Here is a 288,358-nt window from a genome sequence, read left to right as displayed (position 1 = left end):
CATGCACACAAAAATTGTAAGTAATATTATTAGACACTGCAACAATAAAGTGATTACTTTGAAGTAAGCTTTTATTTGAGATACAGTGGGTTTAAATGACTTATTTTTTTTAATGTTACAATTGCCCCCAAACACTGTACCCCCACCAAGGGGGCAATTGTAACACTCTGACTTCTTGCATTTAATTCAATATCATAGTCTTGTTCTTATTAGTGAACATATATTAATTGTATTATTAATTAATTCACCTATATTTTTTCTTGTATCATAGGATGACTGGTGTATTTCAAGTAGTCTGTGTGAAATGAATGAAAATGATTTATTATTTTTTTTTTTTTTTTTTTTTTTACAAAAAAAAAAAAAAAAAAAGCAGTCTCCCATGTTTTTGTCTAGATAGATATTTTAAGGGTAATAGTTAACACAGTAATCCTACTTAAATTTTATTCCACTTCTGACATTTATTATTTAAAATATAAATTGTAAAAAAAAAAAAAAAGCAAAATCATTTTTGCACAACAGATATTTCTAAAAACTTAGAACCTGCATTTAACAGCTAATTAGCACATTTTCAGCATAATATAAATTGTAAAAGAAAATGCACAAAAAAATATTTTGGCCAACAGAAGTTGTAAAAACTTAGAACACATAAACACATCACTAATTGCCTCAATAAAAATGTGAGCTACAGTATACCTGGCTTGACATTTATGATTTTTTTTATTTTTTTATTTTATTATTTTTTGATAACTAACTATAACAAGGTGTCGTTGATAAAGTGTAATTATACATTTAAGTACTAAGTAATACTAATCATCAGAATGTACTTACTATAGGGTGTTAGGGTATGTGTTGGGAAAAGGGTTTGGTATAAGGTTAGTTCCATGCAGTTAACCAAATTTTTGCTAGTAGTTGCAACCTCATATTACTATAGTAAGTACATGTTACATGTAACAAGGAAACTGTAAAATAAACTATTACCAAAACATATTGCCATTAGTTCATGTTGCTTAATGCATTAACTAATGTTAACAAATTAACTCTTATTATAAAGTGTTACCAAAACTTCTGTCCTTAGAACAGTTCAATATTTTATATATCTGACTCTTGCCTGAATATATGTTAGTGTGGTTTCATTGAGTTCATTTGCTTCCCAACAGCAACTGCAAAATATGTTGATTATTTTTAGTAGTTGGGACAAAATTTAGATCACTGAAATTATGTTTGACTATATTTACTTGGCTCTACAGTTACTGCAATATAGTACTTGTGACAACTAGCCCCAGTTTCTTCTATTTGTTGTTTTTTAGGAGTGAGGAATGTCCATTTCTTCTGTGTGTGTGAGTTTGTGTACTGCATGTAGCCTGTCATGAATTTGTCGTACCCTTGCTTGTTTTTATATGCAGCTATATTTGCTATGAAACTCTACATGTATGTATGAGCTTGTCAATTGTGAGTTGTTGGAGAGTGTGATGGTCTGTTGCACTCCTGGTATGCGCTGTGCATATGTGAATGTGTGTAAGTGCATCTGGCCGTGAATGAATACTTCGATTCTCTACCTCTTACATTTTCAGGCACTATTTTAGCCAGCTTCCATTCAGCGGATACTCTGTTAGCATGACCAAACCCTGTTACCATGGTGCCCCGCTGGGACGATAACCCACCCCAACCCCTCACAGCCCGCGTCAGCCCAGTTTCCGTAAAAGTTCTGGATTTTTTTCGCTGTCAACTTCCTTAGAAAGAGCAGGCACATTCCTATTACAGTGCAGCATATGTAAGAGGCTTAGAGGGAATAGCTGTAACCTTGGAGACGCTCCGCAGCTCAGAGCTTCACTTTCAACCAGCCAGATGTCGTGTAATAAATAGCGAGGGAGTTAATGCACTCTGAAGTACAGCTGGGCTCAGGGTAAGAACCAGAGGACCCACTGTGTCCCAGCTGCAGCTCAGTGCAGCTACAGTTAATTCACAGTAAGGCCTATTGTTCCTAGCTGGGCTATGCAGGCCAATGGAAGAATCACGTCTAGCCCTTCTGTGGCAGGGGGTTATAATGCATTTTAGCATATGCATAACACTCCACTTCAATGAGTGCAAAGAATCTACAACCTTGTCTCAAATTCTGTTCATGTTTGTTACTCAGTGATCAATGTGTTGCTTTGTAGAAAATTTTAATTTTTTTTTTATTTTATTTGAACTTTTTCTTAGACATTTCTTCTAAAAGTTTCAGAATGAATGAATAACATTTAGAGAAATATTTTTTCATATTAAAACGGTTTTATTTGAATGCAATTTTGTTTGTTTTAGTTTGTGTTTTTTGTCCATACAATGGAATATTTTGAGAAATGTTTTTTAGGGTTTCAAGTGCATAGCACTGAAACGCTATTGTAATTGTTAGAATGGTCATGGATGAACGATTTACACTTAAAACTGATCGTGCCGACCAAACCGTAAGTCGTGGAGACTTGAAACTTGGAGGGATGGTAGTACTCACACAGCCTACAATGTGACTGAGGCTCACCCCAATAGGCAAGACGGGGCCATCGAAAGAGCAAAATCGCTCATTACTCTGAAACCGTCAGCCACAGACTCAAGTGTGTGAACCTACTTTTGCGAACTAGTCCTAGGTTTCTCGCCTGATCGGAACCAAACCAGTGCAGAAAGATTCTCTATAAAGTGAATATCACATAATTATCAAAAAAAAGTTAAACTGTTGACTCACCGTGGCAAAAGGACGGCAAAATGTTCGAAAGGGGAAGGGCCACTTATAGTAAAATGCCTATATCTACTAAACGGAATGAGATATTTTTGCCAAACTTGGCACACTTGTGTAAGAGCTCAAACTGAGGTCACAGAAAAAAAAAATTGTAGATTAGCCACTTGGTGGTGCTATAAGAAGAAAAAAAAAAAACATAAAAATGGCTATAACTAGGCAACCATTTGTCCTATCATCATGAAAATCACTGTGCCACGGTCTGGACCACGGTCTTGGTCCAGAGTGCCACAAGTGTCTATGGGTGCATTTGAGTATATAAAAAAAACTGATTGGAACGAAACTTGGTGGGCCTGTTTGACTCACATCCCCAAAGGTCTGTGAGAAATTTGAAAGAAATCGGCCACTGGGGGGTGGTAGCACAATTTTTAAGGGCATAAACGATTGTACATTGCGTGGTTTTCCGAACATACACGTGATGTTCATATTGTATGATAGACCTCCTTGTTCTGAACAACTTTGCCTCTAGAACCACTGCTGTCAATCAAACCATTTTTAAATGACTGAGAAGATGTGAAAAACCTACTTTTGAGAACTTGTCCTAGGTTTTTCGCTCAGGCTGGAAAAAAAAAAAAAATCACAGCAGTGCAATTCTCTGGACTCTCTAAGTCAATAATTATCAAAAACATTTTGAAATTTACTGTTTTGGGAAGCTATAACAGGGTCCTTTAGAAAAGGGGCCTGTTCAAATGAACCCAAAAGCCTATAAAGCCTAAACGAAAACTCAAAAACTCAAAGAGATTGTGCTACCAGTCATAAATGTTATAAAAAACATCATATTTCAATGGTAAATGACCTGGATTTGACAAAAATGCTTTTTTAATAATTGATTTAGGTGGTTACAGGCTTGCTAAATAATATGTAATGCTAATAATAGTTCTTTATGCGCTTGAACCCTGGTAATTGCTGCTTGCAGCTATATTTATTTATTATTATTATTTAAACTCATATTTACTTTTTTTTTTTTTTCCCCTTTTTTGGGTTGTTTGTTTGTTTGTTTTCCCAGTAGATATCAATGGCAACCAAAGACTGTTCTTTAAAATATCTTCTTTTGTGTTCCACAGAAAAAAAGGAAAGTACAGTTTTGGAATGACTTGGGGGTAAGTTATGAAAAGAATCTCTGTTTATTCCCTATCCTAAACCTAACCTATAGTGTTAACAAAAGCAAACATGAGATAAAAATGTATTAATTTAAGCAACCACACCACATGCTTGATTCTACAAGTAATTGGGCTTTTTAATTATGACTCAGTCCATGTGACTCATAACTCAGCATTTCGCATTGCAAGTTCAGTGCTGTACCAGGTGAGCTACCAAGCAAGTTTACTTAGTCAGAAAAGCCAAACATGTGGAACTGGTTTTGTGATGCAATATGAAAATATATTCGTAGATAACCTGTATTGTTTTGTGTTGTTTTGTTTCATTTTGCTTTTGTTTTTTGGGTCTAATAGATGTCAATGGAAACCATTTCCAGCATTCTTCAAAATAGCTCCATTTGTGTTCCACAGAAAAAAAAGATTAGTTTTGAATGAAATTAGGGTAAATAAATGATGATAAAATTCTCTGTTTATACTCATTGCTGTCTATGAGAAACAATTAAGATCTCTCTTGCGATTTTTCTGTCAGGCTTCCCCAAAAAGGAAATAGTCCTTGAAAATTTTCTTGCTGCAGCACAAGACTATAGGTTCCAGTATCACTGGCCTTCCTGTGACCAATGCCCTTGTGTCTCTCAGCATGCCACTTACTGCTGCGCCGCTCCAGGGGAAGCCCAGTGTGCCTCCACTATCACCCTGCAATCTGTCATACCATGACAACCTTTTAAAAGAGCTTTGGCTCCACAGATGCGCAAGTAAACACATACAGGCTGTTGAACAATGTCACAACGGGGAACAGTTCAACAGTCACATTAATAAGGGTTCACCTCTCTTATCCACATAAAAATATCATTTAAATTTGCTTAAATGGGACAACTGGGAGACTATGCTATTTTAGAGTTCAAGTTGTAAGAATATAGCAGAATTATTAGTCATTAGGCATTTCAGATTAAAATCATGTCACACCTGAATCACATTTTGAATTTAATATTTTTTTACAGAACATATATATAACATGTACCACTCTACATATTTTCCATTTCATATCATAACAGCAGCCACATCTCTGACACTTTGTTACTTAATGATCAGTGAATTTGTTGAAATTTTCCAGAGGAAAATTGTAATGCTTACATGTTGTTCTTTCTCCCTGTCATACTCTCTTTCTGTATATAATATAGAGCTGATTAATAATAAAAATAAATAATAAATCTGTGTATATATTGTATTAAGAAAACAATGCACATGTATAAATAAACACAAGGCCATGATTCAAAGAGCAAAGGTTTCACCATAGCAACTGAATCATGTTATAATATTCTGCAACATATTAAGTAATTAAGTACATTTTACACATTAATTAAATAATCAGCATAACATTTGGTTGGCAACATTTGTTGTCCACTGATCATCTTTGCTGGAGGTTGTAAACAGCGGCATACACAAATCTTGGCAACCCAAGCTCATTGTAAAAACGTGCCTGTGGCGACATTTATGCAAAACTATATTACGTTGCTGCTTTCACGTTTCACAGCACTTTGTGAAATGTCCAGTGAGTGGCACTAAAAGCCGGTTCAGTTTTCTCCAAAACTGATGAGTGCAAATGTGCCAACATTTCATTACGTTGGTTGCTGTACATATGTAGCAGCAGTTATATGAAAATGTCTAGTGAGTATAGCGGTAAAATGATAATGACTACCATACTATGCACTCTAAACCATATCCTAAACCTATAGTGTTAGCAAAAGCAAAACATGAGATAAAAATGCATGCGTTAAAGCAACCATGCCACATTCTTGATTCTACAAGTAACTGAGCTTTTTAATTGTGACTCAGTCAACAGGACTCGTACCAGAGCACTTTGTATTGCAAGTGCATTGCTGTACCGGGTGAGCTACAGAGCAAGTTTACTATGCCATAGATATGGAGCTGGTTTTGCGATGCAATGTGAAAATGCATAATTTTACAAATCATGCAAACATGTAAATGATAATCTGCCCCTGCAATAATAATTTGTGTGAAAAGTTGTTGGTGTTTTACTGCTACTAGTGTTTATTTTGGCTTTTTTTGAAGTTTTATAAAAATGTAGGTAAAGGCGTGTTTTTTCAGTGAACGTGGAAAACTACAACTTTGTTTTCTCTAAATTCTACAACTTCGTTCTCTTTAAAATATTCTTTCTTTAACTCGTTCCCTGCCAGTGCTTTTTTTTTTAGCCACTGCCAGCATTTTTGATCTTTTTCACAAAAAAATGGCCCCCAGATTGTTTTGTTTTATGAATATCTTAACATGCAATGTCAAAAAAAAAAAAAAAAAAAAAAAAAAAAAAGAACAGAACAGAACAGAACCTATGCTTTTAAACAAGCAAAAAAAAAAAAATTTATTCTAGCTTTATACATTTCTTTATCAACACTTAAATGGGGGTAATTTTTATTATAAAAAAGCAACATTTTAAACAAAAGGAAGAAAAATCACATTTTTGTCAAAGATGTATGCTATCACTTGTTTCTGCTTCTTCTTCACCTGTGGTTTGATCCAGAGATTCTGTACTCTTTCAGAAGATGTGTAATAGTGCCCCCTACCATAAAACAGTGAAAACACATAAAGCAATTTTGTCAATGGTGGAAATCGTTGTTTCATAAATAATGGAAAATTCCATCAATGGTGCAGAAACTTAATTTAAAATGTTACAAATTGTGCAAAAAATTGTAAAGTTTTACAAAAAATAGAGGTAGAGACACATTTTTCTAGTGAATCTGTGTTGAATCTTGGTATCAACTTCTACAACTTTAAAATACTCTTTCTTCAACCCATTCTCTGCCAGTGTTTAAAAAAAGTCGTCAGTTACTGCCAACATTTTTGATCTTAACCAAAAAAAAATTGACCCCCAGAACATTTTGCTGTATGAATATCTGAACATGCAATATGTCAAAAGGAAGAACAGAACCTCTGCTTTTAAACAAGCAAAAAAAAAAAAAAGAAAAAAACATTTTATTCAAGCGTCATATATTTTTTATCAACACTTAAATGTGGATTATTTTTATTATACAAAAAGCAACAATTTAAACAAAAAAAAATCATGTTTTTGTCAAAGACTACGTCCATACATATGCATCTGTTTACACATGCTATCACTTGTTTCTGCTTCTTCTTCACTTGTGTTTTGATCCAGAGATTCTGTACTCTGTCAGAAAATGTGTAATAGTGCCCCCTACCACAAAACAGTAAAAACATGTAAAGCCGTAAATTTCTGTCAATGGCAGGGAAGCGTTGTCTCATAAATGATAGAAAATTATGTCAATGGTGGGGAAAGAGTTAATTTCCCAGTACTGTTTCACAAAATGTTTTCTACTTAATTTCTGTCATTCAGTCTTCCTACCTCCTGCAGTTTTCCTACATCAAGTCTACCATAAGTTAGAGCCGAAGCTTTGCATTTTAAACTACTTAGTCAACATTTGGCTGTGACATAAATGAGAGGGAAGTGATTCTAGGATGTTCTGAATCTTTCCCTCACATCACAGGAAAGCTGTTGGATTGGTAGAGGCTCCTACAGTGCCTTTACCCCGCCGCTCTGTCATGTCAATCAGCAGGTGTCAGCGTGAATTCCATGTAAATACATGTTGGCTTTCTCTGTGTGGGATTAAAAGATTTGTGGTAACACACAACATGTGTGTGCTTTGATACTGCATACAATCATTGTAGATATAAATTTATCCATAATATAATTGGCTCATAAAGCCGTAAGGGGGCACCTTGCTCCACAGGGGCCGGTGGATGCAAAAGAAATATGGTGGCTGTGTAAATTGACAGAGACTAAATGAAATATTGTTTTGACTGACAGGAACAGAACGAACTAGTCCTTTCTCAGAAGTTGTTCCCTTTCATGCAGGCAGTTACCTGCTCCCAGAGCACACACAAAAAAAGTCTTCATTACAGCCCTTGCATACAGATATAAACCCAGAGGGTTTCAACATAGCTTGTCCTGTGTGAGAAATAATTGTACACAGGCATGTGCGACATATATTTAAGCTCTCCAGTGCCTGCAAATCCTTTTCCTGAGGATTCTGAAAGGTATATTGTTTACTTTCTCTTAATCTGCTCTACAATCATACACGCATGCTTGCATGTGCACACAACCACATTTAAGAGTCTACAGAGCTTTAAGGTTAACAAAGATGTTGGCTCTGTCAGGTTATTATAGGTATCTGTTGCCAGCAGTTACCATGTGGCCAGTGCCATAGCAACGTTGTTTCCATGGATTTTGGCAAAGTTTTTTTTGTCACCACTGGTAAAAAGGTATATTATCCATGTTAGGGTTGAATTAGGTAATGAGTAATACATATAAGTGGATTTTATTTAGTAGAAACTAACATTCATACAATAAACTAAGAATATAAGAGCTCCCATATCGAATGCACGACTGAAAAATGTTTACGGCCTTGCATAAAGCATCAAGAGCCGTGCACAGTAATACAGCCACATGCACAAAAAGCATTTGAATTTTAATGTGTTTGTCTACGTACAGTATATTGCATGCGTATGCATATGTTTCAGCAGCATAAGCACACCGGCATGTTGCTTAATGTATAATGGGCAACAAAACAGGCCCTTTTTGAGTATAATTAATGAAGCTGCATAAACACAATCATGTCCACGGGGCATAATTAGCCTCTAATTTAATGATTTCATACACACACATCTTTATGATCACTCAAACATGCAATATCAGACTTGCACGCACATGCTTCACTATCTCACGTGCATTTATATGCGCACTTGCACACGAGGCGAACTTTCATTTGCATATAATCTTTAAAATGTTTTGTCCTCTCACTTCAAAGGGCACATTCACACATTCTGCTTTACAGTAAAGTGGTTTTGTACCATTTCCTCCCACATTGTACAGGATTAAACAGCATTAGATAGGCTTTTGGAAATAGGACTAAAAAGATGCATTTTAAAATTGGATACTTTATATTTTAATTATATTTTGAGACTACAGTATTTAATATCATACACTGGTCAGTAAGATCAGAGTGTGAAGTTGAGAATTAGCAGAGCAGTAGCTCAGCTGTACATTAAATATTGCAATCTACTGAAAATGGGAGTTCAAAAGAGGACAAATTATTGGTATGCGTCTCGTTGGTACATCTGTGACCAGGACAGCAAGTCTTTGTGGCATGTCGAGAGCCACGGTATCCAGGGTAATGCTGGCATACCACTCTGAAGGACAAACCACTTCCAACAGGAGCAACTGTAGAAGCTGTCTAAAAGGGATGTCATGGTACTAACACAGATTGTATCTGAAAAACATGGAAACACAGCTGCCCAACTAAATGCGGAATTAAATTTGCACTTTGACGCTCGTTTCCATCAAAACTGTTCATTGGGAGCTCCACAGGGTCAGTGTTCATTGGCCGGGCTTCTATAGCCAAACCTTTGGTCACTCGTGCCAGTGCCAAACGTTGGTTTCAGTAGTGCCAGCAGTGCAGATCTTGGATTGTCGACAGTGTGTGAATCATGTATTATTCTCCGATGGGTCCATCTTTATTGTGTTTTTTGCATCTGGGAGAGTTACAATGTGGAGAAGCCCCAAAGAGGCTTACCACCCGGAACATTGCATGCCCAGATTGAAGCATGGGGGTGGATCACTGATGGTTTGGGATGCAGGCCCACTACTTGTGCTCAATGGGCACGCCACTGCCAAGCACTACTGAACCATTCTGGAGGACCATGTGCACCCAGTGGTTCAAACAATGTACCCTGAAAGTGGTGCTGTGACTGGTCACTGAGTGGTTTGATGAACATGAAAGTGAAATTGAACATCAAACATGGCCTGCAGAGTCACCAGATCTCAATATTATCGAGCCACTTTGGGGTATTTTGGAGAAACATTTCCCTCCACCAGCATCACATAGTGACATGGCCACTGTTCTACAATGGCTCAAAATCCCTCTAGCCCCATGTATCTGTCATTCCAAAGACGAACTGATGCTGTGCCACAGGAGTGCAATATGAGGTTCTACACCATACTAATAAATTATTGTGATCTACAATCAGGTGTTTCAGTTTTATTGTACAATCCCTGTATATATACACCCGCTACTGGTCCAAGTTTGGAATAATGATGTCATGTTGCTGGAACAGGTGAAAACAAGCAGAGCCTAGGATCTAGTTGCAGGGAGTTTAATGAAGTAACAAAAGAAATAGAAACAGGCACAAACACAAAGAGAACAACCATAACACAGAACAACTGACAAAGCACAAGTGAAACACAAGCACTATATAGACAGGCGGCTTATTAAGCTTAACAAGATAACAAGACAAACCTGGGGAGACTAATCAAGAGGAACCAATGAACAAACGGACTACAAACTGAAACCAAACCAATAGCAAACCTGCAACCTTTAGCCAAAAAAAGCATAACCGCTAAAGCTAACGCTTCCGGTTTGGGAAAGGAGACCAGGGCCCGTATTTATCAAGCTTCTCAAAGTGCCATTTTAGTCTTAAGTGCTGAAAATTCAGGAAATTTACTCCTACTTTCAAACTTAAGTATAAAAGCAAGTTATTAAATTTCTTAAAGTTAAGAATCACTCTTACTCTCCCAGTTATTTAAGACAACTCTAGAGGTCTCTCAAGTGGTTAGGAGTTGCCAGTAGGGGCTTGCGATTGCGCTGTGGAGACAGAGACATGCATGAACCTTTCAGGAGAGGAGGAATGTTTTCTAAATGTTTTCCGATGAGCAGTTAATCTAACGGTTACATTTCCACAGTAATTCAAAACGAACAAAGAACGTTATAACGGACTTCAGTCTAGTGCGAGTATTATGCTCTTTAAAAAACATGCCCATTATAATCAGTGAAACTATCTGCACTGTATGATGAATAAATGTCTTACCCCTTATTTACACTGCACACATCTGCGGCGCGTCTTATACTGTAGCTCCGACACACCAGCCACACCGGTGCCACAGCAAAGTTTCTGAAGCAACTGCGCTGGATCAGTAAAGATAGGCACCTAGGCTATATTTTTGACCGATAATAATAATAATAATGATAATGGTCTGGCTGTCGTCAAAGGCATCTGCAACAGGCAATATCTCTGACTATCATACACAATACTACTGTCTATCGGCACACCCCTAAATTGAAGGTTGTGATGACGCTTTGTTTCGTTGCCATAAGGTATTCTCTTGAAAATTCTTTATTGTCAAACGTGTAAATTTAACCATTCAATGTGAATTCATCTGAGAATATTCTTAAATAAGGAAATCTATTCAGTGATAGGTCCATGTGTATTTCGTCATCCAAAATCCCATTAGCAAAGTGTCGTGAATCATCTCTAAGACTGACACTTAAGATTTCGTCCTACATTTCGCTTAAATTACAACTGAGATGCTTGATAACTAACTTTTAAGCGCAGCTTTGAGCCAATAATTTTTTTACACTTAAGTCAATTCATTCCTATGGTATACGTAAACTGCGATTGACTTCAATGCTGTAATGTGATTAGTTATCAAGGCCTTTACGCATTTACGCATTCTCCAGTAGTAAGTAATACACACGCTCTCATCTCCTATAATAAGAAAATCTCTGCTGAAACTATGATAAACAGGAAGTGACAAAAGTCCTAGACAAGACACATGTAACAGATGAATTCGTAAAATGATTATTTTTTATGTCTTTCAAAGAAGTCTATTTTGCTCATCAGCACTGCTTTTATTTAATTAAAAATACAACAAAAAATACAATTATACTGTTTCACAATATTGTAAATTCATCAAAAAAAATTTTTTTTGTGAAAATTAAGTTTTAACATATTCTTATTCTATGACTTATTTATATTATGATTTATATATGTATATAAATCCCAATTCGTCGGTCACTGACATGGCGTCTCCGTTCCCTCCTTCAGGGAACAAGGGTTACATACATAACCGAGACATTCTATCTACATACTATAACGTGTTTCTGTAAGGTACTATTTGTGAGCCAATCAGCACTTCGAATGCACACAAGAGGACCAACCAGGGTTAGCTTTTTTTTTGTCTTGTCGCCGGACTGCTCCGTGACAACAGGAAGGATTAAATGTGAAATATTTTTAGTTATATATAGTTAGTGAAACATTTTTCAGTGTTTATTAAACTTTGTGAAACAACTTTGCAGAAACATTTTCGGTTCTTTTTTTTAGGTTTTAAAGCTTAAATGTTTTAAATTTGAACAATATTAAGCCTTACTGATCTCTAGAGAGAAAGCTATTTTACCTGTCCAACTTTCTTTGGAATAAAGTCATGGTGTATTACAGTAGCTACTTTCTGTCTAAACAATAATGTGTTTAAATACCACCATATTCCTACCAATTTCTTCCACTGCTTAGAAGTTCTATCTGCATTTAACCTGTTCCAAAAATCTTCATTTACAAATTTGAAAGACTTTGATATTTTACATTTAGAATACATTTAGAAACCCTGTTATTTTCATGTACGAAAAAAACTTGTTCACCATATCTTTTTTGCTGTATGAAATGCAACAACTTCGAATTTTAATATATTAAAACCAGATAGAATGCAGATACCTTGCAATTCCAAGGTGGTAAAAATATTATTTTAATTTAATAATAAAAAAAATCTGTTTTAATATATTGTCATTTTAATAAATTGTCATTTATTATTGATTGCAAAGCTGATTTTTTATCTGCCATTACTTCAGTCTACAGTGCGATCCTTTTAGAAATCATTCTAATATGCTTATTTGGTGTTTAGTTATCAATTACTATAACTTTTTTGTTGTTGTTGTTGTTTAAATCCACTGCCCCATGGCTTCCACAGATATATTAACCCATAGAGCACCCATGGAAGCCAAATGCTAACCTACGTGCTTGCATATCAGGGACTATACCCTCTCAAAAATATAGGTTCAATGAATTATCTTAATAAAATAGTGTTTTTTAAAAAATCTGTACTTTTTTATTTTGTAGTGACAATTTTATAAAGACAATAAGGCATTTGAGGTCATGCTGTATTGCGAAAAATAGTCACAGCTGAAGGGGTTGCATGCACTGGTGCTTAAAACCCCCCTTTAACCATCATTATATTCGTAATATAGCACTGCCTCAAGTGCCTAATTGCTTAATTAATGCAGCAGGTTTTTAATATCACCTACAGTTACACTTCTGAACTGTTTCCACAGTGGAAGCACAAACTCACACTCGTAGGCTCTCCAAGGCCCAGTAAATGGCCACTGACTAGGTTATGATGTCATTAAAGAAGATGTCACTAAGCTGGCCTGACTCCAGCACAGTTCTCCCTCATGTGCTCTGTGTCTACAGTACCTCTCTCTTTGTCTCTCTCGCTCGCACATGCTGTGAGACGGTACACACCTCTCCATCACTGCAGAATGACTCATCTCCCTCTAGCTTACTTTTACTCCCTGTCCCCTTCATTTTCACACTTCCCTTTGTCCTTTTTTGTAGTTATTTGCATCTAATTAGGGTGACCACATGCCCCGGTTTACCCAGGACAGTCCCGGTTTCACACGGTATGCCCCAGTGTTCTTCCAAGTCACTTAAAAAATGTAAATATGTCCTGGTTTCAGCTGTTCAACAAGCTCACTCGTTTAAAATGATGTATCTCCTTCATGTCCCTCTTTACATCATGCCATTGCAAAGAAAGAAAAGCTTGATCTTTTTCATTGTACTGCAAGTTGATTTGCCAATACATGCATTCTAGAACATCTTGCAGTGTGGTTAACAAAAGCATACAATAACAATATCACAAGCTCGCTCAGTACAATCAGTTTCTAAAGATATCTAGCCTGTCAAACTGAAGAAATTTCCAAATGAAACTGCTGAAATAAGCTGATCTCTTTCTTTGCACAACACACAGAGAAGTAAGGTTTTTTCTGTTAATGTAAATGTTCATTTTCCATCTCCCACTGAGATAAATCAGAAATGGTATCTGATATCAAACAGCTAAGAAATAGCACTTTTTTATATGCTTTAGTACAAACACATGTTCTATGTGGAAGTACATTTTATGGTTTGAGGTTCCAATAATGTAGTTGAAAATGATTTGATTAAAATCAATAACTCTTTACTTATTATTATAAAAATCACAACAAACAATATACATCACTAATTATATATACCAGGGGTGGTGAACGTCGGTCCTGGTTCCTGCTGCCCTGCATAGTTTTGCTTAAACCAGGGGTCATCAGACCCGGTCCTAGAAGGCCGGTGTTCCTGCAGAGTTTAGCTCCAACCCTAATCAAACACACCTGAACCAGCTAATGAAGGTCTTACTAGGTATACTTGAAACTTCCAGGCAGGTGTGTTGAGGAAAGTTGGAGGTAAACTCTGCAGGACACCGGCCCTTCAGGAACAAGTTTGGTGACCCCTGGCTTAAACCCTAATCAAACGCACCTGAACAAGCTAATCAAGGTCTGAAGGGTTACTAGAAAGCAACAGGCAGGTGAGTTTTAATTAGGGTTGGAGCTGAACTCTGCAGGGTTGCGGCTCTCCAGGACTGGAGTTCACCACCCCTGATATATACAGTTGAGGTCAAAAATTTACATACACCTTGCAGATTCTGCAAAATGTTTGGGATCATCCAAAATACATGTTATGTTCTATTTATCTTTTATCACATAAAATATGTTTACATATTATTTAAACTAAATTTATTTGAAATTAATTTTTTTTTTAGTTGCTCATGAGTCCCTTGTTTGTCCTGAACAGTTAAATTGCCCACTGTTTTTCAGAAAAATCCTTCAGGTCCCACAAATTCTTCGGTTTTTCAGCATTTTTGTGTATTTGAACCCTTTTAGGAATGACTGTATGATTTTGAGATTCATCTTTTCACACTGAAGACAACTGAGGGACTCATATGTAACTATTACAGAAGGTTCAAATGCTTACTGATGCTTCAGAAGGAAAAGTGATGCATTAGGAGCCAGGGGTGTAAACTTTTGAACAGAATGAGGATGTGTATATTTTCCTTATTTTGCTTAAATATCTTTTTTTTTTTCATATAGTACGCTACTGCCCTTCAGAAGCTACAGAATATATTTATATGTCTCCCAGAAGACAAAATAAGGTAAATTTACCCTGATCTTCAAATTCAAAAAGTTTTCACCCCCCGGCTATTAATGCATCATTTTTCCTTCTGAAGCATCAGTGTGCATTTGAACCTTCTGTAATAGCTGCATATGAATCCCTTCCATCCCATGTGACACTGAAGACTGGAGTAATGGCAGCTAAAAATTTAGCTTTGCCTTTGCAGGGATAAATTACATTCAGAAATATGTTAAAAAATTCACAGTTTCACAATATTACTGCTTGTACTGTGTTTCTGATCAAATAAATGCAGACTTTGTGAGCATAAAGTTTTTTCAAAAATCTTATAAAATCTAACTTATTAGTGAACCCACTGGAAAATTTGAAAAATAAATATAATATATATATATATATATATATATATATATATATATATTATAGTATTTGCAACATTTCTCTAGGAAAAACCATTTTGGATATCCTTTTTCACTCTGCTCATTGCAGTGCATTATTAGTTTGCCTCATCTGTGACGGATACATGTGGTGCTGGCTTAGAATTTGGCCAAAATGAGGTATCTTAGGCAGCAGCATAATTAAGTTGTTTACGTTTTGGAAGCGCTCACTAGGTTTTGGAACAGAACGAATATGTTTTGTTATTTGCATTCGATTCTCTTCGAAATTTGGGCCAATTGAATTAAACAGGAGGGAGATACCCTGGAAGATGCTTGAAACGCACTGGGATTAACCTAAAGAAATTATGCTAACAGGACATGCACCAAATACACTGTAAGGCATTTAAATACACTAACGTTATTCCCATCATTATTTTAAAAAGCAAAGGGCGAGCACCTCCAGAACCTGCCAAATTTCTAGGACTTGGGGGAAAAAAATTCTCATATCTAATTTGTTCTAAACTCTCTCCGACTCTCCTCTCCTCCCCCTTATCTTCTTCATATTTTTCTCCTTCATTAGAGGGAGAGCGTGGCGTCCATATGAAGTTGAGAATAAATGTGATAGTGTGTTAAAGCTGGATTGGAGGGAGGGGGAAAGAGAGAGTGGTTGGCAGGCTAGTGCAGTGGGGAGTGGGGCTAAACGAAAACAGATCTGAGATGGAAAGGGTGAGAATGAGCTGGCACAGCAAACGGCATAGACTGGCAGGAGTCTACGTGTTTGTGTGTGTGTGTATGAGAGACAGAGAGAGGGAGAGAGAGATGTGTCTCTGTTTCTGAAAGATACTGTGTACGTGTGTATGTGTGTGTGTTTGTGTGCTTGTGTGTGTGGCCATGTGTGTTTGTGGACATTAACTCTGTTTCACCCTCAGTAATGCATTGTGATTGGCTGGATAGAAGCTGGCTTTGGCACAGTCTCATTTCCGCAGAAGGCCGTACAACAGGAGGGCCTCGACCACATGCCGCATCTGCCTCCTATTTTGCTGCCAACGCACACATGGGTGCGTGCACACACACACAGGTGCTCACATACAGGTGCTTATAGACCTTTATACACCCATACATACATCCACTAACATCATTTTGAGACCATCAATGTCACCTGCCAGTAGTATTTCACACAATCAAATAAGTGTTTTTTACATTCACTTACATATCTCTATCTATCAGGGGTGTTTCCTTTAAGGAGTCAAGGGAGGCAGTGTCTCATCTGGATGAGGAAGCAATTAATAGTACAAAAATAAAATAAAGCAATTAGTGGTGTCAAAATTAGCACGTTAAGGAAGGCGATTTTTTTTTTTATTATTTGAACACATTAAAAATATTTAATCATATCCTATATATTGTATTATACTATATCTTATTGGCAACTCATCAGCTAAATATTTACTATCTTAAATTCTGCATAACTGGATGTTTTTAAATAAACACACAGCTGGAAATATGCTTTATTTACTTCCTCAGCGTCAAAATTACACGTCTAAGTGTTAAAAAACACGATTGCTGGCTGCATCAATATCCATTAACCACTGGATATTTGTTGTTAGGAACATTATATCAAGTTCAGCAACCTTTAGTTTAAACTGATTATCGTTTGTTTTACTCACGTTTTCGCATGTTCCCTTTTAAATCCATTCACGATGAAGGCTTTTTTGCCACTCAGTCCGGCTGAGGGGGCGTGTCCCGGCGGGAAAGTGACGTCAATGCATACGGTCTATTGGGTTTATTTAGACGCAGAACGTAATAACGAATTGGAGACTTTTCAGACACGCGCTCCAATGTCACCTCAGCAACAGGCGCGAGTCAGACGAGTGCGGAAACGGTACCGGTGACCTTCGGAGCTTCAGCAGAACATCAATGAACTGCGGTCAGGTGAGATGTTGTCAGGTAATATGTCAGTAAAAATGAATATTCCTGTCCTGTCAGCCGTTATACTGTGCACGTAGCGCGTGCTCTTCAAGTGCACGCACAAATATGCCGGTGCGCGCTGTAGTAGGCTATAGACCATTTCACTATTTGTAAACAACACTGGTCCAGAAGCGCTTCCTGTTTTTTTTTTTGTTAAAAATTCACATATACAAATACATCTTAAAGGTGCTAATGTAAAATTTTCATCCAGTCAAATGTTATGTTGGTTGTATTTTTTATTTTTTTTTGGTGATGTTTGTGTAAAGTAAAAAAAAAAGAAACAGGAAGTGTATCAAGACCAGTATGTTTACATCTAGCGAAATGGTCTATAGATTATTAAAGCGCTGTATCATATTCAAACCCAAATTAAACTACAAGTATGTATGTAGTTATGTCGTCAGTTAAGCCATAAAGTTACAAAAAGGTGACTAAAGCTCCCTTTTAACTGTGCACGTAATTGTTTATTATTTAGTCACGTTTAAAGCAGTGTCAGATCCGCTTCATGTTCAGCAGCGGCAGCTTTTAAAGTAAAAGCAGCCGAAATATTCAATTATTGATGTCTGTTAATCAAAGAACAAAATTTAAAAAGGGGAAATCAATAACTTCTGTAGTTTCAGCTTTATCTTTTATTTAATTTAGATTTTAGTGTTTGATAACTTTATTAAATTTGGATATATTTTCTTGCTGAAGGGCACATGTAGCTATATGACAGTTATTATAATGGGTTTATGTGAAGATTGTTTTAAGTTCACTTAAATTACAAGTCTAATAAATTTTAAATTAAAAGCTCTCAATTATTATGTTGAATGGCTATAGTCAATGGTTCAATATTATACTTATACAAATATTATATAAATTATACTTCCTTTATGTTGTTTCTACATTAATTTAAAGATTGAATATGATGCAATATAAAAGTATAATTACAAATTGTAATGTTCGGTGAGATTAATCGCGATTAATTTCAGAAAAAAATGTGCGATTAATTAGTTTTTTTTTTTTAATCGACTTACACCACTAAAAGCAATATGACATAAAAAGTGTATAAATCTTTTTTTTTTTTTTTTTTTCTAAAGTAAAACTGTCCAACAGTGACACCAGCAGGTAAAGTTGTGAGAGTCTGCATCTCTCTCACCTCCCCTGAGCCCATTGAGTTTTAACAGACCCCCTAAAGCGAGCAGTGAGTTTGCTGGGGGGGTAACTGAGAATAAATAGGAGAAAGTCAGGAAACACCTCCTGACACCTGACAGGCAACACCTTCATTAAGACATGATTGGATATGACTGGTTATGTTCAGATGTGATTGGTTCGTGCAACAAAATCCCACTTCTTATGATTGTGCGTGTTCCGTGTTTGCAGATTTGTCCGAATGAACAATATAATGGCATTAATGGGAGTAAAGTAAGAAAACAGCTCACACACTTATATATCACCACTTTGTCAAGTCAAAATCAAACTTCAAATGGCCTGAAAACATGATTTGTGGGTTTTTCTGTATGTACACTACATGGTTTTTAATGTTTTTGAAAGAAGTCTCTGTAACACTTTACAATAGGGAACACATATTTACTATTAACTAAGAGTTTTCCCTCAATAAACTCCCAAAATAAGGCATTAATATGTAATATAAGTACTAATAAACAGCCAATTTGCTAGTAATATGCATGCTAATAAGCAGCTAGTTAATAATGAGAATTGGTCCTTAAAATAAAATGTTACCGAAGTCTCTTATGCTCACCATGGCTGTACTTATTTAATGAAACAGCAAAACAGTAATACTGTGAAAACAATTAAACTCTATTTAATATATTTTAAATGTAATTTATTCCTGTGATAGCAAATCTGAATTTTCAGCAGCCATTCAGTCTTGAGTATATCTTGAGTCACACAATCTTTCTGAAAGCATTCTACTATGCTGATTTAATATATAAACATGTTAAATTAAAATTATACCTGTTTTATAAAGTTTCTTATCCGTGACCCTTTTTTGGTCAACATTATTAGATAGTAATATAGACATTTTTGGATCTGGCAATATCAAAGGCAGCCCTCTTCCTGAAGGTCGTATTCATTCCACATTTTAGCTTGTATGAATTCAACAAGGCCAAACAGGCTTTGGTAAATTTTATTTATTTATTTATTACGTAATATTAAGAAATTGTGCTCATACATTTCTTTTTTAATTGAAAATTCCAACTGGTAATAACATGTTTGGGCTTTTTAGATATTTTCTCTTTTTTAGTAGCTAGCAGCAGTAATTAATTAATATTTATAATACTTTTGGACATGACAGTCAAATTAAGTTTTTTTTTATCTGACATTGTTGACAGTAGATGAAACACATTTCTTTCATTACTCCAAAAACAAAACATCTATTCATATATACAGTTGAAGTCAAAAGTTTACATATACCTTGCAGAATCTGCAAAATGTTAATTGTTTTACCAAAATAAGAGGGATCATACAAAATGCATGTTATTTTTTTTTATGTAGTACACATCAGAATAAGATATTTCACATAAAAGATGTTTTCATATAGTCCAAAAGAGAAAATAATAGTTGAATTTATAAAAATGACCCTGTTCAAAAGTTTACAGACACTTGATTCTTTCTACTGTGTTTTGTTGTTACCTGAATGATGTACAGCTTTTTTTTTTTTTTTTTGTGATGTTGTTCATGAGGTCCTTGTTTGTCCTGAATAGTTAAACTGCCTGCTTTTCTTCAGAAAAATTCTTCAGGTACCACAAATTCTTGGGTTTCTTAGCATTTTTGTATATTTGATATATTTGATACCATGACTGTATGATTTGAGATCCATCTTTTCACACTAAGGACAGCTGAGAGACTCATATGCAGCTATTACAGAAGATTCAAATGCTCACTAATGCTCCAGAAGGAAAAGTCTATTAGGAGCCAGGGGTGTAAACTTTTGAACAGAATGAAAATGTGTACATTTTTCTTATTTTGAAAACCAATACTGCAGAAGCTTCATAAAAATGTGGACTTGTGCATACAATAGTATTGTGTAGAAAACAGACTGAAATTCACATTACTCACTGAAAATCTGCCATCAGCTTTGGCAATTTCATGAGAGAAAATGATTCATGAGTAAATCATTCTTATAAATCAGATCTTCTATGAATCAGTCGATGCAGCTCACACAACTGGTCTGAATGGTTTGTTCTTTGATCCAGTTCTTGAATTCAACGCACTGACTCAAAGCTGTCAGAGCTATTAACACTTAAAAGCTTTGGTCCCCATTCATTAGCATTGCATAGAAAAATAATTCAGTAAACAGTCTTTAAATGAAAGTGAGTAAAAGATGAAAGAGTTTTCATTTTTCAGTGGACTCACCTTTTGAAGTTATTAGATTTCATGGTGTATAAAAGCTGCATGTATTAACAATTAAAATGATTAAAATACACAAATTAAATTTAAAGAAAGAACTATTCGCCAAAATGGTTTTATGTATTTTAAAGACTCTGAATTAGTGTTTGCAGAATATCTAGGATGACCTGTTAACATTTACACAGATATATGATACTTTTAAATCAGATATTTTAGATGAATCAGTTGATGCAGTTCACAAAACTGGTCTAATTGATTTGTTCATTGATCCAGTTTTTGAATTCAATTCTCTGACTACATGTGGTCAGAAAAACACACACACAAACACACACGCAAGTTGGATAGATTAGTTTAATGCAGCTTTAGTGCTGTTTTGATACTTAAATGCTTTGTTTCCCATTCATTATAACTGCATATAAAAGAATTCAGTGAACAGTCTTTAAATGAAGGTGAGTAAATGATGAGAGAATTTTCATTTTTGAGTGAAGTATCCTTTTAAAGTAATTAGATTTTATGGAGCATAAAAGCTGCACGCAATGATAATTAAAGTGATTAAAATGCACAAATTAGGTTCAAAGAAAGAGCTTCATCAGCCAAAATGTTTTTTGCATGTATTTTACGGACTCTGAATTGATGTTTGTAGGATAACTAACCTGTTAACACTAATGCAGATACCTTCAGAGAACATATATTTTCTGCTCCACGTTATAGATACATGCTATTAGCTATTTTATGCCGAGTCGAGCACTGGGCTGTTCTGAAAATAGAGCAATTAGTTTGAACAAGTGTGAGGAAGGACTGGGATAAAAGGTGTGAGCTTGAGCTTCAAGTGTTCATTAAGAGTGTGCTTTTGCCCCACAGCTACAGGACAGGATCATGCACCGCCTCAGCATCCATCAGTGTGCTCAGGGCGAGTGTATGTGTGTGTAGAGGGGTGTTGGGGGTCCGAAAAAGAGCATTGATAATTGTGTTTGTGCATATGCTTATGCGTGGGTGTATCTCTGAGTAAGTGTATGAGTGTGAGAAAGTAGTTCTGAGCTTCTCAGAAGAAGTTTCTTTGTGTCTCTACGTGTGAAAGAATAAAACAAGGATGAAATACACGGATGAAGCGTGATGTCCCTGGGTTTAACGTGATCTAATATCACACAAGAGCTCACAGTCCTGCTGAAAACACCAGATTAGGCCAGCATGAGTGCTGGTCCGGGCTGGTTTATGGTTGATGCGAATCCATGAACATCATGATTTTAAATTCAAAGTCTGTACAAATGCAGAATGTCTATCTTCTCTTCCTATAACTGAGTGCTGTTTTTGAACTTTTTTTCCATTACTTTAATCACCTTCAGTTATTTTAAAATAGTCCTGCCTGCTGAATCTTTAGTAGTACAAATATCCCATGCAGTTTAATATGTGCTTATGCAAAATGTTTATAAAAAATGAGAAAAATTCTGTTTAAAATACTTTTAGATTACCATGTCAGACTGAAGGACACGTCCTCCTCCCAAGTATTTAATGTTAGCTAAAGGTATGCTGATTTGATGCTTGTCCAGCAAAACTTGTCTTTCTGGTGATGTTGCTTAAAGAAGAACTCCACTTCCAGAACAACAGTTTACAAATAATTTACTTACCCCCTTGTCATCCAAGATGTTCATGTCTTTCTGTCTTCAGTCGTAAAGAAATTATGTTTTTTGAGGAAAGCATTTCAGGATTTTTCTCCATATAATGGACTGCATTGGTGCCCCGAATTTGAACTTCCAAAATGCAGTTTAAATGCAGCTTCAAAGGGCTTTAAATGATCCCAGCCGAGGAAGAAGGGTCTTATCTAGCAAAACGATCGGTCATTTTCTCAAAAAATAAAAATTTGAATACATTTTAAGCACAAAAGCTTGTGTAGCACAGGCTCTGGGATGCGTGTCCATGATGCTACGAATTAGTGATGGGTCGTTCTTGAACGATTCTTTCATTTTGAACGAATCTTTAATGTGACTCAGGAAGAACGAGTCATCTTGGGGAGTGATTCGTTCAGTCACGCATGTGCAACATCCTATTAGGTTCTGTACTGGAATTAGTTCACCTGTTTCGAGTTTTCGGGTTTTTCGAGTCATTCGTTCATCTTATGGGGCTGTCACGTGATGAACGAACGACTCAAAGCTAATCATAGACTAAAGACCCAGTAAACAATGAATTAATCCTTTCTGTTTCTTATAGCATTATAGTTTTGTCTTGTTTGTAGTGTTATCAACGTTTGTTTAAGCAGTAGATGTGTTGGGGAAGTAACACGTAACATTTGAATTATATTTTGCTAAAATGAACGAAATGACTCGAAAAAAGATTTGTTTATTTTGCCGAACGAGACTCAAAGGTCCAAGTCGGTAAAGGGTTCCTAACTTCCCATCACTACTACGAATCACGTGTAAGTTCATTGTCTGTGTACTGAGTATGGCGAAAAACTCCATCTTATTTTCTTCTACAACTTGAGAGGAGGACATCGTTGTACCTTTTTGTTTGTAAACAGCTTCTTTGCGCGTTAGCTTTGTAAACACTGGGTCTGTAGTTCCGCCTATGTTCCGTGTGAACTTTCTACATGATTCAATAGTACGTAGCATTGTGAACGCGCATCCCAGAGTCTGTGCTACACAAGCTTTTGTGCTTAAAAAGTATAAAACAATTTATTTTCCGAAAAAAAATGACAGATCGTTTCGCTAGATAACACCCTTCTTCCTTGGCTGGGATCGTTTAGAGCCCTTTGAAACTCCATTTTGGAAGTTCAAATTCGGGGCACCATTATATAGAGACAAATCATGAAATGCTTTCATCAAAAACCATAATTTCTTCACGACTGAAGATGGAAAGACATGAACATCTTGGATGACAAGGGGTGAGTAAATTATTTGTGAATTGTTGTTCTGGAAGTGGACTTCTCCTTTCAGCTTAAAACACAAGTTTGAGTTTAAATTAATTGTTTTTTTTAATTTAAAGGAGAAGTTCTCCAGAACAAAAAATTACAGATAATGTTGTCAGTCAAGATGTTCATGCCTTTCTTTCTTCAAGTGTAAAAGTGTAAAGAAAGTATGATTTTTGAGGAAAACATTTCAGGAGTTATCTCCATATAGTGGACTTTAATGGTGCGTGCGAGTTTGAACGTGCAAAATGCAGTTTAAATGCAGCTTCAAAGGGCTCTACACAATCCCAGCTGAGGAATAAGGGTCTTATCTAGCAAAACGATCTGTCATTTTCTAAAAAAAATAAAATGTATATATTTTTTAACCTTAAATGCTCATCTTGTCTAACTATGCCGTGCACATACGTACTCTCTGTAATCCGGGTCAATGCAGTTAGGGTATGTCGAAAAACTCCTATTTAATTTTCTCTTTTAACTTAAAAATCTCCCTACATCACTGCAGAAGTACTGACCCAGTGTTTACAGAAGCTAAAACAGCAATGTAGGACGATTTTGAAGTCGGAAAAGAAAATGGAATGGGAGTTTTTCGACCTACCCTAACTGACCTGAATTACACAGAATATGTATGCGCATCGCCGAGCTAGACAAGATGAGCATTTGAGGTTAAAAAATATATACTTTTTTTTTTTTTTTTTTAGAAAATGACAGATCGTTTTGCTAGATAAGACCCTTTTTCCTCGGCTGGGATCAATTGCAGCCCCTTGAAGCTGCATTTAAACTGCATTTTGGATGTTGGCACCATTGAAGTCCAGTATATGAAGATAATTCCTGAAATGTTTTCCTCAAAAAACATGAAAAGAAGAAAGGCATGAATATCCTGGATAACAACGGGGTGAGTACATTATCTGTAAATTTGTGTTCTGGAAGAGAACTACTCCTTTAATTATTAATAAATTTATCTGTAACACTTTAGTTTAGGGACCAGTTCTCACTATTAATTATTATTATGCACATATTAATTTTGCATTACCAGAGTTTAGATCCCTTAAATCTACTCCATACCTAACTTAACAACTGCCTTACTACCTGTTAGTAAGAAGCAGATTAGGAGTTTATTAAGGCAAAAGTCTTATTTAATAGTTATTTAATAGTGAGAACTGAACCTTAAAATAAAGTGTGACCAAATTATGATTAGAATTAATTTCCATGGAACAATATAAGTTTTTAAAAAGCTCATTCACATATGGGCATTTTTTCACAAATGTACAGTTTTATGCGAAAGTTTGGGAACCCCTTGCAGAATCTGTAAAAATGTGAATAATTTTAACAAAATAAGAGAGATCTTACAAAATGCATATTATTTTTGATTTAATAGCACTGAGCACTGTTCTTCAAAAAAAAAAAAAAAATCCTCCAGGTCCTGCAGATTCTTCAATTTTCCAGTATCTTTTGCATATTTGCATAAACACAACTATTAAAAAAGGTTCAAACGCTCACTTACGCTCCAGAAAGAAACACGATGCATTAAGAGCCGAGGGGTGAAAACTTTTGAACAGGATGAAAATGTCCAATTTTTTCTTATTTTGTTGAAATATATATGTATATATTTTTTCCATTTAATACTGCCCTTTGGAAACAACAGAAGACACTTGCATGTTTCCCAGAAGACAAATTAAGTACAATTTACCTTGATCTTCAAATGAAAAAAGTTTTCACCCCCGGGCTCTTAATGCATTATGTTTCCTTCTGAAGCCATCAGCGAAGGATTGAACTTTTTTTAATAGCTGTGTCTGAGTCCCTCAATTGTCCTCAGTGTGAAAAATATGGATCTCAGAATCATACAGTCACTGCTGGAAAGGATTCTTTATGTAAAATATCTTAATCAGGACAGTACTAAATAAAAAAGAATGTCCATTTGTATGATCTCTCTTATTTTGTTCAAATTATTCACATTTTCACAGATTCTGCAAGGGGTTCCCAAACTTTCGCATAAAACTGTACATAAAAACAGCATATGGGGCTGTGATTTATTTTTGACGCATATTGTATGCATTTATAATTTATGAGGGTAAAGTCACATGTGCGTTTATAGTCAAATGCCTAAAAGGGACATCAGCATCTAAACAAAACAGATTTGCATCTCATTTTAGCAGTTTAAGCACTACAGAAATCCTATTTTTAATCCATTATCTTTGTTTTATTTTTTCTTGTAAAAAATCCATGAGCAAGATAAATGTGCCTGTGAAGCAAAATTGCATATTAATTTTTTTTTTTTCACAGAATGTGTCTTGACTAGTGTTTCTCGTCTTATGCCGCTGGCAGATTTTTTTCCACCTATGTTAAATTTAGTGAGGTTTATTACACAAATCTTCCAGGAGAAGAAGACAAAATAGACTTATTTTCAAGATGCATTCTCTGCAAATAAATCTTAAGACCGTATGTGCTTTTGCTTTACTGGTAAATCTTACTTTAAGACTGTTTAGACATTCTAGAAGCCAAGACAAAGATACTGATTAGGAAACAGAAAAAAATATATATGAGTTCCACTTCTACAAACATACTAATACATTTTAAAATAGCTTTCTCTATTTCCTGCTCCCCAAAGCTAATCAGAATGTTTCCACTCACATAGCACATATAATGCATCTTGGAGCCAATGAAGTGGATATAGCCACAACATTCAGCCAACACGCTGACCTTTTAAAAGAGCTGAAGCTGGTGTCCACCACTTTTATTTTGCTTCATTTACATGGTTTATATGACAGATTGAAAGCACACACAAATCACCTTCACAATCTGCAGTGATAAAAAGAAAAGAAGAAAGAAAGAAAGAAACAGTTAAATTTACAAGCAAAAAAAACAGCTATGGTTGCTAACACTGAATATTACCATAAAAATATGGTAGCAGCATTATAGGCTTTATGGATTTAAACAGTATTGAAAAAAAACAACAAAAAAAACTAAACACTAAAAAAAAAAAATAACTCAGAAATTGCTTAACTTCACAACTACGAATAAACATGTAACAACAATAAAACAATAACAATGAAAATGTGAAGTGTCATAAAAGCAATTCTGGGAATGTCAATTTATGGATTTTCCAATGTAAATTATAATATGACTTATTCTTTTCCACTTCCAAAACTGTAAATTCATGAAATGTCCCATTGGTTTAATTAGTTTACACTAATTTATTAATCACAGTACAGTTCAGCAGTGTAAAGCACAGTAAAATAATAAAAAACAAAAAAACAAACAAAAAAATAAATAAATATGTCTGTTGCTGTTAAACTTGCTATAATTTTTAACAGTGACGGACAAAAAAAAAGGAAGAAAGAGAAAACAAAAGTGGGGTGTGGGGGTCTAAAGATCCTGGGAGACATAGCTGCAGGGAAAGAGAGAGAGCGCAGACTAAAGGAAATGGAGAGGGAGTGAGGGAGACTTTGATGCAGCTGTGAAGGCATAATTTGATCTCCTATGCCACCAAAACTGAGACATGGGGCATGAAATATTTATTTGACCCAACAATCAGCAAAACCGGAGATGAACAAGAAATACAGACAGACACTCGGTCTCTGAGAGGACGCTGCTGACTGTCAAAGAAATCTTTGCGCTTTCTTTACCCCCATTTGTTTTTATTATTAAAACGGTAAGGGCCCAGTCGTGACCAATTTGCATAAGCTATGTAGTTTCTGAAATTATAAGTATTTTGTATGTATTATTATGGAGGGCTTGTTTAGCACAGTTAGAATGATTAGAATTTGCCTTAATTGGACGCAGTGATATTGAATAATTGAAGAGATATTTTACCTTGTGTGCATGTTTTGGTGTGTGTATGTGTGTCATGGTTCTTGGGGATTTGTGTGTGTGCGTGTGTGTGTATGCGTACTTAATCATTAATGATAGAATGTGTGTTTACACCCACTAAAGCCTTCCCTTGCCCTTAAAGATCTGAAGGTAATAACACCATCCATCACCTTGTGTAAGTGTGTGTGTGTGTGTGTGTGTGTGAGAGAGAGAGAGAGAGAGAGAGATACAAAAAGGGAGAGTACATTGGCGAGTCAGCATACACCCTCTCCAGGCGTTCTCTATCTGTTAAAAAAAAAAAAAAAAAAAAAAAAACACACACTATGTTGGGTATGATAAAATATTCAACTCTGTTGAGACCCCTAAAAATAAAGAATTTTATGTATGGCACTTTAATAAAGCAATAAAATTTGCAGGCATAGATTACCAAAAAGTTGGGCAAACACAATAAAGAGGAGGAATAGCCCCTGTGTGTGAGTTAGCTGAATGGGACTTTTAATAATATATGCTGAGATATATGCTAAAAACCAACAAACACATAGAAAACCGATGGAAGCCTGTTGCCACCACAGAATACCAAATAATAATAATAATAAAAGTTAATTGCGACTTTATATCTCCCTTTATTCTTTCATTATATCGCCTTTTTTAAGATATAAACATGATGGAAACAAAGAAACAAGAGGTGTAAACACAGAATTCAGAATAAACTCAAAATTGGAAGATGTAAACTCGGAATTGCAAGAAAAAACAATTCTGAGTTGATATCTCCCAGTTCTGACTTTTTCCCCTTATAACTGCAAGTTTAGATTTTGCTATTTTTATGTTTTGTGAGAAACAAAGCCTGAATTGTGAGGTATAAACTAAGATGTTAACTTGCCATTATGAGAACTTGTAGGATATTTGAGAGAACTGTACGATATAAACTCACAATTACATGATGGAAACAAAGAAACCAAATTGCGAGTTGTAAACTCAAAATTCAGAATAAACTCATAATTGGAAGATGTAAACTCTGAATTGCAAGAAAAAAAGTCAGCATTCTGAGTTGATATCTCCCAGTTCTGATTTTTTCCCCCATCAGAACAGCAAATTTAGATTTTGCAATTATGAAGTTTTGTAAGAAACAAGCCTGAATTGTGAGATATAAACTCAGAATTGTGAGATGTTAACTCGCAATTGCAAGAACCTTTGAGAAGAAAAGTCAAAATTGTAGGATATAAACTCACAATTACATGATGGAAACAAAGAAACCAAATTGCAAGATGTAAACTCAAAATTCAGAATAAACTCAGAATAGGAAGATGTAAACTCGGACTTGCAAGAAAAAAAGTCAGAATTCTACATTTATATCTCGCAGTTCTGCTTTTTTTTTCTTTTTTTTTTTTTACCTCAGAACAGGTTTAGATTTTGCAGTTCTTAAGTTTTGTGAGAAAGAAAGCCTGAATTGTAAGATATAAACTCAAAATTGTGAGATGCTAACTTGCAACTGCGAGAACTTCTGAGAAGAAAAGTCAGAATTGTAGGATATAAACTCGGAATTGCAAGAAAAAAATTTAAGTTTATATCTCCCAATTCTGACTTTTTTTTTTTTTCTCCCTCAGAACTGCAAGTTTAGATTTTGCAATTCTGAAGTTTTGTGAGAAACAAAGCCTGAACTGTGAAATATAAACTCAGAATTATGAGAAGAAAGTCAGAACTGTACGATAGACTGTTGCCTTTTTTATTATTATTATTATTATTTTTATTCTGTAGCTGAAACAGGTTGATACAGGCTATAAAAACATGATACATCCACTTATAATGGAGAGAAGAAACAGACACTTTGCTCTTACAGTTTATGAAACATCAGTTCTTTTTCAAGAAGTGCAACAGAAGACAGTGGGACACGTTTTATAACGTTAATTTACAAATTTTTCTTCTGCTTTGAGAATATCACTGAAAGTGACAGATGTGTCAAATCGAATGTGCATAACACGTGAGCGTGTCTACATCATAGAATTGTTCATGAGAAGGTGTGGCCTAATTCTTTAACTGCTGCTTTGGTCCTGAATGTGTGTTTCACAGCCCAAAAGAAGATGCAAGTCTTCCAGAACTACTTGCTCTCCATCAATGAAAGATCACTCTGAATATTTGTGTTCAACACGCATTTCTTTTTTCAAAAGAGCTTTGAGAATTATGGATAGATGGACTGGGATTCATTTGATACAAGACTGCTGTTACTAGTATTCTCAGCATCGCAAATGCCCTCCATCCTTACTGTGCATGTTCACAAGTCCACCCACTTACATTTGGGAATCAAGAATAACAGTCTGAAAATTTATGCCAAATGCAAAAAGTGCATTCACACACACACTCACACACACCCACAGGCGCGCACATACAAAAGCACACGTTGGGTTTCCATGTTTTATGGGGACATTCCATAGACGTAATGACTTTTATACTGTACAGACTGTATTTTCTATCCCCTTACCCTAACCCTACCCCTAAACCTACCCTCAGACAAAACTTTCTGCATTTTTAGAAGATCATTCTTTATAATTTATGAGCTCGTTTCGTTTCCGTGACCAAAAAAAATGTCACCACAAGGTCAAAATTTACTGATATTACACATATTTATCTTTTTTATGTATTGTATTGTATTTTGGCCCAAATTGTTTGGTTTATTGTTAGAGAAATGAATGAATGAATGAATAAGACATAATTTACCTCTTCAATAATGATGTTTTAATTTTCTTAAATGAAAGGCATTTGCATTTTCAGAATTTCTTTTTTTTTTTTTTTTTGGTCTTGAAGTTCAAAAATATCAAGGTGATGTAACAGTTTAGAGGAAAGGCAGAAAAAAATTCTGAAATCCTTTACTGTCATTTCTTCAGAAAGGATGAAGCATTTTTTTTCTTTCTTTCTTTCTGGTTTTTTTTTTTTTTTTTTTTGTGTGTGTGTCCAAATCAACTCAGTATGCAGAAAGTCCTTTTACTGTCATCATAATAACAACTGTTAATAAAATAAAAAAAAGAACAGACAGTGGACATCAAAAGACCCTCACAACTGATTTTCAATGTCTTTTTTTTCATACATATGACATATTTTGTTTTGTTTTTTTAATTAAAGGACACTTTTTGATCAGGTTTTGGCTTGATATGATAACTCGAAACTTGATATTTATTGACAGTTACAAAGAAATGGCTACTAAAACATTACATTAATGATTGGATTTTGAAGTAGAAAAACCAAAGCAGTATTTTTGTAAAATGTACTTCAATAATCTTTGTTTTATTTACTTAAAAAAACTTGATTTTTTAATATATGTGTGTGTGTGTGTTGTTTTTTTTCTTTTTCTTTTTAGTGTGTAAGGAAAGTATTTTAGTATTTCATGATTAGACTTCTTGACAGTGTGCAGAAAATAGTATGAATATTTTTCAAAAAATGCATCATGAATTTAAAATGACCCTTCTAAGAACACAAAAAACAACATTTCAAATGTGACTTTTTCCATTTTATCATCGTAGACATCCTTATTTATCAAGCATATACAAATTATTAAATTGTATTTTGTGAAATACAATTATGAAATACAGTATGCATTTGTGAGAGAATTTCATATTGTTTTGATTCACTAATAAATTAAAAGTAAATTAAATAATAATTAATAAAATGAATGATTTTTGAGTGGACTAGAACTTGTGCTATGAATATCCCATAGTGTACAACATTTAATGGAACAGTTAAATTATACTGTGCATCTTGGTAGATCAAAGTACCGCTGTACTGATTTTAAGTCACGGCACGACTGGCAAGCTCTTTTAACTTCTGTAGAAACGGATTTCCTGAACTGCATCTACAGCTTGTCTTTGCAGATTTACATGTTCCATCTGTACCAAGCATTACAAGCATTCCCACTTATGCTGTCCTTTTAAACAAATGATCTGGTCAGTTCTTGTTTTCTGCATTAGCAGATAGAACTAATATGTTGTCACTGTCGCAGACAACTGCTCCTGTGTTGATGCCTTGTTTTAGCACCTCGGGTGATGAAATGTTGTTGACAGTTTTCTTCAAACTATGAATACAGCAGAGAGCCCTAATGCTGAACGCATTGTATAAATTTACAGCAGTCCTTCACTGTATTAATATACTTTCATGAATGTGTTAGTTGTGTTGCGTTTTCATAACAGATCTTGACATTAAAATTGCATTTTAAAAATAGCACTGTACAAAATGTTTTTTTTGTAATAGAAAGAATTTTAAATGGATATAGTCTGATGTGAAGGAGATCAGAGTAATAGAGTTTTATGCTGCTTATAGTTTGAAGTTCTCTTGGGAAAATTGGAAATCACAATTATGATATAATTCACATTCAAGTGGTTTTTGTTAGAGGAAAAGGAACATGTTTGGCATTTTCATATCTCTTTTTCTTTTTCACTTCCAGACAAATAGCATTTTTTAATGCTGATGCAACCAAATGAAGAGCAAAAGATTTGTATTAGTTGCGTAAGTGTTGTTTATTAATGTATTTTATCATTCTTTGTGCCGCAGCTAAGAACAATAGGAAATGTGTTCATGGTGTCAGTGTTTTCAAGGAATTTTCTGGGTTTTATTCATCCTAAAGGGACTGTTCATCCAGCAGTGACAATTCTATTATCATTTACTCACCTTCACGTTGTTCCAAACCCGTATGAGTTTCTTTCTTCTGTACAATGCAGGAGATGTTAAGCAGAATGACAGCCTCCATTTACTTTCATTGTATGGAAAACAGACACAATCAAAGTGAATGGTGACTGAGGCTGTCAGTCCCCAATATTATGAAAGACATCTCCTTTTGTGTTCCATGGTAAAAAGAAAGTATGTCATGCAGGTTTGGAACAACATGAGAGGGAGTACAGTAAACAATGACAGAATTTTCATTTTTGGGTGAACTATCCCTTTAATCTCTTACTTTTCGAGACTGTTGCCTTATTATGGAAGCCCGTGTCCACCACTAAATAAAAAAAATATATATAAAAAGGTTATTGCGACTTTTTATCACACAATTCTGACAATTCTTTTTTTCTCAGAATTGCAAGAGATAAAAACTCACAATTGCGAGTTGTAAGGTCAGAATTGCGAGATCAAAACACAATTGCGGGTTGTAAGGTCAGAATTGCGAGATATAAACTGACAATTGCGAGTTTTAAGGTCAGAATTGCAAGATAAAAACTCACAATTGCGAGTTATAAAAAAGAAAAAAGTCACAATTGTAGATTTATATAGCAATTTTAGGTAACACTTTATTTTATGGTTTCCTAACTAGTTGCTTATTAGCATGCATATTACTAGAATATTATCCATTTATTAGTACTAATTAAGCACATATTAATGCCTTATTCTACATGATCTTATTCTACATCCTTAATCCTATCCAATACCTGAACTTAACAACTACCTTATTAACTATTAATAAGCAGCAAATTAGGAATTTATTGAGGGAAATATCATAGTTACTAGTGAATAAATGTTACCTATTCTAAAGTGTTACCCAATTTTATATCTTGCAATTCTGCCTCATAATTGCAAATTTATGTCAGACAATTGTATCTTCATTCCTTAGAAATGTGCTTATATCTCACAATTCTGACTTTATAACTCACAGCTGCGGGTTTATATCTCTCAGTTCTGTGAAAAAAAAAAAAAAAAATTAAGAAAAAGTCTCATTTATCAGCTAAATTAGTCGTATGTTCTTGCACACTTCATCGCTATTCTTCATCAACAAAGTGTAGTAAATCAGTTTTCAATTACACCTTAATTCTGACCTTTACCAATTAGCTTTTGCCTTGAACCTTTGATTGATAAAATAACTGAGTTGATAATTGAAGGGCCAATAAATAAATAAATAAAGTAATCATGTAGAGGATGTGAAAGGCCCATAAAAGTATCACACAAGTAGTTAATAAAGCTTGTGTGTTATATTCTGAAAATCTTCTGAAGCCATACAGCTTTCTGCAACACAGTGACTGAAAATTATGATCTGCAACACACAAAATGAAACACATTTACAGTAATACACTTGCAGTGGAGGCCTAGCAGACAAGTGGCCCAGATGGTTCAGAAATATGAAGCTTGTATTCTTGTTAAATAAGTGTGCAGGTGAATTATTCAGTACAAAAAAAAAGTACTTTTCTAGTTGAAGGCACTATACTGATGTAATTTCTATGGATGGAAAACTATGGTGCTTGCACAGTTACTAAGCTAAAGTAAACCGGTTTATTTTATGAGCTGGTCATGATATGAGCTGAAGGTTTTTTTTTTTTTTTGTTTCAGTGTGATCTTTGCACAGGCAGGGTTTATAAGCGATTCTACCACACCAGTTTCGTGCTAATGCTTATAAATTGTTATGATCAAAAAGGTGTTATATTTACATACTTTGCATACTTTAAATGTTTCTTTGTAGTGAGGCATGCTTGTCTGCTAGGCTTTATTGTAACTGTAAATCTCTCTCTCATTTGTTTATACACACTGAAGGTCAGTTAAGAATTATTGTCTATGGTAAATTACAGCATGCCACAAAAATGCACTGAAAATCATCTTTTAAAGCAAGTTCTGTGGCTATAAGTGAACAATAAAAAAACCCCTGATTTTCCAAAAAGAAAATCAGTAAGATTAGTAAATAGTGTTTTAATGTTAAGAGTGCATATGAAGGTGCAGTTAGGGAACCTTCACAGCACTGTATATTAAAATGTTGCTGACTCTAAGCCTTTTTTTATTTAAGCCTGCAGTTTTTATTTACAGCAAGTAGCCATTTCATACCATAGTTTTGTATAGCTGTTTTTGGTTGAATGAAAACTTTGGTCAAAGTAGTTTTTCCCTGCTAACTTTAATTGAATTTAATTTTTTCTCATACACTGACATATCCAAATTCCCCATTTTTGTCATAGAAACACCACTGTTTTAAAGAGAAATAATTACTGAAATGGACTAGTCTTAAAGGGATAGTTCACCAAAAAAATGAAAATTCTGTCATTAATTACTCACCCTCATGTCGTTCCAAACCCGTAAGACCTTCATTCATCTTCAGAACACAAATTAAGATATTTTTGACGAAATCTGAGAACTTTCTGACCCTGCATGGGCAACTCAACTACCACGTTCAAGGCCCAGAAAGGTAGTAAAGACATCGTTAAAATAGTCCATGTGACATCGGTTGTTCAACCCTAATGTTATGCAGCTACGAGAGTCTTCGACACATGTTCATGAAAGTGCAACGACGCATACATGTGGTGCTGATGATGCAGGAGCCTACGTTCTGACGTAGAACGACTTTTGAAACTCGTCACTACATTCCGGGGACCCATTATACAGGCACATGGCTTCTCCTGCCATTGCTATGCTGATGACACACAGCTCTATCTTTCATTTAAACCAGATGATCCAATGGAGGCTGCACGGATCTCAGGCTGCCTGGCGGACATCTCGGCGTGGATGAAAGAAAATCACCTATAGCTCAACCTGTCAAAGACTGAGCTCCTTGTCTTATCTGCCACTCCGACTCTACAGCATGACTTCACCATCCAGTTAGGTTCATCAACAATTACCCCATCAAGTTAAGCCAGAAATTTTGGTGTAATCTTTCATGACCAGCTGACTTTCAAAGACCATATAGCTAAAACTGCTCGATCATGCAGGTTTGCATTGCACAACATCAGAAAGATCAGGCCCTTTCTAACAGAGCAGGCCACACAACTTCTAGGCATTTCTGGGCTAGACTACTGCAATGCTCTTTGAGCCGGTCTTCCTTCGTGCACAATCAAACCTCTACAAATGATTCAGAACGCAGCAGCATGACTAGTCTTCAACGAGCCCAAAAGGGCCCATGTCACACCTCTCTTTATCACCCTGCACTGGCTCCCGGTTGCTGCTTGCATCAAATTCAAGACACTGATGCTTGCATATAGAACAGCCACAGGCTCAGCGCCCGCCTACCTCCACTCACAGCTACCAATCTACACTCCCTCCAGAAATCTGAGATCCACTAGTGAGCGACGCCTCGTTGTACCATCACAAAGAGGCACGAAATCACTTTCTAGAACATTCTCTTTCACCGTTCCTTGCTGGCGGAATGATCTTCCCACCGCTATCCAGAATGTCGACTCCCTAACTGCTGAAAACTCATCTCTTTCGATACTATTTGACTTAAAAAAAATAAATAAAAAACCTTTTTGTTCTACTCATTTTCCCTTTCTAGCTTGTACATGTCTAAACAATGCCTGTTATATGGTATTATGAGCACTTCCTAAGTCGTTTTGCCTCTTTAGGACAAATCGCTTGATGTATTCCCCACTTGTAAGTCGCTTTCGATAAAAACTTTTTTGTTATTTTCTGTATTTTCAAAAGGTTGTTGCGTTCTTCTGTGCTCTAAAAACCCCTGGTCAATTTTTCTCATTTTTCTTTATGTTAAAGGTGGTTGTAGAGCATTTTAGGCCTCAATATTTTTTACTTTTATTTCCCAGTATTAGGCTTTCACACAAGAGTTGCATCAGAGATCATTCCAGTAATGTCTATCATTATTATTGCTTAATATGATCTGTGTTTCTTGTTCAAAAGGGTTTCTCAATTCACTCTGCATTTACATTGCACATAAGTGAGAAAACTGTCTCTTCTGTTGCTTTAATTTTGAAATGTAACTATGGAAACTATGTAACTCTGAATGTGAGAGTTAAAATTGCACTTCTCCCCAGTTGTTTACACAATGGCTAAAAAATTCAAAGTAGAATCCCTATAGGTTTTTCATAAACGTGTGTCTTAATTGACACAGATGGTGTCTTTTCGGGTCTAGGTGACATTCCCATTAGGGGCATTGCATCCTTGGTTACCTTACATTACCTTGGTTAAAACAAGTCGTATAAATATGCTTACTGACAGATTGCACGTGTGTTTTCTTAAATTAACTATAGCACTGAGAGTCTAGAGCGAGTGGTGAAAATGCCTCATAACAAGACATGTCCTCGATTAATTGGCTTTAAGAAAACTCCTGAGAAGGTTAAAAAACGCAACACTGAAAAATATAATGAAATTCCATGCAAACGTGCTTTTTACAATGCTGAAAACAAACATATCATCATAAAAACAAAGTACAAAAGCACAGTGAACTAATTGGTGCTCCCAATACATAGGCAATTCCCCCAGCTCATTTTCCATGTTTAAAATTCATGTCCTCGCTCCACGCATCAGTTAGAAGATGCAAGATTGCACAGCGGTGGGAGTTTGAGTCACGCACCTGAGAGAACGCCTTTTTGATGGCCACAGCATTAGCGGAGTAATAATGCAAATTACATATGCTAGTAGCGCTTTTTAACTCTGAAACAAATAGCTAACTAAGCCCCCCCCAAGACTGCATATGTGGGACAACAATTGGACATCTGTCTGTCTGTCTACTCTATCGACACACTTGTCTATCTATATTCCATCTACCCATTTATCTGTCTATGTCAGTCTGTCTGTCTACACACTTGTCTATGTCTTCTGTCTGTACCCTTTTGCATATCTATCTATTTAGTCCTTCAGTCTGTCTGTCTGTTTTTCTACACACTTGTCTATCTATATCCTCTATCTATACCCTTTTGCATATCTATCTATCTATCTATCTATCTATCTGTCTATCATCTATCTATCATCTATCTATCATCTGTCTATCTATACAATTTTCTATCTATATCTTCTGTCTATAGCCTTTTGCCAATCTATCTATCTATCTATCTATCTATCTATCTATCTATCTATCTATTTAGTCCTTCAGTCTGTCTGTCTGTTTGTCTACACACTTGTCTATCTGTCCTCTATCTATACCCTTTTGCATATCTATCTATCTATCTATCTACACACTTTTCTATCTATATCTTCTATCTATACCCTTTTGCCTATCTATCTATCTATCTATCTATCTATCTATCTATCTATCTATCATCTATCTATGTCTGTCTGTCTAGACACTTTTCTGTCTATATCTTCTATCTATACCCTTTTGCCTGTCTATCTGTCTATCTATTTATTTAGTCCTTCAGTCTGTCTGTCTGATTGTTTACACACTTGTCTATCTATATCCTCTATCTATACCCTTTTGCATATCTATCTATCTGTCATCTATCTATATGTCTATCTATCTATCTGTCTGTCTACACACTTTTCTGTCTATATCTTATGTCTATACCCTTTTGCCTATCTATCTATCTATCTATTCAGTCAGTCAGTCAGTCTGTCTGTTTGTCTACACTCTTGTCTGTCTATACCCTTTATCTATACCCTTTTGCATATCTATCTATCTATCTATCTACACACTTGGATGGGGAAGACAGAGAATGTAGCACATTTTATTTATACTCCCAGCTTTTCAAGCAGATGGTAAGGTACAGAAAAATCTATATTATCACTGTATATTTTGGAGACTTATTTTTATGCTGTCTCTTCTCACACGCTTTAACTAGAGGAGATATATGCACATAATCTCGTAGCCACGGGTGTTTGCTGTTCGAGTCTGTTCTGCAGATGATAAAGTTTCACCGGTGGATTGTATGCTAACTAGACTTACGCATTAACGTGGTGGGATAAAGATGGAGGGTGCTCACGGGACACGAACGCTGAATCCACTCTCCCACCCACTTCTACAGGGCGATTGATTGCAGAAGTGAAATCAAAACGCGCGCGGTGGAACAACAGAGGGCGCGAGACGCAGAGCATACAGCACGCACGTGTGGTGACGCCGGTGGAATGTTAACCAGCCCCGGTGCAGCAGCAGCAGGACAGCCGCGCCGAGATCTGATGCTGCTCCTCCGCTCGCAATCTCCTCTGCTATCACCAAACGCACTGAGATTGACCAGGGGAACCCTCCTACGTTAGTTTCAAATCATTCCATCCCACGAATTTTACGCATGTATGAGACAGATAACACGGAATGGAGAGCGCAGACGAAGAAGGGCTGCTCCTTTTGTTGTGTGACTCTAGTATTACGTTCAGTCAGTGCTGCATTGCGCTCGCACATCCGCGTGGCTACGGGGCAGCCCGTGCTGGGACCGGAGAGAGAGTGTGAGCGATACATGCTCATTGTTCACAGGATGAGTGAAAAGCACTGCCGCATTCAGACAATGAGAGTACTTTTTCGTGATTCAGAGACACAATAACAAAAGCAGTAAAATAACAAGAATGCTGTGAAAAAAAACCCGAATGAATCATATAATAGCCTCATTGGCATAATCAAAATAAAGAAAAAAAACATTAGCTATCTAACCTAAGTGATTCCTTGTGACAAAGAAAAAAAAAAACATTTAGATGTCTAGAGTCTGTCTATCTATCTGTCTATCTGTTTATCTATGTTTGTTTCACGGTTGACTCTTCTATTTCTGACCAAAGACCTTGACCTCGACCGTTAACCTTGCGACCTTTTTCAGTATCATTGTGTTCAACTTGATCATAGTAGTTAATGAACAAAGTAACTTGAACATACCTGAGCATATTCAAGACATTTCTTCGCATTTTTTGCGAAGGCCATAATGAGATGTCTTAGGAATGCCAGGTCCATTGTGAAAGACCCTAGTGACCCCAGATATTCTGTCTGTTTCTTGCGAAACAGCTTCTAACCACAGGCGACTGTTAAACACAACCGCTGCCTCACTGCAACACCACTCACTTGTATACAAAACAAATTGAAATGGCTGTTATGGTTGCTTAGTTTCTTTTTTTGTGTAGCCTACGCGCACACCGCAATTTTGTATTTGAGCTGAGGTCTATAGCTCAACCTTTTTTTTACACTTATCTCTTTTTTACTACAACAATGAAAAATGCATTTTATTGTCAACAAGTACTGCTTTTGCTGCATTGATGCACATTTGTCAAACGAAACTGACTCAAACGACATTTAAATGTGTTAATTTTAAATGTGGCTTCATATTTAGAACAGTGTGAAAAAAATGTATATATATTTTTGTAATTAGTTGATCTGTTTTTACACAAGTGCTTCATTGGACTTGTAGTTGTATCAGTGTATTTTCGCTTCTGAGGTATTTTGTTTTGTGGTCGTATGCAAACACACCCCCTGTATTTGCGCTTTTAGACTGGTTAAAAGGAAAGCGCGAGCTCCTTCGAGACACTCACGGTCTCCCGTTTCATCTGAACGGTCGAGTTACGTAGCGAGGGAAGTGTTGCAGTGAACGGAGGGGGAAGAGAGAGGGAGAGGTTGAGAGAGAGGGAGAGACTGCAGCATCATTTGAGGGACGTTCACATGCAGTGCAGTAGAACGTGCAGGTGAGGGGAGGAGGAGAATGCGGGACTTTTTCCTCAAACACTTCACACACATCCACTACGGACTCCGGAGGAATTACTAAAGGCTTTTGTTGCTACTTCTTTCCGGCTCACCATCTTTCCATAAGTGGCTAATTTACGTGTTCTGGGAAGTCGAACTGAAAAGCTTTTCTCTTTGTCAAGTTCACCGTAAAGGAATCTATAAGAGCTTGGCACGCGCGCGTAAGACTGCGGGGAAAGCTTTCCAATTTTCCTCTCGCTGTGGTTTAAGGTAAGAGAACCTATATTATCGGGGAAAGACTTTAAAAAGCACTTTGGCTTATTCCCAGGCAGTAGCGCAAGCTCTGGGATGCGAATGTGAGAGCTGAATTCACAGACAGATCTCTTTTGTGTTCTACTGCATTGCAGTTTAAAACAGTGAAAGCGCGAGAGAAGCCCGCGCTCCGCAGCATCTCAATGAGCCGGACAAAGTCATTTAAACTGCTCAAATTTGACTCCCGTTTACTCCTAAAAGGCACAAAGGAGCATCCTTGTCCGTAAAAGAGCTGTAAAGACTTATCGCCGATGCCGAGCGCCTCGCAAAGTGGATGTTTTATTTTATCGTGTTGAAAACGTGACCGGGGAACTAAAAGACTGTTGGAGAAAATAAGATTTTTGCCGAAGGAAGCCTTTATAGAGATTAATCGGTGGCGAGTCTGTCTTGGACCAGAGGAAGCTGCAGATAGAGAGAGAGAGAGAAAGAGAGAGAGTCATGGGGAGCAGGAGCGTTGGCGCAGTGCACTCCGCGCGCTGCTACCTCGTGCTTATCCTGCAGCTGCTGACTCAGCTCCCGAGCGCCAATTCAGTGCTGCGCTACCGCGTGGCGGAAGAGGGGCCGGCCGATGTGCACATCGGGAACGTGGCTTCAGACCTGGGGCTGTCCACCTCTGGGATTGGGACTGGTGATGTCACTTTCGCTTTGGAATCCGGCTCTGAATACTTCAAAATTGACAACGTCACCGGAGAGCTTACTACAGGCAGCAAGAGGATTGACAGAGAGAAGCTGCCGCAGTGTCAGATGATATTTGATGAGAACGAGTGCTTTTTGAACTTTGAGGTGTCAGTCATAGGCCCCCTGCAGAGTTGGGTGGATCTGTTTGATGGCCGTATTGTAGTCACAGACATCAATGACAACACCCCCTCTTTCCCTTCACCAGTACTTACACTCTCCGTTGAGGAGAATCGCCCGATTGGCACTCTCTATCTCCTTCCCACAGCCACAGACCGTGATTTCGGTCGCAATGGCATTGACCGCTATGAGCTTATCCAGGACAGTAGAGATGGGGGGTCATCTTTGCGGCGGCCTGCAAACGGACCGACAAATGGGAACGGCGGTGACCGAAGAAGAACATCAGAAACGGGGGCAGGACCTGCCAGCAGGAGCAGCGTGTTTGAACTGCAAGTTGCCGACACACCTGAAGGACAGAAACAGCCTCAGCTGATCGTGAAAGGCCCTCTCGATCGCGAAGCACGAGATTCTTATGAACTCGTGCTACGTGTTCGTGATGGCGGCAACCCTCCCCGCTCCTCACAGGCCCTCTTACGTGTGTCCATCACGGACGTCAACGACAACAGTCCACGCTTTGAAAGAGCCGTGTATGAAGCAGAAATGGCTGAAAACGCCCCACCTGGCACACCTGTCCTGCAGGTGCGTGCCACAGACCGTGACGTTGGCGTGAACGGGCAGGTTGAGTATGTGTTTGGAGCAGCGACGGAATCAGTGAGGCGCCTCCTGAGGCTAGATGAAGCGTCAGGTTGGCTGAGCGTTCTGCATCGTATAGACCGTGAGGAAGTTTCACAGCTACGCTTTACCATCACAGCTCGTGACCGCGGCCAACCGCCTCGCACTGACCGCACTACAGTCGTTCTCAACGTAAGGGATGAAAATGACAATGTACCCATAGTGGAAATTCGAAAAATTGGACGAATCCTTGTTCGGGATGGCGCCGCAATGGTTCCAGAGAACGTCTTGGTGGACACTCCGGTGGCGTTAGTGCAGGTGTCAGACCGTGACCAGGGAGAGAATGGTGCAGTCACCTGCACTGTGGTTGGGGATGTACCATTCACGTTAAAACCGGCCGGTGAGACAGCCCTGGCACCTCCACCAGCCACGGATGATGCCTTTGAGCGAAACAAAAAGAAATATTTTCTCCACACCTCAGCACTTTTGGATTATGAAGCTACTCGTGAGTATAGCGTCACTATCGTGGCGGTGGACTCCGGTAGCCCGAGCCTCTCTAGTAATAGTTCCCTTCTGGTGCGTGTTGTGGACATAAATGACCACGCCCCCACTTTTGCCCAAAGCTTAGTGGAAGTGCATTTTGCAGAAAATAATGCCCCAGGAGAACGAGTGGTCACTGTAGTGGCTTCTGATGCAGACAGTGGCAAGAATGCAGAGATCGCATACTCACTGGACCCATCTGTTAATGGAGCTTTTTACATTGATGCAGATAACGGTGATATTCGCGCCACTGGGGCACTAGATAGAGAGCTGAGGGAACGCTATGAATTCCGCGTGATAGCCCGAGATAAGGGCACCCCATCTCTGCAGGGCTCTGCTACTGTCATAGTCCAGGTCACAGACAGAAATGACAATGCTCCCAAATTTGTCCAGGAAGTCTTCACATTCTATGTCAAAGAAAACCTTCTCACCAATAGCCCCGTCGGCATGGTGACTGTCACCGATGCAGATGAAGGCGAGAATGCAGAGTTGAGTCTTTTTGTTGAGCACGACGAAGAGGAGGGTGGAGAGGAGGGCAAAGAGGGGAAGCAAGAAGTTTTCTCCATTGAAAATAACACTGGAACCATCTTCTCCTCTGCATCATTTGACAGAGAACGACGTAGCACATACTCATTCCGCGTGCGTGCTGTTGATGGCGGGGAACCGCCACGGTCTGCCACCGCCACCGTCTCCCTGTTTGTCACTGATGAAAATGACAACGCGCCATCCATCATATCACCCGCTAATGAATCATACACCCTCCTGCCACCCGCAAGTGGGGCTCGGACTGTAGTCCGCACAGTCTCAGCCTCCGATGGTGACACTGGGTCTAATGCCGATCTCCGCTACGCTCTGGTAGGCGGAAACCCTTTTCGTCTGTTTGAGATTGGCTCTAGTAGTGGGGTCATAACCTTGGCAGAGCCCCTGGAGAGAAGACACAGGGGTCTGCACCGTTTGGTGGTCCGGGTCAATGACAGTGGCGTGCCTTCCCTTTGTGCCACGGCACTGGTGCATGTCTTCATCAACGAGAGCTTGGCCAATGCTACGCTGGTGGATGCACAGGTGAGACACATCAGTGCAGCATGCTGTTAATAAACAAACACAAGCAAAGGGTAATTCAATATAGAGAAAGAATAACAGTTTGTGGTGTTGAACAATGAGCCAGTGTAGAACATATCCAAATAGGAACAAATAAAGTGACAAGGCTTGAATTTAAAGTTATTTTATTTAACACGAGAGTATGGAGCTGAACAGTGAACTGCAGTCAGAAACTTTGCACAGCTAGGAAATCCTTGCACGAAATAGCAAAATATTGCTGTTTATAAATATTCATGCATCAAATTGCTGTTGACCCACATTGAATATTGGATAGAAGGACGCACATACAGATACAAAGATGAAAGATACACAAACACGCTCACATACTCATATACAGTCACACTTGCCTGCGCAGAAAAACTATGATTGAATATCCAAGCCTTGACATGATAATTGAGAAGTCTGGGCCTTGCAGTGGGGATGAATGTGTATGCGCGTGTGTGTGGTTCAGCAGACAGAGCTGTAAAATGAGGATGCAGTTATCAAAGGGCAGACACACCATTTATGACTTTCCATTTTCACTCTCTCTCTCTCTGTATGTCTCGCTCCCTCTCACTCAGGTGGCCCGCAGCCTTGCAGTCCCCCTCTATATGGATATTGCAGGTGACCCAGACAGCGAGAGAGCTTTGGGTAAACAGCGCCTGAGCGTTGCCATCGGTGTGCTGGCTGGTGCTGCTGCCGTTATTCTGGTGATCCTTTTGGTTGTGACAGCACGGCAGTGTGGGGCGCAGGGTAAGAATGGCTATGAGGCTGGGAAGAAGGAGCCAGAAGAGGACTTTTTCAGCCCACAGCCTCCCCCTCTACAAGCCCAGGGCTCCCAAAATGAACGTGGGCGCAAACCACGCAGAGACAAGCGTAATAACGGTACTGCCAAATCTGAGCGTTCTTTGTACAGTGGAATTATGACGGTGAATGGCTGCAGACGTGGGGGAGGCGATGAAGAAGAGGAGGATGAAGAGGCCAGCAGTGCCAGCGAGAGGATTGCAGCACGTTACTGTGCAGCAGCTAACGGAGACCCCAGCAGTCCAAGACTAGGCTCAAGGCGTCACCAATCGAGTCCAGATCTGGCCCGCCACTACAAGTCCAGCTCACCTTTGCCTGCAGTGCATCTTCAGCCCAACTCGCCACCCGTGGAAGGCAAGAAGCACCAGGCTGTGCAGGAACTGCCCCCTACTAACACCTTCACTGGCAACGGCACCGGTAATGCAGACGCCATGTCGCTCAGCTCAGACCAGTGCTCCGATTACGGCTGCCAAACTGTCAAGTACAGCAAACAGGTAAGAACATATGACTCAGTTTCATCACTGCACCTTCAACAAGTACAAGCAGGCCATCATGTGCATCAAGTGTCTTAGAATTGTACTAGTTCTGGATAAGCAAGGAGTAAGATTTACCCAAAAAGTTACAAGGCTTCTCAAGACAAACGCCTTAAGCTTGAACTAGATTCGGATTCCAAAACTAACCTAAATTCATTCAGTCCTGTGGGATATTTCTGTTTTAATATAGAAAACGCTGATAGTCCATTAGATTACCCCACACATTTTCCTTGTTTCTTTGAGTACACTGTAATTAGATTTTCTAAGAAATAAGCTGGAATATATGAAAGCTGGTTTCCACCTCAGAGGGAAAAAAAAAGTGTAAGATAATGTTTAAAATAAATAAAGCTGTGGTATATAGTCACACCGTGAAACAAAAATCACAACCGTGGCATATAAAGTAACAACTGTGAAATACAGTCACATTGTATAGGGGCATTCTGTCAAGCCACACTGTGAAATATAGTCACATTTCTAACACATAAAGTTGCAATTGTGAGAATAAAAATTCACAACTATGAGATATAAATTCAAGTTTGAAATAACAAGAAGTCATAATTGTGTGGTGTAAAGTCACAATTACATTTTATAGGTGGAAATGGGCTTCTTTGGATATATAACACTTCATTTGATGCACTTAGGTGCAATGTTTTGCTCATATCTTGTCAAAGCCCTTTGGGCTATGTTGTAGTTCTGAGGTGAATTCAAACTGGTCTGCTCTTAGTAAAATCCCATCCCATTCCAGAACTTAAGAAACAGCGAAACTACTTGTAGACAAGCACAAATGTGACAACTACTGCAGTCAGCTGTACTGTTGTTGTGTTACTGCGTGTGGAGTGGTTAAGGTTATATGGTGCTAACTGCCTGCTCTCCTTTCCAGGAGTAGCTACTGAAAATAGACTGTCGAAGAGAGGAGAAATGTAACCCATTTTCTCACACACCACCGTAGATCTCTTTCCACTTGCTCAGTCTCTCTCTTGCTTTCTATCACTCTCTCCATCATACTCCCCTTATTTGACATTCTTTCCACTCCTTTCCTCATTCTTTCATTTTCCGAGACATGTTTGGAAGTGTTAAATATAGAGCGGAATATATGTCTACCTGCTTTGAGCGGAACTGGCCGGTGTGTTTGACAGCATATGCATGAAACGCTTGAGAGAGAAACCACGCAGGCTTGCAGAGTTGTCTGTTTTTGACTTAATCTGTCATCTTTACGCTTTCATCCAGGTCGTATATTTAATGCAGCATATCCAAACTGCTAGCTTAGCACTTAACGGAAGCATTAAAAAAAGATTACCTGTGCACCCTTTGACAGGCGCTTTGGACTAAGCCCAAACCAAAGGGTGGCCTCGTACTATAGAGAGGCATGGTTAAATTGAACACTGGGATCGCATTACATTTTCTGACAGGTGTTGGGAGCTTAAACCAAATCCGCCGAGGTCTACACGCGAGATATTGAGTCCTAAATGACATGTCATTTTTGGTCTTTTTAGCATGACTGACAGTCGGATTGTAAGTCTCTTTACGCAGAGCCCAAAAAACAGCTGATGCAGTCGTTAGGGAGATGTGCGCTTCGCAAGACCTAATCAATCCATCCACGCTGGTGTGATCCTGACCGCAGTGGGTGGGTTAATCCAATACCGAGTCAATCCTCTTAATCTGCTGACATTTTTTTTCCACCAAAAATGCTTAATAGAGAATTCAGTTGTGTATTTGTGTGCTTCTGCTTGCGCGGCCGAGAGTTTGGGGTGAGAGTGCGTTAATGCTTACTGGTGAGTTTGTTGGACTCTTTCTGACGGTTTAATCAATTATTGATCACACTGTAATTAACTCCTCTACCGCGAAGCTTTCTGACCTAGCCTAACTCGAGCCTGGTGTAGACGGTGCGTGTATGTGTGCGTTTGGCTTCCATGATGGACGGTATAGCATGATGGCAAGCCAATACCCTACCGCTGTCTGAATTTGCAAACAGGCCCGTCCTCGGACGAATGCATGAACGGCACTCTCAGAATTGAATGCCGATGAAAATGGAAATCCTGTTGACCTATATCTGTCTCTCTCTCTCTCTAGCGCACATCTCTTCTATCTTCTATAAATGCACAACTCAGCATGTTCCTAAGTGAAACTCCCAACTCCCTCTTTGCTGCAGCGCATTTTTTCTAGCCCCTCCCCCATCCGCCCACTCACGCCAACACCTATCGACCGGCTGCATTCTGTCCCCACGGCGGCCCACGTTCCTATCATTCGAACAGACAGAGCGGCAATCGATATACTAGGCTTGTTAATGTTGCGAGCGCCGACGCACACCTGCAGACGCGCCGCTCGGGTGTGCGGGGTTAACGGTCAGACAGGTGGGCAGTAGGTGAGTCTGTGTAACTCAACACACACACTCGGGATCAGGCAACAGGTCAGATGGATAGTCGATATACTTGACACTCACACATGCATGCTCACGGGGGCCATGTGTATGCTAGTGAGGCCCGACTCCAGAGATAGATATTATAAATTAATGGAGGAGACTAGTGATGGAGGGGCTGGGAGACAGTGGGAGACACATGGAGGGATATAGAAAGTGAGAGAGAGAGAAATGAGGGGAGATTGCTAATGCTCACCTCACTTTTGCAGGGCTGTATTGATTTTCATTGGGAAAGCATTATGAAAGCTTTTACATGGACGTGCACTGCAATGGTTATAAAGGATTGAGAATGATGGTGGAAGCATGTGTGTGTGTGTGTTTGACCTAGCAATGTTATTGAGGGGAAATTGTTGAAAAACGTCTGGAAGTTTTTGCTAAATCTGAAGAAATCTCATTTTGCAGACATTCTTTAAAAGGCAAAATGGATCGTTAAGAGACTAAATGATGTTTTTATTCAACTCTAAAAATGTCGAACTTTATTTTAGGGACAAAGTTAAGTTTAGCATGGAGTGACTGTTATTAATAATCTCATTTAAGGCAATTAGAAGTCCCCACTTAGATACGCACGTAAACATTTCAGCATCGTTATGTTTTCTGATTGTCTTTCTGATCACATTTTATGTCAGCTGCTCAATTAAAAGCCATTTACTGAAAATGCAAGTACACTTGCAGTAAATAACCTCAGTTGTGTGTACTTCCCATAAAACTGTGCTGGACATCTGTGAAACGCAAGGCAATAAAAATGACAGAGGATGCTTTTCAGTGGCCAAGTGTAACGTACTGAAAAATGAGAGCTTAATAATTTATAGATGACACATTAGGTTAGTAACACTGATGGCCATGACCAGATGGGAGGTGTTCTCATGTGACCACCACATATCTTTCACAACAACAGCCATTAGTGCAAGGTTAAGTCGTTGTTTATCCATATATTCCATATATGAGAATGGACCAGAGGTGTAAATAGTGTAAAGCAGCTATGTAAACACAATCTTTTCAAAAGTTTTTTGTTATATTTCCAAGGTTCCAAATATGGAGATGCTTTATTGAAAAGTTGTTTACGCATAGACCTAAAAGACAGCGTGGATTGCCGGTTGCAACACATTTTGAATTGAAAAAAGATATTCAGCAAGAAACAGTGCAGAGGGAAATCAACAGGGTCTTGAAAAGTGGACGTTTTATACTAGAACTGTCAGACTTGAACGCAAATTTGCTAAGATAATGCATAAAATTTGACATTATTCAATAGCACTGCTACTGATGTTAGCATAAAATGAAAAGCAGTTTCAGTCATTTTTTTCCTTTGAACAACATGCAGCAATGAAAGTAAAATTGGGATTTTCTGTTGATTTTTAGCCATTTTTAATAGCAAATAAAGCTTTATGGACTGTATAAATAAAGCTTTACAATCAGCTTACCTCTCGCATTCATGCTGCATTTCTGTTCAGACCTGATTGTAATTCTGAAGAGTAAGGACAAGTTCATTTCATTCAAGTAGGTCACATGGAAGGAAATGCTGGCAAAACACAGTTTTATTAAAATATCTTTCTTCAGTGTCCATTAAGGCTTTGTTTGCCACATTGTATAAATCTGAAACGAGTCAGAGAGTCAAGGCTGTCAGAGTTTTGTAACTCACAGACCTGCTTGCCTGACTGTTTCAACCTCAAAATGAGACACGACAGGAATTCAGGGTATTCCTTACCCATATCCTCCCAGACAAGCAGCAACAGAACCAAGAAAACACACACACACACATTAAGCTGAGATGCAAAGGTGCACAAGGAGATGAAAAGTTCCCATCCTCTTACATTAGTTTCTAGCACAAGATCTAGGCCATGACTTTTAACTCTTTCTTTTACCGTGTCCAGACTGAGAACAGTGTTCAGTTTGTGTTTTAGTTTTGTCTTTAACAAAAATGTCCTCAACATGGAATTAAATGTAATCAGTATTTCTTAATATTAATATATTTCCAGCAGTTTCACTAAATTTGTTTATTATACTGAAATGGCATATAATTTTAGTCAGCAAAATAAAATTTTCATTAATCTTGTGAATTCCTCATGCTTTAGTAGAGTTAAGGCCCATTCACGCCAATAATGATAACTGTAACTATGCACTACCAGTCAAAAGTTTTTGAACAGTAAGATTTTTAATGTTTTTTCCTTAAGAATCCTCTCTATTTTTACTATTTAAAATAACTGCTTTCTATTTCAATATACTTTAAAATGTAATTTATTCCTGTGATCAAAGCTACATTTTTAGCATCATCACTCCAGTCTTCAGTGTCACATGATCCTTCAGAAATCATTCTAATATGCTGATGTGCTATTCAAGAAACATTTTTTTTAAATTATTATTATTATCAATATTTAAAACAATTTTTTCAGAATTCTTTGATGAATAGAAAGGTCCGAAGATCAGCATTTATCTGAAATAAAAAGCTTTTGTAACATTATTTTGTAACAACTATACCGTTCAAAAGCTTGGAGCCAGTGTTTTTTATTTATTTATTTATTTATTTATTTATTTATTCATTTTAATCAAGTATTATTATTATTATTAATTAATTAATTAATTAATTAATTAGTGTGGAAACAAATTAATACTTATTTAGCAATATTTAGCAAGGATGCTTTAAATTAATAAAATTAATATTATCATGATCAAAACTGATAATAAAGACATGTATAACGTTACAAAAGATTTCTATTTCAGTTATATGCTGTTCTTATTCATCAAAGAATCCTGAAAAAAATCTACTCTGCTTTCAACATAATAATAATAATAATAGTAAATGTTTTTTGAGTAGCAAATCAGAATATTAGAATGCTTTCTGAAGGGTCATGTGACTGGAGTAATGATGCTAAAAATTCAGCTTTGAAATCACAGGAATAAATTACATTTTAAATATTTTCAAATAGAAAATAGTTATTTTAAACAGTAAAACAGTTTCCAAATTTTACTGTTTTTGCTGAACTTTGGATCAAATAAATACAGTGTTGGTGAGTATAAAAAAAAAAAAAGTCTTACTGTTCAAAAACTTTTGACTGGTAGTGTATTAGCATTCACAAGTCATGATAAGGTTCTGTTTATTATGAGGTTGTGCTGCAGTTTTGTCGTCTGCCCTTTTAAATGCTCTAAATGCTGATTGGCTGTCAATGTTTTTTAGTGTTAATCAGCTGGAAAAAAATGTTCTGGAAGTGATTCCAATGATATTGTTCCTCTATGCTGTTATAGTTGTGGTGTGAACTCTGCTATTTTTTTTAAGTTTAGAATGATTTTTAAAACCAGTGGCCTTCATTTTTGTGTTTTAGAGACGTGTTTAGGATGTTGTGTACTGCACTGAAGTTTATGCAGTCACTTCATTGTCTGTAAAAGTTGTAATATTACATTGATGTTGTGAATGTTGCAGACTAATCTCATATACTTATATACAGGATGCATTTGAGTGAACATATTAATCCATCTGTAAAGTGGTTCGGTTTACCGGTATTCAGTCCTTCCAGCTCATGCAGCTCAATCCCCAGTGTACTATGATTGGATTATTTAAATCAATTCTTTTCCTATATTTTCCTTCTTTTAAAATCATTGCTAGTGCCTTGTTAATATCTTGCAGTCTAGCTGTTTTATTGTCATATTTTGGCAACAGTTTGAAATAATCAAGTTGTTTTCAGCCCTTGTTGATGCAATGAAGAAAAAAAATAAGAACCCTTTGTCAACAAACATTTTTGTTTGTAATTTTGTTGACTAGATGAATACTAACTGGGAATCCTTTGTAAAGAGATGCTAATGGAAAGGCTGGGCTGAGTATTATTCTTCGTAATCTTTCAATGATGCACCATATTCTACCTCTGAAGCCAAATTATCATCTGGCCAAATGTTTGATGGCTATTATTAGAGATATTCCTGTGCTGGCTGCTCTCTAAAGGCATCAGTTCCATACAAACTAACACACACAAATGTGCATTTTTATAATTAAACACACACACACGCATACACAAAAGCTAAACGCACACTCAGAGTAGGCAATTAAACAAACAAACCCACACAATAACACACCTCTTTGTTAGCTCTACGTATTGTGTCTTCAGTACACTGCTGGCATTGAGTGGAAAAGCTCGAGCGTTTAGAGTCCCAGTGTCATTTCCTATTCAGCTCTTACTGAATTGCATTCATATTTGAGCCGGCATTAACTCGGCTCTCCGATTCCCTGGTTCCCCGTACCGAAGGTTCTCGTGGGGTGATCCTTTTGTTGTGGTCTGACTGCAGCTCTGTGGTTCTACAGTTACAGTTCAGGGTTACCCCAGTGTCATGAACCAGCCTGAGCATTCATCTTTTATTCAAACACCCCAGGCTGCTTCTGTCACTGCCTGTCAGAGAGAGAGATGCATAGTTAAACCCCTGAGTAATGAAAGAAAAAAAGACAATAAATATATAATAGGTAATAAATAAATACTAGAAAGAGAGAGAGAGCAGCTATTTTTGGCAAATTGAGATATTACTGTAATATGTAGTTACTAAACACATATATTACAGTAGAAATGAAAAAATTTGATTCTTCTTTTCGTGATTAACTAGTTAACAGAAAAAAATGTCATTTACTAGAATTAGTATGCCAGACCTATTTAAAACCACATACACACACACATAGACAAAGATGACTGAAACGCTGCAGATATGTCAAATATTTTTGAAAGGTTTTACATACAAATATTTGTAACTGTGAACTAATTCATATTTGAACGAACTGGTTAAATTATTGAGTCAGTAAGTCACTCACAAGGACACTCATTTATCTTGTCGATGAATGAATGAGTGTTTTTGAACAAGTCATTCATTCAACAGTGCTGAATTGACAAGAATTGTTTGTTGACAATGTCTTTATGAGGTATTGAATTTCAATAATTCAATAATAATCGATCAAATGAGTGATTCAACGACTCACTCATGAAGACATTTACTTTTTATTCTCGCATGAATCGTGCTTTTGAATTAAAATCAATAATAATAAATTGGACAATAATCAAAATCAATAATAATAATTAAATAAATAATTAGTTTACAAAAAAAAGAGACCTACTGGAATAACAATGTAATTTAGCAATAATGGAGAAATTCTTAATGTGATGAAATTTTTAATGGCAATAGGTTTTTTAATAAAACTTAAGTCTGTGGTTTTGTTGGGGCTTAATGAGTATTTATTGATTTGTATGTGTGCTCTCACAAAGGTTTTAAGTGTTCTTAATTTCAAACTATTTAAATTATTTAATGCATTAGATGACTTCATTAAATACATTTATCTTTGTTAAAACTTACACATTAGTTCCATTTATTACATATCCATATATCTATGATTTTCATAAAGATTTGTATATCTTTAAAATTGTCCCTATTAAAGCTGACCCAACTTTGTCTAAATTATTTGCTGGAACAGCATATTAAATGCAAACACTACACTCTAAAAATGCTGGTTTTAAAACATCCATTTCTAGATTATTTGGCAACCCAGCACTAGTTAAATATTGGACAAAACACATGCTGGGTTATTTTGACCTAGCTGGTTGGGTTAGATATTTGACGCAACATGGCGGGTTATTTTATTTAACTCAATTATTGTTTAAAAACTACTATATTGCTGGCATAAAATGGGTTGGAAATAATTACACATAGAATTTCTTGAGGCAACAGTAATAATCAAAAAGATGAAACAAATAAAAATCTATTTGGATGAATACAGCATAGTTTACACTATTACATACATTTAAACTCATTTAATAAGCATTTTAGAAATAAAAAATGTATCATTTAAAAGTGACAATTTAATTCAAGTTAGATTAGGGAATGTATTTTAACCTCCAAATAAATTAAATTTAGTTTTATAGTGAATCAGTTTATGTATGCAAGGCAAAAGGCATTTCCATCATGTGAAACAAAACATGGCCGTCAAACGAGTAATCGCAATTAATCGCATATATATAAATACAAACACATTAATGTATATATTTAAGAGAAATATGTTATGTACGAAATATTTTTATTTATATATAATATGAATTATATAAAAATTATAATAAATACATATACTTGTAAATATTTCTTAATATATACATGAATGTATTTGTATTTATATATACATAATAATTACACACAGTACACACACATATATTAGGCAAACTCAAACTTTTATTTTGTATGCGATTAATCGTTTGACAGCCCTAGAAACAACCATTGCTGACACGTTTAGCTGACTGACATCTCATCACTAAATGCTTAATTTCACTGAAGAAATGCACCAATTAGGTGGCGCTGAGAAAGAGCCTGCACTGGGTTGTTTCGTCGAAGGAAGGGGAGGGGTGTATAGTTTCAACCAGTGCCTAAAATAAGCACTCGCCAAGCACCAACTGCGAGTAAAAATCGGCGTTGAGTGAGAACAACAGCCAGTTTTTAAAGAGATTCGCTGTTTCTGACGTAAGCGAATAAAATAATCCTTTCCGAAAATGAAATCATCGTGACTGGTTAGCTGCTTTGTCATAAGCGACAAGAGCGAATCAAATAATCGGATACAAACGGGCTGATAAGGTCAGGGCAGTGTGATGGCTAGCTTGTCCCTAGACAAGGTTCTAATAACTTTTACTGGAGAAGATATTGCTGCTTTATTTCTAAAGATTAACTTTATTCTTCATAACCTGAGAATGTGGTGACACATACGTGGGGTTACGCCGGAGCTGAATGGAAACATGATGAGCAAACATCAGAAAGTCATGACGGTTTTCGGTGTTCTAGTGAGCTCTAGACGATGGATGAAAGAGAGACAGGCTTGTATTTGATACTGTACACCAGTTTCACACATAGTCTGTTTGCAGTACGTATGCAGTGTGTATTTTTTTGCGCTCATGTTAACGGATTTGACTGTTCACACTGCACGTGGTTGCGGTCCGGCAGTGCATTCCAGGAGCGGTGCGTCTGCAGCAGTACAGCAAACGTTTCCGCACGAGTCTATTTTTGCTGTACTGGATGCGCTGAATTAAAGTGACAGCTCATTGTTTGCGCTAAATATGAACATGGATTGACGCAAAATTGTAGTAATTACACCATAAATGCATATAATTAAAGTAACTGCCTATTTTTGCAAAAAGAGTTTAATGGCTAGTAAAAATCAACCGGTTTCTCACGTCACCAGCCGGCAGGTGTGGCAAAAGGTTAGTTTTAGGCCCTGGTTTCAACTGTCAGTGACCCAGCCACTAACCCAATGGCTGGATAACACAAAAACCACCCAGCACTTTAAAAAACATCCCAAACTTAATAACCCAATAGACCCAACCCAGCGGTTGGGTTGAAAAAAAAAAATAACCCAGCATTTTTTAACTGTAATGAGATCACGTTGACACTCCACATGCACTATATATCAGTATGCATAACAAAGAATAAAGGGCACAGTCTCTAATTAGCGTTTTAGTCTGTTTGGACTTGCACACTTAATTATAAGACTGTAATTAGGGATTATACCTTGGCTCAACTTTTTCCTGCTGAAGGAAACTCAGGACAGGAAAAAGATAAAAACGGAGAGATGAGATTTTCTCTCCTCCTTTCATCACATTGTTAGGACTGCGAACCAGATGATTACATTGGCTCACTAATTCCTAACTACCCATTTACAGCAGAGCATGTCCAGCGGAGGGATTTGTTCATGTATGTACAGTTGGAAAGTGTCAATCAAATAAAATAAGCTTGTTTTATTGATTACTCACATTTACGGCATTGTATGTGTGAACAGCATGAGGATGGGGTGGAAGAATAATGGCTGAATGGAGCGCTACCGGGAGTCATGGGGGTTGTGAACTACAGTCTTAAAAGCGGTCAGATATGCTACTGTGACATTATTATGCTCAAAACCACAGAATGTTTTTTTTACTTGCTGTATTTTTTGTATTCGTTTAGTTATTTTAAAATTTTACCATTTAAGACACGCTATAGAAGCCCTATAAATCTAATCTTTTGCTCTTCTGTGCTTTTGCTGCAAAAGCGCTTTTCATGTAAAAGAAAAACTACTTGTCGTTCTCCTTGGATACACCACTATACAGTCGTCCGCCCCCCCTCCATCTCATCCCACTGGTGGAAAATGAGTGTGTGTGGGCAAGCCAGGGCCTGTGGGCCTGTTCCTCTGAGTGTATGTGTGTGTGTTAGTGTTTGTGTGTGTGATCCCTTACACCTGCCTGTACACGTCGACAGGAAGCCCACAGAGATAAGGCATGATGCTTTCCTCACACTGCCCAAGTGTAACAGTGTTCAGAACAACACCAACCACGCTTCAAAGAATGCTAAAAATGTTTGAAAGTAAAGCAGCCGAGGCAACACACTTTCTAACCCTGAATCTAAATCCGACACCCTCTCCAATCTGGACCACGCACACACTTTTCGGTTTGCTTTTTGCGCACACATACAGCAACACCCATAAACACCCAAGAACACAACCCGCACACACACTCACACGTGGCACCGGCCCCAGGGGAAACAACAGCCGCCTGGGCGAAAATAAAACTCTTCACTCGGTTAGAATTAAATCAAAGCGATGCAAATCAAATGGCCAATTAAAGCCACAAACACGTTTCCTGGGAGATGAAATGCTGACGCCTAATTGGTTGGATAAAAGGGGCAATACATCTAAGAAGACAGACCTGAGAAGGACGTTTTGGAAACGCAGCAATGAGAAGTGTGTGTGTGTGTGTTGGGAGATTCGCTGAACATAAGTTAGACTGTCAACTATGTGGGCCGTAAGTGCTTCGTTTTCTTTGTAATTTAGAGGGAGCACTTTGCTAAGCGAAAAGCAGAACGTGAGATGGAGAGGCTTTTTTTTGAAGTTCAACTTTCACATAGCAGTTCTTCAGGGTACTCAAACGTTTTTAAAAACGTTTGTGCTGGAAAAGCAGCTAGGAAGAAAGAAAATGTCTGATATCTATGCACACACACAAACACGTTCAAGCTGTGGCTCGGGCTTCAGTCGCGCGACACGGTCAGACAACTCCCGCTGAGATGTCGCGGTTGCTGTATGTGTTTGTGCGGTTGCTGACGAATGAACGCAGCTTATGAGGAGAGACAAATTCGCAGTATTTCACACCGCGCGCAGTGGAAATGCCTGATTAACTGATATGATCAAATAAGCAAACAAGAGGAAATGTCAAAGTAAATTTTCACATTTGCATTTGTTTCGGTTCAGAATTTCAGCTGATGGTTGTCAACTTCAAACCTGCACTGTGTGGCTGTTTTATCTGATGATTCTTGTGAAAAAGAAGTGTGCTTAATTGTATTGAATTTGCGCTTATAGTGTACTTCAAATCTTAAATATATGACCCTGGACTACAAAATCAGTCTTAAGCAGCACAGGTATGTTTGTAGCAATAGCCAAAAATACATTGTATAGGTCAAAATGATAAATTTTTCTTTTATGCCAAAAATTATTAGGATATTAAGTAAAGATCATGTTCCATGAAGATATTTTGTAAGTTTCCCACCGTAAATATATCAAAACTTAATTTTTGATTAGTAATATGCATTGCTAAGAACTTCATTTAGACAACTTTAAAGGCAATTTTATCAATATTTAGACTTTTTTGCACTCCCGGATTCCACATTTTCAAATAGTTGTATCTCGGCCAAATATTGTCCTAACAAACCGTACATCAATGGAAAGCTTATTTATTCAGCTTTCATACGATGTATAAATCTCAGTTTCATAAAATTGACCCTTATGACTGGTTTTGTGGTCGTGGGTCACAGTATGGATGCACTTCAACTTTCTGTCCACTGTCTTTCTGGCACGTAGTGCACTATATAGGGGATAGGGAACGATTCAGTGTAAATATGCTTTCCGTTGGGGCGAATGAAGTCTGGTTTCGTGTTGTGTCACATGAAGCGCCGCAGTGCGCGCACAGTCTGCTCCAGTCCAGAAACATGCACGGAGTTGACCATATGTGCAAATTGGCACAGACCACGAAACTTATCGGACCCATTTGAATTCTACACAGAATGTTATATTTTATAGTGATATGAATGAGATTGTGGCTGTAATACGATGTTGATACGGCTTACTGAGCTCAATAGCTTTGGCCCAAGCTGTGATATAAACAAAGCGCTTGGCCATTTAAAAAAGGGGCAGAACTGCTTAATATGTCCCGCCCCGTCTTCCTGTTTCAGTTGAAATTACATCAGCACATAGAATAACGTTACGTTTCAAAGCACTTCAGTGAACCTTTTCAAAGGGTTAGTTCACCGAAAATTAAAATTCTGTCATTATTACTCACCCTCATGTTGTTCCAAATATGTAAGACCTTTGTTCATCTTCAGAACACAAATTAAGATATTTTTCATAAAATCCAAGAGCTTTCTGACCCTGCATAGACGGCAATGCAACTGACATGTTCAAGGCCCAGAAAGGTAGTAAGGACATTGTTAATATAGTCCATGTGACATCGTGGCCCAACCTTAATTTTATGAAGCTTTGAGAATAATTATTGTGTGCAAAGAAAATAAAGACTTTATTCTACAATTTCTTCTTTTGTGTATCAGTCTTCGACGCGTGTTCATACGCATGCGTCGTGCAATTCTCCTAAACTAGAATGAAACTGAAGATTAGTGTTCCGAAGATGAACGAAGATCTTACAGGTTCGGAACGACATGAGGATGAATATTTAATGATGGAATTTTCATTGCTGGGTGAAATATAAGTCCTACTTAAGTAGGTTAAAAAATGGCACTTTGAATTTTGTTTAATTGCAATTAACAGGCAATTAAGTGTCCAAAAATTGTATGCAGTCTCAAAACTGTTATTTCTATAATAAGTACTAATTTTCACAAGGGTTTGTTATGTCAATGTCCCTCTCTCTCTTTCTCACACACGCATCATTAGTGCTGAGTTGTGGGCTGCAATTGTTTATTGTTGCTAAATGGATTGATTTTTTTTTTTTCTTCTCCTATGTTGTGTGTTTCCAGAGGCAGGACTATAAACTGTTTTTCCCCCACTCTGCTCTGTTCTCAGCTTTTAAGGTTAGTGATGCAGGCTTAAAACAGCATGAGGTTCAGAAAATAATGACTGAACTTCCGTCTTTTTGGGTGAACTAATCTTTTTAGCTTTTTGTAGTATCAAATTTTGTCTCTGTCAGGCCACAGTGGCTGACCTGATCTCAGGTTATATCAGCATTGCTTAAAATACAGTGGTTGTGACAGTTTCAGTATTTTATAAGAAAACATGAACAACAATCTCCCTCAGGAGCCCTGTAAGCCATCAGTTATATTCGGGTCTGATGAATCGTACAGTATGATATTCCACATTACATTTGACATTTGTTTGTGCCGTGGGCTAGTGGTTAGACATATTGATCTGTGGTGAGAAATGAGGGTTCGAATCTGGGGTTGTGTCCCGATTCCTTTCCCCTCATCATTTTAGGTCATCTGTCTACTTTCTCGCTCAGTAATATGGTGAAAAGTAATTATGACATCTGTATATATACAGTATACAGCACATACACGAGACATCACAACTGAGTTCCAAGCGGATGTTCAGGAGGAGCATGTTCATCCAATTCTGCTAATCATGCCACAAAGGATATATACACAGCTGCTTAGCTCACTCCTTTGATAGTTCTTCTGGCATCGCTCCACCACCCTGACTCCACCTTAATTTCTATAATTAAATACGTCCGGGAGGTGGGGGTGGGCTCAAGCCCTTGGATTGTGGACAGCAAACCGAACCAGATTACATTCATCACACTCAGGGATAAAATGAACATTTGAACTCGTGAAATTGATGTTTACTACAACCTGGTATTTAAAGAGCGGGGCCTAATATTGTCAGGTGTCTTTATGATGGTTTATGCTGGTCGTTACTCCCCTGGATTGGTATTTATTAAAGTACAGAGTGATTTAATGTTTGCATTTAATGGTCTTAATATTTTATGACTGAAAACGACAGCAGGGGGAGAAAAGTAGCAGAGGGAATGGTGGAGAACTGGACAGTATTTTGAAATTGTTGTTCTAGCTACTTCTTTTTCCATTTATTTTATTTTATTTTATTTTATTTTATTAGTTCAATGATGGGCAGCACTTCCACTATTTACACTAAATTTATTTACACTATTTACGCAAAAATTCCATAAAATAACTAGAAAACAACAGACTTTATATTAAAAATGCAGCTGACAAAAGTGACGTTTAACAAAATATTATTTTATTTTGAAAAAGTTATTGTTATAAATATTATATTTTAATTTTATACATGGCTGGGAAATGAAAAATTGCACATAGACATCTGCGCATGAACACCAATGAATCCATTCCATTTTATTCCATAAATAAAACTATGAAACAGCATAATTTATATAAAAACCTAATGACTAAAAGTTAACAAGACATGAATGAATGAATGTATGAATGAATGAATGAATGAAGGAATGAAAAATTGCCGCACCATCTGTTCTGACACAATGACTAAATTCTGTTAAATTCTATGCATGAAACCAGAAAACAGCTTAATTTATATAAAAATAGAAGTGACCAAAAGTGATACTTAACAAAACATTATATATATATATATATATATATATATATATATATATATATATATATATAGTGCTAAAAATAATCTAATTATTTATTTATTTATTATACATGACCCTGGACCACAAAACCAGTCATAAGTGTACATTTCTCAAAATTGAGATTTATACATCATCTGAAAGCTAAATAAATAAACTTTCTGTTGATGTATGGTTTGTTAGGAAAGGACAATATTAGGCCGAGATACAACTTTTTACAAATCTGGAATCTGATGGTGCAAAAAACTCAAAATACTGAGAAAATTGCCTTTTAAAGTTGTCCAAATTAAGTTCTTAGCAATGCATATTACTAATCAAAAATTAAGTTTTGATATATAATTACGGTGGGAAATTTACCAAATATATTCAAGGAACACTATATTTTCTTAATATCCTAATGTTTTTTGGCATAAAGGAAAAATCGATAAATTTGAACCATCCGATGTATTTTTGGCTATTGCTACAAACACAAGACTGGTTTTGTGGTCCAGGGTCACATATGGCTAAAGAACAAAAAAGCTGCATGGACACAAATGAATCTGTGAATCAGTTTATTGAACTAGTGTGATAAAATGAACCATTCAGGTAAACTGATTTACTAAAATGAACCAGTTTTTCAAATGCTTTATATGCGACAGAAAAAGAACAAATTTCCCCCACAATGTTTGATTAGTACCTTAAACTGTTTGCCGTTTAGACTCAACTTTAAAACAGTTTTCAAAAAAAACTGCAGAAATAGTGTCATTCTGAAGCACGGATGTTAACCTCACAGTGTCACTACTTTTAGTAAGCTGCTCCCCGACGCTGGATGTTAATTATGCCTTTGTCACAGAAAGGGCCTATTCTCACAGTGGACGTCATGAGATGAACCTAGATGATGTAGGCTTCACAGAGATGAGCGATTGCGTCTGAGAGGAACTGATAATGGGGGGTGGACTGAAAGAGTTTAGTGTGCTCTGCCTAATAACGCCCCTCTGTCTTACACGCATACACACACAGAGGTTATTGTCACAGCAACCGCAGCATGCCGTGAGACATTCGGTTCAAATTTATGTGTGTCACAGGGGTGTGTTCGCCGTCTAGGCCGCTGAGTGTAGGTGTGTGTACGAATTTATTGTTTTGCGTTCAGAGACTGTGAAAATGGCATGATTACGTATTTTTCATCTCGCCGCGTGTCACCTCAGTGACAAGTTTCTGACAGGAAACAGATCCAGGATTGCGTGTGCATATGTTCGTTGGCAAAACTGCATGTAGCATAACTGATTAAAAACGGCGTCTTATATGGCATGAGCTCATCTGCGTGTGAAAATAACTCACCCGGCACGGGACATACTTATACAGCTCATTATACACACATTGCAAGACATCCTTATTCACTTCATTGTGTGAATTTTTTTTTTTATTTTCTGTAACAGAACTGCTTTGTTCAGTTGCTGGTCAGTGTAAAATGGACAATAGGGGACGGTGTGTGTGTGTGCATGTGTGTGTGTGGGTGTAGCTTTTCGTTACAAGTGGGTATTCATTAAATTTCTCTGTCTCGCCATAGATATATACCCAGACACACACATGTGAAATTCCTATGCACAACACACACACATATGAAAGCAAGGCTGTAGCTGAAGCATCCTGTTTACTTCGTAAAGCACAATGGAGACTTTTATGTGAAAGTCTGAGAGGATGATGAGGGAAAAGCCATAAATATCACCTCCACATATACAGAGCTTGCTAACATCAGGACACCCTCATTAGGTAAGCATTGTTCTCAGCGAAACGAACCAGGAAGACGTCTGTCAAACATGCACCTAATCATTATCTTTTATTCAGTCAAAGCCCAATCACGTATGGATTAGTTTGCCCTCCACTCAAGAGCTTAATCCGTCCCAAACGCCGTGTGGTTGGTTAAACAGCTTTGCCTCAGAAGATGCACTTTGGTTCCTCTAGGAATTAAGTGCTTATACTTGTTTGACTTTGACTCAGCTGTGGCGCTTTGACTGCAGTCAGATGTCTGGCTTCATTAAACTAATTATATTGGTGTAAAAGGTCGCTGTAAGGTCACGGAATGTGTATAAAAGTCTTAAACAAAAACTAAAATTTAGAATGTTCCAAATTGGTGCAAACTGCTGTCCCACAACCAAAAAAAAAAAAAAAAAACACATTTAAAAAGCATTTAAAAGGGGTCCTATTATGCTTTTTCACTTTTTGAATTTTAGTCAGTGTGTGGTGTGTATGTTTGAGCATAAAAAAAGATCTACACATTTACAAATCTCAAAGTCCTCTCCAAAGTGAGATATTTGGTTTTTAAAAAATCCCTTTTCAAGAACTACAACAAACAGCTCCTTTGGACTACAGCGTTTTCCGGATGTTATGAAGTGACCACATGGCCCATTAGAATATCATTAAAATAAATCCCACCTACGGATATTCAAATGGTTGGGTAGGGACGAGGTGGGGTATTACCCTAACTTTAGCGATGCAGCACAGAGAGCAGCTTCTGAGACGTTTCAACGAGCCACAGTGCGGCGGGTATAAAAACAAGCAATGACTAGAGTGGCCGCGTCAGAGCCACAACGCGCCACAGAGACTTTTTTTTAACATGCATAAACCTGCACTAGACTATTCTTGGTTAATCAATGATAATGTTCTTTAATAATGTTAATGTTAGGCTGCTTTTAGCCTTATGTAGGAGCTGGTTTCAGGCAATGAAACTAAGTATCAGCACGATAATATCATGTATCCGCGATCTCGCAGGCTGACGATAGGACCCAACACTACTGTAGCATATTATGTACTCACCCTCCATGCATCCTAGGTGTATATGACTTCCTTCTTTCAGACAAATGCAATCAGAGTTGTATTATCCTGGCACTCCCAAGCTTTAGAATGGCATAGACGGGTGTTTCTCCTCATCAGTCCAAAACAAGTCCAATAAAGTGCATCCATAATAAAGAGTGCCTTACATGGCTCCAGGGGGTCAATAAAGGCTTCCTGTAGTGAATCGATGCATTTTTGTAAGAAAAATATCCATATTTAAAACAAAGAATCATTTTAATCTAGCTTGCTCTAACAGTTATACACGGCAATTGCTGCTTTGACAAGGGGCGTTGCAGTACTGAAACACTGTCTAAAAGCTACCAGGCTGGGAGAAAGGTATTGTAATAATGTAAATTATGTGAAAAATAATGCGTTTTTTTGAATCACCAAGCATAAAAGCATGTTCTAGTATATCCCCAAAACAAAATCAATACTTCGTAAAAGAGCATTATAGGACCCCTTTAAGAATTCAAATCTTAGATGTTGACTATGATCCTTCTATTATCTATTGAAACCCACAACAATGTTTAAAATATCAGTAAGCTTAATATATATAAAATCAGCATTTATTGGGTACTTTCAGTTGGGAGGTGGCTGTCCTGAACCCTACCTTCTACATTTCAACTTAAGAAAACAATATTAAAAAAAAAAAAAAGTATTTTATTTCATTGTTGTTTTTAAAAATTTGAATTGAAATGAATATATTTACTTTACTTTATATTTTCTTTGTAAATCATGAACCTTAACGTAAAATAAGTGTCACACATTTTTATGTCACTACCGAAACAGTGTATGTTTTAGTCCATTGGCTTTAGATTTTAACTACACCCCTACATTTATGATCAGGAAATATTTATGTGTCCCTCTCTCCCATAGCTATAAGGTGTGAGGTCCCATAATTTTGAGGTAAATGTGTTCAGAAGTCTGAAAATCTGTGTGTAACTTTAGAGAACGTCACTACCAAACACTTTTTTCTGCAATTAAGCACACTTTTTTTTAAGAGTTATTCCATTACATTTAGTTTTTATATGTGTACAATGGTTCAAAACTGTGCTAGCTAATCATGCGCTGATTAGCATCTATAAGTTAGGCTCAAAAGAATCAAAATTCGTCATTACCGAAACAGTCACAACAGAAACAGTCACAACAGAAACATTAGATGAAGTTTCAGCAATGAGATCATTGTTTTTTGGGGTGTTATTCCTTAAAATTGTCACTACCATAATAGTCACAACCAAAACATGTCATCATTGTTTCAGTAGTGACAAAAAGGAAAAACATAATCCTTTATTTGGGATAAACAAACAAAATTTGAATACATTTCTGCATTTTTTGTTTTTATTAGTATTTTAGTATGTTTTAGTAGTGTTTTAGTATGTGAGTTAAAATTCTGTAAAGCGATGTGCTACCAAAACCGAAAATGTGCAGTCATGACCGTAACATGGGATGTTTTGTCAAAAATGAACTATATTGAATTATCAGCTGTTATGATGTTATGATAGTGTTTGGTTCAGTGCATTTTCAAACTAATGAATCCTCAACTTTGAAATCACCATAGTGGAAAATAAATGTACTAAAATGTGTTTACATTTGTTTCATTCTAAGTATACTACAAATACATTTACATATCATGCACTTAATAAAAATACACTGCAGTTATACTTTAAGTATACTAAACTAGTATACTTAAAGTTTGCTAAATTGGAACAACTAATTTTGTACTTAAGAAGTAGTGCTGAAGTCCAACTAAAAATATATACTTAAGCATATTCGATTGTGCTAAAGTGGAACAGTATTATCAACTTTATGCATTTTATAAAAAAGGTTGGATTCAAAATAGAACAAATCTCATAAATCAGTCAAATTTGGGGAGAGGAAAACATTTCCAAAACTTTATGAAAATAAATATGATAATGAACTGCACAATTACTAGAAATATGTACCTTGGATGTTATAAAATTTGCATAAATACAAAACTTGTGGAAAAATACACACACACACACACACACACACACACACACACACACACACAGGGACTTTCCATAGACTTCTATAGTTTTTATACTGACCAAACTATATTTTCTATCCCCTAACCCAACCCTAACCCTAAACCTACCCCTTACAGAAAACATGTTTGCATTGTTACATTTTCAGATGAATATCATTTACTATTTTTAATCATTTTTTTTTTTACATTTCAGGCTTTACTGTCCTTGTGAGGACATTTGGTCCCCACAATGTAGCAAAAACAAGTACACATGCACACACACACACACACATTATATATATATATATATATATATATATATATATTTCCCTCTAATGTCAAAGTTGAATATTCAGCATTACTCCATTACTCCAGTCTTTAGTGTCACATAATTTAAATCAATAGTGTTAGACAGAACAGACTAAAAAGCAAGTCAGTATGCAAATATTATGCTGACATCATGGCAAATTTTGAATCTTAAAAACTCTTTTATTTTAAATTTCTTAAGAATATAATATTCATAGTCGGATCCTAGAGTGCACATGATCCAATATTTCAAATTCTGCTCATGTAATTTCTCAATCCCTCAATCCCTCAATCCCTATCCCGTTTCCGCTCCTTATCATATCACGTCCCCTCTAGACTGTCAATAAAAATGTCAAAAATACGTTTTTAAAAATGATAAATCTCACAAAAATTAAAATATACTGCAGACCCGAGGCACAATATCATTGCTAAAGAATGTGTAGGAAGGCACTGATGTCATTCCATTCACAGCATGTTTGAGAAATTGACAGTGCTTGATTTCGTCCACTGAGGGGCACTGGTGCTCGTCTTCCTCCGTGACTTTGTGTTGCAGTCAGTCGATGACCCCACTGCAACAGTTAATGTGCGCTAATCCACGCTTGTATGTCTGTGTGTGTTTGTGTGTGTGTGTGTGTTCTAGCGCAACCACTTCTTACCTCTGTTTGCTCTCTGCTCTTCTCACGACACACTCTCCACCTCTCTCTTTCTCACTCTCCCTCCGTGTCTCTCTCTCTCTCTCTGCAGTGCCTCTTTCACTGCATGGTGATTATTATTCCTCACACAGACTCAGTGCTGATACTCAGATACTGCTGAGCAGCCCTGTAAATCACCTGGAGCTGAGAGAGGGGAAGAAAGAGAAAGAGAGAGAGGATGAGAGATATACAGAGAAAGATGAGAGAATTTGAGGTGGGCTGAATGAACGAACGGGGTTGAAAAAGCAAGGGAAGGAAAAGAGACGAGAGTTACGGATAAAGAGGAGAAACAAGGGAGAAGGAAGAGAGCCGACAGAAAGAGTGAGAGGGGGAGCGTTAGTGTAAAATGCTGCAGTCAGAGCGAGCCGTGGTGCAGGATGATCATCGCGAGTATCTGTCACGCTATTGCAGAACACATACGCATCTCTGTGACCTTTATCCCGTCGCAGAAACGCCAGTCCGGCACACACGTTCACTTATCCTTCTCATGTCATTGAGCAGGAGACGTACAGGAAATTGTAAATGATGTGTGTATCTGTCCGTCTATCTCCATCCTACACAAACTTACGCTTGTCAGTTTGCCACCTGCTTGTATTAATAACTGTCAGTGTTTGCTGTGCTTACACACAGGCGAGTGAAATTGTTTTCCGCAGGACAGGCATATGAGTGAATACTAAACTAAGGTAAACCAGCAATGGCAAATTGTCTCTCTGTGTGTGCACAATTTTACATCCTCCTTTAATGCCTTTAAGCCCCACATTTGTAAACACTTGTGTAGAGTATTGCTGCCTTTTGGGCAAGCGCTGCTATTCCAGAAGGAAACTTTATTGCTTAAAGGGGGCTCTTTCATAGCTCGGGACAAAAGGAAGTTCTGTTAAAAAAATCCTTTTTTCACACTTATGTTGTTCTGAACCCCTATGACTTTTTTTCTTCCACTGAACAGAAAGAGAGTTGTTATAAGGAATTTTCAAAAGATTCATTCAGATTTCTTTATTGATTTGTTTTGTTGTCCTTCCAGCATGATACGTTATTACAGGTAAATACCATAGGTGCAAAACATCAGCAATAGGTGGCGACAAGTGTATGTATTTTTGTGTGTTATGAGTGAGTGAGTCATTGAATCCTGGTTTTGTTAAAAGCTTTGGGACACATAAAACACATAGCTTGTAAACTAATTGCATCACATAACCAGCTCCATATATATGGCTCATCTAACATAGTAAACTTGCTTGGTAGCTCACCTGGTACAGCATTGCACTTGCTTGAGTCACAATAAACAAGTTCAAAGACTTGTAGAAGCAAGTTAAAATAGCATTGGCATCGGTGAATCATTGCTTTTGTTAATGCTGTCAGAGATTAGTGTAGGTGTTCTGTAGATTAGTATTAGTGTTCCTTTCTTTTTTCTTTCCTTTTTTTAACACCCACAGGACATTTCGGTTTTAAAGTGCCACGAAGCATACAAAAGTGCAATGTGATATAATTTTGCAGAAAAAATTTTTCCCACGGGCCCATTTTTTAAGACACTGGATTGTACAGTTAGTACTGCTTTGAGCCTTGTTCTTATCCAACCTATGATATTCTCCTTTACAACCCACACTTGTCATTTGCTTATTCAGTAGTCATTATTTGAGGGGAGATAAAGCAGGCATGTGATTCATAAGGGAGAGTCTTCTTTGTACAAAGTGAGTCAGTGCATGAACGAGAATGATTCATTCACTGAAAAAAGTGGTCTCTATCTTGGATGACACATATTTGATGACAAATATTTGAGTTTCCAGTGAAATCTCTGGAGACTATGATCTGGGCAAATATGAGCGCAGTTTGAGATTTTGTTGAGAACTTTTGCTCCCTAGAAAAAAAAGTTAAGTTTGTACCAGGGGACGTCCGATGTTTTATGATTATCGGTATTGGTCTTTTTTTGTGGCCAATTTGCAGATAAAATAATTTAAAATAAATTAAAGAAAGGTTTTGTCAGAGCCATTGTTATTCTTAATTTTGACATTAATTTTCATTTTACACCAGACAAATTAAAAAAAAAAAAAAGGTCTCAGTCTGGAAGAATTTGATGAGTAATGTTTGAGTTTGCTTTAAATGATACTATGATCTGGGCAAATCTGAGTTTATTTTGTTGAGAAATTTTGCTCCCTAAAACGTTAGGTTTGTACTAGGGGTTGACCGATTATCGGTGCCGATATTAAGCATTTTTATGGTTATCGGTATCAGTCATTTTCAAAACTGATTTGCCGATAAAATTATTAAAAGCATTTAAAGAGGTTTTGTCTGAGCCGTTTTTATTCTTAATTTTGACATTCAATTTAATTTTTACACCAAACAAAATAAAAAAAAAAAGGTGTCAATCTGGAAAAATTTGATGAGATCTTTGAGCTTGCATTGAAGTCTCTAGAGACTATGATCTGGGCAAATCTGAGCACAGTCTAAAATTTAGTTGAGAACTTTTGCTCCCTATGAAAAAAGTTAACTTTGTACTAGGGGTCGACCGATTATCGGCGCCAATATTAAGCATTTTTATGGTTATCGGTATCAGTCAATTTCAAACGGATTTGCCAATAAAATAATTTAAAAGCATTTAAAGAAAGTTTTTGTTAGAGCCCTTTTTATTCTTAATTTTTTACAACAGACAAATGAAAAAAAAGTTTACTTAAACTTAAAAAGTTAAATTTGTACTAGGAGTGGACCGATTATCGGCACCAATATTAAGCATTTTTATAATTATCGGTATCAGTCATTTTCAAAACCGTTTTCATCAGAGCGCTTGGTATTCTTAATTTTGAAATTCATTTTCATTTTTACACCAGACAAATGAAAAACAAAAAGGTCTCAATCTGGAAGAATTTGATGAAAAATGTTTGAGCTTGCATTGAAATCTCTAGAGACTATGATCTGGACAAATATGAGCACAGTTTGAGATTTTGTTGAGAACTTTTGCTCCATAGGAATTAAAGAAAAGTTGAGTTTGTACTATGGTCTACCGTTGTACTATTATCAGACCCCTTGCTATTCCTAATTTTGACATTATTTTTCAGTTCTACACCAGACATATATATCGGTTCAAAATATCGGTTATCGGTCTACTTGATCTGTAATAATTGGTATCGGAATCTGCCCTGAAAAACACATATCGGTCAACCCCTAGTTTGTACAGAGATTCTTCTATAAAATGAGAACAGAATAGACTAGAGTAGAATATTAATAGAAGAGAACAAATTATAATTCTGTCAAAAATGCAGCATATCCTTCTAGATAATTTTATGGAACAAGCGGGAGAGTTAACAGGACAGTTTGTGCACACTAATCGTGTATAAAACTGATTCTACAGTTAATGGCAGAGGCCTGAGGGTCTCTTCTGTGCTGTTTGAGTGATGTCACTAATTGAATGTACTTAGTTGGAACACAGTATAGATCCATATCCAAATCAGCTCGCTTGAATTATTCATTGTATGCGGCATGCCCTTTCAATATGCAGAGTCATGGAACGCAGAGGAGAGGCTAAGCACTAATTAATCAGGCCTCGTTAATTTCCTTTGAGCCGTCAGGTAAGAGTGTTTCTCTCTAATTATGTTGATGACTGCGGAAAGCAGACACACACATACACACTCGGGCCTGAAACCTCACAAACAAGATTGTTAGATGTGCCTGCACACCGCTGTAGATGTGGACACACATACACAAAGGCAGGCAGGCGGTGATGCACACCTGGTTTAACAGACAGTCACATCAGTAAACATACACAGACACAGTTGGATGTCATGCTGGAAAGGGAAAGGAAATGGCCTGTGTCAGATTAAAGGGTTGGTTTTTAATGTTTGCCGTCAAAGTCCATTAATATTCTATCAGCTCTGTTTCTGCTGCTGGTGCACTGACTGGACCCCAGCCAAGACCCAAGAACACACACACACAAACATCCAAAAGCCCAACCTTTGTGACTTTAGTCAGAGTCTGCTTTTCACACACATTCACACAGCCAAACCTCTGTGTCTTTAGCCAAACTCTTCTCTCACAAACACAAACAACCACAAAGCCAAAAGCTTAACCTCCGTGACTGACGCGCTCGCGCTTTCTGTCTCCCACACAAACATTATGCTGCGACAATATGCAATAGCTTGTGTGCTACAAATGTTGAAACTCAAATTAGTATACTGTAGAACATCCTATTTTTCATTGATAGCAGTCTGACAGGTGCAGCTTCCAAATATGCATTATATATGCATATTAAAGAGCCCAGAGGAACATTTTGTTTCTCAGATGTTTCATTTATGGCACAGAAGAGAGTGGAGTTCCACATTCTTCCTCACTGGAGTCTGGAAGATTTGTTTCAGATTTACACTAACATTCCAAGATTTGGCGTTGGAATGATTTTTTTAAACGTTGAAATATTACAATTTCAGATATTTTCTATTTAAATATATTTTAAAATGTAACGGCAAAAGCAGAATTTTCAGCATTACTTTAGTCTTTATTGTCACAGGATTCTTCAGAAATCATTCTAACATGCTGATTTAATGCTCAAAAACATTTCTAATTATTTATACATTATTGTTTTTTATTTATTTATTTATTTATTTTTTGTTTAAACAGAAATTTCAGAAGAATATCATTCATGTGAAATAGAAATCTTTTGTGATCTTATTGGTGTCGCTTTTGAACAACATGATGTATCCTTGCTAAATAATAGTATTTATTTATTCTTTTAAAACTTCAATTTTCATTTGTACTCATGAAGAGATAAAATTAGACACAATTGTTGACATACACTGACATGCAATAGCACTTACTTGGCCTTGAAAGAATTTAGTAAGAACACACTTGAGATTACAGTGGCCTTTTTTCTCAAAAAAAAAAATCAGAGAAGCAAGAGACTTAAGTAACAGCTCCATTTATTCACCATTTAAACTCACTTAAGAGAAGCAAAGATATTACAGAGATCTAATTTGTGTTTTTTTTTTTTTTTCTTTCCTATAAGAGACCTTCACCCATAGGTTAGCAAGGCTTTAATTGAAAGCGTTTCTCAATAGATAATACACAATGACAGTGAGAATCACTCTTAACGATAACTACTTAGAACAATGGCTCGCTGTTTGTCTGGGAAACTGCTACAAACCTTGAGACAAACCTTTAGTTGCTTCTCAGCCACAGAAGCTAAATATTGAACTAAAATTTATTTCATGCAGCTTCTTTGGAACAACCTATTGTATAGCTACATTACTCATAAAACCTCAAATATGAGTAGGTGAAACTTTATTCACTGGGTAATTTGTAGAAACCCTTCTGACGGTTGTGTGGATAAAATGATGCTCTACAATGTTCTGAAACTTTCTTCATGAGCTATGTTTTTTAGCGACTGATTTAAATGCTGATGTCATTATTAAATATGAAGTTAATTAATGTTCATCAAACAAATCAAATGAAGCCGTTAGTGTAAATGCGGGCTTGGGTAATCGGTATACAGTGGCAAACATAAGCCAGCAGTGCTTGGCAATTCAATATGAAATCCGCCGTAATCTGATTGGTTCCACTGTGTCGATAAGACAATGCAGCAAACAGGCTTATATTCCCACCCATGTTATTGAGCCTCTAGTCCCACCCTCATACAGTCAAATGAGTCAACTGTGTACAGTTCTCATTGAAAGCAATGCGTTTCAATGAATTACTATGACTTTGGGCCAAAATACTGTATTTTAGTAGTAGAGTGTGATTGGTTGTACAGATTTTTGAATATATGAACCTGGACCACAAAACCAGTCATAAAGGTCAATTTTTTAAATTGAAATTTATACATAATCTGAAAAGAAAGAAAGAAATAAGCTTTCAAGTAGTGTATGGTTTGTTAGGATAGAACAATATTTGGCCGAGATACTTCAACCTTTTGAAAATCTGGAATCTGAGGGTGCAAAAAAATCAAAACGTTGAGAAAATCACCTTTAAAGTTGTTCAAATGAAGTTCTTAGCAATGCATATTACTAATCAAAAATTAAGTTTTGATACATTTACGGTAGAAAATTTGCAAAATATCTTCATGGAGCATGATCTTTATTTAATATCCTAATGATTTTTTAAAAGAAAAAATCAATAATTTTGACTCATACAATGTATTGTTGCCTATTGCTACAAATATACCTGTGCTACTTATGGACTGGTTTTGTGGTCCAGGGTCACATATGATTAAACAGTTAGTTGCATTTTATAATTTCCATTCAGCATTGTTTCCCCCTGCTGTTAATATAATCAGAACAGACCTGCAACCCATTTCTGGGTCTCTACGCACCAGTTGAGAAACCACTTATATAATGCATCTGTAGCTGCACGATGTTTGTCTCTCTAGCGTCCAGGAAAGCCGGGCTCAGTGTATGAGTTAGACCCGAGGAGATCCCCAGTCTTAATTGAAAGGCAGAAATTCCGAGAAAAGTGAGGAGTGGAGTTAGTAAACGATGGTGGGGAATTATGGGTCAATAAAACAGCGCTCTTCTGAGACTTCCAGCAAGGGTCAAGGGCACTGCATTGATTGGCTCAACATAAAGCTGAGCAGTGTGTGTGCGTCTCTTTAGGTGCCTCCAGAGATACACACAGAGAAAATTGTGCAACGGTGGAAGGCACAAAGACAATATTAAAGATTTAAGGATCTTCTAGGAATGACTGTAAGCATTAGCATCAAATTATCACGGATTATTCTCCAGATGAAACATAGAATCATTTGAAAATGATACTATATACAGAATAATTAAGGAGTAAAAAGCAGACTGTATGTACAGTATATGGGGCCTTTTTAAGAGGTTGTGAAATGCAGCTTCATATTTATAGTATGTTTCTCAAGGTTAATCACAAGGTTACATTTGCTGCACCAAAGAAGGTCCAAAATTGTAAAAATTATTTTTCCTCCTTATTTTCACTCTGTGAAACACACACAATTTTAGGGGGCATTAAATCTTGCAGAAATAGAAGTAAATGGCCATTGCTGTGATTGGCTAACTTCATCACACCATATCTACAATTGAAGTCAAATGTTTACATACACCTTGCAGAATCTGCAAGATGGGAATTATTTTACCAAAATAAGAGGGATCATACAAAATGCATGATATTTTTAATTTAGTATTAACCTGATAAGATACTTAACATAAAATACATTTACATATAGTCCACAAGAGAAAATAATAGTTGAAAATGACCCTGTTCACAGTTTACATACACTTGATTCTTAATACTGTGTTGTTACCTGAATGATCCACAGCTGTTTTTTTGTTTGTTTGTTTAGTTGTTCATGAGTCCCTTGTTTGTCCTGAACAGTTTAACTTTCTGCAGTTCTTCATACAAATCCTTCAGGTCCCACAGATTCTTTGGTTTTTCAGCGTTTTTGTGTAATTGAACCCTTTTCAACAATGACTGTAAGATCTTGAGATCCATCTTTTCACACTGAGGACAACTGAGGGACTCATATGAAACTATTACAGAAGGTTCAAATGCTCACTGATGCTCTGAAAGGAAACACGATGGATTAAGAGCCAAGGGTGTAAACTTTTGAACCGAATGAAGATGTGTATATTTTTCTGATTTTGCCTAAATATTATATATATATATATATATATATATATATATATATATAGTACTGCCGTTCAGAATCTACAAAAGATACTTGCATGTTTCCCAGAAGACAAAATAAGTTAAATCCACCTTGATCTTCAAATTCAAAAAGTTTTCACTCCCCGGCTCTTAATGCATCATGTTTTCTTCTGAAGCATCAGTGAGCATTTGAACCTTATGTAATAGTTGCATATGAGTCCCTCAGTTGTCCTCAGTGTGAAAAGATGGATCTCAAAATCATACAGTCATTGTTGGAAAAAGTTCCAATACACAAAAAAGCTGAAAAGCCAAAGAATTTGTAGGACCTTGAAGGATATTTCTGAAGAAGGGTGGGCAGTTTAACTGTTCAGGACAAACAAGGGACTTTAAAAGGGTAGAACTTTTGTAAAAAATTTTAAAAATTCAACTATTATTTTCTCTCGTGGACCATGTGTAAACATCTTTTATGTGAAATATCTTATTCAGGGCAGTACTAAATAAAAACTAACATGCATTTTGTATGATCCTTATTTTGGTAAAATATTTAACATTTTGCAGATTATGCAAGGCGTATGTAAACTTTTGACTTTAACTGTATGCCCTTCTTTACAGTATGAATTGTGTTTTGATTCTTGAGATGGAAGGTGCTGTGATAGAGCTGTATGTCTGAACTCGAGGCAGAAGAAATTGAAACAACATAACCATTCGCAACACAAAAAGGCATAAATGAAACCAAATACGTATATACAGATTACTGTTAACAATTTTCTTAAAAGAAGGCAGCAGTAAAACACTAACTACACACTGTGGAAAAAAAAAAAAACAAACTTAAAATAAACTATAAAATATTCAGCTCAAGCAAATATTTCTGGTCCAGGTATGTACTGGTATTATTAGCAACACTCAAACAATGATGTGCTTGGTGTCTTAAACACTGACGTTTATTACAAACACAATGTAAGATTAAAAATAAATGTACTTACCTGCATTGCCTTCAAGGACAAAATGCTTGGCACTGCTGTAACTTTCAATAAAAGATATTGTGCAAATCTGGAAGCATGTTTAGAATAATTCACAAAAACAGTCTGTAGTGAATGTGAAGAACAAACAAAAATCTTTCAGTGGCTTAGACACGTCATTAAAAATGCATTAGACATGCATGGCATTTCTATGCCAGAAATGCCATGGATTTCTACTGCTCAGATTTTTTAAACAGTCTAGGCAAAGTTTTTGAAGGTGTGGTTTCTGTACATTCACCGACAGAAGAGTATAAAGGATTAGTACATTTCCAGAATAAAAAATTTCCTGATAGTTTACTCAACCCCATGTCATCTGAAATGTTCATGTCTTTCTTTCTTCAGTCAAAAAGAAAGTTTTTGAGGAAAACATTCCAGGATTTTTCGATATAGTGAACTTCAGTAGCATCCAATGGATTGAAGGTGCGAATTTCAGTTTCAGTGCGACTTCAATAAGGGACTAAGGGAGGAATAAGGGACTTATCTAGCAATTTCAAAATCGTCTGACATCTTTGTTTTACCTTTTTTTTGCAAAGGGCATTTGACTTTCTTTGCATGTTTGCTTTGTAAACACTGGGTTGGTACTTCCACCTACGTCAAGTGTGACCTTTCCAACGTGACTACGTAATGCGAGAGCAAGATGAACATTTGTGGTTAAAAAGTATATAAACTTATATATTTTTTAGAAAAATACCCATCGTTTTGCTGGATAAAAACCCTTATTCCTCAGCTGGGATTATGTAGAACCTTTTGAAGCTGCATTGAAACTCCAATTTGGACCTTCAACCCATTAACCACCCTATTTCAGATCCGGTGTTTCATGAGGGTAGAAAAAAATTATTCATATTTTAAACTGGAAAGTTAGATTTGAGTTGTGTGGAGCAACCTCTTGTGTAAATATCAAGAACATTTTAATTCTCCATTTCATTTATAAAACCATTTATAAAACCAAAACATTTTCCAGATTATGCTTGCTGTCCCACAAAACCTCTCAAATGTCGGAACCATGTCAGACATCGGCTCGCAGACAAAACAGATGATTTGTTCTATTAATGTTCATTTGTCGCTTGCTACATTTGACACCTGACACCCATAAAGTCTGATTCATCACCCTCTCTCCTCTCTGTTACGATTCCACTTCCCCCCAGTGAAAAATGAAACCATCAGTTAATTACTCTGTTCATTTAACGCGCTCTCTCGCTCCCGTTCTCTCTCTGTTCACATTGTCCTGATTAAGGCGGACACCGGAGCATATAAATGTGCTTCTCATAAGGCGGTTTTTATAACAGCTGTCAGTCATTGCTCCAGTAGACACAGAAGAGAGAGTGTGGGACTCGTTTGGGTGGCTAGACTTTCTGTTCAGTTCTACTTTCAGGCAGCCTCATCGGGACTTTATGGTTTTGTTGGAGACTTTGAATGTGCTGATTTGCTAGTGTGAGATTAGGTTGGGGAGATGGAGTCACACCCATAGATGAAGCCATAAAACACATGCCATAAAGTATTCTACAGAGTGTAATAAAAGGTGTTGTTTCTTATTATATTTGTAACTATATTTTTACATGTTCTGAAGAAAATGTGTGGTGCTTTTCAGTGCGAACTTAACGCTATGGTTGCAGGATTAAGCTATCTATCTATCTATCTATCTATCTATCTATCTATCTATCTATCTATCTATCTATCTATCCACAGAGTACCAATGAAAGATCATTGTGAAATCAGATCATTCAAAGGTCATATACGGATAATCTTCACTGATGTAATACCTGCTATCCCCTATCATGTTTTAATCCCATGTCTCTCCGCAGCCCCTCAGAAGAGTGACATTTTCTGTGGTGAGTCAGGCTCCTGATCAAGGTTGCTATGATAGTGGAGTGGAGGACTCTGAGACCCCTAGCAGCAAGAGCTCCTCTGGACCCAGACTGGGATCTTTACCGCTGCCTGAGGATGGATATGAAAGGACGACACCAGAAGGGAGTGTAGGCGAAGAGGAGCATGTGGAAAATGGTAAAAAGCCATCTGTGGGAAAGGTCTGAGACCACTAGTGAAAAATGACGCACATATGTTTTTTTTTTTTTTTTTTTTCTGCTTTCGCTTTAAAGGGATAGCTCACCCAAAAATAAAAATTTTGAAAAATGTTTAACTTCCACTATATGAACAAAACACACAAAGACATTCTAAAAATAGCTTATTTTATGTTCTGCATAACAAAGACATAAAGTCTTAAAGGTTTGGAATATTATGAGGGTGAGAAAATGATGACAACAATTACATTTTTGCCTGAACTATCCCTTTAAAGAAGAATTCACTTCTAGAATATAAAATTCGTGATCATTTACTTACCCCCATGTCATCCAAGTTGTTCATTGGTCTTTCTTTCTTGAGTCGCAAAGAATTTTTTTGAGGAAAATATTTCAGGATTATTCTCCTTATAGTGGACTTTTATGGTGGCCAATGGGTTGAAAATCCAATTTGCAGTTTCAATGCAGTTTTAGCTTCAAATGGCTCTACACGATCCCAGCCAAGGAATAAGGGTCTTATCTAGTGAAACAGGCAGACATTTTCTTTAAAAAAATAAATAAATTAAATAATAATATACTTTTTAACCACAAATGCTCATCTCGCACTAGCTTTGCAATCTGCATGCATGCACACTTTGCAAACACTGGGTCAGTACTTCCGTTTACATCACGTGTGACCTCTTAAACATCATTATGTAATGCTTGAGGTCGGTCTGATGCAAGATGAGCCTTTGTGGTTAAAAAGTAATATTATTATTGTTTTAAGAAAATAACAGATCATTTCGCTAGACAATACCCTTATTCCTTGTCTGGGATTGTGCAGATCCCTTTGAAGCTGCATTTAAACTGCAATATTGACCTTCAAGCCGTTGGCCACCATTGAAGTCCACTATATGGAGAAAAAACCTGGAATGTTTTCTTCAAAAACCTTAATTTCTTTGCAACTGAAGAAAGAAAGACATAAACATCTTGGATGACATGGGTTTGAGTACATATCAGTAAATTTTTATTCTGGAAGTGAATTTCTCCTTTAATGACAGGCAAAACTAGAGTTGCATGAAAATACACAAATACAAAATTCCTAAATTAAAACACTAAACTCATGCAGTAAACATAAATCAAACACCACATAACATAAAACCCAAATGTACAAAATTTGATAACAAAAACTAAAAGGAAACATCGTTTAAATAAAATATAATTAAAGGAGTAGTTCACTTCTAGAACAAAAATTTACAGATAATGTTCTCACCCCCTTCTCAACCGAAATGTTCATGTCTTTCTTTCTTCAGTCATAAAGAAATTTTTTTGAGGAAAACATTTCAGGATTCCTTTCCATATAGTGGACTTATGGTGCCCCTGAGTTTGAACTTCCACAATGCAGTTTGAATGCAGCTTCAAAGGGCTTTAAAGAAACACTCCCCCTTTTTTTTGAAAACAGGCTCATTTTCCAACTCTCCTAGAGTTAAACAGTTGAGTTTTACCATTATCGAATCCATTCAGCTGATCTCAGGGTCTGGCGGTAGCACTTTTAGCAAAGTTTAGCATATATCATTGAATCCGATTAGACCGTTAGCATCTCGCTCAAAAATGACCAATGACCAGAGTTTCTATATTATTCCTTTTTAAAACTGGACTCTTCTGTAGTTATGTCGTGTACGAAGACGGACGAAAAATAAAAAGTTGCGATTTTCTAGGTCGATATGGCTAGGAATACTCTCATTTTGGCGTAATAATCAAGGAACTTTGCTGCCGTACCATGGGTGCAGCAGGCGCAATGATAATACACAGCCATCAACTCTGCCAGCTGGACCTCTGCATCTACACAAACTTAGTGCCAGTCACTTTCAGGCACTGCATAATATCATTGCGCCTGCTGCAATGATGCTGCAATGATGATTTTGAAGTTGAGGGAGAAAATGAGATGGGAGTTTTTCGACATAGCCTAATAACCGATCATTTCACTAGATAAGACCCTTCTTCCTCGGCTGGAATCGTTTAGAGCCCTTTGAAGCTGCATTTAAACTGCATTTTGGAAGTTCAAACTCAGGGGCACCATAGAAGTCCACTATATGGAGAGGAATCCTAAATTGTTAACAACAAAAAACACAATTTCTTTACGACTGAAGAAAGAAAGACATGAACATCTCAGATGACAAGGGGGTGAGTACATTATCTGTACATTTTTGTTCTGGAACTGAACTACTCCTTTAAATGTCTAAGAGAATTGTATTAAATGACTGTTTTTGCTTTTAAGATTTACATTTAACAGTGTTCACTGTTAAATTACTTAAAACATCCTGCTAGATTCTCATGGTACATATTAAGAGAACTTGTAATTAAACAGTTTTTTATTGTAGCATTTTGCAGTATTTTTATAGTGTAGAGTGATGTTCAAAATACCACTAGTGACAACTGTTAGATTTGTTTTCCAATTTTATACCATATTCTTGTCATTACGAATTATATTTCCAGCAATTGAAAGATTAGCATTCTATTTTCGTAGAATTTGGCTTGTTCTCGTTTTGGTTTGTCCTTCTCCTTTGTAGTATATTTTACAGCAGTATTCAAACTGACACGAGCCCACTCCCAGACCTTTGGACGCCACTATAGACAGACAGAGTCATTTATTCTCCAGGGACATCATGAGTGTCTAAAACTTGACAGCTTGAGCAAAAAATGTTGACCTTTGACCTACACATATTTCAGTAAAGACAGATCCCTGTCAGAATATCCTAAAACTGCCTCTTTTTCTGTTCCTCAGATCCCCGGCAGCTCCCTGACGTGGCTCTGACAGGAAAGTGCACGCGAGAGTGTGATGAGTTTGGTCACTCTGACACCTGCTGGATGCCCGTGCAACCATCACCACGCAGACGCATGGAACCACCCCAGCTCTCCACCTTCGCCTCGCCCGGCGACAACAACAACAACACAGAAGACGACAGCGACCGAGATGAAGACGGAGATGGAGGTACGGATAAAAGCAGCGGGGGAAGCGAGGAGGTCAGGGATTCGCTCGCAAACGGAGATCCGCTCGGAACGCTCAGCCGTCGGGACCGGAACAGGAACATGGGCGACCACAACCGCAATCTCCTGAACCGGAAAATGACCTCTGCATCCTACGACACGTTCAGCAGCGCTGGCTTCGGCCGTCGTCCAGACGAAGAAGACTCACACCCCCCAGAGGTCATTCCGCTTACGAGGACGGGGGGCGACTATAAGACCACTTCGTGCCTCACTCTGTCTCGCAGGGAAGTGTACCTGTGAGCTGCAGGCACAGGAAGGCCCGAAAGCGACTTCACTGCATCGAGCAGGAGGATCATTGAGAGACTAGCGCATACCTGTTGCAAACAGGCGTCTTCTCCTTGCCAAAAATTCTTCATCTGTTTATTTCTCTGGATGCAAAATATCAAAGTTGAGGAGAAAAAGTGAATCATCTTTTATTCTTTCATAAACACTTGCATGTTAGGCCTCCCATAGACAGGGGGTGACGTGGGGACTGATGGACAAAATCCAGTCACAGACCACAAAACGGATGCTCACTTCATCCAAGTGTGGCACTTCATAAAAATAAAACCATGTAGCATCAGGAATAATCCGAACCAATCTTAGGGCAAAAGCGACACCTAAATATTTTAATCTAACTAGTTTCCTGTTGCTGAGCCGTTGTGGTTATTTAATTACAATGACATGGTAAACACTAGACATGATGTAAATGCTTTCATCACAGACTTTTAGAAAAAAAAAGGGAAAAAATCCGGTCATCCATTTTTATCATTTGTAAAGCTACTTGTTTTTCTTTTTTTACAATCATGGGAATATACTACAGCTCTCAGTAGTGCTTCAAAACTTTCAGATGGAATTCTTCTATTCTATTTCATCGCTTCTCTAATGGAGCAATTATCACAATGACTGTTAAATTATCATCCCATCAGCCAGAGTTTAAATCAGCCAACTAAATCGTGCAACACATACTCTGTACACAGCACAAACATACATACACACACACTGATACATGTCTATATCCATTTAGTGCAGATGTGTGTGTAAAAGTGTATGTACTGTATAAACAGACATTTTGGCATACCTGAGGCTTTTTTAAGAAACAGTTTTTTGAAAGTAGATGTAGCATTTTTGCCTGCTTGATCTTCAACTAGTATATAAGACACTGAAGTGTATTTGAGTAACTAATCATCTGTGTAAAGTGCATACACAGGGGCATTAAACAATGTTTAGATACATCTATACTATACTATAAACGACAAATATACTGTATCTCATCCCTTTTAAGTAGAGCTCATATTTAAACCAAATTTCTTTAAAGGCAACACTGCATGAGGATAAAGCTAATGCTTATTTTGTTAAATAAGAACCCGATTTTGTTGTTTTTCTGAGGATGTAACCTCTTTAGGAGGGGAGCGTGTGAGTGTGTGAGCGTGTGTGAATGCAAAGCGAGGTCGGTGTGAAAAGGTTGACGGAGGAGAGCTAGATCTTTAATTTAGCCAGAAATGACACACACAGTGTACCTGTATTACAGTTCAAACAAATCAAATCAATTTTAATGAGTCTTTGTTAATCTTACGGCAGCCTCGTCCAGGTCTTGGCATCTCATCAAGCCTCTGGAATTTTCAAATTGAGTTTAGGAATGGCTTTTTTTAGCTCTTGATATGCATTGTAAGTACAATCTGATTGATAAGAACAAACTGACATGTATTTCACCAACTCTCAGGAAACTTGAGATTCAGTGTGTGTCCTCGGCCCATTATCAACGCTGAGCTTTCCGAATTTGTCCTCACAAGGCCATACTGTCGGGGAGCCTGTTTTCTCGCCCTTTCCCTTTTTCAGACTCACCGTACCTGTCGACGGTGTCCGAAGTGTGTGTGCGCGTGTTTCCTGGCTTCCCACGGTGAGAATCGCAGACTCATCCCTTTCACTTCACGGAACAGCCTTGGGTCTGGAGCGGGACTAGTGGACTCCAGTCCATCTATGCCAAAATCTGTCCAGCTTTTCTGGTTTTACTGGAAGCACTGGTGCACAAACTTAGCTGAAAAAGACTAGCCCAGAACCTGCGGTTCAGTGCCTGGATAAGAGGAAATTGCTGAACTGGCCTATACAGGGTTTGTGAAATCGGAGGACTCACAAAGAGGGAATCTGTCTCTAAAGATGGCGTGTTTCCTTTGCCAGGTTTATAGGCTAAATATGCTGTTATACAGCAGTCTGTAAGTAGTGTACAGTACGGGGTGCATAACGGACTACGTATGAGAAACCATGTGTTTTCTTTCTTTCCTTTTTTTTACTGCACGTTTACCTAACAGTTCAACTCACTTACTGCAAACCGGGGAGGGACGGGGAGGGCAAAATAACATTGTGTCTAAAGCGTAACATTCACTTGAACTTTTTTATGAGATAAACACTGAACTCATGTACTCGCCCAACATCCGCCATTTTACTGCTACCCTGTAGAGAAATGACCACTGAACTTTAACCTGAAAGGCATGTTGACGGTCTTTAATCCTGCACCTGTGAGGAAAATGTTTTTTATTTCTCTGTTTTTATGCTATGTGAAAGAGGAGTTTTTGAAGCTCCCTCTCATGGAGTTAATGCGTTCACTGCATTTGTTATGACAAATAACAAATCATAAGGGGTTGAAAATGGTTTGAAAGTTTGGTATGTGACATGTAAAAGTTTGATTTTGACATTAAAACACCTTTAAACCGCGTTCTGCTTCTTTTTCCGCTGTTGCACTTAGTGTTTCATTCATTTTGCGCATGTATTGATTGCCTATTACTGAACATAAAGACATGAGGATGTTTCCTTTGCACTCCTGCACCCTGCTGGTAAGAGAGAAAATTACATTACTAATACTCCACACTTCACATATGCTGAGTGTCCTCTCATATTGTGCAATTGGAAAATCTAATTTTTTACATTTTTTTTTTCTTTTGATTTAACATAATTCATGACACCGGTTTGTAATGAATTCAATTTAATTTTAGAACTCAGTTTTTTTGTTATCCCTAGGTTAAAGATTTTTAAAGATTTTTCAGCCAATAAGACAGAATCTTGTTTAGCCAATCAGAAGGCTTTTCTGCCAGCAGGCAGACCATATATGGGAATCTGGAAGCTATGAGCCTGAACTAGTTTTCATTAGTTTGGAGGGTGTGAACTGTTTATTGTTAGCAACAGCTTACACAGCCAAATGTCCTTGAAGAACAAGATGATAGGGTGAAATAAAGTGGCCAAAAAAGAAGCAAGAGGTAAAGTTTTATTGCTGGATGGAACCAAGAAATGCCTCTGGTCATCATGGATTTGGTCTACAGAAATATGTCATTACTGCATTACTCTCTCTCTCTCTCTCTCTCTCTCTCTCTCTCTCCTTCGGCTTGCTCCCCTTTATCAGGGGTCCATTGCATAATACTATTAATATTACTATTGCAAAAAAATACTATTAATACTATCAGATGTCAAATGTTTGGTTACCAACATTCTTGTTCAATAGAAGAAAGCATACAGGTTTGGAACAACGAGGGTAAATGAAGACAGAATTTTCATTTTTGGGTGAATTATTCCTTTGGTCCAGAAACATTTACCATGATTTCAGAGATGTTTCAATGGCAAAATCCAGTCATTTCACTAGCAATCCAGCCGATCAGAAATTCTACACGAGGGCAAAAGATTTGGCGAGGTTTCACATTCTCCACGTCGTGTGAAAACGCCGTCTGTCAATTTTGCTTCATACTTCTTGAAGCTGACTTTTTTGGCCGTAAAGTTGCACTAATGTAACCACACCTTTAGAACGGACGTTTTAACTACGCTTTTTTTTTTTTTTTTTTTTTTTTTATCACAAAGGTTAAAGATTTTTAAGAGAGAATATTGTTTAGCCAATCAGAAGGCTTTTGTGCCAGCAGGTAGACCATATATGGGAATCTGGAAGTTATGAGCGCAAACTAGTTTTCATTAGTTTGGAGGGTGCCAACTGTTTATTGTTAGCGAACAGCTTACACAGCCAAATGTCCTTGAAGAACAAGATGATAGGGTGAAATAAAGTGTCCAAAAAAGAAGCAAGAGGTGAAGTTTTATTGCTGGATGGAACCTAGAAATGTGCTTGAAAACGGATGTACAGCTTACTTTGCTTCTGGTCATCATGGTTTTGGTCAACAAAGATATGTCATTACTCTCTCTCTCTCTCTCTCTCTCTCTCTCTCTCTCTCTCTCTCCTTCGGCTTGCTCCATTACTGCATTATTCTATTCACCTTAAATATACAGTTCAACCAAAAATGAAAATTCTGTCATCATTTGTTCACCCTTATGTTGTTCCAAACTTGTATGAGTTTCTTTCTGAGCAGTGTTGGTAACCTAACAGTTTATGGTAGTCACTGACTTCCATGTAAGTTATATAGAAAAAAAATACTATTAATACTATCAAATGTCAAATGTTTGGTTACCAACATTCTTGTTCAACAGAAGAAAGCATACAGGTTTGGAACAACGAGGGTAAGTGAAGACAGCATTTTCATTTTTGGGTGAATTATTCCTTTGGTCCAGTCACATTTACCATGATTTCGGAGACGTTTCAATGGCAAAGTCATTTCAATAGCAATCCGGCCGATCAGAAATTCTACACGAGGGCAAAAGATTTGGCCTCAGAAAAGAAAAGATTTTTTTTTTTTTTTGCATATTTATGAGGTAAGTAAAATTAATTGGAGAAGGACAGTGCGTAACTTAAGTGTTCCTCTGTGGTTATGTTCATGTTACCAGATTAATAGACTAGTTGCAATTTGTTAAAGGACAAGTTCACTTCCCGAACAAAAATGTACAGATAATTTACTCACCCCTTTATCATCCAAGATGTTCGTGTCTTTCTTTCTTCAGTCGATAGGAAATAATGTTTCTTGAGGGAAAAAAAACAAAAAAAACAAAACAGGAATTAGGTTATGCATGTGACGTCACCGTCAGCTGGAGTGAGTGCGGCTCCGCCCACTGAGTGGCAAAAAGACTGAGTGGCAGCATTGGTTTAAGCGCGAATGCTGCGACAGAACACACAAAACCTCTAAAACCAGAACGAGCTTTGCGATTGACTGTACAAAGTGATTTGACAAGAAACCTAAGGTATATTTTTACAGACTGCTGAAAGCTACTGAAAAGAGAAGCAAATTAATTGCTGCAATTCAAAGAAACAAATGGTCTCCAGGTAGCGAAACACGGATTTGCAGTTATTTCATGTTAATATGTTATATTGTTTTATAATATATTGTATTGACAAGTCATAAACTAAATATTTACCATATTAAATCCTGCATAACTGGATGTTTTTAAATAAACACTGACAAAAACGATGTACTTTTTTCAGCTGGACGATATGATTTTGTATTCACAAAATTATTTTACAGGCAAATTTGCTTTATTTATTTTCCCCAGAGTCAAAATCAGACACATAAGTGTTAGAAAACACGATTTCTGGCTGCATCAATATCTATTGACCACTGGATATTTGTTAGGAACATTAAATCAAGTTCAGCAATTTTTAGTTTAAACTGATTACCGTTTGTTTTACTAGTGTTTTCCTATCTTCCCTATTAAATCCATTCACGCTGAAGGCTCTTTTGCCAGTCAGTCCGGCTGAGGGGGCGTGTCCTGGTGGGAAAGTGACGTCAATGCATACCCTCTATAGTGGACTTTATCCCCAGGTTTGAACTTCCAAAATACAGCTTCAAATGACTCTTAACAATCCTAGCCGAGGAAGAAGGATCTTATCCAGCAAAACTTTTTAACCTCAGATGCTCGTCTTGTCTAAGTCTGCGTGAACTCTTTACCGGTGCAGTTAGGGTATGTTGAAAAACTCCTGTCACGATTGCTTACCCAACTTCAAAATCTTCCTTCATCGCTGCAGAAGTACCAACCCAGTGTTTACAAAATGAACATGCAAAGAAGATTAAACGCCCTTTACAAAAAAAAAAAAAAAACAAAAACTGTAAAACAACAATGTGTAATGATAAAAGAGGAGCATTTGAGGCTAAAAATTATATAAAATGTTTGTATTAATTTGTTTTGAAAATGACCAATCGTTTCGCTAGATAAGACCCTTCTTCCTTGGCTGGGATCGTTTAGAGCCATTTGAAGCTGCATTTAAACTGCATTTTGGAACTTAAGACTTGGGAGCACCATTGGAGTCCATTATATGGAGATAATTCCTGAAATGTTTTCCTCAAGAAACATGATTTCTTATCGACTGAAGAAAGAAAGACATGAACATATTGGATGACAAATGGGTGAGTAAATTATCTGTACATTTTTGTTCTGGAAGTGAACTTCTCCTTTTATCATTTTAACTGCATTTTAACTTAAGATGCTAAACACAGCATCTGATAGTTTCATCATGAAGTCCATGAATGTTTAATGAGCCAATCAATATTTATTTCAATGTAGTTTATGATTATATGATGATGTGATGCCAGCCTAGTTGTTATGTCCAGCCACTACATTGTTTCCCATTGCAATCTTGGCTTTGTATTTCATGGTTTGCACTAGAAAGTTTTTCTTCTTGAAACTACATACAAATTAGTTTTTTATTTCTTACTGTTAATATACATTTTGTAGAGTCTTTATTTTCAAATTTCCACAGAGCCCCTAGCACCCCCCCAGTACCCCAGTTAGAAATCCCATGGTCTTTACTAAAGTTATACCAAGGTACTGGCTGATGTAATAGAATATCTAACATTTTGAGGAACTCGCCTGAATTAAAATCGAGGAACTTGCCCCCGAAGGCAGTTTCAATGAGCTGGAGTTCTTTGAAGAACAGAGCTGCTCAGGGAGGATGATGTTTTTCAAGGATTCCTCCGTCCCAGTGGAATATAGAAATGCTGCTCTAGTTATGGAAACAGCTCACTTACTTTTGAAATTTTTATACTTCTCCACTATTTTCAGTGTCCCCTTCATTTCCAATAGCTTTAGAGCACCAGGGATGTCCAAACATTTCTCAGACCAGCATGTTAACATTTTGTTCGCTTCGTGAAGTCGTGTAGTCTAAGCCATTTGGAAACATGCCTTAAGTAGAATGAATATTAAACCAAGCATGCATGTTTGCTAAATTCAAATGAATACATATATTTGGTAGTTTTTTTTTTTTTTTTCAGCTTAGAAAATAGTACACTTGTGCGCTGCTTGCTCTTGCATTGGTAATTTTCCACACAGTTAAATTCGATTTACATTGGGGCCCATCATGGGCTTATGATGTGTTCACACTTTTAAGTGTTAAATTCGCATGTTGTGATTTGCAGTTGCAATTGCTGTTGTTGATTTTGGTGCACACTGCACCACTTTACATAACTTATCACACATTACAAAATCAAGTCAACTGTATTTATCTGTCTAGATTTTTTTGCATTCCATTCCTGTTGCTTTTTAATGCAGTGGTTTTCAAATCATAGGTAGACCCCAAAGTAGACCTAAAGAAATTAAATAATTATAATTCACAAAAAGTGATGTCATGTTATATAAATGTCTGAAATCATTTACATATTGACCTACATTTTTACTCCTCTGCCAGTTTACATGAAAACCAACTTCTAGTTGATCATGGTATGAGTTAATTAATCGTAGACCACATTATTTTCTCTTTTTTTTTTTTTTTTTGGCTTAAGGACTAAATACATGGCACTACACCATCATATGAAGTCAAAACAGTACAGGCAAAAACATTAGGTAACATTTTAAATTAGGAAACACTATTACACAGCTAGCTGCTTTGTAGCATGCATACAACTAGCACACTGGATCTTTTTAGTACTTTTAAAGCACATATTAAAGGCTTATTAATGGCATATTAATGGCTCATAATGTGTCTTCAGTGGGATGATTAACAGTATTAGAAGATTATTAATTTGTTTAATCAATTGTTTAAATTGTAGAAATTTAAAACAAGTGATTATCAAGTTTAATTGAAATTTAACTTGACAATGTTATTTCTTATAGATAATGCTCCTACAGCTATTACGATGAAGGAGCAACCAGACACTGTTACAAAGAGCTTCTTAATAAACATGGAAAGAAAAAAGGTACGTATATGCTCTTTTTCAGCACAGTCCACTTCATTTTTCCTGTAAGAGTGAGCATGGGCATGTGTACATTCTATCACGTTATTTTCTCCGTTTTTTTTCTTTTCGGCTTAAGGACTAAATACATGGCACTAAACCATCATATGAAGGCAAAAACATTTACACAATGTTTTAGAACACTTTTACACAACTAGTTGCTTTTTAGCATGCATATAACTAGCACACTGGATCTTTTTAGTACTTTTAAAGCACATATTAATGGCTTATTCTGCATGACCATATTCTACATCTGTTAACTCTAACGATACCTAAACATAAACAAACAACTACCTTGCATACTATCAATAAGCAAATTGGGACTTTGTGGACTTGTTAAAGGACCAATATAGCTTTGACTTGGGAAAAAATCTTAGTTAATAGTGAATGTGTGTAAGAAGTATTACAAAACATATTTTTCATGCATTGGTCAATTTTGAGATTTTTGAGCTTTTTTCACTTTTGAAAATGTGTTGTTTCAGAAATCCTCCAAAATACACTTTAAGGGTTTATTTTCTTGCATCTACTTTTACTTAATGTATTATACATCCATAGATTTATTTTGTAATACATATCTTTGAAGGCTGTTTTCTTAAAATGTTTTTTTTTTTGCTTGTGGAATGTGACAGAAATCTCCTCTTTCTATTAGTATTCTAAATGTTTTGAAAAGGGGTTTGCTTATAAATCATTTGCCTGAGTTCATACAACATGGTGAATTTTCTTTTTCTGGCTGTTGACAGTATTTTCTGATTTATGGAATGATAAAAAGAGAAATCCATAAAAAAAATGTTGTTGAAAAAATGCACCGAGTATTTATAACTTGGGTTTATTCAGTGCTCAGATTTCTGTTCTGGAAAGTCGTGCCAAGTGAGAATTTAATTAGATGAAGCCTCAATTGCACTGTCAAACTTTCAAAATCCTTCATCAGTGAATTAATATTATAATAAGTAAGGGATAATATACATCTTTATTTTGCCATAACAACGGGCTGGATGTACATTATCCAACTTATTACACAGCTGCTTGCCTCAAAAGTAAATAATTAGACACAAAACACTGATCTGAATTGGAAATATTTGAACGCAGAGCTTCCATGAAGAAAGGATACGGTGCAATACCACTTTTATTACACAACATTTCACTACATAAATGATTAAGTAAATAATTAAATTGGTTAGTTATCTTATAATCCATTATAGTGTGCAAAACAAAATAGCAGCAGCCGCATTTGTATGAAACAAGAGAATGAGTTTATGATACCAGGATTACAGAATTAAGAAACTGTACACGTAATATTAAATTAAGCATTAATATTTTATTAGGTAACCAAACGCAAAACTTCCATCAAGAAAAACTAGCAAGCGTATAGCGCTGACTTAAGTTGCCCAGATGAGTCTGTGTTATTAGCTTTTACCAGTTGTTACTGGAAAATAACATACCTTTGAATGTCATGACTGACAAATCAAGCATTCCACAGAGCTGTGTATTAATTTAATTTAAAGCACAGCCACTTGTCATTTAATTACACACTTTTCTCAGTAACTGTAACTAATTACAATTACATTTATTTTGTAATTAAATTATGTAATTCCGTTATATGTAACTAGTTACTCCCCAACACTGTTGGTTAATTGTTGCAGTTTGTGAAAATAGACCACAAACGCTGAAGATAAATCAGCTTACCTTATAAAGTTTTTCCTCTAATGTAAACCCAAACTTCATCAGACATTCATCAGATCTCCACCTAAGTAAGAAATCCAACATACTGGGCTCTCTGAAATTGATTTTGTTGACACAGTTTTAAGCTATTATTATTACTGCTACTACTTTAAAATGATAGAGGATTAAACCTACTGTTGTTTATGAAGCATACTGTATAGCAGATGTTCAGAGACAAATAATAAGGTGGGCTGTAAGCTGGAAATCATTTTTTTATGATCTTATATTTACTTTATATTTTGCAGGAATTTATTTACCATTATAACATGCAGTCAGCTGGTTTTCTCTTGTTGTGCATTTCATTCACCATTCTGCTCTTTGAATCGAGTAAGTAAGCCAAATATTTCTGAAACATTATTTTTTCATAGCAAAAAGTAGTTGGAATAGAAAGGATAATTCTTAATCTTTATTTTTATGGTGACTTGGTAAAATTATGGGAAACTGATTTACTGATCTAAAGATGATTAAAAACTTGCTTGTTAAAATGTGTCTTCAAAGGGATGATTAACAATATTAGAATATTATTAACTTTTGTAATCGCTTAATTTTTAAAAAATGATTATCGAGTTTAATTTAAATTTAACTCAATAATGTTATATCTTATAGGTAATGCCCCTACAGATAGGCTTACATAACAGTCGACAGGGGTGTGACATTACTCCTCCCTCCTGGAAGGTGCGACCTCGCGCGTAGAACAAAACAAAAACAAAGGAGTGTAGGAGGAGGCTTTGGCGGAGGACAGACTCCCAGGAGGAGGACAACAAACAAAGTCCAGGGTGGTGACGACGGAGGGAGGAGCCAAGGAGGAGACAGAAGGATCCAGAGCGGATCTGACGGAGGGAGGAGCCAGGGAAGAGACAGAAGGATCCAGGGTGGATCCGACGGAGGGAGGAGCCATGGAGGAGACAGAGGGGGCCCCGGAGCAGGAGGAGCCAGACGAGACCCAGGCCGCAGCCATGATGGTGGCCCACGGCGGAGCAGCGGGGCTGTCAGGAGACAGCAGTGGTGGGACTGAGGCAACTGGGATGATAGGAGGAGATAACAGAGGGAGGGTGGGTGGGAAATCCAGGCAGGCAGGTAGTTCAGGGCAGGCAGGAAGTTCCACATATATATGCTCAGAGAAATCAATCAAATCTTGTTCCATATTTAAATGTCCCAGATCCAGACATTGCTCACCCTCAGCGGCGGTGCAGTGAGCGTTGCTGTCCTCAGCACCCTCACGCCCCACTGGAACATCCACCGTCACGGGCATTGTGGCCGGCGGTCTTGACTCAGGAATGGCTGGTGGGCTGGTTCTGGATTGGGGCCGGACGCTCTCCAGACACCGGAGTATGGTTTCCGGAGAAGAAGGACGTTTGGTTTGCTGGTAAAGTCATGACAGGGCGTCGACTCAAGAATTCTTAGTTCCTGGTTGGTATGTCACAGAGAAATTGAAACTGGTGCAGAATAGAGCCCACTGTGCTTGATGGGGGTTTAGGCATTTAGCCTCTTAGAGGTACTCCAAGTTACGGTGATCAGGGAGGACTTCAAATGGGTGAATGGCTCCCTCCAGCCAGTGTCTCCACTGATGGCAAGCAGCTCGCGTTTTCCGATATGCAGTTGGAGTTTAATGGTCGTGAGTCCGGGCCAGTCCTGGATTGCTTGGACTTTGCTATTGTCCATTTGGATGCCCTGGAGACTGATGACATATCAGAGGAACTTAAATGTGGTGTGGTGGAACTTGCACTTCTCCCGCTTGAGGTAAAGATGGTATTCTCAGCTTCTGAAGGACCTGCACCACGTGACTGCAATGTTTGGCCAGGTTCCGGGAGAATAAGAGGATGTCAATGTACACAATCACAAAGCAATGTAGGAACTCCCAGAACACCTTGTTCATAAACCAGAAAATACTGAAGCAGTCTGTAAACTGGACTTAACTCAGGCAAGTTTTTTGTATCTATCCCCAGGATGGGCAGCAGAGGATGGATGAGGATGGACGAGGAAGACTGGCACATTCAGGTAAGTCAGCGGGTAAGTGGGTCGGGTAAGGAGTAGCGTGGTGAACTCAAGACCAGATAGCGTGCAAGTGGTGGAGGTGGTGTATATATGAGCAGGACTTGATGAGGCGGTGACAAGTGCAGCGGATCAGAACTGTGATTGTGATCGTGTGATGAGTGACTGGGTCTGACGAGGCTGGAGTATCCGTGATTGTACTTACATAAGTATGTTTCTAACCTCATTATTAAAACTTAATTAGAATGAATTTGAAATAGAGAATAAAGAATGTTTATATGAACTGTGTTTTAGACTCTAGAATGATTGTGTGATTCTCTTACAGGGGATTTTGACCCTGGATATATATAACGTTCAGAGTTTTCAACAATTACCAAGAAACCTTTGCAATGTGTTTTGGGGTAGGCCTAAAAGAATGTTATTCACAATACGTGAGTATCCCAAATCAAGACAGAAATGCTGACCTTAATCTTTTGTAGACCTTCAGAAAATTGACGCTGGATTTTCATGTGACTTTTGTCTCATTTGTGCCATATGTCTATTCCTTAGTATTGGTACTATTGTTTTTTATGTCTGTACATTTATATGTTTTGCACTTACTGCATTGGTGGTTGTGGCTACTTTCCAAGCACTTTTTGTAGCGATTTCGCCTATCTTGCTCATACAAACAGCTGTGCTGATTTTCTACCGTTAAAATTTGAGGCATTGTCATATACCAACTGTTTCTTATTGCACTATTGCATCCCAGTGTTACTGCTGCACTTTGTCATTGCGTTGCTAATGTATTACTTAATTGCAAAAAAAAAAAAAAAACTAAAAAATAAAAAAAAGAGTCTGAATGATATCATGTTGTCAACTGTCAGAAAATAAAGAATTATATATTTACACACACACACACACACACACACACACACACACTACTAGTCGAAAGTTTTTGAACAGTAAGATTTTTAATATTTTTAAAGACGTCTCTTCTGCTCACTAAGCCTGCATTTGTTAGATCCAAAGTACAGCAAAAACAGTACATTTTTAAAATAATTTTACTATTTAAAATAACTGTTTTTTATTTGAATATATTTTAAAATGTATTTTATTCCTGTGATTTCAAAGCTTAATTTTTAGCATCATTAGTCCAGTCACACAATCTTTCAGAAATCATTCTAATATTTTAATTTGCTGCTCAAAAAAACATTTATTATTATTATTTTGTTGAAGACAGCTGAGTAGATCTTTTTCAGGTTTCTTTGATAAATAGAAAGTTCAGAAGAACATCATTTATCTGAAATGGAAATCTGTAACATTATACATTTCATTATCACTTTTGAGCAATTTAAAGCATCCTTGCTAAATGAAAGTATTAATTTCTATAATTCCTCTTTTTTTGTTTTATTTCATTAAATAAAAGAAAAAAATTTTTTTCGTTTTTATTTTTTATTTTATTTCACAATATTACGTATTTTGCTGTATTTTGGACAAATAATACAAATAAAAAACATGAAAAATCTTCCTCTTAAAAAATGTTTAACAGTGTATATATTATATTATATTATATTATATTATATTATATTATATTCTTGCCCATTGCCGAAACCATATTCTGTCCGTCCTGCCATAACGTCTTCCACTTTCTTTTTGTGTATGTATTACATAATAATAATAATAATAATAATAATAATAATAACGTAAGGAATTGGCCGCGTTTCGAAACCTAGTGAGTTGCCTACCTAGACAGCATGTGTGGGCGTCATGGAATGCGTCTAAACTTTCAGACCTCTTAATGAGCATTTTTAGCGCGTTCAAACATTTGTTTACAAGTTCGTTTAGACTTTTATTGGTCATCGAAAAGAGTATACGATGCCCCTAAAATAATGCTAGTAGTCAGCGATCGGTAGCTTTCGAACACATCCTACGATTACACTTTGTACTTTGACCCTCCTCTCTTCCACTACTTGCGCTACTAGGAAGGAGGGATCGGAAGTATGTTGTGATGAAAAAAAGGGAAATCTTTACATCGAAAAAGGACCGAAAGGAGGAGGCAGTGAGATCTGATGTTATGGCATCTGAAAGGGAATACAAATGGACTGTTTGTGCAGTGATTGTGCTTTTGATAGCACTGTGTACAGCTCATATGACAGATCGACCTGCCTGTGAGTGTCATTTACTGTAACACCAATGTTATATCTGTCTGATCGATATTAAGTATAAAACTCATTTCTTAATGCCGTTGTTACGTTTTGTTTCGTTATACTGTTATCTCACCCAGCTAGCCGGCTAGTTATACTATTAGCTGTTTTTAGCATATGCTAACTGTTCTTTATACGATTTTTTATTTTTATAACATTGGAGCATCTTTTTTATTCTGATTCACCTGAATATATATTTATGTTTCATTTTTTGTCTGTAAGACTTCTTTATACTATCCGTTTTTATTCTTGCTTTAACATATCCGTATAGTATGACGCTCTTATGCATAAAGCCACAACAACAAAACATTTAGGGGTTTAATGGATTCGAATTTCCCTCCTTTGGCAAATCTGGGCAGTTTTATGATGCTTCTTGTGAGGCGGATTAGTGCAAGCATGTGACTGCAGGAGGTACAGAGTCACTCTTGTAAAACTGCAGTAGTAGAGTGCACCAAAGCAGCTGACCATTTAGTTTCATTAGGAGACCTACAGTTAGTTTGAATTGAATTAGAGACAGCAACTGAAGTCTACACAGTGGTGAGTATATTTGGGAAATGCTTCTATATGTTTTTCAAAGAAAATCTCTGTGGACTGTCACAAAACCTGGTGAACCACATTTCTAGACAGCATTTTTTAGACATCAGAGATTTAAAATCTTATTTAGATTGACAGCATTTTGAGTGATTTTTACTTCAGTCTCAAGTTTGTGGAAGTCTTACCGTGAGGTTGAATGTATTTATGTTGCAAATTCTTTGTAATTGGTGACACTCAAGTGGCTTTGCTTTCAGCCTCACACCCTCACCACAAAACTTCTCTGCTGAAGATGGATGAAGCTTCCCTTTCGGTTATCAATGAGATCGACAGTGACTTGATGTTTTATGTGGTTTCTGATCACTGTTATAAGGTATCAAACATTCATGTTCTAGTTATACATAAAAAATAGCTTTGATACTGAATACTGTTGTAATTATATGGTAATGACATTATTGTATGTGCCTGCGTAATGCTGCTTGAAGGAATATTTCACCCAGGAAATGAAAATGTGCTTAAAATGTACTCATTCTCAGGCCAAACACGATGTAGATGAGTTTGTTTCTTCAGCAAACAGATTTGGAGAAATGTAGCATTACATCATCCTCTGCAGTGAATGGGTGCCGTCAGAATGAGAGTTCAAACAGCTGATTAAAAACACATTACATCGAATCAGTGAACGTTTTGTAAAATGAAAAGCTGTATGTTTGTAAGAAGCAAATCTATCATTAAGGCATTTGAACTTTAAACAGTTGCTTCTGGCAAAATAGGAGTTCATAATCTATAATATAGCTTTACAGTGAAAAAAAGTCCACCCCCTATACCAACATATATACCAACATATTTGTTTAGAGCTGTTTTTGCTTATAAACAATGCTTGATTTGTGCATACTTCTCTCCTAATTATATACCAACATATTTGTTTAGAGCTGTTTTTGCTTATAAACAATGCTTGATTTGTGCATACTTCTCTCCTAATTTAGAAAATATGCATAGATGCATCATATTTTAGCTGGAAGCAATGGTTTGAATTTTTTTAAAAAAAGTTGTAATGGTGAATTTGTTTATTACAAACATGCAGATTTTCATTTGACAAGACATTAATTGATGAACTGGAGCTGTGTGGATCACTTGTGGATTATTGTAATGTTTTAACAGTTGTTTGATCTCTCATTTTGACGGCACCCATTCATTGCAAAAGAGCTAGAGGTTAGCAAGTGATGTAGTGTTACAATTCTCAAAATCTTCACCTATTAAAAAACAAAAACAAATCTACATTTTGAATGACCTGAGGGTGAATACATTTTCGGAAAAAATTTCATTATTGCACAAACTGTTCCTTTAATGCTGCAGTATTGTTCTAACTGGACTTCTGTATCTGTGTGTTGTCTGTTCATGCGTGTGCATTAGTGTTTGCCCCAGCTGTTGGGAATAATACCTGCAAGGCCAGCTTCTGGGACCCCCACTGCGGTGGGTTTTGTTGTAGGCACACAGTATGCACTGACACTGCAGCTTAACAGCACCTCTGCAGACTTGGAGCAATGCAAGTGAGTTACGCATTAAAACAATTAATATAGAACAATGAGCGTTTCAGACCGAAACATATTCACCATGTTTTTTTCCTTTGGCTATTATTATCAAGACAAGGCATTGTTATCGGACAGCTGATTTGTTCTTTTAGTGTTCACTTCCACTTTGGGGAGCAGGGGAACTATTCTCTGTGGGTGAAGAACCTGAATGAGCCGTCACGCGCCAGCTGCTCTATGATCACTGATTCTGAGCCCATTAACAGCTACCTGCGTGAGTCAACCTTACATTCTGCACAGTGCAATTCAGTATTTTTTTTGTTTGGATTCCTTTTGGTTTTTAATCTTTAAATTAATTCTTACTAGTGGTCAACTAGTGTAAATTCTTAAATGGCCAATACCTGACTTATTTAATATCAGTATATAGTATAATGAGACATACATGTCTTATTTTATACATTATTAACTGAAGACAGAAAAAAAATGAAAGACAAAATGTATACTGCCGATTAAAAGTTTGCGATCAGTTAAATTTTTAATGTTTTTGAAAGTCATCTTTACTGCTCACCAAGGCTGTTTTTATTTAGTTAAAATACAAGAAAAACAGTAATTGTGTGAAATATTGCAAATTTAAAATAGTAGTTTTCTAATTTAATATACTTTAAAATAGAATTTATTCCTGTGATACAAAGCTGAATTTTCAGCATCATTACTCCAGTCTTCAGTGTCACATGATCCTTCAGAAATCATTTAAATATGCTGATTTATTACCAGTGTTGGAAACAGTTGTGCTGTTTGGGGTCAGTACACTTTTTCTTTCCCAGGGTTCTACAGTTTGACCATTTCAGTCGCATTTGCTACTGCATGCGGCGATGAAAACATGTTTAGGAGCACCACTGCGACTGACCCGGTCAGCATATTTGTGTTTGCACTGAGGGGAGCTTTCTACGTGTTTTTGCAACTTGAGAACAGACATATCTCACCAATCCTTTCATACACAAAGTGTAGAAAAGGGTAAGAGATCCATTGTGCAGTGTAGGGAGTTTTGTTGATTATAATGGAACTTTGTGAGATCGCGATGAACTGAGTGACAGATTTTAATGATTATTAAGGGAGTTTGTAAATATGATATCGATTTAATACAACAGTTTAATAAACAAAAAGTTAATATTAAAGGAGAAGTCCGCTTCCAGAACAAAGATTCACATATCATGTACTCACCCCCTTGTAATCGAAGATGTTCAAGTCTTTCTTTCTTCAGTTGTAAAGAAATGTTTTCTGAAAAAAAAAAAAAACATTTCAGGATTTTTCTCCATATATTGGACTTCTATGGTGCCCTGAGTTGGAAAACTCCCAAAATGCAGTTTAAATGCGGCTTCAAATGATCCTAAATGTGGTTGTAAATGATCCTAGCCAAGGAATAAGGGTCTTATCTAATGAAACGATTGGTTATTTTCATAAAAATAATACAATTTATATACTTTTTAATGTCAAATGCTTGTCTTGTTTTACTCTGCCTGAACTGTTTTTTTCCGGTTCATGACAGTTAGGGTATGTCGAAAAACTCCCATCTCTTGTTCTCCCTCAACTTCAAAATTGCCTTATATTGCTGTTTTACATTTTTTTTTATAAGGGTGTTTGATCTTCTCTGCATGTTCACTTTGCAAAGACTTGGTTGGACAAGTTTTACAAGTGCTCCTAAAAATAAAAGTAAGCGTAGAGCCCTGATTTGAAAGAAATTAATATTTTCTTCAGCAAGGATGTGTTAAATTGATGAAAAGACATAGTAAAGGCTTATATTATTAGAAAAAGATTTCTATTTTGAATAAATACTGTTCATTTAAACTTTTTTCCATCAATGAATCCTGAACACAGATTCCAAAACAATTGATAAGCATAAATAGACTTCATTAAAAAGCATTAAATATCTTACTGATCCCAAACTTTTGAACGACAGTTTATATGTGGTATCTAATATTTCTGTCTAGTGGGCAGTTTGAAAATAAAAATGTCCAAATATTAAAGGATTAATTAGCCTGGGCCAATACTTGGCCTTGAAAAGATGTTTATGAAGAACTCTGTAATTCTGTAAAAGAAAAAAAAAAAATATAATAGTGGCTAATAACAATGGCTTTTGAAGGAATTTGGAATTTGCCCTCACTGTTTAATCTTGGAGAAAAATAAGAGGGAAAAAAAGAAGCAGGCAAATAATGTGTTAAACTCAACTGAACTTGGTGAATGAGTGTTTTATTTTCTTTTTTTTCCTCAGCCATTTTGTTTGCATTTCTGGTATTTGCTTTTCTGGGTGCATTATCTGCTATCTGGAGCACAGTTAAAAGGTACAGACGTCTTAAAATATAATTGTGACATTTAAACAAGCCGGAACAGCTTCTATTTAGCACGCTATCTAGCAGTTCTATTTTGAACGCTTGTAAAAATGAGTTTTTCCATTTTTAAGGCTGGATGTGGTGACAAATCTTCTACTTCGCTTGGGGAGCACAGTGGACACAGAAAGGCTGATAAACTCGGTAAGACTGCTATTCACTTATTTTACATCTTTCTGCACTTTTAAAATGTTTATGCATGATATTCACATCTTTAAAAAAAACACAAAGCACCAAATATAACATTTTTGTCAAAGTACAACCATGCCATCATGCTTGACTTGCTGGTTCCAGTATTGGAAAAAAATTGCAGAAATGAAAAGGAATTTTAATGATCATCCTTTTCTTTTTTTCTCATTAATTTACACTCTCTCGCTCTCTTTGTCTGTTCATCTGCAGGAGCTTGGCACTCCAAACAGATTGGTAGATGCCTCAACGGAATCAATAATTCCTTCCTCTACAGGACGGAGGCTTCGTTGTTTGGATACTTTCCGTGGGTATGGTGCTCTTTCACTAATTGTTTTGGGTCCAATGCGTTGAGATGGGAATTGAAAAATTCAGGTGAAAATGATCTTGCACTGAAGCTGCTATTTTGCATACTGTGAAGCTGGTTGTCAAATGTAATTTGCATTTTATTTCTTATTTTCCTGAAATAGGCTGATTAAATTTGAACTTGTTAAAACAAGGTTACGTTGGCTGGTAACCTTACCTAAGGATTGGAGCTTAATTACAGCTATTTTCATTTTTAGTGTTGTATTGCTGTCTTCTCATTATTAATTGTGGTTTGGTTTAATTCCAGATCTCTGTTTTAGACTGAAATGATCCTCGCTCTGTTTTCTTCACAGCCTTGCCCTGGTCATTATGGTGTTTGTCAACTACGGAGGTGGACGTTACTGGTTCTTTAGGCATGAAAGTTGGAATGGTAAATTAATTTCTTTCTTTATAATAGCTGCTAGCATGTTTTTAAGTATCAGAGATAGGAGTGTCTATTATTGGTAACAATGGTCAGGAATAATTTTACATTGATGGCCAAAAGCTTGCATGTTTATGCTCACCAAGGCTGTATTTACTTACTCAAAAATACACTATAATCAATGTTGAAAACTTTTGTTTTATGTTTTTTGTGCTTACTATTGTTGTAAAAGCTGTGAATAAAAAGTTTAATTCAAGTTTTGACAAATAGAAAGTTTAGGGAACAGCATTTTTTTTTTCATAAAATGTAATGTACGGTTGAGGTCAAAAGTCTACACACACCTTGCAGAATCTGCAAAATGTGAATTATTTTACTAAAACAAGAAGGATTATACCAAATGGATGTTTTTTTTTTTTTTTTTTTATTTAATATTGACCTAAATAAGATATTTTACATAAAAGACATTTACATATAGTCTACAAAAGAAAATAATAGTTCAAAAGTTTACATACACTTGATTCTTAATACTGTGTTGTTACCTGAATGATCCACAATTGTGAATTTTTTTTTTTTTTTTTAGTGATAGTTGTTCATGAGTCCCTTGTTTGTCCTGAACAGTTAAACTGCCTGCTGTTCTTCAGAAAAATCCTTCAGGTCCCACAAATGCTTTGGTTTTTCAGCATTTTTGTGTATTTGAACCCTTTCCAACAATGACTGTATGATTTTGAGATCCATCTTTTCACACTGAGGACAACTGAGAGACTCATATGCAACTATTACAGAAGGTTCAAATGCTCACTGATGCTCCAGAAGGAAAACGATGCATTAAGAGCCAAGGGTGTAAACTTTTGAACAGAATGAAGATGTGTACATTTTTCTTATTTTGCCTAAATATCATATTTTTTTTAAGTACTGCCCTTCAGAAGCTACATAAAATACTAAAATGTTTCCCAGAAGACAAAATAAGTTACATTTCTACAAGGTGTATGTAAACTTTTGACCTCATAATAAATGTCTTTAGTATAACAAAATGATTTTAACATTGGTAATAAGAAATGTTTTCTCAGCAATTTCTGATGGATCATGTGACACTGAAGACTTGAGTAATGATACTAAAAATTCAGCTTTGCCATTACAGGAATAAATTACATTTTAAAATATATCAAAACACTTATTTTAAATAGTAAAGAAGCCTTGGGAAGCATTGGAGACTTTAAAACATTAAAATGTCTGAATTATTCCAAACTTTTGGCCAACGGTGTATATATTTAGAATATGTCTGAAAAGCACTTGTTATAAATGTAATAGGCCATGGTTTGACAGCAGGAAGTGATATCTGATGTGTTCTTCCTCTTGCAGGGCTCACAGTGGCCGATCTCGTGTTTCCTTGGTAAGTCAATGTGACCTCACAAATGACTCATTCCTTAAACTACATGCATATAGAGCAGCCTTTTTATATTCTGCTTGAGCTGTTTCTTTATAGGAGTATTGTAATACAGCTTTATATTTCTGTACTGTGCTTTGATTGATCTGCAAGCCACATCAGCGCTGGCATAAGCTATAGTATACCTGAGCCAAGCATGGGCGCTTATCACTGTGGCACGAAGTGCCAGTGGCATATCAGAGTCAGAGTCAGCATAAACTGGTTTCACAGCTGAACTAAACCCAATAACCTTGTTTTCTGAAGAAGTGTCTGCAGCAGTGCTAGTTTAAAGGTGCTGTATTTAATTTTTTTTGACTGTACCAAAGTATAAAAACATCTTTATACATTCACAGATATTTATGAAACAAGTTCACATACTTGTTTCTCCAAAAAACAACACTACAGCCAGTTAATCTACTTTGAAACTGTGCATTCTATGGCCCATATTGACCTTCTATTTAGACCACCAACTTTGGCCCATGGGTACTGGTTTGTGCATCTCCAATATAGACAGAAAGGAAACCAGTGGGAAATGGGATCATAACATGAGGAAGACTGCAGACAAATGTGTGCTGCTCATGTTGAAGAGGAATTAGTTTTCACACAATTATTTTTGTAGTTGATGCCTTATCTCTGTGTTGGAAATCATGTCAAAAAGTAGCACTTTCTGAAACGGGTGTCTATTTTTTTTCTTCACAGGTTTGTGTTCATTATGGGTACGTCTATTACTTTGTCCCTGAGCGGTTCATTGCGCAGAGGTCTCAAACGCACTCATCTGCTGTGGAAGATTTTCTGGAGGAGCTTACAGCTCTTTCTTATTGGAGTCATCATCATCAATCCTAACTACTGCCAAGGACCCTGTGAGTTGTAACACATATTCCTTCTGTTTCTTCTTAAACCCTACAAAGCAAATCTCTAGTTCAGTCCCTGTAGTCCTGTATAAATTCTACATTGATTTATATATGAAATGCAGCATTATGAACTACATCAATATGAAACCTGATACAAATTAAGTTTCTCATTGTTAGACTACATGCAGCAGTCCCCGTGAAATCAAAATTGGAGGATTTGTGGTTTTTTAGTCTATTTCTGTAACTTAAAAAAATATATATATATTTTCTTACAAAAGAATTGATCAACAGTGCTGATCATTAATTAAATACTGAATATTGACTTGACTTGCATATCAAATATATATGACTTGGAAGTGCATATCAAATATACAACGACTTTTCCAATAAAATGCGCTTTTAATGAGAATACCTCATATTCCATATACTCAATATTTCCATATATAATGTCAATAATTTTTAATGTTAAAAATAAAAGTGATGATGTTTCATGCATGTTTTTATGTATCTGTATAGTGTCTTGGGATTCTCTACGTATTCCTGGCGTATTACAGCGTCTGGGATTTACGTATCTCGTTGTCGCTATCTTGGATCTTGCCTTTGCCCGGGACCGACTTACTAACCTGTCAAGTGTGAGTCACACTGTCTTTCTCCACATGTGACATGTTAATCATAAAAATATTTTACAGACTAACATACTCAGCTGTGTTTTACAGTTTTGTCGCTTTAATGAGTAAGATAATATTTGATTCATCCATTTGTAAACATAAACAATGGAAAAACTGTAATATTGTAAAATATTCCGTCAATTTAACTAAATTTTCAGCAGGGATTATTTCAGGCTTCAGTGTCACAAAATCCTTCAGAAATCATTTATGCTGATTTTCTGCCCAGGAAATTTCATTTCTTAGTGTTATTATCATCAATGTTGAAATCAGTGTTCACTGCTTAATATTTTTGGGAGAACTGTACATACACTACCAAGTTAAAAAAAAATGTAAATGAATCAAAAATCACATTTACACTACCAGTTAAAAGTTTTTGAACAGTAATGTTTTTAATGTTTTTTTTTTGTTTTTTTTGCATGCATGCATGCATGCATTTACTTTTATTTAGCAAGGATGCTTTAAATTGATCAAAAGTGATAATAAAAACATTTATATTACTACAAAGGACTCTTTCAAATAAATGCTGTTCTTCTGTTCTTCTATTCATCTAAAAAAAAAAAAAAAAACCTGAAAAATTCTTCTTGGCTGTTTTCAACATAAAAAAAAATGTTTTTTGAGCAGCAAAACAGAATGCTAGAATGATTTCTGAAGGATAATGTGACTGGAGTAAGGATGCAAAAAAATTCAGTTTTGAAATCACAGGAATAAATAACATTTTAAAATATATTCAAATAGAAAACAGTTATTTTAAATAGTTAAAATATTTCAAAATTTACTGTTTTTGCTGTACTTTGGATCAAATAAATGCTTGGTGAGCTGATGAAAATTATTTAAAAAACATTAAAAATCTGTTTTAAAGTAAATGCTGTTCTTTAAACTGTCCATTCATTAAAGAAGCCCTGTGTAATGTTTTATTTATTTATTTTTACAAATGTCTTAAAACTGTTTTAATATTAATAATCATAGGAACTATTATTAATAACTGAGCACTAAATCAGCTTATTAGAGTTATTTCTGAAGGATCATGTGACATTGAAGACTGGAGTAATGATGCTAAAATTTCAACTTTGCATCAAATAAATAAAATGCATTTTAAAATATATTCAAATACCTCTTTTAAAATGTAATGATATTTCACAATATTACTGTATTATTACTGCAGCCTTCATGAGCATATGAGACATACTGAAATTAATTATTTCAAACTTGAATTTCAAAAGGTGTGTTTTTTTTTTTTTTTTTTTTTTTTTTTTGTAATTTGTACTGTATGTCCGGCTTTTGCTTTAAGGACAGCATGCACTCAAACTGGCATTATCTCTCACAGTAATTATTTTTAATTGTAATGATAATTGAATTTGTCCATCATCTTGTTGTTTCCAGGAAACATGCTGGTTTTCGGTGCATGACGTCTGCCTCTACTGGCCCGCATGGCTGTTTGCGATTGGCTTAGAGATAATATGGTTGTGTTTGACCTTCCTTCTCCCAGTCCCAGATTGCCCAACGTTAGTACAGTCTTACTCATGATATGAGTGTATCATTTACTAAAAGCTGCCTAAAAGTCTGTCCCCATATCCCCTGTCTTATTTGCAATCATTAAGGGAACCCTCTGCAGAATATACCCTTTTTCTGCCTTGTTAAAATTACAGGCAATTTGCATAAATATCAGTTAGATACCATAAAGAAATGCAAAACAGATTGTTAGCATTTTTAAAAAATTGTTTTTTTCCTGTTAAATTATAAAGAAATGTATTTAATTCATTCAGACTCACATTGTTCACCTAATATTATTAGTCGGTTGTAATTAGTTAAATTGGATAGATATGGGATACGAAAATTAAAATGAATATGCAAATAAGAGTGTTTTGAATAGCATGACTCATGTCTATCTATTTGCTATTCATTATGCACATTCTGCGTGGAAATTACTATATTTTACTTCTTCTTGTCTCTGCTGCAGTGGTTATTTGGGTCCAGGGGGCATTGGTGACTTTGGTCAGTACCAAAATTGCACTGGTGGAGCTGCAGGTTACATCGATCGTTGGCTGCTGGGAGAAAACCATATTTACCAGACGCCTTCATCACGGGTAATCAGAGACCAAAACTATAAGATCTGGTTGTCATTCTGCCAGACATATGTGACTGTTTACCTACTTAAGTGCTCACTGAATCACCCGTTGTGTTTTTGTGTGCCTGTATCCAGGTTGTATACCAGTCTGTGATTCCCTTTGACCCTGAGGGTGTTTTGGGAAGCATCAACTCCATCTTAATGGCATTTTTGGGTCTTCAGGTGAGTTCATTAAATAGACTTCTGTTTTCTTATACAGTAGATCTGTTGCTACTTTTTTCTTATTTCTCTTTACTTCTCAGAGCAGCATCAGTGATTCCCCCCCCACCTCTTACTGTATCAGTATCAGCAGTGCAGTCACATGCTTCACTATTTTTGTTCTGCAGTGCTTACAGGAATCACATCTAATAATTGCCCTGCCCTATTGCATCAGTTTTTTGTTTATTTTGTGTGTTTCAGGCAGGGAAAATTCTGCTGCATTACAGAGACCAACACAGGCACATAATAACACGATTTCTCATCTGGGGATTCATACTTGTAGGTTTACTTACTGTTTGATTCTTGTTTGTTTTTGCTAACACTTTATATAATAACTTTCATTAAAATTACAATTATACACCAATGTTCAAAAGTTTTGGGTAAAAATACATAAGCAATACTTTTTATTCAGCAAGACATATTTGAATGAAATCCTGTTCTTTTAAACTTCTGATCTATTTATCAAAGAATCCTGTAAAACTGCATCCCAGTTTTCTCAAAAACATTAAGCAGCATAACTGTTTTCAGCATTATTCATAATAAGGAACATTTCTTGACCAACAAATCTGCATATTAGAATGATTTCTGAAGGTTCATGTGACACTGAAGATGGAGGAATGGCTGCTAAATATTCAGTTTTGTTATAGGAATAAAATACATTTTGAAATATATTAAAATACAAAACAAATTGTATTTCAAATTGTAGTAATATTTCACAATATTACAGTTTTTACTATATTTAATATTTATAATATATGCCTGTAGTGAATTAATTAAAGAATAATATATTTAGCCAGTCGTTAGTATAAAAGAGAATACAACACAGTGATCAGGACTCCAAAGTGAAAGGGTATATTTTGTGATAATGAGTTCATTATTCCACTTTTTACATGGCTTCTTACAATACTTTAATAAATCAGCATGAAATAAACTGAACTGACTTTATTATGTGAGAAGAAAGAGAGCCCAGAGAGACCTAAAACTGACACTGTACAATTGCCACAACGGTCAATTATACAGTTTAACAGCCAAAATACAAAAAATATTTCACCACAAAATCCTGTGAATGACCAAACACAATTAAGTACTTCAGAGTGGTGTAATAGTGTTTGTTAAAGTTATTAGGGATGCATTTAATGTTGTTTTTTTGTGTCTCTATCTGTTTTACAAAAACTGGCTGAACTGGCATAGTATTCGTATATAATTTAAAAGTCACACAATGAATCAATATTTGTATAAAGCTTTGTTTGAGGTTTAAAATTGTGGAAATCTCTTGCTGTCTGTCTGTGCATTAAGGGAATAATCTCAGCTGTATTGACCAAGTGCTCCAGAAATGACGGCTTCATCCCTATCAACAAAAACCTGTGGTAAACTCAGGCTCCCTTGCATATTTCTCCAGTTTTATTCTTTTTACACACTCACACATTTTCAGGTCTTTCTTCATACGTGAAAACATGCACATCACTTTCAGAAGCAGGAAGTATAATACCAGATTTGCTTACTGATTAGAAGAGGAATGTATTGTATGCTGTATGATTCATGGCTTCTGTCTTGTGTGACTTTCAGGTCTTTATCCTATGTTACGACTCTTAGCTGTTTTGCCTTTGTGACTCTGGGGGTTTTTTACTACATGGTGGATGTAAAGAAGTGGTGGTCTGGAGCTCCCTTCTTCTATCCTGGTAAGCTCTTTAAAATGAATGGCTTATGATCTAATATAACAAATGATGTCTCTTACTGAAGTATGTAGTAGAAAACCCATGAAAGATTTACGTCATTTAAAAAAAAACCTTATTTTATACATATTTTGAACTATGGTTGGCGCCATTATTTCGCTGAGGTGAAATGGTTGCACTCGTTGAGCTACTGGCACTACCTGTTGCTATTTTTACCAACAACACAGCTAGGAATACACAAATCTGAAAATAAAACACTGATACCATGCCACATTGCAGCTTTTGCTGTAATTTTCAATTAAAGGGCAATGAGAAGCAATGCAAGTCTTCACTACTTTCCTAGCGATAAGAAGAGAAGAAAACAATGGGAAGATGCCTGTGGGCGAATAAAACTTCCTAAAGACCTGCGTCTTTGTTCTCTCCACTTTAGCCCTGATGTCTTTGAGGCTTTTAGTAAACCACCACTAAAAGAGCTTACAAACGGCAGAAACAAGAAACGCTAGATACCATCCTGATGAGGATTCCCTCTGACTTTTACTCAAAATCGGGGGCATTTAGACTCATTGTAGGGAAAAATCCTTGGTAGGGCATTTGGTTTAAGCCTAAGCTAATATTCATCGCCAGCTGTAAGCTTTTTCAGTAGCTGTGGAAATCGTGTCAGTGTTTTATTTTCTGAGTTGTTGCGGTAAAAATAGCAACAGGTGGTGCCAGTAGCTCACAGAATGCAACCATTTCATGTTGTCAAAATAATGGCGCCCCCCATGGTCAAAAATATGTATAAAACTATGTGGATTTTGTAAATAGTCTAAATCTTTCATGGGTTTTCTACATCATATTTCAGAAAGAGACATCATTTATGTTATATTAAGCCATACAAGTTTTAAAGGAGAACTCCACTTCCAGAACAAGAATTTACAAATAATTTACTCACCCCCTTGTCATCCAAGATGTTCATGTCTTTCTGTTTTCAGTCGTAAAGAAATTATGTTTTTTGAGGAAAACATTTCAGGATTTCTCCATATAATGGGCCTCATTGGTGCCCTGATTTTAAACTTCCAAAACGTAGTTTAAATGCTGCTTCAAAAGGCTCTAAACGATCCCAGCCGAGGAAGAAAAGTCTTATCTAGCGAAACTGTCTTTTTTTTTTTTTTTTTTGAAAAATAAACATTTTTATACTTTTTAAGCACAGGCTCTGGGATGCGCGTCCACGACGCTACGAATTACGTCTAAGTCCATCCATCTTATTTTCTCCTTGAACTTCAGAATCGTCCAACATCGTTGTACCTCTTTGTTTGTAAACAGCGTTTGACTTACTTGCAATTTCTGCTTTGTAAACACTGGGTCTGTAGTTCCACCTACATTCCGCTTTACCTTTCGACGTGATTCAACAGTACGTAGCGTTGTGGATGCGCATCCTAGAGCTAGTGTTACACAAGCTTTTGTGCTCAAGTATGCAAATTTTTATTTTCCAAAAAAAATCGTTTCGCTAGATAAGACCCTTCTTCTTCGGCTGGGATCGTTTAAAGCCCCTTTGAAGCTGCATTTAAACTACATCGGGGCACCAATGAAGTCCATTATATGGAGAAAAATCCTGAAATGCTTTCCTCAAAAACCATAATTTCTTCATGACTGAAGACAAAAAAACATTAACATCTTGGCTGACAAGGGGGTAAGTAAATTATTTGTAAATTGTTGTTCCGGAAGTGGAGTTCTCCTTTAATACCTGGGTCCCACAGTCAGAATGAATGTACCTAAACTCATGACTGCACCCAAAATTTGTTTCTCTTATACCTTGGATAAAAGTAGTTATTATTGTGACAGTAACAAACCTCAGTACTCAAGGGGGCAATAGAATTACCTTAAAATGCCTGTGCCGTTATATATGTATATATGACCCTGGACCACAAAACCAGTCTTAAGTAGCACTGGTGTATTTGTAGCAATAGCCAACAATACATTGTATGGGTCAAAATGATTGATTTCTCTTTTATGTAAAAAATCATTAGGATATTAAGTAAAGATCCATGAATGTTCCATGAAAATATATCAGTATTTTATGATTAGTAATATGCATTGCTAAGAATTTCATTTGGACAACTTTAAAGGCGTCTCAGTATTTTTATTTTTTTATTTTTTATTTTTTTGCACCCCTCAGATTCCAGATATTCAAATAGTTGTATCTCAACCAAATATTGTCCTATCCTAACAAACCATACATCAATGGACAGCTTATTTATTTTAGATGATGTACAAATCTCAATTTCAAAAAAATAATCACTGGTTTTATGGTCCAGGGTCACATATATTAATATATTGTCATGCAGCCTTAGTTTATGCTAATTATCGCTATTCCCCATACTTGTTTGTCTTATGAATTGTTTTTAAGGTTACCTTTTATTTGGCAGGTGTGAATTCCATTTTGGTGTACGTGGGTCATGAAGTGTTTGAGGAATACTTCCCTTTTCGTTGGAAAATGACCAATAGTCAATCACACGCAGAGCACCTGGCACAGAACCTTGTGGCCACCTCTATTTGGGTGATCATAGCCTATCTGCTCTACAGGAAGAAGATCCTGGTTAAGATTTGAAAGTATATCTCTTTCCTACAAATTTTAGGAGGTGCTCTTCATTGTGAAAGAGATTATTTGGATATTTTTAGTTGTTGAAAATCAGCAGATCTCTGAACATCTGTGCAGAGACTAAAACTCACACATGATACAGGAATAGAACTTGGCTATTATTTGAGAAGAGCAGAAAGAAGAAAAGAAGAGCATGTGACTGCGCCAAGATACCTCTGTGGACTCAGCAAAGCCCTCAGAATGAATGCCAAAATGCTAAGGCCAGATTCTGTTAAATTTTAGTTCAGTCAACTGGTTTGGGTTAATGAATGACATTTTGAAGCACAATGATGGATTGTGATTGATTATAGAATTTCCTAAATTATGCTATGGAAGAGTTCTGAAAGTCTCGGGACTAATTTTGGTTTAATTAAGGTATTGATGTCTGCAGTTATGAAACTGAAATCAAATGAGAAGGGGAGAGAACTTCAGACTTCCAACAGATAAAAATAAAAGGTCTTCCATCAAGGTCTACAAAACATGCTGAAACATCCAGTCTTGAGGCAAAAAATTACGGTTTTACGTTTTAATATCATGAATGCTCTGGTACTGTTTTACTTTTTTTTTTTTTTTTTTTTTACTTTCTGTGGACTCTGTCTTTATCTCTTTTTTGATACTGTGTTTTATCCTTTATATCTTTAGCTGAAAGTATTACGGTTAAAAGGATGTATGTTTGTGAGACAAAAAGAGCGTGTGTCCTACCTTCTCAAAAACTCAGGAGATTTGCACAACATGGAGTGCCAAATGTAGTGTACTTTATGGTTTCTCTGATTAAACAGTGTCCTTGTTCATTACAGTTTACCAATGACTTGTTACCTCTACCACATAAATCAAATTATAGAAATTAAAAAGACAAACAAACACTAATCACTGACATATTTCCCATACACACTGCTGCTTGAAATAATTATTGTTCCAAGAGAAGGGAAAATATTGATTTATCATTTGTTGCCAACTCACAAAAACAATTCCATCTTTGTAACGGATAATGGATATTTTACACATGTATAAACTATGTTTGCTCATGTATATCTGTATTTTATACTTATCAACATGGGATGTGGTAAAAATAAACCTTTTTTTTTACCATTACATTTCTCTCTCTCTATATATCTTTTTTTTATTGAACATGTTGATGAGATGATTGTACCAGGAGTGCTGTCTTGGTATGTCATTAATATGGTGCATCAAATATGAATTTTAAAGCATCTCTTTGTGGGGCTAAACACATGTACACAAGTTGCTAAATAAGGACTATTTACCATGTAGAGTTTACATACTTGCCAAAACAGAACTGCAGATACAATAATTGCAAACTTGTTTTAAGATATGCATGCGGTTTGGTAGAACAACTTTATATATTATATGTTTTTAAGCAGTAAATCAGAATATTACAGTGATGAAGGATCATGTATCATGTGACACTGAAGACTGGAGTAATGATGCTGAAAATTTAGCTGTGGTCACAGGAATTTTAGTTCTTTATATAGCATCATTACTCCATATATATATATATATATATATATATATATATATATATATATTTTAAAATAACTGCTTTCTATAAATAAATATAAATATATATATAAATATATATATATATATATATATATATATATATATATATATATATATTCTAATAGAAAGCAGTTATTTTAAATAGTAAAAATATTTCACCATATTACTGCTTTTGCGGTATTTTGGATCAAATAAATGCAGGCTTGGCGAGCAGAAGAGAAATCTTAAAAAAAAAAAAAAAAAAAAAGAAATCTTACTGTTCAAAAACTTTTGACTGGTAGTGTATTTACCTTGACAAAATATATTATTAAAATAGTTCAGTTCACCCCACCTCAATCAATCATTCATTAGTCACCTACAACTTGTTCCTAGTCGTTTATTTATTTTATGTTTATTGTCATTGGTAACCAAAACTCTTTAAATTGCATTATTTTGTGTTCCTCAGAAGAAAGGAAGTCATGTCAGTTTGGGACAACATGATGGTTAGTAAATGATGACATAATCTTCATTTTTGTGTTATCAATCCCTTTTAAAAGGGGGTTGGAATGTTTTGTGACTTATCTTAGAAAAAAAAAAAAAGTCCGTTACTGTGCCTTTAAGAAACCTGTTCGACGGTGAGATTAAGCAGTGCGCATGCTTGAGAATAGAGGAAGTCGGTAATGGTGACGGATGATGTGGACGTGAAACGGTTGAGAGCATCAGCTCGTCTTCAAGAAAGAAAAATAAAGAGACGGACTCACAAATATGAAGCGCGGATTTTGAGAGGTGACTGAGTTTTGCTGGACAGAGACAGAATACACCCACAGTCGGCGATGATGGCAGAATGCGATCCCACCGACGGCGAGCCGGAGAAAGGCGGCGGAGATTTAACACCGGAGACGAACTTTCTCACGTCGGAGGTGCCCGCGGTGTTATTTGAAAAGACCAGACCGGCGGCGCCGTCACTAGGACTCTCGCTGAACCCCGGGGCAGCGGTTCGGATCTCGAACTCGACGGAAAGCGTGCTGACGGAGCTGGAAGCGGACGGTTCGGGGGAAGAGGAGCTTCTCTTACCGGGACCTGCCGGAAATCTCTCACCTCGGGGTGGAAGAGAGAAAAGGACGCGGAGGAATAGACACAGCTCATCATCTGATAATCTGGCATCTCCAGGTGAGACATGAGCTGGATATAATCTGATTAACACGTATTCAGAATAAACTGGCTCAAGGTAGAGGTGTCACACTTCAGAAGCTTTTGTTTTGCTTCACTACGTATTTTCACCCGTATTTGTTTCATTATGACGTTTCAGGTTTGCCAATAACATTGTTTCTATTACTACTTTTTAACACTATCAGCAGAATCCACAGTTATTAATTACACGTAATTAAAACAGCCAACCACGCCTTTATTGATATGTAGCCACTCCCCCTCTTAAACGACAGCGACTTTTCGTCATTTTGTTGTATAATCTGAATTCAACCGGGGAAAGAACGCACAAGGGACCCATCTGCATTAGTTTCCATAGCAACCGTGCGTTCTGTTTCTGTTGCGCGCAGTGTTCCAAAAAACAGCTAATGTACCTTGGGGAACTTTGAAAGGAATTAAATTTAAAGACATTTTTCAGAAAGAGGATAGTTTTTTTTTTTTACCTCTTGTCTTGCACATGCAAAACAAGTTTGCATGCAAAATATAAATAAATTCTTTAAATATTCTAAATTCACTCCCACACTCTTGCTCTTTGTGCTGTTACTCCATCTGCTTTATCTCAGAACATGGTCCGTTATGCAACCATTTCCACAGTTCAGCTTACATGCTCTTTGAACCCCGGGGCACACGTGTACAGGTGACACCACAGCAGCTGCTGGGATATCTACACAACCCCTGATATTCATGCTTGCCTGTTTCTGTGTGTTGCGTGTGGTTTAGTCTTTCCAGGTGCATCTGTACTAACAAGATTACTTGTGCAGCTGTGGGCTGTATTGATGCAATAAAGTTTCCTTGCATATTAATAACAGGTTCATTTGAATGCAGATGAGCCAGAGAGCAGAAAGACACTGGCTTCTGTTTTATCTCTAAGATCCAGAAGCCTTCAGTGAAGGAAAATGAAACGCTAGAGTCTCTCGCAGGAGTTGCATTGCCTAGTTTAAATTAAGATATTATTAGCGTTGCATCACTGTGATGTGCTATGTTTGCTTTGTTTTACTGGCATAATTATCTCCCCAAAGCATGCAAATATTACATGGAATTATTAAATGTAAATTCGGCCTCCTTGGTGAAATTAGACATTTTTTCATTACATAAAGAAGCAATATGATTGGTGCGATCCAAAAAAGGTCATGTTACACTTGAAAATGGCCTGAAATCAAGATGAGATGAAAGTAGTGAGTCACTAATCTTTTACTCCGTATTTGTATGTACATTCAAGTGTACCGTTTTATTGAAAACTTCATGTCACCCAAGATGTTCATGTCTTTCTTTCCTCATTCGAAAAGAAGGAAAACATTCCAGGATTTTTCTCCATGTAGTGGCCTTCAGCGGGGATCAGTGAGTTGAAGGTCCAAATTGCAATTTCAGTGCAGCTTCAAAGGGCTCTACATGATCCCAGCTAAGGAATAAGGGTCTTATCTAGCGAAATGACGCTCGTCTTGCACTAGCTATGCATCTATGACTTCACATAATCACATTTGAAAGGTCACACGTGATGTAGGTGAAGGTACCGTCCCAGTGTTTACAAAGCAAACGTGCAAAGAAAGTCAAACGTCCCTTACCAAAAAAAGGAAATCAATGATGTTGACGATTTTGAAGTTGGAGGAGAAAGTTGGAGGTTAGTTATTTTGCCCTACCCTACCTTTTTGAACCAAAGTACACACACAAAGAACTAACCATGCATAGGGCTGGGTACTGAGTTTGATACTTTTTGGTCATCGACAGAATTGCTTGATGCCATTGAGTATTGAAAGTGTCTTGTCGTTCAGTACCAAACTTAAATACCTAAGGGGTTAATCTTGTCAGTGTTAGTGAGCCAATAAGTATGCAGCACTAGAAGTGGCGCTGCACAGACCGATCAGTGTTTGACATCAAGAATACACACACAATTCAAAAGCGTATGGAGCGCTCTAGTTCTTGCGGTGCTTTGATGTCGTACACTGATTAGTCTGCAACATGTCAAGTCAAACACACCTACTAGTTTCTGCAGAAGGCTCACGTGCAAAGCTGTAGTGTAAAAGTGTAAGATTACGTTTACACTGGTGCGTTTTTGTTTTAGAACAGCATTTTAAAATTAAAGCTGTCCTCATCCATACTTGCTTTTAACACTTCTTTCAGAAAAGACACTACCCGATCGAAATTGGCGTTACATGTAGAGCTGCAAAACGATTAGGCGCAATTTAATCGATTCAAAATAAGTTTGTTTGCATGTTATGTGCGTGTGCTGTATCTTTATTATGTATATATAAATACACACACATACATGTGTAGGAAAATGTGTTAAGGAAAAAGATTAGATTTATATGTAAAATATTTATATGTATAATATAAGTTTTATATTATAGTGTTTACATACAAATACGTACGTGTGTGTGTATTTATATATACATTACTTTATATATATATATACCGTACACACATGGTAAGCAAACAAACTTTTTATTTTAAATCGATTAATCGTGACTAATTGTTTTGCAGGTGTACACGTAACATGCATTTTCAATTGGGTAGTGTCTTTCCTGAAAGAATTATAAAGGCCAGTATGGACGAGGATAGTTTATAAATCGATTAATCGCGACTAATCGTTTTGCAGCTCTAGTTATGCGACCATTAATGCACACTGTAGCATCACGCCACATGAGACAATAAGTAAGATTTATATTTTGCTTTTGCTCACTTTAAATTACCATCAAGTGTTTGTAATAACTTCCGATTGTGGTCTGATGTGTGTTTTGGCCATATAATGTTGCTGAAATTTATAGCCTTTTATATCAAGCTAATTGCTACATCTGCTTAGCATTTCTCATGTAAACACCCTGTGTATTAATATGAAAATAGGCAGAATCTCATGAAAATCACATAGAAAGTATATACTGTCGTAATCAAGTGTTAACTTAGTTTCAGCCGTAAAATGCGTTCCTGGGTTTCTTATGTATAGAACTGAGAACACAGAATCAGTAAATCAGTGGAAAATGAAATGATGATTCTGTCTGAGCTGTGAATTTTAAAATGAACACCCATTAGTGTAAACATAGCCTAAAACTTGTGGAAACTGTTTGACTGTTTGATTTATAGTTTTGGTTACATTTTGTTCCTTTGTGCAGTGGCTCAGGAGATGAGCCAATGTGTTGGCTCCCATTGAAGTCCACTATTTGGAGAAAAATTTGGAGAAAAATCCTGGAATGTGTTTCTTAAAAACCTTAATTTCATTTCAGCTGAAGAAAGACATGAACATCTTGGATGTCATGGGTGAGGGTGATTTACATTTTCAGGAATTTTTCATTCTGGAAGTGAACTAATCCTTTAAAACGAATTGTGCTGTCAGCTGTTCATCGTCATCATTGAAGGTGTTTATTTTGCAAATTCTGGTGTAATATAGAAATGGATTGGATGTATAAGTATAAATACCCCTGTTAAAAGAGAAGTACACTTCTAAAACGAAGATTCATCACCCACTTGTCATCCAAGATGTTCATGTCTTTTTTTCTTTAGTCGTAAAGAAATTGTTTTTTGAGGAAAACAATTCTGCGTTTTTTTCCATATAATGGACTGATATGGTGCCCCGATTTCAAACTTCCAAAAGGCAGTTTAAATGCGGCTTCAAACGATCCCAAATGCAGTAGTAAACAGTCCCAGCCGAGGAAGAAGGGTCTTATCTATCGTAACGATCGGTTATTTTCATTAAAGAAAAACAATTTAAATACATTTTAATCTCAAATGCTCATCTTGCCTTTCTCTCCCTGAACCCTGTGTATTCTGACTCGAGACAGACAGGGTATGTTGGAAAACTCCAATCGTATTTTCTCCCTCAACTTCAAAAATCTTTTCAAACTCATCCTACATCGCTGCAGACGTATCAACCCAGTCTTTGCAAAGTGAACATGCAAAGAAGATCAAACACCCTCAACAAAAAAGGTAAAACGGCGATATAGGACGATTTCAGAACATGAGATGGGAGTTTTTCGACATACCCTAATTGTCATGAACCGGAGCAAAAACAGTCCAAAACAAGACAAGCATTTGCCATTAAAAAGTATATAAATTGTATTATTTTTATTAAAATAACCGATCGTTACACTACATAAGACCCTTCTTCCTCAACTGGGATCGTTTACAACCGCATTTGGGATCGTTTGAAGCCGCATTTAAACTGCAATTTGGAAGTTCAAAATCGGGGGACCAAATCAGTCCTTTATATGGAGAAAAATGCTAAAATGTTTTCCTCAAAAAACATAATTTTTTACAATTGAAGAAAGAAAGACATGAACATCTTGGATGACAAGGGGGTGAAAGTGAAAAGTGAAAGTGACAACGTATTGTCAACTATGGTGACCCATAGTCGAAATTAGTCCTCTGCATTTAACCCATCACAAGTGCACACACAGAGCAGTGAGAAGCGCACACACACACACTGTGAACACACACCCGGAGCAGTGGGCAGCCATTGCTCCAGCGCCCGGGGAGCAATTGGGGGTTCAGTACCTTGCTCAAGGGCACTTCAGTCATGGTATCTTTGTTTTGGAAGTGGACTTCTCCTTTAAAAAAATAGAATAGTATGTTAAATTGTCAAATGTCTCCAGTGAGCCTAAAATATCCAGAAGATCTGAAAGAGAGTTAGTAGGGCAATTAGTCTTTTTGAACTCGTGATTTTTGGCTGCATGACAGTGGCATCTGCGTCTGCGGTTATTATTAATTTCAACGGATGAGACTCAAGACTGGCTCTATTTTATTTTGTGTATGAGATCGATGTTTCACGGTGTTTCCAAGACCGGTTTGATCAACTGTAGGAACACTGAATGAATTTGGGAGTAGTGTGATTTTGTCATAATTACAGTCTTTAAAAATCAAGCCATTTATGATAATTGACATTTATTATATGCAGATATGTGTTTGTATGGGTGTGTCTGTGTGTACGAGAGAGGGAAAGTGTACTTGTCATCTTCTAAATGTTTAATGACCATCAGAGAGGTTCCGTCTGTCTGTGTCTAATGGACTCTCTTATTCAACTAGGGAAAGCTGCACAGAGACCATCAGCTGTTCATGTGTTTTACCTTTTAGATTCTGTGTAGACTACTTGGAGTTAGATTTGCTGCAGTGTGTGCATTCACTGTAGTGGATTTTCAAATAGATGATTGACAGATTTAGTGAAATGAATAAAAACCTTGCCTCTTATCATGTGACATGTATACGTGTAAGGCTTTGTTAACACTGGTTTTCAAACTTGATCTTTAGGTCAAGTACTTCAATCTGATAATCTGTTTGTACAGTGTTGCTGCATCGGTTGCTATAGTAATACTGTACACATCAGCAAGATGCCGCAAGACTCTCTTTCTACAGCTGAGAGTGTCAGACCACTTTTGGATCAGGTTTGTAAACATTGGATTTCATGTGGTTTGTTCAGAACACAAAAAGCGAAATCGATTTGAATCATATAGGCCAATGTTTGCTGTTTTTCTAAACAAAGCCTTAGTGGGCAATTGTGGATGTAGATTTCAATGTTAATAAGAAACACACAAGCCCTCTCTACTGTAGTTTGGAATGGATTGTGACTGAATCATCTGATCTGATCATCAGCTCCCTTTACGCAGATCACATGAGTGACTGTAACTAGCATGTGAAACACTGATGCAAGTGTAAGCTTTAGAAATCAGACATAAAGGCTGAAAAAATAAAAGATTTTCTGTATTTTAAAAATTAAAGTTTTGAGTATCATAAATAGACTAGACAGCTCACTGGTAAATGGCTATTTTGGACTGTGGATGAATTAACTAGGCTAGGCTTGACGCAGTAGTCTGTGTTATCGTTGGTACATAGTGTTTAGCTGCACACTGATTGCATTACTTGCCTACTGCCTGTGCAGTCATTTTTCTTTTTATAAAAATAAAAGCTGTTTAGTTCAGTTGGACAACGGATGCTAAAATTATAAACTGAAAGCCTCTGCTCCATAAAGCAGTGGCAGCAGGAGTCAGATTTCACTTATGTGAATAAATAAAGGAGAGATGACTGACAAGATGATGGCTGAGGATATGGTTTCAAAGTGTAAAAGCAGCTATTTGACAGTGTTTCTATGTTTAATATAAGTGAGTTTGTCTTTGTTTTATCGTTGCGTTTTCAATAAGAAATAATAATGAACCACAAACATTCTTTGTAAAGTAAATCCAAAGATCTTTCAGTTATTTGCGTATATACAGAGCCCTCACATGACATGTTGGGAAAAAATATTGGTTCCACAAAATAAGAATTAATTCATTTGGATTTCATTGTGGCTTTGAATTAAGAATTTGCTTGTGGCCATGTTGTAGTAATTTTAATTGAATCAAAACAAGGGAGTGAATTTGCACAATATGGCCATGATTTAATGAAATGTGGGAACAAATTAGGTCGTAGAAACATTCCTAATTTCTACCCACACTATATATATATATATATATATGTATATGTATATATATACTTTTTTTTTTTTTTAAAGATTAAAAAAAAATGTTTAATATAAGTGAGTTTGTCATTGTACTATTTTATTGTTATGTTTTTCCATCAAGAATAATAATGAATCCACCATTTTTCAAAAATGTTTGTTCAAAGCAAGGGAAAAAAGTAAAGCTCTAATGTTGAAGATCAAACTAATTACTACAGATCATTAGTATCACTGAAAAAATATCCTCTCTTTTAAAATGCGCAGTGTAGATGTTGTCACACTTATTATTCAGTGGAAAAAAAAATTACGTCACTGTGGCATCTCAATCAGTAAGCTTGAAATAATGAAGCATGTATGTATATATGTGTCTGTATATATGTATATGTATGTGACCCTGGACCACAAAACCAGTCATAAGGGTCAATATTTGGCTGAGATACAACTACTACTCAAAATACTAAGAAAATCGCTTTAAGTTGTCTTAGCAATGCATATTACTAATTAAAAATTATGTTGTAATATATTTATGGTTGGAAATTTACAAATATCTTCATGGATCATGATCTGCACTTAATATCCTAATGATTTTTGTCATAAAAGAAAAATTGATGATTGCGATCCATACAATGTATTTTTTGCCTATTGCTACAAGTATACCCGTGCTACTTTAGACCAAGGTCACACACTTAAGTCCAGGGTCACACGCTCTCACACACATAATATTTATTTATTTAATGAAACGATGAGCATTTTAAGATGACATTGAGGACACAAAATAAAGTGATAAAAAGAATATGCACTCCTGTATGATTATTGGAGCATGAATCACAAGAAAATACTATTTAAGCCTTTCTGCCTCAAAAAATTTAATTCAGTGTGTTACTTGCCATTTCTTTGTACTTATTTATGAAATCTACTAGCAATTTCTGAGTGAAAATTGTTTCAAAGTAAATCCTACTTATTTTTTTCCCCCAGTGTAAATAAGGTTAAGGTACGTGATGTATGATGCTTTAAACGTTTTTTTCTGTATTGTGACAAATCAAAGTGAAAATGATTTATTAAAAAAAAAAAAAAAAAAAAAAAGAGAGAGGTTGGAAACTCTATCGATCCATTTTTGATTGGATGGAGACAGATCTGAATGCAAGCTTGCAGTTGATTTAAGGAAGGGGTGCTACAAAGAAGTCAGTGTTTTCACAAGAAGATTGAGCTGTGACATTCTGATTAGGAAGTATGCGGTCAAATAAGTTAAACATTTATGGATGAATTGTTCATAATAAGAATTATAAAGCATGTAGGAAAAATGAATTAAAAATAGAAACACTGGGTTTTCCATTTTATGTCTAAGGAATATTTAAAAATCCTCTTTGTGGTGTATTCACATCTACACTGAGTTATACTAGTCTTCTTAGCTTGTACAGGAATTATAGTAGCTGGATGCTGTTTAGTCCACTTTTTTTTTTTTTCTCTCTTTTGCCACATTTGACAAAATAGTTATATGAACCCACATTTGAGCTGTCAGTACCTAGTACAGAAAATGAAAACATTGCATTTGCAGGTCTTTAGATGAATCACTTTGATATTGAACCTTTCATCTACCGCCATGATTTTTTTTCGGCTTCTTTGCGCTCCAGAAATGCCCAGTGCTCTTTTAATTTTTATCTTTCTGAAGGCTGGTTTGCACACAGAGCAAAAGTGTTTGACTAAATTGCATGCTCACTAGTGATTCAGCTTTGAAGCTGGGATTTCGAGGAGTAGGTTCAATTTTGTTCCAGATAAAAATGGCCTTGAGCATGAATTTGGAAATGGAAATTATTAAAAGAAAATCATTCCCCAAACGTTCTTCTATACGGCCTTTAGAGATGAGGGGACATATTTACATATAAATGCAGACATACAAGAGAATATATTCGCTGCACTGTACATTTAAATCACTTTGTATGTGTGCATATAGGTAATAGCAGTGGAGAATTCAACCATTTCCCAGAAGACCCAGAGTTTGCCGAGATCATCCAAAGGGCTGAGCAGGCGATAGAAAATGGCGTCTTTCCAGAACGCATCTCGCAAGGATCCAGTGGAAGCTATTTTGTCAAGGATCCCAAAGGGGTATGTGTGTCAACCCTGAATTAATCAGTTTTAAAAGTCAGAACAGAAAGACAAGAACTTTGACCAAAAAAAAGTATGACAATTTAGTTGGTTTAGTGAGTATTCATGCACCTCACGTTATTTTTTTTTACTGTAGTGGATGATATATGCATCATGACCTCTCCCCTTGTGCTAAACGAATACATTCATGCATTAATGTTAATGTGGAATTTGTTGGATTCATTCTCTCAGAAAACATTTATTTTACCATACAATTCAAAGTAGTTATTTTTAAATCTAGCTGTGTTAAATGTGATTTTTCTCAGTGCCTGTATCTTTTCTCCTTTAGAAAATCATTGGTGTGTTTAAACCAAAATCAGAGGAGCCTTATGGTCACTTAAACCCTAAATGGACCAAATATTTCCATAAAGTCTGCTGCCCGTGTTGTTTTGGCCGTGGTTGCCTCATTCCTAATCAAGGCTACCTCTCGGAGGCAGCTGCCTCACTTGTTGACCAAAAACTGGGTTTGGGGATTGTTCCCAAAACTAAGGTGAGGATGGGCACTATAGAAGCGTTTAAATCCACTTTAAGAATTGAGAGCCAAAACTTTCGCCCTTTCTTTTCAGGTTGTGAATTTGGCCAGCGAGACTTTTCACTATAGTGCAATTGACCGTGCCAAATCCCGTGGTAAGAAATATGCACTGGAGAAAGTCCCCAAAGTTGGACGACGGTTTCACAGAGTTGGTCTTCCTCCAAAGGTAACGACACACCTCTAAAACAATCACAGTTTTCAGTACCAACCCATTTACTGTCTTTGCTCAAACGGATAGCTGAAAAAATTAACATTCTGTAATTTACTCACCTTCATTTTGTTTCAAACATCTATCACAAATTAGCCCCCAGTGTTGGACAAAAGAGATTTCTATTATTTTGGGACTATAACCGCTGTAGAATAGGTCATACCAGGATGACACACAAGTTTTTAATACTAGGAGAAGATCCTCCAACATGTTCTCTATGATAAAACCCTTTATCCCTGAAGCATGTTTTATTAGTTTGGGCTGGTTTTAACCCTGTGTTCATTTTGAAGAGATCTTGAACAGAGTTAAAGGAGAAGTTCACTTTCAGAACAAAAATTTACAGATTATTTACTCGCTTCCTTGTCATCCAAGATATTTGTGTTTTCAAAAAATATTTAAGGAATTTACTCCATATAGTGAACTTTTATGCTGGCCACGAGTTTGAACTTCCAAAATGCAGATACCTTCAGATGTTAATGTTTATTTCATGCTATAATAACTAGTAAAGAGGAAGAGATGACGCATTGAGGAAGTCCATTTCCAGAACAAAAATTGACAGATAATGTACTCACCCCTTGTCATCCAAGATGTTCATGTCTATCTTTATTTAGCCATAACAAAATTGTTTTTTGAGGCGAAACATTTCAGGATTTTTCTCCATGTAATGGACCGCTATGATGCCCCGATTTTGAACCTCCAAAATGCAGTTTAAATGTGGCTTCAAACAATCCCAAATTCGTTGTAAACGATTCCAGCCGAAGAAGGGTGTTGTCTAGCGAAACGATCGGTTATTTTCATAAAAATAATACAATTTATATACTTAATGTCAAATGCTCGTCTTGTCTTAATCTTCTTTGCATGTTAACTTTGCAAAGACTGGGTCGGTACTTCTGCAGTGATCTAGGATGGTTTTTCGACATACCCTAACTGTCTTGAGGAAGAATACACAGAGTTCATGGAGAGAAAGACAAGACGAGCGTTTGAGATTAAAAAGTATTTAAATAGTATTTTTTTTAAATGAAAAAACGATCCTTTCGCTAGATAAGACCCTTCTTTCTCAGCTAGGATCGTTTACAACCGCATTTGGGATCGTTTGAAGCCGTATTTAAACTGCATTTTGGAAGTTCAAAATCGGGTTGCCATACCAGTCCATTATAGGAGAAAAATCCTGAAATGTTTTCTTCAAAAAACAATTTCTTTACGACTGAAGAAAGACATAAACATCTTGGATGACAAGGGGGTGAGTACATTATCTGTAAACTGTTTTGGAAGTGGACTTCTCCTTTAAGGAGCCAAAAAACTGTTCATTTTTGAATTTCTTAAATGACAGTTTGAAAGCTGAGACTTTGTTTCATATCTGAGGTAACCTGCTCTGTCTTATCTGATGCCGCAATGTCAGTTTCCTCTTTGCTCTGCAACGCAGGCTATTTTTCACTGTGTGAGAACATGATGTGTGGCACGAGAGTGTCATGGCTTGTTGGACATAGCAATAGTAATGAATGATTTGTTGTTGTTTTTTGTGTAGGTGGGCTCATTTCAGTTGTTTGTGGAGGGCTATCATGAAGCAGACTACTGGCTGAGGAAGTTTGAGGCAGAGCCTCTTCCAGAGAACATGAGGAAGCAGCTTCAGTCTCAATTTGAGAGGCTGGTGGTGCTGGATTATGTCATCAGAAACACAGGTACCTAATGCTGATATTCAAGTTCCTTCTTTGTTCATATCATTGTTCTTGAAATTATTCCCTTACAAAGATTTACCATGGTAACCACTGTGTTCATCTAATCCCATAGTTACTGAGGTTATTTTTACTAAAATAGCTGCGCTATAAAGTAACTTTGGTATTGGTTACTACTGAACTGAAAAAAATTAATTAATTAAAGCTTTTGAACAGTTATTAATTATTTTCTTTTTTTTTTTTTTTCAAGAAACCACAGTGTTTCCTGTTCTCACTCTTGCTCAACTGTATCTCATCTCTTTTTCAGGCAGTCTTTATTATCTTTCTTCATTTCCTCTTTTTCTACATCTTGCACCATACAAACGTACCATGTCTTTCAGGACAACATGTTTAGACCATATGCAAGAATTGCTAATTGTTTACTGTGACTTTGAAAAGGAAATCTGATATACCTTTTGTCTTCAGACAGAGGGAACGATAACTGGTTGATCAAGTATGAGAAGCCAGGCGATGGAGAGCTGACAGAAAAGGTGAGCTGAGGGATATTTATAGAGCTCCTGTGTTTGCAGTGCTGGGCAGCTCAAAGAAAATGCCATGACTGAGAACCATGTGAAAATGCAGGGGTGTCATATTCATATTTTTTGGATGCAACATGACTTGCTCAAATTCTAAAAAATAAAATGAAATTAAATAGATTAAATAAATAGATTATAAAATAGATTGAATAAATTATATGTGTGTGTGTATGAATGGGCATGACATCTCTTGGTAAACAGTTCCTCCCATATGCACAGTAAAGCTCTTTAAACATCACACCACGTCGAGCATAAGACCAGTTTAGTTTTGCAAATACATTTCTATTAGATCAAGTCGCTGCAGGGGTTATATTATGGATGTGATGATGATTATGAAGACAAATGCTGAATCCCTTCCATGTGTCTTTTCTCAGGAATCTGAATGGACTGACCCAAAAGACTCAGCCATACAGATTGCAGCTATAGATAATGGTTTGGCCTTCCCTTTTAAACACCCTGATGAGTGGAGAGCATGTAAGCATTCATTTGTTAGTTTTTTGTTTTTTTTTTTTTGTTTTTTTTTTTATATGTAACTGTCAAACAATGATAAATATATGACTGTCTTCTATTTTAGTGGAAATGTACTAATTTCCTGTGATGGTAAACTGGAATTTCCAACAGTCATTAGACCAGTTTTCAGTGTCACATGATCCTTTAGAGAGAAGTCTAATGTGTTGATTTAGTGCTCCAGTTATTTTTATCACTATATAAGACAGTTATGCTGCTTAATATTATTTTTATAATATTTTTTTTTTTTGCATAGGCAAAACAACATTTGAAATAGAAATTGTTTGTAACAGTCTAAATGTTTTCACTGTCACATTAATCAATATAATGTGCCATTGTGCTTCCAAAAAATGCTTTTTTTAACAATATTAAAGGATACCCCATATATCTACATCTTGTATGTGTCTACCAAGTGCATTTTGAACGTTTAAGTAAAAACATTTAATTCAAAAGTTTGCTTAAGATCATGAGAAACATTTTACTAGTAGTTTATAAATGATCATACTTAACAGATGAAATGATTGTTCTTTATCTTTGTGCATGTAGATCCGTTCCACTGGGCATGGCTGCCTCAGGCCAAAGTGGCCTTTTCCCAGGAGACAAGAGACCTTGTGCTTTCACGCATTTCTGACATGAACTTTGTGCAGGACCTCTGTGAGGACCTTTATGAGATGTTCAAGGTAGGAAATCTCCCTGTCAGTAGATTCAGTTTTGCACTCTAAAAAAGGCTGGATTTAAAAACAACCAAACTCGGGATATTTGGCAACCCAGCCCTGGGTAAATATTGGACAGAACACGTGCTGGGTTATTTTGAGTGTTAAATGTTTTCACCCAACATGCTGGTTTGTTTTATTTAAGTCAACTATGGTTTAAAAATTATTATATTACTAGACTGAAATGGGCTGGAAATTAAAAATCTCAAACAGAATTACAGAAGCAATCTTAGTAATGAAAAGATGTACATTTATTGTTAGGCAAGAACAGCCATGGACAAAAATGTCAAATTTAATTTATTTGGGCGAATACAGTATAGTTTACAATAGTGCATACCATTAAACTCATTAAATGTAACATTAAATGTAACATTTAAAAGTAGCATTTTAATTTAAACCACAAACTTCAGACCGCCGCCTTGCTTTTCACTGAAAGATAATGTGACTGACTCCATAACCTACCAATGAACAAACAGTAATGACATTAGAGAACATATTTTAACATCAAATTTAATTAAATTCTGTATTATAATGAATAAAATCGGTTTATGCAAGGCAAAAAATATTTCATCGTGCAAAATGACCGCTGCTGACGCAGATGACTGACATCTCATCCTTGTATGTTGCGTTGTGTAAAATAATTTATTCCATGGTCTATCTGAATACTGGATTCTGATTGACTGGCAGGTATGCAGTAAAACCGTTTAATGCACAGGTAGTTCCAAGTCAGTTTAATCACCGTTCTATATTAACGTGCTTTAATTGATACACACACACATCACTCGCACACAAAGCGCACACACACATAGAGAGAGTTCAAAGATCGCATTGTGCTGCGCTCATGCATAAACGCTTCCCTGCAATTCTCATTAATAAAATAGCCTAGATACTAGATCACTACATTATATTCCACAGCAACAAGGTGGTAAAAACGCACAGCAGGTATCACACAACTGTCATCTCTCTCTCGATCGGACGAACGTAACGAAAATAACTGCCATTATTACCCATTCGGTCAAATATTTTGCTGCATAGAGCAATACTAGTATTAACTTGTCTATAAATTTGCAAATGACCATGGAATAAGCAGGATAATCAATGGCTTGTAGTGCATTAAAGGATTTTAAATGCACTTCGTGGAGGTATTAGCCTCCACATCATGCATTTAAAATCTTTTAATGCAAGGCAAAGCGTTGATTATCCCTTACATAATTTACAGCACAGTAAAGACTTTATAAATGAAATGTATACAAACTTTTATTTCGCTGAAGACTTACGTGGTGGCGCTGAGAACCACTCTCTCCTGTAGTGGATGCAAAAAGCCTGTGCTCTGACTTTAGCTCAGCAGCTGGGTTGTTTCGTTGGAGACTGGCTCAACCCAACGATTCGGTGGAGAAAAAAAAAAAAAAAAGCATTAAAACAGGATTAAAAATTACCCAGCAGCTTAGTTACAGAAAAACCACCCAGCAACTGGGTAAAAAAAATATATTAAAAATGACCCAATATAATGACCCAACAAGCTGAACCCACAATTTGGGTTAAATAAATAAATAAATAAAAATAAATAACCCTGCTTTTTTGTTTCTCTCTCTTTTTTTTTTTTCAGTGTACAAGTGCTATACTTGTATTCTTACCATTCAGTGCAATTAATTGCTTGTTATAAAAGTGTTGATTTAGCTGTAGTTTATGTTGAGACTTAACTTCTCGGACAGGGCTTTAGCGTGCTGTCAGTTTCTGTTAGCAAGCCGAAGCTTAGCGTGCTGTCAGCGGACTAAAACCCTGAAAGAAGCTGAGTCTCTAAATTCATCCCATTTCAAGTGGCTCTGCAAAAAATAGTCAAGCTAAAAACCCAAGAAAAAGTCTAGATAAATTACTAATTGACCTCTCTGAGTGACCTGACCCTGTTAAATCGCTTTTCTATCATGTCTGTGTAATCGTACTTGCCGGTTTGCAGTGAAGTTGGTTAATCATTTATGCGTTCATTTGCAAGATTCTCAGTACGGATGAATATTTTTGTTAATATTATGACTTTTCACATTTCAGACGGATAAAGGGTTTGACAAAACCATGTTTGAGAAACAGATGTCCGTAATGAGAGGACAGGTATGTTTTATGCTTCGAGATGATTTTACATTATGCATTCTATGCTGTTCCAGAAATAGTGTGATGTTCTCACATGCTTCATTCTCACTAAATGCTGGAGCTCTTCATAATGAAAAATTCACAGCTAACGTATATTAATACACCCAGCCAGGATGCTATTTTCAGCCTATCACAGCTGAGATGTAGACCTGAATTTAGACCACAGATTTGCAATGCCAAGGAAAAAGATTGTGCCTTTAACACAAAAAAAAAAAAAAAATCTCTCCAACATGCTTTTATACACTACTGTTCAAAAGTTTGGTTTTTTTTTTTTTGTTTTTTTTTTAAAACCCTTTATTAGGGTCATTCCAGTTGGAATTATCAAATGGTCCCCACCTGCCCCCCTCAGATTTGTCTGAAACAAAAAATCTATGTGATGGGTAATATGCCCAATAGATCATATACAAAATTTCAGATCTTTACTGTGCATACTTTTTTACAAAAAATCTGTAAAAAAAATTTTGGCATCACTGTCTGAGTGACCATGTTCAGACTAAAATATCTCCAGAACTATTTGTGCAAGGTCCATGAAATTTTCTGGGCTAAGAGTCTTAGTCCAGAACTGCATGAATTACAACTCACAGCATTGTTACTGAATTTACACCTGAATGCTGGCCCTCTACTTTTCTTTGAAACTATTACTTTAAGGGTTTTCAGATGTCCATAGAAACCTCAATTTTCAATGTGTAAGCATCAACTTGGTAAATGGTCTGATATGTACCATGTCTTTCACATCCTTTGACATCAGACAATAGAGTCTTATGGATGTTGAGATATTAAAAATTGAAAAAAAACTCATTTACACCAATGTTCAGAGCAATATTTCCCATGAATGACACCAGGTGTGAACATGAAACTTTTTTTTTGAAAGAGCATGTTCTTATTGATAAAATATTTAAAAAAAAATTGGTATGGGGTTTTGCCTCATTTTTCTGTAATAATTTAAAAAAAAATCATTGTTCTGTGACATTCGCAACTACTGTAGTACCAGCTATTTTGAACTCATATGCCTAAATTAATGCTATAATGCAGCATTCCATTGTGCTCGGGACTCGGGGAAATCCGACCTCCACCTTGGGAAAGTGCAATGGAACGGCCACTTAAGTTGGGGTACCGAAACACACACTCGGGCCAGTTCAGTGCAGACCGAGTCGGTTGGAATTAGCCATAGGCATCCATATTTTTGCCAACTGTTACAATGGAACGCATTTACGACGGACATTGGGAGAACTAACTCGGATTCACCGACTACCGACATTCAATGGAATGCAACATAAGTACCTAATCTTGATGTTCCACCCAATCCAGTGAATAATACATCCATTTTCATTTGTATTTGTATTTTGTATTTTTTGTATAAGTGGAACATTAATAAATTCTGTTGAAATGCCCATACCAAGTTGAATAGCAAAAGTGAACAATAGGATCAGTTTTAAAAAAATCATTACAGAAAAATGAGGCAAAACCCCATCCTAATTTTTTTATATTTTATCAATAACAATATGCTCTTTCAAAAAAACAAGTTTTATGTTCACACCTAATGTCATTCATGGGAAATATTGCTCTGAACATTGGTGTAAATGAGTTTTTTTTTTCATTTTTGGACCTTAATATCTCAACATCCATCAGACTCTATTGTCTGATGTCAAAGGATGTGAAAGACATGGTACATATTAGACCATTTACCAAGTTTGATGCTTATACATTGAAAATTGAGGTTTCTATGGACATCTGAAAACCCTTAAAGTAATAGTTTCAAAAAAAGTAGAGGGCCAGCATTCAGGTGTAAATTCAGTAACAATGCTGTGAGTTGTAATTCATGCAGTTCTGGACTAGGACTCTTAGCCCAGAAAATTTCATGGACCTTGCACAACTAGTTCTGGAGATATTTCAGTCTGAACATGGTCACTCCGACTGTGATGCCAAAACGGGGTAAAAAACAAACTTTTTTTACAGATTTTTTTTTGTAAAAAAGTACGCACAGTAGAGATCTGAAAATTTGTATATGGTCTATTGGGCATATTACCCATCACATGGATTTTTTTCAGACAAATCTAAGGAGGTCAGGTGGGGAACTTTTCCAGAATTTGATGATTCCAGCTGGAATGACCCATTAATTAAAAATACATTTTATTGTATTATTACAATTTTAAAATATTTATACATTTTATTGTATTACAATTTAAAATGAGGGCTGGAATAATTGTTGCTGCAATTTCAGCTTTAGTGTCACATGATCCTTCAGAAATCATTCTAATATGCTGATTTGGTGCTCAAAAACACATATTATCAATATTGAGAACTGTTTTTACTGTCACTTTTATAAATATAATGCATCTTTGTTGAATGGCTTTTTTAAATTTACTAAGCCCAAATGTTTGAACAGTGGTGCATATAGTATTAGAAGCAAACTGACCAATTAGAAACAGACTTCATCAGGAAGTAGTCTTGTGTCGTAAGTGCTGCATGTAAAATCATTCTTGCTTGTTCGTGTCAAATAGATCTTAAACCTGACCCAGGCTTTGAAAGATGGGAAGAGCCCCATCCAGTTAGTGCAGATGCCTCGTGTGGTGGTGGAGAGGAGTCGCGGGGGAGGCCAGGGTCGTGTGGTCCAGCTGGGCAATGCTTTTACCCAGACCTTCCACTGCAAGAGACCCTTTTTCACATCCTGGTAGAAGGGCCACACAGAGAGGACAAAGACTGTAGTGAAAATAAACGAGGGTCATATATGAGAGACACTGGATAAAGAACTTTCTGAAAAAGACTTCCTGGGTGAATGTAGCAAAGGGAGAGACTTCAAAGAACGCATGAAGGTCTGTTGCAGAGGATTTGAGGCCTTTTGTTTTCCTGAGCCTTTTCCCAGAAATCTCCTCTTGAGCTTGCTATGGCTGTCAAGTTGGAATGTCAAAAGGGAATCGTTCGTTGAAGATGTTTTTTTTGGCGACAGCCTTTCTCAACTGCCAATTATTTTATAAGTATAACTATAGATATTGTAAATGAAGAATGATGCATAAAAATTAATTTAAACTTGAAATATGCTTGAATGTAACTTGCAAGTTTACATTTTACACTTCTCCTGAGGACATTTCAACACCAAGAAATACTGGTGACCGTGGTATTTAATATGAATGTATTTGCTGATTATGTAACAGGATGCTGGTAACAGTATATACATTGTTGAAGTCAGGTGCTTTGTAGCCCCTGAAGTAAGTATAATTACAAAACGTTTCTCTCTCTCTTCCACATACAATCCTGTGTATGCATCTTGGACTTTGTATTTCAGCTGAGCGGTTGTTAACGTAGAGCTGTATATTTAAAATGAAGTAAATAAAAAAATAAAGCTTTGGGATTGGTAAAAAAATTATCTTATTTCATTTTATATATGAAGAATTTATTTGCAACTCCCATTTTATTTATTTATTTATTTATTTTATTCTGCCAATCAGTATCAATCAAAGTTGGGTTGTTGTGATTAAAAAAATAACTCAAAAATTACAGTTAACACAATAAAACAGAAAAACATACAATAAAAAAACAATTTATGAACATTAATAAAAACGTTATCTGTTTTTGTAAATGAACTCTTTACACACACACACATGCGTGCATATATGAAAAAAACAGTAATATTGAAAAATCATTTCATTGTAAAATAACTTTCCGTGGGAATATATTTTAAAATGTAATTTATTCCTGTGATGCAAAGCTGATTTTTCAGCACCATTATGGCATTCTTCAGTGTCACGTGATCCTTCATAACTCATTCTAATATGCTGATTTATCAATGTTGAAAATATTGCTGCTTAATATTTTGTTGGAAATGCTGGCATTCTTTAATAAAAAGTTTAAATTATTTTAAAAAAGTTTAATAATAGTATTAAATAAATGTTGTTCTTCTTAACTTATAATACTATAGAATTATTTAATATATGTATAATTTATTTTTAATTTATGGAATTTATATATATATATATATATATTGAATAAATATATATATATAATTTATTCACCAAAGATGTTAATAATTAATAAAATCACTTTTTATTCATTAATAAAAAGTGATAGCAAAGACTTGTATTGTTAGAAAACATTTCTATTTTGAATAAATGCTGTTCTTTAAATATTTTTTTTTCATCAAAGAATCCTGAAAAAAGAATCACAGGTTTTAAAAAAAAATGATAATACAAGTAATAAATCAGCGTATTAGAACGATTTCTGAAAGATCGTGTGATTCTGATAATTTCATTTTAAAATATATTAAAATAGAAAAACATTATTATTAACTGTAATAATATTTAATAACATTGCAGTTTTTTTCTGTATTTCTGATCAAGTAAACGCAGCCTTGATGACTTACTGATCCCAAACCTGAATGGCAGTGAATAGATTATATATAATAAGTCCAATGTACAGTGTATAGTTCCTGGGGGTTTGAGGCTAATCTCTAGTTTTAATTGCCTAGAACTGCCATTTCGTTTCAGACGAGATGGAGTTCTTGTGTGTGTGTTGGGGAATAAGAAAACAAAACAAAAAAAAAATTCTTTACAACAAACACATTACAAACAAATTACAAAACGTGTCAAGATCCCCCCCTCCTTAATTAACCTTTCACTCAAGAGCGCGCGCAAATAAATAAATAAATATCGTCAGAACACAAGTGTGTTTTTGAACTGCCATCTAAAGAAATGGAATCTAAAAGCCTTGAGGTACTTTGTTTGGTTCTGTTATTGTGCTGCCACCACATGGCCATTTTAGTAATAACACTGAGCATGTACGTCAAAAAGCGTAAATGCAATCAGTCCTTTTGTTCTAAACGCGGATGTATCTGACTGTTTAAAGCTAGAGCCTGAGTAATATTACTGTAACAGAAGTCGTCCTAGAAAAAGCATAAAGTAACTGATGTGAACTACGCAGATTATTTGCTTGTACTCTGTGTGTATGTGTGTGTGTTTAGAAGCTGCATGCTTTCAGAGTGACCGATAGGTGGCAGCATTCACTCACAAACGAGCACCACTTCCTCACGGCCTGAGACAGAATCCCAATGAGCACATCCTGGCTGAAGTCTTTCCACTGGTTTATCTCCAGTGTCAAAACAAGCCTGAGAAGCTGATTCATCACCCATTGCCGCTGGACTGAGAGAAACAAGTACGTAATTTGCTATTCAGCCATGCTCTCTTAAACACCGAAATACCGTTTTGATGTCTTTCAAATACTTTATGGCATATTAGGCAATTTGCATGTGTAACGATATTAAGGTTGCTAATAAAATTGCTTCGTATGATTTAGTCACACATGTGCAGTGATAAAATGTAGGCAGGCCTAATTCTGACTACCAGGGTTTTCACAATTTTCCACCAGGTAGGCCTATGAAACCCTGAGTTGCCAAGTCCGCGCTTTTCCCGTAGAATTGAGCTACTTTTAAGGTGAGACACTGCAGGCAAAAGCAGTGTTTTTTCATGCATCTGTCAAATTTGAGATTTTGGGCTTTTTGCCTTTTCTTAAAGTGTTTTTTTCAGACTAGTGGAAAGAAAACATTCAAAAGCACTTTATCAATAGATAAATATATCAATAGATTTCAATTACAATACATATTTTTAAAGGCCGTTTTCCCAAAATTAGCTTTTTCTTCTACGCTGAGCCATAAATCTCCACTTCCGTAACACTTAACACACACCAAACTTTACATTTTTATCCCTGTCTATATCCTGAAGGTTTGTACAGAGGGATTCATTCATATATAATTTGCTTGATTATATACAACGTTATTCCCCCCCCCAAAATTGAAAAATATATTGTTTTCTGTCTGTTCTAAGTATTTTATGAATTATGGAGTGACAAAATGTGCTACCCAAAATCCCCTCTGTAAAAACATTTGACTCTAATATGTCAAAAAAAAAATGAAACTGATTTCATCCAGTGTTTAGACTGTTGTACTAGAAATGCATGCAAATTAGCACATATTTCATTAAATAATGCCTCATTTGCATATTTAAACCTAACATTTTAGAAAACTTGTAATACAAAAAATGTTTGCAATTATCAATGTATTAAATTAGCTTGGTAAGTAGGGCGATAACTATTAGTTATTTTTTTACCCTATTCACCTGCAGCGTCTCGCCTTTTTAAACTGTTGCCACGAGTTGATTTTGGTTTGACGTACTGCACAAATTATATTTGACTGAAATGCTTGTATTGACATATTTTATATTCTACCAATGAAAAACTCTGGTAGACGTTGAGGTTTTTAAAGGGGTCATCGGATGCCCATTTTCCACAAGTTGATATGATTCTTTAGGGTCTTAATGAAAAGTCTATAATATACTTTGATTAAAAATTCTTAATGGTAGTGTAAAACATCACCCTTTTTACCTTCTCAAAATGAGCTCTGCAAAAATCATCTCATTCTGGTCGAGGTTGCTTTAAATGCAAATGAGCTCTGCTCGCCCCGCCCCTCTCTTCTCTCTGTGGAGTGACGAGCCTGTTTACTTTAGCCGCGTTTAGCCACTAAACTTGCTAACTACCACATTATTAGGAAAGGCGATCGCAAAGCTTCATAAAAAAACCCTTATACTCACTTCTGCTGTAAGTGAAGCTGGATCACGAATGATTCGCGCGAACGTAGACAGATATGTAGATCGGGAGATCCCTTCACAAACAAACGTGATCCACTGCATCTTCAGCGGCTCAGATGTCAGGAGTAAATGACGACCACTACGTTCATTATTACATCCAGCAACACAACACCTCAATCGCTCAGAGATATTTTTGTCTAACTTACATCCCTGCTCCAGCATCGAAACAAAGAGGGCAGATTGTGATCTGAGGTAAAACGCTTATGTCAATCAACTATCGTGGGAGCGGCCTCTGTCGGTGTGGCACATTAATGTTCAAACAACATGTAAAAGTGAACTTAGCATCCAATGACCCCTTTAAAGGAGGTCCACTGCTAGGGAGCCTTTGAGCTCTGTTTATGATCACTATGATGTAGTGGTTTTTCCATTTGCAAAACAGTGACTGTAAAATATGTATTTTAGGTATAGGAATTGCTAATAGTTTTGATGTTTGGGATATGGTCACTGGGCTATTTTTGGTATATTTTTGAATGACCATTGGGCTAGTTACACAGACCTGGCAACCCTGCCCTGCAAGAAAGAAATGTCAATCTAAATTAAAGAAAGGAAAGATTAAATCAACCAAAACAACAATAATGTGCAAAACATTATAAAGATATAGTCAATACATTAAATTATTGTGTAGATATATTAATAATTGCTGATGTTTAAGAAATAACATGTCTCCTGGCCTACCTTCTGTCCTCATTAAGCATATAAAATATACTGATAAGAATAAATGACACATTCAATAATGTATTGATATTCCATTTGTCATATTAGGGACATTTCATGAATGTCATAAAATCCATAGCACTCTTTGGGGTTTTCTCCTATTTTGTCCTTCATGGTTTTCTTGTCAGAGACAGCTGACAATTGATGTGGTCATAAACTGCAAATACACACAATCTGGAGGAATTTGTTGCCCTGTTACACATTAAAGCGCTATCATTTATCAATGTGGGAACTCTCCTTTAGCTCATTCTCAGAAGTGAGAGAGAAAACTCTGGAATGTTCTTCTCCCGCTTTCTTTCTCTCTCTCTCTCTCGTACTTCCACCCAAACTTTCTTTCACACACGTATCTTATCTCTGGCTTGTTTTTCAGTTCCCAGAAAAGCTCTAGAACTGTATTTTTTTTTTTTTTTTTTCTGTTGGATAGGTTCATAAATGTGACTCTATATGGGGGGGGATTTATTTTTCTTGGAAAGCAGATTGTTGGAAGTGTTGAAAGTGTAAGTAAGGGAGGGACAGGTACTTGGGATGGATTTGTCTGGTATGGGCATGAGTCTGGCTTCAAGCTTGCAGGCTTTGCAATGACAATTCCCTCTTTGTTTGGGCGGTATAGATGCATTATGTAAGCAGTCGCTGAGATCACCAGCTACACAGCTGTTTCACTCCCTTGAGATGAAGAAACAGCCATTTTCTTCTCAAACATCATTTAAATCATTTTGTCTATGAAACATTACAAACTTACAAGCCTCTAAAGCATATTAGGCATATTGTGTATTTTTAACAAAGTTAAGGGTAGCACTTTACAATATATAGTATTAACTATATTAACTAACATGAACGAACAAAGAACAATAGATTTATCACACAATTAATTAATCTTTGTTAATGTTAGTTAATAAAAATAGAGTCATTCATTGTTAGTTCATGTTGTGCATTAACTAATGTTAACAAACACAACTTGTGATCTAAATAATGCGTTAGTAAATGCTGAAATTAACATAAGATTAATACATTACCAGTCAAACATGTTTGGACAGTAAGATTTTGTAATGATTTTTTTTTTTTTTTTCAGAAGTCTCTTCTGCTTACCAAGCCTGCATTTATTTGATCCAAAGTACGGCAGTAATATTGTGAAATATTTTTTACTGTGTAAAATAACTGCTTCTATTTGAATGTGTTTTAAAATGCAATTTATTCATGTGATCAAAGCTACATTTTAAGGATCATTACTCCAGTCTTCAGTGTCGCATGATCCTTCAGAAATCATTCTAATAAGCTGATTTGCTGTTCAGGAAACATTTATTATTATTTTTATTATTGTTATTATTATCAATATAAAACAGTTGAGTACATTTTTTTCAGGATTCTCTGATGAATAGACAGATCCAAAGATCAACATTTATCTGAAATAAAAAGCTTAGACATTTATAATGTTACAAAAGATTTCTATTTCAGAAAAAGCTGTTCTTAACTTTCTATTCATCAGAGAAACCTGAAAAAATTCTACTCAGCTGTTTTCAACATAATAATAATAATAATAATAATAATACGTTTTTGAGCAGCAAATCAGAATATTAAAATGATTTTTGAAGGATATTGTGACTAGAGTAATGATGCTAAAAATGTCAGCTTTGAAACCACAGAAATAAATTACATTTTAAAACATATTAAAATAGAAAACAATTATTTTAAACAGTAAAACTATTTCAAACTTTTACTGTTTTTGCTGAACTTTGGATCAAATAAATGCAGTGTTGGTGAGCAGAAGAGCCTTATTTAAAAAACAAACAACAAAAAAATTACTGTCCAAAAACTTTTGACTGGTAGTGTACAATCTGTAGAAGTATTGTTTATTCTTAGTTCATGTTAACTAATGAAAATTATTGTAAAGTTTTACCATGTTAAGTTATAGTCATAGTTGTTTAGGCATGTCAGTTGTCATTTTTTTTATATAATCAGTTTCAAATAAGTTAAATGAACAATCAAATGAGAAATTAATCATAAAATACAAAAACATCTGCATGATATCAACAACGCTGTGACCATTAAAATGAAAGAAAGGAAAGAAAGCAGTTTTAAAAAATTAAATACATTTTTTAAATTAATTAGTTAATTTTCATTTCTCTATATTTAAATAATTTATAAGTAATATTTTCTAAATTCATATTTTTTAAAATTATTATGGTCAGTAAGATTAATCAATCAATTGTTAATTAACCATTTTTTTTTTACAAATACTGTAAATTGTAAATGTAGGACTTTTTTTTTATATAAAACAAATATATTATTTTAATAATGGTATATTGCATTTAAATTTATTTTGTAATTAAATTATGTAATTTCATTACATGTAACTAGTTACTCCCCAAAACTGGCTATAAATAATGTAAGTGCTGAACAAATCTATACAGAAATGTGTTAAAAAGTAAATTATGTGTGAAAATCTGATCAGGTAAAACCCCTAGTTAAGGTAATCACAGAAACATCATAGATGGAAGCCATTCGTGCTGTTTTAATACATTTAATAGTGCATTTTGACCACGATTAATCTGTACAGAAATAACATTAATAATAAAAAAGATAAACAATTTTCTCATTTCTGTAACTTAGAGTGTAACATTTACAATAAAATAAGATACATACAAAAACACGATATGAGTGATATAAATACAGAGAGGTTTAAATTAACTGTCATTGTCATGCGTTATTCTCGGTTTTGGCAGCATACATTTAATTTACACACATTTATGATACACCGTCGTGGACAGGCACGTAAGTAGCAATAAATCGAGACATCAAACCTAGGCCCGACAATCATAAAGCACCTCAGTAGGAGTGCTGGACTCACGTCAGAAAGAAATCTTCGGGTGATCACAGCGCTCCCACTCTGATGATGTGACCGCAGGCCTGGCTATAGTTAAGTGTAAATGCAAGCTTTGTTACTATTTTAGACGTTTACTTCATTTCTGGTTAACACTGACAAACAAACGGATATCATTTCCCCTCATACATTCTCTACCATCCCTCTAACTAAAACTGCTGCCTTGGTAGCCACTGTAATCAAACCTGAACCTCCAACCCAAAATAAAAAGCTTTTCCTATCCTTTTCAGTATTTCATAACACTCTTTTCCCAGGGCTCAAGATGTTAAATGGCCGAGACCATTGAGCTCAAATGAATTTTATTGGATTTCCGCTCTGATCTCGACCAATCGCAGGCCTCGGGGTGAGTAAGCTGTATTATGTTGTTCTTTGGAGTCCTGTGTTGAATCCTGGGATTACTTTGCTATGTATAATTGGTCCACATTGTATTGGTCTCAGCTTTGGTTTTGGTGCTGCTGGAACCCTCTGTGCTGTTGAAGTGTCTACATGCACTAGTCTTTTCCCTCTCTCCCACGTTTCCCATCTTCCTTTCAAAGGTGTGCCAGCCACCACCTTCTGTCTTGTCTATAGATCATCCATCCATTCATCCATCAGTCTGTTCTCTTAAATATAACGAAAGCACTGTACACAGCTTTGCGTAACTATGTAACAGTAACACACAGAAATAGGTATAAACACTATATTGCAGCGGGTGCCAGTGCATGGAATATGTCTCATTTGTCAATAATACACACACGCATACACACTATACATAGGCTCACTTCCACAGACATTCAGAAATACTCATACATACTTGCTTCTCAGAAGCAAAAGCACCTCCCGTTTCATGTAGTCACCCTATGACATGATCAGTAACAAGGTCAAATGTTGTGATGTCAGTGATGATGATGTCATAGCAGCAGGAACACCCATTTCCAGTCTTTCAGGCTCGTCATTTGATGGCCATCAAAATGGCAAGAGCTTTGACCTGTGTAGCTTCGGCACACTGGTCCGTCCGTATCATGTAAGGGCTCAGATCGTATGTTAAGGGAGTTTAAAATCACCACCATCTTCCTCTCTAACGTAAGAGTTTGTTGAGAGGTGAAATTAAACGTCAAAGCACACGCCAAGCGTGTGTGTGTATAAGTGTGTGTTTATTTATCCAGGCAGGTAAAGGAGTCTCGTATCCGCACCACCTCTGCAGCACACAGGTGGCCATACAGCTTATTGTACCATTCAGGGCAACGACCCCTAAAATAAAATAAAAAAAAAAGTATGTGAGCAATGAAGTCATCTGTATGTCACTGTATTTAATTGAAATTTCTGAATTAAATATTTACTTTAAATAACTAATAATTATTAATTATTAAATTATATAATTATATAAGTTCTTTTTTTTATGTATTTGAAATTATAATTACAGATTTAAAAATTACATATTACTTATTAGAAATTATAAAAATAAGTATAAATAAATATTTAAGTAAATATAATTAAATATTGAATCTATAATATATAACTGAATATCTAAAAAAAAATATTAGTAAAAAATAATTAATTATTGATTCTACTTGTAAATGTAAACATTAAATAAACATTTAAATATAGAATGTATTTGTTCTGAAGAGAAAAATGTGTATTACATATTATTTATCAGAAATTATAAGAATAATTACAAAATAGTTAAATATAAAGAATATAAAAAATAATAATTAAATATATATATATATATATATATATATATTAAAATATGAAAAATTAATAAATAGAAAAAGAATTATAATTTTATATAAAATTTATAAAATTAATAAATTTATAATTTTATATTTATATTATATTATTCATATATATATATATATATATATATAAAATAGTTAATTATTAAAATTATAATTATTAAAATTATATATATATATATATATATATATATATATATATATATATATAATTTTAATAATTAACTATTTTAATTTTTAAAGTAAATAAAGTAAAAAGTAAAACAAATCTAAATACAAATATTTTATTACTAATTATAATAGGTAATTATAGTAAAAATAATTATTTAATTATTCTACTTTGTCCTAAAAAATTAATTATAATAATATAAAATTATAAAAATATCAAACATTACGTAAATATTGAATATATAGAATGTATTTGTTCTGAGATTCCTGTGCAGCTCTTACCTGCAGTCTATTCTTGAAATGTGCGTAAGCCGGCTCTTGTTGGGTCCGCAGGGTTCAATGTAGTAGCGAGAGGTCAGAACATTAGCACGAACTCCCAGGACGGCAGCACTCTCGTGATCTACCGACACACACACCAAAGCACACACTCCCTTGGGCAAATCTGTCACCCACGACCTGAAACGCAACACAAAAAATACTCTTAGGATTTTTACAAACATAAAATAAGTCTTCTGTTTTGAATTTAAAGTACACCTGTAGAATTAAAAGTAAAAAAAAAAAAAACTTTACATAAGAGTGTTTGTAATCACCTGAGCACCACATGGTCTCTTGGCGGATGGGGCGCCATTGAGTTCCTGATGTACTGATAGACTTCCATGTTATGTTCCAGTGTCTCCACGATTCTGCACTCTAGCAGGTCCTCATCCCAGCGTTCCTGCTCCCGCAGAATCCGCTGCAATACATCCTCAGCCGACGCAGGCACATCAACGCACACTTTCCACTGCCGCAGAGATGACCCATCCTGAACCTATAATTAAATAACATAACATATAAGCTATGATCATTTTGCTCATGATATTAGCTCCAACCTGCCTCAACACACTTGCATGGAAGTTTCTAAGTAATCCTAAAGACCTTGATGAACTCTTTCAAATGTGTTAAATTAGGATTTCAGCTAAATTCAGTTGAATTGGACAGGATTGGACAGCCCTACTTTATGTATCCATGAAAGAGAACTGGGCTGAGTGAACAACCGACAAACTGATGTCATTGTGGGCTCTACGCCAAAACAGAGCTGGGAAAAGACAGTTTCACACGAAAAAAGAAGTGATGTAAGGAAAAAAGACACAGCTTTTCCATTAGCCACAATCAAGAAAATGAGCAAAGGAAGGAAGAGAGCATGAACATGAAATGGAAATATGAGAGAAAGTGTCCAGGAGACTCAAATAGGGCGTTGCTGAAAAGAATAGCTAGTTTCCCTACCTTCTTATAAGCGAGCTCAGCATTTTCAGGAGTCGAGCAGCTGTCGTAACCCTTGAATTTGTCCTTGGCTTCTTTAAGCAGGGCGTCAGTGCTGTCTTTGAGGAGACTTTGGTAGCTACAAGAACCGCAGTCCTCCACCAACACCTCCATCCGCATAGGACTCAAGCCCTGCTCCACGTAAGAGTTCCTACAGCGTGACATCTCTTCTGGGATCTGAAACAAAGACGATACAAATGGAAATAAGTGATACAGGCTTTTTCAGGCTGGGCTGGTGCTGGTCAGGATGGTAGGCCACTATAATGTTCACCAGCAATTTCTAAGATCAGCAAGTCAACAGCCCATTTTAGGGTCTAGCTTACAAAAGACAAGCTAGTCTTTTCAGCAGGGACACATTAGAGAACAAAATTAATTAAAAGCCAAGCTCATGACTAGTTCATAACATGCAAATTAACATCAGCATTAGCGTCCCCTATGGGAGCGACCAACAAAATGAACATTGTAAGCTTAGTATTACATTACCCACATGACAAGTCAAGTAGTATACTAGTTGTGTCAGTCTCAAAATCTTTAAACCATGGACACACATTATACTAAATCAGAACATCACATGTTAAAACTGCTTTGGGTGTAAGTGAAATGAATGTGAAGGGAAGCGAAGTGACAAGAGTGATTCATTTCTCACTGGAAGCGGCTCATCCTGTTTGTGTGTGTCTTGTCCAGCGTTCAGCCCTTATCCACTGTGAGTGATTTTGTGCGTGTCCTGTCCTGCTCTCTGTCCTTTTCCTGCCTGACTGATGATGTTTGTCATGTCATAGTGCTTGTCCCTTTCCAGTGTTTGTTGAGATAAACTTGTTATCTTCATTCTGCAAAAAGCATTAGTCTGATGGATAGAGCGGGACCAGACCTTCCGCATCCGATTTAGGGGCGGAAGACCTTTAATACAAGACGCTATCTTTCCGCTGCTCATTTTGAATTATTCGCTTTCTATAAATAGCCCTTTAAGAAGAAAATAACTTTTGCTAATAGCCATAGATTGAGTTATATTCTTATGTTAATGGCTCCACATAATCAGCTCAATCTAATCATGGAGTTTATCATGATCCGCTCAGGGAAAGCAGTGGCATATGGCTTAACAATAAGCGCAAGTGTGTAGGTAAACATCACAACACAATGCTGCTTTGTGGATGATGGAAAATTGAATTTATGATGTTGTTCAACTTCTGCTGACTTTCATTATTTTACACTTATCCAGTTAAGAGCTTCCTTCCTGACCTCAGAATAGGTATTAAAAGTAAAAGCGTGCATCTGTGAATGTATATATGTTGCAAAAATTATGTATTTTTCTTCAGTTTAAAAGAAATTAAGGTTTTTGAGGAAAACATTCCAGGATTTTTCTCCATATAATGAACTTCAATGGGGATCAACAGGTTAAAGGACCAAGTTGTGGTTTCAGTGCAGCTTCAAAGGGATCTACACAATCCCAGTCAGGGTTGCCAGGTTTTCACACGGAAAACGCGGACTTGGCAACACTGATCCTAGCTGGGGAATAAGGTCTTATCTAACAAAACAATCGTCATTTTCTAAAAAAAAAAAAAAGAAAAAAAGAAAAAAAAGGTAATTAATTACTAGCTATTAATTACATAATTACATCTTCAACTGTGTAATCAGATTTCTGTACAAATTACTATTTCCAAAAAGTAATTACTGAGTACTAATTACTTTCTAAATCCTATATATTGATTCTGATTGGTTGAGCCGCATTCGAACACCTGTTTTTTTTTTACTTTTGTGTGTTGCTTGGCAACCACTTTGTTTCCACCACAACTGTTTCTAAGAAACTACATAGTTTGGTGGAAGAATACGGTTTTTATTTATATCATTACACACTATTTGCTCTGTTTTATTTTGTGAAACCCTGCAACGTATATGGAATAACCGTTTTATAAAAGCAATAAGCCCCGTGAAGCCGTGGTTTACAGTGAATTTATAACAGCTAAGGGGCGTTGTTAGACATGATGCAAAGCAGAGTTTCTTGGGGCTTATTGCTTTAACAAAAACTAATATTCCAGTAATATTCATGCTAATAACCAACTAGTTAATAGTGAGAATTAGACACTAAAGCGGTACCAGTTTTCTTATTAAATCACCAAAGTATTTAAAGTAAAATAAAAAGCATGCATTTTAAGGTTAGACTTTAAATTTTGATATATAAATGATCTACAGTCTATACACAGTATTAAGTTCAGTTACACTGTAACTGTAATTAAATTACAGAAAAAAAAAAACAAGAGTAATCCCTTACTTTACTTTTTCAAGGGAAAAGTAATTAAATTACAGTAGCTAAGTACTTCATAACTAGTTACACCCAACACTTCCTTCAGGCCACTGATCCTCATTGAAGTCCATTATATGGAGAAAAATCCTGGAATGTTCTCCTCAAAATCCTTAATTTCTTTTTGACTGAAGAAAGACATGAACATCTTGAATGACATGGGGTGAGTAAATTACAATGAAATTTTAATTCTGGAGTGAACTAATCCTTTAATATTTGATAAATTTGTGGTAAGATGTTTTTAACATGTTGTTAACTTTAACATTGTAGAAAAACCGAAAAACGTAAAAAACCTTGCTAAATCCATAGAAAACAACACTGCTATCCGTATGCATGGCTGCTAATTTTGTTTCTGTATTTGTATGTTCATGCGTTTTTTTATTGGTAATTAGGAAGGATTGGTCATTGCTTAACAACCACATAAATCTTTAAATAAATTCTTCCCTAAAGGTTCTCAGTATCTGTTTTTGTAACAGATGTGGTGTAGCGTGACTGTCTGCACATGGTAAATGAGTGTGCATTTGTTTTTGTACCTGAGCTGAATATGACAAAGACACACATCTGGTGCAGAGTGATAAGACCACTAGTTTCTGACAGAGTTTTGATAGCGTTGACGTGCGTGAGAGATGAATGAGAGATTTTGTTTGCTCTTTTCCTAAAACAGAACTGTTTGTGTTTATGTCAGACAAAAGTCATGCTCACCAGGAAGAGTTTTCTGCACTCCTGTATCATATGCGCCAGGCCATGTGTGGCGGCCAGGTTTTCATTCAAGTCTCTTTGGTCTGGTTTTCCCAGAGTGTTCTTTCTGTTCATGACCCTGTGATAAGAAAAACACATGCAAAGGGATAAACGAATAAAGTAAAATCTAATCTCAAAATGGTCAAACTCAAATTTAACGCTACATTTTAAAGTGCAGCAGGCATTCAGAGCCTTACGTAAGTCAACTTTTTAACCTATTCCTCCCTTGTTTCCTGTTTTTATGGGGTGGTTATTCAAGCGTGATAGAATATAATTACATGGTTTAAGGGTTTTAAGTAGCCGCATGCCAAATATGATGACACCTCAAGCACTTTGCAATTAAAAAGATGAACTGATGTACGTGAAGTGTGTTAACAGACTGCACAGGGGCACACACCTGGGTGAGGAGCTCTCTCTTCGCAGTGTGTTGAGGTGGAAGAGAGAGGGGGCCAAACAGACAGCCAGGTTAGTGCAGGTCATCTGGTTCTCACCCACGCTGGCCGTTACATCACTCAGGAAGCACAGCAAAGTCTGCAGGGCTTCACGGTTCTCATCCGGTAATAGCAATACGGCGGCCCGCACCGCCTGCAGACGCTGCTCTTTGGGAACATCTGAAACAGACAGAGATGTTTTATTATTTTACTCCGAACGTATTGTATGCAGTGGTACAGACGTATGCAGTGCTGGTACTTTTTAATTCTTATTCTGCACTTAAAACGTACAAAATCTGAGGGTAAACATGAGTAAACATACCCTAGTAAAAACTTAATAGATTTAAAACGCATTTATTTTAATACTAAATATAGTTCTATAAGTCTATTGACATATGTACTGACATATCGGTTGAGACTTACTGATATAAAAATTGTAATTAAACTTTATTTGGAGTACTACTTGTGCACAATCCACATTTTTTAATATTAAGCTATATTTAATATTATGATCTTTAAATAATGTCAGTCTTTAAATGCAAAATATTTAAAGTGCACCTGGACTTCAGCGCTACTTCCGCACACTGAAAGTGCATTAAGTACAAAATTAGTTTATAAATTTAGCAAACTTTAAATATACCAGTTTAGTATATTAAAAGTACAATTGCATAATATTTTTATTCAGTACATAATATGTATATGTATTTGTAGTATACTTAGCATTAAATAAATGTATTTTAAATACATTTTAGTACATTTATTTTTCACTAAGGTAGTATTATTATTTCACTGCATAATATTTTTAATTTAATTAAAATATGTATTATATTTTCTTATTTTATATGTATTTTTATATACTTTCTATATATTTTCTTATTTGAATATTTACATTTCGTGTATCTTTTTTTATTATATTTCAATCTAAAAATATAAGTTTATACAATCACTACACCCACGACACTATCCGTTTCATTATGGCATACAGAGAAGGAAGGAAGGGAGTTAGTCCAGTTCAGGGAGGGGTGTTTAAACTTCAGAAATCAACAATGTAAACCAAGTGGACTGACGGAAGAATTTAGCAAACTGCACAATTGGTATTTTCAGCATATCTGCAACGTGTTGTAATGTGCCACTGAAGAAAAGCGTCTTTTGAACAGAAAAACGTTGAACTGAAATGTCACGTATGGAATTGTGTGTGAGTGTTCATCAGATGATTTCTGTTATTTTCGCCCTTGGGAAAGAAAGACCCTGTGTGAGCACAAAACAGCCACACACAAGCCCTTGCTTTTCTGTGTGGGATGCTGAGACCTCCCTTGTGGTTGGGGTCAACTATAGTCTTTGCGAGAACATATTTGCTCTGGCTGTTGTCTCTGTAATTTTGGTTGTGGTAACAGACCACTTTAATCAAATCATTTTTCTGAAAGACTGGAGTTATTGTGGAGTTAATGTGAGGTACAAGACATCTTGTCTCTAAAAATCTATTCTGGTGTGTTCAAGCTAGAACGACGTACTTTAACATTACAGTATCAATATAATATCATGTTCTGTTCACTACAAATGGAAGAATTGTTGACAGACCTTTAATATTACAACATTTTGTGTTATACTTCTCCAAAACAGTGGCTGAATGTAACTGGTAAATTTAAAATGAAATAAATCAATAGAAAAATGCTGCTTCAAACTGAATTTCATTAGCTTGTACCTTGGCATCTTCTACACACTAATTTGCAATCAGTTTACCAGAGTGATGTACATGTTTGGAGTTGTTCAAGATTCTGACATTTGAAGTGAGCACACACACATTAGAAAGTGTTTGTGCTTGTGGTAAATTCACACTAGGTCGCTTTTGAGTTACAACTTGGTATTGGCACTGATTCACATTCTGATTTATAAGTGCTAAAACGTCATTTGACAGTTATTTCCTGAACTTGTTTAGATTTATTCACCCATCCAAGAGCAAGCATCTACAGTATAGTACAGTCTTTGTGTAGTTGTGAGTTGCCCTCTGGATATGAAATGCCTTGTGTGTGTGTGTTCTTGTTTCAAAAGCCGAGATAGTACTGTTTCTGAGTACATTTTGTACAGGCATATGTCAGTGCAAGTGTGTGGCCTTCTACAAAACAGCTGAAAGGTAAATTCTATGCGTGTTCTTACATTGATAGATCTGCAGAAAGGTATCAGACAGTTTGCTGGTAAGCAGAGGCTCGGGAAGGTCTCGGAAATACTGCTTTAGCATGTCGGCCACGTCATAAGCTGATTGGCCCTCGTAGTTGACTCCGCCCCCACCAGCGCCGCATGACTCGTTCATGTGGCGAAGGGCTTGGATACGTGACTTCACCCCTGATTTCCTAAACAGCCCAACCTGTAGAGAAAGACATTTAGTTAGACATTTAGTATAAACAGTAAACGCACATATTGCAATGATGCCCGGATATGTCTTAAAGTCGCAGCTCAGTTGTAAAATGTCTTTAAATGCAGCCTTTTAAAATGATTTATTGTATTTTGACATTTTATTTGCATTTTCTATCTTTCCTTTCCAAACTGACTGCTAAATAGATGGATTACCGGCGTGACCGTGAGTTTTCCAAACACAGGAAAGGCATCTCTAGGAAAACACCCTACCGCTTCTTACATAACCCAGTTACGACTGGAAAAATCTAAAAGTGTAACTATTATGTAAATTGCCAAGTAATCTTCTCATCTGACACCAGAGAGAGAGAGAGAGAAATACGTCTACAGTCCATAGATCATTTGCTTTCTCCTAAACACCCTTGGAATGGAATGTCAGCCATGTGGCTTTTGGTAATATGTAACTAGTAGATATATGGAACCAGGACTTTCAAGCCTTTTGAGGTTATTGTGCTACGTGCAGACTTAGACTGACAGTGTTGAACTCAAGTATGCGGTGATAAAACAACAGATGTCTTGTGCTTAAATATGGCTTTGTTGCATGTAGCAACACAGCAACACAACAGGGGCCGTGCAACTAAACAGCTGTTCAAATAGAGATCATTTAACTAGGTTATGACCTTGACCAAACACTTTTTTTCTCTTAAAATGTGTTGTTTTTCTATAAGAGATTGAATATACCAGTGAACAAACCAAAGTTAGGTATGCTATGACGTGTTTGTGCAATTTTCTTTAACCTTTAAGTACACGTTTGGACGTGCATACTTGCATATGCGCACGTCTGTCATCTCTCACCTGGTCGAGGCATTGGCTCCGTAGGTAACGCATGGCTTGCTGAATACTCTGAGGCAGGGGTTGTCCGCTTCTTTGAACTATCACCTGCAGTGGAACGCCAAATACACTCCTGTCCTTATAGTCACGAACCTTGATCCGCTTCATAAACTTAGGAACAGCCCTGTAAAGCACACAAAATGTATCAATAAATACAAAGTCACTTTACAGCTTCTAAAATTAGAAGTCTTGCTTTTATTTCTTTACTTTGCAACATTGCACATTACTAATTTAATGTCAAGCCATACAGAGCAAGTAGTCAATTCATACAGTTGAGGTCAAAAGTTTACAGAATCTGCAAAATGTTATTTTTTTTTTAAATCAAAATAAGAGGGATCATACAAAATGTATGTCATTTTTTATTTAGTACTGACCTAAGATATTTTACATAAAAGAAAAAATAATAGTTGACTTTATAAAAATGACCCTGTTCAAAAGTTTACATACACTTGATTCTTAATACGGTGTTATTACCTGAATGATCCACAGCTGTGTTTTTTTGTTTAGTGATAGTTGTTCATGAGTCCCTTGTTTGTCCTGAACAGGTAAACTGCCCGCTGTTCTTCAAAAAAAATCCTTCAGGTCCCACAAATACTGTGGTTTTTCAGCATTTTCATGTATTTTAACCCTTTCCAACAATGATTGTATGATTTTGAGATCCATCTTTTTACACTGAGAACAAATGAGGGACTCATATGCAACTATTACAGAAGGTTCAAATGCTCACCGATGCTCCAGAAGGAAGCCCAATGCATTAAGAACTGGGGGGGTGAAAACTTTTTGAATTTGATGATCAGGGTATACTGAACGTATGTCTTCTGGGAAACATGTAAGTATCTTCTGTAGCTTCTGAAAGAATTTGTGGGGCCTAAAGGATTTTTCTGAACAACACAGTAAGAATCAAGTTATTTTCTCTTGTAGACTATTATGTAAATGTCTTTTATGTGAAATATCTTATTCAGGTCAGTACTAAATAAGAAATAACATGCATTTTGTATGATCTCTCTTATTTTGGTAAAAAAAAAAAAATAAATAACATTATGCAGATTCTGCAAGGTGTATGTAAACTTATGACCTCAACTGTAACTAGACAGTTCTTATATTTTGCAGAACTTGGTTTTATATTTAGATGCACACATTGCTACATATGAGCAGCATGTGTTAACAGGATGCTGGTTTGGATAAGTGTGGATAATTGTGTATTTAATAGGAAAACCTCTACAAGCTGAGGGGCCACCAAAAGCCGTTTCCACCTTTACAGGCAAAAGGATATAAACACTGAGACAGCAGACAATGGCTTTGAGCAGGAGGAATAAAAGGGAACGAACACACGTGTGTACATCTGGGCAGCATGGTGTTTGTCTTTCCGACTGATGGTGTGTGTGTCTGTGTGGATGTCTCTGAGGTGCCAAATACTGGACTTGTCACTATCATGATGTATGGTGGTTTCAAAATCTCTCATATATATGTGCCGATGTGCAGGTGTGTGAATGAAGACTAATAACAGGAACAGGAAATTTATTGGACTGAAAAACCACAGCACTGTTGTAAGGGGGTCTAACAACCAACCCCCAACGGAGAGGAAGTAAGATAGGAAAAGGAAAGAAAGAAAGAAAAAGTCCTTACCAGCTGAAGCCATGCTTGTTGGTGGGTGTGTATCTCTCCAGGAGAGCGGTAAGTTTGAGCAGGCTGTATTTCTGAAGGAGGTTCATCTGCAAAACTGACTGACATCCAACTTGTAGCACTGTTGACGACAGACTTGGTCGGTGTGAGCTCTGGAAACTTGGCCAGCGCAGTTTCTGAGGTCTGCAACATAAACATTCATATGAGCGTTACACCTAACCTACCTCAAACAATCACAAAATGTTCAAAACATAGACATTACAGACTAATATAAATTAGTGTTTACAAACTACAAGACATGAACCACAGAATTTATTATGGTAACACTACACATACACTCTCACATACACGGTACAGACTTGCAAGAGTAAGTACCTTGACTTGCACATATTGTGTATACACACATAAACACAAGCAAAAGGATCAGCTGCAGATAACAGGGATTAATCAAGGCCTCTATCACCAGGTGGGGGCCGTTAGAATTCCTGTGGTACATTCCATTGGGATTCCATGTCCTTCAAGTATCCCTTGTTATGTAAGGAGAGCCGTTCTGACATGCTCTCTCACTCCTTCTCTCCCTCCCTGTCCCATAATTCATAGTGCTTTTTTGGCATGATAGTTTTCCATTAAGTTTTGCCAAAGCCATAAATTACTACAGGAACGGCTTTGGTAAAACATCCAATAAAGAAGTTAGACATCTTTGTCTCAGAGACTACTTAGTGTGTCTGTGTGTGTGTGTGTGTGTGTGTCTGTGTGAGAGAGAGAGTTTCACCTGTTGGCTCGTGTAAGTGATGCTCCCACACCAGAGTCGCATCTTTCACGTGAGCTGAGTGTCTCGTCTCTTTCTGCTAGCGGGTTTCCAGTGCTGTCCTGGTCACTGCCGTTCTCTGTCTCTTCTAAGCGGTTCTGCAGTGGGGATGATGGACAAGGAGATGCAGAATCAAGGGCTGAATCTGAATCTCCTTCCTCTTCTTCTTCATCCTCTTCTTCTTCCCCAGTTCCTGTTTCTGACCAGGCATTGACAAGTCTCTGCAGGCCACTGACTCGCTCCAACACATCCTCAAGTTTTGACTCCTCCTCTCCTTCTGCTTCGTCCTCATCATCTCCAACTTCTGAGAAAGGAACGTTATCGTAGACACTCAACCGACTGTCTAGTGAGGCGGCGGAGCCCCTCCGGGGTGGGCGCCGGCTTGTGTTGTCCCCACCACGATAGGATCCCCCGTCCGCAAGTGCTTTAGGAAAAGTGCCAGGCTTGTGGCCCTCAGGCAAGTAGAAGAAGATCACACCTCCTTCCTCTTCTCGACTCTCTTCTTCCTCCATACGTCTGTTATCTGAACTTTGACGGTTGCGCCGATTGTTCTCTACTGTTGAGCTTGGCTCTGTCCTCTTACTTTGGGCCTGGTGATTCTGCTTCCCTTCTTGGTCTTCCGAAGGTTGCAGCACAACAAAATTAAATGGGTCAAAGCCTTCCAGGTACATCCCACCTCTCTTGGTGGACCCCGCTGCTGTGCTGTGACTACGTGCTCTTGAGACTGGACTGGGCGTACTTACAGCACTCCCACTGCTGGCCTCTGATTGGCTACTCCCTGCACTCCCACTGCTTGTCTGCGTGGAATAGGTGATGTTTCGGGTTCGGTTCGCATTCCGATCCAGAGTTGCAATGTCCACACAATTGAGGCGTCGCAGTTTGTCTTCATCAAGACCCTCTTTCAGTACAGGCCCGCTGATCTCCAGCCTACCTTGCCCAGCTACACCCTTCTTTTTGCGCTTGGAGGATGCATTGCTGGTGGTGCGTAACCGCAAGCTTTCCATGCGCTTCAAAAAACTTTTTGCTCTTGAACGTGTGCTTTTTTCAGCACCGCTGCTTATCAAGCTTGGTTTTACATCGAATGCAAAGGTGCCGCGTTCAAGCGGTGATGGAACCCCATCAGACAGGGAGTCTTCATTGGCACCTGACGTTCCAGAGGAGCAAACACTAGCAACTGAGCTTGCCCTGGTTGTGGTGGCTGTGTTAGCATTGGAGATGGTTGTAGCAGGGCTGGACGGTACAGTGGTACTCAGGGATCCTCCTCGACCTCCACTACCAGCACTGTGCAGAGAGCCCACCTCTGGCTGCTCACTAAGATCAGTTAAGACGCTCTCTGAACTAGCATTAACTCCCTCCTTTAGAAGGGGTCCTCTGGCAAATCGATCATCTTGGGAAAGAAAGGGCGTGAAGGAGCCAGTGTCTCCAGCTGGAGGGGAGAACACATCCAGGTCCAGCTGGTCCAGGCGAGACCAACGCTTGCTGTCCCGTTGGAAAGTCCAACGGCCACTTATAGCACATGGCTCGTCCTCATCAGAGTCCTCACTCTGAAATAATATGGAAGAGAGTTATATCAATACTTTAATATCAATGCAACTAAGTATACTAATGACTCAATTCTTATTGTCACATTTGAAAAAGTAAAGACAAGTAATGTGAACCTTTAGGACCAAATTGATCTGATTCATTCCCTCACTTCATGAATCTAGCATTGTGAGGAGAATCAGCTTGCTCAATCTGTGTGCATGATAAGGTATCATATGCATGAAACCAGGCTCCACTAAAAGGAAAAGCTGTTGTGGTTGGCTTAACCATGTCACAGCCTAGTCACATGTTCACCATTCCCTCTCTCCGCTTTACTCGGGTTAATCTATCTCCTCCCTGAGGGTGGTAGGGATGGAAGGAAGGGGGTGGTGGACACAAAATTCCAGGCCAGCTCTCAGGGTTCACACCCCAGCCTGAGAGGGCAGGCCTGGTCCCATCCCCCATCAATGCAATCACCTCAAGCAAGCCTGGAGAACCACGTCTCCTGTGATGGGACTCCTGGACAAAGGGGTTGGACGGGAGGTGAAAATATTTGAGAGCTACATGTTTGTGCCGCAATGCCAGATCTCTATCACCAATTATAGATGTAGAGTTCGCAGCCTGTTAAAATGGTTTGAAATAATTATGCAATTTCCTAAAGAGATTAGGGAGATAAGTAATTCTAGAGTATAAACCTGGTTGACAAGTTAACTTAGTTGATATCAGTTTAGGTCCTGGAGCCTTGACAAATCAGTAAAAACAAAACTAGTTGGCTGACTAACAGGGGGTCGCGGGATCCCAAGGTGTCTCCTTCACGGTTCATAATAACGGAGGCAACGAAAGTTCGTAAAACTTGGGTTGTTATTTTATGGCCCCTGAGGGTAAGCCTTTGATCAGAAGGAACGAAGACCTGGTGTGCAACGTTCCTTCACTGCCCACCAGAAAATCCGCTATTAATTTAAAAAGACTGTTTTCACTTTAAAATAAGCCTTATGGACAGGAAGACAAGAAACAGAGGAGGACCCTACAGAGGCCACCTGAACAGATCAATGCATTCCAGGAATGGTTTCTGCTTGTATGTTTGAAAAGGGCAGATCACTTCCTCAAGTCATCTCCTGACCTCTACCTTTGACTCCATCAACACAAGATGACACTAAAGGGTCATCAGCTTTCTTAACAGGACGCACACTTGACAAGGCTGCCATTGTTCAGACTTACAAGTTTTAAGAGCAGAAAAAGAAGCTGCAGTCAGACATGACGCTTATCTTCCTAAGCTCCCTGTTGTGGTTACATAGTTGGATTGTTTGTTGTTGCATTCTTGACTTGCATGTAGTTTAAGTCATGGCTGTGGGGCAGTCTTACACTATACATGCTCAATCTTAGACCGCACTGACAGAGTGACCAACAACCGACCGGCAGAGTGTGCATTCTCTTCCTTTTATGGTATGGAGGGGGGTTTAGGATGCGTATGGTGAGAAAAACACGACAAACAGGAGTAAAGAAAATCAGAAGAACGATGGGAGCTAACGAAGCCCTTTATTTGGACATAAAAGCCATTTGGCGCTGCCCTTGGGGCTTGAAAATGATAAGAAAACAAGACCTTCCTTATAATTAACCGCCACACGCTTAAGAATGAAATAATTTAGCAAAATATAGAGAAATGGACACTTACTCTTTTTCTTTGAGGGGTGATCTCTAATCTCATAAGAGCGCACTTGTTTAGGGTGTTCAGTCTCCTGCAATACACACACACACACACACACACACAGATAAATGAGTAAAACAGTGACAGTCGTTTTTCAAGCAGATACTTTGAAAAGAACCATGGGGTCGCAAACAAATGCTAAATCCAGTCATTAGCCTACAAACAGACTTTGCCACAGTCAAAACTCTGGAGAGAGACAGAGAGAGCAGCGGGGCAGAGAAGGGATAAGCAATAGATACAGAATGAGATAGATGGAGACAGAAAAGGATGAGAAGAGGATGAGAGAGGTGGCAGCCAAGCCCGATAATGAGCTGCCGAGGGATAAACTTCAGATTAAGGAGGAAGACAGACGGACAGGGAATAAAAAAGGAAGAAAAGAATAAAGGAGGTAGAAATCTGGAGTGGTGACAACAATACAACAAAAGAGACGGAAAGCTTATCCCAGAAGCCACCTGGTTGGTGTCATGTGACCCTGAGTTGGGGGGGGCTGTTTGTCTGCATCAGGGGGCTGGCACCAGAAAATGGCCTCCAGATGTCTGTGAGCTCCAGCTGGTCTCTGATGGACCCTTGTCTGTGTCCCTTTCTCTTTTTTTTTTTTCTTTAATTATTCTAAGATAATCGGTTTATATATAAATATAACAGAACTCAAATCAAAATCAGCTCATTATGAAAGTCTGACAATGCAAGAAATTCATGTTTAAATGTGTTTTTTTTTTTCTTTCTTGAATTTGTAATCTGGTTTTAGGGGTTTTGCAACCATACTTTGAGGATAAAATATATAACTGTGTCTATAAATGAGCAAAATCTGACAAAAACTTCATTTGGGTAAATGCGAATGTCTCACCTGCACAGGGCCTCAATGGCATCTTGATCCAAGAAGTCATGATCTCTGGTAACTGAAGAAATCTCAATCGGGAACTGACCGTCTGAGAAAAGAGAGGACAGAAGGGAATTGAAAAGGAATTGAATATAAACATAGACCCAATAAACATGTTAAAGTGTATTTATATGTGGAAGGGGGGCTGTTGGCAGCAAGTGGAATGTGTGCCTGCCCTCTATCATACACACACACTCACATACGCACAAACCTCCCCTCCTCCGGTGTTGAAAAGGTAGAGGAAGTACGTCTTAGCCAGCCAAACAAACACAGCTGCAATACTGCAGTGCTCAACAGTGGGAGGTGTGTGTGTGTAGGAAGGGGGTGCTGGAATCACAATAGGCACTCAGCAACCCTCAGAGCACCCAGCACTTTATTAAGTGTTTAATAACTAAAATGCTCATTAATTTTTTTTGGCGGGAAACTAACAACCCTATTTACTTTTCAAGGCCAAACAGCTTTCCAATCTGTGTGTACGTGAGTCTGTACCAGTGAGCAAGGGATAACATGATTATTTTATTGCCTTGAAGACCTTTGCCTTACTGTACTGGCTTTCTCTTATCTATAGTGGGGCAATCATGGCAGGCTAGTCACACTCAGATTTCTGAAACTGATAACACCCCTTTCACGTGGTGCAACGGTTGGAATCGGTAGGTTAGAAGTGTGTGATGTTGGACACCGAAGGTGTGATGCTATCTGATATATGATTCTGTCCGAGTTTTATCAAACAGTTGTTTTTTTCTTATATAAACAGATAATGCCACCTCTGCCTAATCATTTACACACCTTAGGTGCTGCTTAGAGATTGAGAGAAAAAAAAATCAGATTAGGTAAGGCATTAATTGCCACTGAAATGCGCTTTGATCATGAACTGGTGTGTCCTCTTCAAGTGTCCTACCTTCGTAAAGCTGAGCGTACTGTGGAAAACCTGCAGCCCTCAGCCATGTACACGCCTCCTTCGCCTCAATTTCTGTAAGAGAGAGAGAGACAAACAAACAAATCAACAAAAATCACATTGTGCAAAGCATTCACAACCAAATCTTTGAGTGGGAACACTCAAGATTGCACTACAGTGTAATGTTTGAGACAGCAGTGCTAAGTGGCCATCCAAAGCAGTCAGATCTGTTGTTGGGGCGGTGAAGAGGTGCCACATCCCTGTCCATTAACTTTAAACGGTCCTTTAGACGCCACATGCCAAATGGCAAACACCATTGAAGGCGTCTTGACTCCTTCTAGAGGTCCACGTGTTGTTTCACACAGCAACGTGTCAGAATTAGAAGTTTAACTGCGATTCTGTCACTTAAGATGATTGTCTGACTAGCAACACTTACTCCGTGTACTTGCTTTAAATGCTTTTCCAAGGTGAGGTATGAAATTACAAAACGGAGTATGTTAAAAGCTTATCAACAGTTCCAGAAAGTTAATATGGCAAGTTTTTGTTTATTGGACTATGTGATGGTGAATGGGCAGATAAGGATCTAAAAGATTGCTGAACTGAACTCAAGCAGGCATGACGCAGGAACTGGCGAGTTACTGAGATCGCAATCATTCCTGATAACCATTGTGCCCTTGAGCGAGGCACTTAACCTCAGGTTGCTCCAGGGGGACTATCCCGTTTTAATAAAAAGCATCAAAAGTCTTGCGTTCAGGTGCTACAGAGACCCTGTCACCGCCCTCTAAAGGTGTAACACAGCTAATCCAGTTCTCCACTGGCAGTGCTATGGTCTATCACAAGCAGAATCTACACAATTACAGCTCACAATAGGTCGTAATCAGCAGAGAGGGACCTCTCGCTTTTCTCAACGGCTAATTGCACACATTCCCGACTCCTAAAATTCCAATTATTCTAATTGCAGTGATTGGCATGATGCCTTACACAACTGAAAGGCCACCTGAGATAGGTTCCCCATCATTTCAACAGAAAGGCCAGGGATTAACTGAAAGAGACGTGAAAAAAAAGACGTGTGTTAAAAGACACTGCCGACTTTGCCCAGAGGAAAGGACGCAGACTCTGTCTCTACTAGCAGAGATACGTGACTCCCCACTCGAACATCCGTGAGAGTGACAGCACACATGACAACAACAAAGGCACGCGATAAGGGAGGTCCTCTTGCTGGTGGAGAGCGAAGAAGAAAGCAGGAGAGACAGCAATGCTAAAATAACAGAAGCAATCTGACTTGACTGCACACATGCAACTGTATCTCAAATCCATCTCAAGAATCCACATGCACATGATGGGATTCCTTTCAAGCGAATGACAGAATTGTGCCCGAGAGCACTATATTTGGAGTTCGTGAACTTTGAGGAATGTCCTACACTTAAAATAATGACACACTTTTCTGGAATGGTCTGTAATGAGCGCTGTGGCTTCCTGTGTGTTTGCAGTGGGTAGGCACCACTGAAGACCATCCAAATGCAAGAATGTTAGAGGACTGTATGTATTTAAATGTAAATGACGGAGAGACACACAAACACACACAGGCTCCATGGCAGTGTCTCACCGACTGGCTTTTCCTTTCATCGGCAAGGTGTCCCCCCCACCTGATTACAATGGGCTGCTATCACACAGGTGCCTGTCTGACACCAAGTAAAGCTTTCTAACCAAGAGACGGCATCACAAAATCATGCAGAGACGGGTGAGATTACTAGGGTCTTTTCTCAGGAGAAGTGTCTAAGAAAGCACTTCCCAACCCTGTTCCTGGAGGCACCACCAATACTATACATTTTCAAACTCTTTCTAATCAAAACTTTCTAACACACTTGAGTCAACTCATCAGCTTATTAATGGAAACCCCAAGACCTGAAACGGAAAACTCCTGGGGTACGAACAAAAGCGAATGTGGTGTAAAATGCAATCGCAAGCATGCCGTTTTTGCCTGTTTTTCATATCCAAGGATTGTACATCTTAAGTCCGATTCTGTGCCGAGCTTCCGAGCAAGCTTGTTACGCCCGGAAAGCAAAACATATGAAGCTGTGTACGAAAACGATTACAAATGCTTTTATCGCCTCTAGTGGTTATATCTGTTGGAAAGTACAATGATGTGTACTTATTGGTACGTATTTCACATCTTGTGGAAAAGTTCCCATTGGTACGTTTTCGTCATGAGATCAGGTAGCACTAAGGATACATTCATCCCAGCTGTACACCCAAAAGACACTCAAACAAACATTTCAAACTCTCTAACACCGCTGGATGTCACACAGATGAGCTCTGGCTGTTGACACACTGTTTTTTCGCCATCTCAGCATTCAACACCATACACATATCCGTGCTTAAGGTTCGAACATGGGCCGCAAGCATAGAGTTTGTGTTTGTGTTGTGTGCGCACGTCGCATCCTGTGTTCTCCCCGCAAGTCTGTGCGGATCCCCACGCCAGGCGGCGACCACACTTCCCTTGCCTTTCCGAGGCCGACGGGAAGCCAATAAGAGTGGCTCATTCCACGGTTGCCATGGACACTTTGGAGGACACACCTCCTTTTGTTCAAGGCCAGATAATGGAGGCCTTCAGCGCCAACACAAACACAGAGAACGCCTTACATCCTGTAACACACACACGGAATGTCGAACGTTCGACCTCAGAGAGAATGCGAAATAGGTTGAACCTCCCCATTTAAGTAAACAGCCTTTGATTCTTTCTTGATTGTGCGGTACATGCACTTATATTTAAAGGAAACTATAAATTTGAGTTACAGACACATCAGATTAAGTAACTGAACTAACATTGTGTGCTGAAAGCCAGACTGACGTCAGTATTACTTCACAGAGTTGGACGTTCTAGCACTTTTTCCTCTTTATATAACACACAGCATGTTTCCAAGCCAAAAAAATATCCCAGAAGGTCTACATATGTCATTATTTCATAGATGAGACTTATTAAGTCATGGGTCACCTTAATTAATTTCGCAACTAATATAAATAGTCATTATGGAAAAAAGTTTAAATAATCAATGGTCGATGTAATGCTCATATGTAATTATATTTAAAAACAGTATCAATATATACATCAAATTGGACATTTTTTCTTCTCTTCCTTTTTCCTCTTTCCTTTCATCATATAGTTATGATTTAGTGCAAATAAAAGGGAATCAACAGTCATCACCGCCCCCTCCCATCTCTCTTCCTCTTTCTATCAGCCTTAATCTACAATCCATCTGCTTCGTATCTTGGTGCCAGCCATCTAGTGGATGCATGACCTGTGACCTTTGCAATGCCACAGTGACCTGAGTGGAGCACACAGGATGTCTGGGCGGCATCCGTCACAGAAATATGCCTCTATGTTTTCTCCTTTTATCAAAGCGTACAGTATTTACTCCACCTAAAGCTTCCGTTTGTATCAAATGAATGAAATTTTGATTTATGTTGGCGAGAGAGGGGAAATTTAAAAAAAAAAAACAAACAGACAAGACAAAAAGGCAGACTACAGACTCCAGACCCAAAGAAAGACAGTCAGGCGTAATCTCTTAGGAGAACGTCCTATGAACCCGGCCAAAGTTGAATTCCTGCTAGCTGAACCTTTTTTGCCTTTTCTAAAATTACCCTTCCTCCTCTCTTCTCTCTCCTCCTCTTCCTCTTTTTCCTGTCACAGGAAGTTCTCACAATCGCTGGCCGATGGTTCCTCAGCATGGGAGGGAGGAGGGAGGAGGTGGAGGTGTGTGTGCGTAAGTTTAGACAGACCTCTCTGCTATGAAAGCAGAATCCAACACTCTTAAAAATAAAGTTTTCAAAAGGGGGTTTTCACAATGTTTTTTTGGTTCTAAATAATCTTTTTAACAATCTGAAGAACCCCTGTGGATTCAAGGATTAAAGCTTCTTCATGGAACCATGAAGATGTGAATCCAAATTCATTTCATAGCTTCAAGTGTATGTGGATTAATTTTAAGACTTTTGAAGCTGCAAATAGTGCTATGCTACTTAAACAGGCCCTGTTTCAAATGAATAGCACAAAACATCAATATCTAGTCTTTGAGTGGAACCAGGAGGAATTTTATCAGCGATTCATGTGACCTGATGTCCTATTTGCTAAACTGCCTCCAAGACACTGAGCTCTTTATCTTTCATCTTTCCACGCATACACTTTAAATCTGCAGATCAAGAGCAGTCATACATCATTTGTTGAGGATCACGCATATCATATTTTGGCATGGCTTTCTACAGACATATGGGGGTGGAGAGGGAGAGTCAGGTAGCTCTGAAAATGAGAAGATCCCCTCCATCTGCTCATGAACACAGGGGATCATGGGGTAACCCCATCACCACAGTCACTCAACACCACTATCCCACACTTTGGCCAGATGCGTCCATTTATGTCTGTCTCAGACTTTCTGACAGATTTAACATTAGCTATCAATGACCTGGAGCCAGCTCGGCCAGGTCTGGTGACTGGCCACTTTGTGTAACGCAAGGCTGATCTCGGGTCAGATGATTAGATACGCTCAATGATATGCCACCCTATCCATTCCATTTATGATCAAAAGATCACTTAAAGAGGTGAAGAAAGAGAGACCCTCCTCTAATATGACAGAGGGTTTCTTATGCAACAGCAACTAGTTAAAAGCGTTTAGACCCAGCAATCAGACTGTTTCCAGGAGGCAATAAAGGAGATTTTTTTATATGAAGGTTTCAGTGGATTTGGAGCCGTATAGGGAGTGTTTAAGAATGTGTGTTTTAGTCTCACAGCTCTTTTACTTGTATGCGAGTGAATCATGCTCACCAAAAACCATGATCATAGATTATCAAGAGTTGCATGTATATCAGCTTCAAAGTGACTTGATTGAAGCATGATTCTTTTCTTTGACCTCTAACTGACTGCCTTGGACTGCTTACTGCCTGATTGCCTGGAGTTAACATAACCCAAGGTTATCAACCTTTGCTTAGATACGGGAGGGGAAAAAGCAACATATATACTTTCATTCTTTCTTGGAATGCAAAAGGAGGTTGCAATACTTATGAGATCAATTATGCAACTGAGTGAATTCTTTTTTACAGTTATGGGTAATTTTCCATAACACAGACTCCTGTGTGCAAATTACACTATATATATATATATATATATATATATATAAGCTGTTAGCTAACTGTAAACTAGCTAATCTTAAAGATGTTTTAAATAAAGAGATTTATTCTAGTCTTTATTCTATATTTAGTCTAGTGAGAAGTGCGATAAAATGAGATAAGATTTGTGTAAATCTATAAACAGGGAGAAAATGCTTGCACTTTTTCTTGTTTTTAGTATTGGTCCCACATTGATCCTAACAGAACACTCTTAAGAAGCGAACTGTTGCTATGGTGACCTCCTCAGGACACTTAGTGTCCGTCCATTTAGCGCATTCTGGCTATTGAACTTATCCAAATTTGGCTACTGAAGCGCTGTTTGAATACAGTTATACTTGCATGTTTTTTTTTAAACACATTAGATATTGTTTAAACCCCCACTCTTCAACACGAAAAAAGATGCACGAATGCGCCTTCAGATGAGAACAGCGCGCTCTTTGGCAATGCCAGGTTTTAGCACAACTTCCTCAACACTCTGCATTTAGGCTGAATGAAAACGCAGACCAACACTGACGAAATCTTTTCTCTGAACTATGTGAAATCCACGTAAACCCAATGGAGACGTGTCGAGATGCAGGGAAAGCGAGGGGAGATTACTTATCGGACAGCCTGGAGCGCCGGCAACGCGTGAAATCTCACGCACCACCCAAATAATTGCACTCTTAAACTCCAAGCTTTAGGAAGATATTAACATCTAAGAGAGAAGAAAATTATAGAGCACTCCACTAATTCCACATTCAATATAACATATCCGCGTCTACATCTTAACATGTTAAGTTACATTATAACGCTATTATAACTGTCCCTATAGTGCGGTTGAGTGGTGACTCTTGCGGGGTTTAAATCGGCAACCTTTCGGTGACCAGCTCAGTTTGTTTATTACAAATGCAACAGGACCCCAAAACATACCTACAAGTTGAATAGAAATCCATAAGCAATATGTGACCCTGGATCACAAAACCAGTCATAAGGGTCATTTTTTTTTTTTTTTTTTCAAAATTGAGATTTATACATCATATGAAAGCTGAATAAATAAGCTTTTCATTGATGTATGATGTATTGATGTTAGGATAGGACAATATTTGGCCGAGATACAGCTATTTAAAAATCAGGAATCTGAGAGTGCAAAAAAAAAATCTAAATATTTAGAAAATCAACTTTAAAGTTCTTCAAAAAATGTTCTTAACAATGTATATGACTAATCAAAAATTAAGTTCTCATACATTTACAGTAGGAATTTTACAAAATATATTCATGGAACATGATCTTTACTTAATTTCCTAATGATTTTTGCCATAATAGAAAAATCAATAATTTTGACCCACACAATGTATTTTTTGGCTATTGCTACAAATAAACCCCAGCGACTTAAGACTGGTTTTGTGGTCCTGGGTCACATATAATCACATAGCTGTTATACAGGCAAATACAGAATACAGTTTGAGAACTTCTGTCAGGCATGGTCTGTAGATAATCTGACTGAAATCTGGATTATTACTGACAGCAAACCGTATTGTATGGTTCTACTGAAACCACTGTTCATTATAATGGACATCACAAACAAATGGAATAAATGTAGCTCTTCAATACGATATTATGACTTGTCTGATAAACGTGACCTCTCAAACTGACTTCAAGTCAAGTCAATCAGTCAAACTATTATTTCAGTCGTTCAGGATGCGATATGTCATTCATGTATTGATTTAGCAGCATCTAATCTAAAAATCCATTTTGACTTTTGGTGCCTCCAAATGAAAAAAGAAGTTTAAAACACTAGTGAAAAGTGACTCATTGAAATATACACTGCATGCGTCTAAAGTCACATAAATAAACAAATAAAAATCTCAACAGACAAACTTTTTTTTTTCCTCAAAGAATGTATTATCAAACGTAAATACTTACGAGTAAGGATCATGTTGTGTTTTCTATAAATCGCGATAGTCCCGCTGCGATGTGCTTCACGAGTCCTTCGTTTTATTCCAACATTACAGCGAAGCTCGCATAGTATTCCAATAAGACGCGAATTCGGAAAAGAATATAAATATAAATAAAAAATAAAAATAAAAAAAAACAAGTTCCTCCGAACTAAATAACGTTTATAGAAGGTCCGAAGACCAAATAGAAAAAAATATATCCATGACTGAGTTCCTTTCCTGTCTGCTCAGGGGGGGAAAAATTCCTCACTCCACCGGAGAGAGCTGTGTTTGAAACGCCTGCGAACTGGCTGGCCCGCGTGTGAATGTGAATGAACAGACTGATTCACTGTTTAGGAATGGGAGGCTGGGAAAAGGCTCCACCTCCCTGCCCAGGACAGCCTCAGGTGAGCTTTCGCTGCTTTAGACGGGGAGGTGGAGCTACTATTCAATTCCCAAATCCTGCTTTACTGACATGATTGTTTATATCCGAGACTTTTGCCACAGAGAATTGTAGAAACAATAAAATGAGTGACAGTAGTGGAAAATGTTAGTACAAAAATAAATAAACGTTAAAAATACATTATAAGCATTACATGAAAAACACATGAATGCACATTAAGATCAGTAAATACAACGCCAAATATGTGACACTTCTGGCCTGGTTAATTTAAACGAATAAAAAAATAAATAGCGCCACCAGTATATTCCGATTCGAATAGCATAAGCATTTTTTTTTTTTTTTAAATCAAAAATCAACTTATGAATAAGTCAAAGCCGTGCTGAATTAATTACTGAACTGCCGACATTTGATAAAACTAGCAGCCTAATACCCAGGAAAATTGTAAAATTGTTAAAAATGTTAAATCAGGCGTCAATTTCATTTACAGAGGAAAACGTGTATTACGCATCTAAAGTGTTCCTGTATTGGCAGTAAAGGAGAATTATAAAAAATTAATTGCGAATAAAATTAAATTAATTAAAAATAAAGATAAACATATATCTTACCACTGCGCGTAAACGTGCGCATTACGCATCACCTATTAAATTAATACGCGTTTATTTTAAAGGTTCCTAAAAATATTTTACAGCCTATTCTAAATCAGTCTGAAACTGCCAAGTTCTTTTTTTTTTTTTTTTTCAAGCGGAATCCAAATCATCCAAAAGTGAGAGTGAGCTGGAATACTGCTCATTTGGCTGTGTTGGGTACTTAACTACTTTAAACTGTAATTAAAACGGCGCGCCGTTAGCATATCATTAGAGGTCTTCATTAAGTAGTGGGGACGTTTGAAAGCCGCTATTGTGGGACATGATGTTGTGAAAGGGGAAGACAATGAGTCCGTTCTGCTATGGTAATTCCAACAAGCCCCATCAACAGGCGTCCCTGATCCTCGCCTCGTCCTGCACGCACGCACGCTCATAGACACAACGGTGCAACAGTAGCTAACAGAGCAAGACCTTCTATTGTGTGAGGAGCTCTTATTGAGATCAAACAAGCTTATGGTCCTCTCTGCAGCTTCCTGATTTAGAAGTCAAAAGAAAGTCATGTTCACTTCCTTTTGGCAGTTCAAATAAAATTATGACAAAGCTTCAATGGAGACCACTATATTCACGCAAGCCAGAAGTCAGTTTTATGATTATAATTAAGCTGTTTAGAATGGAATAGACTAGTTTAAAGGTTACATAATACTATTCTGAGCCTAATTACTTTAAAATACACTTGCTCAAAATAATATATACTATTTAAAGAATACATTTTACATAGTTTTGAGTGTGTAGCAAAATAGTCTGCAAAATGTGGGATATAGGGCTACTTGTCATAAGTTATGTGCATCCTGTCATCGTTAAACTGCTCTCTCAGTCATCTTGTGTCCGTTAACATCCTCCACCTTATGTTTCATTTCATTTCATACCGTATTGGAGAGAAATGAAGCTGCAATGTTGATCTGCCAGTTGCATGTCTTTCATGCCAAGAACTCTCTTCAGGTGTTTACATAATGATGCATTTAAAGGTAAAGATCAAACCTACGTTGATAAAAGTTCACAGTGTTGCTGCAGATGAAATATAATGCGCTTAGTATTAAATACATATGTTTTCATCAGGTTAGATGTTGATTATTAATCACTTAAACTCCTTTAACCAGACCTCTCTACTGCATATCTGCCATGTTTGTAGTTTAACACTGTTTATTCGTGTTTGTAGTTCTGAATCTAATACTTGCGCAAAACGCAAAATCGGCTATGGGCAATAAACAGTCTGGGTACCTTTGGATTATTCGTTTTAACATGCTACGATTTTGAATACTATAGGATGGACAGTAGGTGAATCGGGAAACAGGATTCGATTCCATTTGATTCACAAAGGAGAATCATGGCTAGACATTTTATTGATATCCAGTCAATTCATCCAGAGATGTAAACTCATCAAGGGTGGAAAAGGTGACAAAGATGCCTTTTTGATGCATGGGAAAGACTTGTTTTTGTTATTCTTGTTTATGTTGTTGTTGTCATAATTTTTTAGGAGTGACTAACAGAACAAATGAGTGGGTTCACACCTGTAATTAAATGAGTTTGTCACTCCTGAAACTTTGAAACTCTGAAACATGACACTGAAACCTTTTCTTTGAGTGCTCCCTTTATAACATAGCTGACTGAGCTCATTTGTGTGAAATCTCTTGTTATCTATACTGCACACTGAATGTCATATTTACATCACATCTATTCTTAGTTTGTTGTAATGAGAGCATTTTTGAGCGTAACACTCAAAACAAAAACTTGTTTAATGTTTTGAAGATATTGAGTGGATTCTGACTAATCTACAGTAAATATCTCTGATTGGCCATGGCTTGGAACAGACATGCCTGGGATTGATTATAATACTCAATACTAAATGATTCAATTTTAAAAGCTCACTGGATGTACATGAATCACACAAATGACCTATTTTGGATTCAAAATGGCACATTTTGTTGGCACATTTTCCTGTTCCCCATTTCCCTGTTTAAACCATTCTATATAGTATGGAAAACAGCACCTGAATGACTGAATCTGCAGAGATTGTGAATTGTGCAATCAGTGCACACTGTGCTATCCCATTATGACCACAGGAGCTAAGTAACCTGAAGCATTGAAAAATACACCGTTTACATTATACATGCTGTATACTGGTAAAAAGTATGGAATATGCTGGCCATAGTCTCTACAGTCTCTCTTGTCTGAATCTGTAAAACAGTGTGGTGAGTGTCTGATTCACAAGGAAAAACTTGTGCATTATTACCAGGGTAACTGCCTTTACTTGTGGAAGCTCTATCTCAGCCTTTATTCCTCACTCTTCAGAAATTCAGCAACTGCATTCAGACATGCCAGAAAGAATGAGTGTGAGAGATGTGTGTGGTTTTGAAACTGACTCACCAGATTCATCACTCTTTTCCAATCTCTCATCTTTATGTCTGACCCTCCTATTCTTTTTTTTTTCCAGCCTGGCAATTCTTTCTTGCAAAAAAAAACAAAAACGAAAAAAAAAAAAAAAAAAAAAAAAAAAAAACAAATTGATTCTTAACATAAAATAATAAGAATAAGAATAGTTACATTTATCAAAAAAAAAAAGAAGTTTTTGTTCATAATGAATGTCCAAAACAATGCTGGACCCCACTAACTTTCACTGAATGACTGAATGAATAAAAATAGATACATAAATAAAACAATTAAGCAAATAATAAAATAAATACAAAACAAATAAATTAATTAAAACAAAACAAAACATTGAACCACATGAACTTTCATTAAATGAATGAATAAATAAATAAACAATTAAATAATAAAATATAATAATAATAATACATTAAAAAAAAAAAATGTTTTTCAAAATATGTGCCTGTGTGTTCTCCAAAAGAAAGTAGGTCAAATAAACATAAACACAGGACGAATACATCATAAAACAGAAGTTATTTTGGAGTGAACTATTCCACATTCTGTGTGTGTCGGCAATAACCTAAACAATGTCTAGCTACACTTACATTTTCACCCATGGTTTGAGCAAAAATTCCAACTGCTAAAAATGTGGTGCACAGAAAAGGACAGTGGAAATGGCCCGAACTGAAATTATATTTTGTGGACATTATATTTAGCAGGGTGCCATTGCAAATTAAAGGCGCATGTAAGAGACGCCACCCTAGCTCTGTCTGAAGTTCACCGGATCCTGTACTCATACTCCCACAATGCTTTGCCTTACACAGAAACAGAAAATATGATCACCACTGAAAATTTAGCGGTTTGTATTTTTATGTTAGAGTGACACCTTCATTCCTATATAAGTTCAGTCAGGCTCTCTATTTTGGGATAATTTTAGTTCTTAAGGGCTGTAGTATAAATTAACAGAATACTTGAATGTATTTGTGTGGATGCGTCACAACAGGCCACTACAGCAAATCCCAAAGTAAGACAAAGGGGAGCTACAAAAGAATAGAACTGCTATTATCAGCTATTTATACACCAGCACAGGCTCAAAACAATCAGAAATAGAACTGAGCAGGTGTGACCATGTGCATTTCTGCACACCGCATATTTAAGCTGTGGAGAAAAGCCGATGTATTTTTGTTTGCATTCATGCATGCTAAACAAATGAGGACCTTGTGCATTAGTACATACTGTATTTCACCAGACCACAAAAGCTGGATGTGTATGTACAGAATGTGCCAGCTTTAATATCCAGAGGATAAAAGCAGGAAAAAGCCACACACACACACACACACACACACACACACACACACACACACACACACAGGCACCTTTTGCCCTGTTCTTACTGACACGTCTCAGGCTCTTCCACTTGCACACAAACACACGTACACCGACAACAAGAAAGAGACACATACATCACTAAACAAAAAAAAAACACAGCTGTGGATCATTCAGGTAACACAGTATTAAGAATCAACCGTATGTAATCTTTTGAACAGGGTCATTTTTATAAATTCACCTATTATTTTCTCTTGTGGACTACACTGTAAGAAACAATTTGTTGTGTCAACTTAATTTTTTTTTTAATTTCAGTCAACTCAAAAAAAGTTTATTCAACTTCAAATGTTAAATTATACTAAGTGACAACTTAGATATTTGAGTTGAATCAACTTAAAATTTTAAGGCAGCTGTGTTACTTACCCATCTGTTAAGTTTAGCAAACACAAATATCTAAGTTGTTACTTAGTACAACTTAACATTTCAAGTTGACTAAACTTATTTTAGTTGACTGAACTTAAAATTTTAAGGCAGCAGGGTAACAAATTATTTTAAGCTGATTCAACAAATTGATGTTTTTTATTTTTTAGTGTATATGTAAACATCTTCGATGCGAAATATCTTATTCAGGTCAGTACTAAATAAAAAAAATAACATGCATTTTGTACGATCCCTTTTATTTTGGTTAAAAAAAATATATATTTTGCAGATTCTGAAAGGTGTATGTAAACTTTTGACCTCAACTGTAAGTGTTGGAATAGTGTTTAGAAGTGCTGAATATTTAAATATACTAATATTGAAGCATTTCTGATCATTTGGTAGGATCATCCATTAACACTTTACAATATCTCATTTGTTAACATTAGTTAAAAGGATAGTTGACCCAAAAATGAAAATTCTGTCATTAATTACTCAACCTCATGTCGTTTCAAACCTGTAAGACCTTGGTTCATCTTTAAAACACAAATGAAGATATTTTTGATGAAATGCAAGAGCTTTCTGACCCTGCATAGACAGCAATGCAACTGAAATGTTCCCAGACCCAGAAACGTAGTAAGAACATCTGCAAAATAGTCCATGTGACATCAGTGGTTCAACTTTATGAAGCTACGAGAATACTTTTTAAGTGCAAAGAAAACAAAAATAACGACTTGATTCAACAATTCTTCTCCCCTGAGTCACCATCTGCCAGCATTATCGAAAGCTCCACACGAACACAGAGACAGATTTATTTTCATTTATTACATTTTGAACTGACATCTGGATATGTCATCACATCAACAAGGTCAATTTTTATCAATGAAATAAGCAGTAAATTTTCTGTTCTCCCTATAATTTTGAACAGTCGCTTGACGTTAGATTTGCTGACTTGCAAAATCTCCCTGCATTTTCAGAAGGTGGCGTAATTTATAACTGGCTGCTCTGGCGGTCCCCCAATCCATTCCTGATTTTTCCATGAGCTAAACGGTATTACGTGTATCAGAGGCATTAGTGTACACAGCTGTTATGGAGATATACACAGAGTGCAGGGATGGAGGACTTCTGGCTCTCCTCAGAAGCTGTCTGGAATCCAAGAGGCCCTGAGGGAGATAGACTCTGAGATAGACTCTCTTCAGCATGAATTCAATAGAGTCTGACAAGTCTGAGATGCAGAATATTTGCCCATAATGGAGGTTAAAAGGTGAATGTACGTGCTAGCGAGCATGTGTAAGATGATTTATGTATATGCATGTGTTGCTGCGCCACATGCGTGTCCAGAAAATGGCCAACAAATGTTTAGCGGTAACAGCGGTGGTATTCACAGGCCATCAGTCAGCAAGAGATGAGCCAGATATGGCGCTGACTCAAAAAACATACATATGGTCTTGTAAGTGTGTAAGAAAGTCACATAAGGTCACAGATTAGTATGTCAATGAAGTTAGTAACTACGGGATGGAAAATGATAATGTTTATGCATTATGATAGCGCTGAGAAACATGATTAAGTATTAACAATATAATTATATTGCTGAATCCATATTTGAGCCGTATGTCTTGGCAAACTTGACCACGTACGCCAGAAATACTTTACCTTCTACGGTATTCAGGTGTGAATCACATAAACCACTGTCCTCCACAGGTCTCCATTCCAAATGCATTTGCAATGCTTTTAAGCATTCCCAAAGTAAACCATTAGCTGAGTTTAGATGATCTGATTTACAGATCAGTTTTCTTTGCGGGCACATGACAGAGAGGAAGGGAGAGGAGACAGTGATGCATTCAAGCTTCTCATCCAATAACAAGCTGATGTGCAATATGTGTGCTACTAATTACAGTGAACCTTAAAATACATGATGTGTCAAAAAGGTAGAGTTTACCCAAAAATTTAAATTTGCTTAAAAAGTTATTCACTCTCAGGCCATCCAAATAGATGAGTTTGTTTTGTCATAAGTACAGATCATCACAGTAATGTACAAATATTCACAATACTCCTGTCTATCAGTTATCATCTTCTGAATCAAAAAACTGCATTTTTGTAATAAATCCATCAAGACATTTTTAATCTCAAACTGTTGCTTCCAGCTAAAATACTAGTCCATTATCCATAATTTCTCCAGTGAAAAACACATTTGAAGGAAATATGCACGTCAAGCAGTTTACTATGGACGCCTGTTTCTGCCACTGAATAAAAAATAAAAAATGATTATTGCGACTTTTTTTTCACAATTCTGAATTTTTTGGTTAGAATCACATGATACAAACTCACAATTCTGACTTATTTTCTTAGAATTGTGATATAAACTTGCAATTGCGAATTATAAAGTCAAAATTGCGAGATATCTCAGAATTGTGATAAAAAAACAAGAAATAAAGACTTTTTTCTTGTAAGCGTGAGTTTGCATCTCGTGATTCTGACTTTCTCTCAATTGTGAATTTATATCTCGTAATTTTTTTTTTCCTCAGAATTCTGAGATATAAACTCGCTATTGCGAGTTATAAAGTCCAATTTGAGGACGAGTTTATATCTCACAGCTCTGACTTAACTAGCAATTTGTAAAGTCACAATTGCGAGATAAAAACTTGCAATTCTGAGAAAAAAAAAGTCTGAATTGCGAGTTATAAAGTCTGGTTTTGAGGGGAAAAAAAGACTAATGTTCTCAGCGTTTATATCTCACAATTCAGACTTTTTTTTTTCTCAGAATTGCGAGTTTATTTCACACAATTCTGTGAAAAAAGTCAGATTTGCGAGTTTATATCTCGCAATTCTGACTTTACAAAGTCAGATTTGCAAGTTTATATCTCACATTTTTGAAAAAAAAGTCAGAATTGCAAGTTTGTATCACTCAATTCTAAGACAAAAAGTCAGAATTCTGAGATATAAACTTGCAATTGCAAAGAAAAAAGTCTACAGAGGATCCACTGGTGAGCAAGTTATGTAAATGTAATGCTACATTTCTCCAAAACAAATGCATCTACTCATCTTGTATGACTTTGAGGGTGAGAAAAAAAAAAAAAAGTTGGGTTAACTATCCTTTCAATGTGATATACAAGTAATATAAGTAAAATAAGTCACATTAGTGACTATTCACCATATGACAAAAAAAAGTCCATAGTCTAGTGTCAGTCTAGCAATATTTGTAGCAGAGCTCAAAAGAAGACACTTTCAAGCTAAGCAGCTTTCTGTTTGTCAGCACGCCTTCACGTGAACAACTTGAACCCTCAACTCAACCCTCAACAACTTGAACAAATCAATGTGGGGAAATCTTTCACCCTTACACCAAATTCCTAAGCGCAAACCTTGCTATTGAAATTACTGCATTTCGCTTGTGATATTTTGCCAAATGTAAATGTGGATGCACCTTTTATGATTTTGTCATATGTGTTTTAGATGCTGGTCTCCTGAATAATCTACCTGAACTAGGCTATATCTATAACCAGTTTGCTAAGAAGGAAAATCAAATGGTTTTGGAACAAAATGAGGAAATATAAATAATGACAAAACTATGTATTTTAAGAAATCCCTCAATTAGCAAAAAATAGTGTGACATGTTCTCCCCTGACTGAAGCTTATCTATTCCTCATTAAAGGCACAATATGTAAGTTTTCAAGTTTTTCTATTCAAAACAAACAAGAAACAAAGGTGTAGTTTGATGATGCCATGATTAAGCGTGGAATCATAGGAGTTGTTGTCTTCATCCTCACAGCCGATGCAATCCGATGGGACTCGGGCAGAATAAAATAAAATAAAACTCAGAAAATCGAGTGTGTATTGACAGGCAATGCAATGACACAGTCCATTACACAAGTTAAAATTGCTTATTTCTCGATTGAAACATTTCTCAAAACTTTTGGGATAATCTAAGTACACAAGTCAGCAAAAATATATAACACTGTTCTAGTGGTTTCTGGATATTTTAATAAAAAAATCCTACTTATTGTAACAAATTAGTACACATACAGATCCCTTGTTTTGTTTTGTTTTGTTTTGTATGGCACATTTAAAAGAAGCTCCATGTATGCTCCATCTCTGCCACAGTTTTTCAGTTCTCGTTTTCATCTCGTTCTCACATTCCTGGCTATATGAGGTTATATTCGAAGACGGCTGTGTCTTGAGTGTTCTCAGCTGGCTGGACGGCATAGTTTCCCACAATGAAAGTGACAGGACTCTTTGAATCTATAATAACTATTCTGCTTTATGGATACTGAAGTGCACAAATGTCCCATAATCCACTGACCAAGCCAAATGACCTCTGGCTAAGGGAAACAAGTGCATTCTGTTGCTTAAACAACTCTAAAATCCACTAGAGGTTTGAAAATAAATTGGGGAACGCAAATAGTGTAATATGTTACAACTGGAGCAAAATTTTAGCACTCGGCATTGGATAAATACGTTCAAGCATTGTTATTCTACTGTTATTCTAATATATAAACAAATATTTCTGATGGTAGATTTTAAGGCTCAAATCATGCAGTGGTAAAGGAATTTATAAATATAATTATGCAACAGTTCTCATTCTTTAATCCGATTGGCCAAACAGTGTTCCATCTGTATTTAGGTCGTTTCTAGACCAAAGTATGTAGGTGGAGTGATGTTGTATTTTATATTAAGTTCTTGTTCTTGAAACTAACACTCACAAATGTATCATTGGATTTTAAATTAATAAACTGATATAAATAATACAGTATTAATAAATGCTGTAAAAATTGCTTATTGTCACTTTAGATGTATAATGCATATAAAAGCAATATCACTTTTACAATTGTGACCCTTGACCACAAACCCAGTCACAAAGGTCATAGGATATAACAATTTTTGGCCGAGATACAAATATACCTGTGCTACTTATGACTGGTTTTGTGGTCCAGGGTCACAATTGTGTTGTTGGTCTAAATAATAATGTGCCAAACCACAGCCATGTTGATATTCTGTTCACTCTTGTGATACTGCCGACATACATATGTGCAGAAAAAAAAAGCAACACATGCACACACTTGCATTACCACTCGCTCACTAGAAATATGTGTGCATTTGGGGCAATGAACCCAGTGCCTCCAAATAATGGCTCATATTTTTTTAATTAGTCATGCATGAAGAGAAGAGATTACAGATGGTTTGATTTAGTCGGCAGACACACGCAGAGACAATCGCGTATCAGCGTGTGTGTGTGTGTGCGCGAATGTGAGCGCGTGGAAGCCGGTGAGAAGAGAAAGAGATCAAGAGTTCAACATAAGAGCAAACAATGAAGTAGCCACAGTAATGTTTACTTTTCTTCAGCTCAATTGACTTAGTCTCCTTTTATGTAACTCTCATTACCATGGCTCATTTTTGGATCTCCGTTTTTCTCTCATGCTGGGCCTCTAGTAATAACTCAAATGGTTGTCATCAATCTCCCTCACTGGAAATGTGTGACCCTGCCCTCATATAGATTCTCATCAACACTTTTTAGCTGCTTCAGCTGTCGTTGAGTCTTCAGCAAGCATGGTTCATTTCATATAACTGATGTTTAATGAAGAGATTTGGTGGTGGAGAGTCGAAAACTAGAAAGCCTGGTAAATCTTTCCAGGCTTTACTTGTCTCCCTGAGCCAAATCATGATAATATGATTTTGCATTTCTTAATGACTCTGAACAGATCCTCTAACTCGTAGATCGTAAACTACGGTCAATTTAAAGTCAGTGTTAAAAAAACAAACTCAAGCGTAAGCTAAATGGGTTTTAAAAGAGGATTCCTTTAGCGTACAGTGAACTGCACTGTTTCGTGAAATGTTCAAAAATACTACATAGAGGTCTAGTCAGGAAACCACTGGCATACTTCTACATGACTAATAAAAAACAAACAAATGACTGCAGAGTTAAAAAAAGGAATATTTCGGGCTCTAGTGTAATCCTTGGAAAATTCCAAAGACACTTGCTTGTTTTAAAGAGTTAAAGGGATAGTACACCCAAAAATGAAAATTCTGTCATTAATTACTCACCCTCATGTCGCTTCAAACCCGTAAAATGTTTGTTCATCTTCGGAACACAAATTAAGATATTTTCGATGAAATCCAGGAGTAAGGACATTGTTAAAATAGTCCATGCGACATCAGTGTTTCAACCGTCATTTTATGAAGCTACGGGAATACTGTGCGCAAAGAAAACTAAAAAAAAAAAAAAAAAGCCTTTATTTAACAATTTCTTCTCTTCTCTGTCAGCCTTCAATGCACATTCACGTCACGGAAGAGATTGATGAATAAAGTTATTTTTGTTTTACAAATATGGTAATGCTTACCATTATCTAACTTTTTTTTAAAATCTGAACCACAGCAGTTAGGGGGTTCATGAGCAGACATATCCTAATGATGCGTCTAACAAGCCAAGAACAGGACATCCTGTTGTTTACGGAGTCATTTACTCATGACCACAGTGATCTACTAGATAATGCTCTACAGTAGACAGCCTTGCTAAATTTGGTTAATGTCAGTAACTCAGCAGACTGTAGATTCACAATCAGCACATGAACGGCAGCTTGTTTTTCTGGTGTACGTGGCAATAAGATAATAAGCAAACCAAAATGCAGTCATTTGTGAGATTTTAAGGGAGTACATCATCTGGTTTATCTTTGTCTTGTGTGACTAATACGCTTTCATGAGCTGGCATTTCAAAGCAGATGTCATGCTTTAGAAGTGTTATACGGGAGACTAACACTCAGACAGATGGCCTAAAATATTATTTTCCTGTGATTTCATGCATTGTGATTTATGTGGATTCCTATCACTGGCACAGCAATGCAAAGCTTTAGATATGTGAAAACTCTGCCAAGGTATGATGGAGTGTGTTGGCTGCCAAGCATATTCCAGTTTACAAACTACGACTGTAAATACGCCATGGCCTTGGGTGAAGAAATCTTACAACACTGCTTAAATAAACACCCACAGCTAGCATTCACATACAGGTTAAAATACTGGCTCTAAAAAGTAAGTACACTGTAAAAATGAGGTTTAGATCAATATAAAACTAGAAATGACTCGTTCACACCAGGCTTTTTAAGAAGTTCAACCAGCAAGATTTTCTTGCTCAGTCAGCTTCACTGGAAATAGCATGCTAGTTGACCAGCATTTTTGCAGGTGAAAAGCATGTTTCTGGTTCACAAGCCAAACCATACCAGCACTAACTCGCAAACAAGTGTGGGAAATGTAGCAGGACAAATTTAAGTAACTATATAAATATCAAAAGACAAGTAGTCAAAGAACTGTGAAATACAAGCTGAGTTCCATTTACTGGGAATTTTGGGAACTTTTGGTGCAGCAGATGGGTACAGGACTTATGGTAGAGGCAGCATATGGTCCGAGCTGCTGCACTGACAGTCAATGGATTACACAGCCTGAGCACCTAACCTTACCTTCCCTGACCTTCGACCCTGCACTGAACTCTCACCTCAGATGAAGCATATTGTACCACCAGCAGCCATGTCCAAACCGAACCAAACCAGGTGGACACAAGGAAAAAATGTGGCTTAAAAAAAAAAAAAAAAAGAGAGAGAGTAATGTAGCAGAAGCGTTATGCCCATTCAAACTGAAGAGGCACATGTAAATGGTTTTAAATTGAACTTCCAAGCAATTTGTCCATTGTTGAAAATTATGTTGCATGGTTTTTGTATCTATAATATTGTAGTGGACATTACACAATCACACATTTAAATTGGTCAGTCCAATCAAACCACACTTTTAACAGACTGTTTGATTAAACTAAGAAGTGCAATCTCATCTACCAATTTTTTACACTAAGTGCAAATAGCAATGGATACTATTTCTACTCGATCTCAAGACGAAAATGTACCTGTGGGAACTTTTTTGCAAGACGCAAAATATGTACCAATAAGTACATATTACTGCAGTTTCCAACAGAAATTAACACTAGAGGCGGTAAAGCAGTGAGTACTTGTTATCGTTTTCATACACAGTTATGATTACGGCTCCACGTTTTGCTTTTCAGACATACCAAGCTTGCTCGGTAGCTCAGCCGGCACGGAACTAGACTAAGGATGCGGAATCCTTGGGTATGAATTCTGTGAAAAACATGACTCATGATGGAAAAGATGAAATATGAGAGATTGAAAAACAAGCTAAAATGGCATCCTTGCGATTGCGTTTTTACGTCACATTCGGGTAGGTAGTGCAGATGGTATGTTATTTTAAAACGTCACGGAACATAAAACGTCACGGAGTTATAGCGCCACTAATCAGACATGTTAAGTCAGAATATTTTAATATGCTAATGTTAATACACTAAATAAAAATAGTGATTGATTCTATTTATACTATGTAAAATTAGCAGTATTTTCTTTGCAATAATATTAGTTAGATGCTACTGTTACTTCTAAGTGCAAGTGGCAGATATTTGCACCATTGTATTTTAGTGCATTATAAAACAGTATGCAGTAGCATATTAAGTGTAAATTTTCATTTTATTGAAATGATTAGATGGATGCTGCCTTATTGGGACAATAAAGCCCTCTCTATGCACTTTACCACCTACACCACTGGAGCTGTTGTTTAACAGGCATCTTTTTACCATTTGTTGGTGGGCGGAGTTAGTGTAAATAGCCTCTGCCAACAAGGCAGGCTCTTTGCAGCGTACATAGATACTCTGTTAAAAAGGGCCTCCTTTTACTGTCTTTAAACCTTAAATAAAGAACTAAGTGATGCCTTGGATGTTGGTCTGGTTTGTCAGACATCACTAGTTTCCTGTGTCTTTTTTTGTGGTGGTTAATAGACCCCGCTTCAGGCAGGAGTTGACGAATAGGTCAGGTAATAAAACATGTCTTGCACTGCCAGCAGAATTAGCTCATTTATTTCACAACACCCTTGACCTAGCTGACTCGAAAGTGCTGCGAGAAAGAGAGAGTGAGGGTGAAGGATGTACAGGAGCTCCTGTAGGTTCATCAGTAGGACAGAGACAAAGAGAGCGATTGACCTCAAGTCCGTGCGTGGTGGGGGATTCGGTCCCCCTTAAGGGCATGTGTGTGAATGCTCCTCTTTTACTATAAGTTAGAGTTGGGAGGCACCCCGAAGTTTGTGTATTTCTTAGATTTTCTTAAGAGGTGGGGTCTGCCAGTGGGCACAGAGAGGACCATTGAAAAGAGACTTTTGGAAAAGTTTTTAACATAGCTTGTCCTAAAAATCTAACAAGTATCCATTGGTACGTTTTAATGGCCAGTGCTGTTATTGCTCTGCAGGGAAGCGCATGTGGATCTTAATCTTGTGGCCCACACCAAGCCGGGGACTCTTGGGAAGGAATCTATGGAATCCTATTGACTAAGATGAATAAACAAACACATTATGTGCAAAAGGATTTGATTAAAAAAGAATGACGCAAGTCGGCCCAGGTGTTTCAGCCCACTCTTTGCATTCCATAAAAACCTCTCCTAAAACCACTCATTTTTCTGACTCTGTTTAGCACTTTGCAGGTCAGAGAGTTTCTATATATGCCTGAAATGGTAGTCAGCATTCCTTGTAATAAGTTTGGGCTGGTTATATTCATGTCTAATATTTGCTCGCTCACATTCTTGAGCTGTTTATGTAAATAGAACTGAACATGCTCTTATTTATTTTAAGCAGCGGTTTTCAAATTTTTAATGGCAAGAGCCCACAAATACGATTATGTCCTTGCAAAAGAATCCCTTCTGGAAATATAAAGTAAGCTAAATTTATACTGTGAGAAAAAAAGTGATATATCATGAAGATGTTGTTTCCTCATAGAAGCTTCTAAAAGTAGCTTTCATATTGTCATTGTACTAAATAATTGAAAAAAACATTGCATTAAATTCAAATGACACTTCACACTAAATTTGATTTCTCATTACTTCCGACTTTAAAAAGCAGAATTAACTTTCATTTTTCTATTTTTAGTTTTCTTTCTAATAATAGTTTCACTTCAGTTAGTAGCCAAGGCTTTTTTTGTAAGTTTTTAATCTATTCTAATATTATATTTATTTCAACTTTATAATTGTATCAGTCACAGTTTCAGTTAACAATAATAACACTCAATATAACATTCATTAATTATTACATTAACACACATTTATTTATGATTTATTATTTTATTTTATTATTTTATTTTATTTTCATTCATTCATGGATAACTGGTTTGAATCAAGTGTGATCAGTGAATGAGAAAAAATATTTAAAAAATTATTTAAATATTATTTACAACATATATCATTTCACTGTTGCTTTTTAATAAAGTATTGTCCTCAAATGACAAATGATGGTCTTTCTCTACCCCTGGTAATACATAAACAGAACAGAACAATCCTTGGTTAAAAAAAAAAAAAACAAGCCAAGCTGATAATCCAAAACCCACAGAAGTGTATGGCATTCTGCTGCTGTAAAACATCCAAACTTGCTGGCAGAATGCCCTGGATGACTTAATGTGAAAATATGAGCTCAATTCCCATGAGATAAACTGCTATCGGCATCCCCTGCTCAGACCCCAGAATGAATGGTATCTTCTCACTGCAGCCCAAACAGTGCTGAGATTCTTTAAATGGTTGAATTATGAGTAATATTATTAATTCTTACGCTAACACACCAACATGGATGGCTGAAAGTTTATCACAGTATTTACCAGCTTCATCACTCTAGCTTAAAAATAGACCCCAAGAACCATTAACACCCCTTACGTCATGGGCTGAGAGAGGTCAAGATTGCTTAAAACAAATAGGCACCTTGAACAGAAGTGACTGTCTGTATCATTCATCTCAGACTGAGAGGAAAGACAGTTTCACCAAGATTTGTCACCATTTTAGAAGTCTCTAGAGCAAAACCACTCAGTTTCAGTCAGACAAATGTCCTTTACACCATTCCAAACTCCATCACAGCAGATAACCTTTCTAAACATCCACGAAGCAACCAAATCAATATCACCCCCATGGGCCATCCCAAAGACGAGGTCTGGATAAACATTTGAGGGTCCTGGCCCTTATGACCTCCTGTGGGAGTTGGTGACCAGTGGTTGCTTCGATGTGAACCAGGAAGTGAGAAAACAAGTCAAGCACTGCAGTCTTAAACTTCAACAACTCCAGTTTCATTAAAGCCTAAATAAATGAACAGAGATGTGAAGTTCTCGAAGTTCTTCAATTTAGAATTCTAGATCCCTGAGTTCAGGCTTAGTGCTAATACCATCCAGCTGCAGTCTCAAAGCTATGACAACAGATCTACACTCCCACTTAACTTCCCAGCCCCCAACAGATTGAATTCCAGGAACATCTGGAGTGACTGACCCCAAGCTAAAACATTATAGCTGTGCGGTAAGGACCACAAAGCATGACTAGTTGCTCCCATAGAAAGAGATTTCCCTCCATGCACTCTCAGGAGAAAAAAAAAAAAAAAAAAAAAAAAAGGAATAAAAGTTGTCATTTTGCAGAACCCTTTTAAAAGGTACACTTTTGTACCCCTAAAGGGTGCAATTAGTAACTTAATGGTACATGTCAGTACCTAAATGGTACATATTAGCTCATTTTGAAAGGATGCCAACCAGTGACAGCTTTTACACAGCTTTTATTGCTGAAAGTTAGGGCTAAATAACACTAAATAGGAAATTGACATACGGCTTAGTGTGATTAAATGTGTGAATTAAATAAATATATGCAGTTTGTTTCAGAGTGAAGCTTGAGGTGTTGTTTTACATTTGAGCACCTCATTGTCCAGCATTTTCAGTGTCTCAGAGCTGCTCCAAAAAGTTTTATGTCTGAATAGAATTAACACAGCCATAAATATTAGTATTGAAATTTTAATGTTATAATGTAAAATATTTAATCCTCTTTTTATATTTAGGGGTTGAAGCGTGTAGTGCTCAAACCCTCTTGTAATTGTTAGAATGGCCAAAGATCAGTAATTTCCATGTCAAACTGATCAGGCAGACCAAACCGTAAGTCGTAGAGACTTGAAACTTGGAGGGATGGTAGTACTAACACCATCTACAATGTCACCAAAACCTCACCCCAATCAGCCTGACAGGGGCACTACAGCGATCAAAAGTACAAAATCGCTCATATCTCCTAAACCAGGGGTTCTCAACTCTGGCCTGTGAGATCCACTTTTCTGCAGATTTCAGCTTCAACCCTAATCAAACACACCTGAATAAGTTAATCAAGGTCTTTAGGATCACTAGAAACGCAAAATGGATCTCGCGGAAGAGATTTGAAAACCCCTCTCGTAAACCGTTAGTCGCAGGCTCAAGCATCTTATGTTGATGGAATCCTTGGAAATCTTTAGGTATTTTAGATTTTGAAAAACATACTTTTGCAAACTAGTCCTAGGTTTTTCGCCAGACTGGAACTAAGGTGGTACAGAAAGATTCTATGGAGAGTGAATATCAAAAATTATTAAAAAAAGAAAGTTGAACTTTTGAAAACTTTCGAAAGGGGCAGGACCACTTTTACTAAAACAGCTATAACTTTTTAAAAGAATGAGATATCTACACCAAACACTTACGTAAGAGCTCAGTCGGAGGTCACATTAAAAAATTGTGGAGCTTGGGCACTTGGTGGTGCTATAAGAGGGGGAAAAAAACATAAAAACGTCCATAACAACGCAACCATTTGTCTGATCAAAATTAAAATTGATATGCACGGTCAATGAAATTTAAACACATATTAGAGAAGGTTGCGCAAGGTTGCTCGGAATGAAACTCGATGGAAAAATCAAAATCTGTGAGAAATTTAAAATCGCAACCGTAAATGATTGTATATTGCACAGTTTTTCACACATACACACAATATTCATTTCATATGATAGACCTCCTCATTCCGAACAACACTGCCCCAATAACCACTGCTACTTTTGTGAATTAGTCCTAGGTTTTTCGATCAATCTGGAAAAAAAAAAAAAAAAAAACACAGTAGTACAATTCTCTGGACTCTCTAGGTCAATAATTATCACAAAAATGTTGAAATCTACCCTTTTGTGAAGCTATAATGGGGTTTTAAAAAGGGAACTGTCCAAATGTGTCCAAAAGCTTTTAAAACTTATAAAACGAAACTCAAAATTTCATGAAAACAGGTGAGCACATGCGACAGGTGCATTCAAAAAAGCATTCAAAGTTTTATGGAGATCAAACCACAGCTGGTGCTATAACAGTTAACAAAGGCTTCGAAACCACTGTATTTCTATGGTAAATTACCACTGCTCTCAAACAAACTGTTCATAGGTGGTGCTATAACAGTCATAAACATTAAAAATAATCATTTTCTAAGGTAAATTACATGGATTTGACAAAAATGCTTTTTAAAACAATTTATTTAGATGGTTACAGGCTTGCTAAATAATATGTAATGCCTTTTTTCATGTTCTTAAGTGCTTAAACTCTGATAATCGCTACTTGCAGCTATATTTCTATTTTATTTTTTGTATTTTATATTCATTTTTACAATATTATAATAGCAATGTGTTTTATTTTGTTTATCATTGTTATTAATAATATTCTTTTCTTAAATATCTCTTATTTTGCTAAATATTAAAAATTATTTGAAATATTAAAAATAACAACTAATAATTGTTTTTGTGCAATTTAAATTCCACTTTTACAGGCACATTATAAAGTACTCCTTTTGCTTCACTGATAGGTTGACTTAGACTGATACTGACATACATTTGGATTCAACACCAATAGTGAATTTATTTCACAAGTTACGTTCGATTATAGGGGGTTACCAGAATGCATTCAACCGGTCCTGTGATCTCAAAATTGTAACACTTTAACTGAAGCCTTTATGTAACGTATATATAATTACAATATTTTTAATGGATTAATTGTTTTGTAATGCAACTTCAATTTCTATAGCCTAAAACACTACACTTTGTCCAATTAAAATGAGACATCATATGATTTTCACAATGCAGTCACAATGCATGGAATTGCATTTATGCGGTATACAACATAACAGAGGCCTTATTGAAGTCGGGTTGGGACAAGCATGATGCTGGAAGAACCATCTTCAAGCATCATAAAACAAACTTTGTATGAGGAGTCAAAACAGACCTAGAAAAATTGCTGTGTGACATTCATGCCTTTGAAGATGAACTTTAAGATTAATGTGCTGATCATTACGACATAGGAATGCAGGTAACCATGGTAACCACAAACAAACAAATAACAACATACAGAAATATTATTAATGACTTTTCACATTCATGCTGCAAGCATTTGAACTGTATCTGGTGGCTGTCACTTGTTCTCACGCTAGAGCCTAAAGCCTTGAAAAAAAATCATGAGAAATACTTAGAGAAAACTACACAAAGAGACTGTTTTATCATAAAGCTTGCCATAAAATTTACGTTTTGGTGGTAGAACTTTTCTAAAAGAAGAGACTCAAAACAGATGCTCAGGTCATTTGAAATGGCCCCTCAAATAAGACATAAAAGGAGCTGTGTGTGTTAAGAGTGACAAAGTGTTTAGTTTATGAGCCAGATGCACTCCAGCAAAGGACAGAGATAAGATTCCACCTCACTGGCTGCTCATATTCTTCAGTAATGGTGCAGAAACCCCCACCTTTCCTAAACTCACACACGGCCAATTTTTGACAACATTTTTACACACATACCTACACACACACACACACACCCACACACGTGTTAAATAGTGTCAGCACTACATTCGGGCGCTCCATCGCCCCTATTATTACCCCATCATTACAGCACCGTTGAGGTCACGTGTCAAAGTTCACCCGACAGGGTTCACGTCTCGGGGGTGACACTGCGCTGCGGTGGCCCTCTGAGCCGCTTGTCAGGACGACACTTAGTCTGTGACCTCAAGGTCAGAGGTTAAAGGTGACGGTGACACCACCCTTATCAGAAAGCTTCAGATGCTGAGAGTCTGCCCTGAGGAGAAGAAGAACGGGTTTGGACAGTAAGAGTGTATTTAGACAGTGAAAGATAGAGAGAGAGAGAGAGAGAGCTGTATGAGAGAGATCAGGAAAATTGAGGCCCTGGGCTACTTCTAGAGCCTCACTAATCTCAATTCATTTTATCTCTCCTTTTCTTCAATCCTTTCTTCAAAAAATTGTCAAATTGACAAATTGTCATCGATGTTGAAAACAGTTGCTGCTCCATATTTTTGTGAAAACCGTGATACAGTTTCTTCTAAAATTCTTTAATGAATAGAAGTTGACTTTGGTGCTTAAATAATGAATTAAATGTCAATTTAGAAAGCATGTAATGTAGAACACGAAAAGAACAGACCATTTAAAAAATATTTTGAATGGCACCTTGCCATTTTTGGGGGTGCAGATTAGACATTCTGTTTACAAAAACCCTTAAAGCTCAGGGGAAAACAGAATATATTCATTTTTAAAAGCCACGAGTGTAAACGAGTGATTTGATCCTAAAATGTTCATTTTGTTTTTTTTTTTTTCTCTCTTGCTCTTGCTCTCAAATAACCCTAAGCAGCTCATCCTCCGTCATTTACCTAGCCATCTGTGTTTTCTCTCAGTCTCTTTGTGAGAACCATTGGTATGTGACTGTATCTATTTCCTCAGTTTTCCTCTTGAGGTTAGATCTCTCAATTCATATTTTCAGGTCATTCATATTTTTTTTTTTAATGAGAAAGGCCTCTAGGGGACTGTGTAAAATTGACTTTTGTTACTGTAATTTAAAGGATTAGTTTACTTTTAGAATAAAAACTGTCCAGGTTTTTCTTTCTTGAGCTGAAAAGAAATTAAGCTTTTTTGAGGAAAACAGGATTTTTCCAGGATTTTTCTCCATGGTGAACTTCAATGAGAGCCAACGGGTTGAAGGTCCAAATTGCAGTTTCAGTGCAGCTTCAAAGGGCTCTATACAATCCCAGTCAAAGAATAAGAATCTTATCATTTGAAATGACCGGTCATTTCAAAATAATAATAATAACAATAATAATAATAATAATATATGCTTTTTTATCCACAAATGCTCATCTTGCACTAGTCTGACTTCACGCATTAAGTAATCACGTTGGAAAAGTCATGCGATGTTAGTTCTTTGTGTACCCTGGTTCAAGAAGGTAGGGTAGGCTGAAAAACTCTCATTTTTTCCATCAACTTCAAAATTGTTCAACATTGTTGTTTTACCATTTTTCATAAAGGTCGTTTGACTTTCTTTGCACATTTGCTTTGTAAACACTGGATTTGCGCTTCCACCAATGTGACTACCTAATGCAAGTCGAGCACTGAAACTGCTATTTGGACATTCAACCCAGTGGCTCCCATTGAAGTCCAGAAAAATCCTGGAATGTTTTCCTTAAAAACCTTCTTCTTTTCGACTGAAGAAAGACAGACATGAACATTTTAGATGACATGGCAAAGAGTAAATTATTAGGGGAATTTTTATTCTGAAAATGAACTAATCCTTTCAGGATATTTCATTCGCCTTTACACTGACATAGACACATTAGCACTCGAACTGAAACTTCCTTAAGATGCCAAATACAAATCGTCTGTCTGCTTACTCGAAACCTTTTGAGCATGACTGAAGAAACTTCTACCCTAGAAAGCATTCCTGTGGCATACCAAATTACAAAATAATCTCATCACTTTTTTTTACCGCCTGGTTTCTGGCACATATTTACATATTTTGACGAAATTAATGGTGGAGGGTTAAAAACTTTGGGTTGGGTGTGGTATTTGAGTTTGAGTAACAGATCTCCCACTGACATAAAATGATGATTTACACATAACATTTGCAGTATATTGGACAGAGAGGCTTTTGGCTAAAAGCATCTAGGGTGGATGGGTGTTTGTTTAGCCCGAGCAGAGAATATATCTTTATCTACTTTAGCTTTTCTGGCCAGATGTCAGAAATACAGGTTTATCCCTAGGACGCTACTGGCGCTGGTGTCATTTTGACAGGTGTCACTGATAACATCTTTAACATGTGACAGCCGTAACATTAGACATCGATGCTAATGGGTAGGTGTCTGGCACATAGACCAATAAAGAAAGTAGGTTAAAGTTAGTAAAAAATAGCTTTTTCCTAGAAGCATGCTAACAATTAGCTTCTCCTGACGGTCACTTAGAAAGCAAAAACCTTTAATCTAATGAAGAAGTAGGCCAGGTCATCACAAACTCAATTGTATGTGTAGGGTTCATGACCCATACGCAGATACAGGATGAGGCATGCCGAACAGATAAGCACATTTGTGACCCTGGACCACAAATCCAGTCATAAGTAGCACAGGTATATTTGTAGCAATATCCAAAAATACATTGTATGGGTCAAAATTATCGATTTTTCTTTTATTCCAAAAATCATTAGGATCATGTTCCACGAACATATTTTGTGAATTTCCTACTGTAAATATATCAAAGTGTACTTTTTGATTAATAATATGCATTGCTAAGAACTTCTTTTGGACAACTTTAAAGGCGATTTTCTCAATACTTTGATTTTTTTGCACCCTCAGATTCCTGATTTCAAATCGTTGTATCTCGCCCAAATATTGTCCTATTTATTCAGCTTTCATATGATGTATAAATCTCAATTTCAAAAAATTGACCCTTATGACTGGTTTTGTGGTCCAGGGTCATATATAAGCTTAAATCTGTAAATGTTTAAAAAGACCTATACAGTATCTTTTACAAAACATTTCCTCTATTAATCTATCTGAAGTTCTACTATCTGCTGTGAGCATAAATGGCAGGATAGATTCATCTGGAGATTGGCTCACAGCCCTCTCAAAACCTTAGCAAATTAAAAACATGACTCTGTTTCTGATGTGCTGCTGAAATGTTGAACTGTGGTTCTGCAATGCTCACTGAACCCCAAAAAATGTAAAATACTTAAAGGGGTCATGAACTGCCCTTTTTTATTATTTTGTACTGTTCTCTGGGGTCCACTTATGTCAAGAGTTCCACCTGATCTCATGACAAAAACGCGAAAACATGCCTGTGGGAACTTTTTCACAAAATGCGAAAAACATACCAATAACTAGATATCACTGCAGTTTCCAACAGAAATTAACACTAGACGTGGCAAAACGAGGTAGATGCGGTAGACATGAGCACTTGTAATCGTTTTAGTACACAATTATGATTACCGCTTCATATGTTTTGCTTTCCGGACATAACAAGCTTGCTGAATGATGCGGAATCCTTGGGTATATTTCTTGTAAAAAACATGACTCACAATGAAAGAGCTGAAAGATGAGAGATAGAAAAACAAGCTAAAACGGCATGCTTACGATTGCGTTTTTACGTCACATTCACTTTTGTTCATATTATTGGGTAGGTTTTGGTGTAGTGCAGATGGTACGTTATATTAAACATCATGGCGCATTAGAGTTACATGGCGCCACTCAATGTACATTTCAAGTCAAAACTGCGGTGATACATACATACACAATATGTATGTTCATCTGTTTGGGGGAAAAAAACGAATACTCTTTTAGTGCCACTCTTTTTACATCGAATGTGTCACGAAACATACATGGCGGTACATCTTTCGTGTCTTGCGAAGAAATTCCCACAGGTACCTTTTCATCATGAGATCAGGTTGTAAGATTTTTTACATCAAAAAACATCATTATTTAAGAAGTAATTTTCTGTCCTGTTTTTTGTAGAATCGGAAGTAAACACCCACCACCCATGTTTGACAGCCTACATTCTTCATAGATGGATGCTGCTGTGACTAAGGTTAAAAATGCATAAATGTATTTCAAACAATCAGTAATAAAGAAATAGTGACCACGTAATAAAAACAAACTAACGACTGGGCGATATGGCCAAAAAAATTCAAATCTAGATGTTTTTTTTTTTTTTACGATTTTTTACTAGTCAACTTAAACATGTAACTACAGCATGATTCAAGTAACTTTTTCTTCATTAACCCTCTAGTTAAAGAAAATTCTGTTCCAAGTGCACCACACATGAAGTTGCCAACATGATGTAAATGTTAAACAAATCACTTGTTAAATATCTTTGCAGAAAAGATGCATGAACTTCAACTACTTGTACAAACTTGTCTTATAAATATGCGACATTACTGTCAGATCCAATATAGTCAACACAGCATCGTCTTTTAGTTTCAATCATGCGTCGAATTGTGACTTGTTTGTAAATGAATCCATGGTAAAAAATTACTGTTAAAAGTTCTTATTGACGCGGTCTGGATCTTTATTAAAAATGTTTATCCACTCTTTCTTAATGTTAGAATCAGAAGAAAGGCAATGCAAAAACTGTGTTTGTCCACAACTTCACTGCACAGTGTCTTGTTGTCTTAAGAGCCATCGTTATCGTTTGATTTCTGGATTTGTTTCTGTACTTTCCCTTACAAAAATTTAACCATTGTTTTACTACAAATAAATCCAAAAAAAAAAACCATGTTTACTATAATTAAACCATGCTAACCAAAAATTAAACACTGACTGATATTTGCAGTAAAACTGTGGTTATACAAATGCTAGTCAGAAAACATTATTACACTTTTACTTTAATAAAACCATGGTTAATTTTTGTGCTTTTTTAAAGTGTTAAGTCATCCAAAAACATGGTATAACCATGTTAAAAAAAAGAAAAAAGTTGCACTTTAGCTTTTTTGAAGGGCACCCAAATGCCCGCACAAGACTGCACTACTGGAGACACAGCATATCTCCCCAAATAACTTTCACTTATCATTAACACAGATATGTGAGTGAGAGAGACAAGGAGATCGAAAGAGAAAGAATGTTGACGATAAGGACAGAACATAGGTTTAAGGCCATTTCTTATAAACTCAAAACTCAATGCAGCCACAACAACCACCCGAGGAGGAAATGAAGCATCGCTCTGTAAAACCAAAACAACGAAGTGGGAGATTATGATGCCTTTGAGACAGAACAATGGCGATGCTGTTATTACAATCCTCTTTTCATTTATAATACGCTGTTGAAATCCTCAAGAAACCTCAAATCTTCCTCCCTAGAAGATGAGAGTAATATTCAACCCAGCTAAATTCTAACACCACATCACAAGCATTCCAGCGAGTGAAAACACATGAACACGCTCCGTTAAAGCACACTCAGTTAAATAAATAGCATTTTGTGTAATTACAATAGAGCTCAATGGGATGTGGTTAACTTACACAACCAGGGACCCCTAAGAAGGCAGGGGCCGCTGAGTCAGCAAGACAGGTTCCCTGATAACTGGCTGTGGAGCTCCCACAGTCTCAGCTATCACCACAGGTAAACAAACACAGCAGAACAGATGAAGGACTGAAGATAAGAGTGGGGTATGTAGCGTGGGCTCAAATCTACACCAACACACTCAGTAATGCACATGCATAAGGAAACCCAGAGACTCTCCACACGTCTGCTGTACAGTTACCAATGGTCGGTTTATTATTGACTTCTTAAACTGAAAATATACAGGAGGCCTTGCATACTTTTCATTGCTGTTGGGTTTGCTTTTAAACATTTACAGCATTAAATAAAAGATCATTTACAAAGAGAACCCATCACCAAAGTTCCAGTAATAATCCAAAACACGCATTAAACCACTACGCCACTACAGTTTAGAAAACATGTCCATATTTATTGTGTCGGTTTACATTAAAAGGACACGTCATACTCCAGAAAATTTCCCTTTGGATTTTTCTGGGCCAATCCTGCTCTAAAAATGGTGCTGCGTTGGTCTTTTTAGACAGGATGCAAAATCAGACATTCTTCACGGAAATCACCCAGCACAGTTTCAAAATATTTGCGCATTCCTCTTTTCGGGATGCCTTTTCTGTGTGAAAACTCATATATTGGTCCATTTCAGACAGGACTGGTTCTGAGGTTGTTTGATGGGTCGCTGCTGTATAATGGTCTGACTATGTCTGGATTGGTCTGTTGACAGAGCTCATAACTGACCAATGACATCACCTTAAGACCTGCTTTATTGGGGCTATTAATAGACCTCAGTTCATTGGTTTTTACAGATGTCAGTTCCATCACATGCACTCATCCAGGGTCAAATGTGAGGAAGTTGGCTCTCCTGAGATTCTACCGTGTTTGCACATTAAATGGCAGAATGACTCACATTTTCTCATTTAAAGTATAATTTGAAAAGGCACCTAATATGCGAAATCCACTTTTACATTTGGATATAAATGGGTGTTGGCAGTGTGTAAACACAACCACCCTACAATGAAAAAAATTCACCCACTCCTTATTTTTTAATCACCATTAAACCAGTCCAGTCTCGTTAGGAATGCGGTTTTGATTCTCAAAGTGATTCTCAGTGTGATGTCACATTGTTTAGGCCCCGCCCACAGACGCTAACTGACAGTCCTGCATTGTCATACTTTCCACCTTCAGCGAGTTGTGTTTGGTTGTGTTCTATTCTCCATTTTCTCCTAGTTCAAGTAATCCTGGTGTTTTGTGTTTGGATATAAGACTGATCATAAGACATAAGCATTTGAAGGTGGGAGCTGGTTTAGCTGGTCCTTAGTTGGTCATGTGCTGGTTCTAAGCAACTAGCTCCTGCTCAGGACCAGCTCATAACCAGCTTATAACCAGCTCAGGACCAGCTCATAACCAGCTTATAACCAGCTCAGGACCAGCTCAAACCAGCTGTCATGCTTCAAAACATATCTAACTAGCCTATGCTGTTTTTTTTAAGTAGGATTTACAGTAATAGGGACAATGGATGCCCATTTTCCACAAGTTTGTATGATTCTTTAGGGTCTTCATGACATGTCTGCGACATGTTACAACAAATTAAAATTCCTCAGTGGTCATGTAAAACAACACCCTTTTTTACGTTGTCAAAAACAGCTCTGTTTACAACGACCTGTTTCGGTGCATGACTCTTTAAATGATAATGAGCTACTGTTCACCCCGCCCCTCTCTTTCGTTTTTTGCATATTCGGTGGTGCGTTACCTGAGATTGTCTTACTATAGGGAGATAAGAGGGTCTGTATTACTTATTATTGGAGAAAGCGTAATAGCTAACTTGGATCACATTACATTAAAGCCTTGATGTCACTGAATTTCAGTCACAGTTGTACGTTACTCAGTTGCAGTTTACAAATACCATAGGAATGAATCTTAAGTGCCCAGGGCTGGCACATGGCATAGGTGGAATAGGCAAATGCTAGGGCCATTACCGATCCTTAGGGGCACCAAAATTAGTTACGTTTTTTTTTTTTTTTTTTTAACAAATACTACTTCAATACAATCAATTTAAAATATTAAAAAAAAGAGATCGTCCGACAAAAACATAACATAATTTTATTGCTCTCCCGACTCATCCCAGTTCGACGCATGATCAGTCTTCCCCCGCACAGCCGCACTTCCACATACATCAGTCACCTGATTGTGATAGATGTTCACAATAAATTATCCGTATGTCAAAAAGACCGAAGCCCTCTGGTCCCCAGAAAAGAAAAAAAAGAAGATAAGAAGCGGAAAACCGGGACAAAGACAGACGTAATATGATGCAATGAATGATGATCATATAAATAAACTACATGAGGTAAAAGTTTGTGAACAAATTTCATGTTGGCCTAGTCTAAAAGTTTATAAAGGGTAATAACAATGGAGTCCCAGAGATCCGAGGCTTTGTAATATAATCGTGTAATTTTTCATGTCACATGATAACACGTTTTAATAATATTTTTACGCTAGTAGCAGTGTGTAGTATTTGGGGATTTATGGTATTTGGCTTAGAGCTGTAATCGGGCCTTAAAAGTTAGGCCCGACAGTGCCTGAGCCCGACAAGTACATTTTGATTGACAGTTTTTTAAAAGCCCGAACCCGTTTACAGCCTGACATTACTCAAATGTGCGCAAGCACACAGCTCTTTTGCCTTTTGTCAAGAATGAGTCATTTATACATGTTTTAACATAATTTATGCCACTTAGAAACTGGAACAAAGAAATAAAATAAGTCCTCTGTAACATCGTTACATCTCAGCACTCTAAATAGGCCTAGGCTTACACTAGGCCAACGAGCCAATAAAAATGAGTCTTAACAAATAAATTCTAAATTAAGATGGGTATTTGGCAATAATAAAATTAAGATAAAGACTCCGCGGGATTTGCTTTGCTACTTCTCTCCACAATCCGGCCTCAACGTGACGGTGAATAGCAGCTGAAATTTAATAAAAGAATAATGCCAACATTAGCCTATATACTCTGCATTTAAGACTCAATTAATATTTGGTTATAATTTGAAAAACCTTTACTCACCAAGATTAGGCTACATGTTTTTGTGTTGGAAATTTATTGAATCCACGGTAGATGGCTTTAGCGCGGTCCTGCGCTCACTGCTGCTGCTACTGGCCGGGATGCATAGTACTGATCTGGCTAATTTTGCAAGCTTTGTAAATTTTGCCAAAATGTAATCGCCAGAGGCAAGCCTCCGTTTCACCTCCTCAACATCCATTTTCGCATCTTTCTCGCGCTAATTGAAACGCATCACATGACCACTCATTTACCGTGCAAGTCGGAGCGCAAGATTTAATTATTCTAGCTGTTTGTGTTTAATTTATGTGACTTAGGCAGCACTAATTTAAAATAAGCTTAATTTTCAATAACGAACATTAACAAAAATAATAAATACTGTTATAAATGCATTGTTTATTGCTTGTTCAAGTTCGTTAACACATTCACAAATATTGACAAATGATTTCACTATCATCAGCTTTTTTTTTTTTGTTTTTGTTTTTTTTATTATAAGAAAATGTATTGTTGGTGGAATAGGCTGTGAAGCAAGGTTCACCGGGTAAAATCTTGCCTAGGGCAGCAAACTGGCCAGGGCCAGCCCTGGAAGTGCCATAAGCTGTAAAAGTCAGTGACTTCTCTTATAAAAAAGCATTTTTTTTTTAGGTAAACTGTAAAAATAGTTCAATCCAAAAGTATCGTTTAGTGTAAAACATGTCGAAGATTAGCAGATAGACTGTCGATTTATTAAACAATAAGCCCTTTTCTCTAAAAAGCTGTTAATTCAGTGTAGTGAAGCCTCTCCTCCATTGACATCCATTAAAAAAAAAAAACACCTCTGGTCTCCTTTTCCACACACTGTCAAACCAGAAGCGTTAGCATTAGCCGTCACGCTTGTTGGTTGCAGGCTTGCCTTCTAGTGGCTTCTAGTTTACCATAAAAAACAAAACTAATCCACTGTGTCCTCAGTGGCTCTGATGTTGGAAGAAAATGAAGACTCTTATGTTCACTTTTATATCCAACAACAAAACACCCGCATTGCTTCCGAGCATTGAGAAAATGGCAGACAGCATACAACTGGCTGAGGGTGGAGATATGCTAATACAGGACAGTCCGTCAGCAGTTGTAGGCGGGGCTTGAACAATATGACATCATACTGCTCAGAAAATCAAAACGGCATGATAATTGAGACTGTTTAGGTTTTTTAGGGATTAAAAGAAGCAAATGGATTTTTATCATTGTAGGGTGGTTGTGTCCACACACTGCTAAGACACATTTATATCCAAATGCTTCAATTTAAAGAGCGTATTCTTAAGTGATTTAGCTGCTACTAGTCTATACAACATGAGTGTCATTATCAAATGTCAAAAGGTCCACAAACAAAAAGAAAGTGAAAATAAGTGAGAGAGTGGTAAAAGTGAAAGAAAAAGGAATGAAAGGAAAGCAAATAGCCTTTGGTGTAAGTTTCACAGTGTCACTGGGTTTAGAAAAACATTCCTCTCACTCCCCTTGAATTGAAAGAGTAAATGAGAGCGAGCGAGAGAGAGTCAGGCAGACTAAAAGCATTAGTGCAGAATTAGAGTAACACACTCACAGTACTCCCCTACATACCATACTCATGTTTGCTTACACATAAAACACTGCAATGTTGTTTAAAAACGGGCTACCTAACTTACCGCCAACTTTAACAGGAGACATTTGAAAGCTGTCAAACTTTACTGCTTTATAAACATTATAACAAGACATACAGGTAAATGTTAAAAGAATAAGAAGCCAGATTACTGCAAAAGGGTCTCCAGGTAAGAAATGTGCATATGAAAACTGATACCTTGGAAAAATGTGACAATTTCACTCTTTTGGTGTGGCACAAGACAAAAAAGGTAAGGAAAAGAATCATAATATTTTATCCTTCAGGCATGATCATTTTTTTTGAGATCCTAGCAAGTGTATATTGCAGAATATGTGTTTTGCAAAGTGGCAGATGTGAGGCTCTCAGCACCGTTGACAGAAAACAGGAAGGAATGTTTTAAAGCATGAGGAAGATAAGAAAACTGTGAACATCAGCGTTGGTGAGGAGGTATAAAGATAGACAAGCACATAAAGCACACGCAAACACACAAACGCACATCGCATTCCTGGACCCCCTGTCTCTCCAAACACACACTAAAACTCCCTCGAGATTGTGGTCTAATTAAACTTTATCTCTTTCTGTCTTTCTTTCTCTCTCCGCAGCTTTATGAGATGGGCGTGTAGAATGTGTTTGATGATGCTACATGGCTCAAGGCTGAGGACTTGGTACATTCTGAACACAGCGTGACACAAACATATACAAACACAGACACATACAAACAGGGTTACACTGACGGTTATGACTCACATAAGAGATATGAATAATTGCTGCAGAATCTAACTAACCATGTATACTCGTGTCCCTATTCAGTGTAATAAGTCTATACTCATAAATTCCAGTGGGTAAAAATGGTTTTATTTGCAAATAAACAAATCGGTTGAGAAGTTTTGGTATGAAAAGCAAAAGCTGTCAGCTCATAATGAGCCGTATGTTCATCATTTGTCAGCGGTCTTCTTGAGTGGAAGTGCATAGCTTTGGCATTCATTGTTTGGTTGTTTGCACTGTAATCTCGAAGTCTTCACATTCTGTTCTTTCTTTATGATATAAGCCATAATTAACACTAATGGGCCTGTAATTTCAAGGATACTTAAGGTTTTTTTTTTTTTTTTAAGCATGTGTTCCTAACCTTTTAAGATTAAGGTTACCAAAATAAAATAAAAACAATAAAAATATAATAAAATTAAAATCCATAAAATAAAATAAACATATAAAAATAAAATAACCTTATAAAAACAAATGTAAAAAATAAGTAATTAAACAAATAAAACATAAAAAAGTGATAAAAACAAAACATGAATGAATTGTATATCGATGGCAACATGGCAACAGAGTCATGGCAAAAATACATTAAATAATAAATACAAACAAATAGAATACCCCCCCCAAAAAAAAAATAAAAAATCTGAAAACACACACACAAAAAAAAGTTCTTTATGAAAAGATGAAGAGGACTCTACATAGTTATTTTCTTTATATTCTGTTCTTTCTCTCTTTATGATATGAGCCATCATTAACATTAATGGGGCTGAAATTTCAAGAATACTTCAGACAATTTTTCTTTATTAGAATGTTTTCCTCATTAAATTATTTATAATACAATAAATTACAAAATAACAAATAAAATAAAATAAATAAAATACAATAAATATATAAAAACACACACAAAATCACACAAACAACAAAACACTAAATAAAATAAATAAACAAAATATAAAAGTGGAAACATGGTTTCACTGGGATTTTTTTGCATTTGAGTGTTGGTATGTGAATTTATATACAAACATTAAAAAACAAAAAACAAAACACAAAACAAAACAAAATTAAATAAAAGGGGAAACATTGTTTCATTGGGATTTTTCATTGGGAACATTAAACAATAAAACACAAATAAAACAAAATAAAACAAAGCAAAATAAAATAAAATGGAAACATGGTTCCACTGCCATTATTTTTGAGTGTGAGTGTGTGAATATATACAGAAAAATTCAACAACAAAACACTAAATAAACTGAAATAAAATAAAAGTGGAAAAATGGCTTGAATCTCATTTTTTTTGAGTTATGTGTGTTTATTATATATATATATATATATATATATATATATGTATATATACACACATACATATATATATATATATATATATATATATACACATACATATATATATATATATATATATATATATATATATATATATATATATATATATATATATATATATATATATACACATACATACACGTTATGTGTAAATATATAAAAAAAAGTTAAACAAAACATTAAAAATAAAATAAAATAAAAAAATGAAATAAATAAAATAAAAGTGGACACAAGGTTTCATTGGGATTTTTTCTCGTGTGGGTGTGTGAATTCTGGTTTTGGTAATTATACAATGGTGTGTGAAACATATCTTGAGGCCATAACTGGTGCAATACAGTTAAAAACAAGTTCAATTGAAGTTGATTATGGCACAAACTCTTTTCAGAGGAGGAAGACTCTACAGATGTGGTTGTTATTGTCTGAGAACAGGCAAACCACAGAGATTGAAATGGTACACTCATCTGCTTCTATTATGTAGCTTTACCCAGCATTAGGGTTTCCAGCCTAGTCCACTTGGAAACCAAACAATTCCACGGCGGTTAGTTCCTGAACCAGCACGACTCAGACTCATGGACCGGCCTGTGGCTGACTGCTGTAAATCATTGAATACTCAGGGTCGATATGGGTGCTGCAAGCCAGATGGAGAGCAGGTGGAAAGGAAAGAGGATGACCTTGAGAACAAGGCCTTCAAACTACAGCCTCGGCCAGCTGTAGGAATCAACAACATGCCATGGAATTTTGTGTGAGTGTGTGAATGAGTGTGAGAGAAAGACAGGCGGAAAAGTTAGAGATCAAGCCAAAACGGCTAATTTGACATTTCCGTGTGGCTTTGTTATTCTTAACACTTAACAACTTGAAAGTACAATACCACACCCCTAGTTTTCATCCTCCACTGACTGGAAGGCATGAACACACACATTCTGGGTCTCAGTGGACTCGTACCCAGCTGAGGGGGCTTTGGTCTGAAGGCTAAAGCGCGACAAGGACTCTTTAAACCGGGCCAGCCAACAAGACTCCCCACTGGTGATCTTTTCTCTCGGGACACAAAAGACTGACACCCACTAGCAAAAGCAGCAAAGTCACACGGCATGACAGCGGATGTACAAATGAAGCTGTTGGACCTGATGGAGACCACTTGAGACTTTGTGAAAAGCGTAGTTCTTTATTCTTGTTTCATTTTCGTGGAGATGTTTGTTTGTTTAGATGCTTATTTGTAAATAATTTTTACAACTGAATTTTCAATTATAATCATTTTTCTCATTTTAGTGATGTTTGCAAATGTAGTTCTATTCAGCTAAGATTTGAGGTCAAATTTGAAAATAAGATCCAAATTTATGAATAAAAAGAAAACAAAATGTGTAAAAGATAAAAAAAAAAAAAAAAAAAAGTGTAAACGTAAAAAATAAATAAATAAAATAAAAATAATAATAATAAAAAAAGATAAAACACAAATAATTAAAAAAAGATAAAATTAATAAAACATTAAATAACATAAAAAAGCTGGGAGAAAAAGTGACTAAACATTAAATGACATTAAAATTCAAACATAAAAAACATTAAACAAAAAATAAAATAAAATAAAATCAAGTTTAAATAACCACAAAATTTCTTTAATTTGTAGTGATGTTCAAAGACGTACTTATATTCCACTATACAGTTTCTCCGAGACCCAATTTTCTAAGAGAAAACAAAACATGTAAAAATAAATAAATAAATAAATGAATTAAAAAGTAAACAAAAAAGAAGAACAATCAATAAAATAAATAAAACATTAAGCAACATGAAAAAAGGTGGCAAAAAAACATTAAATGACATGAAAAAATGAGAAATAAATTAAAACAAAAAACTTCACCAACTTAATGAAACTAAATAAATAAAATTATATATATATATATATATATATATATATATAGGAAAAACTAAAGATAAAATAAAATTAAAATAAAATGAAAAAATCTGAAACACATTAAAACAAAACAAACAAAAAAAAAAAATCAACAAACAACTAAACTAAACTAAACTAGCTAAGCTAAGCTTAACTAAAAATAAATAAACTAAATATAATAAATAAATAAACATTTAGCAACATGAAAAAGAAGTAGAAAGTGGAAAATAAAAACATAAAAAAAATAAAAATAATACACTAAACAACATAAAAAAGAAACTTAAATACTTAGATATTAAATAATGATCAAATAACCATATAATAATTTAATTCTTTAATGTTTAAAAAGCTTCTCATTAAACAAAATTCAGAAATAAATTAAAACAAAAAACTTAACTGAATTAAACTGCATTAAACTTAACTAAAAAAAAAGCACAGAAGCAAAAAATAAACAAAGCAACATGGAAAAGAGGTGAAAATAAACAAAAAATAAATAAATAAATAAACAAATAACCACATAATAATTTCTTAGTAATGTTCAAAAGTGTACTTCTATTCATCTATGCAGTTTCTCAGTGCAATTTGATCTAATCAAGTCTGAATATAAGACTGAATTTATAAATAAAGAGTTTCTTTCAGAATCATTTTCGCTTGTATTTATCTGTCTCCATGGCTTTGTTCAGTGTTGTAATGGAAAGCATGTGTCCTGACTCCATTCATAAGCTTTCTATAATGATTAATGTCTGACAAAGCCATTTATAGGTTATGTAATTCCATTAGCGGGTTAGTGCTAAACCCTCAATTGCACAGTTTGTCCTCCAGTTGCCTGGAAGGCAGACATCACGTAAACTGAATTCTGCAGCTGCGCAGGTGACCTCTGACCTGAAGCCAATCTAAACTTTCATCAAGCGTTAGCCTGCTGGGTTATGACGCTAAACGCCTCAGCTAATCCAGTTAAAATATATCACAGGAAAAAGTAAGTCGAGAAAATCATACTAATGTCGTGTAGAGTCCAGACTGAACAAACTGCAATTTCATTTGGTGCCACTAGTGCAGAAATGACACACTGTACCTTTAAAAAAAAAAACGACTTATTTTCTCAGTCCGCATGTGACAAATGTAAATCTCCCAGGCTTTATGACAATACACTGTGCTTGTTTACACACACATAAACACACATACGCACATACACAGGTCATTTACCAAATCTACACCCACACTCTGTTATACAGTCAGTCATTTCCGATACATTTGTATTTAATTGCAAACATCCTGCTTACTGAAGCCACAACATTCTTGACGTTGCTTGGAAAGAGTGAAGAGGGCGATGGGTTTGATGTGAAGAGGAAGAAAAGGAGGGATGATGAGAGAAAAGAAAGTCTGAGAAGGCTTTTATGGGCCGCCGTGACCCACCTCTCCACCTCTCTTTCATCTCCGGGTGCTGAGGCCAGGGGAAGATACCTTCACACTCTGTGGAAAAAGGGCACGAGAAGGCTAACATCCATCACCCCGGACCTGTCCACTGCTCCTGGGGGAAGGAGAGAAGAAGGCAGGCCTCTGACCTGGAATCCACACCCTCAGGTCCTCCAAAGCTGGAGAAAGAGGACTTCAAGAGAGGCCGTGGCTGCTTTATGGCTAATGTGGGGATATTTGTTGAGAGAGGAAGGTCAGCCAGGGTGATTTATGAGCAGACAGCGAGCACTCAGAAGTAGACGAGTAAGAGCAGTATAACAAGGGGAGGAGACACAATGTATGACCTGACAGCTCTGCTCATGAATATTAATTACATGACCTGATATTTCTCCAGAAGTTCTAAAGGATTTGCTGAATTGCATGATTATACATGCACAGTTATTCATAATGAACATCACAATGTTGTCTTGCCTAAATGAACTTGCAGCATCTACATTTATTTATTTACTTATGGAAAATAAAAACACAAAAACCACAATTTTAATATAAACCATCTACTGTTTATCTGCCATAAAAATAAAATAAAATAAATACATTTAAAGATAAAAAAAAAAAATAAATCTAAAAACAAACAACACATATATATATATATATATATATATATATATATACATACATTAGTGTTTCTATAGATTTAAATAAATAAATAAATAAAATCTAAAACAAACAAAAAAATCTATAGAAACACTAATATATATATATATTATAAAAGTGCGAGCATAAAAGAGAGAAAGATTAGTGACTGAAAGATGAGACCATTCAGACATACGAAAGCATATACGAAATATGCACCTGCTCACCAATAATTCTAGGCCTTCAATCAACAACTTACTAACAGCAGCTAACAAAATGTTGCCAACCTAAAAATCTACTAAGCACACCTAAGCTATAATGTTATTCATCATCAAAGCAGCTTGTTAAGGCAAACATATTTTTCTTGGATGCTGGCTAGCTTGTTTGAGTGTTGTGTTTGCTCAGCACTATAGAGATGGCCTGTACCTCAGCTAAGCCGCTCTGAATGTTCTGTACACAGACACTCCAGCACATGAACATGAACACGAACACATCCTCCAGCTCTTATCACTCTACAATCAACCACAAAACAGAGGAGCCAGTAATGCAGATCATTGTCAAGTATTGACGGCAAAATGCTGCAAAATGTGGATATAACTATGTCTGGATATTCAAGGCTGAAACAGAGAGAATTTTGCTTTGACGGTGGTGGTTTTACATTTCAAAAACTGTCAGTGGCTGTTTGTTGAAACTAGAAGAAAGTGAGTAGAGTACCAGACTGACAATAAAGCTTCAGAACATTATTAGAAACTGAGCTATTTTTGGACAATATAGGTGGTAACTTTTCAGGCAATTTTGTTTATTTATTTATTTTATTTGTTGCACAAAGAATGATGAAAATGTGAACAATATATGTTATCTATACATTTTTTCATGGGGAAAATTTGTTCATAACAATAAACAAACAAACAAATAAATACATAAAAATTATTAATATAAAAATATTATTATAATTATTATTGTTGTTGTTGTTGTTGTTGTTGGTAAAATAAAATAAAATAATAACTTCTAATAAGTTGTACTGGATGTGGATGCAGCATTAGGTTTAACTGCCCACTATTTCCAGGGAAACTAAACTAAACTAAACTAAACTAAACTAAACTAAACTAAACTAATAATAACAACAACAACAACAACAACAACAACAACAACAACAACAACAACAACAACAACAACAATAATAATAATAATAATAATAATAATTAAAAAAAGAATTTTAAAATTTTAATGTAATCAATTTATTGGTTACTTGCCATAAATACATTTAAAGATAAAAACAATATATAATATAAATAAATAAACATAAAAAATAACATGAAATATAAAATATAATAAAATATAATAATATAAAACAGAACAAAATTAATATTTTAAATATAAAATAAATAAATATTTTTAGTTTTCTGGTTAGCTTCCCACTTTTTACAGGGAAAATTTGTAAAAAAAAAAATAAAATAAAATAAAATAAAATAAAATAAAATAAAATAAAATAAAATAAAATAAAATAAAATATAATATAATTAGTATAACACCTGCTCACCAATAATTCTAGACCTTCAATCAGCAACTTACTAATAGCAGCAACTTAATAATACAAAATGTTGCCAACCTAAAATGCTACTTACGACACCTGCTATATATATATATATACATAAAATTTATAGATTTTGTTGCAAGAGAGCAAGCTGTAAAATTAATTTTTAAACTGCATTAGCAGTTGAAAAACACTCTATCTCTCAGTGATTTTGCTTGTGTTACGATGAAGCTGAGATGATCGGTTGCACAGACCTTTCCATGCACAAATAAACCCATATCCATGGACAGGTTGTAAGCCCACACTATTGAATAAACCATTAGACCACACTGCTACTGGTCATGAAAATTTCAGAGTTTGCTGCATCCATGGTGGGTCTCAAGACCATCTCGGAGTTTCTTTTTTGTTGAGATAGCTACAGACCTTTATATATATGTAAAAAAAAAAAAAAAATCCTGCTGATAGTTCACTGTCTGACATATTTAATTCATGAGAAAGTGAAGTGAATGCATTCTAGCAAACTCTTGAGGTAGCACTAAACCTGATCTGATATGCACACATATAAAACCACAAAATCCATCTTTCTCAATCCTTCTTTTGCTCTCACACACAATAAATCACGTATGACTATAAATGACTTCCCGGCACTAATATTCAGACATCTATACAACACCGCAATAATGACAAAGCATTTCCTTCTTCTCTGGAGTTTATAACTGAGTATCAGGTATCACATTCATAATGCATTCTGAGTGACTTTATGGATGTAACAGAGATAACCTAACCTAATTTAAAGGTGCACTGCACCCAAAAAAGGACGCACGTATCCGGCAACTCCTTTAAAATCCCAAAGTCATTCCATTATGCTACTATAATGGAAATTGTTAATGCAAAGATAATTCAAAAAGAGTCATATACGCAATGATTTACACTGTTCCAGTGAAAAGTTTTTGAACAGTAAGATTTTTAATTTTTTAAAGTCTCTTTCACCAATCCTGCATTTATTTGATCCAAAGCACAGCAAAAACAGTAAAATGTTGAAATATTTTTACTATTTAAAATAACTGCTTTTTATATGAATATATTTTAAAATGTAATTTATTCCTGATTTCAAAGCTGAATTTTTAGCATAATTATTCCAGCCACTTGATCCTTCAAAAATCATATCCTGATTTGCTGCTCAAAACACACACACACACATATATATGTATATATTTATATATGTATATATATGTATATATGTATATGTATATATATATATATATATATATATATACATATACATATACATATATATATATATATATATATATTTCCTTTGATTTCTTTGATGAATAGTAAGTTCAGAAAAACATAATTTATCTGAAATAGAAATCTTTTGTAACATTACGTAACGTCTTTATCATCACTTTTGATCAATATAAAGCATCCTTGCTAAATAAAAGTATTAATTTCTATAATTTATTTCTTAAAAAAAAAAAATAAAAAAATAATAAAAAAAAATAATAATAAAATGAATAATAAATTAAAAAAAAAAAATAAAATAAAATAAAATAATAAAAAACATTTTTGAACACTTAAAAATATTAAAATCTTACTGTTCAAAAACTTTTGACTGCTAGTGTACAAAAAGTATCATAACATTACAGAATTTTGGACATAGCATTATAATAAAATACTTGAAAAAATATTTTTTTGGAAATATGCAATAGTGATATCATTCATTCTCTGATGCATTCATGTTTTTAAGTTAAATATCTAAACATTGATACATTTACTTGAGATCCAAAAAGTCAAAAAAAAAAAAAAAAAGTCAAAAAGTCAAAAAGTCAAAAAAAAAAAAAAAAAAAAAAAAAAAAAAAAAAAAAAAAAAAATCAAAATGTGATTTTATGCTTAAAACAAAAACAAATATCTGCCAGTGGGGTCAAAAAAACAATCATGTTTACCCTTTGAAATATATGTATTTTTCTGACCTATTTCTTTCTTGTTTTAAGTATGAACTCACTGAAATTTGTTATATTTTTGAGTTTTTATCAAAAACAAAGTGAGTTTATACTTAAAACAAGAAAAATATCAGACAATGAGGTCAGAAAAATAATTGTGTTTTTCCTTGAGCTTATTTTTTTGGACCCCACTGGTAGATATTTTTGAAGTATGAACTAAATTTTTATATATTTTTCAGAAAACAACACTTAACACCAAGTCATTTTACATCTCAAGCAAACATATCTTGATTTAAGAATGTTTAGATATTTGCACTGGAAAATGCCATTAAAATACAGAGTAAAAATATCATTTTCTGCAGTGTGCGCTCCACCTCTAGCATCAGTATGACATAAAGAGGCCATACACCTTTCTCAGAAACATGTTTTTTATCACTGCCTCCACATTCGCACATCCACACCCACTTCCACATCCACTCGCACACTCACCTGTCAGCCTCTGGTCTCGTGTGTTTCTGTTAAACAGATCCAGAGCCCTGCAGGTGGAGTATCTGATGTGTTCACTCAAAGATCTCCTCTGCAGAAGCAGCAGCCGCATGGACCTTGACATCTTGTCCTGTCCCCGTTCGGTTCTAGATTCTCGTCCTCCTTCACCTTTCTCCCGGGTCTGACGATCTCTACTCAGTCCATTTTCCATGTCCGGTTCTGCGTGCAGTGCTGCAGTGTGCATTAGGGAGTTCCCACTGCAATGCTCTCACATTCAGTCCTGCACTACTCTGTGTGTGTGTGTGTGTGTGTGTGTGTGTGGACTGAGTGCTTTCCGACTCAGGCCTCAGCGCCTCCGCAATGTGAATATTTCAAAAAGCCACATTTGTGTAATTTAAGTGCACTCGCTCGCTCTCTTTGTGTGTCCTTCAAGCTGCTACTTGTCTTCATGTTGTCAGTTTGCATTGGGAACATCTAAGTGGCTGTACTGATGGAGGCAAAACGTACGTCATCTGAATTCATCTTAGCGCATTCATTCATTCTGCTTGAGCAAGCATGTACTCTTACATGAGAGGAAGTCACAAACAATCGCCCTACGCTAAGATTACACACACAACCAAAAGAAGCAGGTGGAACACAAAAACAAGGACCAACCCACACTTATATTTGTTTTCTAGCTTTGAAGTATAAGCTTTGAAAACTAGAGAACAATTTCCTGGATTAAAGCACAATGCATTCATAAATTATATTCTATGCATCACATATTTTCTAAAAATCAGTCCGTAGACCACACACCCACACGCATGTTTTCCTAGCTATCTAAATGGGGACATAGGCATTTTTTTTCATACTGTAATTACATAATAATTACAGAAAAATGCAAGAATGTAGAAATATAATTGCGTTTTAAGAGGAAAAAAAATATTATTATGGAAAAAAAAATGTTCTTTTGTCTGGTTTTGCTAACTTCTGGGTACAATTTAGCTAATTTTAGCAAATCTACATACTTCTGTAAGCTTTAGCTCACTACCAGACTCTAAACTGAAGTTCTTATGTAGGGAAGAGTGGGGACAAATGTAACGCGGGACGAAAGTAGCAAAGCGATTTTCTCAGAGCCCTGACTACATTTGCATTCCAAGCTATGACAGCACATTGAGCACGCAACCCTTGACAAAACTGAGAAATGTATGATTTCGTCATTGTTTCCCGCAGTTAGGTCCGGAAAGCAGTTTTCCAGTACAATAAGTAAATTATGGAAGCGGTAATTTTATCAAATTAGTGTTTCTCATTTAATGTGTCATAGTAATGATCCATCTACAGGTTATTTAGTGCTGTAACACATCCTGAAGTTTGAATTTTCAAAGTTTTTTAGTATAATAGTAAATCGGGTTTAAATGTCAGGAGTTCCTGTTGGTTACTTTTGTCCCCCTACAGTGACAACAAGTGTTTCTTTTGTCCCGCTGCATGCTAATGTGGTGACTTTCTGTGTCTTGCATCATTTATATAACATGTTTAGGTCATATTATAGCAAAAGAATATGCCAAGAATGAGGGTCAGAAAGACAGAAAGAGATGTTTGGGTGCGTTGTTTTTTTTTTTTTTTTTTTTTTTTTTTTTTTTTTTTTTTTTTTTTTTTTTGTTTACATTACACTATTTACACATTTATGAGCATGTAACCTAACCCCTGCCCCCAAACCTAACCATTTGTCAATATAATACACAGGATATAACAGGCAAAAACAACTACAGTCATAATTTATTAAAAAAAAGTATTAATATCCCAAGTCTTCCAATGCAAAACGATTGATTTCTGAAAGGAATAGACGCAATCACTGTCTCTATCCACCTTAAAGCTCAGATCCTGTGTGCAGTCTGTGCACAAATTTAAAAATTGCCACCAGAAGTGCTACATCAGCTTTGGTTGTGAAATGCCATTGCCTCTTGTGTGTCTTGTGACCAATTGCGTCATGCTAAACAAGTACGGGAATATCTTTTTGAATGTGATACATGCAGGAGTGAGAACATCTTCAGCAAACTTTAAGATTTACTCAGTTCTTCGCATAAAGATATTGGAGTACTTGGAATGTAACGTGACTTGTTTGTAATGCATGTATACTGCTTTTTATGGTCAGTTTTTGCAATAAATACCTGTCACTGTACTTTTTTTTTTTGCCTGTTGCATGTTTTATATTGTTCAGAAGTGGTTAGGTTTAGGTGCTCTAAAATATCTATAAATAAATTTAAATAAAATGATTTTGTAAACCATTAAACGTGACACATAATGCAAACAACTGAAAGCAATGGAGGACCCTGCACATCCAAAAGTGATACTAAAAGTGATGCCAAGGGATCCTGACTAAGCTTCAATATGTGATGAGTTAGGAGTGAGAACATGTTGAAATCACTGCATGGAGGCTAAGTATAACTGATATATAGCTTCAATACAGTCAATTTTTCTAAAAAAAGGAGGTGGGAATGTGCTGTGTGTGTGTTGGGGTGTGAAATGACCATTTTTTGAGTATTCAAAGAGAGTTGAATAATTGAAGATAATAGTAGCAACTGTGTGTTTAGAATACTTTGCCAAGAGGATGTAAATTTGGGATTAGTGCTTTTGCATTACCAGTAATGCACCACTGAAGCGAGCAATGAGGGCTAATTGGCCATCTTAGAGATGCACTACAATGGTTGCTTTAAGAATAGCACAGAAAACACACACACTCACACAAACACAGCTGCCAATTTACTTTATGACCTCCGAGGTAAAGCTAGAGGAGATAAGCTTCATTTCTTCCTCTCTTTTCCGCTCAAAGATCCAGACCAAGATTTAATCACTCAAGCCTGAACACAACACCGTGGTGCAAAATAAATAAAAGCACTTCTAAAAGTACTCGTATTGCTGAAATAGAGGTTTAACAGCTGAAAATGAAAGGTAAATAATTAAATAAAACATGTTTTATAAAGTTTGCTGCAAATACAAAAGTTACAAAAGCTTATGATGTCTGTAGGTACAAAATAGAGAGAAATATAGATTTTCTTACAGTAATAATTCAGTCAAAAATGAACATTTGTGGACCTTCAGCAGATCTAAGATGAAGATGAGTTCATCAAAACAGATTTGGAGATTTGGAGAATCTAAAAGATTGCAGTCCATCAGTTAACGTCTTGAAAACAATATTATGTACAGAGGACTCATGTTTTAGCTTGAAGCAACAGTTTAAAATTAAGAATGTCTCAGTGGTGGATTTGTTTCTTACAAACACTTTTTGCTTCACAAAACATTAACTGAATCATGTGGATTACTTGTGGATCATTAGATTATTGTTTGAATTCTCATTCTGGCGGCACCCATTTACTGCAAAGGGCCCATTGGTGAGCAAGTTACACTGCCCTCCAAAAGTTTGGAAACGCCCTAGAAAAGTGGGGTTTTGGACAATATTGGCATGAATCCTTTTCAATTTGTGATAATTGTGAAACTACTAATTTTATTACATAAACAGTTTATACATAGAAAAAACGTAAATTTTCGATTCATCAAAGTATCCACCGTTAGCAGCTATTGCAGCTCTGCATAATCTGGGCCTAAATTCACTGTATTCTAAACTTAATTGGCAATCAACTGTTGAAGCTATTAAGGTGTGCTGACCCAAAAATCTTTTAAGACCCTGGGCCAAGTTTAAACCAGTAACCAGGCATCACAACTGGCAAAGGGGCATGTCTGAGTTTGACATCTATATATTGCCATTATTATGTAATCAAAATAAAAATTATTATTGCTGGTCTTCAATGATAATGTCAAGTTACTTTAATGTATTTGCACCAAAAAATTATAAGAATTTATGCTGATATCGTCCAAAACCACACTTTGCCAGGGGTGTTTCCAAACTTTTGGAGGGCAGTGTATGTGATGCTAAATTTCTCCAAATCTGTTCCCGATGAAGAAACAAACTCATCTACATCTTCGGTGGTCTGAGGGTGAGTAAATTTTTCATCAAATTTTCATTTTTTTGGGTTCTATTAAATTATACTTTTAATTTCCCTGCCATTAACTGGCACTTTAAAGGTTATATTTGGAACCCAATTGTGAGATCTTAAAGTAAACTCCAAAGGGTTCCAAAAGGGTGTTTTTGCTATAGAAGAACCATTTTTTGCTTACCCAAAGAACCTTTCAGTGAACAGTTCCTAAAATAAGAACATTTTAAAGAACATTTTAAAAATGTAAAGAACCTTTTGTGCATTTGAAAGATTCCATGGATGTTGAAGGTTCTTCATAGAACCATTGATGCCAATAAATAACCTTTATTTTTAAGAGTGTATTAAAGTCATGTACAAACCTGACCCTCATATAATTTACAATATAAAAACATAATCTTTTTGGAAATACCAAGATGTCTCCCCATGTGTAATGTTAGAAGTCTGGAAACACTTTGCCCTACTTTGAGTTTTGTACTCCATCACTTACACAAAAAAGCACACATACACGTTTTTGGAATGCATCCAGACTCTTTCATTCATCTCTCCTGAACATTCCATTCTTGGAGTGATTGTATCAATAACATGAAAAGTTCATCGCGTTGTTAGTGAATGAGGAGTCTTTGTTGTCGACTGAGAAGAACAAATGTCTCGCTCTGGCTAGGATAATCAATGTGTCTCTCTTTTACTCTGTCTCACCTAAGACTCTGTTACAAAAAAAATGGATGATGCTATTAAGATGGAGAGAGACATAATAAGTGAAAGAAAGCTGGTGGATCAACATGATATTGTGTAGCAGCCAAAATACTAAGACTGAGCCTGATACTTTCAACTGAGGGATTACCAGGGTTTACACAGTGACCTACAAACACATAACAATGGGGAATGAGTTCAAAAGGTAACATCTATGGAAGCAAAGTATATTAAAATCCCTGCCCAAACACACAGACAAGAAAACAAGCTGACACTACTGTGGTCACATCATAAGACCCCTGTTGGGTCTTGTGCTGTTGAATCATGGGACAGGTCACAGAATGCTCAAGGGCCCACATGTGAGGCTAAAAGTGCTCTTTACAGAAATCTGAGAAGTTGATTTCCTGTTTTACTGCTCATTTTATTAACTCACAACGCACAGTTGACAGTTTCCTGTCCAGTGGGCCTGTATCTTACCACAGTCTGGGAGCGACCCTGGACATCTGCAACGGAACATGGGAATTACCAGTGACATCAGTTAAAGAATCCAAAAGCATCATATCGTTCCCAGTTAGTCAGCGCTACAAAATAATTACCCAGAGGAAATAGAAACATTCCTACTGTGTGTGTTTATTCAACTTTAGGCACCATGTCCAACAATTTTATTTGTGACCCTGGACCACAAAATCAGTCATAAGTCAATTTTTCAAAATTGAGATTTATACATCATCATCATTTTATTTTATTTTATTTTATTTTATTTTTATTTTATTTTATTTTATTTTTTATTTTATTTTTATTTTATTTTATTTTTTATTTTATTTTATATTTTATTTTATTTTTTATTTTATTTTATTTTATTTTATTTTAAAACTAACAGAAAACTAAACCTTTTTGTTGTTGTTATATGAAGGTCATATTTAGATTGGCTTGGAAATATTTTACCTGCCCTTCATCTCTTATTTGCTAATATTAAGTGGCTTGTATGTATTTATTCATTTTTTCCAATTCAGCTGTTCAAGACCCAGATTTTCAATCATAAAATCTATCAGTGGTGTATGTGTGGTTGTGTTCTGAAATGAGGAGGTAAAGTCCTCCATTTTCATTTATTTATTACTCACTAAAACCTCCCACAGATCATGTTTTCGTGCCATTTTAAGTCTTATTTTGATGTAACAAAATGGTTATATCCAAGTGTGTGAGTTGTTTGCTTACTTTTTTAAGTTAATATTTCCTTTAAACGCCATTATATTGTTTATTCAGACGGATTTGCGAATGCGGAACGCGCACAAACACAAGAGGCGGGACTTATCACATGAACCAATCATAGGCAAACATAATCAGCCATATCCAATCATATCGCGATGGAGGAATTACCTCCTCTCACGTGACTTTCCTCCATTCATTTTCAGTCACCGCACACTTTAGGGGGTCTGTTAAACTCATTGGGCTTTCGAGAGACACGCAATCACTGTTTGACAATGTTTCTTTAGTAAAATGAGTGATTATATACTTTTTAATTTTATATTTTGTAATATAAGTGTTGTTTAATATTTGTACATCCAATATTTTGAGGAGGCACTGCCTAAATAGTGAGAGAATGAAAAATGTGTGTTTCTTCTCTAAAAGGCCAAGAAGATCAACCCCAACAGAATGACAGTCTTCTAACAGATGCCTTCCAAACAGAAAACAGCCAAGGAATTGTAAGTGTCTATTCCCCAAAATTTGAACAGCTCAGTCTACTGGTTCTCCAAGAATAGAACAAAGCAGTAAAATAGAAAAGTCTGGGAGTCACAGGACGCAACAGGAAGTGGAGACGTAGAAAAAGCAGCCAATGTTAGCAGTGGAAACAGATTTGGGACAGACTTAAAGTAATGAAGTGGCCAAGAATGTACCCTTGTTCAAACCGTAAGTCTCCTTACCAATAGGTCAAAGCCAATAAAACTGTGTGGGAAATAAAAGGCTAGGAATGAGGAGGGCATTAAGCATGACAGACAAGGCTAAGAACACATTAGCTCTGAAATACAGACTCACATTAATGGCACGATACTATTGCCTCTGGACATGAAGGAGACAAACACGAGATCAGGACAGGATATGTGGAGAGATGAAGGTTGATTTGTGTCAGCTGGGTCATTTCACGTGAAACTTAACCCATCTGGGTATGACCGTCTCAGAAAATTGGCATGGAAATGTAATCTGCGTGGACCGCTGGCTAGATAAGGACACAGTATAAGGTTTTCTGAGGTGATTCAGTGAATTACAGGTTAGAGTATGGAAAAAATCCTCTCATGTTTACTTGAATCTATGGAGTTGTTTACTGCTGGATGCACATTTGTAGTACACCACTACAAACCGTCAGCATCAGACAATAATATATGCAAAAAAGTGAATAGTAGTGTTTTAATTATTTATTGCTTTAATTTTCATTTTAGTAATAGGGTCATGTGCCTTTTAAATTTATATTTATATATATTTATATATATTTATATATATATATATATATATATATATATATATATATATATATATATATATATATATATATATATATATATATATATATATATATATATATTTAACTATTTCTATTTAGCGTTAATTCATTTGGTCAGTTTTAGTACTTTTATTACTTCAGTGTACCCTTTTTTAAGTTTAAGATTTTCATCTAATTTTTATATTTTCTTTCAGCATTTTAAATAGCATAAATACATTTTTAACCATTTAGTTGTACTACAACTAAACACTGGTAAATATGAAAAAGAAAGAAAGAAAGAAATGATTCAAATGCAATTAATTAATAGAATTTATTAGATCAGCAATGTGCTTTTGATGAAAACCCTTCCACAAGACCTTAGACAAATAAAAAGCTTGATTTATTAATGGAGTAGTCCATTAAACTAAACTAAACTAAACTAAAATAAAATAAAACAATTTACATACTGTATTATTATATACATTATTTACATACTGTCATTTTATTTCATGGAAACCAACAACCAGTACAGTCTTCAAAGTTTCTCCTTTTTTCCCCCCAAAGGAATATTGGTTTCAAAATTATTTTTCTCACTTATCTCTATTATAGAGTTTATTAGATCAGCAATGTGCTTCTGATGAAAACCCTCCCACAAGACCTTAGACAAATAACAAGCTTCATTTATTAATGGAGTAGTCCATTAAAATAAAATAAAATAAAATAAAATAAAATAAAATAAAATAAAATAAAATAAAATAAAATAAAATAAAATAAAATAAAACAATAAATATTTGCCATCATTTACATACTGTAATTTCATGGAAAACAACAACCAGGACGGTCTTCAAAGTTTCTCCATTTGTTTTCCACAAAAATATTGGCTTCGAAATATGGCTTTACTTTTCTTTGTCAGGCTACAAGACAACAACTTATCTCTAAAAGTGACTCAACAACTTCCTGTTTCTAAGCATACTTACAACCTCTTGAAATGATGCCACCATAACAATATATCTTAATCACCCAGACTGACAGGAACACAGGTACTGAATCTGTGGTGAGCACTTGATGACTAAAGTGGAATTTCCCAGGGTCCCATCAGGCAATGAAAAAGTCCCAAGCCCATAAATCCAGTAAGTGAGCTATTGATTAAACATGAATGCTTACGGAACATGACGTTAACTGAAACTCTAAAGAAAGTTGCCATGATAGCTTCCTTCGTGTCTACTTGTGCTTTATTCTACGTCCTCTCATCAACAGAGCAGTTCAAATAAAAGGTCAGGCAGTACTATTCCAACTGGATGAATGCCGGGAATTGAGAGCTCTTGATGTTTTCCCCTTTCAATATTAACAGACAAAGCAGAAATGTTGAACTGATGACTCACCATCCTTAAAAGCAATGCATGAAGATCACATTCCTAGACATGAAATTAAAAGTTGTAAAGGTTATAAATGCTCCGCCAAGATTATAGAACCAGCCACTGTGTAAACATATTAGACAGGAAATTTTCAGCAGGCATTATTATATAGTATTTTTTTAAGACAGAACACACAAACTGAAGGACTATTGCAGTTTACAAATAAAAATTTGACTGACAACATTCTATATAACTAATTATACGTGGGAGCACAGATCTGAGGAAGCTGCTTGCAGGAAGTAGCAGGCATGTGTGGTCACAATCCCAGCAGTTCCTCAAGCACTCCATTAAAACTTCACCTCTTTCCTTTCCTCCCCTCTCTTCCCAGAGTCTTTCTTACCAGACTGTACCTGGACTGACCTGGCTCTACCCAGATGGGGCTCGACCCCAGATGCAGGTGAGGGAGAGAGATCAGAAGTGAGCAATAGACCCATTGTTCTGCACCCTGAGCCTGAGCCGTGACAGGGGGAATGAGTGCGATAGGGGCAGGAATGCTCGGGGATGAACGCACATCAAAGAACTACAGGCAAAAGGCCGAGAGGGAGGCGTTCTGCGGACATGATTATAGGTACCGCACTCACTGGAGATAAGAAGGAATGAGAGGTTATTGTTGCGCTTGGTAGACACAGACCTGAGATCAGTTTTGAAGTTTCACACAATAATGACAGATGTTAGTGAGAATGCAGAGGCCTGGTCCCAGATCAGCAAGAAGGGATTTCAATCAAGATAATGTGAGAGAGCGAAGGCTTTGAAAACCGCCTACTGTGTCCTTCATTTCCTCCACTGCCTTTCTATAAGAAACTGTAATGTTTTACATTTTCCTCACAGACTACTGTGATCACCTTCCATCTTTTGGTATAAGAAATATGTATGTGTGCTAACAGCAGTGGTACTATTTGGATGCAAAGAAAACAAAAATAATGAGTTTGCATCGTATTCTCGTAGCTTCATAAAATTACAGGTGAACCACTGATGTCACATGGACTATTTTAATAATGTCCTTACTAACTTTCTGGGCTGTTGCTGTCTATGGAGGTCAGAAAACTCTCAGATTTAATCAAAAATATCTTAATTTGTGTTCTGAAGAACTGAACAATCATTTTTATATGAACTATCCTTTTATCTTTTAACCATCAAAAGCAAACATGGTGTAAAACAATTGTAAGCATGCCGTTCTAGCTTGTTTTTCGATCTTTCAGCTCTTTCATCATGAGTCATGTTTTTCACAGGATTCGTACCCAAGGATTCCTTGTCCTAAGTCCAATTCCAAGCCAGCTGAGCTACCGAGCAAGCTTATAATGTCTGTAAAGCGAAACATATGGAGTTATAATCATAACTGTTCAAAAAAAAGGGTTACAAGCGCTCGCTGTTTTACCACCTCTTGTGTAAATTTCTGTTGGAAACTGCAGCGATATGTACTTATTGGTACGTATTTCGCATCTTGCAAAAAAGTTCCCACAGGTACGTTTTTGTCATGAGATCATGTAGGATAAAATACCCCTCACATGGGGTTTGACATGGCTACATCTTCATGTGAACAAATGTGAGGACCCTAGCCTCCAGCCACATCCATTTGTCTACACTAAAGCAAGGAAAAGTGAAGACCTCAGCAAGAAACTTGAGCACTTAATGCAGCCAAATGCTCCATTCTGGTTCCCCAATACCCCTTACAATGACCCTGAATGCAAACTAACAATGTCAGGCTTTCATGGCCATGGAGCTTGTGTTAGATAACAGTAGCTCTCTCACTCATACACATATGCAAAACACATTTAAAATCACTTGGTCTTTTTCGCTCCTACCAAAACCCTGCTGTGTTTTAGCCTAGTCTAGAAAGAGATAGTACAGTAAGGAATGACGTCTAGATGGGCATCACTTTCCTTGCACAACATAAATACTGTTTGCTCTCTGGTGTTGTGACCCAGAGTCCAAGTCCATAACAAGCCAGAAATTAACCATGAATGCTCTGCATCTTGGGGAAGGGTTTGCGTGATGTAACCAGGCTGTGAACCCCGCATTCCTGGCCTGATACAGAGAGGCTTTGATGTGCTTTGAAACAGGGGACCATTGTGCTGAAATCAGGCCTGCGTTTTATCATCCATCACACACGAGAATACCAAGGCGCAGAGCCGCAGGGGGTCATTACATAACGCAGTAGCCTCCACACAAATCCTGAAGATCTTCGAATTCAGAGCTTGCAACTGATATCATTCAGACCAACATAACCAACAAAGAAAACCTTGGAAAATGTATGATGCAACGCCTTCTCTTTGTCTCCACTGTATACACAGCAAGACTTGGCAAGTACAAAGATGATGGAGGCAGACGCGCATGCTGAGTCTACTAGCTCCTGTTGCTTTCTGGTGTGGATTCCAGGGAGACACAGAGGTCAAACTGAAATGATGTCCTATGGTTCGGCTGGTGTCTGCTCAACTTGAATGCAAAACGGACGTGACCAAAAGTTTTCCAGAGAACACTTTATCTGATGACATTTATGACCCTGGACCACAACACCAGTCGTAAGTAGCATGGGTACATTTATAACAATATCCAACAATACACTGTATGGGTCAAAATTATCGATTTTTCTTTTATGCCAAAAATCATTAGGGTATTAAGTGAAGATATTTTGTAAATTTCCTTCTGTAAATACATCAAAACTTTATTTTTTATTAGTAATATGCATTGCTAAGAACTTCATTTGGACAACTTTAAAGGCAATTTTCTCAATATTTAGATTTTTTTTCACCCTCAGATTCCAGATTTTGAAATAGTCGTATCGCTGCCAAATATTGTCCCAACAAACCATACATTGATGGAAAGCTTATTTATCCAGCTTTCAGATGATGTATGAATCTTAGTTTCAAAACACTGACCCCTATGACTGGTTTTATGGTCTAGGGTCACATTTAATAATTTGGTGCCCAAAAATATAATATAAAATGCACCTTCCGATCTACATAAATGCGTCTATGTTTGCGCAAATCATTCGTGATCCAGCTTCACCTACAGCAGAAGTGAGTATAAGGGGTTTATTGTGAATCTCTGCAATCACCTGTCCTAATAACCATATACATACATACATACATACAGTGCACAAACATATATTAACACAAACTTTTATTTTGGATGTGATTAATCATGATTACTCAATTTGACAGCACTAATCTTTTTTAAAATGAACTGATTTTGACTTTATATATTTTAGAACTTTCAGCACTTTTGTTTTAGGACTTTGAAAACAGTTTAACATTTTTTTTTTTACAGTTTAACATGATTAACATTTTACACAGTGAACGTTTCAACATTAGACTAGGATGTTGGGTGAAATGCATAGCAGCTTTGACTTTCAGTAAACAAAAACCAAACAACAAATGACAAAAAGGCCAACGGTACAAGATAGTTAATATATAGAAGTCAGCATACATCAAAAGACCACATGAGTAGCATTGAATGGCAAATAGCTATTTGTTAAATGCTAGCATGCAACGTTTGTCTTTAGCCTGAGGGTCAGACCGACATCAGGGTAAATGCTTTTGCTATGACCCAACAAAGCATCTCTTTCAGCCAGCAAATGGTCATGGATCCATAAGGGAATGAAGAAGTTTGTTCTAGATATATATCACTCTAGTAATAATCTTCAATTTCCAGCCACATCTACAGCTCTGTTCTGATATCAGGCAGCTCATCGTCTGACTGAATAACATCTGCTAGTGTTTAAGACAGATCCAGTGCCACCAGTTAACATACTTAGGCGGGAAAGTAAGGTTGTATGTATAACCTAAATACTATAATAAAATGGTGAGAACCCAATAATGAAAACATTAAATAAATACTAATGTGTAAACAGCCACATGTAATATTATCATATCACATCAGACTTTTCCATCGCTTATATCGCTTACTGTAGGTTATGATAAAAATCATGAGGTCATGTGAACTTACCTGCTCTGTCTTTCTCAGAAAATACAGCAGAGGTCTGAAAGAAAGAAATAAAGCAAAATTAATATTTTGAAAATGACAAGGACATACAATAGGATTTAAAAAAAAAAACATGTAAAATCCCTAAAATACATTTTAACACGTCTGAAGGTCAGGTTATATTTGAAATTCCTGAAATGGAATTTCGATAACACTTTATGAGTTCATATTTGCTTTTCATCCAGGGAGTACCAATAAAATAGTTCAGTTACACAATGTAATGCCATAAACACAGTTTACATTTCAAACCAAGTCAGTATAAACTAGCCTACCACCTGTCCCTGTGAGTAAAACACTGTGTGTGTTTGTGTATGTGTGTTCATGCCTACCAAGTGCAGCTGGCCAAGAAATAAGGCCATTTGTGTAGCCTCTGCAACCTTGAAAACACCCTCCTCCTTATGAACAAAATATCCCACCACACACACACACACAGGCATCCATACATCCATGCTTACGTACTCTCTAAAACATCTATCGTCATCTGAATGAGTGTGATTATCCATAATTTCTTAGATCATGTGTGTATTTACTGATAATGCTGCTAAAGGTTTTTCAACAAGGAGGAGGGTACGAGACAAAAAGCACCGTGCCACATATTTTTACCATGTCGGCATGTCTCAGTGGAAAACACACAAATGAAAAACACCAAAAAAAAAAAAAAAAAAAAAAAAAAAAAAAGTGTGTGTAAGTGATTATTTTAGCCACAGCATTGTGACTGGAAAAATGATTAATGCTTTTGCTTGGCAAACGAATTAATATGGTTTCCGAATTTAGCACAATTGTGGATTTGGTTAAAGACCTTTGTAAAGACTTCCTGTGTTGAAACAGGAAGTTTTGGCGGGACACACTGAAGGGCTTTTCCTAAACTTGTTAGTTATGTCACACTAATGAACCATGATTTCCTACATGCAAGTCAGTTGAAGGAAGTTGCAGTTATTGTTGAGAATATTTGATTGGACAAAATTAGCATAATGCAGGATGAGTCATCAACATTTTCAGTGTTTTTCCTGTAAAAGATAGACTGTAAATTTTAAATGTGTAGCTGTGTAGCCGTTATATTAAAAATGCTGTTTTGTACAGTGTTGTTATTGCTACTTAAACTATTAGTATTTTTTTACTTAAAAAGGCTAAATTAAATTTATAAAACGGAAAGTTCCGGTCCTTGATTCTGATTGGTTGAACTGCATTCAAAGCTTGGCAACCGCTTTGTTGCAACCACAACTGTTTCTGAGAAACTACATTGTTTGGTGGACGAACATTGTTTTTATTTATATCATTACACTTTATTTGATCTGTTTTATTTTGTGAAATCTTCTACGTATATGGAATAACCGTTTTATAAAACCAATAAGCCCTGTGAAGCCGTGGTTTACAGTGAATTTATAACAGTTATAAATTCACTGTAAACCACAGCTCTTTGGGGATTATTGCTTTAATAAATTATTTGAAAAACTAAAAAAACAAAACAAAATTGCATTGAAAAACATTGAAAGTTTAAGTTAAAATACTAAAACAATTAAAACTAAAACTGAAATTGAAACAAATTGAAATTGAAAACAAAAACACTTAACTTAAAATCACTTAAACTAAAATTAAAACCAAAACTAAAAATATCAATATAAAAGCTCGCTCAAAGCTATATATTATATTAGCATATAACATGTATTAATATAACACTGGTTTGTCTGTATAGATGACCTCAAAACTAAAATAAACTGACAAAAAAAAACATGAAACTCTAAGTTTAATTTAACAGGGCCTCTGACTCTCTTTCCCGAAACAGAGCAATGGCTATTAATATCTGTTCCTTTGTTAGTTGTTCATTATTGTTCATCATTCGCTTCTGTTGACTTTTTTTAGTCAGGCTGAACAGGAATTTCTGTGGTTCCGAAGGAATGTCGGGGTCTTCGTCTCCGGGTGACCTTCATCCACAGAACTCCTGCTCTGTCCACTGATCTTTGACCTTGTGTAATCCCGAAATCCCTGGAACAGATCATACTGACAGAAACACCTTCATCATCTGCCTCGAAAAAACGATGCATCCTGTTATATGAAGAATGTGGCTTTCTCTTCAAAACATCAGAGCATATTCTTCTTCTTTATCTACCTTTATCTTCCACGTTTTTTCATGTTCTGTCTCTCTCCCCAATTCCTTTATTGCCCTCTGTTATCACACTCTTTTATTTTATCTACCCCGTTCTTTGTTTCCACATTCTTCCGCTTTTGTTAACGTACCCTCATCCCCACGTCCGCCCACCCTTCTAACATAAAGCCAGATGCATGCTGGGAATTATCTTCATGTATGTAAGGGGTACGAGTGGCTTATCTAAGATTTGTGCATGTGTGTTTAGCAAGATAACTGCATGATTGTGATCTTAATGGACACAGCGTACCAGACAATACTTTTTATGTTAGTATTGAAAATGTCGCCAATATTCTCATAGCATTCGTGTGCTTCAGAGTACAGAGATACGAAAACATTCTGAAAGGATTTTTGGCGTGAATGACCAGAAAATGTTGAAAGGTGACGTGTGTAAGTTAAGTGTAAGTTAAGTAGAGGCACTAAATGGAATTGCAAAAAAAAAAAAAAAAAAAAAAATCAGTAAAACGTGCGAAAAACTGTGAAAATGTGAGCCTAAAATTTTCCCTCTCGTGTCCTCAAAAGGAAATGCCCCTGACAGAACATACTTTTTCACCTTTAACATCACTAATTTCTGAAATGCTCTGGTTAGACTGAAGACTTTTCTCTCCATAAAATATATTCTACCCAAAAAGCACTATTTCTCCATAGCTGACGACAAATCCACCCATTGCATTCCTTTCCTTGTTGATGTTGCTGCCACTGATGTCTGGATAAAGCATTGTCTTGCACCAAATCTGTCTAGGGAACACACACACTGACACCAATACACACATAGGGTTACACAGACATACCTAAACACGGTTTATCTTAAATCTCTCTCTCTCACACACACACACACACACACACACACACACAGTAAAACATAAATAGACTACATAATCAGTAAAAAAAATCTATAAAAACTCCCCAACAACATTGATGGTTCTCAGATTTACAGCTAAATAATGACCTTAGCGGTGTTAGCTAACGGCAAAAAAGCCCCACGCTGGCACAAGCTATCAACGGTAAATCACCCACAAACATTCATTCATACATACACATGCATGCCAACACCAACAAGACTGTAAAGTATTGCGCAAAATATACCTCAACATGCATTAAAACGTCCACAACCCGCCAACTCAGGTTTCGTAACCATAATGTGAAATTAGAAGTCTGCAAATACTATGAAACATGATGCAGTAGAGCGTTAGCCGTATTATCATAGCGTGACTGTGACCACCACAGTAACACATTCTACATTCCTCAATGTGTAGGCCTGTTGTTTTCTCAAATTCATAGAAACAACTCAAGGCCACCGACAGTGAAATACTATTAATACTTTGGAGAGCTTCTGGCATACTCAGAATAACTATATTTGAGTCAAAGCACTGTTATCACGTGCTATCCCAAACACACCACCCACCACCCTCATATGAGTGGGAAGGGGGGTAAAATGAGTTGAGAATACAAAAGAATACGAGATAGAGAGGAAGCAGGGAATGAGGTGGCAGAAAAATAGGGCAATGAGATCAAATAACAAAGAAAAGCACAACAGGCAAGTATCACTATTACTATTACCCATACTGGTGGTCCAGGGTTTACTGAAATTATTAATTGCTATATAAAAAAAAATGAGCTGAAAGAAATTAAAATCATATCATTGCAATTACATTGTTACTTTTATTTTATATTCATAAAAAATATATAATATATGTGCCATAAAATATTAATTTGCATTTACTTTAATAATACCCCAATTTGTGTCCCCTGTTGAGAAATGTAATATTACTTTTATAAGTGATTGAACAAATTATTTTTCTCAGCAAGACAAAATTTCCCATAGATTTACACTGAAAAAGTGACTCAAGCCATTAAAGCAAGCAGCCAGCTAGCAGTAAGCAACCAGCGAACAACCATGTAGCAACTATATTACATTCATAAGTGACAGGACAAATGAATTTTTGTCTGCAAGACAAAAAAACCCCAAAGATTTACATTGAAGAAGAAACTCTAGCAGCCAGCTAGCTGTAAGCAACCAGCAAACAACCACCTAGCAAGACAAAAATTCCCATTCGTTTACACTGAAAAAAACTTGAGCCAGCTAGCAGTAAGCAACCAGTGAACAACCACCTAGCAAGTGTACTATTACTTTCATAAGTAATTAAACAAATCATTTTAGTTTGCAAGACGAAAGTTCCCATACATTTACATTGAAAAAAACTAGAAACCAGCCAAGCAATCAGCAAACAGCCACCTAGCAAGTGTACTATTACTTTCATAAGTGATTGAACAAATAATTTTTGTCTGCAAGATAAAATTTTCCATAGATTTACACTGAAAAAGCAACTCAAGCCATTAAAGCAAGCAGCCAGCTACATTCATAAGTGATAGGACAAATGATTTTTTTGTCTGCAAGACAAAAATTCCCAAAGATTGACATTGAAGAAGACACTCTAGCCATTTCAAAGCAGCCAGCTAGCAGTAAGCAACCAGTGAACATCCACCTAGCAGGTCTACTATTACTTTCATAAGTAATTAAACAAATCATTTTAGTTTGCAAGATGAAAGTTCCCATACATTTACATTGAAAATAAAAATAAAAATAAAATAAATAAATAGAAAGCAGCCAGCTAGAAGTAAGCAATCAGCAAACAGCCACCTAGCAAGTGTACTATTACTTTCATAAGTGATTGAACAAATAATTTTTGTCTGCAAGTCAAAATTTCCAATAGATTTAAACTGTTAAAGCGACTCAAGCCATTAAAGCAAGCAGCCAGCTAGCAGTAAGCAACCAGCAAACAACCATCTAGCAAGTATACTATTACATTCATAAGTGATGGGACAAATGATTTTTTGTCTGCAAGACAAAAATTCCCAAAGATTTACATTGAAGACACTCTAGCCATTTCTAAAGCAGCCAGCTAAATGTAAGCAAACAGCCACCTAGCAAGAAGAAAATTCCCATTGATTTACACTGAAAAAAACTTGAGCCAGCTAGCAGTTAGCAACCTTGAACAACCACCTAGCAAGTGTACTATTACTTTCATAACTGAACAAATTATTTCGTCTGCAAGACGAAAACTCCCATAGATTTACATTGAAAAACTTGAGCCAGCTAACAGTAAGCAACCAGTGAACAACCACCTAGCAAGTGTACTATTTAATTTCATAAGTAATTAAACAAAAAAATTTGTTTGCAAGACAAAAATTCCCATAGATTTACATTGAAAAAAAGCTTGAGCCATTTCTAAAGGTAGCAGCCAGCTAGAAGTAAGCAACCAGCAAATAACCACTTATCAAGCGTACTATTACTTTCATAAGTAATTAACCAAATGGATTTTGACTGCAAGACGAAAATTCCCATTGATTTACATTAAAGAAGAAACTCAAGCCACTTTTTAAAGAAGCAACACCACAACAACCATCCACAACACCCCAGCATCATTGCATAAACAAAACTTGAACCAGTGGATAAGATTTCAGGTCTTAAAATTGGGTGTGGAAGAAATTGTTTATAATGTAGTAATTCTACAGGGTCCATCACACTTGTCTGGCAACAATGGACCACCCAAGCGCATGTCATATGTTGCATTTCAGTCATGAGAGTAAGAGTTTTTGTATGTGTGTGTAAGTATGCAATCGTGTGTGCAAGTGTGTGTCCCCAGTCGTTATGGGGCAGGATTGGGTCACATTTTTTGGCCTGTAAGGTCACTGGGCACAGGTTGTCACGGCATTAGGGATCAGAGGTCGTATCAGGTGTCCAACAGAAAAAACAACGGGGTAGAGCACTCAAGTATTCATTTACTCTGTGTGTGTGTGTGAGAGAGAGAGAGAGAGACAGAAATGGGATAAACACCAAGCAGTTAAACACATTTAACCAGTTGGCAGGCTAGAATTACATAGATATACACTGAAAGTAAGCATTCACTCTTTAAATTAAAACCCCAACAGACAATGTTGTACTCACAAAAACAGGCAACAGTATTACAATTAAACCAAACTACAGTTCTATCATGACAACTCTAGGAAGATTTTAGCATGGTAATGGATATGATCATATGCATTTGGTGTTGGCACAATAAATCTACTACGCTGCTGAATTGCTGCTGCCAATACATACGCTGATATGGTGCTGTGAGCATTTAAGACATAGTGCTGCTGGACAAATAGCATATATAATAACCCACAGCAGATCTATACAGGTGGTACTGGGGAAGGTGGAGGGTTTCAGAGTAACTCTGAATGTGCACTGCAAAATGCTATAGTGGATGTTAACCAGCAATTTAAATGTAAAGCAGCAATCTTATTGGCTGTGTATGCAACATTAACATCAGCTTGTGCCAAGTAGTTTAACGCTGGGAATATCATCAGTTTGCATTAACGACCATTTAAAGTTAAAATCAAGTGCTTTACATGTGCTTTTGTATGTTGAGTACATCAAAATAAATGTACTTCTTTAAATCACCTTGAATGAAAACATAATGATTTAAAATATTTTAAAAATTAAACTTTTAATTGTAATAATTTTACATTATTAAATAATGAATGTTTAAAACATTAAAAAAACAAACAAAAACAAAACAAAAAAAAAAACATGAATGTTAAACAGTATTAAAAAAAATGCCTTCACACATCTTCACACAACTGGAAAGTGTTTGGTAAAATCTGGGTCTGGAAAATTTATTGTTGTTTTGTTGTTTTTTGAACTGTAATTTGTGGTGGTTTTTTTACAGCTTTACTCATATTTGGTGTTAGGACTTACTTAAAACCAGTAACCCTAAGTTTTAAATTTTGGCATGTAAGTCACCACACACTGGTTGCACTACAGACATTGTGTGGCTTTTAGAGCAGTGAGCTATTGTTTTTCTAAGTAATCAGACTGCAAATGGCAGCAATGCAAATTAGAAGGAATATAATAGCTTCACACTTGGGCTCTTTTGACTTTTCTCACCCCAGCAATTCTCCAGTACCACCCGCAACAGCCTAGCAAGCACACAGCAAAATGCTAAATAACATCTTAGCAACTTATGAACACTTTAGAACCTTAGCCTAGCTTCTAATATGCATAAGAACCACCACGAACAGCATAGCAACACCGTGACAGCTACCCACAATACCCTAATATCTAATTCCACATTGTTACACTGTCTATAAGATTCTGCTTATAAAATGACTGAAGTTCTGAATAAAAGCTAATAAGATGTAGTAAGTTGAGCAGGTTGAAGTGCAGAGTTTACCAGCCCCCTAGTCTGGTTAAGAATGTGCAGCTGGTAGGGGTCAGACTGGCCCACCCAAATTCTGAGTGGGTAAGGTGTGTGCGTGTGTGTATGTGTGTCACACACTCACACATAAATGTAATGATAAGGATTCTTATATCAATGCACATACACACAAACCAAGTTCTTTTTGCCTTGGGTCTCAGAAGGGACCTTATTTAGTCTGTTTATTTTGAACATATATACATGCCGTTTGTAGAGTGTGTAGACACACAGATGCTATCTATACCCCCCCCAAAACCTCAAACTTTTTCCATAACTAATGAAGACATTCCTGCACGTGCACTGAGAAACGTGGGAAAAAAACGACCCCTCTTTTTTTTTTTTTTTTTTGTTTTGTAGTGAGAACACCCCCTTCTTTACCCCATAATAACTTCCATATGTTTTATGTGAACCCTTTTGGCAGGAAGTGATGTAAATTGTCCCTCAGGGCATGTTACATGGCATAAACTGTATCTCTGACTCAGTGATCACTGTTGATGTTACACGCTCCAATCCAAGCTAAAAACAGTCAGCTGCATATGGAAACGATCGTGTCGTTTTAATTAGAATTTGGATATACAAACTCCGAAATCCAATACAACTGTTTAATCCACTCAACCACAAGTGTCTTTCGAAGAATATTCTGATGCTTGCCATTTTGTGAAATCAAACAATTTTCTTATCATGCTACTGTAAAAACATATATCTATCTTTTCCGCACGTGGTATGATCTGAACAATATGATGACTAGGCACCCAAAGGAAGTAAAAGTACATCAGTGGACAGGATAAACAATTACACTGTGTACCAATTCTACTTATGAAGGACATAACGAGGACAATGACTGATCCCCAGCTAATAGTATTTTAAAGAGTTTTGTCGTCCCATAGTTACTCAATTGGGATTTTCAAAGCACTATTATCTGTAGGTTTGGAACAGTTTGTACACTCTTAAAAATAAAGGTTCCAAAAGGGGGGTTTTGAAGTGGTGCCATAGAAGAACCATTTTAAAATCCTTTCATGGAACACTTCTTAAACGAACCATTAACCTTTTGTGCAGTGGAAAGGTTCCATGGATGTTTATGGTTCTTCAGGGATATATACCAAATTAGAATCGATTGGAATGGGGCAATTTCAAGTCTCTGTGAATTAAAAGTTTATTTTCATTCCCTATAGGCTAGAAAGGCTGATAGCTGAATACAAGATTAGGAACTACATCTCATTTCTGTAGAGCATCGTATTCTTAGGGTGAAGATTGTTCCCTCCAAATGTCACTAACCTCACAATAGCTGGTATTTTCCCCTTTTTCCGGCACTAATTGACTCTGTGGATTAGAGAAAGAGAGTCAGGATGCTAATCCCTGTAATCCAGTATAATCCAGGCTCCAATAACAATGGAAGATGCTGAATTAAGCAGACGGCACTTTGGGAAAACAAGAAATGAGGCTAACCTATCGAGCAGGATTAGGGTGCCATGCAGAGGCACACGAGGAGGGCGGTAATTACCCTGCTGGGCACTGTGGTCTGAGACAGAGACGCAAAAGCAAAACCAATGCTGCCTGAATGCTAATAAAAATCAAAGATGATGGAGAATTTATACATCTTTCCTTCTTTGACTCAAATAAGCCTCACAAACTGTGCTCAGAAATGCCAAGATACTAAGTCTACAATCAAAAGTCAGGAATTATGTTAGGCACTCAAAGTCTTCACGCAAAAATGAAAATTCTGTCATTATTTACTCACCCTCAGGTTGTTCCAAACCTGCAAGACCTTCGTTCATCTTTGGAACACATAGACGGTAACACAACAGACACGTTCAAGGCCCAGAAAGGTAGTAAAGACATCAATAAAATCCATGTGACATCTGTGGTTCAACCTTAATTTTATGAAGCTATGAGGATATGTTTTGTGTGCAAAGAAAACAAAAATAACTTTACTCAACATGTTCTTCTCTTGTGTCAGTCTTTTGTGCGCATTCACGACAATACCACAAAAGCTCTCGGATTTCATCAAAAAAATCTTGATTTGTCTTCCAAAGACGAAAACAAAAAGGTTTTAGGGGCCATTCACACAGAACGCGTTTTTCCATTCCAATGCGCTTTGTTTCCATTGTTTTTCTATGGAAACACGCTTGACGGACATGCATGACCGGTATGCTCGTGTCTTCTTTTGCAGCACCTCGCACATGATTGCGGTGTTTTTAAGACGCTGTGTCAAGTTAAAAAAAAAAAAACAAAAAAAACAAAATCAACTTTTACATACAGCGCCGCTCATCAATGTCAGATCCAAAGCAGTTGACCAATCAGAAGAACTCGGGGGCAGGGCAAGCATTGCAAGCATCTGTTTACAGTAGCAAGTCGGCATGACAACTGTTTTATTTGACCCCGGATACTCTGAATTATATAACATTTCTTCAAGCGATTATGACAACTTGTTCCTTAAAAAAGGAATTTGCTGTTTGCCTATGTCTATTATTTCCGTTATTGTCGTTACTGCATTTCGCTTCAAAGGCGCGTCTCGAGACCCTTGGTTCTATGCTGCGCTTTTTTAAAAACCATTCCTGAGTGCTGCATCTCGTGTTTTTAGATGCAAAGACGTATTCTATGCGAATGGCTCCTTACGGGTTTGGAACAATGACAGAATTGTAATTTTTGGGCGAACTATCCCTTTAATTTTGCGATAAAGTTTACAATAAAAAATGAAAGTCACATTGTGAAATACAAAGCTGCAATTGAGAAAAGTCAAAATTACAAGAAATAAAGTTGCAAAATGTGAAACCAAGAACCAAAAAAAAAAAAAATATATATTTTTACTGGCCATGAAACAATTTTCTTCAAAAGCAGGCAGTTACTTTAACTATATGCATATATGCATTTATGGTGTAATTACTACACTTTCGTGTCAATCCATGTTCATATTTAGTGCAAACAATGAGCTGATATTTACGCTTTAACTTGAACGAAAACAGTGTATCCGGCGTACACAGTTTGCGTCCAGCCGATGCTTTCCAAAATGACGTTACGCTGACGCGAAGGAGACGAATTGTTGAATAAAAACTTTTTTTTTTTTTTTCTTTGCGCACAGAAAGTATTCTCATCGCTTCATAAAATTCAGATTGAAACACTGCTGGCAGACTATTTTGGCGATATTTTTCATACTTTTCTGGGCCTTGACAGTGGTATTTACCTGACAGTCACAAACCTTTTGGTATCCAAAATATCTTAAACTGTATTCCGGAGACGAACTAAGCTTTTACGGGTTTGGAATGACATGGGGGTAAGTGATTAATGACAAAATTTTCATGTTGCAGTGGAGTAAACCTTTAACATTTAACATGCAAAAGGAATACGCAGAAACAGTATCAAATACAAGCCAGTCTCTCTTCCATGTCACTGAAACACCATCTCTCGCTAAAACACTGAGAACCGTCATGACTTTCTGATGTTTGCTCATCATGTTTCCATTCCGTTCCGGCGTAACCCCAGGTATGTGTCACCACATTCTCAGGTTATGAGAAATAAAGAAGGGAAAAGTTAATCTTCCGAAATAAAGCAGCAATATCTCCAGTAAAAGTTATTAGAAACTTGTCTAGGGACAAGCTAGCCATCACACTGCTCTGACCTTATCAGCCCGTTTGCATCCGATTATTTGATTCGCTCTTGTCGCTTATGACAAAACAGCTAACCAGTCACGATGATGTTGTCTTCAGATTGACTCATTTATGTCAGAAACAGCAAATTTCTTTAAAACGGTCTGTTGTTCTCACAACATTGCTTTGTTATAATTCGTAAAAGTTTGGCGACTGGCACGGTTACATATACTCGCCAATGCCGATTTTCACTCGCATTTGGCGCTTGCCGAGTGTTAATTTTAGGGTGTAAAACATCCAATTAAACAATTAGATATTAAGTCATATTCTGAAATACATACATATCAAAATGGGCTTCCATACATATATTTCTTGAAATATACGCTTGTGTGTGTTTGTGGGTGTGTACTGTACAGAACACCTGTTTCCAGCTCTTCTCTGCCTGTGCGTGTTTGCATATTTACATCATGATTTATAGCAATCGATGCTTTCACACACAGGGGACTGTGTCACGCACATCTCTCAATCTCCTGCCATTCCACACCTTTAAATTTATAGACAACAAATGACTGTGCTTTACTTTGGCTGCCATCCTCTTTTTGATATACAAATATGACGGCAGTTCCGACAGATGAAACCCCTTAAGACATACAGATTTCTTATGCTGAGACTTCAGGGGCCTCAGACGAATATATTGAGTTCTGCCCATGCCGGGCCAATAAACTGTCAACATCACAATGCTAGCCAAATACATGAAACGTCTTATGCTCCTGACAAGCTTGAGTTATGAGATGAAAGTGGGCTGAAACATACAGGGTTCTGGATCCTGTGAGGAAAGAAACAAAGACTGTAATATGGTCATTATGGGCAAACAACCAAACGTGTAAGATGTACAGCACTAGATGTTAATTGAGATGAATGAATTAATCAACGACTGCTGGAAGTTCTCATTGCAGATACCATAGAAATGAATCTGAAGGGTGGGAAAGCATATTTATAAGGCGGCTTAGATATTCTCTGTGACTGCTAGCCTCCCCTAAACACAACTATCTCTTTCTTTTCAATCCTCTTATATAACTAGAACCTTGAGTGGGTCATTGTGATGTGTAAAATCAATGACATCATTCCATTCATGTGTCACGTCTGATTTTGTTTTCCTTTTACTTTCTCTGACACACAGAGCAAGATAAAGCTCTTGTTTTGGGCTGCAAGAATTCCTGATACAGCATGGCTGACCTTGAACACTTTGGAAAACAGATTTCCTGCTTAAGGTCAAAAAGAGGTCACATTTTCCACATCCTTCTCTAAAAAACAATCTTTTTTTTGCTTTTTGACACCCATTCTCTCACTCATTCTCACCAAGCCCTTTTTTAAACTAGAAAGATTAGCCTACTCCACAGTTTTGCTGTTTATCATTATTTAACAGAGAAGTGTCTATCTTAAAAATAAATAAATAAATAAACAAACCAAAATGTATCTTATTCCAGCTCCATTAAGAGGAATGAAGATAAATTATTCATAAAACACTTAGGGAAGGTGGTAACATAACTTAGGAGTTTTGAATTATTTAACATGGGCGAATATTCAGTTTAGAGGTACAAATGAATTCTGTTTGTAGTGAGCTAGATTACAGATTACAAAAACCAACAAACAAACAAACAAACAAAAAAAAAAAAAAATTGGAATATTTGGGTTGAGAAAATTAGCTGGAATGTGTATGATTTTTAAAATCATACTTTTTTCCATATTTTTTTTTCTGAATAAAAAAATAGGTTATTGCGACTTTTTCAGAATTGTGAGATATAAAATTGCAATTGCATGTAATAAAGTCAGAATTATGATATACAGTCAAAAAAAATACTATAATATTTAGTTTGAGAAAATTAGCTGGAATGTGTATGATTTTTTTTAATTATTATTATTATTATTATTATTATTATTATTATTTTTTTTTTTTTTTAATTGAAAGAGGTGTCTTTATTTTGGAAGTCAGTTTCTGCTCCTGAATAAAAAATAGATTATTGTTTGAGAAAAATAGATTATTGTTATTGTTGACTTTTTAATCGCACAAGTTCTGACTTTTTCTCACAATTGAATTTTTATTCATGCAATTCTGACTTTTTTTCTCAGAATTGTGAGATATAAACTCACAATTGCATGTTATAAAATCAGAATTGTGGTATATACACTTGAAATTCTGAGAAAAAAGAAAGCTTTAAAAAAAAGTCAGAATTACGAGTTTGTCTTGCAATTCTAATGTTTTAACTCGCAGTTGAGAGTTTATATCATGCAATTTTGAAAAAAGTCTGATTTGCGAGTTTATATCCCGTAATTTTGACTTAATTTCACAGAATTGCAAGTTTATATCTCACAATTCTCTGAAAAAAAAGTCAGAGTTGTGAGTTTGTATCATGCAATTCTGAGATGAAAACTCACAGTTGTTAGAAAAAAAAGGCAGAACTGTGAGATATATATATATATATATATAGCAATTACTTTTTTTTTTCTTCATTCAGTGGAAAAAAACAGGCTTACATAGTTTTATACTTACCAAGGCTCCATTTATTTGATTTAAAAAAAAAAATAATAACGTTGTGTTATTGTATTGCATTTTAACATTAACCTTTATTTATTTATTTATTTGATGGCAAAACTGTCTTCAGTGTCACATAATCCTTCAGAAATTATTCTAATACACAAATTTTGTGCTAAAGAAACACTTCCTAATATTATCAATGTTGAAAAGAGTTTACTTTTAAAACTGCTTTACTTGAAAACAGTGATACTTTTTCAGGATTTTCTTCTTTCATGATTTTTGGAAGCTGAAAAGTTACTAATGCATTTTCAAACAGACTCCTATGAGTCCTCATGATTTCATGACTGACACAGCTTCAAGTTATTTCTCTCAGAATCTATTTATTTTACTTTCTGGTCATGGTGACCATGAGCACGTAGACAGAAGTAACCAGCATAATTTCTTGGACGTACAGTGATGCCTCAATAAACTTAATTCTGGGCATTCACTGTTGCTGCTGCTGTAGCTCTAAATAACGTACATTAGCAATGAAGGGCAGCCGTGGCCTTGCAGCGCTCCGTTAGTGTTTAACATACCTAAGCAAGAGGAAAAGAATTTTGCGTGCAAATGCTACCTATGAGCTAGTTAACTTGTGTGTGTATCAAAAGGCCTTATCTTTCATGTGTTTACCAGGTACACTTATGTAATCCGGTGAGGAATGGCAGGAACGAACAAACAGAAAGGTGTCAGTAGACGCTTACAAACGTGAACAAACACACTTACTTTATGGTTGCAGACACTGAATAAGTGTCAGGGTAAACAGTAGTTTCTTTTGTAAACACGAATGGGTTTATGCGCACTTTGCGACACGTGTTCCTCGCTATGATGTCTGCGGGTACTTGCTCAAACGTGTAAGCTTGCATTCTCTGTGCCTTACATTTTTTAATAATCTTTTTTCTGGCTCCATTTCTCATCTCTCATCACCTTGACCTATGACTGAGCTGAACTCTGCTATGTCAACCCATTAATCAAGATTAAATGGATACAGCCATTCAACGAGCAACTTGCTTCATTTTTCCATTACCTCAGTCAAGATGACTACAGACTGAAAGATAAAAAAAATAAAAAAATAATAAAAAATCATCATGTTGAGATAAGGGAGAAATCGGAGTACAGATTAGATTCATAGCATTAATATTGTGAAATTTATTGCAATTTAAAATAGCTTGTTTTCTATTTTAAGATATTTTTAAATGCTTTTTTTTCTGTGATGGCAAAGATGAATGCAGTTGGTGTTCAAGAAACATTATTATTATTAATGTTGAAAACAGTTGTGCTGGTTACTATTTTTGTGGAAACAAGATATTTTTTTCAGAATTCTGTTATGATGAACTAAAATATTGAAGAAGAGCATTTATTTGAAACAGAACCTTTTTGTAGCATTATACATGTCTTTACCGTCATTATTGATTAATTTAATGTGTTTACTGTTAAACAAAGTATGATTAAATTAATAATCATACATTTAACAATTATAAATATGCATTATATTATTAGTAATAATAATAATAATAATAATAAATACTAATTATGAAGCACCAAACAGGAAATAATTATATAAAATCGGAAGTAAATTGTGAATATGTATTAAAAAAATCAGAATATATTTTTTTATAAATCAGAATATATAGTTACAAGTCTGAATATATAAGTGTAAATTGTGATTATGTAGTATATCTATATATTCATATTCATGATTTCTCTCTCTCTCTCTCTCTCTCTCTCTCTCTATACACACACACATATATATATATATATATATATATATATTCCACAATTTACATCAACATATTCAGATTTTTTTTATCTTCATATTCTGATTTTCATTTATATTTACTTCTGTGTATTCAAATTTACAACTATTTATTCAAGTGTAAAAATATATTTTCTGACTTACTTCTATATATTCAGACTTACAACTTTATATTCTGATTTCCATTCTGATTTATATATTCAGATTAAATATACAATAATGCATTTTAAATATTTTGATATTTTAAAATAAATATATTTTGATTTACTTCTATATATTTAGACTTACAAATATATTTGATTTACATTTATATATTCAAATATAAATATATATATATATATTTTGTAAACCAATATATATAATATATAGAATATATGTTCAGACCTACAACTATATATTTGATTTACATTTATATATTCAGATTAAAAAAATAATATATATATATATATATATATATATATATATTTTTGTAAACCAATATATATAATATATAGAATATACGTTCAGACCTACAACTATATATTTGATTTACATTTATATATTCAGATTAAAAAAAGAATACATGTATATATATATATATATTTTATTTACTTCTATATATTCAGTTACAACTATATATACACCAAATATACGTTTATATATTCATATTTATAAAAATATATTCTGATTTAATTATAAATAAGATAAATATTTTCAGACATGTCTCCAATATCAGTTCTATTCATGACGTTTTTGATAGCATTGACTGATCAATTAGAAGCATTCTGACTTCAGCATTGATAAACACCATCACCATCTTTAATGTCCTTCCTCACATTCAAGCATTTTCTTATTCCTCACTGCTCTCAAACTTACTTTTTTAAAAACTTTGTTTGCACAAACAGACATGAAAACACTCAGTCCATCTTTTCCTGCCTCTCACTGACACTTTAAGTGTTGTTTGCCACGTGCTTCTGAAATGTGGAGTCAAGCGTGTAATGGGTAATCAAATGGAAGATTTCTACGCTCGCCTCTGAACACAAACTCACACACAATCTCACTCGCATCCACAGACATCCAGACATGTGCATGCACCACAGGGGAAGATCATAAGGAATATTTCTCCAAGTGTTTTAGTTGGTGGAAGTTGGCAGACAGTACAGGCTGTTATTATCATGTTCCAGCAGCTTTAGCCACTCAGAGAGAAAGAAAATGAGAGACAAGATGAGAGAGAGAGAATCTCTCTTCAGAACACTTTAAAGTGGCTGCTGGAACCACAGCACACTCTAATTTACTGTTTACATTGTCATTCAGCATACAGAAAACCATATGTAAATGTTGGACACTTCAGCGCATAAGAGGTGATTGACACTGGGTTTAACCAATTCCAGAGCCACGAGAAAGTATGAATGGTATGTGATTGCACTCCTCACATCAGTGAAAAGCTGACCTGCTCAGGTAACTGGAAATGGCAAAACTTGTAAGTTATAAAGTTGGCTTGAAAAAGTCTTACTGATCTAGTATGTAATCTTCCTATTATTCTTCTGAGTGAAAATTTGAAAAGTATCTCCTCCTAGAGCTTTAAAGTTACAACCAGCAAACTTGGGTCAGACCTACTTTTTTCAAACTGATCCAATACAAGGTTTTCATAAACCAGGCTACTAAAAAAAAAAAAAGAAACACCAAAAATCCCATAGACTTTCACTGAGGGGGTAAAACCTTTTGTACAATAAGACTTATTGTCTATGTAAGCTGTGTATTGCTATGGCAAAGCTTAACAACTCCACTGAAGGAAGAAGAAAAAAAAAAAAAACCTAAAACCAGCATGGTTTTAATGTGGTTTTGGCACCTTTTTAGCTGGTCAGGCTGGTCTTAGCTGGTCAAGCTGGGAGACCTGCTCAAAGACCAACCAAGATTAAACCAGCTACTTTCAGCTTAATCAGCCAAAACTATCTTAAGATGGTTGGCTGGTCTTAGCTGGTTTAAGCTGGAAGTATCTGGTTTTGGTTGGTCTCACAGCCTGGCCAAACTGATTTTACCTGGTTGGCCAACTGGTCTCTCACCCTGACCAGCTAAGAAGTGGCCAAAAACCCTCTAAAACCACGCCTGCTGACCAGCTTTAGCTTTGACCAGGCTGGACGACCAGCTAAAACCAGCTAACCAGCTTAAGCTAGGTTTAGCTGTTTTTTCAGCAGGGTAAGACTAGACAAACAAGCCTAGGCTGGTTTTAGCAGTTTTTTTTTCTAAATCAGCTGGGTGTAGCTGGTTGTTAACTGTTTTCAAAAAACAACATGCTAATCATGCTAAAAACAATTTTGAAACATGTTAATCATGTTAAAAACCATGCTAGAAACACACTAGCAACATGCTAACAACATGTTAATCATACTAAAAACATGTTGACAACATGCTAATCATGCTAGAAACATGCCAATAACATGCTAAAACGTAAGAAACGTGAATCATGCTACAAACCTGATAACAACATGCTAGTCGTGCTAGCAACTCGCTAGCAAAATGCTAACAACATGCAAGTCATGCTAAAAACACACTAGCAACATTCTAATGCTAAAAACCAGTTTGCAACATGTTAATCATGTTAAAAATATGTTTGCAACATGTTAATCGTGTTGGAAACATGCCAGGAACATGCTAACAACTGGCTTATCGTGCTAGAAACATGTTGGCAACATGCTAATCATGCTAGAAACATGTTAAGAACATGCTAATCATGCTGGAAACATGTTAAATCATGGTAGCAAGTTGCTACAACATTTCTTAAATATCTAAAATTTCAAACTTCAAGCTTTTACAACTGCTTCAAACTTACAGGCAAGGCTTTTTCAAGCCAACTTCAAAGTTTGTTCGAGAACTTTCCTCATCTAGTTAGTATTGACTTTGATTAATTGTTCAACAACAGGTAGGTTTTGGTCAACTAACCTCATTTTTTGGTCTAGCCCCAGGAGTTCCAGAGGGTCCTGATGATGACAGTGATGATGAAGAGCGATACAGTGGGGTGTTTAGAGACTGGGAAGAGGCTGAAAGACTCCCTGCTGAATCCAGCATGTCTAAATCAACTTCCTGTTCAGGAAAAGAGTAACATTGTCCTACTTTAGATGCAAAAACACATACTTAACAATTTCTGAAATGAAATTTTTTTTTTTTTTTTTACGTAATATTTTCTAAATTAGAAATAATTTGAAAATTGTGAAGAAATAAACTTCTTTTGCAGTCTATAAACGTACACTTTACACATCTCACTGCTAGATTTGACCCAGTTTGCAAGGTATGTGAAAATAAATGTTCATTAGATATTCTATATAATTACATACAGACATGTGTTTGCTGAATGCTCACTTTTTCACTAAACAATTTAATTTCTACGTACTTTTTTTTTTTTTTTTTTTTTTAAGTAAATTATCAGGCACTGACAAAAATAAATATGCACCGCCAAGATAAAAGTCCAACTTCTGACATATTGCCCAATGCTGCAAAATCAAAAAATGCCAAATACTGGCCTGTATTTTAGCCCTGGTGATGTATCGGTCAATTACTAAAGCATTTTACATAGATTTACTGCTGGTATTGAAAGTCTGGTGCAGTTGTTATTATTTCATTAAAGGAGAAGACCACTTCTAGAACAAAAATTTACAGATAATTTACTCACCCCCCTGTCATCCAAGATGTTCATATCTTTCTTTCTTCAGTCGTAAAGAAGTTATGTTTTTGAGGAAAACATTTCAGCATTTTTCTCCATATAGTGGACTTCAGTGCCCCGAGTTTGAACTTTCAAAATGCAGTTTAAATGCGGCTCCAAACGATCCCAAATGTGGTTGTAAACGATTGCAGCTGAGGAAGAAGGGTCTTATCTAGTGAAACGTTTGGTTATTTTCATAAAAATAATTAAATGTATATACTTTTTAATGTCAAACACTCATCTTCCTCAGCCTGAACTCTGTTTTATTCCGGTTCATGACGGTTAGGGTATGTCGAAAAACTCCCATCTCACCCTAACTGTCTTGAACCAGAATACACAGAGTTCAAGGACAGCAAGACAAGCGTTTGAGATGAAAAATTATTTAAATTGTATTTTTTAATGAAAATAACCGATTGTTTCGCTAGATAAGGCTCTTCTTCTTCGGCTGCGATCGTTCACAACCGCATTTGGGATCGTTTGAAGCTGCATGTAAACTGCATTTTGGAAGTTCAAACTTGGGGCACCATATCAGTCCACTATATGGAGAAAAATGCTGAAATGTTTTCCTCAAAAAACTATTTTTTACGACTGAAGAAAGAAAGACATGAACATCTTGGATGACAAGGGGGTGAGTACATAATCTGTAAATTTTTGTTCTGAAAGTGGACTTCTCCTTTAAATCATTTCAAGACTTAGAGATGAGTGTATCATTTGCATGAAATCTTCTGATTGGCCACTCACAGAGACGATCCGCCTCTTTAAATTGGGAGTGCCATTGAGGGAGGAGCTTAGAGCATTCTCAATCTCTTTGTCCAGCTGATCCAACTTCATTATTAACAGAACCATGGAGTCCAAGCGTGACCTTTCCTTTTCCCTCTCCTCTCGTGAGCTCTGAAATGAGAAAAACAGTTTTGTATAATCAGATGTTTTTTCGAGAAACGCAATCTTGAAACCAACACTGACATTAATCCAATCGCTCCCAATGACAATTCCTAAAACATATGTCATAGCAGACCAGGCGGCGACTCGGATGAAGACGGGACTTTTCCATACAAGCTGAGACAACACTTCATTTGATTTACTCTAATCTTTTTTTTTTTTTTGGCTAATGCTATTAAAGGAATAGTTTGTCTAAAATAGAAATTCTGTCATCATTTACTTGTGTCGTTTCCAAGCAAGAGTTTCTTTTGGCAATAGAAAACAAAAGATTTTTGAATGGTGTCTGTCCAAGGGACTAAATCTTGTTAAATATAAATTTAACACACACACACATACAGTGGTGCACATAAGTGGCGCACATGTGTGACCAAAATGAAAAAAATGAGCTGGGTAGGTAAGTTTAGTACTATTACATATTAAAGTACTTGCACAGATTTACAGAGAGAGAGAGTAGAAGACAGAAGTTGTAATGCTACTCAAGCAGAGAGGAATGATGCTGGCACTTGCCCCGTGTCTGAACCAGGCCTGTGCAAACAGCCCCACACAAAGCAGTGCGGCGTGTAAAGGGTTTGCGTAGCTTTTTCTGGTATTTACCCTTAATACACGCTTGTCTGTCAGAGCACACAAAGAGAGAACGAGAGACACTTTGCTAATAATGAGCTAACAAACATGCAATCCATTGTCTAAAACACACTTTTTACCTCCAGACAGTTTTTAAGAGTTTGCTTTTGTTATAGTATTTTAATATAAGAGCACAGGTCATGAGGATTAGCTGGTAGACTCAACTTGGTACTGGTTAGCTCTAAAAATCACCATAAAAGGAGTAAATGTTGTGATTTTATAAAACTTACACGTAGTGTATATTATATGCTTACGCTACAGGATACTAAGTATTTTTAAAGTCATACATAGCTTTACATAAGAAACAGACAGACATTTTTATCCTTGTTTATTTAAAATGCATATTTGCATCACGGCAGGTTTGATCTGTCATGCCAAATAACACTGGTTAGAGAAGCACAAACATTTGATTCAGTATGTCCTTTTGTGCTCCACTGGGAGTCATTTAGGTTTAGAATGGCATGACGGTGAGTAAATACATTTTTCTTTTAACTTCTTTAAATCCAACACTGTCATGCCGTAAAGGGATTTTGGCTGTCATTTACATACACACAGACAAATTCATTACAGTCACAAGGCCGTTTAGTACTACTGATTAGGTGTGACTGATGCAGGTGTTGACAAATTTAGCACATCATCCCAAAGGATGTGCGTGCATGTGTGTTGTTTCGCTTTTTTTCTTTTTTGAATCTAAAAATCCATGTATGGCATTGTTTTGATACAGAACAAGCTAAATGACACTGTGCTTTCATATTTATTTATTTTTTCTCTTTCTCTCTGTTTATAAGGATGAATCTGAAAAACACACAATCATGCCACTCATGACACATCAGCTGACAACAGGATTGGAAAATCTGACACATTTATCCTAAAAGATGTACAGTCTTGCGAAAACACAAAGGTGCCTATAAACATGCATATAATCAGGTTCCTCATTCAGCTTTGAATGTGTGTACACTTTGTCACAGAGAATACTGTTTGTTTTGGACTGTTCTTGGTCAGCAGAATCAGACAAAATAGGATCTGCTTCAAATCAACATAGCACAGTCCAAAAGGTTACACACGATTTGTCATCTCTTATCTATTACTGGAAATACACCATAACCAAATTCTTGGCATCTTTATAACCACAAACTAACAAACTACATATGTTGCTTTAATAAATAAATAAATAAATAAATAAATAAATAAATAAATAAATAAAAGTTTATATTTTTTAAATGATTATTTTTGGTAATATTTTAAATTAGATTTTATTTAAATAGTATATATTAATTTTGTTGTTGAGTTTTTGTTATTTTTATTAGTTTTATTTTTTCTTTGTTTTTGTTTTTATTAAAAAAAAATATGTATATAAAGTTTTAGTTTATTTAGTTTTATTTATTTTAGTACCTCAAATTTACATGAAAATTAGAAACGCTGCCTTGGCAACTAGCTGAAATAATTTAAGTTTTAAATTGCATTTTATTTCAGTTAATGTTTTGGTTTCAGTAAATAAATAAATAAATGAGTAAATAAATAAATTGATTAATTAATTTAACATTTTTGGCTATATGCTAAATGAATGAACGAATGATTGAATGAATGAATGAATGAATGAATGAATGAATAAAACACAATACAATACAATACTTTTTTTGGCTATATACCAAAGCCATAAATAAATAAATAAATAAATAAATATGGCACAAAGTGTACAAACTACATTCAAGCATTTGTGCAATATAAAGTCTGAAATTTGAAGGTTGTACATTATGGAAAATAAAAAATAAATGTAGATTTATTTAAGGTTTATATCACTAACTAACTAACACATTTTTTTGCTGTATAAAGTTTGAAACTTTGAAGTTGTCATGGAAAATCTTTAAAAAATAAAGAATCATTTTAAAAGTTTTAAAATAAAAGTTTTGAAGTTTATATTTTTTACCTTTTTTGTTAATATTTTAAATTAGATGTTACTGAAATATTATATTTTAATTTGTTTGTTTTTGTCATTTTTATCATTTTTATTTTTGTCTATACATTTTTTTTTCTTTTTTTTCAGTTTTAGTTTTAGTTTATTTCACTTTATTAATCTTAGTACCTTATATTTACATGAAAATAAGAAAAGTTTCCTTAGTGAGTTCCTGAAATAAAATAAGTTTTATATTTTGTATTTTATTTCAGTTAATATTAATGCTACTTAAATAAATAAATAAATAAATAAATAAATAAATATTTTTTTTACTATATACTAAAGCAATATATCATACAAAATATAAGTCTGAATATAAATAATAAATATACCCCTGGTTTCACAGACAAGGCTTAAACCTAGTTCCAGACTAAAATATAAGCCTGAGCTGTTTGAACTGAAAGAAACTTGCAATGATTGATCTTAAAACATGCCAGTGTCTTTGTTTTGTCTCAAGATGCACACCAGTAATGTTTTTTCTAAGACAGTAAAAAAATACTTAAATGTCCTGGTTCAGTCTAAGCCCCGTCTGTGAAACCAGGCCACAAAGTCTGAAATTAAGTTGTAATTTAGGGGAAAAAATAAAAATAAACGCAGAATTATACATAAATACATAAATGTATACATACGCACATATACACATTCACACTTTTTTGCAATACAAAATAAAAAATTCTGAAGTTACAGTTTAACCATTAATGCACTTAGCAAAGAACAACCATTTGTGAACAATCATTGTGATTTTAAGGCCTTTTTAAAATCAAACGGTTTCTCTTAGTCACTAAAGAGATAAAATGAAGAGCAAATGGAGACTTTTGCTTAAGTGAGCTCATGAGAAAACCACCCCAGCTGGTGGCCACAGCCGTTGCCACACATGTCTGCACTAGAGTTTTGGAAGAGATCTCGACCAAGTCACAAGCTGTGCTCATGTTTGCCAAGATACCAATGTTTGCAATCAAAAATGAGAGATCTCAACCTGACTTACAAAATCAAATGATCTGAGTGTTGCTATCCACTGCATTCATAGTGCATATTATATCTTATCAACATATTCATATTATACCTTATCTGCTTGTATTTGTATTTTTTTTTTTCAAGCTACTATAGGAAAAAATGATACTAGAAGGATAAAGCTGATACTTCATTAAAAGATTACTTCATCATCATCAGTCAAATGGCACAGTAATTTATTTCAAAGTGACTGTAAACACAGAGATCAGAGCAACACCTGACAGTACAACACACTAAATCCACATTCCTGCACGTATGCATGACAGTGTGGAGTGATTGAGCTACAGAAAGATTTCTCCTCATTTGTCTTGCTTTCTTGGTGTCTTGTGTGTGATATCAGGTGTTACACTGACCTCAGGTGGTGTGCTTTTAGTAAGACACTACAGCTATGGACGTTCTACACAAAACTCACATTCACAAATGGAAGCTTGTATATAAAGGGTCAGAAATTAAAGGTGACTCACTGTAAAATTCCACATAAAGGTACAAGCACCCACTATTCAAAATAATAAGGTAAATATGTTCTGACAAAACTCTTAGTATTCTATTCTAAGCGTATGCTTTACATACTGTATGCATTAAAAAAAATATAACATTCCAATTATTCAGATGAAAATAATTAATATTTACTATAATTTATATGGTTAAAATGTCTAGAAAATCACAAATAGTTCCTATTAAGCAGACCTTGTGACATTTAAGGAAGGAATTTACACATTTTATGCCATTATGAACCATTTTCTGTCCCCAAGGCATTTTTTGTAAGGTTATTCCAGTTGTTTGAGGACATTTTGAGACATTTCATAGTCACAAGGACAGCCAAGCATGTACACTCACATACACACAACAAATTCTATATTCATTCAGCACGCCTCTCGCTACAATGACCTTTCCTTGACATTTTGACTGCGCATCTGCTTGTGCTTTAATAAGCTTCGATATAAAGTGTGAAATGAAGTGCATTTTTATTTGAATGTTCAGTGCTGGAGAAAGTAATGCATTACAATATTGTGTTACTGCCTAAAAAAGCAACTAATTGTGTTAGTTACTTCTTATAGAATGTAATGCGTTACAATTATTTGCATCATAATCTATGGATGCCAGTTTCTATAAAACTCGAGTTATAAAGTCCAATTTTAAGGGGGAAAAAGGACTGATGTTTTCAGAATTGCAAATTTATATCTCACAATTCTGACTTAGTAACTCACAATTGTATATGAACTCGCAAATTCTGAGAAAAATCACAATTGCGAGATATAAACATAAATTCTAAGAAATTTCTCAGAATTGCGAGATAAACTCTTTTAACTTGGAATTGCGAGTTATATCTAACAATTCTGAGAATTAAAAAAAAGAACTGCAAATTTATATCTCACAGTTATGAGAAAAAAAGTCAGAATTGCCAGTTTATATCTTGCAATTTTGAGAAAAAAAGTCAGAATTGTGAGTTTATATCACAATTCTCTGAAAAATAATCAATTGCAAGTTTAAAATTTTGAGTTTATGTCTCACAATTCTGAATATATCGAGATTATATCTTGCAATTATGAGAAAAAAGTCAGAATTGCGAGTTTATATCACAATTCTGAGAAACAAACATCAGAATTGCAAGTTTATTTCTCACAATTATGAGAAAAAAACGTCAGAATTGCAAGTTTATAACTCATAATTATGAGGGGGAAAAAGTCAGAATTGTGAATTTATATCTCACAATTATGAAAAAAAGAAAATCAGAATTGTGAGTTTATATCCTGCAATTATGAGAAGAAAGTCAGAATTGTAAGTTTATATTACAATTATGAGAAAAAAAAATATAATAATCGGCCTTCTATAATAATCTTTGCACTTTACTGCTTTTATTCATTTTGAGGAAAACTGAATCTGTTTTTATGCAAGTGAGATGCAAGTGAATGCATGTTGACATTTAGTCTTGAATTACAGCAAGCATCATGTTTATGCAGAGCACACAACGCCTCTGCACTTACTTCTGATTTCTTTCAACATTGGGACAGGACAACTGTCAGTTAATAAATGGGAAAACAAAGTAACTGGAGTTACTTCTTTTAAAAAAGTAACTTGGATATTTTCTCGCAAATTAAAAAGTGATGCATTACAATGCACTAGTAATCTGATTATGTAACTCACGTTACTTGTAATATATTACCCCCAGTGGGTATGTTACACTGAGATACTTTCCTCAGTGTTTTTCATCCCTGCTTATTTTTATGCCATTTCACTTGCACCAAACCTGATAGTCCCTTTTTTTGTTGTTGTTGTTTTGAGCGAATCATTCCTTTAAAGTTACTCATGCAAAAGCTTGTTTTCAGGTAATGAAACCAGTAATGTGCAGAAATGGGCTATTTACCATCATCCATTTATTAGTACAAATCCAATAATAGAGGGCGTTACAGACATAAAGTGAGTATAATTGGAGTAGTCATTAAAACTCATCATGTGGCGACCACAAATATGCAAAATAAAACAGCGATTATGACTATTATTTCAAAAATACTATTCTTTACTTTAGGAGTGAAAGAAAATTACTGATGTTGGTTGCTACAGGTCACTGAGTTTATTCTCTGTATTTGGATTTCAGCAGTTAGGTCGTTGTACAGCTGTTGTCTGTTATGTATCTTATTATGTCTCTCTCTTTTTTTGTTTTTTTTTCTCAAGAAGACCTGCTGCTCTGATCTTTGTTTACTGTAATCTACTTTTCCCTTTGCTTTAGTTCTTTTGTCATGAAGACTTTTCCTTTACTTTTTATAATCATTGGCCTTGACAACCACCTCTATCATATTCTTTTTCTTTGTCTAAAAAAGCAGTTTGGTGAGAAAAAAAATGATTTGTACAATAAGCTAAAGACACAATACACAAATGGTTAGCACGTTCTGTTTGTAAAGTTATAGTGTCTTTATTAGATTGTGATGGAATATTCTGTCACATTCACTACTGATCAAAATTTTGGGGTTGGTAAGACTTTTTAATGTTTTTGAAGGAAGCCAAAAAAAAAAAAAGGAAAAGGTGTTTCTGCTGCATAAAAAAAGCTGCAGCTCAAAAATAATGTACAGAATTCCCATTAAAAAAAAGTTACTGACAATTGGCTAGAGAGAATTATTACAAAAGTGTTTCATGCCTATCACTGTGTGTGGAATAAGTGGAGCCATAAAGATGTCTTCTTTCAAACAATGCAGAGTAGATAGCGTTAATAAATCAGTTGACAGATTTTCACCATAATTTCAGTTAAGTGCCGAATCTTTACTCTGTTTGGATGGCCACTGTGAAAACTGTAACCTGTTAATATGGGTGCTGAAATATATATTACGCTGCTTTCTGCATATGCTGTAAAACAGAGCTAAGAAGGCCAGAGGACCAGAAAGAAATCAAAAGATTTATGCACGAGTTTGTGCGTGTGTGTTCTCTCTCTATTATTACTAATGTCTTGTGACTGCCTCACCATTTATTTTCCATTTAGCAGAGAATTAGCCTGTCAGAGTCAGTGCTATGCTGTTGGATTTGCAGAAGTGAGCCAGAATCCTGCGAATGTGTGTGTGGTGAACGCTAGTTGCATGGATGCCTAAGCTTTTCCATGACACACACTCGTTTTTAAATGCTCATAAACACAGCACGTACACACAGAGAGTCTGCTGTTTTCACTCCCACGTGATGCATTGCTCCATTTCTGATATAAGTGACATTTGTTACACCAAACCCTCAAATGGGGAAGTGTATCAGAAAGAGCTGCATTTTAACAGGTATTAAAGATATTCTAAAATATCCCCTTTTCAGTCTCTTTTAGTGTCTTCTAGGGGTCACATTCCTACAGGCTTCTTCCTGTTTTGAGATGACAGAATTCCCACACTGTGAGATCTCCCAGAATCCTCCTGCTCTCTTCCTCTTTCCCAGAGATCTCTGGGGAATGCGCTTATGACCAACTCAATGCATCCTCAGTGACCCCCAGAGGTCTTTCCTTAAGACATCAACATCTGAAATGAATGTGTCCTGCAGAGTGACACATCGCTGGTTAGCCACTAATATGAAATGGAAGCTGTCAGCGGCCAACTATACTGCGTAAGCCTTCAACTAGCAAGACAGGCTTAGAGCAGAGAGAGCAAAAATTAAATTGGACACACTATTTTTTAAAAAAAAGCTATAGCACAATTTCAGGCCTTTTATGCCCACCAAGGCTGTTTATTTGATTAAAATACAGTAAAATTAAAAAAAAAAAATGAATAAATACCTGTTTTCTATTTTAATACATTTTTAAAATATAATTTATTCCAGTGACATTTCACCAGTGTTCAGTCGCATGATCCTTCAGAAATCATTCTAATGATTTCTGTTGATTTAGTGGTCAAAAATTTCTCATTATCAATGTTGAAAACAATTTTTTTTTCCAGCATTTTTGTATGAACGGAAAGTTCAGGATAACAAAATTAATTTGAAACAGACTGTTTTCTGTTCATTTAAAAGTATTTAAATATTTAAATTTAAATTAATTTATAAGTATTTAAAAGTATTTACTCAATGTAATGCATCCTTGCTGAAAAAGTATACATTTTTAAATTGATTAATTAATTAATTATTTACTAAAAATTTACTGACCCCAAACTGTTCATTTAATTATTTAAATTGATTAAATGACTTATTAATATAAGGCAGTGGACCTCCAGGAGCATGCATAACATGTATGTAAATATACAAAAATATAGATAATGTAGTTGTGGACACACTTGGCAAGTTGTTTTAGTACGGTAAATTATAGAAAAAATGTTTGTGTACAGTGTTTACTTTCCTCATACAGCAGTACCTGACAGCTCATTTAAAATGACTCATGCACTTTCAAAAAAACATGATTACTGTACTTGTACTGTACAGTATAAAAACTTCACCTATGATCAACCACCAAAAAATGGATTACTCTTTATTTTGATAGTACATTTTACTACAAGTAACCATGTGTACTAACACTCAGAGCAGACTGTTAGGTTAGGTTTAGGGTTAGTAGAATAAGTTTAGAAGAGAGTTTAGAAGAGAGTTAGAAGATATTATAGCAGCAGACAGTCTACCAATACTCTAATGACTAGTTGACATGCAGTTGCAAAGTTACTTACTGTAGAATGTCTAAAGTGGACTATCAAAATAAAGTGTTACCCAAAAATATCTCCGCAAAAACACAGCAAGTTTTATAAAGCCATATATGTGAAAACATTCCTTTTTATTAAAAAAAAAAGATCATAAAAACACTAAATCATACTGAAGAAAAGTCTAAATGTATGGTGTTTGCAAACATAACCTCACCACAGATTTTCAGGAAATGGCATAAGCGTCAACATTCCTTTGGTAAACTCATTTACTTCAGTATCTGAAGTATTCTGCTAAGTATTTGGCCCAACATCTTGAACATGACATTACTGCATCATGTGACTGCAGCAGATGTCCACGTTTAAGTGGGACAGAGACTGGGTGCATTATGGGAAGGAGTTGAGAACAATTTCAGAATTTCCTTCCTAATTATTGTGTTGGATATTATTAAATAAGGTCAGTGAGAGAGCTGGTTTGTTCCGGACACAGCAGCTACCGAAGAATAATAAAGTTGTTGCAAATATGTGATTTTTAACCATTTTGCTAAATCAGAATCACATTTATCTAAACATTTAATACTCAATATCAACCAGAACATATGATTGTTTGGATGATTTAACCAGGGTTGCCAACTCTCACGCATTTGGCGTGAGACACATGCTTTCAGACTCACACTGTCTCGCGCTCTCACTCTGCCCATGTAAATCTCATGCCAAATTGGCAACCCCGCTTGTGATTTTAAACAAAGTTTCAGCTTTCAAATGTTGTAAGTTTCAAACGATAAACCACAAATTAACCATGGTCTTGCTACACTAACCATAGTTTAACCATGGTATTTGTAGAAAAAGTATGGTTATACAAATGGTAATCAATGCGCCAAAAACATGGTTACTACACTGTTACTATAATAAAACCATGGTTAATTTTTGTAAGGGTTAATATGGTTTTCTTGTATTTAACCCTCAGGTATTGCTAAATTGCTAAATTGCTATATATGTGTGTGTGTGTGTGCTCAATTTTTGAAAAACTGAGATTTATACATCATCTGAAAGCTGAATAAATAAACTTTCCATTGATGTATGGTTTGTTAGGATTGGACAATATTTGAGAGATACAACCATTTGAAAACTTGGAATCTGAGGGTGTAAACAAATCAAAATATTGAGAAAATCGCCTTTAAAGTTGTCCAAATAAACTTCTTAACAATGTATATTACTAATCAAAAATTAAGTTTTCATATATTTACAGTACGAATTTTATAAAATATCTTCATGGAACATGATCTTAATATCCTAATGATTTTTGCCATAAAAGAAAAATCAATAATTTTGCCCCATACAATGTATATTTGGCTACTGCTACAAATACTAATATTACTTATATTAAAATTTGTGTAGTATTCAAGGTTAAATAGAGAAAAGGGTTTTAAATTCCAATGCAAAGAGGAAAATTAGAGTCATTTAGTGGTCAGGGGAAAAAAATCATTTTCATTTGTAATGACCCTGTTCAATAGTTTACATAGACTTGATTCTTAATACTTTGTTGTTACCCGAATCATCCACAGCTGTGTTTTTTGTTTAGTGATAGATGTTCATGAGTCCCTTGTTTGTCCTGAACAGTTCAACTGCCAGCTGTTCTTCAGAAAATTCACAAATTATTTGTTTTTCAGCATTTTTGTGTATTTGAACCCTTTCCAACAATGACTGTATGATTTTGAGATCCATCTTTTCACTCCGAGGACAACTGAGGGACTGATGCTTCAGAAGGAAACACGATGCACCATGAATTTGAAGATCAGGGTAAATGTAACTTATTTTGTCTTCTGCGGAACATGTATCTTCTGTAGCTTCTGAAGGGCAGTACTAAAAAAAAAATGAAATTTTGTTCAAAAGTTTACACCCCTGGCTCAATGCATGTGAACCTTCTGTGATAGTTGCATACGAGTCCCTCAGTTGTCCTCAGTGTGAAAAGATGGATCTCAAAATCATACAGTCATTGCAGGAAAGGGTTATTGTGGCAAAATAATTAACATTCTGCAGATTCTGCAAGGTGCATTTAAACTTTTGATCTCAACTGTATGTCCTATACTGAACTACTAAAATTAACATTTTACTGACCTCAAACTTTGGTACTTGTATTCTTTACCAAAAATTATACTAAAATGATATTAAAAACACGGTTATACAATGAGTCAAAGTCTAAAATCTATGTAGATAACATGGTACTGTTTTGTTAGCATCAAACTAGAAACTTTATTTAACTTTCCCCCCAACACACACACATACACTCTGAATCCACTAAACACAAAACATGGTGAGATGAGTTCAGCTTTTCACACACTAAAAGCAGTGGATGAATGCATCTCCACAGGTCAAATATGAAAAGGAAGAACTGCAGTCTGATGACTAAATCGCACTTTAAGTTCTTCCTTTAGACATGTTACCCGGTATTAAGCTGCATACAGGCGCACATTTCTAATCATGTTTGGTGGTTGGCCTTGATATAAAGCTTTTCTTAACAGGAGAGAGTTTTGAACTCTTGGCCTGGTTTTAAGTTCCCACTTGAATCATTTATTGGAAGTTGCAGCAATCAAAAGTAAAAGGCACAGGAACTAGAGTGGGGACTAAGGGGCATCAGATGCTCTGTGTACACAGAGGCCTTCAGTGGATAGTTTGACCTCTTTCACAGAGTTTAAAACACAGCTCAAAGAGAGCAAACATGCTGCCATGCAACTTGTTGTACATGCAGAACAAGTTTAACGCTGATGGTTTGTGAATAGAAAATGAATGTAACACACGCACACACACAAACCTCTAGCTTCAGGAACAGAAAAATTATAGTATAAATATGAGTACATATTTTAAGCCTGATTATCAAAATGGTCTACAGACTACAGGGAGTGTTTAACAAGCTCTTATTTCTAGTTTCTCATTTCAACAATTCTGCACAGTCAGCTCTTGAAAGAATTCTGCCTTAAAAGCCCTGTTGGGGCTGAAAAGAACTCAGCATGAGTGTGATTGTGAGAATAGATGCCCATTGCACTCTCCTACCAGACATTTTGAGCTCATTTGTTCTTTATTGTTTCTTGCCTTGCACAACTACCTCAGAGCATTAAAACAAGACATACATAAAGTTCTCTTCCTTATCCTGCACTTTTAACTGATATAAATGGCTGTTGAAAAGTTTAGAGTCAGCAAGTTTTTTTTTTTTTCTATCTAGCCAGGATGCATTAAATTTATCCAGTCAGAGTGACAGTAAGGACCTTTATTAGGGGTCAATTCAAATTGATTCTTGATTCACAATTTTTTGTTTTTTTAATTCACAATTTTTTATCGATTTTTTTTTTTTTTTTTTTGTCCATCAAATGCACCAGTATTGTAATACAAAAACACACCGGTCTATAGTGTGGGTAGTCCTGATTTAAGAAATCAGTCTACCCTATTAACTATTAACTTTACACTTGCCATTAGGGATGTGTCCGAATGCGATAACACCGTGTTCAGGAAAGACGAAACCCCTAAATACGAGATGGGAGGAAAAAAATATCTCAATGCTTTCTCTTGCAATTATATCATTGGGTAATTATACTGTACACAAATCGCAGGCATCAGGGAGCCGCTATTAATATGCAGGGCATTGAAAACGCTTTTGAATGCACATTTGTGTTTTACTTTCACTTTCAAGATTCGCGTTCACACGGAGCATCAGTATGCCTACTTACCACATATTTTACAAGATTAGATGTTTGTCAGTGATGGTCAGGATCTGCAAATCATTTGCCATCGTCCTATCAGTCATCTCTCCTTACTCTGTTTATGTGGTAAGTGAAATATATATTAGCTACGTACTCTAACGTAACAGACTACTGCTGTTACATTAGTTATGTTACATGTTGTTCGTTTTCCGTCCCTTTCTGAATACTTCCCATAATAAAAAAAGATCAATAATTAATATAATACTTTTCCTAACACTTTCCCTCGCTGAAAATGTGTCAGGATGTATTTGTTTTTCCTTTGCTGTTGCTGTTTTTGTTTCGACAATATTATGCTATTATTATATTACCTAGAAAATTGATTTTTGAAATTTGTGAATGTTGTGAATCGTTTGAAGACTGAGTTGGGATTCAAATCTGAATCAATTTTTCCCCCCACCCCTAACCTTTATAATGTTACATTTCAAATAAAATTTCAATTTCAATTTCCATGCATCATGGATTTCACTAAAATATTAAGCATCACAAGAGTTTTCAATTTTGATAATAATAAGAAAATAGTTATTTTAAAGGGGTAGTTCACTTCCCCCTGTCATCCAAGATGTTCATGTATTTCTTTCTTCATAAATAAATTATGTTTTTTGAGCAAAACATTACAGGATTTCTCTCCACATAATGGACTTCTATGGTGCCCCCGAGTTTGAATGTCCAATGTTTCACCTCAAACGCTCTTCTTGTCTAGCCCTGTGTGAACTCTGTGTATTCCAGTTCATGGCAGTTAGGGTATGTTGAAAAACTTCCATCTCATTTCTCTTCTTTGCATGTACACTTTGTAAACACTGGGTCGGTACTTCTGCAGTGATGTAGAACTATTTTGAAGTTGGAGGAGAAAATGAGATGGGATTTTGACATTTTTCCGCATTTAAACTGCATTTTGGAAATTCAAACTCGGGGGGCACCATAGAAGTGCATTATTTGGAGGGAAATCCTAAAATGTTTTCCTCAAAAAACAATTTCTTTACGATTAAAGAAAGAAAGACAAGGCAACATCTTGGAAGACAAGGGAGTGAGAAGATTATCTGTTTTTTTTTTTTTTTTTTTTTTTAGTGAACTACTTTAAATTGTAATAATATTTCACAAACACTGAGGCAGTTTTAAAAATATCATCTTTTGTCTTCCACAGAAAAATAGAAATATATACAGGGTTGGAATTACATAATCATGAGTAAATGCTGAAATTGTGAACTATCCTCTTCATCTTAACTAGCACTTTCCTCATTAATAAACATTAAAAAGGCCATGCTGATCAACAAGCTTCATCAGTTTGGCTATGCTGCACTAACTAGCAAGACCAGTGTGAAATATTGTAATACTGTGACAGCATAGAAAGAACATGAAGTTCTAAGTTAGTCTTTTCAATACAGGGTTTCTCTAGAAACTTGTGCAGCTTAAGGCCACATCAGCAGTATTCATCAGGGAGCTAATTATGAGATTGATCTTCATCATTAATATCTGTATCTTCATAATTACTGTACCTTCGCACAATTTAATTATCCTTCTGTCTCTAAGGGTGAGTGATCTATAAACCCAGTATGATGGGGCGAGGCTCTGCCTTTATTAGAAACAGAATCACACATGCATGCACATGCACATGGCTGGCATCTACAAGTCTAACAACACAAAATCACAGCCTTGATGTAAAGCATATACATGTAATGGAGAGTAAATCTGTATCATGGGTCACAGGCACAAAGACTCTGAATCTCCAACAGCTTAGCAGTGCACTGTGTACTGGCTGTGAACATACTGCTATAAGAAACAGTGCTAAAAATCCTCATTTAAACGATTTTTTTTAACGATTTGTTTATGAATGAATCAGTATTTTTGAACAAATCTTTTATTCATTAAATCTACAGACTGATTCTGTTGGATGAATCACTAATAACACCAAGAGACCATTGTCGGCAAATTATATGAAAGAAAAACTGCATAACTTTTAAGGGCCAGTTTTACTAAAAAGGGCAAATTAGCGTGAGACCACAATTCCTAAAAAGTGCCGATCTGAAAGGAAATTTCTGCAGGTGATTTACTAAAAATGTGCAAATTAAAGAACACACATGTAACATCTCATTTACGTATCAACCAATGAATATACCAAGCGGAGCGCAAATTAGCATAATCACAAATAAAGAATAAAGACATAAACAAGCCACAGTACGTTAAAAAGAACCGGAGGCTAAAAAACGAAGGTTTGGTAGAAGTTTTAATAGATCTGCTATTGCGTGACTCCTAGTTGAGGGTTCGAAGTGGACTTTTATTTTCTGAAGCAAATTAAAAATAACATGGCTTTGTTCGAATAATGTGTTCTTCTGGCTTTTCAAATAAATTAATACATGTGGAAAAAGGGGTTCCTCCTACTAGCAACAATAATTGCAGCCATTTCAAATTTGGAAAAAAAATTTGGTGAAATATTGGTGCAAATGGCAAAATCTGATGAGCGCAAACGTTAGTAAAACGTGTTGTGTGATTCATTTGAATACTCTCCTTCTATAAATTTTGCTCCTACAAATGCATTTTCAATAAGGTCAGGCGCAAAAATACCTATGTCCACATTTTTTTTCCGTGCTAATTCTTCACAGCGCATCTTTAGTGACAATTATTTTTACAGTTTTAACACCAAAAGAAGGTTTGGCTTGCGCAAGCTGTTAGTTAAACTAGCCCTAACTGCTAAGGTATTGTTAACCCAAAGATGAAAATTCTGTCATTAATTATTAACCCTCATGCCATGACTGTCATTCATCTTCGAAACACAAATTAAGATATTTTTGGTGAAATCCGAGAGCTTTCTGAACCTGCATAGACAGCAGCACAACACATTCAAGGCCCAGAAAGGTAGTAAAGACATTGTTAAAATAATCCATGTGACAACATTGTTCAACCTTAATTTTATGAAGCTACAACATTACCTTTTTAATGCAAAGAAAACAAAAATAACAACATTATTCAACAATTTCTTCTCTTCCATGTCAGTCTTTGAAACATTCACAAGAGTACATGTCACATGGACTATTTTAACAATGTCCTTACTACATTTCTGGGGTTTGTATGTGTGCGTTGATGTCTATGCAGGTTCAGAAAGCTCTCTGATTTCATCAAAAATATCTGAATTTGTGTTACGGGTTTGGAACGAAATGAGGGTGAGTTATTAATGACAGAATTTTCATTTTTGGAGTAAACTATCCCTTTAAAAATGCACAGTAACACTTTATAATAATAAGTAAACACTACTAAAGTACTTGTAAGTAAAAATGATTTATAGTTAATTCACAGTTTATAAACTGTAGTTAATACTTTAATACACTCTGTACAAATATTGAGTTCTTCATTCATTATCACTGTAATTAGCACAATTGTTATTGTTTAACTAGCTCATAAAGGAATTGTTACTTAGTAATAAGGGAATACAGTGCCCTCCACTAATATTGGCACCCTTGGTAAATATGAGCAAAGACGGCTATGAAAATAAATCTGCTTTGTTTATCTTTATGATCTTACATTCAAAAAATTCACAAAATGCTAACCTTTCATTGAGGTAAAACAATTAAAAGTGGGGGGGAAACTTACGTTATGAAATAAATGTTTTTCTCATATGCATGTTGGGCACAATTATTGGCACCCTTAGAAATTATAATGAGTAAAATATCTCTGAAGTATATGCCCATTCATATTTGCATTTATTTAGCACACTAGAATGACTAGCAGTATGATATTGTCCAGCAATAACTTCCTGTTTCACAGGATTATAAATATGAGGAGCACAAAGGCCAAATTTCCTTAATCATCCATCACAAGGAATAAAACCAAATAATATAGTTCTGATGTGCAGAACAAGATTGTTGAGCTTCACAAAATAGAAAGTGGCTGTAAGAAAAGAGCTAAAGCATTGAAAATCCCAATTTCCATCATTAGGACAATAATTAAGAATTCCAATCAACTAAAGATGTTACAAATCTGCCTGGAAAAGGATGTGTGTCTATATCGTCCTAATGCATGGTGAGGAGGAGAGTTTAAGTGTCCAAAGACTCTCCAAGGATCACAGTAGGAGAATTGCAGGGAATAGTTGAGTCTTGGGGCCAAAAGACTAAAAAAAAAAAAAAATTCAAACAGCCCCTACGTCACCACATGTTGTTCAGGAGGGTTTTAAGAAAAATCCTCCTTGCTCATCCGAAAACAAACTCCAGCATATTCAGTTGTCAGACACAACTTGAATTTCAAATGGGAATGGCTTCTGTGGTCAGATGAAACTAAAAAAAAAGAGCTTTCTGGTAGCAAACACTCAAGATAGGTTTGGTACAAAAAGTACCCCATGCCCACGGTTAAATATACTGCTGGATCTTTAATGTTGTGGGCTTATTTTCCTGCCAGAGGTCCTGAACATCTTGTTCAGATACATGGCATCATGGATTCTAGCAAATACCAACAGATAAAAAATGTAAACCTGACTGCATCTGTTAGAAGTTCTATAATGAGCTGTGGTTGGATCTTCCATCAGGACAGTGATCCAAATCAAACATCAAAATCAACACAAAAATGTGTCACTGAGCATAAAATGAAGCTTCTGCCATGGCCGTCCCAGTTGCCTGACCTGAACCCTATAGAAAATGCGTGAGGTAAACTGAAGAGAAGAAGCACCAGCATGGAGCTGGGAAACTAAAGGATCTGAAGAGTTTCTATATGAAGGAATGGTCTCTGATCTCTTGTCAGGTGTTCTCCAAACTCTTCAGGCATTAAAGAAGAAAACACAGAGCTGTTATCTTGAATAAAGGACACTGCAATAATTGGGTGCCAATAATTGTGGTCAACATGAACTACAGAAAAACATTTATTTCATAAAGAGATTTTCCCCCTGCTTTCCATGGTTTTACTTAAATGATAGGTTAGAATATTGTGAATTTTTTGAATGAAAGATTAAAAGGATAAACAATGCAGATTTATTCTTACAGCCACCTTTGCTCATATTTACCAAGCGTGCCAATTTTAATGGAGGGCACTGTATGTAGGACGATTTTGAAGTTGGAGGAGAAAATGAGATGGGAGTTTTTCTACATACCCTAACTGTCATAACCGGAATACACAGAGTTCACGCAGAGCTAGACAAGATGAGCATTTGAGCTTGAGCTTAAAAAGTATATAAATTGTACATTTTTTTTTTATAAAATAACAAATCATATTGCTAGATAAGACCCTTCTTTATTGGCAGGGATTGTTTAGAGCCATTTGAAGCTGCATTTAAACTGCATTTTGGAAGTTCTAAAAGAAGCACACTATATGGAGAGAAATCCTGAAATCTTTTCTTCAAAAAACATAATTTCCTTACGACTGAAGACAGAAAGACATGAACATCTTGGATGGCAAGTGGGCGAGCAAATTATCTGTAAATATTCAATGTCCCTTGTTTACAAATACATTAAGGACATGAAAACACATTGGCATATGTAGTTTACAGGGACTCTTCATAGGTGTAATGGTTTTTATACTGTACAAACTGTATGTACTAACTGTATTTACCTAACCTTACCCCTAAACATACCCATCACAGAAAACTCTCTCTGTCTACCCCTCTCTAATTTTCTGTGAAGGATAGGTTTAGGGTTAAGGGACAGAGTATACAGTTTGTACAGTGAATAAACCATTACGCTTACGGATAAACTCTGAATGAACTATAAACTAATAGTTTGCAAATGATTTGTAAGCACTTCACGAGTGTATACTTATTATGAAGTGTTACCAAATTCATAACTGAATTGTGTGAAACTTCAAAAATCGATTCTATGTCTACCCACAGACACAAATTCATGCATACGGTCACAAGTGCATAAACACAAAGGGGGAGAGAATGTGATCTCAGACAGTTGCTCAATATGGGGAGTGATTTCTGAAATAGTCACTGTGTTAGTGCCACTTAAGCAGTTCCAAGAATCTCAAATCCACCATGAAACCCAGATTCATACTTCAACTCCCTGATAAATCCCCCTGACACAATCCAGCACATTCAGAGTGTCTGCGTGTGAGCAGCATCATGCGTGAAAAGGGAAATACTTCAGTTATCACTGGTTTCATTATCTCCATCATCGGCACTGCTGTGTTGTCGAGAGAATAAACAAATGAGCATCTAGTGTCTCTCTGTCTGTGTTACCGATACAGTCCTTTGCTATCTTTATTGCTCATTCACAGACAAGATGATTGGAATAAGTAAGATTCCTTCTGTACTCATGTGTCAAACAGAAACTCCCACACTCAAGGACTCTCGTTGCTCACTCCGTCCTTGAACTCATAATAGTTCATGTCTCCATTAGCAGTAGAAAAGAGTCGTTCAAGCCCTTAAATGGCTCGCATTCACTCCGGCGCTCCGTAACAAACACAAATCCCCACAAGAACTCCAGCCACCAGCCCTGGATTTCAGCCTCACAAATAAATGACAATTACACAGCATGGCGTGTTTTGCTTGGGCTGGTTCCTGTCTAATGGATCCTGCTGTATAAATAATGACTGTGTTTTGGACGACGCCTCCAGGGTCTTGTGGAATAGGGCAAGGATGAATAAACACAGAAAGCTATGAGAGACTTTACCTAAGGGGCCGAGGTTGGCAAGGCGGGCCGCTGTCAATCACCCACTAAACGCATCAAGGTAAAAATATATATGCATACAAGCGCACCCACGTACAACACCCGTCACGCATCAGCAGACACACAATGACTACACATACTCTATTCGTGCCCTTTTAGGTCTCCTGTGACGCCAGTTTCTTGGACCGTTGAACATTCCACAGATGCCCATGGCCAGAGATGTAAGCTGGAGTGATGTCATTGCTTTCCAAAGGGCGTGGCTGTGAGCTAGCATAGTGATTTAGGATGTGGTGCTTGAAAAGTATGGTGCTATATAAATGCTTTTAATCACAACTGTGTATACAAGCGAGCACAAACATGGAGCAGGAAGAAAGAGTCTGGAGAAGAAACATGCTGGAACTGATTTGAAACCAGCTAAAAATAAAATCCAGCATGCATACTGGCCACTCATGACGTGCACTGTGCACAAGGCTATCTTGGGATTAATACTTTTACTCAGTGAGGATGCATTCATTTGATCGAAAGTGACTGTAAAGACTTTTACCTTGATACAAAAATGTCTAATGTCTAAAATATGCTGTTCTTATGAACATTCATCAAAAAAGCCCTGTTTTTAACATTGACAATAATAAGAAACGTTTCTTCAACACCAAAACAGCATATTAGAATGATTTATGAAGGATCATATGAAATTTTAGTTCAGCCATCACAGTAATATATGGCACTTTAAAAGACACTGGCATTCAAAAGTTTGGGATCAGTATAAAATACTTAATGTTTTTCAAGAAGTTTCTTATGATCATCAAGGCTGTATCTATTTAAAAAATACAAGAAAAAAAAATGTTTTGTGAAATATTGTTGCCTTTTAAAATAACAGTTTTCTATTTTAATATATTTTAAAATATAATTTATTCCTGTGAAGCAAAGCTGAATTTTCAGCATCATTACTTCACGTGATCCTTCAGAAATCATTTTAATATGCTGATTTATTATCAATGTTGGAAACAGTTGTGCTGCTTAATATTTTTTTGGGACCTGTGATACTTTTTTCAAGATTCTTTGATAAATAAAAAGTTCAAACGAACAGTGTTCATTCAAAATAGAAATGTTGCATTACAATATACACTACTATTTAAAAGTTTGCAGTCAATCATTTTTTTCATTATTTTTTTTAAGTAATTAATACTTTAAATGGATAACAGGTGATAGTAAAAACTTTGTTATAAAAGATTTCTATTTTGAATAAATGCTGTTTATTTTAACTTTTTATTCATCAAAGAATCAAAGGAAAAAGTATCACAGGTTCCAAAAAAAAAAAAAAAAAAAAACTGAGCAGCACAACAGTTTCAACACTGATAATAAATCAGCATATTACAGTAGAATGATTCTGAAAGGATCATGTGACACTGAAGATTGGAGAATTGGCTGATGGAAATTCAGCGGTGCATCACAGAAATAAATTATATTTTTAAGTATATTAAAATAGGGGACCAATTTTAGAAATTGCAATAATACTTCACAATATTACTGTTATTTTTATTTTTATTTTTTTTCTGTATTTTTGATCAAATAAACAGCCTTGATGAGCATAAGAGACTTAATAAAATTATTAAAAATCATTAAAAACATTAAAAATCTTACTGATCCCAAATGCTAAAATGACAGTGTATATTCAAACAGAAAACAGTTTAAAAATTGTAAAACTATTTCAAAATCTAGCTGTTTTATTGTTTACATCAACTAAATGCAGCCTTGAGAAAATCATGTAAAAATCTTAACTAAGAAAGAAAGAAAGAAAGAAAGAAAGAAAGAAAAAGAGTGTTGTTCTGATTGGTTAGTATTGCTATGTGGCCTTTTTAAAAAGGTAAGAAAGAGATTGTTCTTTAAAGAACCTTTGACTGAATTGTTCTTTGTGGAATCAAAAATGGTTCTTCTATGGCATCGGTGTGAAGAACCTTTTAAAACACCTTTATTTTTAAGAGTGTGTATGTTTTTTAAATATTTTTTTTACTAAACACCAGGTGAGATTTAGGTGAAAACTGCAAGTCTGATTAACTTTGAAAAGTAATAGCATACATCTTCACAAGGCCCTTTATTTGCAAAAATTCCAAAATTGGGGTTAGGGTTTTGAAAAACCAGAACTACATTATGAGCTGTGGTGCCCATGTAGGATATTCAGGTTTGAATCCAGCCTGCATCTCGTCATTCCATTACCCCTCTCTTCCTCCCTCATAAACTTCCTGTCTGCTCTCTCTCCACAGTCTATAATAAAACTTGCAAATACACCCCAAAATAAATAAACAAAAAATACTGTGAATACACTGTTTAATACGAAACAAATTGAAATCTTGTGATGCATAAAAATAACTGTTTCTTCCAGATTTCAATTTATTTGCATGCTTAATTGCTTTGTTACAGATAATTTATGTGGAAATTCCCCCAGAATTTCCCTTACTGACTGACTGATGACCTTCAGAAGCATGACATACAATGGAAACTATCCCATGGGCAAAACGATTTCTATCCTTTATATATACTGTGTGACTAAAGGTCATTGTCTCTGCTGTCTTTTATACTTTCATATATAAATGAAACAGAACGAAAAAAAAAATCTATGAAAACATCTTACCTTCCTTGTACGAAGCTTGACAAGAGAACCTTCGGCTCTTGAAACACTCTCAGCGTCTTTGGCTATATATGCCTGATGCTCATCATAGAGTGCTTCAGGTAGAGGTTCTCCTCTAGTTGGCTCGTTTAGCCTCGTGTTTTGATCCTCTGAACTTGTCGAATTCTCACAGTCTGTACTTATTAGATGTTCTGTCGCCTCTGCTGATATCTCACTGGAAGCATCATTTTCAGATTCAGGAAAGGACCCCTCATGGATGGTTTGTAGTTTTGAGGAGCAATCATGCCATGTTTCCATGATGTCAATTTTTCCAGATGGCTCCTGATAAGAAGTCTCACAAGCAGGTGGTTTAAGGCTTCCCACTTTTAACAGCTCATGATCGGAGTATATAAAAATGCCATCTTGAGATGCTATGTGATGTTTAGACATTAGACTTGCTTTATTTCCATCTGAGCTAGCTTCTGCAACGTGAATTTCTTGAGAAGTCGGTAAGATCGGGATCACAGTTTCATCTGTGTATGAGCATTCGACTTTGCCACATGTTAAAATCAACATTTCCCCACATTGTCCTTCCACAACATCGTGTGGGTCAGCAGATTTCTGCTGTGAATCAGAGGTGGGAGGTTTATTAGTTACGTCTGTGATCTTGCTTGTGACACTCATATGCTCATGTACTAACATCTGACTGTCCACCATGGATTCTGTATTTTCTATGGAAGTTCCACTTTTGGAATAAGTTGGTTCAGAACAGTCAACTTTGACAGAGTTATTGTCCTTCAAAACATTTGATAAATCATCCGTTTCCTCTATTTGATCTAATTCTGGGGTAGGAAGCACATGTTGTGTCAGGCTATGGGAAGTAGATACTTTATCATTGTTTAGTTCCTTACTATCTGGATCTCCATTGTGAGGTTGCGAATTTCCTGAAGCAGAACATTGCAATTCATCTTGATCTGACACGTTGTCTGAAGGTAGCCTGCTATCTTGGTCGATCTTGTTCTGTGCTGTCAACGACTGGCTCTTTGCACCTTCACAGTTAAGTTGAGATTCACCCTTAAACTTCTGCACTATCCTCTCCATCGGTTTTGTACCATCCTCCTGAGGGCAGGATAAAGTCCAAGCCTTGTGATGACCACACTCAGGCATCGAGGCACATCTACCGCGCTGGTACCGCACATGGCAGCAGACCAAGTCTAGGTCATCATAGCTGTACTGTAATCCTGTCCGTGGGGTCACATGATCCTCCCAGCTTCTTTTACGAACGGCAACAGGCATGGCCAGAAGCCTCTGCTAGCCCATAGAGCCTTATTATTACAGCCCACAGAAAGCACAAAACCAGATACAGGTCTTTCTGCAGAGAGAGAAAAAAGAGAATTTTTTTCATTGTCAAACACTTGTGATCTTCATATGTGAGAGAAATGGAAACGACATACCTAATAAACGCTATTGACATTGAAACTCAAGTGCTCTTAAACTTGTTTAGCCTGAAGTGTCTGTTCTGTGTTACACAGAAAAACCACAATGACAACTTAATGTGATGCCACAAACCTTTTGACCATCACAAATACTTAATTTATTCTTGAAGACGACCAACAAATTGTCCACGTCCATGACTTTTGACACTTTTTCGATGCTTACAGAAAGATTATTACCAATTACAGCTACACCAAGAAAGCAGATCTCATAAACAGCTGTAGGACTCGTGAAGGAAAAGAAAAATAGACAAATCACATTTACCCTCGCGTCAACCGTTGAGTCAGCCAAGCATTTCACCAGACCTTCCACCCACTCAAAAGTACAGTAAGACTTCTCTACATTTTGCACAAGTCATTCTTCAGTGATTAGCCACCAAGGACCGACTTCTCTTTAAAATTAGACCAGAAGGAAAGTCTCAAGATGGAAAGAAGTGCAGTAATAAAAGACCGTTGGGGGAAACCACACAGAGTGGTGAAATGGCAGGAGCTCTTGTAGTCCCTTAAGCCTGATAGATCTTCTTGACATCTATGTGAAGTCAGCGGTTAGTGGCGAGCGTTCAGAGAAGGTCCTAACCAGGACATTCCTCTCACATCTGGCCAGAAGTTACTCCCTCTGTTGAACATCTGGTCGCGAGGTCCAAATTTCCTTTGGCAGGCGCTTTTGCGGATTATTCGTTTTCGATAAAGACACTTATCTTGTCGTAAAGAAAGATAATCCTTGGTTGCTCACGTCACTGACATCCTGGACTTACTTTGTGCTTGTTTGGTAATGTCTGAGTCTCAGTATGAAGCGTAATTTGAATATAAACAACGAAAGCGTGACAGAAAGCCAGTGCAGCAGAAGTTTAAAAGAGATTCGTAAGCAAACGTTCAGTCTAAACATTAATACCTGGATGCTTTTCTCTTTCTCCTCTTCTTCTGGCCTTGTGAGTGTGTCACTCGGTCTTGGTACTGTCCGTCTGCGGCGATGGAGCGGCCAGTTACCCACTCTCCCTGCCGTGTGGTGAGCTCACCCTCTGACACAGCTAGCTCTGTTCTCCAGCCAGCCAGGACGTCAAGGTCATGTGTCTCCAGGGGTCAACAACTTTTCTATGGTCCCATGTGATGTTACAATCAAACACAATTGCTGCATTGAAAAGGTCTAAAGAGAAATGCTGAAAAAACAAATAATTCTCCAAGGTGAGAAATAACTAAATAAATCCATTTCTGAAGTCTCTACACTGTTGATAGATCAACAGTTCAGCTGTCAGACCGGCATGCGCTCCTTAGCAATAAGCGTCTCTAATTGGTTCTGCAACCAATTTGCATTTTTCCTTCAATGAAGCGGTTGAGGATGATGCAAGAACTCCAGAAGAGGGAGGAGGAAGCCATTTGTTTTTCGACCAATCTCTCCCTAGACGTCTGGAACGATTACTGATCGTGGTCAGTTCCTGCTAGAGCTTTTTCTCCCTGGGAGAAACAAGGAGGAGGAGAAGAAAACAGAGACGCGTGGAGCTTGAAACGTGGAGAGCGTGTTGTCATCTTGATGGCATTAGAGGTCTTTGCTTGGGATGACTGTTCTTTTTGTTCCTGACAGTCTTAAGTCACTGTTTTTCTTTTTCGCCCGCTTCCTCTGTCTCTTGCTTTCTCAAACTCTTTTTTAGAAACCAGACTCTTCACATCTCTAACGCGCAGTTCTTCTGGAAACTGACAGTCGTATACTTCTCTTACTTTTTACTCTCTCTCTCTCTCTCTGCTTTTCTTTTCCCCCCCTTTCTATTTCCGTGCTGTTCATAACATTTAATTCTTCCTATAAAATCGGCATGCCACATTCCCTTTCCTCTCACTGACATTCACACACAGACACAGACACACACGCTCTTTCCACGCCTCTGCATGTGTGTGTGTGTGTATCAGTGTGTTAGCTGGGAAAAGCACTCTCCAGTTTTGATTAGAAGCAGACAGCGTGCTGTGTAAAGGTTTGAGTCAGAGCGCCAAGTCAGATCGCAGTAATGTTTTGGCACTCATGTCTTTTTTTTCTGTCACTAACGCAACAGCTCAAGCATTCTTACCCAAACACTTTAACAAACTTATGATAATATAATATAATATAATATAATATAATATAATATAATATAATATAATATAATATCATAGTAGTAGTATATAGTATATAATTAGTTATATTAAAATAATTATTTTACTTTTTATATTTAGCTAAAGCACACAAATACTTTTTAATACTGATCAAATTAATATAATAAAATATAATATAATATAATATAATATAATATAATATAATATAATATAATATAATAGTTTGAGGAATTTTTTCTACATATTTTGGAAATGGTCCATGTCAAAGCTCTTTGACAGTGACATGCTTGTTCTTGGGCTGCTTCAAAGGAAAACAAGTTATAGTGTATTTTAACGTGTGAGTTGGCTATTCATTGCCTAATATAGACATGTTTCTTGATGGTCACCCTCTCTCTCGTGCTTTGTTGTTTAAAGGGAAAAGACCTGGAACCCATACAGACTTAAGGGGCGTTCACACTAACTGCCATTTGCAGTGGCTAAGTGGCCTGAAGTCATTCGCTTTTAGCTTGAGCGCTGACGATTTGTTGGCAAACAGTAATTGTTGCTGACATGATGTGAGTGTGTGTAATATACAACACAGCTGAGAAACATTTATGCAAATGAGATGGCAAAACAGAGGAGAAGCGAATGTTACTATTGTGTTTTAATGTTAATGCTGTGATTAAAGGGATAGTTCATCTAAAAATGAAAATTCTGTCTTCATTTATTCACCTTCCTGTGGTTCCAAACCTGTGAGACATTTGAAGGACACTAAGAAAGATATTTTGAATAATGTTAATAGCCAAACTTAGCAGTAAGTGTAGAGGCACTTGCTTTGAATGGCATCAGCATCTGCGGCTGAAGGACATCACTGGTTTCTCACACTGCGAGGTGTGATCTTGGTCTACTTTTCTTACACTCTCTTCCATAGTTCGGTAACTGTAGTAGGTTTCTTAGCCAAAACTTTGTCACCAACAATTTTCCAAAGATTTTCAGTTGGGTTTAGATCAGGACTCTGGCCTGGCCATTTAAATATTTCAATGTTCTTAACTTTAAGGAACAGCTTTACCCAATTTGCAGTGCGATGGGGGCATTGTCTTGCATGTCAACTGCTGGCTGATGGTGAGATGCTTGCAGGGAAGGAGTTGCATGTTGCTGAAGGAGGTTCTGATAAACATTTGCATTCACCCTGCCATGTAATGGTTTAAGAGGCCCAACTCCTGCTGCAAAAAAACATCTTCCAAACCATGAGACTTCCTCCTCCACCTTTCACTGACTTTTTATGCACTTGGGCTTCAGTCTATACTCCGTTTGATGCCTAAAAAATGTTCCCCATCAGACCCAAATAAATTAAACTTGAACTCTGGATCAATTCTCCTCTTTTCACACAACATGCTCCTCAGCAAAGGTAAGCTTAGCCTTTAGAATATTTCTTTGAATCTTTCCTTTTGAATCTGATGAGAGGCTTGGTCATGGGAGAGTGTGCTTTCAGTCAGACTTCTCTTAAACATGCCGTGACAGATCCTTACCCTGTTTACTGGCAAGCAATTCCAGCTGCAGTGTTGAACCGATTCCTGATTGAAAGTCTCTGCATTATCCCATGATCTCCACCGTGTATATATCAACCTGGTGTCATCACAAAAAACGTACCCGGGGGAACTTTTTCACGAGACGCGAAATACATACCGATAAGTACATATCATTGTAGTTTCCAAAAAAGAAAAAAAAAATTCAAAATATTGATCATGAGCTAACTTACTATTGAGAATGAAAAACTTCCATTGTACTGATCTAGCATTAAATATTGCCAAACAAATCATTTAGCTCAAAGAACCACTAATCTCTAGAAGCTAATAACTTTCCACCCACCTATTTTTATGCGCATTTTGGTATATTGCATAACAAAACGCTGGATGGAAATGCCAAGATGTGCATAAATTCTAAAAATGCACGTAAAAAACTTGCAAAACTTGCTAAGAAAAAATGTGCGTAAACTACGATGGAAACAGCTTAATGTGCATTAAAAAATACATGCAACTTTGCGATGGGACAGCATAACTGGACTAACCAACGAACCGATCTCTTTGCACAGCATCTGAAATGCTAATTTTGTCATTCTTAAATGCTTGAGCAAAGTCTCGTTGAAGTGCTTCGTTATAATTAACTCCCAGATCTGCGTTCCCAAACAGCAGGCTCTGAAAATAAGCTAACGTGACCGCGTTTCATCTGATCGCTCTATACTCCGAATTCCGAATAATGTCTTATTCTTATCTACACGACCAAAAAGTGACATAGGCTAGTAAGTTGTTTCTGCTACTATAAGGGAAAAAAAATCTAAGCGATTGCGCTGGAGCCTCTCGTGGGAAATATTTGTATTCGAATGAGAGATGTATCGATGCATTGCAGTTTTTCTTTAAATTTGTTTTGGTTAGACTTTGATATGTTGTTTATTACGAATGGCATCATAATTTGTGTTTTATGTTATAATTTGTCTGTTTCTTAAATTCGTTTTGCTTAGACTTTTATATGTTGTTCATACCGATTATAATAATTTGTGATTTACTTTATAATTTGTATAAATTTGTACTATATATATATATGAGAGGAAAAGAGAGAATGACGAGTTGATTTTCCGTTAGAGTTGTGAGACATAATCTCGGAATTGCGAAAATAAAGTCAGAATTCTGAAATATAAAATCAGATTTACCTTTTTTTATTTTTTTTATTCCATGGCTCGATAGGCTGCCACTTGAACCGCCCACAAAAAACGTCATCCCTGTTTCAGATCTGTAAGACTATTCCACTATCTAACGTCAATTCGATTCTGTATTTATAAGCGTGTTGTTCTCATGGGGACCAAAGGACAAGGATTTTGTATTTGCCATCTTTGAGGGGACATTTTGTCTCGGTAGGGTAAACCTGAACCACACACGCAGCTTTTCATTTACAAATTAAATACAATAACATGGAAAGAAAGAAGACATATCTTCCACCTCCATATCTTTATCTCTCTCTGTCACATTCAAACCAACCTTTTGTGGACTGAAGATATGCTCCACATATTGGATGACTGCATACTCCTAGAAACTGACAAAACGGACAAAACTGAAACGCAGACAATAAACCCACACAAAAATGGACAAACACGATCACTGTCACATGGCCTTCTGTTTGTATAACCAAAACCACCCTTTCACTCACTCTATGATAGTTAAACAAATTGATTTTGAACACACACTCACGAGCTCCCAGACAAAAGCAGTGTGTGTGGTGTGTGTGGGAGGTTGCTTGGAGGAGTTTTCATGGGAAAACTGTACTGTCCTATTTCGAACTGCTCTTAACCTCTACTATTCCTGCTCCTCTGACCAGAGGCCAAACACGACACAAACTCATGACAACACGAAGTAGGTTTGGATTAGACTGTGATCATTTAAAAGAGCAGGGATAGTATGTGTGACTCAGCTTCTCCACTAATTACCTTTACAATATTCAGCTTCAGAGCAATTTTGTGTTCTAACCAAAATTAACCGTTATTTCCCTAAACGTTAAAAATCATAATACCCTGATGCATGAACAGCTCATGCATAGTATAAAAATTGCTGCTCTGAGCTGTATTCATCATTTGAGGTTAGGCTATACTGTTATTAAAATATATGAGTAATAGAAAATGGTGTATATGTATGCAGGACCTGTCATCTTTGCTACAAAGCGCTGAAACACACCCACACTCGTTCCTCTAGAGCGGAAACATGCCCATTTAGGACCATGAGAGTTCCGCTCTCGCATAACATCATCATTAGTCACATGACTCTGGATAAAGAATGACCCATTCATGAAGTGCTCGCAAATCCCATCTGGTCTGCCCTGTTCTCCATAAGCGCTGCTCAGAGCATCCAGAGGAAATGCTCCCACATTCCTGTGTCGTATAGTTTATTATTGGTGGACGGTCAGTTTAACTTGAGGAAGGCACCCACGTGAGGCTGCTGGAAAGTTTTGCTCGCTTGAAAGGGGAAGGTGAAAAAGTCGTCAACTTCAGATCTGATGCAAATGTCAACTGCCTACCGAGATGGAAGACAAATGGTTGCATCATTTGCATGAAAGGCGATCTGGTAATGGTGCATTTCCATCAAAAGTTTGGCAAAATTCAGTTTTCTTATTACACATCCAGAACAAGAAAAGGCAAGGCCAATATGATGATGATACTACTACTACTACTACTACTATTAAAAATAATAATAATATGCAGAATCCAGATTTTGATTTTATGAAACCTATGAAACAGAAACTGTACATTTTAATTTAAAATAAAAAAATATTAGGGCAGAGAAAAACATTAATTAGTAACTAATTAAATATGACAAAAATATATTTTAGCCTATATATTTATCAAAAAGGTGACAAAATGGGATAAAGACATCCCATCATATCAAACTAAAAGCAGTTAAATAGCAGTTTAATAGCAGATATTTCTCACATTTTTAAAGCTTAGTTTAAAAATTATTATTTTAATATATGTAAAGAAATTATTAGTATAATTAATAATACGAATAGTAATAGTAATAAAAGAGAAATTATACATTTTTATGTAAAATAAAAAGATTAGGACTGCAAAAACATAATAATAATAATAATAATAATAATAACAATAATAACAATAATGAACACTCCAACACTGTGATTTTGCTTAACCAATAAAACAGAAATTATACATTTTAATCTAAAATAAAAATATTATTACTGCAAAAATAATAATAATAATAATAATAATAATAATAATAATAATAATAATAATAATAAATTAATATGTAATTACAACAAAATAGAATAAGTAAAAACTCCCTCCAATATACTAAAAAATAAATAAATAATAATAATAATATAATGATAATAAAACTGAAATTATACATTTGAATCTAAAATAAAAATATAGGACTGCGAAAATATAATAATAATAATAATAATAATAATAATAATAATAATAATAATAATAATAAATAAATAATAATAATAATATAATGATATGTAATTATACATTTTAATCAAAATAGAATATAAAAAAATTGCCTCCAATATAATAATAAAATAAAATAATAATAATAATAATAAAATAAATATGTAATTATAAAAATTGCCTCCAATATGCTAAAAATCAAATAATAATCATAATAATAAATCTGATATGTAATTACAACAAAATACGATAAGTAAAAACTCCCTCCAATATACGAAAAAATAAATAAATTAATAATAATAATAATGATAATAAAAATAAATAAATAATAATAATAATAATATAATGATAGTAAAACTGAAATTATACATTTTAATCTAAAATAAAAATATAGGACTGCAAAAATATAATAATAATAATAATAATAATAATCGTATGTAATTGCGACAAAATAGAATATAAAAATTCCCTCCAATATGCTAAAAATCTAATAATAATCATAATAATAAATCTGATATGTAATTACAACAAAATAGGATAAGTAAAAACTCCCTCCAATATACAAAAAAAAAAAAATAATAATAATTAAAAAAAATAAAAAAAATAATAATAATTAAAAAAAATAATAATATAATGATAATAAAACTGTAATTATACATTTTAATCTAAAATAAAAATATAGGGCTGCAAAAATATAATAATAATAATAATAATAATAATAATAATAATCGTATGTAATTATGACAAAATAGAATATAAAAATTCCCTCCAATATGCTAAAAATCAATAATAATCATAATAATAAATCTGATATGTAATTACAACAAAATAGGATAAGTAAAAACTCCCTTCAATATACTAACTAACTAATAATAATAATAAAACACTATCCACATTTTATAATAAAACAGATTTTATAGATTGAAATAAAAATAAATATATTAGGACTGTAAATAATATAAATTATAATAAATTATTATTATACTATTATTATTATTATTTTGTTGTTGTTACAAATAAGATTACATTATTTTTAGAATTATAACGTTAATGCTAACTCATAAATTAAGTGCAAGTTACACAGAACCAATTCATACTTTGATGTTGAAGCTGGTTTATATGCTTAATCTTTAACTGTGGGTTTTGTATGTTAGGCTTCCAACTCAGGTATTTCATTAAGATGTCTTTAAGAAATCTTCCAATAGTTATACAGCAGTGGGCAGACATGAAAGCAAAGCTTAACCAGGGAGACGAGTCAATCACAGAGCTTACGAGTGTGTTCTTTGGCAACACGGACCCCCTACATTGAGCTTCAGATTGATTGCTTGAGCCTGGAGATCAGGACCACAACTATATGCAATAACCACCATATCCTGTTCTCACGATCTCTGATCAAGGCTGACCCCCAAACACACACACTGGCCTCTCACAAAGCACTCGGTGAAGCACTGAGCTTTGTATATGTCTTTACAACTACAGTCCTTTTTGAAGGTCAATGGTGACTGTGCTTGACTTCTCAGCTGCTTGGATTTATTCCAGAGTTGTATGCTCTTGTATTATCTCTGCCTTCACTGCCCCCTGTACTGATCTCTTTTTTCCCTAAACCATTACCAGCTTTGATTAAATCGCTCTGTCCTCTTTGGGTAATTATGTTTTTAATGGGAATTTAAATTGAGTTAAAATTGTTCATCCCCTTGAATGTTTCTCATTATTCAGCTTAAATTAATAATTTTTTCAATGTTTTTGCTTTTATTTTTTTTTCCAACTCCACCAATTTACATGATCTTACTTGCATTTGTTTTCAAAGCACAGTGTAGCAATTCCAAATATGACAATCTGTGTGCATACTGAATTAGATATTTGGTTGATTTATTAATACGCATTAGTGTATTACACTTTTTCATTCAATATGACATACGTTTGATTTAATCATGTGACGAAAGCCTGAATATAATAAGACTAAAGTAAAATTAAACAATGAATGATTAACTATTTGTTTTGTTGTAGAACTTTACAAAGATTTAAAAAAGATTGAATATGCCACCTTAATCACTAGTCATTAAAGGGACAATTACATGATTTACTCAGCCTGAAGCCATCCTAGGTGTATATGACTTTTAGATGAATACAATCAGAGTTATATTTTAATGCATCGTTTCACTTCCCGGAGCCATGTGGAGTTGTTTTTATGATGGATGGATGCATTTTATTGGATTTTAAAATCCCATCACCCATTCATTGCCATTATAAATCTTGAAGAAGCCAGGATATTTTTTTTTTTTTTTTTTTATATCACAACTCTGATTCGTATTCGTCTGAAAGAAGAAAGTCATATAAACCTAGGATGGCTTGAGGGTGAGTAAATCATGGGGTAATTTTCATTTTTAGGTGAATTATTCCTATAATCACTGATCATGTTTCTGTTTCTTTAAATTGTTTTCTGGCACTGCCTTATTTTGTTATTTAAAGGTTCACCAAAAAATAAAAATGTGCTGAAAATGTACTCACCCTCAGGCCATCCAAGATGTAGAGGGAGTTTGTGTCTTCATCGTAACAGATTTGGAGAAATGTAACATTACATCTCTTGCTCACCAATGAATCCTCTGGAATAAATGGGTGCCGTCAGAGTCCAAACAGCTGATAAAAACATCATGATCCACAAGTAATCCACACGACTCAAGTATACCAATTAACATCTTATGAAGCTAAAGCTGTAAGATTGTAAAAACAAATCCATCGTTCAGGTGTTTTAACTTTAAACCGTCGTTCTGGCCAAAATAGGAGTCTATAATACATAATAATGCTTCCTCCAGTGAAAAAGTTCATCTTCTGTTGTCCCCTTAGATCAAAATCCACTGACATATTCCTTTAGAACTGTTTTGGATTGTTTTCGCTTGAGATGCTTGATCAGTGCATATCTCTCTCTTAATACAGATTAGATTAATTTTTAAATAGAAAGAGCAGTATTACTGATAAAGGACTTTTCAGCCGGAATTTTAGCTGGAAACAACAGTCTTGTCGGACTTGATTAGTACAAACAAACATCTTTGCAAGATTTTGTGGATTATTGTGATGTTTTTTTTTTTTAGCTTTTTGAACTCTGACGGCACCCATTCACTGCAGAGGAGACATTGGTGAGCAAGTGATGTAATGTTAAATGTCTCCAAATCTGTATGAAAACAACAACAACAACAACAACAAAACACCTTTTGAATGCCCTAAGGGTGAGTACATTTTCAGCGAATTTTCATTTTTGGATTATCTATTTCTTCAAGATTTTATTGTGGCCCTTTCTGTACAGTAAAATACAATTGAGGTCAAAAGTTTACATACACCTTGCAGAATCAGCAAAATGTTAATTATTTTACCAAAATAAGAGGGATCATACACAATGCTTATTTTTTATTTAGTACTGACCTGAATAAGATATTTCACATAAAAGATGTTTACATATAGTCCACATAAGAAAATAGAATAGTTAAATTAATATAAATGACCCTGTTCAATAGTTTACATATGCTTGATTCTTAATACTGTGTTGTTACCTGAATTATCCACAGCTGTGTTTTTTTGTTTAGTGATAGCGGTTCATGAGTCTCTTGTTTGTCCTGAACAACTACCCGGTGTTCTTCAGAAAAAGTCTTTGTTTTTTCAGCATTTTTGTGTATATGAACCCTTTCAAACAATGATTGTATGATTTTGAGAGAAGGTTCAAATGCTCACTGATGCTCCACAAGAAAAAAACAATGCATTCAGAGCCAGGGGTGTAAACTTTTGAACAGAATAAAGATACATTCTTCTTATTTTGCCTACATATCATATATTTTTTTCATTTAGTACTGCCCTTCAGAAGCTATAGAAGATACTTTACATGTTTCCCAGAAGACAAAATAAGTTAAATTTATTCTCATCTTTAAATTCAAAAAGTTTTCACCCCTCGTTCTTAATGCATTGAAGCATCAATGAGCATTTGAACCTTCTGTAATAGTTGCATATGAGTCTCTCAGTTGTCCTCAGTGTGAAAAGATGGATCTCAAAAGCATACAGTCATTGTTGGAAAGGGTTCAAATACACAAAAATGATAAAATAAAGAAAGAAAGAAAGAAAGAAAGAATTTGAGGGACCTGGAGGATTTTTCTGAAGAATATCATGCAGTTTAAATGTTCAGGACAAACAAAGGACTCATGAACAACTATCACTAAAAAGAAGAAGAAGAAAAAAAAAAACAGCTGTGGATCATTCAGGTAACAACACAGTATTAAAAATCAAGTGTATGTAAACTTTTGAACAGGGTCATTTTTATAAATTCAACTATTATTTTCTTTTGGACTATATGTAAACACCATATGTAAACAAATAAATAAAAAAAAAACAACTAACATGCATTTTGTATGATCCCTTTTATTTTGGTAATATAATTAACATTTTATAGATTCTGCAAGGTGTATGTAAACTTTGACCTTAACTGTGACAACAAAACCCAAAGTGACCAAACTTACACTTTTCAGCAATAAAAAATGAGGGGAAAAACAAAACAAACAAACAAACAAACAAACAGACTTACAATGAAAGAGAATGAAAGAGAAACTGAACATCAAATGAATTTTGGAGGTGGGCTCTTTTGCCTTGAGCCTGTGTATAACCACTTAGCAACAACCTAACAACCGTTTCAAACGTTGTAGCTACTTTACGGCAATGTTCTAGCAATCAGTCACATTTTGCACAAGTAAGCACCGCTCACATTTTCTTCTGATAATAAAAAACCTAGTCATCTCTCTAAACTTGCTGAGGTTTGAACCTTTAGCTTGTGGGTGTCAGGTAAATATTCTCTACCATTTATCATCATTACCGTGGGAGTGTTTGTGAGAAAGCGAGCGAGAGTTTGTGCGTGACTGACTGACTGATGTTCTAGTGAGTGATTAAGTGTGAGAGAGGAAGGCAAATGTCACTGTTTTCCTGGGTTGTGCGGAAAGGGGCATCATTGGTCATTAGATGTGGGCAGTTCTCCTCCTGCTCATTAACCGCAATAACACCTCTGAAAGCTTCGGTTTTTGAAACAAGTCTGTTTTAATTAGGACTGATCTCTCTCTCTTGCTCTATTTTTTTTTCTGTCCCCACCACTCACTCACCTATATTTTCCTGTGCGGTGGAGTACAGAGCGTTAGTCGGCCCATGTGGCTTAACGCACTGACCCAAAGCAGAAGCAGTGTCACAGCGCTTTTGAAGAAACGTCTTTTAGATGCCCACAGACCACAAAATCGCACCTAAAGGCACAGACAGGAACAAATGTGTGTCTCTGAAACGCCTCGTCTGAACAATTGTGTGACAACACTGTGAAAAAGAAGCAGAGAACAGTCACAACACATTAGCTGTTTGCTAAAAGGAAGAGTTCACCATTAAATTAAAGTTCTTTCATTGTTTACCTACCGTCTTTTACGGTCACGTTGTTTCAGAACTGTATGGCTTATTTTTTTCTCTGTAGAAACTAGACGAGATACTATGCAAAATAGTCATGCTGCTCTATTTATTCAACAACCAGGAGACTGACACGAAGAATTTGTTGAATTAAGTCATTATTTTAGTTTTCTTTGTGCACAAAAAAGTATTTTTAAGCTTCATAACATTACAGTTGAACCACTGATGTCACATGGACTATTTTAATGATGTCCTTGCTACGTTTCTGGGCCTTGACCATGGTAGTTGCGTTGCTGTCTACATTAAAAAATGCTGGGTTAAAAACAATCCAACTTGGGTTATTTGGCAACCCAGCACTGGGTAAATATTGGACAGAACACATGCTGGGTTATTTTATTTAAGTCAACTATTGTTTAAAAATGATTATATTGCTGGTTTAAAATGGACTGGAACTTATGAAAACACACACAGAATTACTAGAGGCAACAGCAATAATCAAAAGATGAACATTTATTATTAAGCAAGAACACATGGATAAAATACAAGACAAATTGAATTTATTTGGATGAATACAGCATAGTTTACAATATTACATACATTTAAACTCGTTAACAAGCATTTTAGACACTGAAATGTAACATTTAAAAGTAGAATTTTCATTTTAGTGTATTCAACCGTTTTTTACTGAAATGGCGCTAATTATCATGCTGGTGTTTCACCGAAATCTGAGCTCGTGAAGGACTGCTGTTCGCCGGGTTAACTGCGAACTTCAGACCACGGCTTTGCGTTTTATTTGCAGCTGAAAGATGCCATGACTGACACCAAAAACTGCCCATAAACAAACAGTACTGACATTAAATAAATTTTTTAAGATTAAACTCAGTACAATAACAAATAAAATTCATTTATTTTATGAAAGGCAAAAAGTGTTTCTATCCTTCGAAACAATCGCTGCTGACACAGCTGACTGACACAGCTGACTGACATCTCGTCCTTATGTTGCGTTGTGTAAAATAATACAATTTACAGCACAGTAAAGATTTTATAATCAAAATAAAATGTATACAAACCTTTACTTCGCTGAAGAAGTGCAAATAGGTGGAGAACCGCTCTCTCCTGTAGAGGACTCAAAAAGCCCATGCTCTGACTGACAACTCAGCAGCTGGGTCGTTTCGTCAGAGACAGGCTTAACCCAGCGGTTGAGTCGAAAAAAATAACCCAGCATTAAAACTATATATTAAAAATAGCCCAATAAAATGACCCAACAAGTTAAACTCAGCATTTAGGTTAAAAAAAAACAACCCAGCACCTGGGTAAAAATATTAAAAACAACCCAATAAAATGACCCAACAGGCTGAACCCAGCATTTTTTAGAGTGTATGCAGGGTCAGAAAGCTCTCAGATTTCAATTTAATTTGTGTTATAAAGATGAATGAAGGTCCTATAGATTTGGAATGACAAGAGGTTGAGTAATTAATGACAGAATTTTCATTTTTGTCTGAACTGTCCCTTTAAATAATGACAGTTGTTGAGGGGCTGAATTAAAATTAGACATATCTTGATTTTTTAGCTTATTTCAGAAGCATGTTTTGTCTTTTTTAAAATCATTTTAAGTCATCTTGAGTCCACCTTGACAGCTTACTGAGTCCCCCTAGTGGGCCCTGGAACTAGGCTTGAGAACCTGTAGGCTAAAGGACACCAACTGGTTGCATACAGGCTTGAGTCCATTCCGATTGGTATAATGCTGCTGTGTTTGTGTTCATCCTCCTCCACAAACACCACACCTGTCTATCCAAAAAGCTATTCATCTCCTTTTCTCCCCCTCTATTCATTCCATTCTGTGTTTATCTCATTCACTCTCTCCCATCCATCTCATTACAAGAAACACAATTACCAGACACTCAGGCCTTCCAATGCTCTTCTTAAAAGAGGTAAGGTGATTTGGACTGCTTATATTCCAACTCTGATGAATGCAGTAAGCTCCCATCTGCAACTGATGAGCAGAATCAGCCAATCAGATCCTTGCAAATCATGACTGGCAGGGGTGGGTGGGTATCGCTGGACTGGGGCCATAGATCTGTAATGAGTCTTGCTTTCCAGAAATTCCACCAAAAAATAAAATAAGATTTAAAAAAAGAGAGAAATAATAGCAGAGAATCTGTAGATAAATAACACCAAAAAGTTGTTGATGAGTTTGGATACACTAAGTAGGTCAGTTGGAGGTAGATTTGCTCACAGTGTACCTCATTAACATGCTGTGTGTTTGTCTTTTAGACTGGTTGAACTTGTATTAAACGGTAACAGGGCCTCATGAGGGAGGGGGGAAAAAATCACAACAGATGGTTTGATCTATTTATGGTTGCTGGACTGGTGATCAACAAGCATTCTTAATATTTGATACAATGTCTTAAATGACAAAACAGAATGAGGACATATGGAACGATGTTACTTCCAACACGTTTCCTGGAATTTGAATACGTTATGCCTTACATTTTATAGTAAAGGCTAGTTAATGGCCATTTAAAGTGCCCAGCTGACAGTTTACTGGCTTCACCTGAGTCTTCCAGCAGGTGGCAGTGTGGTTTCTTTGCTCTCAGCTGAGGGTTAGATCAGGACAGTATTGTTACAGTGCTGTTGCCTCACCATGTGTGTGTTTTGTGTCTGGGTATATGAGTGTATGGATACAGAAAGCAAAATAGGGAACAGGTAAGGCATTTCTAACAGTCTGTGACATTAACAGGCACTAATGGGTTACAAATTGTGTAACAGACATTTAGAACAACCTTAATATGCCAAACTTAATATGATCACTCGTTTGGTATAAAATGCATTTCCTTATGAAGGCTTTTCAGAAATATGTGACCTTGGACTTAATAAATAAACTTTCTATTGATGTATGGTTTGTTAGGATAGAACAATATTTGGCCGAGATACAACTCTAAAATCGTCAAGTTGTCCAAATGAATTTCTCAGCAATGCATATTACTTTGCATATACAAACAGATTTGAAATTTTGATTAATAATTTTATGAATTGAAATGTACACATTTAGAGTCAATCAGATGCACAAATTCATGTTTTGTGAGGCTTAAAGCAAAAAAAAAAAAAAGAACAATCAATCAACTGTTTAAAGATTGTTAAAAAAAAAAAAAACAGATCTATACAGAAGTACAGAATGTATGCAAGCACATTTCTGCCAATGAAAAAAAAAAAAACTTTAACTTACCATTCAGACTTTTTTCTCACAATTGTGAGTTTATATCTCACAATCCTGACTTTTTTTCAGTTGTGAGTAATAGTAAGTCAGAATTGCGTGATGTAAACTTGCAACTGCAAGAAATAAAATCATAATTTTAAAATACAAACTCACAATTCTGAGTTTTTTTCTCACAGTTGAGAAAAGCTCTTTTTTTCAAAAAAATCTAAGTTATAAAGTCGGAATTAAGTGATATAAACTCGCAACTGTAAGTTATAGAGTCAGAATTATGAGATATATAGTCAGAATTGTGATATAAACTCGCAACTGTGAGAAATAAAGTCAGAATTGCAAAATACAAACTCACAATTTTTACTTTTTCCCCCACAATTGTGAGGTTACATCTCACAATTCAGATTTTTTTTTCCCAACAATTGTGAGTTATAAAGTCAGAATTGCATGATATATACTCACCACTGTGAGTTATAGAGTCAGAATTGGGGTTAACTCCCAATTGTGAGAAAGTCAGAATTGCGAGATATAAACTTACAATTCTGAACTTTTTTTTCCTGCAACTGCCAGTTCATATCTTGCAATCATTACTTTTTTTCTCAGAATTGTCAGATAGAAACTCACAATTGAGAGTAATAAAGTCAGAATTGTGAGTTACATAGTCAGAATTATGAGATATAAACTCACAGTTTTTACTTTTTCTCAGAATTGCATGATATAATTGCAATTGCAAGTTTATATCTCACAATCCTGACTTTTTTTTCACAGTTGCAAGTTATAAAGTCAGAATTGCGGTATATAAACTCACAACTGTGAGAACTGTAAGATATATCTATATATATATATATAACTTGCAATTGCAGTTGTGACTTTTTTTTCCACAACTGCAAGTAAAAAGGTCAGAATTGCAATATATAAAGCCAGAACTGTGGAATAAACTCGCAATTGCAAGAAATAAAGTCAGAATTACGAGATATAAACTCACAACTGCGAGAAATAAAGTTAGAATTGTGAGATATAAATTATATTCTGACCTTTTTTCCCACAATTGCCAGTTTATATCTCGCAATTCTGACTTTTTTTTTCTCAGAATTGTGAGATATAAACTCGCAGTCAAGAGTAATAAAGTCAGAACTGCGAGATGTAAACTCGCAATCTTGACGTTTTTCTCAGAATTGGACTTTTTTCCTCAGAACTGTGTAATAAAATTTCAATCGCAAGTTTATATTTTACAATTCTGAGAAAAAAAGTGAGAATTTACAAATTTGTATCAAGTAATTCTGAGAAAAAAGTCTGAATTGTGAGATAAAAACTTTAAAAAATAAAATAAAATAAAAAAAAATTATTTAGTGGTGGAAATGGGCTTCTATAAGAATAAGATTTCTTACAATACAAAATATTCTAAGCACGACTATCATTTTAAATACGATCCACTAATGAACGGTTATATTTGCTATAAGGCAATGTTTGTGAATTCATGTAGTGTATTAACATTATACTGTTACTGAGAAAATCATGATTTTTTATGGCTTAGCTGGGAATCTAGATGGAGGGAATAATAAGAATGGTCAAAGAACAAATCTGTGGAGAGGCACAGTGGATGCAAACCTACCAAACAAATCAAACCTAGAATAATGGGATGCCAAAACAGAGCCTGTCCAGCACAGCTCCCCACGGCATACGCGGCTTTCTATTGTTGCCACATTATTGCATCAGTGTTCTGGCCGGCCAGGGTGCAGTCAGCGAAATTAAAGCCATCTGACCCACAGTGCAAATGAAATGAGATGAATATGGAGGCATGATACCACAGACAAGCCTCTTGGTATACAATGTGAGTGAGGGAGACTGAACCAAATAATAGCACATGAATCTAAAGCTTTAGCAGACTGTGGCACTGACTCCCGTTGAAGAATCTCTCAAGATCTTTCAAATCGTGTTTATTTTTATAAAGGTCATGCTCTCCACAAAGAACGTGTTTGACTGTAAAGAAAGAGCCTCTGAATGCTCCATTTTATTCATAAAACAAGAAAAGAGTGAGCAATTTCTCATCAAAATGGAGATTTCCAATGTCTATTTCATGGTTGAAAATACTTGTATATTTTCCCAGACTACGCGTGAGTCACACAGCGAGCTGTAGTCATCCTGGTGTATTGTCATACATCAGGCCAGATGGGCTCTTGCACAGCCAGAGCATATGTAAGTGTGAGTACACGTGTGTGTGTGTGCGCGTATGTTCCTGGAAACTGTCAGTTCTGGCATGACTACCTCAGAAGAGGTCCAAGCAACACTGCTGTCCCTAGATACGGTTGCCACAGCAATATCAGAAGGAAGTGGCTCACAGGAAGACTCATGGCTGTGCACGTGAGAAGTGCGCATGAGATGCGAGCGTATGCAAGTTCATCGGCCTACATGCTCTCATTAACATCCACAACAAAGGAGATTAGCCACCATGGTGGCAGGTTTATGTGAATCCTGAAGAGATTTTGTCTCACCACTCAGAAATTCACACCAGCGAATGGAATCTGGAGGAGAAAATAAGATTTTACAAGTTGACCATTTCGAATATATAACTGTATAAAAGATTAATCTCAACCCATTCGAACTCAGTGTGTGTTCGGTGAGCAAATAAGAGAAAAAAAAGAATGAAAAGATTGAAAAACAACCCTGTATTCTAACCCAAACAGGAAGTGCAGGTCTGGGGGATGAATATATAACATCTGCTTCCTACCTAGACAACATTTTTATGCATCATAATCACATTAATAATGTACTGTAAAGATATTAAACAGCCAAGTCAAAAACAAACATTACTCACTGAAGAAAACACACTACTTTTTACATAAATCCAAAGTCTTTCTGAGTATTCAGACCCAAATCTAGGCATGCTGGGTAACCGATAGTGTTGGGCATGTTACTTTAAAAAAGTAGTTATATTTACTAGTTACTTCTCACACACATATATATATATATATATATATATAATAAAGGTTCAACATAAATTAAATGCCACAGTTTCTTAAGTATCTGAAAGTACACTTCAGATACTTCAACGAGTTTAAGAGTGACTTTTCATCAGTCAGTCAAGCATTATAATATGACATTATGATAATTTAGCATTAAACTTTAGTAATTAGAACTTTAGTATAATAGCCATGTATGAATGCATATTTGTCATGTTGACTGAACTGGGTTCATGAATATTAATTACATTGTCTGCGTTTGCTCGAACTGATGCTAAAATCAACACATAGGTGATTAAAGGTGATAGGTGAGCGCCATCAATGAGATTGCTGTTTGAGCATTAGTCCCGCCTACCGGCAGTTCTTAAAATCTGAAGAACTTCAAAAGGATGTCACAATGCCGCTACAACCACTGCCACTTCGGATCTTAAAACTGCTGCCACCAGAAATCGGTTGGCTAGTTGTTGTACCGTTAATTGAAATTGTAACGTTAACTTTTGCCGTAGGGCCTGAGATGAGAACGAAAGAGTGAAATACTGCAAAGTGGATCATTAAAGTCCCAGTGCTTTTATTCCTGACAGCTGTCTGGTCACTCGTGCTCCGTCAATATTTCAAAATAAACAAAAAATAAATCAACAAAATCTCCAAAATAAACTATACAAAACATACAAAAAAACATGCTGAGAGCAGCAAATTAAGGCCTAAACACTAGCCTCAAAAAACAGACTGACACTTGAATCCGACATTTGACTTAAAATACAAGGCCTTAGGCCTCCCATGGCCCAACTAGCCCCTACACCCAGAAACCCTCCCCTATATATTCAACTTTCCCGCCAAACACTAGCGGGACAAACCATTAACAGGGGTAGGCCAGGATGACAGAAGATAGTTCAACAACAGTATTAAAACATATATATTCAACACACATTCTGATAATCAAGGCTAGAATACAATCATCAAAATGCTCTCCCACATTAAATCATAAACAAACAAAATCAATAAACAATATAACTCTATAACTGATGTTCACATGATGATAATCCAATTCATCATCACAAAGGAATTCTGTTATTTTAACAGGAAAATACAACAATAAATATAATTTACATCTAGCGCGTCAATTCTGGATGGCATATAAGACTCTCTCGCTCTGTATCTTTCTTTGCGTGTGTGAGAGACAAAACGACAGCTAGTCGTGTGCCTTCACACTAGAGTTTATGGTTCGTCAAATACAGGTACGCTGCGCATCCATTCAGATGAACTAAAAAAATGTAATTATAATAATATTACAATAAATTATAGTAACACCACATTTTATTGTCAGTAACGGTAACTGCGTTGTAGCAGCGAAACAGTAATTTGTTTGATTACTCGTTACTGAACATGTTAATAACGCCATTTATTCATTCCCATCACTGGTAACCGACAGCACTACAATAGTTTATTTAGAGCTAAAATTGCCTGTAAGGTAGCATCACATGCTAGGAGTGCATGAATCCCAGAATGTATTAAAAAAAAATACACATTGTTTTTAAAACCTAGTGGACATACCACTTTAGATTTTTAAAGAAATTAAATCAAAATAATTGTTGAAAATTTAATTTGAACATTTCTGTTCAAACATTTATGGTTAGTGAGATTTTTAAATGCTTTTAAACTCTCTTATGCTCAGTAATGCTTTTTATGTGATCTTAAATGCAGTAATATTGTGAAATATTACTACAATTTAAATTAAATGTTTACAATTTTAAAACATATTAAAATGTAATTTATCCCTGAGAAGCAAAGCTGATTTTTCAGCAGCTATTATTCCAGTCTTCAGTGCTAGATCCTTCAAAAATGTTTCTAATATGCTGATTTTTTTTTTTCAGGAGTCTTTTTTTAAATATAAATTTAATACAGTCTTACTAGCAAAAAAAGCTACTTACTGACCCTAAACTTTTGAAAAGTAGTGTTTGTACTGAAAAATATTCGTATTAAAATATACTTCATATGAGAAGTGCTATTTATGCAGCGTTTGTGTGAGTTAACTGAGTTCCTGCCCAGTGCCCACAAAGGGCATTTCATATCAGTTACTTATGAGGTTCCATTTCGGGTATATTGCTGCCTTAGAAGACATTAAACAGCTCACTGGGGGCTGGAACAGGGTTAAAGGCATATTGAGAGACTCTAATAACTTCTTAGTCAGGCACTAAATATGACTCCGAAAATTACGAGCAAGTCTAGACAGAATTTGTGTACTTTTCTGCATTTTCTGCACTGATTTTGGCAATAAAAGGATTTAGAATTGTATTAAATGAAGCTATAAGTACTACACGCTTATTGCAGAAGGCATTAATCAAATCCGTACAAATATTTAATAAACAAACACGCAAGGGCTGGGGGAAGTGTAGAACTGTGAATAACAGGTGTTTTAGTTCTGTGCATGTTCTGTGCACAGATTCCATGTGGGCCTGGTTTTGACACTAATAAACACTCAAACATTCACACATAATTATGGAGCTCAGGTTGGAACAACGCTAGCAGGCTAATGCCAACAGCAACGTGTATGATGACTGTGTGTGGTTGAGTGGGCAAAGCAGAGCGGTAGACCACAACATTCATGAAACTAGAGCAACACAGGCCTGACAGAACAAATCTCACATCCCAACACCAAATACCACTCTACTGCTCTGTCATTCCACTCCAGGCTAACTCCAGAAAATTTTCCTAATGAATTAATGAACCAGCTGAAACAGAGAAATGCAACACAGAAAAAAAAAATGGTGTAGAAACAATTTTCACTCAGAAATTGCTAATAAATTTCACAGTTAATTATAAAGGAATGCCAAGTAACAAACTGAATTAAACATGAAATCTTGAAGCAGAAAGACTGAAATAGTATGTTCTTGTAAACTGCACTGCAATGATCATCAATTTTTTAAAATTAAGATTTTGCATTATCTGAAAGCTGAATAAATAAGCTTTCCATTGATGCATGGTTTGTCAGGATAGGACAATATTTGGCTGAATCTGGAATCTGAGGGTGCAAAAAAAAAACAAAAAAACGAAATATTGAGAAAATTAAGTTGAGATATATTTACGGTAAGAAAAATTACTAAATATCTTCATGGAACATGATCTTTACTTAATATCCTAATGATTTGTTTGCCATAAAAGAAAAATCGATCATTTTAACCCATACAATGTATTGTTAGTTGTGCTACTTAAGACCGGTTTTGTGGTCCAGGGTCACATTTGTTTATTGTCCACCCTCATATTATACAGATGCTTTGAATAAAAGTGTCTGCAACATGAGTAAATGTACACTACTGTGTTTGTTAGTTTTTGTAAGCCTCTAATGCTCTAATGCCAAGTATTTGATCAAAAAATTTGGTAAAACAGCAATATTAAGAAACATTTTTACAATTTGAAAGAACTGCTTTATACTTCAAGTTATTTTAAAATAGAATTTATTTCTGTAATGGCAAAACTTAATTTTAGCAGTCATTCCTCCAGTCTTCAGTGCCATATCCTTCAGAAATCATTGTAATATGCTGATTTATTGCTCAGATAACATTTCTATTACTCACATTTGGTTGGTTGTGCTGTTTACAAATTTTTGGGGAAAAGTTTTTTTGCTGTTAGTTTTGATCAATTTAATGCAATTTCTATGTAAACATTAACATTTGTGTTAAATCTTCTTTTGGATGTACTAAGGACTATAAATAAATCACTTTTATTTAAACTGAGTTTATTTAGATGCTGTCAATCGCATTCAAAATAAAGGTTAATATTTACATACTGTATGTGTGTGTACTGTGTATTATGTATATATATATGCAATAATATTGTTTATGTTTACATACAATATATATTTGCAAATATATATGTATTTGCTAATATATATATATATATATATATATACACACACACACACACACACACATACATGCATATATTAAGGAAAAATATTTTAGATTTATATATAAACTATTTTTTATATATAATCTAAATTAAATAAAAGAATAAATATACATACATACATACATATACACACACACACACACACACACATATATATATATATATATATATATATATATTAGCAAATACATATATATTTGCAAATATATATAGTATGTAAACATAAACAGTATTTTGGATGCAATTAATTGCGGTTAATTGTTTGACAATCCTTTTTTTTCCACTCTATATAAATACATTCAAAATAGTAAAATAAATAAAAATTTAAAGGACTTGATTTCTGAACTATTACTTATCCAGTTAAGAAATAAAATCACATCTCAAAATTGCAAAATAATTTTATGCTTTACTTTTTGAATAACTTAATGTAACAATTCAGTTTTATTTTATTTTTTTCGTTGAGGTATAGCGTCCTTATACATAGGCTTATAATGGAAGGTTCTCCACAGTTCTACCCAGTAAGAAACCGAATGATCTTACCTTTGACATACGATTGCACAGACTTGCAAAGTTTCCAGAAAACTTCATGTCCAATACACAGTGAAAAAGTCTCTCCCAGGCAGAGCTTCCTGAGTCTTCCCCTGAGGTCTTGCAGGTTTTTCTGAATCCTTTCGTTTGCAAGAGGCTGATGAGAACAGGCTCCAGCACATGAGGACACCTGCTTGAGAGATGAAGCCCAGAGAGGCCAGCTGAGCCTGGGATCAGACTGAGCCCTGTCCCTGGAGAGACTACTGATTCACTCTGATGAGAATAAAAAGGGGATACACACACACACACACACCCGCACAATAATTGTCATCCGGCATATACACATCCCACATATGTACAAGGAGAGGAAGCCAATCAGCTACAAAATAGGATTCTAGAAATGAAATAAAATGAAATCACATTATGTTTTTTTGGGGTTTAGTCTGTTTAGCCTGTGACATTTAAGGTCATCTGACAGCTAAACAGGCATGTTAAATTTACAGTCTATCCTTTCTGGAAGAATAGATAAAAAATATGAAAGGCAATTTTGATGTCAAACTATTTCATGGGAGCTTTAAATCAATACTTCACTACTGGCAATATATCTCATCATTACTCTCCTGGCTGAAACACCAGCAAAACCAGAACAACACATGTACACAATTACACACAGATTATTCACACACAAAAATAATGTCAAACACACAAGGACATGATTACATACCACAGATATCACACAACACACTCTGATTATATACACACAGATCAGGTAAACAACCCTGGAACTCACAACACAGGAGCACACAAAAAAAACAGGCCGTCACCACTGCAAAGGACAAACCAACATCAGGACACAAAGGTGTGGATAGAGTCGGTTCTCACATACAAACCACTGAGTTTGGAGCTGTCAAACCTGCGTGTCTCGTCTGGGTAATTCTAGAGATGCATCCACACACAAACACGCACACACATACCGGCCCACAGCACTTACCCAGATGAGAGGACTTGTCTTCTGGGCCACTACACTCTTGGATCAGGGCCAGCAGAGAGCAGTCTGACTCTGACTGACTCTCTCACACACACAGTTACTAATCTTCACGTTAGACTTTTAAAATTGGAGAGTCTTAAGATCCCTTTCATTTATTATATCATTAATCTTCAAGTTGCCTCTACACAAACATAAACAAACAGAGAGACCTTAGAAGCTATATTAGTGAGAACCTCTTTATTACTATACAACATGAAGACTGTGACAAATATACACAAAATGCCACCATCAATATTAAGACATATTCTGATAAATTATGCCACTCAAGGGCCACGTACACACTGCAAGTTTAAGGAGCGACAACCCAATGTGTGTACTGAACAGCAGTCACTCCACCATTTGTAACCACAGCAACATTATTCCGTATAGCGGAATAAGAATTAAGCTGTTTGGTATCTGCCATTTTTCGGCTAAAGACTCTTTTTGTCCGTCGATTTTACTACCCGCTGATAGACGTGCTGTGTTTTGTTTATGCTCAGGTGGCTGCTTTAAAGAGCACTTGCAGTGTTGCCATGTCCTCATATTTACAAGTGCTTTTTAGGTTTGATGTTTGGTCTTAGCTTATAAAGTTAAGCACTTTATGGAGTTAATAAAGTGGTCTGTTTCGGATATATGATGTATGATTTTGTGGTGTTATAAAACAGTATTTGGATGTTTTAGTATTTTTTGTACTTGTCCTTGTTTGTTGTTGTTCTTTTTTATGAAGATCTGGCAACACTGACAATTTATCGTAGGGCTTGTGAGTGCAACTAGCTCCGTGTCAAAATGTGCCAAGGTTAAGACTTCTTTCACTGCTATTTTCTTGCATCTCACATATAGACAAAGAAACTTTTCTGATGCACGTTTAAATACGTCATTAACAAGCAGTTGTTCAGTTCAGTTCTGTACACACTGCACAGAATTTATGTAAATGTGGTTGTCACTAGGTCACATGAGTGTCGGGAGTGACAACTGCATTTAAATGTGGGAGTGAGTCCCGTAAAGTATAGTTCCACGTGTGTACGGAACAGAAGTCACTCCCGCATTTGTAACCATAGAAACATTTTGACATCTTGTGGGAGTGAATAAGAATTTAGCCGTTTTGTTTCTGCCTTTTTTGGCTAAAGACTCCTCTTGTCAGTCGATTTTAACTAAACTACCGCAGATAGACGTGCTGTGTTTCGTTTATGCTCAGGAGGCTGCTTTAAAGAGAGCTGTCTTGCAGTGTTGCCAAGTCCTCATATTTGCAAGCACTTGTAGACATGTTGTTTGGTTTTAGCTTATAAAGCTAGGAACTCTATGGAGGTAATAAAGTGGTCTGTTGTTGATATGAGATATATGATTTTCTTTAGTGGTATAAAACATGAAGCATTTCGGTGTTTTAGTGTTTTTTGTGCTTGTCCTTGTTTGTTGCTTTTTTGTCTGGAAGATCTGGCAACACTGATACTTTACCACAGGGCTTGTGAGTGCAACTAGCTCTGTGTCAAAATGTGCTAAGTTTAAGACTTCTTTTACTGTTATTTTCTTCCATCTCACATTTAGACGAAGACACTTTTCTGATGCACATTTAAAAACATCATTAACAACCAGTTGTTCCGTTCAGTTCTGCACAGAATTTCTGTAAATGTGGTTGTTATTACCTATAATTTTCATCCGCATACACACTGCAGCTAAATTCAGTTCACCTTTTACTCAATCGTGTTCTGTACACACTTAATTCACTAAAACACGGGAGTGAAAACCACATTCGACAACCAAATTAACTCCCAAAAAAATACACAGTGTGTACGGAACTGAACTGAACAACTAGTTGTCAATAACGCATTTAAACATGCATCAGAAATGTGTCTTCGTCTGTATGTGAGATGCATAAAAATAACAGTGAAATAAGTCTTAACCATAGTACATTTTAACACGGGTCTAGTTCCGCTTAAGAGCCCTGTGGTAAAGTGTCAGTGTTGCCAGATCTTCAAAGAGAAAAAAACAACAACAAACAAGGACAAGCACAAAAACACTAAAACACCCAAATACTTTGTTTTATAACACCAACAAAAATCATATGTCTCATATACCACTTTATTAACGCCACAAAGTGCCTAGCTTTATGAGCTAAGACTCTTAGCTTAGACCAAACAACATGCCTAAAAGTGCTTGTAAATATGAGGACATGGCAACACTGCAAGACAGCGCTCTCTAAAGCAGCCTCCTGAGCATAAACAGAACACAGCACGTCTATCAGTGATAGTTTAGTTAAAATGGCAGACAAAAACAGTCTTCAGCCAAAAAATAGCAGATACCAAATGGCTAAATTCTTGTTCACTCACGCAAGACGTGAAAATGTTCGTATGGTTACAAATACGTGAGTGACTGCTGATCCTTGGAACGATAATTTACGGGATTCACTCCCGCATTTAAATGCGGTTGTCACTCCTGAAACTTGCAGTGTGTACTGGGAGTTAATGCGGTTGTCACTCTCATATTTTTGTGAATTATGTGTGTACAGAATGCACTTAAGGAGTAAAAAGTGAACTAACAACTCAGTTTAAGTGAAGTGTGTACGTGGCTGTATTTTTTGGGAGTTAATGCGGTTGTCACTCCCTTATTTTTAGTAAATTATATGTTCAACAGTTTGATGGCACAAGTGTGTAAATACATAAGAAACAACAACAGAGTGTCTTTAAAAGCCCTCTTTTGTGCAAACTACTTCCTTCCACCATGGATTCAAATCTCAGTTTGAAAATTTAACAGCTGAGCCCAAGCCACCGTTACTAATTCGAAACTTTAGAACTAGTAACGAAGGAACTTTGAGTTGCTTCATTGAAAGCGTATTGCATTACCATATTAAAAGCTCGCTGCATTATGTAGAGTATTAAGAAAAAGAGATGAAATGAGGCGATTGTGATTACCTGCATCTGATACAGCATTCATTGTTCAGTTCAGTTTCATATTCACAATAAAACATTAGTTTGAATGTCCACTGAGGAACTATCCTTTCATCTGTTAAGGATGATTTCCAATGACAGCGCTGCTGAGTGCATTTTTTGGCTGTGTCTTTTAAGGTGTCACTGAAAGTGAACATAACTTCAGGGTTGCCAGGTTTTTACAACAAAACCCGCCAATTGCTACTCCAAACTAGCCTAATTGCATTTTGAGGGGGATCCCCCGTTTTCCGCAGTGTAAAATACACATTTTTTGGCTAGGTTCCCCTGGTAAAATTTGCATCCCAGAGAATAAATATCACGTTTTTGGGGTCGCATTAACCCGCAGAAATAAACAACACCCTGCAGCAACAGTGTCAATGTAGCCCAATTCAGTGGGAAAACCGCAGACTTGGCAACACTGCATAACTTCCTTGTTTACAACGCTGTTTCGGTCTCTTTTAATAAAAGGCTGTATTGCTGACTGTATTGCATCTAATGGCAGAATAATGTAAGTAAACAGTTATGAGCTTTTCAAATAGTGAGTCACTTCAAAATTTCAAAACAAGAAGAAGAAAAAAAAAAAAACACTTTTCAGTAATGGGTTTTTCTTTTGCACACGTCTTTTAAAAAGTGGTTAACAAACGTGAAATTGTCTAATTTCTGTCCTCAATTTTCTCCCCAAATTAAAACTAAAAGCTCACACATTCACACACACACACACACACACACACACACACATACTCTGTACATAATGAGTGTACTTGTAAGACAAAGAATGAGCAAGAAGAAGGAAAGGCTTCTGAGCATCTGCTCCATTTGACTATAAGCTCAGCTGAACAGACATCATGTGTCGTCATGATCTCTCTTTCTCTACCCCTCTTTTGATTTGTGAGGCAAATTTAATTAGCAAAACATTCTCTTTACTAATTGCATCAGTTATTCCTCTTACAGAGCGCAGTTGCGGTTGCTTATTTTCTTAAATGAAATATGTCATTGTGTTCTCTGTAGAATTAGATTAGTGCTTTAGAATTTTTCCACCCTCCTTTATCCACCGTTATCTTGTTCAGATAATATCTAAATGTATTCTTCGCGACATGTGGCGCACAAGCCTTATTGTGCTCTTGATGATTTATGATGTTGGATTGTAAAGTCTGCATCCTGTGATCACCATATTAATCACAGAACCTTGTAGTTATTAAAATGGTCTCGCTGATTAAGAAACAACTCACAAAGAAATGGTTGCACATATTTAGTGACCGTTAATGTCAAGGTTTCAGTTATAAATACCCAATCAAGTGCTTGGAAGACAAAAACAAATGAACGCTATGTTAAAGGTGATGTTTGCAATTCTTGCATCATCAAATTGGAGAAAATTAGTCAAAGTAAATTCACACGTTTTAAGTATTTGAGTGTGCATACTTTTACTACTTTTTAAATAACTCTGTGACCTCGGAATGACACGTTGTGAATACGCTGCAATCCTTTTTATTCATTTTAATCCATTTTTACATTAAACTTTAATTTCTTATTCATTTTTATGTTCTTTTAACATTGGTTTTTACATATTTTTCTCTTTCTCTCTCAATTAGGCCTATATAAGGCACTCTGAATAACCATTGTGTGAAATGTGCTATATAAATATACTCGCCTTACCTTACCTTGACTAGCCATTTCTACCAGATCTGGTCCCTTAAAATTAATTTCACTGATATAATGGAATATAGTTAGACTGATTCACTCATATTAAATGTGAATATGGTACAAGGAGAAATGTAGCTCAAATGACAAAGGCTTCTTGTCTAAAGAACCAATTCTGATGCCTCTGGCTGCTTTACATATTGGTGTGTGTGTGTTAGTATTGTACTGTAGGCCTGTGTATACTTTGCATGAATAGATTTGACCTTCAGATGTTTGTCTCTTTCCATCCCTCCCTCTCTCTCTCTCTCATGTTTAATGATTTGGCCATGGTGATGGAGATTAGCCCAGAGGGAGCAAAAGTCATCTGTTTCCATCTGAGCATTTAATAAAAGGATTACCAGTATTCTGTCTTCAGGCTGCCAAGCACACACATCAACTAAACACTCACACAAGCACACACACTCACACAGTTTACTATCAACTGAATCAAGAAAGGGTGGAGTTGACATAAGAAAGAACCTCCAAACAATCAATCCATGCATCAACATTGACCCTGGCCTTCAACCAAATGAATAAACTAGCTATAGGAAATACTAGGAGGTACATAACACAGAAAACAAAACACAGTCCTTTCTCTACTTTCTCAGAAGAGGCAAACGTCTATAAAGTAAAATAAAGAAAATGCTTTTAAAGAAGGAATAACTGACATCAAACATTTTTTATTGAAAATTCACTGCGTACCTGAGGTGGTGATGCAGGCACGACCTAAAGCAGTTACCTCATTTACATGAGAATATCATCTTTCAAAACAGTCCATCCTGTAACTATTTTGAAAGAATGTGGTGAATTGATTTGCAACTGTAATGTGGTCAACAAACCTGAAACTACTTTTTTCCCAATGCTATTACAGAAAATAAATCAACACCCTTGAAATGTGTCTGTGACACTCAATATGTATTTGAGAAACTCAGGGCAATAAAATAAGCAGTAGACAAATTAAACAAAAATATATCCAGCACCTTGTAATGATGAATCAAAATTACTATTTTATTTTTTATCATTTTTACTTATACAGTTGAGGTCAAAAGTTTACATCCTCGTTTCAGAGTCTGTTAAATGTTAATTATTTTATTAAAATAAAAGGGATCATACAAAATGCATGTTATTGTTTATGTAATACTGACCTGAATAAGATATTTCACATAAAATATGTTTACATATAGTCCACAAGAGAAAATAATAGTTGAATTTATAAAAATGACCTCGTTCAAAAGTTTACACCCCCTTGATTCTTAATACCGTGTTCTTCCCTGAATGATTTTTTTTTATTTAATGATAGTTCATGAGTCATTGTTTGTCCTGAACAGTTTAACTGCCTGCTGTTCTCCAGAAATTTCTTTCTTTGGAAAAATTCTTTGGTTTTCCAGCATTTTTGTGTATTTGAACCCTTTCCAACAATGACTGTATTGGCATTTGAAGATTAGGGTAAAATTAACTTATTTTGTCTTCTGGGAAACATGTAACTATCTTCTGTAGCCTCTGAAGGGCAGTACTAAATGAATTAAAGAAATAAGAACAATGTACACATATCCATTCTGTTCAAAAGTTTTCATCCCCCCGGGGCTTAATGCATCATTTTTCTTTCTAAGTTCACATAATACTTTATTTCAACTTGCTTACTTGTACGTTTTCATGAATTATTTTTGATTATCAAATCCTATTTATCCTCACTGATAAATAATTACTTGATTTATAAGTCTATACTTTTTTTTTAACATCTATTTATTTCTGAGTTAACTGATTTCTTAAAAGGGTCATGAACTGCCTTATTTTATTATTTTGTACTGTTCCCTGAGGTCCACTTATAAAGTTATCAATATTTTTACATCAAAAACATAATGTAGTAGCAATATGTTATTTTCTGCCCTGTTTTGAACCCCCTCATCGGAACGCTCTGTTTGAACAGACATGGCTGATTGTAGACTTGGAAGTAAATGCCCACTGCTATGATTGGCTAAAAGTTGTTTGACAGCCTACATCCTTCAAAGATGGACGCATAAATACTCAGTACATATTAAACAATCTGTAATAATAGACAAAGCAATAGAAACCACATAATAAAAGCAGTTACTCACACTTGTGTGATGCGACATTACTGTCCAATATATGCAGCACAGCATCGTCTTTTAGTTTTAATCTTTCTGAAAATCCTGCGTCGAATTGTTCCTTGTTTGCAAACAAATCTGCGGTAAAATGAAGTGAACAAGGGATGTGGTTCTCACTGATGTGGTCTGGAACATTAAAAAAAAAATCATCCACTCTTTCCTAACACTGCAATCAGAAGGAAGGCAATGCAAAGACTGTTTTTCCACAACTTGGCACTGTACATTATATTCTTGTCTTTGGAGCCATCTTCATCTTTTGCTCTCTTGTTATTTATCCACTACATGCACAAATTGGTGGGTGGGACTAAACAGGGAGTGATGTAGAAGCAGGCGTCGATCTTCTTCTAAGGAGGAGGGGTTTAGCCGCATTATTACATCATAAAGTGGCACATTCCACAACCTGTCGTTTTGGCAGATTGGCTTCAATATAAGATGCTTTTAGACTAACAAGAACATTTTGAGCTCTGAAACTTACAGGATGTTTTTATAGTATAATGATGTCTTATCTCTCAAAAGATCAACACCAATTTTGATTTCTCAGTTCACGTCACCTTTAGTTGATTTATGCATTGGTTTTTCTAATGATTACATTTGGTTCTTTACAGTCAACAAATTAGAATCAAGTATTCAACAATGCCATAGTATAATTAATTATAAATGAGAAGCTACATTAGTTCTACTCGCAGAGAGACAACATGTCATTTGATCCAAATTGCTCTATCTATCAAACACATACATAGCAAAAGTTATTAGTTTTAAAAGACATTATGAATGTGATGTGTGTGACTGTTTCAGCTTGTAGTTCAGCCCATCTGACATCTGCTGTCAGACCTCTTCTTTACTCAATCAGTCTAAACACCTTTCCCTTTCAAATAAATTTAATCAAATCAAATCCAAACAAAGCATTAAAACCATATTTAAAGCAACAAGTACCATATTTTGTCCTTTCATAATTTCGTTCTTGAATTAGCAGCTACTGGTCTAATGGCAAACCCAATTTAAGGTGGACTAGACCCTGTGAATTCTGCTTGAGACTCTTTGCTGCGAGGTGAAAGTTTCTTAAATCTGTCCTGCATGTCCCCATAGTGTTGCTCCTCATGACCTCAATGCCATGCAGCCAACAGGGAACGCTGGATCAGCACCAACCCAACACTGCTAATTGGACTGTTGTGGGTCGGACAGGCAGCTTCGGGATTGTTACAGGCTCTCCTGGGGAGAACCACAGTCCTGATTTATTTAGCTGCCCATGGAAATGGCGGAAAGGCTTATTATTGGGTGCATGGTGTGTAATAAGGGAGGTTGGAGCAGAATTTTTGGGACCAACAATGTGGTGAAGTAGGAATAAATCTTCGTTTTTGTAAAACTACAAAACAAAAAAAAAAAAAAAAAAAATTAATGATTATTAAATAATTCACACTAAAATTCAAATTCTCTCAGCAACTGAAAGAGGTTTCTGTGCTTCCAGTACAAATCCAGGTAACCAAAGCTTAGAGACACAATCAACTAAACTAAATCTATTAGTCAAATACAGTGATCAGATCTCTTCTCAAGTTTGGATTAAACCGCTCAACATACATGGATTCCTTTTTTTATGTGGATCTTTTAAGTTGGTTACTTGGACTTTAAATAGAAGGACAATCACCTCAGGTTTTATTAAACATTTCTCAATCTGTGTTTGGAAGAATAACCAAAATCTTAAGGGGTTTGGAATGACATTAGGATGAGTAAATTATGACAATTTCCCTTTAAATTTCCCTTTAACCTATTAAAGATACAAATAGCTCCTCACACTGACCAAAACACAAACAAAGTCATCTGTTGTCTCAGGGGACAACAGTGACATCCCACAACATAAAACAAATCTTTCATTCTTTCAGAGGGGGGTCTAGAAAAACCAGGGAGAATAAGAGGGTGCCAATGGGTAGTCTGGGTATTACCGTAGGAGGCCAGGGGTAATTAGATAGAACGTGGCAGGAAGGTGGTCTACCCCCTTGGACGATCGAAGGACGAGCATGGAGGCAGGCGCAGTGCGCTCTCATTTCACCATGTGGTAAACGTGTGGTGTCAGCAGGGCCAGCGGGAGAGAAGCCAGCAGGTTTTAAATCATTCTCTTCCCATCCCTTCCCTGCCAGTTAATTGTGGAATTGGAGCTAATCTGTGGTTTGTGAAGACTGGGGAACTGTTAGGGAGGTCCACAGGGGGGAACGAGAGCTGCCTGACCGGACCCACCAGCTGGACGCTAAACATGTGCTGTACTTTCTCTTCCCTATTGACCAGATTAG

General features: G+C 36.0%; 4 protein-coding genes and 1 long non-coding RNA gene across 10 annotated transcripts; 4 read left to right on the top strand and 1 right to left on the bottom strand.

Annotated features, from left to right (window-relative positions):
• Positions 1-39,446: 39,446 nt before the first annotated feature.
• On the top strand, positions 39,447-81,376 carry pcdh7a (protocadherin 7a). 2 transcript variants are annotated; one of them, XM_051114029.1, is made up of 5 exons: positions 39,447-39,853; positions 39,991-42,904; positions 43,501-44,217; positions 75,452-75,650; positions 78,429-81,376. In XM_051114029.1, exons 2-5 carry the CDS (start codon positions 40,334-40,336, stop codon positions 78,929-78,931), a joined length of 3,990 nt encoding a protein of 1,329 aa, XP_050969986.1. In that variant the 5' UTR covers positions 39,447-39,853; positions 39,991-40,333; the 3' UTR covers positions 78,932-81,376. The 2 variants fall into 2 exon arrangements, with proteins under 2 accessions (XP_050969986.1, XP_050969979.1); XM_051114022.1 differs by having other exon boundaries at positions 39,447-42,904.
• Positions 81,377-84,401: 3,025 nt separating this feature from the next.
• LOC127167837 (uncharacterized) lies at positions 84,402-89,500 on the top strand. The gene is made up of 4 exons (XR_007828033.1): positions 84,402-84,933; positions 86,636-86,718; positions 88,719-88,800; positions 89,080-89,500. It is a non-coding gene; the product is annotated as an uncharacterized LOC127167837 (long non-coding RNA).
• A 77-nt stretch (positions 89,501-89,577) lies between these two features.
• On the top strand, positions 89,578-108,649 carry hgsnat (heparan-alpha-glucosaminide N-acetyltransferase). 3 transcript variants are annotated; one of them, XM_051114040.1, is made up of 20 exons: positions 89,578-90,321; positions 90,420-90,471; positions 92,427-92,612; positions 93,437-93,552; positions 94,590-94,726; positions 94,861-94,979; positions 96,975-97,044; positions 97,164-97,233; positions 97,489-97,586; positions 97,935-98,011; positions 99,362-99,392; positions 100,125-100,285; positions 100,793-100,908; positions 102,325-102,446; positions 102,902-103,028; positions 103,145-103,231; positions 103,469-103,546; positions 104,564-104,634; positions 104,834-104,946; positions 107,346-108,649. In XM_051114040.1, exons 1-20 carry the CDS (start codon positions 90,004-90,006, stop codon positions 107,525-107,527), a joined length of 2,331 nt encoding a protein of 776 aa, XP_050969997.1. In that variant the 5' UTR covers positions 89,578-90,003; the 3' UTR covers positions 107,528-108,649. The 3 variants fall into 3 exon arrangements, with proteins under 3 accessions (XP_050969997.1, XP_050970006.1, XP_050970014.1); XM_051114049.1 differs by lacking the exons at positions 89,578-90,321; positions 90,420-90,471 and adding an exon at positions 90,829-90,896; XM_051114057.1 differs by lacking the exons at positions 89,578-90,321; positions 90,420-90,471; positions 92,427-92,612 and adding an exon at positions 92,654-93,185.
• A 1,064-nt stretch (positions 108,650-109,713) lies between these two features.
• On the top strand, positions 109,714-128,211 carry pi4k2b (phosphatidylinositol 4-kinase type 2 beta). Its single transcript, XM_051114068.1, has 10 exons — positions 109,714-110,224; positions 118,627-118,778; positions 119,107-119,307; positions 119,384-119,515; positions 121,083-121,236; positions 121,696-121,760; positions 122,180-122,279; positions 122,859-122,992; positions 125,069-125,128; positions 127,669-128,211. The coding sequence occupies exons 1-10, from the start codon at positions 109,888-109,890 to the stop codon at positions 127,840-127,842; spliced, it is 1,509 nt and encodes a 502-aa protein (XP_050970025.1). The 5' UTR covers positions 109,714-109,887; the 3' UTR covers positions 127,843-128,211.
• Positions 128,212-135,015: 6,804 nt separating this feature from the next.
• Positions 135,016-257,122, bottom strand: dlc1 (DLC1 Rho GTPase activating protein). 3 transcript variants are annotated; one of them, XM_051114003.1, is made up of 18 exons: positions 255,565-257,122; positions 253,831-255,178; positions 231,998-232,147; positions 230,500-230,640; positions 212,247-212,280; positions 152,711-152,782; positions 151,780-151,861; positions 150,903-150,966; positions 147,674-149,253; positions 146,905-147,084; positions 145,243-145,402; positions 144,193-144,400; positions 142,005-142,218; positions 141,572-141,686; positions 138,538-138,750; positions 137,865-138,082; positions 137,557-137,730; positions 135,016-136,621 (listed from the first exon to the last, which is right to left on the bottom strand). In XM_051114003.1, exons 2-18 carry the CDS (start codon positions 255,100-255,102, stop codon positions 136,525-136,527), a joined length of 4,974 nt encoding a protein of 1,657 aa, XP_050969960.1. In that variant the 5' UTR covers positions 255,103-255,178; positions 255,565-257,122; the 3' UTR covers positions 135,016-136,524. The 3 variants fall into 3 exon arrangements, with proteins under 3 accessions (XP_050969960.1, XP_050969950.1, XP_050969968.1); XM_051113993.1 differs by having other exon boundaries at positions 256,192-257,122; XM_051114011.1 differs by lacking the exons at positions 212,247-212,280; positions 230,500-230,640; positions 231,998-232,147; positions 253,831-255,178; positions 255,565-257,122 and adding an exon at positions 159,767-160,094.
• Between the last annotated feature and the right edge of the window lie 31,236 nt (positions 257,123-288,358).

This window comes from Labeo rohita, chromosome 1 (assembly GCF_022985175.1).
Source record: "Labeo rohita strain BAU-BD-2019 chromosome 1, IGBB_LRoh.1.0, whole genome shotgun sequence".
Taxonomy (NCBI): Eukaryota; Metazoa; Chordata; class Actinopteri; order Cypriniformes; family Cyprinidae; genus Labeo; species Labeo rohita.
This window is presented reverse-complemented; position numbering and strand designations above follow the sequence as displayed.

Bases quoted from the DNA above. Each gene is read 5' to 3' on its own strand.
- hgsnat (XM_051114040.1), top strand. From the start codon at position 90,004: ATGGGTGAATGGCTCCCTCCAGCCAGTGTCTCCACTGATGGCAAGCAG. The intron at 100,286-100,792 runs GTGAGTTGTAAC...GTATCTGTATAG, and splicing joins TAACTACTGCCAAGGACCCT to TGTCTTGGGATTCTCTACGT. The intron at 103,232-103,468 runs GTGAGTTCATTA...TGTGTGTTTCAG, and splicing joins TGGCATTTTTGGGTCTTCAG to GCAGGGAAAATTCTGCTGCA.
- pcdh7a (XM_051114029.1), top strand. From the start codon at position 40,334: ATGGGGAGCAGGAGCGTTGGCGCAGTGCACTCCGCGCGCTGCTACCTC. The intron at 44,218-75,451 runs GTAAGAACATAT...GTCTCTCCGCAG, and splicing joins CTGTCAAGTACAGCAAACAG to CCCCTCAGAAGAGTGACATT. The intron at 75,651-78,428 runs GTAAAAAGCCAT...TCTGTTCCTCAG, and splicing joins AGAGGAGCATGTGGAAAATG to ATCCCCGGCAGCTCCCTGAC.
- pi4k2b (XM_051114068.1), top strand. From the start codon at position 109,888: ATGATGGCAGAATGCGATCCCACCGACGGCGAGCCGGAGAAAGGCGGC. The intron at 119,308-119,383 runs GTGAGGATGGGC...CTTTCTTTTCAG, and splicing joins GGATTGTTCCCAAAACTAAG to GTTGTGAATTTGGCCAGCGA. The intron at 121,761-122,179 runs GTGAGCTGAGGG...GTCTTTTCTCAG, and splicing joins ATGGAGAGCTGACAGAAAAG to GAATCTGAATGGACTGACCC.
- dlc1 (XM_051114003.1), bottom strand. From the start codon at position 255,102: ATGCCTGTTGCCGTTCGTAAAAGAAGCTGGGAGGATCATGTGACCCCA. The intron at 232,148-253,830 runs GTAAGATGTTTT...TTCTCATTTCAG, and splicing joins TCAAGCTTCGTACAAGGAAG to AGCTCACGAGAGGAGAGGGA. The intron at 147,085-147,673 runs GTGAAACTCTCT...TTTATGTTGCAG, and splicing joins TCACTTACACGAGCCAACAG to ACCTCAGAAACTGCGCTGGC.